Source organism: Cetorhinus maximus, chromosome 12 (assembly GCF_964194155.1).
Source record: "Cetorhinus maximus chromosome 12, sCetMax3.hap1.1, whole genome shotgun sequence".
In the NCBI taxonomy this organism is placed as follows: Eukaryota; Metazoa; Chordata; class Chondrichthyes; order Lamniformes; family Cetorhinidae; genus Cetorhinus; species Cetorhinus maximus.
In genome coordinates, this window is record NC_135890.1 from 98,895,993 (window position 1) to 99,184,350 (window position 288,358).

The 288,358-nt window shown below is 43.0% G+C and overlaps 3 protein-coding genes and 1 pseudogene across 6 annotated transcripts in view; 1 reads left to right on the forward strand and 3 right to left on the reverse strand.

Moving 5' to 3' along the window:
- Positions 1-2,036, reverse strand: part of gal3st1a (galactose-3-O-sulfotransferase 1a) — an 18,976-nt gene extending 16,940 nt beyond the window's left edge. The window contains exon 1 of the mRNA XM_078554225.1: positions 1,620-2,036. Within this exon, the coding sequence (XP_078410351.1) occupies positions 1,620-1,622 (3 nt within the window). The 5' untranslated portion in view covers positions 1,623-2,036. The remainder of the gene's footprint in view (positions 1-1,619) is intronic.
- Positions 2,037-47,608: 45,572 nt separating this feature from the next.
- pes (pescadillo) lies at positions 47,609-90,026 on the reverse strand. The gene is made up of 15 exons (XM_078554226.1): positions 89,946-90,026; positions 87,610-87,689; positions 86,730-86,883; positions 82,779-82,888; positions 73,072-73,243; positions 70,780-70,869; positions 66,276-66,392; positions 64,072-64,152; positions 63,889-63,978; positions 62,323-62,453; positions 61,434-61,559; positions 58,289-58,473; positions 53,217-53,356; positions 51,763-51,930; positions 47,609-49,229 (listed from the first exon to the last, which is right to left on the reverse strand). The coding sequence occupies exons 1-15, from the start codon at positions 89,967-89,969 to the stop codon at positions 49,143-49,145; spliced, it is 1,755 nt and encodes a 584-aa protein (XP_078410352.1). The 5' UTR covers positions 89,970-90,026; the 3' UTR covers positions 47,609-49,142.
- A 7,106-nt stretch (positions 90,027-97,132) lies between these two features.
- Positions 97,133-225,392, forward strand: LOC144687758 (cytosolic arginine sensor for mTORC1 subunit 2-like). 4 transcript variants are annotated; one of them, XM_078554240.1, is made up of 10 exons: positions 97,133-97,297; positions 107,557-107,858; positions 144,794-144,864; positions 183,440-183,633; positions 193,219-193,351; positions 197,679-197,802; positions 198,249-198,356; positions 202,662-202,744; positions 215,222-215,316; positions 224,331-225,392. In XM_078554240.1, the coding sequence occupies exons 2-10, from the start codon at positions 107,842-107,844 to the stop codon at positions 224,394-224,396; spliced, it is 891 nt and encodes a 296-aa protein (XP_078410366.1). In that variant the 5' UTR covers positions 97,133-97,297; positions 107,557-107,841; the 3' UTR covers positions 224,397-225,392. The 4 variants fall into 4 exon arrangements, with proteins under 4 accessions (XP_078410366.1, XP_078410368.1, XP_078410364.1 ...); XM_078554241.1 differs by lacking the exons at positions 97,133-97,297; positions 107,557-107,858 and adding exons at positions 133,386-133,504; positions 134,454-134,707; XM_078554242.1 differs by lacking the exon at positions 107,557-107,858.
- Positions 225,393-254,335: 28,943 nt separating this feature from the next.
- On the reverse strand, positions 254,336-254,423 carry LOC144688165 (U6atac minor spliceosomal RNA; annotated as a pseudogene).
- Between the last annotated feature and the right edge of the window lie 33,935 nt (positions 254,424-288,358).

Below are 288,358 nucleotides of genomic sequence, written 5' to 3' on the forward strand. Positions count from 1 at the left end.
TGTGGGTACCCCACATGTGTGTGTGGAAGTATATGTGTGTGTGGGTACCCCACGTGTGTGTGTGGAAGTATATGTGTGTGTGGGTACCCCACGTGTGTGTGTGGAAGTATATGTGTGTGTGGGTACCCCACGTGTGTGTGTGGAAGTATATGTGTGTGTGTGGAAGTATATGTGTGTGTGTGGGTACCCCACGTGTGTGTGTGGAAGTATATGTGTGGGTACCCCACATGTGTGTGTGGAAGTATATGTGTGTGTGTACCCCACGTGTGAGTGTGTGGAAGTATATGTGTGTGTGTGAGTACCCCACATGCCTGTTATTTCCCCACACATATTGAAGAAATTGCTAACATTCATTGACTTCACCGTGTAAATGGGCAATTGGTATCTGATACAAACAGCGATGGAAGCCTTTCACTGCGGGGTGGAAAAATGTGTAAAAAAAAACGAGAGAAGTGTTACTTATACAAAGAAAAGACTAGTATGATAAAGTAATGGCAGTAATATGCGTGTCATCCTAATAACTGTTTGGCGATCCCTTCTGGGAGTATCTGAGTGTGTGTGGGTACCCCATGTGTGTGTGTGTGGAAGTATATGTGTGTGTGTGGGTACCGCACGTGTGTGTGTGTGGAAGTATGTGTGTGTGTGTGGGTACCCCACGTGTGTGTGTGGAAGTATTTGTGTGTGTGGGTACCCCACGTGTGTGTGTGGAAGTATATGAGTGTGTGTGGGTATCCCATGTGTGTGTGTGGAAGTATATGAGTGTGTGTGGGTACCCCATGTGTGTGTGTGTGGAAGTATATGTGTGTGTGGAAGTATATGTGTGTGTGTGGGTACCCCACGTGTGTGTGTGTGGAAGTATATGTGTGTATGTGGAAGTATATGTGTGTGTGTGAGTACCCCACATGCCTGTTATTTCCCCACACATATTGAAGAAATTGCTAACATTCATTGACCTCACCGTGTAAATGGGCAATTGGTATCTGATACAAACAGCGATGGAAGCCTTTCACTGCGGGGTGGAAAAATGTGTGAAAAAAAACGAGAAAAGTGTTACTTACACAAAGAAAAGACTAGTATGATAAAGTAATGTCAGTTATGATTACAAAACATTGCAGTCAGTGTCGGAAATTCGGGGCGAGCCTTTTAATTCACAAAGACACTGACAAAGAAAGGGATATTTGTGGATCATCCGGAGGATGCAGGTATAGACAATCAGTTTCATGGTTACAACGGGAAGTCCCTAATGTGTTCCATCAGCAGGTTTTAGTGCCCAGGGCAACATCTTCTCCAGGATGCCAGACGTAACAACCATCTGTTAAAAATGATCTTGAGTCAATCTTGTTTTACTCCTTTCAGCTCACATGTCTCTCTACACGAGCTGCTTCAGATATCGACAACTCAACGATTTGTGGCCATTCCATGACCCCCCCCCCTCTAATCTTCAGCATAAAACGTGCTGCCAATAATCGTTTGTCGAAATGATTTGGTGTGGTAAAGGCAGGTTAGAGGATTCGGAATTCGAAGATTCACGAGAAATAAAAACGACTAGTGAAAAATGGAACATTTGGGCCATGGAGTGTGATCATGCGGCTGTGTAGAAATTACAGGTGCATTCTTACCATGAATGGTGATCACAGCGTGAACATCCGAGGACCTGGAGACATATCCTCAGGCCGACTCCCGGGGCTCCTGGCGTCCTTTGGTCACGGAGCAGAGACTGTGGAACAGGAGAGTGAACTGTGACCCAGACAGATCTTTGCAACGGGAGAAGCCACATTGCCCTTTCTGGAGAGCCATGGCTCTATAAATTATACATGCTACCCTGTAAATGGAAACCTTTTGGATTACACACGACCCCGAAGTGTGACATAGAAACTGAAGTCATGACTACACGTAACACGTCAGAAAGGCCTGAGCCTTAATTTCAATGACCAAAAACTACTGCAAACATCACCACAGCCCTTTTATCCATCTCCTGCCACTGTCACTGATACAAACATCTCCCCTGGACCAAACTACACAAGTGCGCAGCGCATAACAAAATGATTAGCGAGGAAACATCTATTAAATATTATGAAACGAGATAAAAGATGCTTAATTTTTAATTTCAATTCTTACTTGTCTTTTACCCATTCTAATAATTGGCGGCTGTCTTTCGGCCCAGAATGAAAATAAGACATTTCAGAATGGAGATAGAATATCTGGGATAAAAGCAAAATACTGCGGATGCTGGAAATCTGAAACAAAAACAAAAATACCTGGAAAAACTCAGCAGGTCTGACAGCATCTGCGGAGAGGAACACAGTTAACGTTTCGAGTCGGTATGACTCTTCATCAGAATTAAAGAAAAATAAAAATGAGGTGACATATAAGCTGTTTAAGGGGGTGTGGGGGGGTGGGGGGACAGGTGGAGCTGGATGGAGGGCCAGGGATAGGTGGAGGCAAAGGAGAGATTGCCAAAGATGTCATAGACAAAAGGACAAAGGGGTGTTGACGTGGTGATATTAGCTAAAGGATGTGCTAATGGTGACATTAAGGGCAGAAAGCAGGACGAGCAAGTGGCAGATGGCCCTAGTGGGGGAGGGGTGGGGGGAAGGGATCAAAATAGGCTAAAAAGTGGAGATAGAACAATGGATGGAAATAAATTTAAAAATAATAATAGAAATAGGTGGGAAAAGAAAAATATATTTAAAAAATATATAAATTACGAGAGAAAAGGGGGATCGGAAAGGGGGTGGGGATGGAGGAGAGAGTTCATGATCTGAAGTTGTTGAACTCAATGTTAAGTCCGGAAGGCTGTAAAGTGCCTAATCGGAAGATGAAGTGCTGTTCCTCCAGTTTGCGTTGAGCTGGAATATCTGGGAGCTCAGCACTGACCACTGGGACAAGCCCTGAATTTCTGCAGCTTTGTGGAGATTGTATGGCTTCCAGCCCTTTGTCTTCGACTGAATGCTTTATATAACCAGCACTGAAGTCAGTGCGCTTTCCAGCCAAGGCACAATATAAAATATATCATCTATAACTATTCCACATTGCTGCCTGTGACGGAAGCCATTTCGATACGAGACCCCGGGTACCAGAGGGGGTAAAGCTCCCCAGCAAATCTAGCTGAGAAACCACCGGTGCCCAACCCACTCATCCCTCCCATACCCCCCAGCCCCGCAGAGCTCAATGTTGAGCTTGGCTTTCCAAGGTGCTTCAATCATTGCCTTCCAAATAGAACCTCAGTGATTTACAGCTTAGGCTTAAGTGGGATGGGGTGAGAGAGAGAAGTGGGAGAATGTTCCCAAAGCTTCGAAGAAAGGCTGCTAGCTGGAGAGGTATGTGAGGTTATGAGCATGTATTTAGAATATTGTTTTAAAAAAAACCAGAGAGTACTGGAATTCCTCAAGGGGTCTGGAATATCTGTGGAGAGAAAGGGGAAGTTTATGTTATTGTGTGGTTGAAACTCGTTTCAAACCCCAAAAACAGAAAATGCTGGGAATACTCAGCAGGTCTGGCAGTATCTGTGGAGAAAGAAACAGGGTTAACGTTTCGAGTCCAATATGACTCTAGTTGGGAACCTGAAACGTTAATCTATCCTTCCTCTTCACGGATACTGACTGGCCCACTGAGCATGTTTCAGGTTGCCCGCAGCCACGGGGATCTTTGCTGTGTTCATGTTGATGGCGTATTTGCACCCAACTCAGTTCAGGAATCACTCGCCACTAATGTGTGAAATAAACATCAAATGAACATAATTATGAAATTTCAATCTATGGATCCCAGATTCCCTTATTGACAGAGGGCATGTTGCACAGTAATGAGTTAATTAGGGCAGGCGGTGGTGCAGTCACTGGACTGGACCCAGAGTAATGCTCCAGAGCCTGGGTTTGAATCCCACCAGGGCAGATGGTGGAATTTAATAGATGACCATTGTCGATTGTGGAAAAACCCATCTGGTTCACTAATACCCTTTAGGGGAGGAAATCTGACTCCAGACCCACAGCAATGTGGTTGACTCTGAAATGGCCAAGCAAACCACTCAGTTCAAGGGCAATTAGGGATGGGCAATAAATGCTGACCTAGCCAACGACGCCCACATCCCATGAACGAATAATTGAAAAAATAATAAAAGCCAAGTGCTGAGCTCTCGTTCGCTGCCCCAGTGCTTCAGTGTCAGAGCGGCAGCTCCGCCCGGCAAACCCGGGCAGCTTCAGCGGTTTAAACCTGAGCCGAAAATGATCCATTTTATCCCAGGTTGCAAACTTCAGAAAATGGCAGGTTACATTTAAAATCTCAAAGTGGGATTTGCTCCCTTGTGACCAGTGGGAGACATTTTCACAAGTTTTCAAATGGCACGCCCGGGCTCTTTTGCATTAAAGATTTCAGACAAACTTAGGAGGAGAAAACAAAACCAAAAATACCTGGAAAAACTCAGCAGGTTTGGCAGCATCTGCGGGGAGGGACACGGTTAACGTTTCGAGTCCGAATGGCCCTTTAACAGTTCTGTTACAAACGTTAACTGTGCTCCAGGTTTTTCCAGGTATTTTTGTTGTTGTTTTGGATTTCCAGCATCCGCAGTTTTTTGCTTTTATCTTAGGAGGAGAAAACATCCTCCAGACTATCAGAGAGAGACCTGTTAGACCCTGTTAGAGCGCAGCCGCATTCTCAACACCACTTATTGTCTTTATCAGATCATTCCCAATGTTTCTCATTCTGATTTAACCGTTCTTTGCTAACATTCAAAGGTAATCTTCACTCATTTAAAATTATCCACCTACCCACCCCAGCCCCCTCCCTATCTTAATGTCAAGTCATATTCGGTTCTGATTATTCCGCTTATGATTTTTACGGCTCTATGAAGACCTCTCTCTAACTGTCTTCTCTTCCGACTATGCAGCTCCATTTATTCCTGCACGGTTTCCCCCCCCTTTGTCCTTGCGATGTTCTTCGGTGCTGCCCTTTCCAATCATTTCTGTCAGGCGCAGTGACCAGAACTGAACAGTTTACTGACTCTGGCCTGAACTGTGCATTGCAAAGCTCCCCACACCCGGCACCACTGGCGAGGAGGGATAGATAGTGCACAGTTCTGGTTATATACCCCAGTATCTCATGTACTATTCAAAAAAATGTCAACCCCACAATGTGTCCGGGCATTCAAAACTGCAATCCACTTGATTTATAGTCAATTTATTCGATGCTTTGAAATGTACATTTTAATATCAATGATCAGGTGTCAAGGCATCGTGACTCGAGAGCTACACCGATACCTGCAATGCCGCGGAAGGGTTGGACATTGGTATGAATGTCCTGAATTCACTGTTAATGTATCTCCCAGCAGCGGTCAAGACGGGGAGGCCGGCGAGTGCCTTATTGGAACTAACATTTACCTTGTGGGTTGGCTGTAGGTCGGGCTGGTGGCTGGTGAAGTTTTGCAGCCCACCCTCGATGTTCTCCCAGGCACGGCTGAATCCTGGCGCCCAGTGCAGCGTTCTCGGTGGCACCTTTATTGGCGAGCTGCCCCTTCTCCAGTCGCCAGCAACAGCATGGTCCCCCTATCACAGTCAGTGAAGCCGCGCTCCCCAAGCTGGAGCCGACTTGGGCACGACGCAGGCAATGCCGTTGCAGAATTCGATCCAAAGTTCAATGAAAACTGGTACAACATGTCACCAGATCTGTTTGCCGGTCCGTGAACTGAGACCTCCTCCCCCCCCCTTCCACACCCCCCCGCCCAGTGCCACCTACTGACTCATTGACAGGCACAACGACCGGCAAATCAATGAAGCTTTCTTTCCTTCCTCGCCCGGAGCAAGGCGACGCTGACTCCATTTGCATCGAGTCCCAATTGTTTCCATCAAACCCCCCCCCACCCCACTGATCGCTCACTCACATCTCAGCTCCCGACCTGAATTCATAGTTCCTCCCCGCTTTAAAATTCAGCGTGGTTTCCGCCCGTTCCCGGCTCGGTACAATGCTAAAATTCACATATGTACTGCAGCTCCTAGCTTACAGTGTGTACCCACTGAGACTGACAAAGGTAAATGAAAACAAAAAGCTACCTGCGGATGCTGGAAATCCAAAACAAAAACAGAATTACCTGGAAACACTCAGCAGGTCTGGCAGCATCGGTGGAGAAGAAAAGAGTTGACGTTTCCAGTCCTCATGACCCTTCAACAGAACTGAAGTATAGTTAGGAGAGGGGTGAAATATAAATGAAACTCCAGTAGAACACAACTCATTTCTCAAAGCATTAAGGGAGATGGAGGAGGAAACCAACATTTAGCATCCCCTTTACAGGTTGTAGACCAGCTCCCCAACCCAAAAATTCCCTTTAAAAGGGTGCCCACAATGCGCCAGCGTTCTGCCCCAGCTCCCACCCGCTGAGGGCTTTCAGGGAAACACAGCATAGCAAACTCATACCACAAATCCAGCTGGTCCCACCTCTAGGTCCAGTTGGTGCGGACTCTCCATGTTCCCTGTTGTCCTAACGCACCAACTTAGCTTGAAGCAACTTTAGGCTGTAGAGACAAAGGGAACTGCGGAGACAGAAAAACCTTCAAAAGTCGTAACACTTACGACTTGCTAATTAACGTAAGAAATGGGAGTAAAAGTGGGCTAAAAACAAAAAAACTACTGCGGATGCTGGAAATCCAAAACAAAAACAGAATTACCTGGAAAAACTCAGCAGGTCTGGCAGCATCGGCGGAGAAGAAAAGAAAAGTTCTGCTGAAGGGTCGTGAGGACTCGAAACGTCAACTCTTTTCTTCTCCGCCGATGCTGCCAGACCTGCTGAGTTTTTCCAGGTAATTCTGTTTTTGCAGTAAAAGTGGGGCTATCAGGCTCCTTGAGTCATCTCTGCCATTTAATAAGATCATGGCTGACACTTGACCTCAACTCCACTTTCCTGCCAGATCCTCATGTCCCCTCCATTCCCTTAAGAGTCCAATAATCTCAGTCTCAGTTTTGAATATAGAACTGAGCCCCCCGCTGGTGTTGAATTTCAAAGATTCACAGTCCTTGCGAGTTCTCCTCCTCTCAGTCCAAAATGGCCACCCCCTTATCCTGAGAGGGTGCCTTCCATTTTTTAGACTCTCCAAGCCAGAGGAACAGACTTCTCAGCATCTACCCTGTCAAGCCCCTCAGAATCTCATACATGTCGATGAGATCACCTCTCATTCTTCAAAACTCGGGCGGGGTTTGGGCCCTTTCTACTCACCCTCTCCTCACAAAATAACCCTCATCACAGAAATCTATCGCGTAAACCTTTGTTGTATCCTTTCTAAGGCAAGTATATCCTTCACTAGGTACAGTGCTCAAACTGTACACAGTGCTCAAACTGTACACAGTGGTCCGGGTGTGGTTGGACCAAAGCCCTGAGCAATTGCAGTAAGACTTCCTCACTTTTGTCATCTGCCTTCCAAATTGCTTGCTGTAGCTGGACATTAACTTTCTGTGCTTCTTGCACACGGACACTAAAATCAGCCTGAACAGCAACGTTTAACGGGTTCTCAACCATTGTGTAAAAAAAAAATCAGTTTTCCTATTCTACCAAAGCATTGGTTATAGAATGAAGGAAATGCAATTCCTCTGCCACTAACTCTTCGGGCGGGGTTTTGAGGTCGTTGGGTGGACGCAGGCACCGGGCCCAGGAGCAGCCAGGAAATGGTCCACCGCCCGCAATCAGCCCCCGACCGAGATTTCACACTGGCGGGCCACCAGCGTGAAACGCGGCTTGTCACTGGTTGGGGACGGCCGTGCAGAGGTGGGTGCCTGTCGGGCCCCAGGTCCAATGGTGACCCGGCGGGCGGTTTAGAAACAGCCCAGGCAGCTCCTGGAAGGCTGCCATGGAAGAACGTCAGTTGTGCGTTAGCAAACTCAAGTGATGGAGTCGAGTGCGGCTGGAGACGCCAGGCGGGACGGCAAGCCGGGTGGGCACTCAACCCCCCCACTTTTCAGATGAGCGCCTTGCTGTCCTGCTAGAGGAGGCGGGTGCCAGGAGGGACACCCTTGTCCCCAGAGATGGGAGGAGGAGGCCACCGCACCTCACCAAGAGGGCACGGCAGGAGGTGACAGCGCTGGTGAGCAGCCATGATGTGGTGCAGCGCAGATGGGTGCAGTGCCGGAAGCAGTTTAATCACCTGCTGCGCTCAGGAAGGGTGAGTACCATCTTGGCATGGATCAGTATGCAGAAGTGTTAAGGTGTGGCCGTCCCCCTGTGGAGCTCAGGGGTGCTAGAGTCTGAGTGCCAACTGTCACTGGCACCAGCGCTGGCCAAGGGGGTGAGCCCTGTCTGCTTGGATTGAGTGCCTTGTGGCTCGAGGGCCACCACTCAGATGTGCCCTGTGAGGGGTTCCTCAGCTGGGGTTGGTCAGGCTGCAATGGCGTTGCAGGTAGAGAGTGGACTAATCAATGTTCCTCTGCCCTTTCAGGAGAAGACGAGCTATAACCAAGCTTGGAGGGCACGTACAGGCAGCGGCCTGCCCAACCTGCTGCTGCTCAGCATGTTCGAGAAGGACGCCTTTGAGCTGGAGAGCTGGCATGGTCCCCATGCAACCAGGTGTGGAGAGGTGGGGGTGCCAGATGAAGGTAAGAGCGCAGTGCACAGAGGTGAGAGTTTCGGATTGTGCAACCTTTCTAGTGTAGTCCCTTCATTGATGTGAGTCTTGAACCTGGAGTCCTCATTGATCATTGAAAGACGATGGCACCATGATGCAGATCTCCATTGTCTCACCAGGGTGCCTGGCATGCACAGTGAAAGTGTGGTTACTTTAACTAATGACAGGTCCTTGTTCTCCCTTTTAGGTTCACCAGCATGCACTCACTCTCTGGATCCCGAAGAACCACCCCCGAGGCCGGAGAACTACCGAGCTTCACTTGCACCAGCATCACACCCGCTCGCTGAAGCAGGCACCAGCGCAGATACCAGCACCTAGGTGGGCATTAGATTGGCGGCTAGAATGTCAGTGCACAGTGGTGAGGGCACTTTGTACTTACTTGAGATGCAAGCAGAGGCAGAGAGTGCCCAGGGCGCCGGCAGTTGGAGGACTGCTCGGGACCAGGACAATGCTCAGTCAAAGGCAGATGTTGAGCCTCTGGAGTCATCCATTAGGCGGCAGGTGCTGGATGTCCAGCTGGGTTTGGAGGAGGATCTGCCGGAGATTCATGTAAGGGTCTGCATGCCATGGTCTCCATTGTAGAGGAGTTCATGACCTGCACTGCGTCCTCCATTGAGAAAGTGGCAACTCTCATGGAGAGACAACTTTAGGGACAGAATGAGGGGTTCCTGGGGTTGTGCTCAGACCTGCAAGCCCTCACACAGGTACTGACCTCAGGTAGTCAGTGTCAGTATGGGAGATCGATGAGGCACCCAGTATCCCAGGTAGGTCCCCGTGCATCAATAGTGAGCAGGGAGGTCCAGACCAACCTCATGTTGGCGCACGAGCTGCTTGTTGTCTTTGCGGGTTCCTGTCAGGGCGCTCCGGATGACAGCAGCAGCTCCTCCGCCCATCTGCCCAACTATCTTCAGCTGCTGCATCAATGACCTTCCTTCCATCATAAGGTCAGAATTGGAGAAGTTCGTTGATGATTGCACAATGTTCAGCACTATTCGGGACTCCTCAGATACTGAAGCAGCCCATGCCCATATGTAGCAAGACCTGCAGAGTGTAACTCATCTTCTGATTCTCTAAAGCCTGTCCACCATCTATGAAGCACAAGGCAGGAGTGTGATGGAATACTCTCCACCTGCCTGATTGAGTGCAGCTCCAACAACACTCAAGAAGCTTGACACCAAACCACTAAAAACAAGTCAATAAGGAATGAAACTGGATGGACCACCCGGCATTGACCTAGGCACTGGAAACGACAGTGGCAAACTCAGACCTGTTGACCCTGCAAGGCCCTCCTTGCTAAAATCTGGGGGCTTGTGCCAAAAATGGGAGAGCTGATTCACAGACTAGTCAAGCATCAGCCTGACATAGTCATTCTCATGGATTCATATCTTACAGATAATGTCCCAGACAGCATCATCACCATCCCTGGATATGTCCTGTCCAACTGACAGGACAGGCCCAGCAGAGGTGGTGTCACAATGGTATGCAGTTGGAAGGGAGTTGCCCTGCGAGTCTTCAACATTGACTCTGGACTCCATGAAGTTTCATGGCATCAGGTCAAACATGGGCAAAGAAACCTTCTGCTGATTACCAAAAACTGTATCCCCTCAGCTGATGAATCAGTGCTCCTCCATGTTGAGCACCACTTGGAGGAAGCACGGAGTGTGGCAAGGGCTCAGAATGTACTTGGGGTGGGGGACTTAAATGTCCATCACCAAGAGTGGCTCAGTAGCGCCACCACAAACCAAACTGGCTGAGTCCTAAAGGACATAACTGCTAGACTGAGGCATGTGGTGAGGGAACCAACAAGAGGGAAAAACATACCTGACCACATCCTCAACGACTTGCCTGCCGCAGATGCATCTGTCCATGAACGTATCGGTAGGAGTGGCAACACTCAACTCCTTGTGGAGACCAAGTCCCGTCTTCACATTGAGGATACCCCCCATTGTGTTGTGTGGCAATATCACTGTGCTAAATGGGATAGATTTCAAACAGACCTAGCAACCCAAGACTGAGCAAACATGAGGCACTGTGGGCCATCAGCAGCAGCAGAATTGTACTCAGCCACAATCTGTAACCCGGTGGCCCATCATATCCCACGCTCTACCATTACCACCTAGCCAAGGGATCAACCCTGGTTCAATGAAGAGTGCAGGAGCGCATGCCATGAGCAGCACCAGGTATACCTAAAAATGAGGTGTCAACCTGGTGAAGCTACAATACAGGACTGCTTGTGTGCCAAACAGCATAAGCAGCAAGTGAGTGGTAGACAGAGCTAAGCGATTTCACAACCAATGGATCAGATCTAAGCTCTGCAGTCCTGCCACATCCAGTCATGAATGATGCTGGCCAAATAAACAACTCACTGGAGGAAGAGGGTCTACAAATTTCCACATTCTGAACAATCTTCAGCCAGAAGTGCTGAGTGGATGATACATCTCGTCCTCCTCCGGAGGTCCCCAGCATCACAGATGTCAGTCTTCAGCCAATTCAATTCACTCCACGAGATATCAAGAAATGGCCGAAGGCGCTGGATACTGCAAAGGTTATGGGCCCTGACAACATTCCGGCAATAGTACTGAAAACTTGTGCCTCCAGAACTTGCTGAGCCCCTAGCCAAGCTGTTCCAGTACAGCTATGTCTACCCAGCTATGTGGAAAATTGCCCAGGTATGTCCTGTACACAAAAAAAGCAGGACAAATCCAACCCAGCCAATTACTGCCCCATCAGTCTACCCTTGATCATCAGTAAAGTGGTGGAAGAGGTCATCAACTGTGCTATCAAGCGGCACTTGCTTAGCAATAACCTGCTTACTGACGTTCAGTTTGCATTCCACCAGGGCCACTCAGCTCCTGACCTCATTACAGCCTTGGTTCAAACATGGACAAAAGAGCTTAACTCCCGAAGTGAGGTGAGGTGACATCAAGACAGCATTTGATCGAGTGTGGCATCAAGAAACCCGAGCAAAACTGGAGTCAACGGGAATCAGGGGGATAACTCTCCACTGGTTGTAGTCATACCTAGCACAAAGGAAGATGGTTGTGGTTGTTGGAAGTTGATCAGCTCAGTGCCAAGATATCACTCCTCAGGGTGGTGTCCTAGGCCCGACCATCTTCAGCTGCTTCATCAATGATCTTCCTTCCATCATAAAGTCAGAAGTGGGGATGTTCACTGATGACTGTACAATGTTCAGCACCATTCACAACTCCTCAGATACTGAAGCAGTCCATTTGCAAGTGCAGCAAGACCTGGACAATATCCAGGCTTGAGCTGACAAGTGGAAAGTAACATTTGCACCACACAAGTGGCAGGCAATGACCATCTCCAACAAGAGAGAATCTAACCATCACCCTTTGACCTTCAATGGCATTACCATTGCTGAGTCCTGCACCATCAACATCCTGGGGTTTGCCATTGACCAGAAAATGAACTGGACTAGTCATATAAATACTGTGGCTGCAAGAGCAGATCAGAGGCTGGAATCCTGCGGCGAGTAACTACCTCCTGACTCTTCAAAGTCTGTCCACCATCTACAAGGCACCAGTCGGGAGTGTGATGGAATACTCCCCACTTGCCTGGATGAGTGCAGCTCCCACAACACTCAAGAAGCTTGACAACATCCAGGACAAAGCAGCCTGCTTGTTTGACACCCCATCCACAAACATTCACTCCCTCCACCATCGAAGCAAAGTGGCAGCAGTGTGTACCATCTACAAGATGCTCTGCAGGAACTCAACAAGATTCCTTAGACAGAACCTTCTAAACCCTGCTACCATCTAGAAGGACAAGGGCAGCAGCCACATGGGAACACAGCTACCTGGAAGCTCCCCTCCAAGTCACTCACTATCCTGACTTGGAAGTATATCACTGTTCCTTCACTGTCGCTGGGTCAGAATCCTGGAACTCCCACCCTAACAGCATTGTTGGTGTACCTACAGCACATGAAATGCAGCAGTTCAAGAAGGCAGCTCACCACCACCTTCTCGAGGGCAATTAGGGAAGGGCAATAAATGCTGGCCTAGCCAGCGACGTCCATATCCCATGAATGAATAAAAAATAACCATCCAGGAAAAAGCAGCCTGCTTGATTGGCACCCCATTCACCACTTTAAAGATGTGCTCCCTCCACCACTGACACAGAGTGGCAGCAGTGTGTACCATATACAAGATGCATTGTATCGACTCACCAAGGCTCCTTCGGCAGCACCTTCCAAACCTGCGACCTCTACCATCAATAAGGACAAGGACAGCAGATGCATGGGAACACCACCACCTGGTTCCTCTCCAAGTCACGCACCATCCTGACTTGGAAATATATCACCGTTCCTTCACTGTCGCTGGGTCAAAATCCTGGAATTCCCTCCCTAGTAGCACTCCACACCACATGGATTGCAGCAGTTCAAGAAGGCGGCTCACCACCACCATCTCAAGGGCAATTAGGGATGGGCAATAAATGCTGGCCTAGCCAGTGAAGCCCACATCCCGCGAAAGAATTAAAAGAGAAAAGGAGGGGACTTGAATAGGAGTGGAACAGAGCCCATGAGAAAGCAGGCATAGCTAGAACCCAAAAACAAAAATAGCTGGAAAAACTCAGCAGGTCTGACAGCATCTGCAGAGAGGAATACAGTTAACATTTCGAGCTCGTATGACTCATCATCAGAACATAGCTAGAACCCATATGGGTTCTTATGGGAAGAACTTTAATTTGGATACTTGATCCTCCCCTCAACTACATGTTGTTTCTTTATTTGTCTCATTTCCATCTTCTTTGCCTTGCACCATCACCCTTTTTGTCATTTAATCTCTTCTGCCTTCCACCTTATCCAGCGCTTCCCTTTGATTATTTCCTCCTCTGCCCCCTTTCCCTGAACCAGTATTTGCATAAAACCCGTTTCATCTTTAACTTTTTCCAGCACTGATGAAAGGTCACCCAAAATATTAACTCTGTTTCACTCGTCAAAGATGCTGCCTGACCTGCTGGATATTTCCAGCATTTTGCTTCTATCTACTTGCATGTTATCTATTCCTTTGATTATTTGAAACAGTTGAATCAAAATCCCTCTAGCTCTGCATAAGCCCGAGGCATCAAGCCCTCCTTCATAGTTCACTTATCTCAGGCTGAAAAATCATTCATTTTTCCCCTTTTTGCCTCTTGTCTAAAATAACAATACCCTTTCTGAGCTGGGGATCAAAATTGTACACAGTACTCCAAATGATTTTTTTAATCAAAAGTCCTACATAACCTTGCTACTGTGTTCTTGCTTTCCTACTGAACACACAGAGCGGTACAATCCAGAATCCTGTTTATTTTGGCTAGTTTGCTTGAACTTTAAGGGAATGGTCAACGATCATTCCCTATGTTTCTCCCTCTATTTACTTTAACCTCCATCCACTCATGCTAAGTTCTATGGGTGGAATTTTCCCATCCAGCCCGTGGTGAGTTTTGTGGTGGGTGGGGCTGGAAAATTTGGAGTGAGGCCAAAAATCTGAACCCTGCCTCCCAGCCCTGCTGGGAAAGCAGTTTTGAATGATCCCCTCACCACTCTCATAGCAGATGGAAGGCAGGTCAGGTTTCCTGATTCATGGCAGGGATCCATTTGCATGCGTTACCGTGTCACGAATGCTTATTAAAAATGCTACATGCCGGAATCATGAAGTGACTGTCAGCATTTCTCAGCAGCTGTATCCCTTTCTGTTGCCACTCTCCGATTCACAGAAAGAGTCAAATCAGATACTTTCTTCCTGGAAGGTAACTCCTTAGACCTTGTTTTTCTTGTCTCTACGCCTTCTTGCCCAGTTCATACATCGATGCCGTTGGTCAGCTCCGAGGAACTTGGCAGCTCTGAAGTCTCTTAAATTTTACCTCCCCTCTTCGATGAAGATACTATTTGTTGCAAATGTTCTTCGTTCACAGACAATAACAATAGTGGCTTATTGTTTTAGAGTGCTTTGACACAGAAATTACCCTTTGGTAGGAAACAGGAACTGTGCATTAGCATTATTATACACTCTTACAGCTAATTGCTAATAAGAAGGAAACATGAAGGATTTGTATTTTATACAATGAGACATCAAACCAAGGTTGGTCTTCTCTCTCAGGCGAACAACAAAGATTGGTGACACTATTTGAAAAAGATCAGGAGAGTACAATCCTGGCCAATATTTATTTCTCAGCCAACAATATCTTGCATTTATATAGCCTCCTGAATGTAAAACTTTCCAGACTAACGTCACTAAAACATTTTATCTGCTCATTCTTCTCATTGTTGTTTGTGGAACCTTGCCGTATACAAATTGGCTTTTGCATTTCTTACAACAGTAACTACATTTTAAAAACACTTAATTAGCTGTAAAGTGCTTTTGGACACTTTTGCTGGTGAAAAGGTGCTATATAAATGCAGTCTTTCTCAATAATCACCATTGGCAAATTAAGAACATGAGAAATGCAAGCATGAGTAGATCACTTGTCCCCTCAAGCCTGCTTCATCATTCAATACAAACATGGCTGTTTCTCTACCTCATCTCCACTTTCCTGCCTGCCCTCCATTTCCACTGATTCCCCGAGACATCAAAAATCTATCAGTCTGAGCCTCGAATAAACTCAATGATGGAGAATCCACACCCTCAGGGTTGACACTTCCAAAGACGCACAACCCTCTGAGTGAAAACATTTCTCCTCACGTGGGTCCTAAATGATCGACCTCTCATCCTGAGACTATACCCCTGTGTTCTAGATTCCCCAGCCAGGCGCAACAGCCTCTCAGTGTCTAGGTGAAGGATCATCAACCTGAAACGTAACTTTGTTTTGATCCACAGATGGTGCCAGACCACCTGAGTATTTTCAGCATTTTCTGTTTCATTTCAGATTTCAACCATCTGCAGCGCATATTTGGCTTTTGCCCTTGGTGTCAACCCTGTCAAGCCCCCTCAGAACCTTTCGTTTGAGGTCTTGACTTCATTATGTTACCACTGCTTAATGCTGAAGCACTTACATAAAATAATTTGCTGAATCCTAAGTCTAAATATATGTTTGAAGAATTTAAGGCAATTGAAGCAAATAACTAGAAGCATGCATACAAATCAATTAAGCTCGAAAATTTCCCAATTGAGTTTGAAATTTTGTTTTAATGAAAGCTGGAGAATGCCTGTTTCCTCCTTAAATAATAGGTCAGTAACAAAATCGCTGAAAAGTCCGGCTTTGTAACATGTGAATTGTGAGAAAGTGATTTTGCTGATGTGGCATTAATTGCAGTGGAAAAATAGGTACCCTCCCACTGTTCAGTAAAAGAATCTTTATCCATGACCCTGTTACTCCTAATTTGAAAATAAGCAGTACAATCACAGCAACTAGTTTATATAACTGGTAAGAAATTATTCCAACTGAACCTCAGAGGCCAAAAATCTCCTTTCAGTAGCTTTCGCTGGAGCTCTGAAAAGGGTGGGGGATGGGTTGGCGAGGATCGTATGACACCTTAGCCTGCTGTAAACACATGTTTCAAATCTTCAGACTTGAATCAAAAATCAAAAGTAGTCAAAGTGATGCCCAGACAATGTAAGACCTCTTGGTGCCAGAACTCAGCTGTGAATCCCTCCTGACAAACTCTGGAGGATTTAATTCAGCTCATATCAGGATGATCACTGGAGTTGAAGGCATAGCCACTGAGTCAAAATAATTTAGAAGAGGACACACTATAATCGATTTTTTTGTTTTCTTTTATCTGAATATATTCACTGAGGTAAATAAAATACAGCACATTTTTTGTTATCATAATAAGCAGTTAACCTTTGATTATTTGTGCTCTTAATCTTGGAAATTCTGACACTGAAGGAACAATTCTGTTCCTTAATTGGCCAATAATATTTCTTTACTGGTGTGCAGACAGTACAATGTTTTGAAGGAGGCGGGTAAACCCACACCTGCGGAGTTAAATCAATCCAATTAACAGGCACTAACCTGTGCAGACAGCTATATTCTTTATTCATACATGTGTCTGTCATAGTCTTTAGTGAGTTCCAATTAACAGGATAATATTGTAATAATAAATTGAACAATTTCTCCAGTGCTATTCTCATTCTGCTCATATATAAATCATCAATGGCAGACTTCTAACATAATTGGGATATTACTCTCTAAATATGCAAAGCAACTATCATACTATCAAACCTAGTCTATATTTTACTTCAAACTTGCAGACCTATCATTTACATCTCAAAGCAGTGTCATAATTTAGCCTTGTGGGTATTTAATTGGGGGTTTTGATACTTTGATGATGTTCTGCCTCTTAGTTTATCTCCCATATTCATACTTTGGCCCTTGGTTAAGAGGGCTCTTCCATCCAGCCTTTGGACATCTCAAAGTTATTACTGGGACCATCTATCAGGAGATAAAGATATTACTACCCCAGTAGAGGTTCCTATTGCTTCAACTCAGCCAGGCGATCTTCCTACATTAATTAAAATGGAGTGACTGCACTACTCCATTGGTTGTAAAGTGCCATGGGATATACTGAGGTTGTGAAAGTTGCTGAATAAAAACACAAATCTTTTAGAGAAATCCTCTGTGAATGTTGCTTTAAAATTGTGCAACTGAGTCAGAATCCCCAAAGCTCTAATAGACTACTCTGTGGAAACACCATTTCACAGTATCACTTGCTGTAAACTATTGGGAGCGAAAAGTCAAACACATGAAATTAATTAGATTTTATATAGTTTGCAGTTATTACTACCTGGATTTTAAAATGGTGATGTTGATTGAAAGTTGAGGTTTCTTTTTAAAATGCAGTGCATGCATGTGTATATGTGCGTGTGCATGCGTGAACTTGTGTGCGTGTACGCTTATGGTAGTCTTGTCTATTGCTGCTTTAAAATAGAGATTAAGGAATAAAACAAAACATTCCCACCGGTAGGAGGTTTGGTAACCAAACTAATCATAGAAGAGAAGATAATTATTTTTAGGCAGGAATTATAACCTGGGATGCATTGCCTGAAAGGGTGGTGTTATCAGATTCAATAGTTAGAAAGAATTAGATATATATTAGAAAGGGAAAAAATTGCAGGGCTATTTGGAAAGAGCAGGAGAGTGGGACTAATTGGATAGGCATGATAGGCTGAATGGCCTCCTTCTGTGCTGTATGATTCTATACTGTTTTTCAAATAAACCTCCATGTTCTCATAAATTCTAAAGGTCTTTTGTCGGCTGGTTTGTTGTAACAGAATAACTTTGTGCAGGGCATGATCCTTTTCATAAATTGGGTACGTTTCTTCTCATGCACTGTGCACTTTACATGCGAAAGGTTAGGAATGCTGGAAATGCAATAACTCGACTCAATGGTGCTCCGACAAACTGCGACAAGGGGACTGTGGAGTTTCACAAGGCAAGTTCCAGCTGCAATTGCCTTCCTCATCTTAATTACACATCACTTCTGATTGATCGGGTATACTGCTCCCAGGCTGCCCTGTAAATGACTGTCTGGAGGGTTGCCTTGCCATCTGCGTTCCTTTTTACCCCTGTCACCTGTAGGGAATCGCACCGCCTGCTCAGCTCCTCGTGCTTATAGGACTGCACACGGCATAAACTATACCTTTTATTAGAGTTTCTTTGTAAAGAAGGTTATAATTACATTTTCAAACCATTTGTTAAACTATGAAACAGGCACCTTTTTAAAACTCATTGTTGCAGCTAACAGATTAAAGTGAATGCTTGTTAAAAGTTCAACATCGGAACAGTAAGGAAAAAATGAAGCATTATAGGCAAAGACACAATGTGCTCTACCATTCCATGCTCTTCCTCATGCACTATTTGTATATTCTACACGTCAAAGGTTAGGAATACAGGCAATGTAGTAACACAAAAAAAGTGCATGTTTGAATTCTGCTTGCTTCCCCGTTTTTGGTAAATTGTATGAAAGAATGAACTATATAATACCCTGTGTCTTCCGTCTGCATGTAATTTCCCATTATCCACAAAGGACTGTAGGCATCTCTCTCTGTTTTAGAGAGAGAAAATGGTTATAGTTTGAGGGGTACCACTCCATATCAAGTATGGCTGACTGACCAGGAATCTCTCCTGCACTTACTGCCTGCCTGTTTGCCTTAGCAACCTGTTTGGCTGCATCATGAACTCATCTTACATGGCCAACAAGTCCTGGAATGGACTTGAACCCAGAGCTTCTGGCTCAGAGGCAGGGGCAATACCTACTAAGCCTTATGACCTCCTCTGTGTCATCAGGACATCTCACAGTGCTTTACAACCAATGGATTATGCTCTTAAGGTGCAGGTATTGTTGTCATAGAGAAAATGCAGTGGCCAATTTGAAAACAGCAAGGTATCATAAAGTGCAAATGAACAGATAATTTCATGTAAAAACAAAAATAGCTGGAAAAACTCAGCAGGTCTGACAGCATCTGCGGAGAGGAATACAGTTAACGTTTTGAGTCCGTATGACACTTTAGCAGAAATTGGATTGCCCTAAATCAATGGAATTTGATGTACTGGTTAGGGAGGAAAGTCGGTCAGGCACCATTCAAACTCTTTGCTGCTCTTCAAATAGTACCATGTAATCTTTTGCCTTCACCCGAGCCTCAACCAAAAGATAGCAGTCCAGAAATTTGGCTGGGCAACATCCATGGTGGGGTGCACGTAATGAGGGCATGAAGAGGTTTAAACAGGAGAAGGTGAATTTTTAAATTGAAGCTTTTGGAACAAGACAGCAGTGTAAGTGAGCAAGCACAGAGATGATGGGCGAATGAGACTTGGTGTGGGTTAGGGTACAGGCAGCAGAATTCTGTTAGTAGAGGGTGAAAGATGAGAAGCCAGTCAGGAGAACACTGGACTAGTTGAATCTGGAGGTAACAAATGAATGGATGAAGGTTTCAGCAGTGGGCTAAGGCAGAGGCACAGGCAAGCGATAATATGGAGGTGGAAGTCACGATCTTTTTGATGGAGAAGATATGGGATTGGAAACTCGACTCACACCTGTTTGAGGCACACACTGCAAAATTGGATTGCCCTAAATCAATCGAATTGAGAATAGAGTGGAGCATTACACAGTGTAAATGTTTAGTTATCTCCTGTATTGTGCTGCTGCTCAAGACCAAGCACACCCCCTTAGCTTTGATGTTGAAGAACTCTTTTGATCTCCATGGACTGGGAAGGGAGGCTTTTAAAATTCAAAATACCAACACTAAAATAGTCAGTTGAATGACAAAGTGTTGCAAAGAAAGCAAATCACTGCCTGTAGAATGAGGTACAGAGCGATTTCACTTTTAAATTGAGTTAGATGATCCACTGGAATGGGCTAGTGCTAGTGTTTAATTTTATGTTTATAAAAGTACCCAAACAGAAGTTACCCCAATGGTATCAAACACCTCTCATCAATCTATTATTCTATATGTTTTTTTTTACTATGAAAGCTTGCAATGCAAACTAGACTACATATCATCCAATATTAGTGTGGTCTGTCTTAAAAAAGATTGAAGGAATAAGAAATTCAGTTCAGAACACATTTCATTGTCATATTCCTGGGTTCCACATGCACACAAATTGATGAAGGTCAGCAAGAATTAGATTTCAGAAAAATTAATCACTCAGGGAATGGATGACACCATTGCATTGGAGAAGAGATCTACAAGTAAACCCAAATTTGTAACATTTGAGCTGATCTGTATATTCAGTTTAACATATAGTAGCGGATCATTCTAGTAATTGAAAATTTTAGCCTAGTAATTGGTGTCCACTCGATATGGCATGTGATCCCAGTGATGCTCATGAATCTGTTCCATTTGCCTTTCCAGTAGTGCCTGGACAAATTGCCTGGACAGTGCCTTAACATGGAGTTTCAGCAAACCATGTTGCACAGAACATGCTGAAGAAGTGGCAGGGAACTGAGGAAGAGAGGGGTAGAGCGGCTCTGGTAACTAGTAAGAGGGTGAGAAATTCTGTTTAAAAGGGGGCAGAGAGCATTTGTGAATGGGAAAGAGAAAGGCAGAGAGAGTGACTTTTAAAGCTATTATTGGATAATTCATCAAGTTGACATTCTGTTGGACCTCTTAGAAACATATACTGGGGGGATGGGGCAGGATTTGGATGGAGTGTGCACAAGTCAAAATTTGCTCCCAACAGCATGAGGTGCTTTCTTAAAAAATGATATATTTGCTAATTTAGAGATCAACAACAGAAAAATCTTCAGAAGGCAAAGGGATAATTTTCACATCCTATCCAATCCCTTTGAAAATCTGACCCAAGCACTGAAAACTTTGAGAAGTCTCCTTTGGTTTTATGCTTATGCTGTGAGCAATGCACAGTTGTTTGCAGCTAAAGGCTATAAACATTAGTGGCTCAATCATTAACATAGGTTTATGTAGCCAGTATAAGTTTCCTTCGGCTTCAGATATGGGATATCAGAACTGTACCATTCCCTTGAATTCAACACAGAAACTGCCAACAATGAATTGTTTTACACTGTATTGTGGTAAAGACAGTTTTGTTTGAGCTGAAGAGTATGGCAAGACCCAATTATTCGGTAACTGTCAGGTTTAAGATGTGAATGTACCATCTCAGTTTTAAATATACACCTCTCTCCCCCTGAAAATGTTTGGCAGAAAACTTCAAGGTTGCCAGTGGTACACTCATTTACAGTGTGGTCAGTTGTCTCAGTCGGCTGGACAGCTGGTGAGCGGTGCCAACAGTGTGGGTTCAATTCCTGTACTAGCTGAGGTCATCCATGAAGGCCCTGCCTTCTCAACCTCTCCCCTTGCCTGAGGTGTGGTGACCCTCAGGTTAAACTCACCACCAGTTGTCTCTCTCTCTCTAATGGGAGAGCAGCCTATGGTGACTTTCATTCATATTTACAGCGTACAAGTACCTCCTCACTATAGGGAACATTTAATTAGAATGGAGGGGGGATCCTTTTGAACCCTTCAGCCATTTGCTTTCATTTAAAAAAGAGCCGATAAGAGCTATTGTTGATTGAAGAAAGCAATTTGCATAGAATTACAATTCAATCCTTTCAGCGCATAGGGACATGCACTTTAAACAGACTTTAACTCATATCAGTGCCAACACCAAAACAACACATAGTTCTACGTCACATGTTCATTGGGTGATACTAAGTACAAGGTCATGCTGCCAAGATTCCAATAAAATAATTGAATTTGCATTCCAGCGTGTCTGTTTTAGTTAGTGGTTATAATTACAACTGAATGTCAGGGAAGCAGCAGGATGAAAAAATTAAAAGGGCTATTTCCCTTTCAGTTCTGACCCTGGAGGTGGGGGGTGGGGGAATCCTAACATTACAGCACTAAGGAAAAACTGGTAATCAAATCACACAGGTTATTCTTCTACACTTCCTAGTGACCACTCACAGAACAGCGCAATTCGGGACCTGAGGAGAAACATGACAGAATAGTATCAGTGATCTAAAAACAGAAACTCTGGAAACGCCCAGCAGATCAGGCAGCAGCCATGGAGAAATCGTCAGATTGGAGAAAGGTCACTGACCTGAAACGTTAACCGTTTCTCTCTCTGCAGATGCTGCCTGGCCTGATCAATGTTTGCAGCATTTTCTGCAACTATTTCAGATTTCCCGCATCTGCAGTGTTTTGCTTTAAACACCAATGATATATTGCTTCTGGGTGCCACTACTGAAAGAAAAAAAAAATTGTCTAATGCCCCTCTCAGTCAGAATGTCCCAGAGCACTTCATAGCCAATTAATTACTTTCGAAATGCATTGCGTATTGTTTTGTAGGGAAACCCGGCAGCCAATTGGGAACAGCAAGGTCCCTCTAACAGCATATGAGATAAATACCAGCTGATCTATTTTGGTGGCAAAGATTGAGGGTTGAATGCTGGCCAGGGCGCAAGATGAACTCCCTGCTCTTCTTTTGAATATTGCTTTGGGATTTTATTTTACACCCAACAGTCCTCAGTTTAACGTTTCACCCATTAGGTTTGCTGACTGAAGCCTGTGCGCCGCAACAAAATTCTGCAGGTTGGCATGGAAACAACACGAGTGCCATATTAAAGCTGTCTCCTTCTGTTTCATAGTGGGCCCTATGAGAACCCTGCACAGCTTCTAACGGGGGTGCAAAACAAGAATCATGTTAAACCGATTTAACAGGAGTGTGATACCAATAAGATATAACCTAAAGTTTCCGTAATATTTTAACGTAAAATAAATTAGTGAAGTTTTACATGTATATCATGTGGAGCAGTTGTGGTTCAGTCGGTAGCACTCTTGCTTCTGCGTCAGAAGCTTGTGAGTTAAGTCCCATTCCAGCACAAAAATCAAGGCTGACACTCCAGTGCAGTACTGAGGCAGAAGTGCTGTCTTTTGGATGAGGCTTTAAACCGAAGCCCCACCTGCTCGCTAAGGTAAAAGGTCCCAGAATACTATTTTTGGAGAAGAGCCGGTGAGTTATTCCTGACGCCCTGGTCAATATTTATTCCTCAATTAACATCACAAAAACAGATTATCTGGTAATTATTGGTGGATAGGGAGCAGCTGTTCCCCTTAGTTGACGGGTCTGTCACAAGGGGACATAAGTTCAAGGTGAGGGGCAGGAGGTTTAGGGGGGATGTGAGGAAAAACTTATTTACCCAGAGGGTGGTGACGGTCTGGAATGCGCTGCCTGGGAGGGTGGTGGAGGCGGGTTGCCTCACATCCTTTAAAAAGTACCTGGATGAGCACTTGGCACGTCATAACATTCTAGGCTATGGGCCAAGTGCTGATAAATGGGATTAGGTAGGTAGGTCAGGCGTTTCTCACGTGTCGGTGCAGACTCGATGGGCCGAAGGGCCTCTTCTGCATTGTGTGGTTCTGTGATTATCACATTCCTGTTTGTGGGAGCTTGTTGTGCACAAATTGGCTGCTGTGTTTTCTACATTACAAAAGTGACTGCACTTCAAATGTACTTCATCTCTTGTAAAGAGCTTTGGGACATGCTGAGGTCATAAAGGGCACTATATAAATGCATGGCTTTCGTCCATTATATTTATATGGGAATTTTAATTTAGGTACATGGAATAATAAAGAATTTATGAGCTAGCCTTTAGACTTATGCCATTGATTTTACACAGTTATATAGCTTGTTAAATCACATTCAAAGTTCAAATTTGCCTTTATAAAAAAGGCTTATATATTCGCCGAAGGAATCAAGGAGAAACAAGTAAATTGCTATAAAAACAAAAAACTGCGGATGCTGGAAATCCAAAACAAAAACAGAAACAGAAATACCTGGAAATACTCAGCATCGGCGGAGAAGAGTACAGTTGACGTTTCGAGTCCTCATGACCCTTCAACAGAACTAAGTAAAATTAGGAAAGGGGTGAAATATAAGCTGGTTTAAGTGGTGGGGGGGGGAGGTTTTGTTGGGACAAGCAGCCAGTGATAGGTGGAGATAACCAAAAGATGTCACAGACAAAAGGACAAAGAGGTGTTGAAGGTGGTGATATTATCTAAAGGAATGTGCTAATTAAGACAGGACAGATAAGGTACGGATAGCTCTAGTGGGGGTGGGGGAATACTAAAAGGTAGAACTAAACAATGGTGGAAATACATTTAAAAATAATGGAAATAGGTGGGAAAAGAAAAAATCTATATAAATTATAGGAAAAAACAAAAAGGAGGGGGAAGAAACGGGAAGGGGGTGGGGATGGAGGAGAGAGTTCAAGATCTAAAATTGTTGAACTCAATATTCAGTCCGGAAGGCTGTAAAGTGCCTAGTCGGAAGATGAGGTGCTGTTCCTCCAGTTTGCGTTGAGCTTCACTGGAACAATTCAGCAAGCCAAAGACAGACATGTGGGCAAGAGAGCAGGGTGGATCCGCCCTCACGCCTTCTCCTCCCTCCCAGAAACATGATAGGGTCCCCCTTGTCCTTACTTATCACCCCACCAGCCTCCGCATTCAAAGGATCATCCTCCACCATTTCCGCCAACTCCAGCATGATGCCACCACCAAACACAGCTTTCCTTCACCCCCCCCGGCGGCATTCCGTAGGGATCATTCCCTCCGTGACATCCTGGTCCAATCCTCCATCACCCCCTACTCTTCCTCCCACGGCACCTCCCCATGCAAACGCAGAAGATGCAACACCTGCCCCTTCACTTCCTCTCTCCTCACCGTCCAAGGGCCCAAACGCTCATTTCAAGTGAAGCAGCATTTCACTTGCATTTCCCTCAACTTAGTCTACTGCATTCGTTGCTCCCAATGCGGTTTCCTCTACATTGGAGAGACCAAACGCAGACTGGGTGACCGCTTTGCAGAACACCTTCGGTCTGTCCGCAAGCATGACCCAGACCTCCCTGTCGCTTGCCATTTCTACACACCATCCTGCTCTCATGCCCACATGTCCATTCTTGACCTGTTGCAAAGTTCTAGTGAAGCCCAATGCAAACTGGAGGAACAGCACCTCATCTTCCGATTAGGCACTTTACAGTTTCCGGACTTAACATTGAGTTCAACAACTTCAGACCATGAACTCTCTCCTCTATCTTTACTCCTTTTTAAATCCAATTTTTAAATTTGTATTTATTTTTATTTGCTTGTTTATTTATTTATTCATTTTTAATTTTTTATATATATATTTTTTATTCTTTTTCCCTAGCCCCCTTCCACCCCACAAACCCCCCTCAACCAACTCCGCCATGCCCTGACACAGGGCCACCTGTCACTTGTTTCCATGTTATGCTATCTAAGAGTGCCGACCCTTGTTCTGCTATTAACACATGCTGCCATTTTATCTTAATGCCACTATCAGCACCTGCTTTAGTCTTTAACATTACCATTAACTCTCCCTTTGTCTTGTGTCCATGACATCTTTGTCAATCTCTCTTTAGCTTCCACTTGACCTTCTATCTTTCTCCACCTGCTCCGCCCCCTCTTAAACAGTATAAAATCCATCACTTTTCCACTTCTCTTTAGCTCTGAGGAAGAGTCATACGGACTTGAAACATTAACTCTGTTTCTATCTCACAGATGCTGCTCGACTGCTGAGTTTTTCCAGAATTTTCTGTTTTTATTCCATAAATTCAGGGTTTACTGAAGGCCTCTTGTGTCATAACTGGCTCACCAACCTGTTTGTACTGTGTACTGTCTCTCAGCTACACAAGTTGCATGCACAAACTACAGCTGATGTAAGGGTTTAATTCCCAGGCAGTAGGATGTCATTGTTCCATTCTGTGGATGTTTAATTCAACTTTGACAGGGGTGCCATACAGGCAGTAACAGAATAGTGGAAAGGAAAATACAGCTGAGGTTATAATGGACGGCCAATCCAATATTGGGAGTTTATTGTACATCCAACAGTCCTCGGTTTAACGTTTCATCCAACAGATTTGCTGACCGAAGCCTGTGCACCACAACAAAATTCTGCAGGTTGGCATGGAAACAACATGAGTACCGTATTAAAGCTGTCTCCTTCTGTTTCATAGTGGGCTCTGAGAACCCTGCACAGCTTCTAATGGGGGAAGAAAAACAAGAATCATGCTAAACCGATTTAACAGGAGTGTGATACCAATATGATTTAACCTAAAGTTTCCGTAATATTTTAATGTAAAATAAATTAGTAAAGTTTTATATGTAGATCATGTGGGGCAGTTGATGTCAGTTGTGGCTCAATGTTGAATTTCACCCCCATGTGTTCCTTACCCCCAACAATTCCATCCATCTTTGACTAGAGAAAGTGAAGTGTCATTTGGGGCTCATTGCACCTCAGGAACTCAAAAGGATGAACTGCAAATGCAGCTTGTGACTAATTGTGGTGTGGAGAGGTTCCCACATCAGACTGGAAGCTGATGCCTCAGTTTTCCACGGATACAAAGCTCATCCAAAGCTCTGCTGCCCATATTCTAATTGGCATCAGGTTCCATTCATCAACCACTCCAGTGCTTACCACATTGGCTTCTGGTCCAGCACGGCGTTGATTTTGGAATTTCCATCCTCATAGTTAAATCCTTCCATATCCTCACTCTGGTGCCTATCTCTGTTGCCTCTTCCGGCCCATAACCCTCCGAGAACTCTATGTTTGTCTAATCGTTCCTCGTATGCATTCTCCATCTCCTTTGCCTCATCAGCCATCTAACTCAATCAGTAACTAAGAATGGGACATATCAAGTGTACCTGCTCCCAGGATCAGCCAAAACTGGTGGAAGTGAGGGACCTCTAAGTCTAAGGAGTGCTGGGGATTCACTATGGAATTCCTGGGCCTGGAAAATAACTTTTGGGGTGTTTTATTTTTGCTTCTTCTCTGCACCGCACCCCCCAAACTCCCAAACAGCACTAAACTTGCCTGTTTAGATGAATCATCTGGATATTTTTGCCACCACCAGTGGTGAGCTGCTCTGAGAATCAGGTGCTGTATGGGATTTCTAATCGACATTCCTTTGCTCACCATTCTAAAGGTGATATAGCAGGAGAGGATGACGGAAAGAAGAGAGGCAGCAGATACGGAAGATGCACCCCTGCTGCCTGATGGATTGACAGGCCACACAAACCCTGTGCAGTACAAAATGAGACCATAGTCAGGACTGGGAAGTTTAAGGTGGGTGCTGAAGATGATGGTCATGACTTTCCCAATGTTTAGCTGAGGGTTAGTTGAATTTCAACCAAGACTGGGTGTAGGGGGTGGTGGTGTATGAGTCTGCTTCACCTCTGACTTCTGAGCGGTCCGAATTGCTCCCACTCCCTGGGTTCTAGACCTTGGACTTATTTGGGGGTTGTGACAAAGTGCAGCAGACAACTGGTTTTGGTGCAAGAAAAAAACTGGGTTTATTGAAGTCACAAATGAACTTATAACATTAGGATTACATTGAGATTATACAGACCTACAAAGTACACTTAGTTAAGAATGGGGAACACACGGCATAACGAGGGAAAATCATGCTATTAATCCCCTTACTCTTGTTCCACCCCCAAAACCTAACTAAATTGAACTAGGAGAGGTCAGGGATCATCCTCACCAACCAGGGTTCCTTGACAGTTTGAAATCCAGCCAGGTAAGCCGGTTGCAGTTTTGGGGTACGCTCTTTGTAACTAGTCTTGAACTGAAAGCCATTGTATATGTGGAGTATTGATAGGTTCGCATAATTGCATTGATTGCTGCCTTCCTGCCTTAGTAGTAGCGATTATTTATGCAAGATTTTGATGGGTTTTAGTTTCGTGTAAGATGAAGTCTTTCTCTGGGTTGATTGTTTTAAAGGGAAGAATGCGTATTCTGTCTCCTCTCGTTGTCTGGTTCCAGGCAACAATCCACACTGCACTCAACAAGCCCGGGCATGTCCAGACCCAGGCCTTCATGGGCCTAGCCTCCTGTCTGCAGGGTTCTACACTTAACTCAGCAGTTGGGTCCTCTGCCATAAAAGTCCAAAAGTCATATCCTTGTTGATGATATGAAAAATGTGGGAATTTTGAGAACCATTCAGCCCCCCCCGTGATACTTAAACCGTGTTTCAAGTATCATACTGGAAAAAAAACCAAAATTCCCGACCCTCCATAGTCAATCTTCCCCTGTAATTACCGATCTAAAATCTCATGACACGTACATTCCCCATTCTTTAAAATGTGGTGTACGTAAGCATGCATGGGCAAAATACAGTTATTTACATACATCCAAACATTCAGGGGGTCCAACACCCCACTTGGTGCACATACATCTTTATTAAAAGAAAACAACACGTAAAAGTCTTTCTTAAAAATAACCGATCACAAAAAACAACAACAATCTTTATTCAGGAACACAAAAAAAAAATGAAAGGTTCAAACAGGTGTTTCTCTCTCCACCTTAGCATAATGCTTCTTCCAGGACCTTTCGTTTTGGAACTCTAGGATTTTGCCTTTTCCCTTGCACTGAGAGCACAACAGGTACAACACTATTCCCAGCTGGCAAACCACGAGGATGTGGGAAGCCACTCTGACCCATGAAGGGACCTCTATGTTTTCCAAAATGTCCCACCAGGGTGGGACTGTGATACCTTGAATCTCTCCCTCTATCTCGTGTGTTTTCTGTTCCAAAGTATAGAAATACTTTTGTGATAACTCTACAGCTTTTAGTAGTTTAGTAAGATGTTCTGGTAGAGGGGGAATTTCGTAACCGAAATGTGTGACAGAGCTCTGCAGGTTGGTAATGTTTTCCCTAACAATGAGGTGAACAGTGGAGGGTTCAGGAATGGGGACAATCCGTTCCTGGGCCACTTAAACTTCTGCCTCGGGTTTAAAACAAAAACCCGATGTGCTGTCCAAGCTGGTAGTGGGGCGCACTTGTGGTGACACAACATGTCCCACCCCCTATATATGCTACCTGTAGGGGAACATGGCCTTGTGCCATTACCTCCATGGTACAGTTTATAGGCCGTGCACCAGCAGTTTTAAACCCGCACTGTGGTCTGGAGTAGGCATTCAAGTGCTGGGGACACAGTACTACGTGTGCACCCTGGCTCCGGCACCCAGAGAGGTCTGTACTTGTCATCATGTGCTCCCACTTTATGACGTAAGGTGGGACCGCTGCGAAATGGACGTGTGCACCCCCTTGAATGACTCCAATGTTCTCCACCCTATATACCGGTGCAGGTCGGGCTGTCCCACCCATGACCCGCATCCTCACTACTATACCCATGATGGTGTAGTTGGAGCACCCACAATCTACTGGGACAGGGTAGGCTTCAGAGGCTAGGCGGAACTGACACGGGCTTAGTGAATTCTCAAATGGGTGGAGGGCTGTGAGGTGCTTGTTGCTGATCCAGGAGGGGGCTAAACCTTGCTTTAAATCCTCATTCTGTGCAGCCTGGTCTGATGCATTCCTATCCTCTCGAATGAGTGCATTCACTGTTTTGGTGTGCCTTTCCAACTCAGCAATAATCTCCTTTAAATGGACCGTCATGGCCTGGTCCTCGTGTAGCTCTTGAGCCTATCACTGTATTCTCCTCTGTTAAGATTTTTCGTAATTGTGTTTTTAAACCATTTATTTGTGTCTGCAATTCTGTGTCATCCAGACTGTTTATCACAGAGGATCCTGTATTATATGCTGTGAAAACATCATTCCAGGTTCCCTTTCTTTGTCTTCCCGCATTGCTAAAGTACTCAGTGTGGGTAGTGTATAGTTCTGTTTTGTCCACATTGGCAAAATCGAACTCGTTGAATTTCCTGAACATTTCCCTTAACAGGGCCTGATGTAGCTGTTCTGTCTCCTTGGGGCACCACTCAGATAAGTGTACTATGTGAGGTTTAGAATCACGGAAGCTACCGCGTAGTGTACCCCCTGGTATAGCACCCTTCCGGTCGGCACTCGTACCAGCCCATTCCCTGGTCCCTTGGTGATGGCGGGCACTTCTCCATATGTGTCCTCACTGTCGGGGCCGTGGGGAGGGGCTTTTGGGTTCGTGCCATGAGTTCAGTGGCCTTAACTGAGGCTGGAGAGGATGGGGTTATGCAAGTGTGTAGGTGGGAATGCCATTCCACCCCTTCCCCTTGTCCAGCCATGCTGCGGAAAAGATAATGGATACGCCCATGGGGCAGGTCTTCCGCGATCCCCACATGCAGACATAGATTCCCTGTTCCGATTTCCACCACTTGTCCCAGCACACGCTCACCCCCCCATGGTTCCCGGTAATGGTCCAATGGGTGTCGTTCCCCAGTCGCTCCCAGTCAGCTGTACCATCCCCCATGTCTCTGCTCAGCTTCCTGAGCCACCACCACCTTCCCAGGGGAATCTGTCCTCTGCAGGTCAGGCACACGCATTTCCCCTCAGTGACCCCGACCCGTGTGGCCACAGCCTGTATGCTGGGGCAGGGGAGGGAGGCCTCCCTGTAGGTGAACCCGGTCTGACTGGAGTATCGGGTGGAGTTAGATCCCAGCCACCCTGGCCATCTTCCCAAATGGGAATAGGTAGTGATCTCCTCCACGTTACCTTCGCTGCCCCTCGCAGCCACAACCGGTGCTCTCTCCCCTGAGCACCCAAATATGTGGGAGTTCTCCACGTCACCTTGCCTCCCAGCGGCCATTCCTATCAGGGCAAGTAGGAGTATGCCCCCCATCCGAGCGAAATCCTTTCTGTAGGGAGACATAAGAACTTATAGCCAGGTCCCGATCAGATTCGCTGGCTTGGGTAAAGTAGAGTCGAGTCTTGCGACCTTGACTCAACACAAACACTCTTAAACAATAATACTTAAACTACCAACCACCTTATTTAAAATTTAACTAAAACACCCAAGCTTAACAATCTCAAAATTAAATAACAGAAGCTATGTACATCAGCCGCCCATCCCCGGGCGGCCAGGTTAATCCCTGTTCGGGCTACAGCCTGAACTACTCCCTTCGGTGTGGCCGCCCTGTCCTGTACCTTTGGTCCCTCACAGCCTGCGGCTGCTGGCTGGGGTCCTCTGTCCTCAGATCGATCCCTGACTTGAGGGGCTGCCCTTTTAAACTGGGGAGCCGGAGACCACGGTTTCTTTGGCCGTGGCGTTCGTGGGGACCTTCTAGGGAATCAGGCTGGTGGGGGTTTTCTGGCTGGTGGGTCTTCAACCCGAGCCACTGTCCCCTCTTGTGCGGCCTGTGGAATCTCCACTGCCGCTGGCTGGGGATTTCTATCCTCAGGCTGTACCTCTTCTAAACCTGTGTCAGGGGCAGGTCCCAGAGGGTGGGTGGGATGGCCTTTCCCTTAAAACAAGCCACTGCACCAGCTTGTGCAGTTTGTGAGTTTGCTCCTGCTGCAGGCTGAGGATTTTTATGCCCCAACTGGCTGTTCCCTTATCTCGGATTTAAACAACTTACATTGGTTAATGTGGAACCATTTGGTGCACCGAGGCAGCTTTGTGGTGTATACCATGGGGCTTGCCTTATCTACAATGCTGTAGGGCCCCATGTATAATGGTTCTAGACTGCCTACCCGAGCAAAATTCCTAACCATAACCCGATCCCCTATCTCCCACTCGTGGTGCGTACGGGGTTCTAGCAGCAGTCGGTTACTCCGATGCTGTTTTCCCATGTTGCTAGCAGCCTGCCAGTGAACCTGTTTAAGGTGTTCAAACAGATTCCTGACCAAGCTGTCCCGGTTCACCTCTCTGAGCTGACCCTCCGTGAGCACCGGGGCTAGCACATGGGTGGGGGTCTGCATAACCCTACCAGTCATGAGCTCGTGTGGGGAATACCCCGTGCTTTTTGATGGCTGACTTGGATCCCCATTAGGACCAACTTCTACCCACTTTCTAGGTGAGTCTACCGTCTCTTTCCTCAGCCTTTCTTTCAAGGTACTGTTCATCCTCTCTACAATCCCTGAGGACTGTGGGTTGTGTGTAATGCGCCATTTCCCCTCTATGCCGAGTACCATAAGGGTATTCTGCATGACCTGCCCGGTAAAGTGGCTCCCTTGGTCGGACTCCATGTATGGTGGTAGCCCCCATCGTGAGAACACCTCCCTGACCAGGATCCTGGCTGTACTCAGAGCCATGGCTGTTCGGCAGGGGAAGGCTTCTACCCACTTTGTGAACACATCCACCAGGACTAGGCAGTACTTATAGCCTCCCTGGGCGGTGGGTAGGGGCCCGATGTAGTCGACCTGGATCGATTGCCATGGTCCCTCTACCCTACTGATGTGTCCCATAGGTACCTTCCTTTTGTGCGGGTCAGGGTTGTTAGCAGCACACACCAGACAGCTGGCACAGAACTCGCGGACATCTTCCCTGAGTCCTGGCCACCATCCTGCCTGTTCCACCCGCTGCCAGGAGGTCTCTGGCCCGGGATGCCCCGCTCCTGGACCCTCATGGGCTAGTTGAAGGAATTCCCTCCTGTGCTGCTGTGGTACTTCCCATTGCTCTCCCTTAAACAGCATGCCTCCCTTTACAGAGAGGGCTGCTGTGCTGTAAGGCCCCTCTACCCTTTTCCCTTCTGCCACTGCACTGAGGACTGCCTTGAGGACGGGGTCTTGGGTTTGGACCGTCTTAAGGCCCGGGGTTAAAGCTACCCCTGCACTCCCCCGTGTCCCATTCCTACCCGTGACTGCTGCTATAGGACGGGACCCATATGGGTCCCAGAAAATGCCTGTGCGGGCACCCTCCTTAGCTAGCATGTCGGCCTGCCGGTTGCCCTCACTCCGGGGTTCTGCGGAGGAATGGGCTCTCACCTTATGGATGAAAACCTCCCCTTCCTCCCCCACTGCTGCTAAGATTTTCTCCAGCAAGGGTTTCACTGTGAGGGGTCTCCCGTCAGCGGAGGTGTATCCATGGCGGGACCAGATGGCCAGGTACCCCATGCACGAACTGCATGTGAACATGCTGTCCGAGCAAATCGTGTATGGGGTGGGGAAGATCTCTGGGTGTGTAACCACGTACACTACCGCGCACAGTTCAGCCTGCTGGGCACTCATGGTGCTGGGGAGTTTCATTGCCAGGGCAAGGTTTGCCGCTGGGTCATAAACTCCACACCCCGTGTGTCGCTCACCAGCAGATACTGTGCTAGAGCCATCCACATAGATTTCATGGCCTGTGGGGTGTATCCCAGCCCGTAAACCTATGTCTACTTCCCAAACCCCTTCTATGGAACACCGGTGGGCTGTTACATGATATACCAGGTTAGCTGCGAGCTTTGGCTCACAGAGCCCTTTTACTTTTACGTCCATCTGTGAGAGAAGCAGGGTCCAGTGAGCAATGCGGGCACTGCTCACTGTCCCATCCTTGATTCTCCCATCCAGGAGCATCTGTGTGGGCGTGTGATAGGTGAGGAGGGTGATGGGAGAGGTGCCTGTGAAGATCAGCGATCTTTTCACAGCCCAATGCGTGGCCAAGAGGGGTAGCTCTTTTCCACATCTGTGAGTATCCTGGAGGAGTAGACCACCGGTCTCAGCTTGCCATGCCGTTCTTGGAGCAGCACAGCACTCAGGCTGTCCCCGCTGGCTGCTGCCTCCAGGAAGAACTCTTTCCCTCCATCTATGGCCCCTAGAGCTGGTGCGATCTGCAGATCTTTCTTGAGCCTGACAAATGCTGCCTGGCACCCCTCATCCCAAAACCACTCCACTCCCTTAGGCAGGAGTCGGAGCAGAGGGGCTGCTGTGGCTGCATAGTCCTCAATGAAGTCTCTGCAGTACCTGGTTAGCCCTAGAAACGATCTCACTCCCGTGACTGTGTTGGGGACTGGTAACTCCTGCACTGCTGCCCGTCTAGCTTTATCGATGGCCCTTTCCCCAGCGCGTATTGTCAGGCCCAGGAATTTCACCTCCTGCTGGCCGATCTGCGGTTCACTTTAAAACCTTCCTGCCCGATCAGTTCCAGCAGTTCGGCCAGAAGTGGGCCATGCTCCTCTCTCGAATCGGTGAACAGGAGCAGGTCATCCACGTATTGTACCAGCCGCCTAGGCTGGCTGAAGCCCTTTAAATTGTTTGCCATGCATTGGTGGAAAATGCTGGGGCTATTGTGGAAGCCCTGAGGCAGACAGTTCCAGGTGTACTGTTGCCCTTTAAAGGTAAAGGCAAACTTGTGCTGATCCTCTCTCCTTAAAGGGATGGACCAAAACCCGTTGGAGATATCCAGCACCGTGAAAGTGGTCGTGGATGCTGGGATACTTCCTATCAGGTCGGCAATTGCTGCTATCGTGGGTACACAGGCTGGGATGTTACTGTTGAGCAGCCGATAGTCCACTGTGGCCCTCCAGGAGTTGTCCGGTTTTCTAACTGGCCACAGTGGAGAGTTCACGTGGGTGGCTATCGGTCTCAGGACCCCCTGTTGCACTAAGGAGGACATGGCTGCTTCCATGTCTGGCTCCACTTTCCTGGGGAAGTTATATTGCTTTTGTGGTCGGGCCATAGGGTCCCCATCTACACTGACCTCGAACACATTGACCTTCCCACAGTCATGTTTGTGTGTGGCAAATGTGGCTAGGTGGGCTCACACAAATGCCTGGAACTCCCTTGGGGTATTACTGACCATGAGTTCGAGGTTATAACCCTCTTTAGGCTTCATGGTGCACTTCCCCTGTTTCCCTGGGATGACTACTACTCCGCCTTCCTTTCCTGTTTTTGCCCCCCATAGGCAGTGATTCCTCAAATCCACTAGGATCCCGTGGCCTACAATAAAGTCGGCTCCTAGGATCCCTTTTCCACCCACCACTTCCCCTTCATTAGGATACAGATCCATTTAGAGCAGAGTGTTCCTAAACGAATGGTCAGCGGGATGGAAAATGAGCCAGCCTGTTCTTTACCTGTGAATCCCGACAGACTGTATGGGACCCCGTTAGATAGAGGTGAGGTGGTGGGGTTGGCTGAAGGGATCACGGTACATGATGCTCCCATGTCCAACAGATAGGTCCCCTTTACCTCTTCTACCTCCATCTCAATAAGGGGTCTCTTCCATAAGTCGTAGGTAAGGGAACACAGATAAACTGGCTGTGCTGGCTCTAGTCAGGGTTGTGGGTTAGATGGGGCCGATGGTGGCTGCTCTCCTCACTGGGCCAGTCAATAGGGTTCTCATGGCATCCAAAAATGACCCGACCGTGGTGGGAGGGATCCTTGTCTCTGCCTTTTGGGCTGGGGTTGAGGAATTCTTTCCCACGTTATCTTTCCAAGGATTCTTACGTTCCTTCCTCCAGTGTCCATTCTTCCCACACCCATAACAGTTGAGCTTTGTGCTGGAAGGGTTATTCCCTTCTTGATGTCACTCCTTCCTACCCTGGCCGGGTTTCATTTCATGCACTTTCCCTTTAGGTGGGTGTGCATCGGTTCCTTTACCATTACGGTAAGCTATGGTCAATTGTCTGATCACTGTGAGTTTGGTAGTCAGGGGATTCTTTGGGTCAAACCACATTCCTGCTGCGGCCTTGACCTGTGGCAAGCTGTTTGCCACCAGGCAACGGAGCCAGTGGGCCCGCTGATCCTGGTCCAGGTTAGCCCGGTTAGGCGTCCCACTGCATGTGCTCCTATACACCGGCCACAACCTGTCTGCAAAAGCCTGCGGGGGTTCTCCTACGAGCTGCACTTTTTTCCACCCGGGAGAAAGGACTTCCCTCATTCATCCCCATGGCCTCAAGAACTTCCTCCTTGAGCTCCCCATAATCACACTGTCCCATCTTACATTGGTCAGAGAGGGGGACTGGAAGAGCTTACTCTCCAGGGAGAATAGCAGCATTTTGGCCTGTTCAGCATCATTGCACTCGTTGATGCTTGCTGCTTGTTCCACTTCCCTGAAGTGGACCGAGGGATCCCCATTTGCCGCAAGTTTAGGTAAATGGCTTACCATGGCCCTAAGCTGTTGGGTGCCATAGGGAGCTACAAACTGGTTTTGGAGGGGTCCCTCATCCCCGTTATCAGCGGGTGGGCCGAACCTTTGCTGCCGGACCGGGCACATCAGCCCCGGTCCTCGCCTCTCTTGCTGGGGGTTTTCCTCCTCAGCTTCTGCCCCTAATTCCACCCTGCCTCCCCCACCGCCAGATTTCGCTAAAGCTTGGCGCTACAGGTGGTGGTCATGGGCCCTCCTGCTCCTGAACCGGGTAGTCCCTTGGCACTACCTGTGGTGTCTGAACCGTCCTCCCCAGGTTCTCTGTGAAGTCGACCTGGGCTGCACTAGGGCTTATGAGGCACACCATGCCTTTTGCCGTCCTTAGAGCAAGGTTCAGACTCTCTATCTGCTTCTGGCAGGGGCCATGGTCTGCATCCTCCAACCCCTGTGTGCTCACTATCTTATAGGCTGCCTGTAAGCCTTTTAGTTTCTCCTCCTGCTCTCTTACTTGTCTTGTTAGGTGGGCATTCTTTTCCTGCAACCCCAGCTCATTGTTCTTGGCCTCGGTGACCTGACACTGTAAATATTCCTGCTGGGTCTTATGCTCCCCCACTAACTGCACCCTTTCCTGGTTCAGAGCCTGCAATGCTGACAGAAACTTCTCCCCTGCTAGGGCCTTTGTTTGGACTTCCAGGGCTGGCTCCCAAATCTCAGCTGCCTGTGCTTCAACGAGCCTGTCCAAAAGCTGGATCTGTGTCTTGAAGCACATCAGCCAGACGGCCTTTTCTATGGATTTTTTATGATCCTTCCCTTCTGTCCATTTAGCTGCAGCATCTACCGGGTGCCCAGCCTTTAACAGATTAGTGACCCATTTTTTTTCCATATTCACCTTACTGAACACATAAGTTGAAATCCTCTCTTCCATTACAGTTCTCTCTTCCAAATCAGCATCCACTGCATCGCATCCCTTTTGCCAAGGTCCTGCCGCGGTCTCCATTATGTCGGGGGTTGTGGTGTGTGTCAGCTTCACCTCTGACTTCTGAGCAGTCCGAATCTCTCCCACTCCCTGGGTTCTAGACCTTGGACTTATTTGGGGGTTGTGATAAAGTGCAGCAGACAACTGGTTTTGGTGCAAGAAAAAAAACTGGGTTTATTGAAGTCACAAATGAATTTATAACATTAGGATTACACTGAGGTTATACAGACCTACAAAGTACACTTAGTTAAGAATGGGGAACACACGGCATAACGAGGGAAAATCATGCTACTAATCCCCTTACTCTTGTCCCACCCCCAAAACCTAACTAAATTGAACTAGGAGGTCAGGGATCATCCTCACCAACCAGGGTTCCTTGACAGTTTGAAATCCAGCCAGGTAAACCGGTTGCAGTTTTGGGGTACGCTCTTTGTGTCCTCTGGGGCCTGCCGTCCCCATGTGATCCTGGTCTGTGGAATCTGCGAAGGTTCTTCAGTTGGGTGGAGGGTGTGGTTGTGGGTGGTCGATCTTCGTGGAGGGCTGTGGTTGCGGCCTTGTTGTCTTCGATTGAGCCTGCCACCCCATGACCCTCGTCGTGATGTTGCCTGTGGGCCTGCAAACCTCCAGATCTCCTTCCTCCGCTTGGCTCAGCTACCTCTCCCTGCTTAAACTCCGCTTCAACCATTCCAAAACTGCTCACACGCCCCCCCACTCCCCCTTCGTAACTGGTGGCCCAGTTATACTGTTTTTTGAATTTCTTATGAGTCCAAATCAAAGTTAGTTCTTTGTCTGATTTTGGTGGGCTTTTTCAGGTGATTGTTGTCTCATTGTTCTTAATGGGCTCGCATGATGTTTATCGTTGTCTTCCTGTCCCCGTAACTAGTCTTGAACTGAAAGCCATTGTATATGTGGAGTATTGATAGGTTCGCATAATTGCATTGATTGCTGCCTTCCTGCCTTAGTAGTTAGTAGCGATTATTTATGCAAGATTTTGATGGGTTTTAGTTTCGTGTAAGATGAAGTCTTTCTCTGGGTTGATTGTTTTAAAGGGAAGAATGCGTATTTTGTCTTTTCTCGTTGTCTGGTTTCAGGCAAACAATCCACACTGCGCTCAACAAGCCCGGGCATGTCCAGTCCCAGGCCTTCATGGGCCTCGCCTCCTGTCTGCAGGGTTCTACACTTAACTCAGCAGTTGGGTCCTCTGCCATAAAAGTTCAAAAGTCATATCCTTGTTGATGATATGAAAAATGTGGGAATTTTGAGAACCCTTCATGGATGTTGAACAATCATGTGACTGCACAGAAACAGCACAGGAGTCAGGAGAGATGGTGGAAAAGCAGAGCTAGATATCATGGGGAAACTGATCCAACGTCTGCAGGTGATGTCACTGAGGTGCAGTATGTAAATGAGGTAGTGTAGAGGCCAATCAAAGAGTCAAGACAAGCAAGGAGATTCCTGCAGACCTAAACAACAGAGTAATGCCATCAGAGAGGATACTGATTTTAACTGTACTGAAGGCTGCAGAGAGGTCAAAGAGGATAATGCACCATGATCAGGGTTACAGAGAATGCCATTCGTGATCTTGATTCAGGTTGTTTCAGAGATGTGGAAGAAATTTGAGGAATGCAACAGGGGATTTCAGGAGATCTGCACAGAATTGGGAGGTGACAATGCATTCATTTCAGTGCTGGCTCTGGGTTTTACTTGTGACCTCCATCTTCACTGCCCATTTCTACTGAAATTGCATTCTCTTTTGTACTGTCTCGAATCCAGCACTTCGACTGCGTCTGAGGGCTCAATTTTCTGCTCCTGTGCTGGGAACATTTTATTATGTTGAACTAAATTTGATCTGTTCTTGATGGTTCAAACCAGACTCCCAATTCACAGGAGTTTATTCTGCTTTGCCAGCTTTCATTCTCTTCTTTCTACTCTTCAGCTATTCACACATTGTGTCTCAGATGTCTTCTTTCTTTCATTAGGCCTAATTTTGTCTACTAATATTGCTCTGCTATTCAACCTGTTCTCCACCCAAACACTTATGAGTCACTTGATTTCTTTTCCTACATGTGCTCTTTTTCATTTTCCCTCCCCCTAACTGTTCTGCTCCCTTTGAAACATTGTACACCAGCAATTCTGTCCAGTCCTGAGGAGGGGGCTTGGATCTGAAATGTGGCTAACTGACTTTCTCACTGATGCTGCTTAACCCATCAAGTAATGCATGTAGCAATAACATTCAGTACAGAAAATAGTTACAGGAGGGGACATTATCTGGATGAATCATATTTAGAAAAATATCTTCCTGATGACAAATGTGACATTTGTAGTTTGTATGTCACATTATGTAAAGACAGAGATCACAGAATCAGCACTCAGAGGTAGCATGTGTAAACAACTTTCTTCCAGTCAGGATTAATGACCCGTGAACCATTCATTGCTATTTTTGCCAACCTGTTATAAATAAATGAGATTGTGAACACAATACTCATCACTATCAACAGCACATGCAACACACACCTAATGATTAGACTGAAATTCTCTGATGTAAATTAGACAAAATGAAAGATTATTAGGCTATACTGCCTTCCAGTATTTTTAAATAAAAAATAAACTAAAGCTTTCCAAAGAGACATATCCTCCCCATTTCCATAGTTTAATATGACAGTGCATGTTACATTCTATCACTAAACCACTAAAAACTATGAATCTTCAGTTTTATCCATGGCACAGCTACGGTAGATTTAGTGTGTGGCGCATTGCACTTCGATAATTTAGGATATTCATTAAGACAGGTTAAAGAGGAAATAACAGAAGTATACAAAATCAGCGCTTGTGAAATGTTCCAGTCTTACATCTTTGATTTCTCTTAATTCAACTTTCAGATCAGTTTTGCATCAATAAATTAATAGTTTCAAGATGCTTGAATTCATAAACTTTAAGAGTGCAGCTAACTAGAACACGCGTGACTTGACTTGACACGTCTGAGGTAATGTTACAAGTTTGCATTCTCAACAAGGAGTTTTGCCTGCAGTGGGCAGAGTGGAAACTTGAGCATGCACATCTGACTATTTTATTGATCGAAAAATCATTGACAATACTCACTCAAATTTCCAAGATGCGCAGGTCTGACCAGATTAATACATCTAATCCTTTGAATAAATAGAGACATGCACCATCTAGTCACAGTCTGATAGTCATCCCATGCAGACCAGTAAGATCTCAGGTCTGATCCCTTCTGCCAAATTTTATGTTAGCTGAAGCTGTTCCAATTGATCTTTTGGTGGTAGAGGCAGGGTGGGTGGGAGAAAAAGATAGAAGCAGCTCCTGCTTTCAAGTGACCACTCCTGGTGCATGTGTGGTGTATGCATATTAATATAAAGAACAATGGGCTGGCTCACTGTAATGCTGTCCAGGTCCAATAGCTTGCAGATACATTACATAAGCCAAGTCATGGAGAATGATCACTTGGGTAGGCCCACAACAAAGCAGCCCATTTGATTGACATCCCCTTCATCACCGATGCAGTGGCAGCAGTGTGTACTGTATACAAGATGGACTGCAGCAACTCGTCTTTGCTTCTGCAACAGCACTTTCCAAACCTATGACCTCTACCACCTAGAAGGACCAGGGCATCAGATGCATGGGAACACCACCACCTGCAAGTTAATCTGAAAGCCACACACCATCCTGATTTGGAACTATATCAACGTTCCTTCACTGTGGCTGGGTCAAAATCCTGGAACTCTCTTCCAAACAGCACCGTGGATGTACCTACACCAATGGACTGCAGCAGCTCACCATCAACTTCTCAAGGGCAACTAGGGATGGGGAACAAATGCTGGCCTTGCCAGTGACAGTCATATCCCATAAAAAAAGGTACTGCAGAGCTGCCAGTTCCTGTGGAAATGTATCCAAGTATGAATCAGTGCCTTCAGATGTGAAGGAAAAACCTGTTAAAAATGGATGTCAATAGGATAAGGCCATTCTATTTTGTAATGTGTGTAATTTCTCTGGACTAACTTGTGTTCCGGGCAGTTGGGGTAGAGATAGCATTGAAGACAATAATGCTGATGTACTTTTCTTCTGCAAAACCACACTTACCGAAATACAAAACAATTACATCAGTTCTACTGTTATGTAAAAACACAATCCATGTATCTAACCATGAAATCTGAAATAGTTTAGAAGCTGCCAGAAATTTTCCAGTTTCTCCATTTCACAAGTTTGGATTATTTTTATCATGCGGCAATATAGGATTCAATTTCACAACATCTGAATATGTCGAATGACAACCTTGTGCAGATTGTTACTAACTTTAGAAGTTGTGAAGCAAATGAAGACGAGAGCTTAATTAGCATTAAACTAAATGAACATGCTCATATGACTCAAAATGTTTTCTTGAGTTATATACTTGATACATTGGCTGCCAACACAAGTAGTAGTAGTACAGGGTTTTGAAGGAAGTGTTCAATCTAAAGATTGTGCTTGATGAAGTGAAATTTGTTGACTATCTGGTGATAGAGCTTAATTTGGCTCTGGAGGAGCAGCTGGCCTGAATATGCCCCCACTTTCGATTTAAGTTAATTTGGGACAAGTGTGACTGTGAGCTCCTACTGGAAAGGTTTGGATGAAGGCTAATGGATATGAAGAATCATCAGGAAAGTTTTTTTTTAATTCATTCATGGGATTTGGGTGTCACTGGCTAGGTCAGCATTTGTTCCCCATCTCTAATTTCCCATAAGAAGGTGGTGGTTAACTGCCTTCTGGAACTGCTGCAGTCCATGTGGTGCAGGTACACCCACAGTACTATTCGGGAGGGAGTTACAGGATTTTGACCCAGTACGGACCTAGATGGGATCAGAATAACAATGGAGTGCAGCTGCGCCCTCATTTGTCTTCTGACAGCAGAAGTTTTGGTGGGGAGACCCTGTTCTTTTGGTTTCAATCTACATTATTATTATCATTGGCTGCATTTTGCAATTACATAGCATGATTTTTAAACTAGAACAAAGAACAAAGAAAAGTACAGCACAGGAACAGGCCCTTCGGCCCTCCAAGCCTGCACCGATCATATTGCCCGTCAACTAAAACATTTTGCACTTCTGGGATCCGTATCCCTCTATTCCCATCCTACTCATGTGTGGAGGCAGAGGAAATGGGAGATATACTAAACTAGCAGTAGTTAGGCTTTCTGAATAAGTTGGTGTAATACACTTGATCAAATTATAAAATCGTGGGAGAGGATTGAAGATAAAAAACAGTGTGGCAGCAGCAGCAGAGATATAAGAACTGTTGGAGAGGACTGAAAATATAGAAACAGAGTGACAAGCAGCAACAGCAACCACAGGAGTGAAGGACTCAAAAGGATCATAGTGATAAAAAAAAGAGGAATAATTTTCACGGGAGAGCAGCCAACCGATTGGTTGGTGAGTACTGCAGCTTTATTATTTTTCTTTAAGCTAGGGAGGTGTATCAAACTCAACTATTAATCTGTAACTTACTTTATTAAGTAATAAACTATATAAGTTATTGAAATCCTATGTTAAACTTTAACAGAAATAACCAGAGATTTTAGATAGTATAATAAACAGAGTCCTGTGGAGTGCACATCCTGTGCCATGTGGCACTTCCCATGTCCAGACAATTGTGTGTACAGGAAGTGACATCAACTGGAGGAGCGCGAGCTCTGGGTTTCAGAGCTTGAAAAACTGTTGATGCCACTGCCGTGCACTCACAAGGCTGAGAGCTACGTGAATAGCATGTTTCTGGGTTTTGTCATCCCCACTTTAAGGATGCAGCAGAGCCAGGCAGTCACAAAGGACCAGACAGGTTTTAAGAAGGCCCCTGCATACATCTCATTCTCCAACTGGTATCCCGTTCTGAATACTGGTGAGGGTGATGGTTTCTCCGGGGCGTGCAGCCAAGGCAAAGTCCACAGCAGCAAGGGTGGCTTAGCAGTACTGGCGGCAGAAGGAAGAATAGGAAAGCAATAGTGATAGCGATTTCACAGTTAGGGGAACAGGCAACTGTTTCTGTGGTCACAGACCTGAACCCTTTCCTCCCTGGTGCCACAATCAAGGATGTCACTGAGAACTCTGATGGGGGAAGAGTGAACAGCCAGAGGGTGTGGTCCATATCAGAACCAATGACAAAGGTTGAAAGAGGGTTGAAGTCCTGCAATCAGATTTTAGGGAGCCAGGATGGAGACTAGTAAAAAGGACCTCAAAGGTAATAATCTCCAGATTATTCCTGGTGCCATGTGATAATGAGCATAGAAGGAGGAGGATAGAATGGATGAATGCATGGCAGGAGAGGCGGTACGGGAGGAAGGGCTGAAGATTGCTGGGACATTGGAACTGGTTCTGGGGGAGGAGGGACCTGTACAGACTGGATCTCAACAGGGGCAGGACCAATGTTCTCCCAGGGTGGTTTGCTAGTGCAGTTGGAGAAGGTTTAAACTCATTTGGTAGGGAAATGAGAACCAGGATGAAGCTTTAGGAAGGATAAACAAGATGCACAAAGGAGTAGGAGAGGCAGATAGCACTAAAGTTAAGAAATAATAAGGAATTAGGTGGGGTCAGACTTAGAAAAAACGCAATATCTAATTAGATTTACAGTGCATGTATGTAAATAGATGGAGCCTGGTAAATAAGGTTGGTGAGCTGCAGGGACAAATAACCACAAAGGAATATGTTTTGGCAATATTGAAGATCTGGCTCATAAAAGGAGGAGGACTGCATACTAAATATCCCTGGATACAAAGAGTTCAGGAAAGAAAGGAGGTGTGGTACTGATTAAAGAGAATATTACAGTGCTGGAGAGAGAAAATGTCTTGGAGCAGTCAAGTGAATTGATTTGGTTAGAGCTAAGAAACAATCGCTCTACTGGATGTATTCTATAGGCTACTGAATAGTGGAAACGTGCAAATTTGCTGGGAAATTAGAGAGAGAGCGTAGTGATAATGGGTACTTTATATTATCCTAATATAAACTTGGATACCAATAGCATACAGAGCAGAGAGGGAGAAGAGTTTCTGAAATTTAGGAGAATTTTCTTGGTCAGTAAACATTGCTGTATCTGGTTCTGGAGAATGAGGTGGGTTAAATGGATCGTGTCAGTAGGGGAACATTTAGCAAATAGTGATAATAGTGTCATAAATAGTTAGTTGGTAGTACAGAACTTGAGTGTTGCTGAAAAAAGAGACATGTCTAAGCTTTTCGTCTTGCGCTCATCAAAATGCTTGCAAGAATACCAATATAAGGGAGAAAACAACAATTTATACTGTTTGTGAAGAGAGTGCTGATTGGTTGGCAATTGGCATTGCCACGGAGAATGCACCACTGATGGTGACTGACAATTAATTGCCAAAGACATTGCCTGAGAGGGTGGTCGAGACAGATTCAATTGTGACTTTCAAAAGGGAATTGTACAAGTACCCAAAGATAAAAATGTTCACGGTTACAGAGAAAGGGCAGTGTAGTAGGACTAAATGAATTGCTCTTGCAGAGAGCCCACAAGCATTCGAAGGGCCAAATGACCTCCTTCTGTGCTGTAACCATTCCATGACTTTATTCTGTGTATAAGTGCAAAATCTTAACTTGTACTTTATTTTAATATTGTAATATTTATAATGATGGTTTTGTACAATTTTTGGCATGAGCCTACAGCCAAAGTATTGTGTAACCAAAATTTTAATGGACCACTGGCCTACATTTCACACAGGGAATTTGTATTTTGCTATGTATAGACAGCAGAATTGCTCAGTGCTTCAGGTGAAACAGCAGCAGAGAGGGATCATACGGTTATGTTTTTTTCTCCAATTAAACAGCGCAAATGGACTATGCACACATTCACAATGCTTGGTTTTCTCTCAGATGTACAAGTGTCAAGAGAACGGAATTTAGGATTTTTCAGTGGGATGAACAGCAACAAGTTATTCAACATGTCCCAAGTGTGATGTGTGCAAATTTGTAAACACAAAATATGAAAAAAAAAAAAATTGCTAACATTTGCTGTCTATTTTCCAGGGGTGAATGAACTGTTGACAGTGAAATGGGTGCCTTTTTAGACGCAAGCTGCTAGACAATAAAATATACACAAGTAGCCACAAGACACGACCATGTTTTAAAATAAAAGGACCGTTTCAAATTAATTTTCAAATGACAAATTTTGCAATTCTGTCTAATACCGTCCGGTGAAGCAGTGTGGGTCATGTTATTTTCTTAAAGATGCTATACAGAAGCAAGTAATGGCATTATCTCAGCAGATATCATGAAGTTTCAAACCCATATTATAAAACCTGTTAAAATTCACATCATACATAAATAAATACACATTTGTTGAACAATACGTATGTAATTATTAATAAGAACTTGCTATTTGTCATGTAATTAGGGAGTCTGATTTTTGCTAAATTTTAGCAACCAATTTAAAAACATCAGGAGGCTGTTCCTTACTTAACCACAGCTGGGAATTATATTAGTCTGGATGGTGGGTGCCTCAATTATCCTGGGGATTTTGCAGTTTAGTTGTAATGAGGATTGGGTATAAACAGTTTTCACCTTTAAGGCTGCTGCACAACTATGTAGGGTAAATAGGTGATTAAAAACTCCACAGATGTAAGATCATTATACATTCATTCTATTTATATTGGAAAATAGATACTAGAAGCACACCCGTTATTCATTTACATCATCACAAAGGTGATATGTAGTGCATCATATCTAAAACAGAATGCAGTCTCACGTTTTTCTGATATCTATTACTAAATTGCTAATAATTGCTTAAAACGATTCATAGAACTAAATTAATGCAAAAGATATCAGAGACAAATTTCTTGCTCAACTCCTGACAATTGTCTCACTCGAACCTTATGTGAAAGTTATGTATCTATTGTCACTTTCAAATTCAAACAGAGCACTTTCTAGTAATACTCTGACTAGTATTTGTATAATCATTAGAGATTGGCTTGCCATACGTATTGTTCAGCAAAGGCATATTTAATACACAAGACCACTCCTTACACCAGTACTATCCAAATAATTAACCACTAGCCTCACGTGGCTTATTGAGAATCCAAATATGTCTAATTGGCTTTTTAATTAGTAAATAAAAATGAAGTAATAGACCATTATTGGGCATGTGATCTCAATACTCATCTGCATGGTATGGACATATTACTTTAACCTTTTGTTAGTTGGTAAAATAATATGGACAGAATGCAAGTTTTTGATCATTGTGTGCTTTACTGTTGGTTCCTGCTTATTACTTAGCTGCTAGAACAAAAAGCATAACAAGGATAAAAATGCAGGGCTTCATCAATACTGTTTGAATAAGGGAGTTTTATTAGGCTTAGTGACCTTTTACAGTTATTAAAATATTATCCATGATATAAAAATTCACAAGTAGGGTTGTCCATTCCAGCTGCAATATTCCAGGAAACCAGATGTCAGACAGTAGACAGATGATGATGTGGCAGGATAGCACAAGGTTTAAGACTAGGCAATATGGTTATCCATCTAAGCTTGCAGAAACCTATTGGAAATCTTCAACGTAACTGTATGAGATAGGACTGCTTAATTTTGCATCAACAGCAATGGCTTTGCAGCTCGTACTAATCTGGAATAAGATTCATCCAGCTGAGACACTAATTTCAAGATTGGAATTGGAAATGGTATTCTTGGCAACATAATTCGGTCCCCATGGCACCACAGTAGTTTAGTACAGAAACAAGTTACAAAAAAACTGAAAGACCTGAAAATACTTCAACAAACATAAATTTGAGAGATTGCCTTGCATTTATTAATACAAGAGTCTAAATAAATCATTCCAATGCTTTTAGTTAGGTATCCGGGGATAGGAAATCGAGATAACTTAATAGTATGTGAAAATACTGCATTAGGCTAAAAGAAAATTTAGCAAGACATTCCCAATTGAAGTATTTTAATTATTCAAGGTATAGTGTATTTGAAACCTCAGTAAATAATTTAAAATGTCAGTTAAGCCAAGTGTTGTTGATTGATTTAATTAATTATATTGCAGTGCCAACACTAAAAATAATTAAATTCTAATAAAACACTCCATCTTTATATTGACACTTCATAACAACCAGGCATTTTGGAGCAATGTCTCTTGATTTTTCTTTATTTACACAGGGATTAAATGGCACCAAGTTGTATCTTCCAGAAAGCATGACAATAGTTTAAAAGGTTCAAACTAATTTCTGCTTCATCAGTTACACAGAAATTACCTTGCATTTGTATTCATTATTGGCAGGCTGATTACAACAAAGGTCAAAAGGCTATTATGACACCGATAGCCATTATTGTTTGGCCAATAAAAGTAAGCTGTCTTGGAAGATATTTCAAAGTAACCACCACCCAAAAGCATACATTAAAAAATCTGTCAATGCAATTTCTTGTGCAGTTCATCAAATGCTTTCCCCTCTGTACTGGATGTTGTAGGGAGATTTGCATTTTCCACCTCTCTCCCCGACGACAACAGTACATTGGGGCATTGCATCCCCATACATGCACACATAATCCAACAAAAACCATTAAAAAATCCAGCAAACAAGTGAATGCAAGGGCAGTAGATTTAGATCTCAGCACTTAATTGTCCACTTCTAGCTTCTTTCGGTTGAGAGAATTGAAAATAACTAGATTAAGATACATGGAATCAACTAAGTTCTTGTGGAACCAGAGTAAAGGTTATTTTGGTGTTTGACATCTCTTTAAGGTCCTAGGCAGAGCTTACTCATAGTATTATGTGCAAGACTTACAAGTATGAGAGGTATCAACTGGGGTTTTCCACTTCTAAGTGAAAGAGAGGAAAATCAAAGCGAGGATCTCCAAGCGTAACTAATTTATTCAAAGCAGTTATGAACATGGCATGAAAGGGTGCTCCTTTAAGCAAAGAAACCAAATATCATAAAATTCAAAACTATATGTACAAGCCTGTCACAAAACCTCTCACACCAGGTGATTGCTTGTACACTGGGACTTAATGAGAAGCTCAAACATATCAACAGATAGTGCCATTCAAAAATTGGATCTCAAGTCAATGTTTTATACTTGAAGCTCAAGCTGCACTACATTGGGCACATGTATTCTCTTTGGAATCTGTTTTTTAATCCAGATGGACGAAGGTTTCATTCTCTGTTAGAAGCAAGGATGCTGAAATATGAAATAAACTTGGGTAGTGAAACAGCCCAAACCCCAGCAGTTAAGAGTTACAGCACAAATTAACCCAATTGCCAATTCCATGCCAATTTTACACAACAATTACAAAAGGGGTTAATGGAAGGAATGGAAATATTCAAAATGATACATTAAGGGCAGAGTGGTGAGAATTCAACAATGCAATTGGAAGTGCTCACTGCTGTTCTTGAAATGAAAAAAAAAACCGTTCCATTCTCTGGTGCTGATATTCCATGCCCCAAACAGCATGAGAAAATAAGAACTTTTTTAAATATACAGTGTATTGGCTAACATTTTGGAAAGAACACCATAAAAATGGCTGCCATTTTTCCTTTAAAGTTAAAAAAACAAGTAGGCAGGCAGTGTCTTTTTATACATGATGTTTCTTTGCAGATTAAAAACAAGTTTCATTCCAAGGATTTTGATACTAGCCTTGATGTAAATGATAATGATCAGGAAAAGGGAAATTCCAGCTCACCTGCAATGGGTTTGAGATTTTAAAGTTCATTAAAAGTTTCTACAGTTTTGATTATGCTTTTTGATGACTATAATTTGCTTTTTGATGGCTATAATTTTACTAGTTTACTTATCTGACTTACAAATTTTCAATTAGAAAAAGTCACTAAATAAAAAAAGCTTCAAATTAAATGAAGTGAACTGAAATCTTTTAATCTGATGACTGTACAAGAAACAAACTTGGAATTACAAAATGTACATTATCAGATCACACTGCTTTTTAAATTATGATTCCACTTTTGACTTTTCCCATTCTTCAGTGCGAGTTTATGCTGCACTCAATGTGGTACATATTTCTGCAGGCCTTCGTTGTTCTGCTTACAGTAGGTCTACAATGCCAAAATGGGACTTTTAGATTTTAAAAATAGAGCACTCTATACAATAGGGCAAGAAATCGACAAGCCTAAGGCATGCTCTGTAAGGACAACAGTTCAATCTTGCATTGCTCAAGTACTCTTGTAGCGAAGTCTTAAATAACTTTTTACAGACAGAGTTCTTTCTATTTAGCTAGGTAGTAACTCATGAAATCTAGCACACAATGAAACTGCCTCAGAAGAGGGGGCAGTGAAAGAACAGTATCTTGAAGCTCATCACCGTTCAAGGAATCTGTACTGCCAAACTTATTGGAATTTAGTTTAAAATCTCAAATATGCAATGTTTTCAGTATTTTATTGTAACTTAACTTTCTTGCTCTTCTTTTTCTTAGCTTTAAGTACATCGTCATGAGCCTTCCTCTTAGCTGCCAACTTGTTTTTCTGCAGAGGGAGGTAAAAAAAGATGCAGGTTGGATAGTGCAATAATGGTGTGAAAATACAAGTCTTCAAATATTAAACAATTCAAATAATCCTCCAAATAAATGAGAAAAATGGAAGGTTTCACTTCATAAATCTAGAAATCAAGTTGATCCCCTAGGCTACCTTAATTCAAACTTCCTGATCACAACTCAACAAACCTTTATCTTTAATCAGTTTTTTAACATGCAATTTATCTGGATTTCCAAAAGGCCTTCGATAAGATGCCCCATAATAGACTAATGAATAGGGTCAGAGAATGTGAAGTCAGGGGGTAAGAATGGATTGCTATCTGGCTTGAAGACAGAAAGCAGAGAGGAGGAATAAAGTGTAGTTATTCAGAGTGGCAGAAGGTGGGTAGTAGTTCCACAAGGATCAGTGCTGGGACCACTGCTGTTCACAATTTACATTAACGATTTGGACTTTGGAATCAAAAACAATTTCTAAATCTGCAGATGACACCAAATGTGTGTGTGTGGGGGGGCGGGGCAGGTGAGGGGAGGCGGAGAGAGGTAGGGAATAGTCAATACTCAGGAGGACTGCAACAAATTATAGGACATTAATAAACTTGCAGATTGGTAAATGAAGTTCAACACAGATACATGTGAGATAGTACATTTTAATAGAAAGAATAGGGTGGTCACTTATCACTTGGAAGATGCAAATCTACGTGGGGTACAGGAACAGAGGGATCTCGGAGTCCAAATTCATCAATCACTAAAAGTTGCACCATCACAAATTTACAGGCCATAAAAAAAGCAAACCAAGCACCAGGCTTAATGTTAAAGGGATAGAATGGAAAAATATGGAAGTTATATTGAACCAGTATCAAACCTTGGTTAGGCCACACTTGAAGTACTGCATGCAGTTCTCATTGCTATATTATGAGAAGGATATAGAGGTACTAGATAGGGTGCAGAGAAGATTTACAAGGATCATATAAGAAATGTGTGGGTATGTAGAGACAAGATCGACAGGCTGGGCCTCCCCTCTTGGATAAAAAGGTTGAGGGTGACCTAATAGAGAGATCTTTATGAAATGTTTTGAATGAGTGAATAGAGAGAGAATGTTTTCTCTTGTGGGGAAGGGCATAATTAGAGGTTATCAATATAAGATACTCACCAAGAAATCCAATAGGGAATTCAGAAGAAATTTCTTCACCAAAGAGTGGTGAGAATATGGAACTCACTAGCACAAGGAATGGTTGAAGCAAATAGCATAAATGCATTTAACGGTAGATTTAGATGAAAAAAGAAAAGATGGAAGGAAGCTTGAGTGGAACAGAAACACTAGCAGCACTGGTTGGGCCAAATGGTCTGTTACTGTGTTGTATATCCTATGTAATCTTATGCTTATGCTATTCAGATACTGGCCAATATCCTTTAGAAAAAGCAGCCATGAGTATCTCTCTTCCCAGCAATCAGCTAGCCTTATAAAAAAAAGTCATATTTTGGAGCGGAGGGAGGGAAGAGAAGAAAAGGAATGTGAATTGAACGTAGTGAATATGAAAGACTGTTTTATTCCCACTAATTGGGTCCCTTATGGCTTAAGAATCATAAGAATTTCAATTATTCCCAATAAGAATGTGGGCATGTGCTTTTTTAAAAAAGAATAAATGCATAAAGACTTTATTTTATGCAAAAATAAACTTCAGGTATTGTGTTGCAAAAGGTTACATGAAGGTCAAACAGCACCTAGTTCGACTCCCCAGTTGAAGCTTTCAACTGAATTTAAATAGAACACTAGAGTTAAAAGTTGCAGCACAAAATCAGTATTGAGAAGACTGAGAAATCTCTTGTGGTTTTTGACTGGCTTGGTCAATAAAGTCACATCTTTGCTCCCATTTATTTTGTACGCTAAAACCATAGTGTGCTCCAGTCAATGTACACAAGGAAGGCATTCAAGCCTGGAGGCAGTGCAAACAAGGAAAATGAGCTATTCAGTCTCAAAAAAGCGACTTACAGCGCGTTCCCATATTAGCTCGGTCTTGGTACAGAGCCATTTCAGTTAAATTGATCCCTTAGTATTAGCTTGTACTCCCTTGCTCTATTGTCATGTCTTGATCTTATAGGCTCATGATTTAGTTTACCAATACAATAATATTTCATACAGCTTTATAAGCCTCCCTTCCTCAGTCTTGAGGGTTTTCTTTGACTCACTTTATTCCCTCTGTCCCTTTCACTGGGTGATCAAAACCAGCCAAATAGCAGACATATTGAAGGATTGAACCAAAAATACCTTGTAATTTAAATCAAATCCTCATTAGCCCTCAACACTAAGTAAACTCAATTCCCCATTTCTGTGTAACAGTTTCATTCCCTCCCAAATTTGCTAACAAACAGAAACTAAGCTTCAAGTCTTAAACAGAACCCATCTATTACCTTTTAAGAAAATCCTAAAGATTTGTAAAATTATAACTTCTTTCATAATCCAAACTTAAAATACAGAACCGCTAGCATTTTAGATAATAGAAATAAGAACAGATTTAAACACAAACCTCACGAACTTTCCTCTTCTTGCCAAACATGATTTTATTGTACAAATACTTCTCCTTTTTCTTCATCATCATGATAGCCAGGCGCTTTTCCTCAGCTTGTTCTCGTTGGGACACCTCGGTTTTGTTCTCCACCTTGACAGTCCCTGGAGTTACTTTCACACTTAGTTGCTGTGGAAACAGCATCAACACTGAATCAGTGACTCAAGGAATATACCAAAGGGCTGTTAACTTGTGACATTCGCAAATAATCAATGCACAGCTCAACACTTCATAAGGATATTCGGGAAGATGCTGAAAGGCCCAAGTATAATTGCAACAATTTTACATCCCTTGAACTCTTTATCAGAAAAATCTGCAACAAAAGCAAAGCATCTTTCACTTGCCTTGCAGCAATTCTGTCTTCAAGGACCTAGTGTATTTTGACTACTTGCCTATGACAAAGCTGCACCTTAAAACCAACTTTTTGCTCCTCGGCCGTTTATATTTCTAGGGGAAAAAAATCTCAACTTTCAGGAGGTACTATTTATCTAAATTATATGGGTTAAAATTATTTGCAAAAATTTAGAAAACACTGTCGTTCCAAACAGTGAGCAATTCCTTTTCAATTTATCACCTTCTCTAGAAGTCATTTGATTTACCTTTTGCTGTGCAACTGCCAGTTCTTGCCTGGACCACAGAACTGAAGAATGTTGATGCAAGACAATCTGAGGGGAAAATTAGTTTGCATCGGACCACATCAAGTGGCGTTACATAGACCTGCATTGATTCTGCAGGAGCAGACAGCACCCCTGGCCGATAGCACCGCAAGCTGTGCAGGTATCGGCCAGCGGTGCTGTCTGCCCCTGAAATATTTATGTGCTCTTCACAGTACTGAAAAATGGGGCTACTCGAACTAATTTCTTTCCCCTATAGTTCATAACACAAAGTCTCGCATTTGAATTTGAACTCCACATGCTGGAGTTAGAAAATAAATTTCTTTATCCTTTCACAGGGTGTGGACGCTGTGTTGGCAAGGCCAGTATTTGTTGCCATCTCTAATTGCCACCTTGAGCTTACCGGCTTGCTAAGGCCATTCCATAGGGGCAGTTAAGTGTCAACCACATTGCCGTGGGTCTGCAGTCACATGTAGGTCAGACTGGGTAAGGATGGCAGATTTCCTTTCCTAAGGATATCAGTGAACCAGATGGGTTTTTATGACAATGAATAGTTTCATGGTTACCATTACTGAGGCTAGCTTTCAATTTCAGATTTTATTAAAGTGAATTTTAATTCCACCAATTGCCATGGTGGGATTTGAACTTGTGTTCCCAGAGACTGGGTCTCTGGTTTACTAGTTCAGTGACATTACCACTATACCGCCATCTCCCTTAATGTGAAGTAAATATAAATAATGGCATAATGAAACATGGAATTTTACATAAATTTAAATTAAAGCGGTTTCTATTGGAACTCACTTTGCTTTTCACCTTCTCAGCCTCCATATTCTTCAGTCTTTTCTCATCTTGCTTTTCTATTTCATCCATATCTTCATCTTCTTCATCCTCAGACTCTTCATCACTCTGTTCATCCTCTTCAGATTCATCTTTGTTTTCATCTGTAATAAACACAAAGGTTATGATATAAGTGATTATTCAGAACAAGTTACATAAAAGGCCTCGACATTGTTGTTGTAATTAGATCCAATCTTCTATTCATGCTCACAAAAGGTTGGTAGTTTAATTCTGCTATCTAAGAAAACTGCTGGCCTTTGTCTCAGAGATATCAGAGGGTCACAGGTATCCAGTGACACTATTACCTTCTGTAATCACCTTGGGTAAAGTTAAACACTTCAAAATGCTTTTGTTTTTTGACTCCAAATCATTACTAGCACTCAGGAAAGTAAATTTTAATTATTCTATTTTTTAAAATATACTCTTTCTCACTTTTTACCAACCATATACTTTCCCTTCCATTTCAATTCCTCCTAAATTATCACCCTTTGCCTTTTAAAAAAATTAACCCCAACTATCCCATTCTTGGTTAGACAAAACATGATACTAGCAGAGCTTTTTCATCAGGAGTTTGACATGGAGGTCAGAAAATGTAAGTTTGGTATTAATAACTTGCATTTGTATATAATAAAACATCCTAAGGTGCTTCACAGAAGCAATACAAAATAAAATGTGATACTAAACCACACAAGGAAATATTAGGTCAGATCAGCAAAAGCTTGGTTATAAGGACTGTCTTAAAGGAGGAAAATGGGATGGAAAGATAGAGATGTAGGGAGGGAATTCCAAGCTTAGGGCCTTGGGCAACTGAAAATACAGCAACCAATGGTGGAGTGATTAAAATCAGGGATGCTCAAGTGAACACAAGAATTAGGGGCAGGAGTAGGCCATTCAGCCCCTTGAGCCTGGTCCACCATTTGATAAGATCATGGCTGATCTGATTGTAGCCTCAACTCTACTTTCCTCTCGACCCCCTATACCCGTTGACTCCCTTGCCAATGAAGAATCTATCTAACTCAGCCTTAAAAATATGCTATTAACCTGCATCCACAGCTCTCTGGGAAAGAGAATGCCACGGAAAAAAATTCTCATCTCCATCTTAAATGGGAAGCCCCTTATTTTTAAACCATGTCCTCTGGTTCTAGACTCTCCCATAAGTAGAAACATCCTTTCAGCATCTACCCTGTCAAGTCCCCTCAGGATCTTAGATGTTTCTATATCACCTCTCATTCTTCTGAACTGTAATGTACACATCTAACCTGTCCAGCCTTTCCTCATAAGATAACCCTTTCACAGGAATCAATCGAATGAACCTTCTCTAAAATGCTTCTAATGCAATTATATCCTTTCTTAAAGTAGGGAGACCAAAACTGTTCATAGTACTCCAGGTTAGTTTCACCAATGCCCTGTACAACTGATCCAAAAATTCCCTACTTATATATTCCATTTCCTTTGCAACATATGACAATATTCCATTTGCCTTCCTAATCATTTTCTGTACCTGCATACTAACTTTTTGTGATTCATGTACCGGGACACCTAGATACCTCTGTACAACAGAGTTCTGCAATATCTCTCTTTAAATAATATAGTGCTTTTCTATTCTTCCTGCCAAAGTGGACAAGTTCACATTTTCCCACATTATACTCCATCTGCCAAATTTTTGCCCACTCACTTAACCTATCTATATCCCTTTGCAGACTTTATGTCCCCTTCACAACTTACACCCCGAGACCTTATTTTGTGTGGTAACTTTTGATGTCGCACCATATCAATTGCCTTTTGGAAATCCAAATACACCACATCTGCAGGTTCCCCTTTATCCATGTTGCTTGTTACTCCTTCAAAGAACTCTCGAAAACGGTCAAACACAATTTCCCTTTCACAAAACCATGTTGACTGATAATTTTAAGAGTTCCTAAGTGCCTTTATATAACCTCGTTAATAATAGATTCTAGCATTTTCCCTAAGAAATGTTAAGCTATCTGGCCTGTAGTTTCCTGATTTCTGTCTCCCCTCTTGAATAGAGAAGTTATCTTTGCTATTTTCTAATCTGAAGTGGCCAGGTTTATATGAGCGCAGATAACTTGTAGGGTTGTGGGGTTGGAGGAGATTACAGAGCAGAGGTGAAGCCATCGAAAGATTTAAAAACAAGAGGGAAAATTTTTACATCAAGACGTTGCTTGACCAAGAGCCAATATAAGCCAGCGAGCATAGGAGTGATAGGCAGGATCAAATTAAACATTGCAAACTGTTGGGTGCGACTCATCAGACGTCTGGTCCAACCCATTGTGTCGCAAATAAATTCTGCCTATTTAAAATAAATACATGTAGAAAAACATCCCAAGGAGCTTCACATAGGTACAATCAAAACTCCTCCTTTGGCTCAGCATCCAGTTATCAGGAGGAGTGACAAAATGCTTGGACAAAGAAATAAGTTATAAGGAAGGTCATTAAGGGAGAAAGTGAAGGTGGAATTTAGGGAGGGTATTCTAGAACATGAGGTCAGTGTTAAGAGGAATGAAGAATTCTGGGATGAGGCAGCAGGAGAAGGTTACAGAGACAAGGAGGGACAAGACCATGAAGGGATTTAAATACTAGAATGAGAATTTTAAATTGAGGAACCAGGAGCCAATGTAGGCCAGGAGAAATGGATGAACGCGATGTTTAACAGGACATGGTCAGCAGAAGGTGGTAGAAACGAGGCTGGTTGGCTAGAGGTTTGCAATAGTCAGGTCTGGAGATGATCCTTATGGAGGAAAGTTTCAGCAACAGCTGGGCTGAAACTGGGGAGGAGGCAGGCAACATTATGGAAATGGGGAAAGGTGATCTTTGTAATGGAAAGGACATAGGGTTGGAAGCTCATCAAAGGGTTAAATAGGATGCAGAAGTTGCAAACAGTCTGGTTTTATCAGAGATGGTGCCTGAGGAGGATGGAATTGGTGGCATGTGTATGGAGTTTGTCTTGGGGAGCGGAGGACAATGTTTACACCTTCCCAATATGTAGGTGGAGGAAACTGGGACTCATCCAATACTGAATGTCAGATAAGTATATGAAAGCACAGTGGCAGTGGAGGGGCTGAGAATGGTGATGAATAGGTAGAGCTGGATACTTTCACCATTCACATGGAAGCTGGCCCCATGTCTGTAGCTGTCAGGAAACAAGCAAACGAAGATGAAGAGGGTGCCATGGAACCCTCGGGGGATGCCAGGGCTGGAAAAGAAACCAATGCTGGGGATCAATTGGATACATGAGAATTGAGCCATGTAAGTGCAGTCTCATTCAGAAAAAGTGTTGGAGATTGGTTGTGCAGGAACCACATCAACAGCTGCAGAGGCTGAGGAGTGAAAATAGATCACTTCACAATCACAGTGACTGTCACTTGTGATGCTGACAGGGGCCACTTAAGCGCTTGAGAAATTCCAACAGGAAGTTATAAGAATGATGGGTGCAGATTTGAGATGCGCCAACAGAATGAAGTACCTTAGAGGGGAAAGTATCTTCTAGATTGGAGGGTGGTGGTTTGTTTTAACAGAACCCAAGCTGATTGGTGAAGTCAAAACATGGAGCTTTTCTTTACCAAGAGAGTTTATTGCCTTTGTTCAGTGTCATATCTCTCCTCCAACCCCCAGTGTCTAAGCTGTCTCCGACTTATAATTGAACTGTTGTTCATTTATCTAATAATTTGCAAGTCATCTGCAGTTAAACTTATGTCCCTATGTGATCAAAGTACTTAATTAAACAATGTCATTCACCTGTGTATCTTAACACTATAAAAAATATAATTAACACACTATTAACAGTTTTCAAGGACAGAAGAACTGATGTGGGTTTTCTATTGGGGGTGGTGGTGATGTTGATGGTGCTTTTAAAAAAGGGAGGGTGGGACAGTACTTGAGAAGAATGAACCAGTGCATTAATAGTGTAATTACAGGCCAAGTATGCAGTACAGGTTTTGTGGCTCATCAGTCACTGGAAACATTTCCTAAAGGAGTTTATATGAATTAACACCTGTCAGAGTTACATGAAGTCATAGTTTAGTCCACTGTATTTGCTGCTCACAACGTCTACATTGGGAAGACCAAATGCAGATAGGGTGACTGCTTTGCAGAACTCGCTCGCTCACTCCATCAGCATGGCCCCAACCTTCTGGTCGCTTGCCATTTCAATTCAACATCTTGCTCTCACGCTCACATTTCTGTCCTCAGTGTGCTACAATGTTCCATCGAAACCCAACACAAGTTGGAGGAACAGCACCTCAGCTCCTGATTAGGCACTTTGCAGCCTTCTGGACTGAACATTGAGTTCAACAACTTCAGACCATGAACTCTGTCCCCCATTTTGAATTTTTTTTTAACCCTTGGCGCAAGTCTCTATCTTGTTCTATGCTTTTGCTTTCAGTCAGTGCTGACCTTTATTCTGCTATTCACACCCACTCTGAACCAATCTTTTGTTTCTTTAATACTATAATTACCACTCCCTTAAATGCCATCTTTGTCATGTAATCTCCCCTGTCTTCTAACCTATCCCTGGCCTTCTATTTTACTACACTTGCCTGTTCCCTCTTTTTCAACAGCATAAAACCGATCACACTCCTACCTCTCTTCGGTTCCGCATAAGTCATATTGGACTCAGTTAACTCTGTTTCTCTCTCTCCACAGATGCTGCCGGACCTGCTGAGTTTTTCCATCACTTTGTTTTTATTTCAGATCTCCAGCATCCTCAGGATTTTGCTTTTATTATTATGAAGTCATCCAAAATAGGCAAGCGTTATAAGAAAGGCTGCTTTTGTTTTTTAGGTCAACCAATTTCAGCTATTTTTTCCTAATTCAGGCATATGGCACAACCCTCAGGGAATTTCATATTCTGTAAACTTTAAATCATAAATCTATTAAGACTGAGAAAGATTTGTGTTTTAAATATTGCATCCCAAAGATCTGTGACTCTTAAGAAAACAGGATACATTTAAGTGCTCTGTCAGGATACTTGCATTTGGAAATGAACTAAACATAAATTAATGTATCAACCGGCTTACATGTATTCTCGCCTCTCTGAATGGCCAAGAGTTTGAGTTTCTCTGGTGGAATGTAATCTCCATCTTTCTCCTCCACAAACGGAGACAGATGAGGTGGTAAAGTCACTCCCAGAAAATAATCTTCTACAGGAAGAAGTGTTTTGGCATTAACACAGTCAAAAATCCACTGCGGCTGGATATAATACCTGCAAGTTTAAAAATAGAGTGCTGAGCAATGATAAAAATAATTTGCACCAGAGGGCAATTACACATTGGTATTTAGCTAGTTATAGTTTTGCAGACCAGAAGGAAAGTAGGCATATCAAACAGATTCTGCAATATCTCACTTTAATTTTTCACACAATCTCAGTGCAGAAGAGGCCCTTCGGCCCATCGAATCTGCTCTGACACGTGAGAAACACCTGACCTACCTAACTAATCCCATTTACCAGCACTTGGCCCATAGCCTTGAATGTTATGATGTGCTAAGTGCTCATCAAGGTACTTTTTAAATGATGTGAGGGAACCCGCCTCCACCACCCTCCCAGGGCAGCGCATTTCAGACCGTCACCACCCTCTGGGTAAATAAGTTTTTCCCCACATCCCCCCTAAACCTCCTGCCCCTCACCTTGAACTTATGGCCCCTTGTGACTGACTCTTCAACTAAGGGGAACAGCTGCTCCCTATCCACCCTGTCCATGCCCCTCATAATCTTGTACACCTCGTCCCCGATCAGGTCGCCCCTCAGTCTTCTCTGCTCCAACGAAAACAACCCAAGTCTATCCAACCTCTCTTCATAACTTAAATGTTTCATCCCAGGCAACATCCTGGTGAATCTCCTCTGCACCCACTCCAATGCAATCACATCCTTCCAATAATGTGGCGACCAGAACTGCACACAGTACTCCAGCTGTGGCCTCACCAAGGTTCTATACAGCTCCAACATGACCTCCCTACTTTTGTAATCTACGCCTCGATTGATAAAGGCAAGTGTTCCATATGCCTTTTTCACCACCCAACTAACATGCCCCTCCGCCTTCAGAGATCTATGGACACACATGCCAAGGTTTCTTTGTTCCTCAGAACTTCCTAGTGTCATGCCGTTCATTGAATACTTCCTTGTCAAACTACTCCTTCCAAAGTGTATCATCTCACACTTTTCAGGGTTAAATTCCATCTGCCACTTATCTGCCCGTTTGACCATCCCGTCTATATCTTCCCGTAGCCCAAGACATTCAACCTCACTGTTAACCACCTGGCCAATCTTTGTTTCATCCGCAAACTTACTAATCCTACCCCCCACATAGTCATCTATGTCGTTTATATAAATGACGAATAATAGGGGACCCAGCACAGATCCCTGTGGTATGCCACTGGATACTGGCTTCCAGTCACTAAAGCGGCCTTCTGTCATCACCCTCTGTCTCCTACAAGTAAACCAATTTTGAATCCACCTTATCAAATTACCCTGTATCCCATGTGCATTTGCCTTCTTCATAAGTCTCCCATGTGGGACCTTGTCAAAGGCTTTGCTGAAATCCATATAAACTATATCAACTGCACTACCCTCATCTACACACCTGGTCACCTCCTCAAAAAATCCAATCAAATTTGTTAGGCATGACCTCCCTCTGACAAAGCCATACTGACTATCCCAGATCAAACCTTGCCTCTCCAAGTGGAGATAGATTCTCTCCTTCAGAATTTTCTCCAATAGTTTCCCTACCACTGACGTGAGACTCACCAGTCTGTAGTTCCCTGGCTTATCTCTACAACCCTTCTTAAATAGCAGAACCACATTAGCTGTTATCCAGTCCTCTGGCACCTCTCCCATGGCCAGAGAGGAATTAAAAATTTGGGTCAGAGCCCCTGCGATCTCCTCCCTTGCCTCCCTCAGCAGTCTGGAACACAAATCATCCTTTAAGCCTGCCAACACCTCCAATACCTTGTCACTCCCTATATCAATTTGCTCAAGAACCTTGCAGTCTCTCTCTCTGAGTTCCATACCTTCATCCTCATTCTCTTGGGTGAAGATGGATGTGAAGTATTCGTTCAACACTCTACCGATGTCCTCTGGCTCCACCCATAGATTGCCCCCTTGGTCCCTAATGGGCCCTACTCTTTCCCTGGTTATCCTCTTCCCTTCTATACTTATAGAATATCTTGGGATTTTTCCTACTTTTTAAATGACTTATTTCAAAGCCTCTCATCACTTGTAATGGTGGAATGTCAGAATCAAATGGAGGGACAGAGATTTAAATTCCAACCCAATATGTCTTACGTTATGATGTGGCAGATGATGTGTGCCAGGCGGACCAAATCCACAAGAGAAAATTGGCCATGCTATCACAATGGTTTTGCTATTTGTATTTATTATGAGATGTGTGCATGAATTCATAAGTAATGAGTCAATCAAGACCTTAACAGGTTTTAAAAATTAAACTAAAATATTTATTTACAAAATAAAAGATTTCAAGCGCACACATAAGACTATGATTACTTAATTTTCATCATATCACAAACAAGAATTTAGCTATTTTTTCAGAAATTAAAAATTGCAGGCATTTATCAAATTACTAAATTACCCTGAAAGGTCAAGGAAAATAGTTTATGCTGAAGAATCAGTAAGTGTATAATAAACATATTTTGCATTATATTTTAAAGTGATGTATTAAATCTCAGTTAAAACAATGGATAAAATTGTTCAAAGACAAGTAATAATTATTTTCTAACCAAGTTCAGCTTCGCCAGTCAACTTATAATCTAAGCCAACATCATTTATTGTATATTATTTTGGTGTGGGGTTGGGTACGGAAAAGAAAGAACTTGCTCTTAACTTGAGTGTTCCTAGGGCATGCAGCCAACATCTAAAGTTATGTGACTGCTTCTGGAATGCAAAAATGGAGCAGGTTAACATGCCCTGACACTGGGAAATGCAAGTACGTTCTGTGATCAGGAACTACTTTTGTTTTAGACTGCCAGCATCTGCAGTGTTTAGTACTTGCGTTCATTAACCTAGCAAGTGAGACTCTACTCCTATGCCATGAGGAAGACATATAATGAATTTTTCACTTCCAGGCTTAACAGCGATAGAATAGTCGACACCAGTAACAAAATATAACTCATGCTTACTGAACCTAAAATTTAATTTCATATAAAATCATACCTGTTGATAAACTGTTTATCAAGATTTGGCCTGTCCACTACCTGGTGAGTAATAGTTTCATCAGTAACAGGATAAGGAGCACCTATACAAAGTGACTTATCCCATGATGCCATGCCTCCAAAACACCTAAAAAAGAAATTGATAAAGCAAATTGGTTGAAAATGGTTTAGAAAAGGTTATTTTTTCCTAAAGCAGAATTCTCTTGAGTAATGAATAAGTATAGAAAGACAGGAATGTCAACCACAGTTCCCATTTCACCCTGCTATCCAGTCACTCCTGCTGCAAATTGTGCATTTGCGAATATTGAGCAAGAACCAGTTTGGGCTCAATTACGCTCCCCTTCATTGTCATATAATCCACCGATGTACAGAGTCTGGACCCACTCACATATAAAAATGGCAAGACTACGGAATTGCACCTTAACAAAATGCAAGAGGAGGGGACCAAAAGAGGGTAAATAGCATTGAAATTAGTAAAAAATGATTTAGTCATTACAGCCATCAACTTCAATGGTTGAACAGACAAATATTTATCAGACAAATAGCAGAGCCCCACAGACCAGGAAGGTACCAGGTTTGATGCGCTACATTTGGCCTTGTGCACAAGGTGGGACAGAGAGGTGAAGAAAATGTCAGTGAGTGTTCCTACTCAACATCACTATCCAGCAATACAGCAATACATATATGCAGGCGAGAACAGAATTGGTCATTCAGCCTAGCAAAAGTAATCACTAGAGTTGACAAATGAATATTGGTCATCTGTATGAAGTACCAGCAAGTGTACAGCACTTATTTAACTCTATCCTGGCAGCAATGTGTTGACAACATCAGTAACAATAGAGGGGGCTGAAGGACCAATGCTTATCCATTATACAACCTGGTACACGTACCTTATGACAAATGCCAGTGATTCACGTGGCACTTCTCTGTTCAAGAAAAACTTCATCCCCTCAAACAGCTTCTTCTGTTTTTCTAATATTTGTTGCTCTTTTTGCTTCTCTTCAAGCAGCACTGCATTTTCCTGAATAAATTAAAGAAGTTACTCCAGGGTACCTTATTTATTTTGCCACTGAGAATAATCTCCTATGCACAAATAACAGTCTCAAACGAGTTGTTCGTGCAACCTGGTAAATAGTCTGCTTTACCAGACCGACATACACTTAAAATTTATACCTCAAATATCAATTTATACTTAAACTGAAAGAGGAATAAAGGTGCCATAAAATTTGTATGGGTAGAGAAGTATCACTTCTTAACACATCAATTTGGCAACAAAATTTGACATATACTTAGTATTTCTTTCCCTAGTAACAACACGTAAATACCTAAATGATATGAATGCTAATAGAATACTAAGGGAAGGTTAAACGCGTGCTGAAAGCAGATTTTTAATAAACAATCTGGTTCAGTGCACAAAAACAAATGAAAATGTGGATGCTCATAAAAAAGTCTAATCTAGGTGGTTTTGCAAATCATTCAAAACATCACAGGGTCACATAAAGGATATGTAAATTTTCTTTGGCAATAAAAAGGCCATTTTTAAAAGTACTATTTTGGGAGTAAGCATGCTTGTTTGTGCACTATTCTGTTGTGTTTTTGTGCCCAGGGGAAATTAAACATAATTTTTTATTTTTCTTTAAATTTCCCTCCCACTTCTCCTGAAGGTTCGAATTCATGGTCTGTTATGGCTCCTTAGTCAAATGGCTGCTGGTTGCATTCAACTCTCAACAGTGAACATCAACCAACTTTTGTGACATAAGCCCACAGATTTCAAAAATCTTTAAGTCTTAAACTAAGTTTTCCTTTCCTTGGCACTTCCATGCCCACTTGAGAGAAGGACAAATTAAAGCAGTTTTGTCTTGATCCTATAGTATTTAATGTATCAAAGTCATCAGTATCCTCTACAAGTAAATTTAGGCCCTTTGCAATTTAACAATGAAAAGCTAGAAAGGGAAAGATTCAAACAGAGTAACTCAAAGCTGATTAAATTCTGTGCTAATTGCACTATGTTACATTAATGTTTTATAGCTGGTGTAATATTTCCCCTATCTGCATGCAATTGGTGTATTTGGTAAGGATACATTCCAGCAATTTAGAGAATCACTGTTGGGTGATGGCCTACATCCCCAGCAAATCAATGATCCTTTATTTTCCATTTTGAATGTCACCTACACAATAGTGACAATTAGCCCTGCGGATATAAACATATTTGCTGACTGCACTAATACAAAGGGGTCTGTGCTACAGCTATAGAAATGATGACAGTTCTTATGGTCACCCATGGAGCAGTTCAGTTTGTACCAAGCCACCCAATTTTCCATCGTGAAAATAAGAGCGAAGCAGAAGTCAAACCTATAACGAAAATGTTAAAAAATCTAAAGGAGCAACAAAGAAGTTCCCTTCTCATTGAAAAACACACTGTTCAATAATGATGAGCAACACAGCTTTATACTTACTCCATCTGCAGGGAATTCATCTGGTGCCACATCATCCTCTTCATTTGAAGATACCACACGAGCTAAGCTTGCACCCAAGGCAGCAAGTTTCTACAAGAATCATAAAATTCAAATTAGCACAATGAATAACATGAAGGTCAGACTTTTTTTGAAGGTTAGACTTCAGTCAGGCTCACCACTTACCTCCATATAACTTTCAGAGTCCATTGCATATTTCTCTTCATTGTCTTGCTTCAGTTCACTTTCTTCAGGTTTGTTTTCAAGCTGAAGATAAATTTTCAATTTAGTTAGTGATGCTAAACAAATAAAAGGACATTAATCTTAGATTCATCAGACTTTTTGGACCACAAATCTTTAGTGAATTGTGGAATCACAATGGTAGTTACAACATGATCTGCAGCATGTAAAATATATGATAGCATGTGACAATGATACATAGACATAGTAAAGCAACCATAAACAAAGAAACTTTCTGCTTTGTGGGAAAAACCTGCAACGAAGAGTGAATAGTGTTGCTTACACAAACTAGCCATACTTATGGGGTATCTGTAGGGCAGTGAAATAAGTCACAAATACCTCACAAGCAACATACAGCATTGCTAAAAAGTTCCTTAAGCACAAAAATATTTGATATTGTTATGCAGCTTACAACTTTTTAGACATTTCTCTTGTTTGCAAACATTAGTTCAAAGTTTCATTTCAATGGTTTGAGTTCTTTTTGGACTGCAGTGATTAGTTTCCCAAACTGAGGTAGTGTTTCTACTGGCCAGATCAGATTTATTTTCCTTCCAGTCTTTAGTTTATTTAACGACCTCTAATATGACTGAGTTATTGCGATAACTGAACACATTCTGAATTTAGAAATAAACTTTAATTTACCAAACTTTTACAATTCATTTAAGTAGTCCATAAGTTATAGATGAATGAGTTTGGAAATATGAAAGCTATGTATTCAATCCTTTCAAGTATTTTGGATCAAAACTGTTTCAGCTGGCATGTAAATTAGATAGCAATTTCTCCAAAGGTGGGGTTTATTAAGAAATAAGCCTCATTAGTTAAAAGTGCCATTATAGTGTTTGCTAAAATAAATATAAATCAGTTCTGATTTATTTTACGACAGACATTTCAAAGGGCATATGACTTGACCAAGCATCAGCAGCGGTATATTACTAATTTATGAATGTGGACAGCTCATAATTCAAAAGGTCACAAATGCAAGTGAAACAAGAATATTTAGTGTAAGAGGAGGAATGTGCATACATCCAACAAGGGGGCTGAAATGCATCATGTTCGAACAGAACAGTATTTGTATGTGCTACCCAATAGTTCAACGTGAAAACAAAGCACTTTTACTTAACCAGGTCAGGCAGTGTGTTTCAAGGGGTTATTTCACAAAGCAGCAGAATACTACTCATGCTTAAGATTCCCTACATAGTGGGTTATCGAATTCTGCACAGATGAGGATGTTTCTTACAAAGTAGCAAGCAATTTTCCACAGGGAGAGTCCCTTGCCTCTCAGACCACACTACTCATTTGTTATATCAGCTGCCAATTTACAGGCAGTGCTGGAAGTGTTTTGCTGGATGATTACCAACGAGCTTTCTCAAGGTGTCAAATACCATGTCTACCTGGCAAATACAACTATAATTAGCATTCCAAAAGGGTTTATTCTGGAAAAATGGACAACATTAGAAAAATATAATTACATCACATGCTTTTATCAGCTCTAGGTGAACTAGCTCAGTGTTAAATACCACAGTAGACCCATTATGAACAGTATAGTTAATGGCTAACCAATCATTGTGTGAAAAGTCAAGGTTGGACCTTGGCTTTTGTTAATTTATTAGAGTTCTCCAATTTTTTTTTTGAGTAAAGGGTTTTACTTTTATTATTTTACACTAGTAAAATAGCGTAATATTCACTCAACAGGAGCATTACTATTATGGCCTTCAAGCTACTGAAATGGAGAACAAAATTATTTTATATACTTGATGATGCACAATGATTTAACAATAGAAGTTGTGCAGAGCCAGCAACACTTTCTCTGTCCTAAATGGGCCTTCATCAAATTAGGCCTACAAAACAAAACAGTGAAAAGAAATTCGAAGAAGGGGAAAACAAGATGTTGCATAATCTGAATCAGATTGTACGCATACTGCACATAACAAATAAGAGGAGTCTGAAGAAGAGTCGTTTGGACTCGAAACGTTAATTCTGTCTTTCTCTCCACAGATGCTGTTAGACCTGCTGAGTTTTCCCAGCATTTTCCGTTTTTGTTTCAGATTTCCAGCATCTGCAGTATTTTGCTTTTAACAAATATGAAGTTTCAAACCAGCTCCAGGACACTTGCAAAGATGTTAAATTTACTTAACAGAAATGTAATCTACCTTTGGAGGATAAAGAAGATTGAGGCTCTGGTAGAGCCTAAAATTGACAAAACCGAGAAGAGTTGTGAAAAACTCTGTGAAGGTTGCCATCACTCTGTAGTCCACGTCTGTTGGATGCTGGAAACACATACATCATTTTAGAGGTCAGGTTAACAAGCTTATCAAGCCACAAGAATAATCATTTCTATGAATAATTTCTAGGATGAAACTGTTGTTAAATTGTATAACTTAAAACTGGATAATGCAGAAAGCCTTTCAAAGTATTGGTATTGAAAAAACACAACAGTATACTTGATTCCACTTGGGAACTGCGAAATCCAAAAACGAAAAGGGATTTTCATTACAAGTTCAGCTGTGTGTAATTTTTACAACATAATGAAATGGGCAATACATCCAAAGCATGTGCATGACTTTGCTGTAAACCAAACCAAATCATATTCAGATATCAAAACGCGTCACACTTTAGACAAGCGTGACAAGCAAAAGGACAGGGAAGTTAGCAGTTTTCCACGTAGACAACTATACTGGTGGCTCAGAATAAACCACTTGAACATATGCAGATACAACACTTATTTTGTTCAAAAAGTCAAATGAATCAAAAAATTGCACATAATCTAAAAATATCAGTCTTAACAGATTGCTGTCATGTTCTCAAATTAAAAATAATTCTAACAAGCCGATGATAATTCATTTCTTATTGAATTTTTGTGCTAATCAGGACAAAGAAAAAAAAATGCAGTCATTTTGGGCATCCGGTGCCAACATCCAAGTTTTTCCTAAGCAATTTACAGCTCAACTAAATGCAGACTAAAGCTCCATTTATGCCTCAGCCACTTCACAGAAGAATGCCCTCATTCTACCAAGAAGGATTTTTCTGATCGTAACACTAGCCATCCTTTTGGCCTGAATGAAATAGCTAAGTAAGCACAAAAATGTGGTCAGCTTTGCTACAAGTCCATACACATTAGGAACTGGTTTCAAGTTGGACAAAGTCATTTCATGCAGAAGCCCTGAAGTCAGAGAGAAGACATTCATCCCGTCAGTCCTGGCTGGATTTTAACCTGGATTGCAAAAGCAAACATGCTGAGCCACTGCATTATCTGGCCCCTCAGAATAATTTATAATTTGAGAAGTGTTATCAAAGAGCAGCCCCCACAGTTAGCAGCAAACAACACGATTCACAAACTTTAATTATTTGAAATTATCAGAGAAATGGAAAGGTTATTTCCAATACAAGGATTGGAAGTAACATGTTTGCAGCTTTCTCAAACCTTATTGCAGAACAAAACTTTTTACTTTTAAATCTGGTTGCTGCAGATATTTGCTGCTTTGGTGTGTTTTAAATAGTTATAATTGTAAAGAAGAGGCATGACCTGGAGCTAGGAATTTACAAACCCTTGCCAATCAGCAAACTTACCTTACTAATAGCAGTTAAATTGACATCAAGATCTACTTGAATATAGTCAGTACTGAGCAGTGGCAGATTAACAGCCAAACATCACAACTGCACTCCAAACCCCAATCGACCCATGAGCAATGCCACAAAATTAGCTAATGCTGCTTTAAAAAAATCTATTCCAGCAAATTGATTGATTACCATTTTTCAGCTGTGCAACTATGATAAACACTTCATGTGGGGCAGAAGCAACTTGAAACATCTTTACTCATAACTAGCTTTATCCTTTGGTCTTGCCAGATGGCACCAACTTATTTAGCACTGTTTTAACAATTTCAGAAATGTTCACTTTCAAACTTGACTTCTGCGATTTATGATGGCGAGCATATAAATGATTTTTTGTGTCTTTCTTCAATGACAGTAAAATCAGGATGGATTTGTGGTGTATATGACATGTGACCAACAATGCTCCCTCATGATTCAAAACTCCTAGGTATGCATTAAGAGACCTTTCTCTGGCCCACTTTGAGACCCAAAGCCATGAGTGTTTCAGCCCATCATTACATAACCTGGAGGTAGAGTCAGCCTTAAGGCAGGCAAACCCTTATCAAAGCATGACAATTGCAACTAAGCATTTGGTAACGAGCAAGTATGACATTGCACTGAACTACAGATTCAGCTAGTGGTAATGGTTAAACAAGGGCAGGTGGGTAGACAATGCAATCCAATCCCCTAAAGAAAAACATACTATGTCAATTTCAGTGAAATACTATTCATTCTACTGGACTTCAATTTGGTAGATGGGGACGTTAGAGCTAGGCTGCCAGAAACAGACTGCTCATTTTTGGAACAGCAGTTCCATCAAGGTTAAGAAATATTATACGATTTACATATTGGACCATTTAAACAATGAATAGAAGGAATTACAAAGTTCTTTGTTCATCTACCACCAGGGCATAATGGAGGCTTTATTGCTAGAAGCCAGCTGCAGTGCCCCATTCCAATGTTACAAGGGACCCTTTTCAGTAAATGAAAGCTTTTAAAATATTAAGAAACGCCTACAGCATTGCAGTTGGCTAAACAAATGACAGTCAAGCAGTGGTCTGAGCCCAGTAGCTGTCCAACACTCTGAAGAATGCAACACAAGAATTTGATTTCCCAGTAGTTTTAGGCAAAGAATTAATTTAAATTAAAACTTTGCCATGCCACTTGTACAAGTAGTTCTTGCTTTAATTGCAAAAATCCCTGTATGTAGGCCTAATATAGAGAGATCTCAAAGTGTACATAGGCTTCTAATTAAATCCTTTTCCAAAAAAAAAGAAAAACAATTCAGCTCAATTTTATTATTAGTGTTTCTTTGTCAAAATCACCTGAAGTCAACTTTACAAAATTGCTCATACTTTGAAGGTCAACTGAGAATCCCAGATTCCTAACAAGAAGGCTGCAGTGCATTTTACTTGGTACAATTGTAGTTCTTAGAAAGAAAATGTCAGCTTCAAGACATTGTGGTAGCCTTTTGTATCTAGATGATGAAAACTGAGAGATCTCCCACTCAGCCCACAGACAGCATATCTGCAAGTTTGTAGGGAGACTGTAGTTTCTCCTGAATCAAAAGAAATTCATTAATCAGCACCTCTCAGGCATCTGGTAGCAGGCATAACAGCGGTACTGCTAGGCTACTTTAAGACACCGCAGTTCGAATGCTTCCCCCTTCATGTACAAAGCAAAGCTACAGCTCAGTACCATAAGTGCAGTTGGGAAAGGTTTGGAAAAAAATTCAATCAAAACATTTATGCTTGTCGTAAATTTGAGTTAAAATGAATTAACCAAACTTTCCCCATTCGTTCAACTTTACAATACACTGGTTTGGTTTTCCTAATTTTTAAACAACATTTGGACTCATTGCATTGAGCTGAAGAGATTACCGAAGCATGATGGGCTGATATAGTGTGGTTTTCAGCCTCAGAGAAAGATGAGTTTTGACATACGCAGGCCTAAAACTATATTTGATGAGTGAAACCACTATGTTGCTGTGTTTGTCTGTTTAAAAACTTCAAGAAAAAATAGTTTAGGTTTAGGAGTAAGGCAGCAAATGCCTACCATGTGCAGCATCAGTGGATACATTTTTCGAAAAAGGAGTTTAGGGGATGGGAATGAACAGATAGTTCTTTCAGTGATCTGGTGCAAGCAGCACGATGAGCTGAAAAGCCTCCTGTAAATTCTATGATCGCAATCAAATTTGAACTTCCCTTCAAAATTAATTTTGTGCAAGTTTTTTATTCTTTGTGACCATGCAACTTTAGCAGCAGAGTGCCAAATGATATTTAGCCAGTCTGGGTTTTTGAACTTGGATTGAGCTGTGATATAATATAGAATCTGAACTCATTCACAATTACACTGCCTTGCCCTATAAGGTAACATGAAACCTGAATAAGAACAGCTGCCCTCATAACACATCACTACCTGATGTGAAGTAGCTTTGCTTTCCAAATTCCATGCTTAAAGCAGAAAGATTAATTTTCTACAAAACAAGAACATTGGCTTAACGCTTTTTTAAAAAAATGTAGTGCTTAATCTCACAGTGCACAATGTGTGAGGCAAACATGTTCCCTTGAAAAACATTTAGACCAAGGATGAGACTCCCTATTTAAAGGTGGAAGGGTATGCTAACAAAGATATTTGTCCTGTCCTTTGTCACTATGCAATTACCCCAATTTTTCCCCCAAAGGAAACATTTCTGAGGCTATTAATTAGCCAAACTTGGCTAAAAGATGACTTAAAATTTTGTTTAAAAATTAGGAAAAACAAACCAGTGTATTATAAAGTTGAATGAATGGGAAAAGTTTGGTTAATTCATTTTGGCTAATTCAAAATTATTGCAACATTTGGAATTTACAAGGTCATATAGAAACTGAACTAATATTGAGTGTTGACAAACATTAGCAATGGATTCTTATTATGTTACAGCCATTCAGCAATAACACTGGTTGCCTGAAACAATAATACACACAATATTTTTGCATATTCACTAGCTATTGCTTCAAGGATCTATCAAGAGCTACTGAATAGCAAGACTGCAATCTGCTAGCATGCTGTCTTGATACTTACATCATGTGAAAATGAATAGGGCACAATCCAGGTTATCAGTTGACCAAGAACTTCAGCCTGGTAATAAATTCCTTTGATAGACAGGAATACCTGGCAAGAAATTATATTTCATTAAGTTAAAACCCACAGGAGAAAAGCTTGCATCAGTAAAAAAGGGAAAGACAGGATAGAGTAGGTGAATTACAACAACTTTGTTTTTCATTGTTTGCATTATGTACTATGTGCTTGCAGCTGTGCAATTAAATTGGCACGATGAATTCTTGAAAACACAATACAACTGAACCCCCAACATTTTACTTTTCTTACAGTATGTAATTATAGCTTTTTAAAAAAATATTCGGTTTGGCAGAACAAAGAATAATTGATCGCCGTAAACAATTTTCATTATTTGAGTGAATGGGACAATTAAGCTGAAGTGTACAAGTTGAGTTGCTTATCTTTAAATTTTATCTTGTGTTATTTTCTTAAAACGATCTCCACATCCTATTACATTGCTCTGATCTTCCAGCTCCAGTTTTCTGCTAGCTAACTAATTGATTGTCCATCTATTGATGTTAAATTCTGTTGTTACGGAATGCAAGCTTCCCAATTTGGAGCATCAGGAGAGCTAGTCAACACTTTTTAATTCTTTTGGCAATTTTATGTCCTTAGCTTCTGAAGGCATTGACCATTTTCTGCATACAGTTTCACAGCTGTCATGCACTTGATCCTAACAGAGCACAGCAGGTTATTTCATCACATTACACATGAGCATCCATGGTAAGCTGTAGTTCCACAGCCATAGCCTTAAGCAACAGCTTTATAGAACACTAGCCCAGTCTGGACAGTGAGCACCTGCTATTCACCTGTAGCAGCTGGGTCTGACTGACCAATATAAGCAATGTTAGCCAAATGACTCCTACAAAGTGATTCTCTGGCTAGCCTGAAGTCTGATCCCCCCCCCCCAAGTTTGCAATGGAAAATCTCATAATAGCCCCCATCAAAGTAATGTATGAAGGCGGCAAAAACTACTCAATGTGCTCTGTTGCCAATACTGGAGCAGACCAGGAGTCTTCAGGGTAGTGATAACTGTTTTTAAAAGAATCACAAAAAATACTGTTTTAACTTATTCTTTCCCTTTCTTCCCCTTCAAACATCTTTAGTTCTTCCATCAAATCGTTATCCTTTACCCTTGGGATCAGTTTTATTGCTCTTTTTTGCACCTCTTCTAATGTAAATCTATTTATTTTTTTCTGGCATAGTGAAAAAATAATAATGCAATAGTCTAAGATCTGACCACTAAGCCACCTAACTCCTACATTTTTATAACTTGCTTCATCTAGCATTTCATCTATGAAGCTCTTTGGGCCATCCTGAGATTGCAAGAAAAGCCCTATATAAAGTCAAGTTTTCTTTCTTTCCATATGGTTTAACATTCTGTTAGTATCTTTTTAGATTTCTTCACCACAATGGACAGCGGGATCTGTGTTAATTCAGCACTTATACTTTTGTCTTTACACTGTCATGTATCTCTTTTACCATGTATCTGCCCTATTAGATCTAAAACCTGCTGCAATTCCCTTTGTTATTTTTGTGTTGCTGTGTGACCATCTCAGGTTTTTCTGTGGGATCATGTTGCTATTCATAATCATATGATAACATACTGAATCTTAGCTGGTAAAACTATGGTTTACCAAGTAGTTTCAATACAAAAATTATAAAATATGAATAAATAAAGCCTTTCAGCTTTTCCATCTTTATTAATTGTTTGAAATTGACATTCCGAATCAATGCATTTTCATTTCTTGCTTAGTAGCCAATATTTTTTTTTTGTATAAAAATTTGGCATGAGTTTGAGTGCTTTCTGTCAGCATTCAAAGCACTAGCTCTGTACAGTGGTTCTTCAGCAGGGAAGTGGAGTTGAAGCCCAAGATTAGCCATGATTGTATTGAATGGCAGAGCAGGATCGAAAGGCCACATGGTCTACTCCTGCTCCTATTTATTGTGTTCTCAGCTTGGTATTGTCGCTGATAATCATGACCCAATATTTCTCTAGACCTATCCCACTATACAAATTACTTACAAGGTTTCCTTATGGTACAGTCAGAACTCTTCCACCCTCTCAATACATCTTAATGTTGTTAATCTTGGAAACATGCACCCAGCCAGGCCTTGTATTGTGCATGGTCAAACTGGCAGCGAAAGTGGAAAATTGCTACATTTACCATCTTGCTGAATATAAATGTTCCCCTTTTCACCATGCCTACATTCCAGGAAACCATCTCATACCACGTCAGTTTAGCGAAGACTCACCTTTCGGAGCGACCTGGAGGCAATAACAAAATTCATAAACTCCACAGTTAGGCGCCGACATAACTGAATTGTCTGTACATGGCATTTACCCGTGCGAGGGAACGTGGCAAATAGGAAGCACATGGACAACGCATCATCCAGGTCACGGAGTGCATCTATGAAGGTAGGATATCTTGAAGGAGAAAGGGAAAAAAAATTAAAACTTTTAATTTTGAAAAAATTGTCACTGGGAAAAACAGGAGCCATGAAATTCAAAGAGTTTAGTGAAGAACATGCAGATCACCAAATCAGATAGTTAAGATTTTTACAAGGCCTTATTATAACCTGGGTCACAGAATGGCATTTCTCTTAGCTAAAGCACCTTCCTTAAAAAAAAATGCACATCTAATTTCCTGAAGAACATTGACTATTCTGAGATATTTCTGACCTCATACAGACAATGCACCAGAGGAACGGGTGGTGGGGAAAGGAGCAACTTGAATAGGCTTATTGGGGTGGGGGATGAGGAGAGATAAGTGTCACTGCTTAAGTCAAATTGTAATCCAAGTCTGCGTGCTGCTGATTATACACCCCAAGGCAGTAAAGCATAACTGAAGTCTCAGAGTAGGATGAGGAATTGTTCTGAGGACTAAAAACTGTGGTCTACGTATCCATTACTTGTTAATGTTAAGTAAAATAAAGCAGGGTTGCTCTTTAGAAAGGATTCACTGTTTAATCCACCAATTGAAGCCATTGTGAGTTTATCAGTAACAACCTTACATTTATATTACAATTGTCAAAGTAGCACACTATCCTGAGTCTGACACGTGTTGTCATTCCTTCATTGTCACTAAGTCAGAATTAACAACATTGTGCAAGCACTTTCACCATATAGACTTAAGTGGTCCAAAGAGCAGGCCCATGGCCACCTTATCGAAAGGTAACTAGAAATGGGCAATGAATCCTGGCCTTGCCAGCGATGTACTCATCCAGAAAGATTGATTCAAAAATTATGGGGAGACAGGTTGCATATTGGGTAGTGGCATCAGGGCCAGAGTGTACAGTGTATCTGTTTGTGTGGAGGGAACGCGAGTCTTGGTCTGAAGTTAGGAAGGGGAGGGTGGAATGGAGAGAGCAGGAATGCAAAGCTGCTGCAGGAGGGTGCAGAGTGGACAGCACATGTAGTTTTCTACAAAGGGGCTAGAAGCCGAATCCCTCTTCCTAGGATAGGGCACTTGTAAACCCAGACTGGGCAGACAGAGGCAGAGGTGGGATGAGATGCAAAATCAGTTGCCAATACTGGAAGAAATCTAGCAAGCCTGTGTCTCTTGTGAATCATGTGATTTCCATTGGCCAGATGATAAAGGTGAAGATGAGCTCCAGATCACATGATTTCAATAAAAAAATACATTGTTAGAAGAGTGAGGGAAGTACAGGACAAGTGATTTCCACAGGCCAGGTCACTGGAAAACAAGAACTCAATGTTTGAATGATGAGAAGCTGAGATAAGTAAGAGTTTCAGAGCCAAAAGGATTTGTGGACATAACTATAAGATACAGCTACTATTAGCATTTATATAGGCTGTGGCATCTCAAAATGTTTCACGGATAGGAGGAAGAATTGCGCCAAATTTGGAAGACAGTGATGGGGAAATTAAGGAGTTAAAGTTTTGAGAAGGCTTTTAAAAGACAAAGACTGGGGTGAAAGCTTTGCAAAGGGGTGTGGAAAAAGATATAGGTCAAAATCAGAGGGAAGGTGCGGCTAGAGGAGATTGCAGAGCAAAGGGTAGGACAAGGTCATGGATGGAATTACATGTGAGGATTTTGGTTTTAATGCACTGGGAAACCGGAGATGTCTGTGTTTCTAAAAGGTTTGAAATACTTACAAATCCTTTTGTCTGAAATGTAAACAGAAACCAAGATAACCGTGCAAATGTAGAATATATTAACAGATGGCTCGTCAATCATTAACAGTTATAAGAGCACCTTGAATTGAAACAATACTCCCCTTTAAAACAAAGATACAATTTTGAACAGGTCCTTTAAACATATGAAATATACATGAGGTATGAAGTATCCAGAAAGAGTTGCTTTTAAAAAAACATGATTCCGCATTAGCTAACACCATGAGACGCTTGTTCTAGCATCAAAATCACTTTTTGGAAAAACAAAAACACCTTCTGCATCAAGTAATCTAATACCACATGGGAAAAATTCAGTGGTAAAGAAGAGCTGGTTAACAGAAGATGCAAATTCCCAATAAAAATTAAAAAGGGAAAGCTCACTGTTTGTGGGGCAGTGGCAATGATGGGGGATACAGGGACGGGGAGGCAAGAGAGATGAAAGCTCAGAGATTATGAATACACAATCTGGAACAGGCAGTGTGCTGCAACCTGTGGCAGTACAGAGCAGTGGAACTAAAGTACACACCACTGGTATGCTACTTGCTGCATTTTCAATTGTAACTAAGCTGTTGGTGAAGTTTCATGTTGAGTGAGAGTTGAGGTGGAGGGGGTGGAGGGAAGAGATAGAGAAATGAAAAAAAAACACAAAGGAGATAATTAGATTTTCCAAAAATGGAATGAATTTGAGGGCACCTGATTGATGTGATTTGAGCTTCGCTCTTTTGCAAAACCCCTGAGATTATTGCAGCTTTTTAACATTCCCAGCCACCTTGATTTGTTTTTTTTAGATCAGAACATTGTGTATGTAACAAGTTAATAGCGTTTTCATGACTGAACTAAAGGAGAACACAAAAATATAGGATTCAAAAGGAGAATCACAAATGTCAGAAATCTCAAATGGATGAAGGGTTGCAGGTAAAGTGTTAACTTAAATTTCTCCTTAAGCACTAATCAATTGCTTCCATTTCAACCGTTCCTGTTTTAATTATCAAAAACAGCCAGTTCTGAAACTTAAGGTGCAGTTTTTCCTCCCACCTTAAGCATCATGCCTTTTCATAGCTGACTTGTCAACTTATTGGATACTAGATAGTGGAGTGCAATACGGCAGTATTTATTGCAATAAGACGGGGAGTCAGGGACAGGGGGCAGGGATGGTAGTGCAGATAAAAAAGAGAGAAAAAAAACTTTAGGTATATTGATCAATGAGAATAGATACTCCCAATTAAATGAGTGGATCCTTCAAGCAATCACACAGACACCATATAGTGATATCCTGAGGGTACAGAAGTGACTGTAATACTAACTTTATCCATGTTCATTTTGCTAGTACTAAATCGCTATTTTTTTAAGCTGGTGGGTAGGAACAGTAATGGATGGAGATAATGGTTATCAAAATGAGTTATGGTAAGAAAATTTCCCATCTCTTCTTCCAGGCTGAAGACTTCCTCTAAAGTTATACCAAATAATCCATGACAATTGAGTGCTCACAATGAATTTACCTACGTCATTAAAAATCTTGACTATGTTTGCAGCACATGAGAAAATGAATGTCACACTCATTAGTTTGTCAAACACAAGCAGTATATTTGTCCAATTACAAGCAGATAGGAAAAGCTATCATGGCCAATCACAAAGCAGTAGCTAACTAGGAAAAGCTAATCATAAATCAGCAACCAAGTTGTCCTTTCTTCCTCCCCACAACCCCCCCAAAGATACCCACCGAGTACAATACAAGCCCAGTTCCCTCAATTTAAAAAAAAATTGGTTTTAATTATTTTCCTTCCTCATTTAGATCCATATACACAGTTAAAAACATTTACAAAATTGTGTGTATGGAGGGGAGGGAACAAACTTACCCATAAATGTTGTCACTTATGACTAGATATGAATGCAAGGAGGTCCCCTTGCACAGGCTCGCCCTTTGAAGCTTGGGCCTCAATTCAGCTTTAGTCTCTGAATTAGGAATTTCTTTTGAGCCATTAAAAAGTTTTTAGTGAAGCCAACAGTGTTGTTTGGGCTTTTTATTTCAGGTGGGGGACTAATGTCTATGCATGGGCTGTGAAAGGAATTTTTAAAGGGGTTCTTTACTATCAAGTTTGGAAACTGTGCCAAGAGTCAGTAAGTTAGTATCAGTGATGGTGATCAGATTGTCTTAAAAACCAATGTGGGTCATGAATGTCCTATTGGAAAGGAAATCTGCTGTCCTCACCTGATCTGGCCTATGTGTAACTCCAGACTCACAGCAATGTGGTTGACTCTTAGCTGCCCTCTGAAATGACCTAGCAAGGTGCTCAGTTAAGGGCAAACAGAAAGTCTTCATTGATAAGATGCTATAAACTCTAAACAAGTGCTTCAGCAGGAACTGTAAATCCACTATGTTAAGGGGAGACAAAGTAGACACAATAAATAAAAGCATTTGTAACTTAAGCAAATTGCCCTGCTCCCAAATTGAATTTGCAAAGAATTGCACTGAAAAATCGAGAGAATTAATAAAGTGCAGATGAAGAAAATACACACGTTATTTGAATCTTAGGCAAGTTTTCTAAGGTGGTAGTTGTGAGGCATCAATAATATACTAAGTTTTCAATTTCACATCAGCCATGTGGTATAGGATTTGGGTAAATGCCCTGTTTTAAAGTGGTGGGGTTTTGTGTTTAAGCTACTGTAGAACCACAATGAGTGTGAATAGCCAGTGTCACGTCACACTCTGTTTTAAGCAGTGATGCACAACAGTTTGGGATACTGAACAAGAGTAATGTTAGACATGATATGACAAGCGTAGCTAGTTTGGTAGGAACAGGTGGCTCTGGACTAAGTGTTGCCAAAACTCTCCACTACTGGGGCTTTCTGCATGTCATATCTGGGTCTGTTGTGCACTAACTGATAAGAGACAGCTATGATGAATTAACAACTCTATTCTCATTGTATCGTGCAACCACCTGGACGGCAAAAGGCAAAGCAGACGCACGTGGTCTTTTCTCGACTGGCAATTCCCGGAGTCAAATACAGATCAGATTAAAAGTGCAGGGAGATAAAACAAGGCCCAATAGCATTTTGGGTATATAAACAACTTGAGAGCAAAAAGAGAACAATACAATTCTATAAAGCAATGATTAATCCATGTCAGTGTGCAGTTTTGGGTACTGCTTAGAGAAAGGGCATAAAGGCTACAGAAAGCATTCAGTATAGATTTATTAAGGTGTAACCAGGAATTGGAAACTATTGTTTTCAGGAAAATGATACTGGGACTAAACCATAAGATGCAGGAGCAGAAGTAGGCCATTCGGTCCATCGAGTCTGCTCCACAATTCAATGAGATCATGGCTGATCTGATAATCCTCAACTCCACTTTCCTGCCCTTTTCCCATAACCCTCGATACCCTTACTGATTAAAAATCTGTCTGTCTCAGCCTTGAATATACTTAACGACCCAGCCTCTACAGCCCTCTGCGGTAAAGAATTCCACAGATTAACTACCCTCTGAGAGAAGAAATTCCTCCTCATTTCTGGCCGACCCCTTACTCTGAGATTATGCCCTCTGGTCCTACATTCTCCCACAAGGGAAAGCCTCTCAGCATTCTACCCTGTCAAGCCTCCTAAAAATCTTATATGTTTCAATAAGGTTGCCTCTCATTCTTCTATACTCCAAAGAGTACAGGCCCAACCTACTCAACCTCTCCTCATACGAAAATCCCTCCATTGCTGGGATCAACCTAGTGAACCTATTTCCACTCCACAGATGAGAAGTTCAAAGAATTTAATGAAGGCTTTGATATAATAGATGGGCTGCAGTGATTCAACTAGGTGTCTCACCACCATCTTCTCAAGGGCAATTAAAGATGTGAATCAAATGCTGGCCTTGCCAATGACCCTCACATTCCATGAAAGAATGAAAAAAAAAAAATTTTGAATGGGGAAAGAATTTTCTGATTTTGTAATCAGTGAAAAGAGGTCATCAATTTAAAATGATCAGAGACTTGTGTGGGTTGGAAAAATTTCCAGCGAGGATTGATGGTGCGTGGAATGCTTTGCCAAGAGTGTGGTTTAGCCAGAACCAATTCCATCTTTCAAAAGTGTAGGCAATTATTTGAAGCAGAGGAAGATACAGAGCCATGGGGAAAAGCAGGATAGTGGGAGTCCTTTTACGTTGCAAAGAGCTGGCTGAAATAATTGCTGAAAACTCTTCTTCTATGTTTCTTTCTGTTAAACAGTTCTGGTTCTGGAGGTCATGTGGGCAAGTTATAAATGCTTTAAACTGTAGGCTCTGTTAATTTAAGAATCACTGGATCAGAGGTACAAATGTGCACTCCAGGTAGTAGAAATTATGTTATTCCACCTGTAACAGCGCCACACCATGACCTAACTGAGGTACTACAGCAGATATAAATTAAATAGCTAACAAAAAAATGGCTGATTTTAAAAAAAGCTTCAAAAATTTAGAAGACATTTTTAAATTCACCCTATTCTGATGCAAGGATATGAAGGTCTGCACTATGTCCAGAGCTTTGTTCTTGAAAACTTTGTGTTATTATTGCTTTGCCATCTCCAACAGATTCTAACAAGTTAGAAGTCACGTGGTTCCCTCTCCAATTCTTCCATAGTTTGAAAGCAAATTACTGTGAATGCTGGAAATCTGAAATAAAAACAGAAATGCTGGAAAAACTCAGCACGTCTAGCAGCATCTGTGGAGAGATAAATAGAATTAATATTTTGAGTCCGTATGACTCTTCTTCAGGGCTAAAGAGAAGCAGAAACGTGATGGATTTTATACTCTGTTGAAGGGTCATGAGGACTCGAAACGTCAACTGTGCTCTTCTCCGCTGATGCTGCCAGACCAGCTGATTTTTTCCAGGTATTTCTGTTTCTGTTTTTGTTATGGATTTTATACTGTTTAAGAGGGGGTGGAGCAGGTGAAACAAGATAGAAGGTTAGGGACAGGTGGGAGCTAAGGAGAAATTTGACAAGAGTGTCATGGACAGAGGACAAAGGGAATGTTAATGGTCGTGGTAAGGACCAAAGAAGGTGCTGATAGTGGCAGAATGTGTTAATAGCAGAACAAGGGTCAGTGCTCTGTGAAAGCACAAAATAGAAACAAGTGACAGATGGCTCTGTTTGGGGGGCGGGGGCGGAAATAAGGATAAAAAATTTAGTTTGTTTCCTTTCATTTGTGATGGACTACCTGGCCTATCTATTTACACTTTGTCCATTAACTTGGGGGTGCATTTCCCAAGAGTCTTGCCCTCTCCCACTCTGTTCCTTCTAAATAATAACCTCCTCCAAACCTATCCAATCTTTTGGATTTATTAATTTCAGATAGCGTCCTCTCAGTTCTCACAATCTCCATTATTGTTGCAACTTACTGGCTGAAGGAACATATCCTAACCTCATCCACACCCTTCAAATGGCAATAAAAATTTCACCGCTCAATTTGTCAACTCCACAGTTTCTCCATGCAAAAATTTACATTTAAAAAAAATCTTATTAGAAAGTTCAAATCAATCCATTAAGTGAAGACTGCTCCAGTATCTGAAAAGGCTTTTCCAGCAACTCTCTTGCACTTTCAGACAGGATACAAGACAATAAAGCATAATAGAAAATTATTTTTTTTATTACTGCAAGACTACAATCTCTTCTCTCTCTATTTTAAAAGTTTTAATAGTTCCAAAGCAGTCCATGTCCAAATGCAGCAAGACCTGGACAATATCCAAGCTTGGGCTGACAAGTGGCAAGTAACATTCGCGCCACACAAGTGCCAGGCAATGACCATCTCCGACAAGAGAGAATCTAACCATCGCCCCTTGACATTCAATGGCTTTACCATTGCTGAATCCCCCACTATCATATTGGGGGTTACCATTGACCAGAAATTGAACTGGACCAACCATGTAAATACGGTGGCTACAACAGCAAATCAGAGGTTAGGAATCCTGCAGCGAGTAACTCACCTACCCAAAGCCTGTCCACCATCCACAAGGCACAAGTCAGGAATGTGATGGAATACTCCCCACTTGTCTGGATGAGTGCAGCTCCAACAACACTCAAAAAGCTTGACACCATCCAGGGCAAAGCAGCTTGCTTGTTCAGCACCCCATCCACAAACATTCACTCCCTCCACCACCGATGCACAGTGGCAGCAGAATGTACCATCTACAAGATGCACTGCAGAAATTCATCAAGGCTCCTTAGACAGCTTCTTCCAAATCCACAACTGCTGCCATTTAGAAGGACAAGGGCAGCAGACACATGGGAACACCACCGCCTGGAAGTTCTTCTCCAAACCACTCACCATCCTGACTTGGAAACATATCGCCGTTCCTTCACTGTCGCTGGGTCGAAATCCTGGAACTCCCTCCCTTAAACCACTGTGGCTGTACCTACACCACATGGACTGCAGCGGTTCAAGAAGGTAGATCACCACCACCACCTTCTCGAGGGCAATTAGGGATAGGGAATAAATGGTGGCCAAGCCATTGACGCCCGCATCCCATGAATAAATAAAAAAAATAACATGGCAATATCCAGGGTGAGCCAGTTTTTGAACACCAGTTCTAAAAGAAACCCTATACATTTCAGTGACATTTAGGTTATCCCCATACTTTCGAGGACCAAAACAATGAGTGTGCACTGTATACACATCAGTTATTACACATAAAGAAAACTAAGATTACCGTGAGATTTTTCATAGTCGTGTTCTCCTCAAACTCTTAACTTTATTGAGACTCAACATGGAGGCAAAAAACACCCTGAAAAGTAGATTACTATTCAGTTCAAAGCTAACAAATGAACAGTATCTCATCAGCGACACGTTTGCCCAAAGAGTAAATGGCTCCAGACCAGCACCCCAACCCCACCTCACCACTCCCCTTCCCCAGGCAGATCTGAAATGTGGTCCTGTAATGCTTTATTGGCTTCAGCTGTGGTTCAGTGGACAGCAGTCTCACCTGAGTCAGAAGGTTGTGGGCTTAAGTTCCACTCTAGGGACCTGAACACAAAAATCTAGCCAGGCACTCCAGTGGAGTACTGAAGGAGTGCTGCACAGTCATTCGGATGAGACTTTAAACCAAGGCCTCACCCATCCAAGAACTCATGGCACTATTTTAAAGAACAGGGGAGTACTCCCAGGTGTCCTGACCAATATTTATGCCTCAGCCAGCATCATAAAACAGATTATCTGGTCATTACCTTATTGTTGTTTGCGGGGCTTCACTGTGCGTAAATTGGCTGTTATGTTTCCGTAACTACACAGAAGAAGTACTTCACTGGCTATGAAGCACATTGGGACAATGCTTCTCCATTGTTCATTTAGAACAATTTCATTAAATGCTGTACCACTTTGAGAAATGTGGTAATTTCTCAATAATGAAAATGAATGCAAGTTTATAGGGTCTGGGGGAAAACACAGAATTCTAAATTTCAGAGTGTGTAAACCCAAAAATACTTTGAAATACAGGCTGCAATTTCTAAATTTTTCTTAAGAGTTCCTCCAAGGTCAATCTATTAAATGTGCATGAAACACAAAAGATTGGAGAGACCATTATTTATCTAATTGGATCCAAAAATATATCTTTGAAAATTTTGCAGTTCTGGATAACCATCATACCAGTTTATTTAGTTCTCAAGCAAAAAAAGGGAAAATTTAACCCATTTAACTGTGATGAGATTCCTTGAGTGGCTGTCAACCAGCTTTTGAATTTTACTGTATCTAACATACCCAAGGGGCACATCTCTCAAGTCATTTGAAATACATTTAATGTACAATAGGAACAATGCAAATGATAGAAAGAGATCGCCTTTATGAACATGAATGAATTGCTCCAGAAATTACCTTTCTTTGACCACATGATCCAGTTTGTACACAGGTTTATTGTCCTTAAGCCTTTCAACTGTACTCCATTCAGCTTTTCCATAGGCCTTACGGAGTTTCCTGACAAATACCTGAAAAAGCATAACCATTTTCTCATAATCAGTGTACAAAACAATCAGGATGTCAGTTTCCTGTGAAATGGCTACATAATGTAACTTAATCCAGAGTATCAATAGAGTTGTATAATGGAAATAGAATTTGAAGAAAATGGAAGGTAAAACTAAAATGTTCTTGGAACAGTTGTTCCTTTGTTTTGAAATTTGCCTTCAGAGTTTATTACTTTGCTGTTAAAGAAATTGTAAATCCATTTATAAAGGTGTTTCAAGGGTAGCTACAGGATGAATAACTGGTCTTACAGAAACAACTTGAAAGAGTTCCTTGCCGTAGTTAAATTCCATTAGATGCATAGAACCATCATAACCAGCTGAATTAAAATAGACATGGCACTGGGTGTTGGAGGAATGGAGAGTTGTTGGGCGATGAGGTTTCCATAAGCATGTACATGCAGGGATGAAGGTGATAGGGAAGGGAGAGGGATTTAAATACACGTCTGAGAATTTTAAATTGGAGACACTGAGGGACCAGGAGCTAATGCAGGACAGGGATGTTGGATGAACATGGCCTGGTGTAGATCGGATATGGGCAGCAGAGTTTTAGATGCACTAAAGCTTACACAATGTGGTGAGTGGGAGTTTGGCCAGGAGAGAGTTGGACTAGTTGAGCCTTGAAATAGCAAAGGTATGGTTAGTATTTAAGCAACAGGTCGGTCAAGGCAGTTGATGCTATGGATGGAAGTAGGTTGTCTTCGGAAAGAAGATTACAAGGTCAGAACCTCAGCCTGGGTCTAAGAGGATGCTGATGTTCTGCACAATCTGGTACATCCCGAGATAACAGCCATGAAAAAGATGGAATCAGTGGCAAGAGTACTGGGGGCCACAGACAAAATCTTCAATCTTAATGTTTAACTGGAAGAAATTGCACCTCAAAGACTGGATATCAGACAAGTAGTCTGACAACACAGAAGCTATAGAAGGATCGAGAAGAGTGGTGGAGGGGTACAGCCGAATGCTATCAATGTACATGTGGAAGCTGACTTTGCCCCCATTTAAAAAAAAAGATAATGTTTCTAAGGGGCAGCAGCTAGATGAGGTAGAGGGGAGTCTGGAGGAACAGAGCAGAAGTAACAACCAAAGCCATTGCCAGAGATACTCTGGCTATTGTTGTGAATATCTAGTTTGTGATTTGTATATTTTAGAATATAATTTTTAGTATTAGAAATATCACTTTTAGGTTGGAGGTTAAAGTGTTAAATGTAAGATAAATGTAAAATCCTGATGGAGAAACTGGTAATAATCCTGAAGTGAATGCAATGCAAACAAGCTGGGAATTAATTACAGTCAAAAGCTACCCTATGTTTATCTTACAAGGTCAGAGGGAGATGTGTAAATGCTTGAATAATTAATGACCCATTTCTGGACCTTTGGGTGGAGCTAGGGTGTCCATTGTTAGCTCAATAAAAGCTAGAAGCTAGCAATTCCATTTGAGATATAAATTATTCATATGGGATGCAGAATCAAAGAGTAGCCTTGAAGGTAAATTAATTTGTTTGCATTTCTGGTTGTATCATCCCAAAGCAGATCATGTTGCCATGGAGAAAGTAATTCAGGGTGCAGCCTTGGTTAGAATGTTCTTTTATTTAATTTGTATGTGTGTGTTTGCTGATAGACACAAGCAGTTCAACCTAGGAACAGAGGGAGTTGTAACTTTGCTGTGGTGAAGATTGCATCTCATTGGATTGAGAGCGCCAACAGGAGATAACAGTCAGTTATTATTTTTTGCTTGAAATGCAGGCCTAACTTAATTGTACGCTACATGGAATGAGGGTGAGACTCTATCTCAGTTTAGATTTTCTGAGGGAAAGCAGCTGGAAAATTTTCCTAGTTTGCAGCTAGTGTAAAAAAAATTTACAGCAGTCCTCACAGAGAAAAGAGTTAGCAGAATTAGCTTGGGAAGCTGTGGGAAAGCAGTTGGCTATCTGCTGGCAACGTGAACAAGGAACTGAGGCACCTACAGTTGTGAGGTCAATAGAGTAAAAAGGTGGAGGGTCACATAGCCAAAAAGATAATGGAAGGACCTCCGTAAAATCTTACCTCAGAGGAACAGCTGGAATACTAAGGAGAATTAGAGGAAATTCTGGAGGGCTGTGGCATGCCTTTTGGATTGATCCCAAGAAAAGTGAAATGAACCTTAAAGATTTTGCAAGATATGGGAACTCTTGGGGGTGGGGGGGAAAGAGATAGTAGAACTGAGTTTATGGCATAAGTCTTTATAAGTTATAGTGTTAAGTAAGTGGCATTTGCTTTGTTTAATTCCTTTTTGTATACAATAAAGTTTGTTTTTGTTTAAATGTGAAATCTAATGGCACAGTTCTGTCAGTTAATTACTCAGCATTTGGATTTCTTGTTTAAACGTTAGCAGTCCCTAACACGATTGTAACACGACGTGTGTGGACTAAGTGAGAACAAACTCACTGATCTGGACAAGGGTGTTGTTGAGAAGGTTCATGGGGTCGACCATCTCAAAAGGTGTAGAAGCCAAGGAGGGGTAACGCCCAATGGTCACAGTCACAGACAATGCCACCTGCTGCTTTAGTTGTTGTTGTTTCAGAGAAATGGCAGTATTGGGTGTAAGGACACATTCAAGAACTTTGGAGAGGGGAAAGAAAGATTGGAAGTGGGCAGTAGTTTGCAAGGATAGTTGAGTCAAGAATGTTATTTTTGAGGAGGTCATGATGGCAATTTTGAAAGGGGTGGTGATGATGTCTTTGAAAAGGAAACCATTTACACTTTCATTTGGTGGGGACAGAGGGTTGCAGGAGGGAAAGCTGGGTGATCAACAGCTTACTGCAACTGGGCTGAATGGAACAGAAGCAGGATCTCATGGATAAGAAGAGATGACGGGGGAAAAGGATAGAAAATAGAAAAAGACAAGAGTTCAGGGCTGGGGCAGGTTTTTTTTGTGGGTTAGAGGAGAGGGTTGTGGCTCAATGATGGTCTCAATCTTAAGGACAGACGTCCAGAACCTCTTTGCACTTGCTATTGGAAGGGCAGGTGGAGGAGAGGGATTTAAGGAGACAGTTGCTTGTGAAGAGATGCTATGGGTTACCTTGGATTTCCAGGGTCATCCTGGAATAGTGGACAGTTTTGGGAGAAGAGTTAAGAATAACAGAGCAATTGTGCTCTTCAAGACCCAAGGAACTTTAGGAGAAATTAGAAATTTCAAATGAAAATATATTCAAGATGTAGGCTGAAGAAAAACAACGCTTCAAGTTTCTATCAGAAAACAAAAAAATTACAATATTTTAAACTCGCATTTACAATAAAACTACAGTTGCGTTAAAAGTCTAGGCAATCTATATCTGAACATGTTTGAGACTTTTGAATGGACAAATGGAACAATGGGCAGTGAAAATACAAATAACTGCTGTACTTTGAATAATTTGCCTAATGGCTTCATACCAAGCCTAAGATCAGAAAGCCTGCTATCACAGCCTATCATAACATTACACAAAAAAATTCCCTGCAGGAATTGCAACTTACTACTGATCTGAAGATAGGAGGCACAAAGGTAACATGTCCTTAGATTGCAGAGAAGCCAAGCATTCTCAGATTAACGAATTTAAAAGAAAACATGAGCAAGAACAGGCCTCATAATTTTGGTAATGCAGCGAGAAAGTGATGCAGCAGCCATAAAATAGAAAAAGTGGATCACAAATTAATGTTTAGAGACTTGCCATAGAATTTCAAGATTCATTCATCCAGAAAACAATCTTATGCATGGTGTTTCTAAAATATGCAAATTCCACATTATGCACTTAAGAATAAAATTGGAAACAAGAGAATGTAAACTTACTTTATAAGCACGAAACTTGTTCACAATAGGCTCATGCAACAAGAACCTGATATCTTTGACGAGATAGAAAGTACGTGCAGCAGTTGAGCCTTTGTTAACCTTTTTCTTGTGTTTAGGTTCATGAGGATAAATACCCTTCAGAATGCATAATCGCCTGTTGAAAGAAATAAAGCATACTTGATGCAACTGTTTTTTAGAAATAGAGGAGAGTAACTGCAAAAACTAATTAGCTCAATAAGCCAATCGTTTTTTGATGGGCTTTTGCAATAATTACTGCTGAAACACTCATTAATGTCTTTGTCTACACCATTCCAATACTCCCCTTGCTATCATCTCAGCTTCCACCCTGTTGTAAATATGAGCTCAAACAAAACTCTGCTGCCCATATCCCAGTTTGCACCAAGTCGCATTCATTCCACACCCATGTGCCAGCTGACTTTCATTGGCTCCAGCTCCAGTAAACTTTCATTTTAAAATTCTCATCCTTATTTTCAAATCGCTCCATGGTCTTGCCCTTTACTATCGCTGTGATCTCCTCAAGTCACATTTCCACTTATTTTAGTGGAGCTGCTCCTGCAAGCTCAAAGAAAGGAGAGCAGTGCAAACACATTGTGTGTCTATTCCATTCTCCTCCAGGACATATACATAAATTTTGAAAAGCGCCCTCACAGAAAGTAATATCCTACCAACAGCACGATGACCAGTATTAGTCACAATACTCTAGAAGTGGTTTCAATGCTGTTATACAATGTCACCTATCTTGATTTAGAATAGGAAAAACATTGCCATAATCTTTTCTTCGGAGGAATAAACAACGCAGTCTTCCGAATAACTGTCCACCCTCTTCTAAACACGTAACTAACTCTGCAAGATATTTTACCTGAAATCTGCAAGACTGAGCTGCAGCTTCTTCCTGGCTTTATTTCTGGTAATGTAGTTTGTGGCAGCTCCTCTTTCAAACTGATAAAAAAAAAAGCATTTTATCTTCATTCAGAACACAAATCTTAAGTCACATCGTCAGTATACCAGCTGCAGGAGCCCAGGCACCGAGTATATCAACTGCAGGGTATTTCTGGGGGAAACACGGTCAGTATACTGGCTGCAGGGGTCACATAGTCAGTATACCAGTCACTGGGGTGCACAGGTAATGTGTCAGTTATCATGGATCAGAGTCAAAATGTGAGACCTGAAACAGGGGGCAAGGGGTCCAGTACACCAGCTGCTAGTCAGGGGTGGGGAAGAGGGCTGTCGGGATGCCGGCTGCCGGGGGAAGGGGTGGTCAGCATGCCGGCTGTGGAGGGAAGGGGTGGTCAGCCTGTCAGTTGACGGGGGAGTGCTTCAGTATATCAGTTGCCAGATTTTTGGGGGGGGGGGGGGGGGTCAGTGTGACCAGTTGCCGGGGCAGGGGGGGGTCAGTGTGACCAGTTGCCGGGGCAGGGGGGGGTCAGTGTGACCAGTTGCCGGGGCAGGGGGGGGTCAGTGTGACCAGTTGCCGGGGCAGGGGGGGGTCAGTGTGACCAGTTGCCGGGGCAGGGGGGGGTCAGTGTGACCAGTTGCCGGGGCAGGGGGGGGTCAGTGTGACCAGTTGCCGGGGCAGGGGGGGTCAGTGTGACCAGTTGCCGGGGCAGGGGGGGGGTCAGTGTGACCAGTTGCCGGGGCAGGGGGGGGTCAGTGTGACCAGTTGCCGGGGCAGGGGGGGGTCAGTGTGACCAGTTGCCGGGGCAGGGGGGGTTCAGTGTGACCAGTTGCTGGGGCAGGGGGGGTCAGTGTGACCAGTTGCTGGGGCAGGGGGGGTCAGTGTGACCAGTTGCTGGGGCAGGGGGGGTCAGTGTGACCAGTTGCTGGGGCAGGGGGGGGGGGGGGGGGGTCAGTGTGACCAGTTGCTGGGGGTGGGGGTCAGTGTGACCAGTTGCTGGGGCGGGTCAGTGTAACCAGTTGCTGGGGCGGGTCAGTGTAACCAGTTGCTGGGGCAGGGGGGGTCAGTGTGACCAGTTGCTGGGGGTGGGGGTCAGTGTAACCAGTTGCTGGGGGATGGGGTCAGTGTGACCAGTTGCTGGGGCAGGGGGTGGTCAGTGTAACCAGTTGCTGGGGGTGGGGGTCAGTGTAACCAGTTGCTGGGGGTGGGGGTCAGTGTGACCAGTTGCTGGGGGTGGGGGTCAGTGTGACCAGTTGCTGGGGCAGGGAGGGGGTCAGTGTGACCAGTTGCTGGGGCAGGGAGGGGGTCAGTGTGACCAGTTGCTGGGGCAGGGGGGGTCAGTGTGACCAGTTGCTGGGGCAGGGGGGGTCAGTGTGACCAGTTGCTGGGGCAGGGGGGGGGGGGGGGGGGGGGTCAGTGTGACCAGTTGCTGGGGGTGGGGGTCAGTGTGACCAGTTGCTGGGGCGGGTCAGTGTAACCAGTTGCTGGGGCGGGTCAGTGTAACCAGTTGCTGGGGCAGGGGGGGTCAGTGTGACCAGTTGCTGGGGGTGGGGGTCAGTGTGACCAGTTGCTGGGGGTGGGGGTCAGTGTAACCAGTTGCTGGGGGATGGGGTCAGTGTGACCAGTTGCTGGGGCAGGGGGGGGTCAGTGTAACCAGTTGCTGGGGGTGGGGGTCAGTGTAACCAGTTGCTGGGGCAGGGAGGGGGTCAGTGTGACCAGTTGCTGGGGCAGGGAGGGGGTCAGTGTGACCAGTTGCTGGGGCAGGGAGGGGGTCAGTGTGACCAGTTGCTGGGGCAGGGAGGGGGTCAGTGTGACCAGTTGCTGGGGCAGGGGGGGGGGTCAGTGTGACCAGTTGCCGGGGCAGGGGGGGGGGTCAGTGTGACCAGTTGCCGGGGCAGGGGGGGGGGGTCAGTGTGACCAGTTGCCGGGGCAGGGGGGGGGGTCAGTGTGACCAGTTGCTGGGGCGGGGGGGGTCAGTGTGACCAGTTGCCGGGGCAGGGGGGGGGGTCAGTGTGACCAGTTGCTGGGGCAGGGGGGGGGGTCAGTGTGACCAGTTGCTGGGGCAGGGGGGGGGGTCAGTGTGACCAGTTGCTGGGGCAGGGGGCCCGGTTACCGGCTGCTGGGCTGAGGCCTGTCACGATTAAAAGCCGCGTAAGTGCCGGAACAAAGTTGCAAACGGAGGGGGTGCGCGGCGAGGCTGATAGATACCGGGCTCCCGGTAATCACCGTCCCCAACAGCTTTCCTCTTTCTCCCTTCTCCCACCCAGTCGGGTCCCTCTCTCCCCCCGCCGCCCCGGTACCTTCTTCTTCTCCAATCCACCCATCGCCGCCGACTCACTCCGCACGTGGACAACAAGGAAAGACCCCGTGACCCAGTCAGAGCTGACTGCCTCACGCCACTCTCTAATCGTGCACTAATACAGCTTTCAGAAACAACATTACAAATTCATATAATAGATCATTGTTTTTAATTAGAAAAAAAATAAATAAAATGGCTTTGAAAAGAATCAGTTGTCATGAATTATTTGCAGGCAGTCCGTGGGCTCCTGAAATGTGGCCAAGCGCTGCCGGACCTGTGACAGGGAGCTCGGGGACTTGGGTCCCTTTGATTTTAACAGCTGTTAATGGTTGAGATGTTTAAAATGTTCAAGCAATTCCAAAGGGGCAGATATCGAGAGATTATTTTCTCTGGTGGGTATAGGGTGACCAGATTTTCAAAGGGTCAAAATCGGGACACGTTGAAAAGCCTTGGGAAGGCGAGGATCCATGATGATTGACATGTCGGGTGACCAATGGGGAGGGGGGGGAGGCGGGGGGTGGACTTCTTTTCCATCAGCTCAATGCCTGGTTTACCGATAGGTGGGATCGTGGAGAGAGGATCCTTTGTGTTTTGCAAACTTCTGCAGCAAAAGGTGCGCTTTAGGCTGTGAGTCCGCACCACATGGTCAGTGTTTGAATGGTATTACTCGCAGCAAGCTGGTGTTAAACTTGCAAAGCCACAACCTCTTTTGCCAGCATTTAGCTTGTCTTTTCTGATGTTACAGCCTGGGACAGCCCTCAATGGCCTTGTAGTTTTGCCCATATCCCACTATGGAATTCAGAGAATGTGTCTCTAAACAACGCACACACTTGCTTCTTTGTATTTCAAGATTTTCCTGGCTCTCGTTGCCAGTGGCACTTGATTTCAATTGTGGTCCAAATAATTAGCAATTACATGCCATGGATAATCTAGTATTTCGAACGCAGGCAGATGCTTGTTGCTGGTGTCAGTTTTTTTTTTAAAAGAGGGCTGAACTGTGTCAGCAGGGTCTTGACATATTAACAGTGTTTAAAATTGTATTCTGTTGCAGCTCCCTCCCCCCCAGCCCCCCGCCCCCCGCCCCAGTTGCAAACTCACATCGCATACACAGAGGCACATACAGATGTACCACTCACGAATAATCAAAAGAGTGAAAAAAGCTTGTGACCAAACTGGCATAATTGTTGCTGCTTGCATTACTTTTTGCTAATTTTTGAAAAGGCACTAGGACAGATTTTTTTTTCCATCTTATTTTCAAGGGGTGGTGGGGGTGGTGGGGAGAGTGGGGGGGGAGTAGAGGGGGTGGTGGGGAGAGTGGGGGGGAGTAGAGGGGGTGGGGAGGAAGGGGAAAGGGGGGGAGGGGGGAATCAGTGAAATGAATGTTCCAGATGTGAATCACAAAGTTAACTTGATCCCCTACCCATCTCCTAATCAGCACCCCTCTGTTTGCCCATAAAAATAGATTAATCACCCACGTATATCATAATGTAATGAAAAACTTTTCAATGAGTTTCTGTCACAAATGGGTTTAAACGAAAATGTCTGCTGTTGTTCAACTGAAAATCACAAACAGTTCTTTAAAGACAAATTCAAAAGTGCTTGAATACCTTTTGACCTTGACTGCCTCACTCTGCAACATTCAATTTTCTTCTGACCCTCAAAGCATTATTATTATATGGCTTATCAGTGTGACTTTTCACTTACCACACAGCCATTCTATTGGCATCATGAGTAGGTTTACCAATTAGCACCAATTTATGAGCAATTTTATACTATAAACGCACATCTGCTTAGCTCTCCCCTGATTGGCTAATCAGGGCATTCTGACAGTATAGCCAATCAAGGTACTAAAAGGCAAACCATGTGTGAGTAAATGAAACGTGAGGGGTGGGGAAAAGTGGAGGGGCCTCAGTACAACTGGAAATCTAGACATTTGAGCAATTTTCAGAAAACTGTCAGGACACCCGGTCACTTAGTGAAAAACCTGGATGGTCCCAGCCAAACCGGGATATCTGTTTACTGTACTGATGGGGAAATGCAGAACAAGGTGATTCCAGCTTGGATTATGGGAATTATGAGCACCTTTTCCTATTACAGCACAGGAGCAATGATGTCTTGCAGTCCCATACCTCAGATGTTAGCAGCTGTCTTAAATGTTGTTTTCCATGTATCATTTTGCTCAGGGTTAACTTGGAGAATGAGAATGAATTGAAATATCCCATATGACTGAGTCTCATACATTCAGCGGGCCATTGTGTGGGACAATGCCTTACTTTTTTTTCGGGGATAGAGGACATCACAGTGGGCCTCCACAGCGTACAAAGGGTGCTCAAGGGCTGCAGTCTTGCTGCTGCAGTCCTGGGTTGGAAGCACTGAGCGTGGCTGTACTTTAAATGTGTTGCCTGACGTGAAGTGGTGAGGTGAGGGTGTGGCAGGTGAATCGGAGCCTGCCTGCCATGGAAACGGCGTGTTTCCCAGGAATGTATAAATAATGTGGCGGGTTTGGGATGATGCGGCGTGCAAACCCGCCATTGCAGCCAGCGGTTAAAATGTTGTTTTACCATCCCGCTGTCGCACTTAGTGTACCCTGGGACAATTCAGCCACAGGTGTAAAATAGCCTGATCCCTGGTTGCTTCCGCATCATATTGTTCTGAGAAACTGTTCTAAGAAACTGTCCTGAATACATCCTATGAATTCATCCTCCAGGCTACTTTTGCCAATTTGATTCGTCCTATGTATATGAAGATTAAAAACTCATTATTGCAAGCCTGGTGCTGCCCTTTTACACTCTGCATTGAACTAATATTGGTTACTATCTTAATAAAAGCAAAATACTGCAGATGCTGCCATCAAGATAGGAAACCAAAATAAAAACAGAAAATGCTGGAAAAGCTCAGCAGGTCTGGCATCATCTGTACAGAAAGAGAAACAGAGTTAATGTTTTGAGTCTATGACTTTTCTTCAGAGCTGAGGAAGTGTCATACGGACTCGAAACGTTAACTCTGTTTCTCTCTCTCTCCACAGATGCTGCCAGACCTGCTGAGCCTTTCCAGCGTTTTCTGTTTTTATTTTGGTTTCCTATCTTGATGGCAATGGAGGAGTGAGGTATGTGCTGGGTCATGAGATTACAGATTATGATTATATACAATTTTCCAGCCACTGATGACCTATGAGAGTCATTGCCTTAACAATATTATGGAGTGATTAGTCCTATCAAGTGCTATTATGGACAAATGTGTAGGTTTGTGAGAATGACGTCAAGCAGGTTACTCCTTCGTGTTGGTTTCCTCACCACCTGAAACACGCCCAACCTGACAGCTAGTTTGGTCAGTGATGGTACAACTGAGTCATTCTTACTGGGGAGCACTGATGTTCCCTGATCCAGATACATTCTTTGCTCTTGCTTCCCTTGTTGCTTCCTGCAAGTGATGTTCAACAGTTGGAGGGGAAGTAGGTGGTGATCAGCAGAAGATTCTGTTGGTCTTGTTTAACCTGAAGCCTTCAGACTTAATAGAGTTTTGTTCAGGGCTACTGTAAACCACTGTGTCCACACTTCTGATAGAGCCTTGTGTTATAACACAGAAGTTGGTAAAGGCAGAGTTGTTTAAATCCCAGAGGGAAACTTGAAACAACTATCATAACCTATATTTTCAATTGGTATGTTTGAGATGCAGATCTGAATTCAGGAATAAGACCACTGAACCCCAAGAGGCTTTTTATATATAACTAAATTAAATATTTATTTATTTATAACAAATTAAACACATACACATTTCTACAAATTACTACCGCAATAACTTTTAAACAAGTCCCCAAATTAATCACTCCCAGGTAAATCTCCACCAAGGCAACAGTAACCCATAGATTTTAAACAGACACCAGGCAAAGCACATTTGACCTTACGAATACAAAGTGACGTACCTTGCAATTTAGTTCCTTTGCAGACATAGTTGTAGGCTTACAGGCTGGTTAGGTGCAAGAATTTACTCCCACTCATGAATGCTTTATTCAACAAATGTACACGTTACCTTTTAACTTCTTTACTATTTACCCAATTAACATCTCATATTGCTATACATCAAAGCACCCAGACTAGCTGGCTTTAATCCAATTAAGATACACACAGTCAAACACATAGACACAGACCCCACTACAACTCCATTTTAAAAATAATTTCCAATAACATTAGAGGTATTAATATTCTTCATGACACTTGAATGGTGGCCGGTCGATATAATTCTATGAAAACAGCTATGTCAGGCTGTTGACTAGTCCTAGGGATATTTCTGCTAATTTAGGCACCAGGAGTTTGCAGTGCCAACGGGGCTGAGATTGTTGATATCAAATACATTTCCGATGAATCCAGTCTGATTGGTATCCCCCTTATTTTTTAATGTTGTAATGATTCTTTATAACCAGTATGTCACACTGGATAGGGCTGTCAGGTCACACCCCCTAAACAACATTATTGAATCATTTGAGATATTATGACGTTATTACAGTTTTCACAGTCATTTTTCTGATTCATGTAGCAATTTTCCATATTAAGCCTATCCCTAGCAACAGACCATATAGACTTTCTCCAATTTATTGAGATCGTTGGATAACCATAGGTTAAACCTTCAAGGAGATAAAAAATTGAAAATTTTCCTTGACTTCTGATAAACATACAAAAACTTCCAGGTATCAAACATTACAATAGCTGACTGGATATGTTAATGTATTCAATGGAATTAAGCCCAAGCAGGTACATAAATGCATGCTGGATAAGGTTCCAAGTGATATAAATGATATATGACAGAAATAATTAAAAGTAGTGAATATACTGATAAAATAGATTGAAATCTGACAGCACGAGTACAGTTCCAAACAATAATACATCAAGGATGATTAGGTCAGATAGCATTGATCGGCCTTTCAAGTTTTGTTCTCTCAATTTACAACATGACCTGAACCTCTTGATATATTACTGCCCTAAGTTCTCTTGGATTACGAATATGACCAGCAACACAAATTTTTAAATGCCTTAGTCTAGAAAGAGCACAAAGAGCAATTACAGGCTGAGAAATGAGAGCAGAATTAATTTCAGTTGAACTTTTCTTAAAAACATTGGGCCAAATCTTCCAATATCCAGATTGTTGGAGTTGATAAAAGCTTGTTTGTATCATAAACAAACAAGATGGCCCAGGAAATGGCAGTGATGATTGGATTGTCACTGTGCTCAAAAATTTCCCCCAACTCAACGCTGCTGCGCACTTCTTTTGAGGTCTTCTGATCCTGGCTTTCACAGAAATAAGCAGCGCAGTGCTCCTCAGGGAACTCCTTCGGAGCAGAGCAGATTTGGGAGAAGACAGGGCACGCCCCTATTAGGGACCTAGCTGCTGTATGGGAAGTTTCAATGTCCAGTCTTAATGTTAGTGAATGGATTAGCGAAAGGGTGAGTAAATGAATGAGGTGAGTAAGGGGGTGAGAAAGTGGTTGAGGTGGGTAAATGGGTAGGTGGTGAGATGGGCAGGTGGGTGAGGTGGTAGGTTGGTGAGTGGATAGTTGGTTCTGGGGATAGTTGGGTCAAGTTGGGAATGGTTGTCAGGTTGGGGGTGGGGATATTTGGGTGGGTAGGAGGATAGCTGGGTGGTCAGGAGGGGTAGACAGGTTGGCTGGGGGTGTTGGGTGGCAGGGAGGGGCAGTCAGATATGATCGGGGGGTAGTTGGGTGGTCAGGGGTAGTCGGGTGGTTGGAGGTAATCTTGTGGTCAGGAGGGGTAGTTATGTTGGTTCGAGTGGGTAATTGGGTTGTCAGGGTAGTCAGGTTGAGTGGGGGGGGTTGTTGGGCCAGGTCAGGAGGACAGTCAGGTTGTCAGGGCATAATAGCCAGAGAGGCTGGGGGACTAGTTGGGTTGAGCTGGAGGTTGTCAGGTGGTCAGGGGGAGAAGTGGTGGGGGGTCGGAAGGGGTGGAAGGGATGGGGTGGTTGGTGGTCAAATGGGTGATTGGGGAGTTGGTCGTGGTTACCCAGGAGTTAAACTAGGTTTTAATCTGTCCAACATTTCCTGGGTAACTACCCAGGTAAGTACCATGGATCTCTCCCAAGTTTCTGACTTCAGCTCAGTGTCAGAGACAGCTCAGAATTGGAGGGTCCTAGAGAACAGGAGAATTGCCCAGGGGAAGTTTACCCTATCCATAGAATGGCCGCTTATGTAAATGACACAGGGGGAAACGTGAACTCTGGAATTCACTGCCTCCGAATGTAGTGGAGAAAGATTCAATTGAAGCATTCAGAAGAGAATTAGACTGTTCTGTGAAAAGGAAGAATCTGCAGGGTTACAGTGAATTGCTCATTCGGAGAGCCAGTGCAGACACAATGGGCTAAGTAGCCTCCTGCGCTTAACTTTTGGAGATATTAAAACCTGTAGAACATTAAACGTTTAAGTAGGTCTGCTGTGAGTTGCAACAATGTGTGTTATTCTAATGCCATCATGTGGCTTTAATGGTAATAACAAACACACTTATCCAAATGCTAATGCAGTCACAAGCATGCACACCCGGCAGTTCATTTAATATTTTCTCAGGTGCTCCAATCAATGCACCTTATTAAAATTGAACCTCACAATTTATACCTTTTTTGTACTCATCCTGAAAGAAATAAAGATAGAAAGAGGTGCAGTGTTGTAGAGTTGTTGAATCTGTCTTTATTTGGAAGTTTTCTTCCTTGCATCTGGGGAATTGGTGCTCCCGTAGGGTAGGGAAAAAGGGTGGAACTTGTAATGTCAGTTCTTTAAAAAAAATCATTCCTGTGAAATGCATGCTGCAGGCAAGGCTGGCATTTATTTTACATCTCCAAATGCCTTGAGAAGGTGGAGGTGGGCTGGCTTCCTGAATCACTGTGGTTTTCCTTGTAGCAAGTTTGACAAAACTGAATGGGTGACTAGGCCACTTCAGAGAACAGTTAAGAATCTACCACGTTGGTGTGGAGTCACAAATGGACCAGCCCACGTAAGAACAGCAGGCTCCCTTCCCTAAAGGACATTGGTGAACTGGTCAGGTTTTAACTACAGTCCAATTGCTTCATGATCACTCTTTATTGATACCAGCTTTTTATTTCCAGTATTCTTTTAAACTGTACTCGAATCCTTAAACTGCTATTCTGGGATTTGAACTTGTGTTCACTAGATTTATTACTCCAGGTCATTCGACTGGGGTGTCGGGGGTGTCCTGGCCTAATTTTCCAGGGGCTATGTTTATTGGGTGCCCTAGCAGAGAGCTGACACAAAAATCTGGAGGAATGGCCTGCCTTTGGAGCTCTGTATACTGAGGGGTCTGTACAGATACTGAAAAAAAGCTGAAGGCATAACAGGTATGTGAAAACTTTTCATCTAAGAATGCCAAGCAGCAATCCAAAAGGTTACAATCTCAGCAGTCAGGTCTGAAGCTGTGCTGCAATTTTCTCCAGGATTCTGCACATGGAAATATCTGGGCAATGCCAATGACCTGAGGCAGGAAGACTGTCTCCTCTCAGGCAAAAAGCACCTGAAATGCACTATTGTATACCCAATGGATGGCAATTGAGGAAAATCTCCTCCATGGCCTATATCTATAACCATGTTTGGAATTTTGCCTTTAAGTTTAAGTCCTTGAATGCTTCCCAAATCCATGCCCATCTTCCTAACAACTCCCTGTTGAATCTCTTCAGTCAGGTTTTCGCCCCTGCCACAGCACTGAAACAACTTTAACCAAAGTCACAAACTACATTCTCTGTGATTGTGGTTAATTATCCCTTCTCATCCTCCTCATCATCTCTTTATCTATTGACGTGATTGATCTCTTTTGTTATCCAACTCAGAGTGATTATCTTTACATGGTTCCATTCTTAACTATTCAGTTGTAGCCAGAGCAATGGCAGCAATGGACTCAACTTCCACCTCTGCACCACGATCTCAGAGGTCCTCCAAGGATCTATCCTTGGCCTCCTCCTTTTCCTCATCTACATGCTTTCCCTTGGTAACATCATCTGAAGGTATGGGGTGAGCTTCAACATATATGCTGGCAACATCCAATTCTAACCCTCCACATCATCCAAAACTGCCAGCAATCAGATAGGAACAGAATAATGAAATACAGATATATTTAATGCCTTTACCATGGTAAAAGATGATTAAACAGATCCATAATTTACAATAATAATAGATATACATGCCATATCCTCAGCATGTACTTGATATTCTAAGGTTAATCATTAGACATCATGTTGGGGTCAACGCTTTCAAGTAGTGAATTCAATGAGACCTAGACCCATTTGAACAGGAATCAAAATTTGAACACCAGTCAGAGTCAGGACTTCACATTAAATGAAAATTTGTCAACACTTTTTTCTGCTAGGCTGTAATGCTAGGCATGAAGATGAGGTCACGATTGTCTGTATGCAATTCAATAAATATTGGCCTAAAGCGATTATAGTGAAAGGAAAGCTTCTTAGAGACAAGTTTGAGTAAGACAGAAACTTGTACAACAACAATGTGCACTTATATTGCACCTTAACTTAATAAAACATCATAAGGCTCTTCAACAAAGTGCTTTCAAACAAAGTTTGACAACCAGTCACTCAAGGAGATATTAGGGCAGGTGACCAAAAACCCAGTCAAAGTTTAAGGAGTGCCTTAAAGGACGAATGAGGGGATGCCAGGTTTAGGTAGGAAATTTCAGACTTTAGGTTAGGGCCAAGGCAGCATTGCCGCCAATGGTGGAGAGATTAAAATCGAGGATGCACAAGAGGCCAGAAATGGAAGGGATAAATATCTTGGAGGGTTGTAGGGCTGGAGGAGCTCACAGAGCTAAGGAGCAGTGAGGCCATTGAGGAATTTGAAAACAAGGTTGAAAATTTTAAAATTGAGGCGAAGCTTAATTGGGAGCCTATTTAGGTAATTGAGCACGGGGTGATGGGTCAACATGACTTGATGCGAGTAAGGACATGAGCAGCAAAGTTTTGGATGACCTTATGTTTACAGAGGGTGGAAGATGAGAGGCCAACCAGGAATGCATTGGAATGGTCGAGTCTAGGGTAATAAAGGCATAGATGGGGGTTTCAGCAGCAGATGATCTGAGGCAGGGTCGGTATCAAGTTACATTACTGAAATGGAAATATAAAATCATAGTGATGGCACAGTCATGTAGTCGGAAGCTCATCACAGGGTCAAATACAACATCAAGGTTGAGACCAGTTTGGTCAGCCTCAGGCAGTTGCCAGAGAGAGGGATGGAGTCAGTGGCCAGGAAACAGAGTTTGTGATTGTGGCCAAAGACAATGGCTTTGGTCTTCCCAATATTTAGTTGGAGGAAATTTCTGCTCATCCAGTACTATATATCGGTCAAGCAGTTTGACAATTTAGAGTTGGTGGAGTGGTTGAGAGAGATGGAGATGGGGGATGGTTACTGTACATGTGGAATCTGACATTGTTTTCTTGTCAAGAGGCAGTATATAGATGAGAAATAAGAGGGGCCCAAGAATAGATCCTTGAGGGCCACCAGAGGTAACAATCTGAGAGTGGATTTAGAAGCAATTGCAGCTATTTCTCTGGTCACGACTGGACAGATAAGATTGGAACTGTAATGGCTTCACCAGAACCGTAGAATCCCTGCCTGTGTTTGTTCTTGCAACAGATGGGAGATACATAAAGTAAGGTAGCTAGGCAATTATTTGTAACATGACTTCAGCCAAGGAAGTTTGCAGAACAGTGTAAATTAAATTAATTGCTGATTGGCATACACTGACATGATTAAATGTTATATTGATATAGAGGCTGCTCCCATTGACTTTACCTATTGTTGCACATCACGGTCAAAAGGAACATCATAGCCAGAGGATGCTATCAGATGATGTTACTGAACTAACCTAATGTCCAAGGGTGTTTCCTGTGGTCCATGCCAGGGCGGTTATTAACATGCAGTGTGGTTAATCAACTAAGATCTTATGCAGCATCTCATCAATCATCGCATGATTCTTTTCACGGAGTCCGTTGCTGAAAGGGCTTTCAGCTGCAGTTTGTGATCACCATGTTCATGTTTTACACATTTCTGTGAACTCATCATTGACAAATTCACCTCTATTATCAGTCAGAAACTTCACTGGTGCTCCAAATCTGGTTCCTATCCATTTTTCCATTATTTTGTCTATAATAATCCTTTCGTCCTTCCTAAATATTATTGTAAAAAGACTAAATCTGGTCGCCAGCTCTACAAAATGTAGAATGAAAATATTTCTGTCTTTGTTCCATATTTTGGTCCATGGTAATTACCTCATTAAAGTCACGTGCTAATGAAAGGCTTGAATAGCTCATGTCAGTAGTGCAACAACACTAAGGCCATACATTGTTTCCTGTTTGGTAGGGACGTAACTTGTGTCTACATGTCCACTTTATTCTTCCACTGGTTATTTGTTCAAACACTGGGAACATTGCGGGATAATCGTACCATGACAATAATAGACTAGGTCAGAGAATGTGGAGTCAGGGGACAAATGACAGAATGGATTGCTATCTTGTTTCGAGACAGAAAGCAGAGAGTGGGAATAAAGGATAGTTATTCAGAGTTGAAGAAGGTGGAAAGTGGTATTCCACAAGGATCAGTACTGGGACCACTGCTATTCACAATTTATATTAACGATTTGGACTTTGGAATCAAAAACATGATTTCTAAATCGTGGATGACACCAAATTTGGTGGGGGGTGGTGGTGGCAGGGAATAGTCAATATTGAGAAGGAATGCAAGAAATTACAGGACAATATTAATAAATGCAAAATAGATAAATAATTGACAAAAGAAGTTCAACACAGACAAATGTGAGATGCTACAGTTTATTGGGAAGAATAGTGCATTACTTATTACTTGGAAGATGCAAGACTGGGTGGAGTAGAGGAACAAAGGGATCTTGGAGTACAAATACATTAATCACAGAAGGTCAGTTCACAGGTTAGCAAGCCCATAAAAAAAGCAAACCAAGAACTAGGTTTTATTTCTAAAAGGATGGAATTGAAAAATAGGTGAATTCAAAAGTAATCTTCAAAAATATTATTTCAATGAACGAATGATAAATCGATGGAACAGGAAATGGTGGAAGCTGATGAGTGTTCATTCATTTGAATTTAAATTAGATCTCTTTCAGAAAATAACATTTGGGGATCCAGTTTATGAATAATTTGAGACATGACATGTGGTAAGTGTGGCAGATTGAGAGGAGTAGGTGACTTAAGCACCTATTGTTCCCAAAGGTTTCCACCACTGGGACCTTGTTCCATCTGTGTCTGTTTAGACTACTAATGTAGTAATTATGGTTTTATTTAGTGTGTAATGCACCTTTAAGAATAATACTTATTAAGGAAGATCACATGATCTAGAGTAACCAATAGAAGAGTAGCTCAGGCTACCTCAGCAGTTAGTATAGAGATAGAGTTGGAGTTGAAAGCACACGTGTCGTTGCTGCTGAGTATATTGTAAATAAACTTCATGTTTCCACCTAATAAGTGTCTGCAGATCAATTCTATCATTAATAGAACAACTTGGCCTCCCTACAACAAACTGGCGATGAGGATAAAACAGGATTGAACAGAAGAAATCAAGTTAGAAAGAAATCTGCACTGTACCTCACCCAGTGATTGTAAGTAGCAAGCTCCGTTAGAATTAAAGAAGTTATCCTCTCTTAAAATGCCCCAATTTTGGAAAATTGATCCTTTTGAACCTGTCACAGACAATTGGTCTCAACACATAGAACGCCTCACGTTCTTTTTTCAAGCGAACAAGATTATGGGGGAAGAGAAGAGGCAAGCGATCCTCTTGAGTACTTGCGGGAACAAAACCTACAGTCTGATTCGAAGTTTGATGGGAACCCAGTGCCCCAGATTCGAAGAATTTCGATGAATTGGTGGACCTCGTGAAGGGTCACTTTCAACCAAAGCTCTCAGTCACGATGCAGAAGTTCAGGTTTAATTCGTAAAATAGAGCCCCGAGTGAGACAATTAATTGTGTGCTATGTGGCAAATTTGAAGCAGCTAATGGAACATTGTGAATTTGGTACGACTCTGAACGACATGCTCAGAGATCAATTAGTGTGCAGTGTGAAAGAGGACTCTATACAGAAAATATTATTGTCCGAAGTGAAAATGGATTTCAAGAAGGCACTAGAAATAGCGCTGGCCATGGAAAGCGCAGTAAGAGAGTCAAAAGCAATACAGGGTGCACAAAATGGTGCCGTCCTCCACATTGGGCAGGAAACTTCAGCCGAAAGAGGCGTGAGAAAGCGAGACTCTGTTGAGAAGCGGGAAACAGCCTCTGCTAGCTGGAAAAAACTTAGCAGCGAAATTGAACAATAATTTTAATAGAGGTGGAAACAATCAGTCTTTTAGCGATTGGCAGTTTAAAAAATTCGAATGCTAATATTGTCATAGAATTGGATATATGATGAGGCAGTACAAGGAAAGATTCAAGCAGGCTCATAAACAAAAGAAGAAGCCCAATGAAATCTACAATGTAAAAGAGCCTGAATCAAGAAATTCAGACATTTACTCGTTTAATCTGAAAATTGGAAAGACAGAACCAATTTGTCACTGTGAAAGTAAATGGCAAACCTGTTAGAATGGAAGTGGACACGGGAGCTTCCACTACAGTAATTGGGGAACATGCCTTCAGATATTTCAATAACGGTGAACATCAATTAAGTTTAGAAGAAACAGCTGCCAAGCTAAAAACATATACGGGTGAAGACAGTCAGGTAAAAGGCATAAGCAGAGTAACTCTCCATTATTGACACTAATTGGCAAAGCTACCAGTGATAGTTAAAAGCAAATACTGTGGATGCTGGAAATCTGAAACAAAAACAGAAAATGCTGGAAAAACTCAGCAGGTCTAACAGCATCTGTGGAGAGAAAAAAAACAGTTAACGTTTCGAGTCCGTGTGACTCTTCTTCAGAGCTAAAGAGAATTCTTCAGAGCTAAAAATAATTCTTTGGCTCTGAAGAAGAGTCATACGGACTCGAAACGTTAACTCTGTTTTTTTCTCTCCACAGATGCTGTTAGACCTGCTGAGCTTTTCTACCAGTGTTAGTATTGAGAGGCAGAGGACCAAGCCTTCTAGGGCAAAATTGGCTAAGGGAAATCAACCTTGATTGGCCATTGGGATTCCAAAAGGAAGCTGGAAGTGTTCCTGTTTTGAAAAAGGACTGTATAAGGACTCAACAACCTGAAGAAATGCAGGCTGTCTTAAGTCAAACCTGGAAGAACAGCAGAAGAAACTTGAAGAGACCCTGCTTGATGACAGAGTTTGAGACGAGGTGAGCAACCTTTGAAGGGAAAAAGAAAACCTGTTGAAAGACCTTCACACACTACAAGATTCCCTCAGGTAAAAGTTTGTACCTCTGGAAAAGCATGAAGAGAAACAGAAAGAATTCAGCACTTCTCTGAACAAACTGAAGAATGAGTTAGCAGAGAAGACACAACAATGCTCAATTTTCCAGGAGGCAGCAAACAAAAATGAAAAAGAGACAGAAGAGCTGAAGAATCAGCTAAATGAAGCCAAAGGGACTTGGAAGCGAAAGCCTCAGGAATTTCCAAAAAGCAGACAGATAATGAATTTTGGGAGACTCACCCACTGAACTCAGACAAGTTGAGTTTGCATCCAAGAGAAGTCTGGCCAACAGTGAAGTCAAAAAGAAGGCCGAAATTAAAGTCTGCGCTAATTCTGGCTGCATATGAATACACTTTCGTACATAGGCCTGGCAATCAAATCGCAAATGCCGATACCCTTAGTTGTTTGCCTTTACAAGAAAATGATGACATGTCCCAGTTCCACAGGGACCTGTTTTAATGTTAAATTTCTTCAACAGAAGACATGAAATAACCAGCCAGGGTGGCATCTTATTGTGGGGAGTGATTTCGTCCAAAGGGAAGGGAACCGCTTTTAATTGAACTACACAGTGCCCATCCAGGAATTTCCCGAATGAAGACCATAGCTTTCCTGTAATGACCTGGGATGGATGGCATAATAGAGAGTTTAGTAAAACACTCTGTGCAATGTCAGCAACTGCAAAAGTTGCAACAGCTCCAATATACCCATGGGAGTGGCCTGGTAGATCCTGGGTGTGGTTACACATTAACTACGCTGGACCTTTACTGGGAACAATGTTTCTGCTCATTGTCAATGCCTATTCAAGATGGCTGGACATGTATGAGATGAAGTCATCAAGGTCGGCTGCTTCAATTGAGAAACTATATCAGTTTTGCCATTCACGGACTACCAGAAGTAGTCATTTCCGATAATGGCACAGCATTTACGAGTGCTGAGTTTCAACGTTTATCAGCCTCAACAGTGAAAACTGCACTGTACCGCCCTTCCTCTAGTGGACTGGCCAAAAGGGCGGTTCAAACGTTCAAGGCAGGCATGAAAAAGCTAACTGGCAATTCCTTGGCAACAAACTAGCATGCTTTCTTTTTCATTACAGGACTACCCCTCATACAACAACATATGTCACACCTGTGGAGTTATTGTTGAAATGTCATCTCAGGACGAGATTGAGCTTATTAATGCTGAACTTAGAAGGGAAGGTGGAAAGGAGTCAGGGAAGCCAGAAAACTAGACACGTAGTCCTGAGAGGAAATTTACAGTGAGAGAGATGGTATATGTGAAAAACTTTGGGGAAGGACCAAAGTGGTTACCGGGTGAAATAAGTGCGGTGACTGGACCTCTATCTTACCACATGGAGGTGGGAGGCCGGATCATCTATAAACATGTGGATCATTTAAGGAAGAGAGAGACAAATCACCAAGATTTGGTTCCACCAGTGACCATGACCGGGTCTGCATTTCCTATTGAGAATACTCAACCCAGGACTGACATGTCTGATGTTCCTGTAAGAGTTGAGAATACAGAACTGCAGATGCCCACTGAAGCACCTGATGTTCAGGCAACTCTGGAAAAGGAGGCTCCAGACAAGGAATCAGAAGTTTGTCAGAAAATCACCTGAAAGACTGAACTTGTAAATTCCTTACCCAGTGTAAATATTATGTTGTCTTGAAAAATATGTACTTGTAAATATAATATGTATAGCCGAGTTAAATGGGGAGGAATGTAGTAATTATGGTTTTATTTGGTGTATAATATTCCCTTAAGAATAATACTTGTTAAGGAAGATCACATAATCTGTAGTAGCCAATAGAGGAGAGTAGCTTGGGCTATCTCAGCAGTCAGTGTGGAGCTGGAGTTGAAAGCACACATGTAGTTGCTGCTGAGTATATTGTAAATAAACTTAATGCTTCCACCCAAGAAGTACCTGCAGATCAACTCTATCATTAATAGCACAACTTGGCCACCCTACAAGAAATTGATAAGAGATTGATTGCCATGATTAACCATTAACTCCTTTATGAACAGGATAGCAGAATGTGAACTAGATGGACCACTATATTTTGTCTAGCAATTCTTATGTTCCTAAGTGAGAAAATGCATGCTTGGGAATGGGAAAGGATAATTCATGACAGTAACTGCTGGTAAAATGTTGTCGTAGTCCCTGGCCTTGCCCTTCTGGGTGAGGTTATTGAATTTCTTGTGACGTGCAGCCACATCCCTGGATATTGCTACTGGCTTTTATGGACTTTGGCACCACTTATCAAGCTCTGTACCCCACTATGTGGGTGATTCAAAGCCTATTGCATGGAAAGAGTATGTCTGAGCTACAGCAAGATTTCTATTACTTTACACAAAAGTAGGGGCCTTGCTTTTGCCTTGATAGCTGCCAATCGTCTCTTCAACTATACAGTGAAACTAATGTTCCAAACAGCAATATCCACTTAAAGTTACTGCAGGCTTTAAATTCTGTCCTTCGATGGGGGTTGTGTCTAATTCTTAGGCACTAAGCATGCTGAGAACCTGCAGATCATCCTGGATGTACAGATGGTCTCAGATGTGTACCACATGGGCACATTTTAGCTGCGTGCTGCCTGACTTGCACCCAGAAAGAAGGGGGCAGGGGTGAAAAATCAATCCCTTTTACTTTGTGCCCCACATTAGCTATAATTTTACATACTGCCTCTGGCAGGTTTTACATTAATTTGCTTTTACATTCCTTCATGTAATGAGAGGGCCAGAAAATACAAGAAGGCACTTTATTCGATAGGGATGCAGCAGCACTTCTTTTTACATCTGTTATAATGATGAATGCTGTGTTAAGTATGGATGAGAACCCTTACAAGCACTTATGACTGTTTCAAATAATAATAAGTCGCAGTCAACTGATTAAAAAGAACAAAATGCTTCTGGTATTACCTTAATTCATTTTTAAAGGGCTCAGCAACAGTGATTACAAAACAACAAGACTAAATAACTGGTGTAAGTTTCTCCTGTGCTGGGTAAGATGTTTTAATTAGCACAAAGGCTTTTACAAACCTATTGTGTCCACTGGAAACATTTTGTATGTACCTAATTCTATGCTGCCATGGAATTATGTTTAATTTTGTCTGTTGCATTCTAGATGGTAGATTTTTTTAATACAGTGAAATCCTGTTGGATTAGACAATAAAGTTTCTTATAATGCGAGTTGCATTTATCGAGAAATATCGTACCGATAGACTTCAGAACAGTTTGGAAATTTGTTTAAATATAACCAGATGAATTACTTTAAATTGTATTTGTTTCACACACAAAATGACCAAAAGACAGATGAACTCCGTAAAGTTTTTTTTTGGTCAGTTTTGTGATCAACAATTTGGGAGATTTAGTGCTGGGGAACGAAATGCTTGCCCATTTTGGTCACTTATTGTCAGCATAAAAAATTCCCAATTCTGACGTAACATGGTTGAGATACGGAGCGCGTGTCCCAGCAATGTGTTTTAACTCTAACAGCACTAGAGCACCCCCTACTGCAGCATCATGACATTGTCATTTTCAACAGGAGCCAACCTCGAGGCTTCTCTGAGGGAGATTGAAAATTTGGCGCCAAAATGGTAGCAAGCTTGTGTTTTGCGCCATGCTCACTGGTTTGTAAGAATTGGGTTGAGATTATCTGAACTCATTTCAGTGAAGGGAAACTTTGTGGTCAACCAAAGCCTGGTAAATTCCATGGAATTCCTGACACCCACCGAGTTTTGCTTTATTTGTGCTAGGGATACGGATGACACTGCAGAGCCATATTTTATTCCCCATAAAACAGCAAAATACCGGGGAAGCTGAAAATATGAAACAAAGGCAGAAAATGCTGGAAATAGTCATCAGGTCTGGCAGCAACAGTGGAGGGAGAAACAGAGTTAACCTTTCAGGTTGACAACCTTTCATCAGAACTGATGAACTGAGTTCTGATGAGAAGCCCTTGCCCTGAAACATTAACTCAGTTTCTCTACCCATGGATGCTGCCTGATCTGCTGAGTATTTCTAGCATTTTATGTTTTTTATTTTTATTGCCCACCCCAAGTAGGCCTAAGAAGATGGTGGACCCTCTCCTTGAGCTGCTACAGTCCTTGTACCGATGATGCTCCCATCATGGTGTTAGGTAGGGAATTCGAGGATTTTGATCTAGCAAGAATTAACAAGGCAGGCATAACTTGGAGGTGATGACTTTTCTATAATCCTGTTATTTTGCAGGATACAAAAGGAAATTACTACTGAGCTGAATTTTCTGAACTCTGCCCCCCCTCCCAACCACCACCCCCACCCCATTGAAGAAAATTTGTGCGACTTCAACAGAAGGCTGCGATATTACACTGCTGGCAGCCTTGCCAAGCTGAAGGCTGGACTTACGTCCTTCAGTGGAAGGAAGTCCCACCCTCAAGAGTTGCTGACCAATCTGATTGCTCTTCCAGTCTCAACAGAGCCAGAAGACAGTAGTGGGTGCTGCTGGGACTGAAAGGAGTCCCATGAAGATCGAAGATGGACACCGGATTGAGGTAAGTCCAGGATGCTTTGGTGGTGAGGGATCAGGCACCCCATGGAGGGGGCAAGAGGGGTGAGGCTGCAGATTTCAGAAACCTGGCGAGGAGGCACAAAAGAGGGGTACGATATTAGGGGGTGCCCTGATGTGCAAAGAGTACCCCCCAAAGTAGGTACCCCCTATCCCTTCCCACCCTTTCACCGACTTTGGTGAAAAAGTAGGATGGCTACTTTTGCCTGCCTTCCACTGCCCAGCGTCATATACCAGTGGAGGCAGAATGAGGCCTTTAATTGCTGCTCAGTTGGGCAGTTAAGGGCCTCAATAGGTCTAAGGACTGGCGAGCTGGCTGATGCCTTACCCACCCACTGTATTAGAGGGGTCAGCTTTGAGATGGGCAGTAAGGTGGTGGGCTAGCCACCCGTCCTATTTTACATGCCACCACCACCTCAAATAGGGGTGGGGGTGGGGGGCATAAAAGTACCCCCCAAAAAAAAGTTTCACAAAAAATAGACATTTGAAGTAGCTGATGTCTGCATTATTCTCAAACCAAAGTCCATTGACTTTTTAGAATGTTTTACTGTGTTATTCTGTATTTTAGCCTCCCAGGATAGCCACCACGAATGTATAATTTGAAAACAAAGGTGAGTTTTTAAAAAATATGTGATTTATAACATTAGTTTTTTTGCCTAGGAAACTTGCATCTCTCCCCACCCACACCCCTCCCCCCCAAGCCCCCACTATGCTTCTTTCAAAGATGTATATCAACAGCATGGTAAATTCCATGATGTGCTGTGTGATGGACCATTAGTTTCCAAGAGATACTGAGCAGATATTAGTGCAGCTCTGAAACTAGAGCCACAGCCTGATCGCTTCTCTCCTTATCTGAGCCTGACAGTTGCACAAAATGATGCAGTTTCCCAGTGAGCCTTCTTCTGTTCTTTCTTCACTTTTGCTGACAGCTGTAAATTGACTTGACAATCACTTTAGGAACTAACTTGGCAATTAAGAAACAATGTTTTCTTTCAGTTTAAGCCAACGTTACTCCCTTGGCAAGCAATTTTTTTATCGAAATGTATGAGTCAAGTATGTTTTCATTTATTACAGGTTTTAAAAAGAATCAAGTGCTGAAATATAAAACACATCCGGACAATGGGTTGGATTTTAACTGAGAAAAATTGGGCAGGTGTGGGTCAGGTGGTAGGCATTGTTAAAGTGTCAGTAGCCTGTTCCCAACTCCAACCCGGCCATTTTCAGTTCACTGAGTCTCATTGCCGCGCAGGTTTTGAAATTTAACAACTGTCGTCTGGGTTCCTCGAGCGTCCAAACACCTAGCAGCTTCCTTGAAGCGAGGACTTGGTTTGTTCGAGTGAAGTTCCTTCACATTTACCTCCTGAATCCAGGTGTCTGCCTGAGCAGTCTCCACAATTGATTCCCTTCCCACCAACTCCCTTCCCCCCCCCCCCCCCCCCACTACCCACCTCCCCTGAGGTTTCTGATCCCCTCATCCCGAGGCCTCTGACCTGCTACCCACACCCCCTGAAGACTCCAACTCTCCTTAGAACAGGCGGCCTCGTTGGGTTGCTATCCCCTCCCATTGCCTCTCCCTCTGAGTGCCCCTCCTCCCCTCTGGTTGAGACACCTCCCCACTGTGGCTGCCTCTCACCCCCCCACCCCGCAACGGTTCCCAGTGCAAATTTAGCTGCGTTGTGACCGTCAGCGAATGGTTCTCCACCTGATTGAAGGCCCAGATGTCAATCAAACCCCAACTCAGGGTCAGGAGCCAATTCATTAAGTCACAAACACTCCACATTAAAACTCCACAACATGTGGGCAGCGGGTGGAATCCAATGATGGGTTCCACCAACCTTCTGATTCACCCACTCCCAGTGGGTCAAGTCAGTGAAAATTCTGCTAAATGCAGGTCAGGCAGTGTCTGTGGAGAGAGAAAAACATCTTTGAGTTCTGGTGAAAAGTCACAGATCTGAAACAATAACCGATTTTCTCTCCATAGATGCTGCCTGACCTGCTGAATGTTTCCAGCATTTTCTGTTTTTATTTAAGAGTTCCAGGATCTGCAGTATTTAGGTTCTGTCTCAGAATATGAATGCAATCTAGCAAAAAACATAAAAATGCACTGTAAAAGCTTCTATGGGAAGAATTTTCTCCCCGTCGGGAGCGAAGTTCAGGAGCGGGTACGTGCGAGCGTGCTTCCAATCAGCGCCCCAATTGGGAGGGCGCCGCCATTTTACGTGGGCGGGCCAATTAAGGCCTGCCCAGCGTGACATCTGCCAGGAAGTGTTTTGCGCTCCCTGTATGCAGGGGGGGGCGGTTCCCTAAGCCAGGAGTGCTGCCTCAGGGAGATCAGCGCCAAATTTAAAAATGGTACAAATAGAGAAACGAAATTTCCCTCACATGTCCCCTCATGTGACACTGTCACATGAGTTGGGACATGTCAATCACTTTTAAGTAAACTTTTATTAAATTTTTAAAAACCTACATGAAACCTCATCTCGCCCGTGGATGAGGTTTTATGCTTTTTCTGAAGCCCGTCAGGGCTCCTGGCCTGCCCGCCAACCTTAAGGCCTTAAGGTTGGACGGGCAGGTCCATTAACTAGTCTAATTACTTTTTTAAATGGCCTCAATTGGCCGTTGACAGGTTGGCGGGCGCACAGCTGATTTGGCTGAGCCCCTGCTGACCTGAAAATTGAAATGACGCGTGATGACGTTGGGTGTTCCGCCCGACGTCATCCCAAGTAATTTTACACGTCAGCGAGTGGGCCCGCCCGCCACTCGCTGACCTCAATGTCCTGCTCTATAGGTATGTAAAAAGGAAGTGTTTGGCTAAGACAAATGTGGGTCCATTATAGGCAGAGTCAGGAGAATTCATAATGAGGAATAGAGAAATGGCAGAGAAGCTAAATGATTACTTTGTGTCAGTTTTCACTGAGGAAGATACAGGAAATCTCCCAGACTTAGGGATCCAAGGGACAAGTGAGAATGAGGAGTTGAAGGAAATTAGTATAAGTAAGAAGGTTGTATTGGAGAAATTAATGGGGCTGAAAGTTGATAAGTCCCCGGGACCTGATACTCTCCATCCCAGAGTGTTGAAAGAGGTTGCTATAGAGATAGTGGATGCATTGGTGATCATTTTCCAAAATTCTATAGGTTCTGGAATAGTTCCTGAAGATTGGAAGGTAGCAAATGTCACCCCACTATTTAAGAATGGAGGGAGAGAGAAAACAGGGAACTACAGACCTGTTAGTTTTACATCAGTAGTAGGAAAAATGCTAGAATGTATTATTAAGGATGTGATAAATGGATACTTGGATAATCATGATCTGATTGGGCATAGTCAGCATGGATTTATGAATGGGAAATCATATTTGACAAACTTATTGGAGTTTTTTGAAGATGTTACTAACAAAATTGATAAAGGAGAGTCAATGGACGTACTGTACTTGGATTTTCAGAAGGCTTTTGATAAAGTCCCCCACAGGAGGTTGATTAGCAAAATAAAAGCACATGGGATAGGAGGCAATTTACTGGCATGGATTAAGGATTGGCTAACAGGCAGAAAACAGAGAGTAGGAATAAGTGGGTCATTCTCGCGTTGGCAGGCTGTGACTAGTGGGGTACAGCAAGGATCAGTACTCGGGCTCCAGCTGTTCACAATACATATCAATGATTTGGATGTGGGGACCAAATGTAGTATTTCCAAGTTCACAGATGATACAAAGCTAGGCAGGAATATGTGTTGTGAGGAAGATGTAAAGCGGCTACAGGAGGATTTGGACAGGCTTAGTGAGTGGGCAAGAACATGGCAGATGGAATATAATGTGGAAAAATGTGAGGTTATCCACTTTGGTAGAAAGAACAGATGTTCAGAGTATTTCCTAAAGGAGAAGAGATTAGAAAGTGTAGATGTACAAAGGGACCTGGGTGTCCTTGTCCATAAGTCACTGAAAGCTAACATGCACATGCAGGTGCAGCAGGCAGTTAGGAAGGCTAATGGAATGTTAGCCTTTATCACAAGAGGACTTGAGTAAAGAAGTAATGAAGTCTTGCTTCAATTGTATAGAAGCTTGGTTAGACCGCACCTGGAGTAGTGTGCACAGTTTTGGTCCCCTTACCTCAGAAAAGATATTATTGCCATAGAATGAGTGCAACGAAGGTTCACCAGATTTGTTCTGGGAATGGCGGGACTGTCTTACGAAGAGAGATTGGGGAAACTGGGCCTGTATTCTCTAGAGTTTTGAAGAATGAGAGGTGATCTCATTGAAACCTACAAAACACTTAAAGGAATAGACAGGGTCGATGCAGGTAAGATGTTTTCCCTGGTTGGTGAGTCTAGAACCAGGGGACACAATTTCAAAATAAGGGGGAAGCCATTTAGGACCCAGATGAGGAGAAATTTCTTTACTGAGAGGGTTGTGAATCTTCGGAATTCTCTACCTCAGAGGGCCGTGGAAGCGCAGTCATTGAGTTTGTTTAAGGTAGAGATAGATAGATTTCTGATTAACAATAACATAAAGGGTTATGGGGATAGTATGGGTAAAAGGTATTGAAGTGTTCGATCAGCCATGATCGTATTGAATGGCGGAGCAGGCTCGACGGGCTGAATGGCCTTCTCCTGTTCCTGTGTTCCTAGAAAATTTCTCTAATGGTCTATCTGCAACTCAAAGAGAAAGCCAACCAAAGATTTCATGTGCAATCCTTTGTTAGAACCGGCAAAATCTTCTAAGAAGTGAGTTTTATAAGATTGACGAGGACAAGTCAAGACATGGACAGACAAAGGGGAAATTGGAGAATTATCAGGAGGCCGAGAATGCAAAAACTATAATGCCTATTTTCTTAAAGTGGCTGCTCATGGGCTCAACAATTTCCTAACAGATTTAAAAGAGATGAAAAGAGGCATAAGGTGTTTTACACTACATGAAGGTGACGACAGGAGATACAGATATTTGAAAGGCATTAGAAAACCAAAAAGGGCAGTGTGTAATGGCTAAAATAAAAATGTACATGACATCTAAATAGGTTAAAAAAACTGAAGTCTAAAAATTTCTGCTTTTAATCTTTGGTCTCAGGGGCTGTAGGCTGGTCATGAAGAAGGTTTGCACAGGTCTTCAGAAGTAGTTTTCATTGTCTTGAAAAATCTTGGAAGAAGAGAAATACAGATGAGAGTTTAGTGAATTGCTTTTCAAAGTTAGTGAGAATAAATCAGTATATGTTCAGTAACACTAAGCTGCAATATTCATACGAATCTTTTACTAGTGATTCTTTTTATCTTTAAATTTCAATTTAGTTCTTAAATGTATATTTTGATGTTTGAGACTTGTAAGAAGTGATGATACATGTAGTGACTGTAGGTGAAAATCATACTGAATGATGGATGGTTGAGAGATTACAGGCCAGTCGTCTGATGTCATCAACCACAAAGGCAACTTCAAATTATTTATAATTACCTGATTCTCAGATACATTGTTGTAACATATAAATGCAGAATTTAATGGTTTTATTTTCTTCTGGGTCCATGTTTTGGTATCAGTTGTGGATGCTTATGGTTGATGACTGAGGCCCACATTATTATTGTGGAAGGGCATCCATGCTAAATAGTGAATGTTGTTATCACTACTTTTCTGTTACACACAATTTGCAATTGATTACTGGGAATTAATAGGACATTCAAATCTTAGCAATGTGCTATTTTATAACAATATAGAGATAAACATGCAGAGTTTTAAACAAATACACAATAGAAATGGGATAATAGTATAAAAGTCATTGACGGGTATCTGTGGACTTTAAACCACAGATTCAGTAATAAAGGATAACAACCAGTATCTATATCATTGCCACTGGGAACAAATTAAGATGTAATTCCTATAATAGCACAAATTTTGATAGCATCTGCAACCTGCAGGTGTTTATTTCTTATACAAAGACATTAGTGTACATTTTCAAATCAGTCACCCTCGATAAATGTGTATAATGTGATCATAAGCAATTGCAAACATACTGAATAAATATTAGGCAGGATTTGCATTCTTTAGTGCCTTATCTAGTGTATTGCCAATGGAAACACCCACTAATTTGGATAGAAAGTGCTTGAAATACTCAGCTGTTCAGGCAGCATCTGTGGAGAGACAAACAGTTAAGATTTCCGATCTATGGCAGGATTTTGAGGTTGTCGGGCGGGCAGGCCTGGGAGCTGCCAGGAAACGGTCCATCGCCCGCAATCAGCCCCCGACGGCGATTTCATGCTGGTGGGCCCGCCTAGCGTGAAACGGGACTCTGCACTGGCTGGGAAGGGTCGAGCGGGGGTAGGGGCCTGTCGGCCGCCGGGTCCAATGGTGACCCGGTAGCCAGTTTAAAAATGGCCTAGACAGCCCCTGGAAGGCTACCACAAAAGGGCGTCTCCTGAACGTTCGCAATGGAGTTGAGTACGGCTGGACATAGCAGGTGGGAGGGCAGGTCGGGTGGGCACTCGGCCCCCCGTGTTTCCGATGAGTGCCTCGTTGTCCTCCTGGAGGAGGTGGCTGCCAGAAGAGACATCCTTGTCCCCTGAGGTGGGAGGAGGAGGCCACTGCAGCTCACCAAGAGGGCATGGCAGGAAGTGGCAGCAATGGTGAGCAGCCATGACGTGGTGCGGCACTCCTACATGCCGTGCCGGAAGCGCTTCAATGACCTGCTGCGCTCAGGAAGGGTGAGCACCGTGTTGGCATGGGTCAGTGCGCAGAAGTGTTAAGGTCTGGCCGACACCCCGTGGACCTCGGGTGCTAGAGTCTTAGTGCCAATTGTCAATGATGCCGGAGCTGGCCAAGGGGGTGAGCCCTGGCTGCTTGGACTGAGTGCCTTATGGCTTGAGGGCCACCACTTGGATGTGCCCTGCGAGGTGTTCCTCAGCTGGGGTTTGCCAGGCTGAAATGGCACTGCAGGTAGAGAGTGGACTAATCAAAGCCCCTCTGTTCTATCAGGAGAATACAAGCCATAACCAAGCAGAGAGGGCATGTACAGGCAGAGGGCTGCCCAAACTCCTGCTGCTCAGCAGGTTTGAGCAAGATGCCCTGGAGCTCGAGAGCCAGCACGCTCCACATGCAACCGGGCATGGAGAGGCTGGGGTGCCAGACGGAGGTAAGAGGGCAGTGCACAGAGGTGAGATTTGCAACTTGTGCAATCATTCCAGTGTAGTCTCTTCATTGATGTGAGCCTCGAACCTGGAGTCCTCACTGATCATTGAAAGACAATGGCACCGTGATGCAGATCTTCATTGTCTTACCAGGGTGCCTGGCATGCACAGTGACAATGTGATGACTCTAACTAATGACATGTCCTTGTTCTCCCTTTCAGATTCGCCTGCAGGCTTTCACTCTGCGGACCCCAAAGGGCCACCCCTGATGCCAGACAACCACCGAGCTTCAGATGCACTTGAGTCACACCCGCTTTCTGAAACAGGCACCTGCACCTCGGTGGGCATTAGATTGGCGGCTAATATCTCAGTGCACATTGGTGAGGGCATTTCACACTCGTTTGAGCTGCAGGCGGAGGCGAGAGTGCTCAGGGCACCGGCAGTTGGAGGACTGCTGGGGACCAGGAAGACACTCAGCCGAAGGCTGATGATGAGCCTCTGGAGTCGTGCATTAGGCGGCAGATGCTGGATGTTCAGAGAGATATGCAGGAGGATTCAGCAGAAACCCATGAGGGTATGTGTGCCATGATCTCTGTTATGGAGGAACCCATGCGGATCGTAAGCACAGCGTTGATCTTCATGGCTGAGTGTACTGCCTCCTCCATTGAGAGTGGCGACTCTTATGGAAAGGCAGCTCCAGGAACAGAATCAGGGGTTCCTGGGGTTGCGCTCGGACCTGCAAACCCTCATTTGGGCACTGACCTGTCAGTGCCAGTGTGGGAGATAAATGAGGCACCCATATCCCAGCTTGGTGTCCGTCCATTAATGGTGAGCAGCGAGGTCCAGAGTGACCTCACGTTGACACACGAGCTGCTTGTCATCTCTGTGGGCTCCTCTCAGGGCGCTCTGGATGACGACAGCAGCTCCTCCACCCCTCTGCCAGTGACTGTCGCATCTGATGAGGTTGCGACGACTGGGGAGATGCCAGTCATAGCACTGGCCCCTCCCTCCCAGGCGGGGCCAGCACAGGCTCCACTGGCCAGAGGATGACTGCCAAGGTTATCAAGGCCAACAAGACAGTAGAGTCAGCAGGCTGTCTCTGGTGCCCCCCCCACCCCCCCCCCCCCCCCCACCCCCGGATGGGGGGCACACCAAGACGTGACACTCAGAAACTTAAGTTAAAGTCACCATGAACACAAGAGGAACAGGTCACGGGTGATTTTATGTTAATTTATGTTTACTTTATCTATACTGGTCTGGGAATGAAGACCAGAGAAGGTTATGTAAATTGTTTGGAATTGTCAAAATGAGATAAATTTTGTTTTTGTTGTCATGGCCTGAATATGCTTCACCTTTTTATTTTATTGGTGCAGGGTACGCCAGTATGTAATGCTGGACCTAAGTGGCTCTGAACTTTATTGCACAGGCACTGAGTGCTCTTTGGGTTCAAATGAAAGGGTCCTATTAGATATCCGGGATGGAGGCGGCAGCCCTGGCATGCAGTTGAAGCTGATCTTTGGTAGCCTAGCTGAAGGAGTGTTGGATCAAGGTGTCCCTGGTGTTCCTGCCTCCCTGCAGGTTACCGAGGTTTGGCTCCATGCCCTCAGCATTCTCCTCACTGTGCTCCGCTTCTGACTCACTACTGGATTCATCATCTGTGGCCTGTGCAGCTGCGTCAAGATCCTCTTCCTCCAGTGGGTTCCCCATTGCCAGTGCCAGAGTGTGGAGAGTGCAGCATGCAACCACGATCAGGGGTGCATTATAGTGCTACCCCTGAATGGTCCAGGCATCGGAAATGCGTCTTGAGAAGCCCTATGGTGCTCTCTACCATGCCCTTTTGGAGGCATGACTCATATTATAACGTTTCTCTGCCTCTGTTCTTGGGTGGCAGAGAGGTGTCATGAGCCACCTCTACATACCCTTGTCACCCAGCAGACATCCACCAGTCGGGCTGGAGCACTGAAGAGCCTTGGCACTTGGGAGTGTCACAGGATGTAAGCATCATGGGAGTTATGAGGGTACCTTGCACAGGCTTGCAGAATCTGCATCCTGTGCTCACACTATCTGCACGTTCATGGAGTGGAATCCTTTCCTGTTGACGAAGGCGCCCGGCTGACCCACGTGTGTGCAGTCGAATGCACCCTGGATGCGGGGGAACCCAACACTCGCTGAAAAGCCTCTGGCTTGCTCAGCCTGGCTGGCCTTGTCTGTACAGTAAAGAATAAAAGTCAGTACCTGCTTGAACAGAACTTCTGTCACCAGCTTGACGCAACTGTGGACAGCTGATTGGGAGACTCTACACAGATCCCCCACTGACCCCAGAGGCATAGAAGTTGAAGGCCATTGTGACCTTCAGAGCCACTGGCATGGGGTGTCCACCTACACAGAGGGAGCTGATCTCCGGCCCAATCATCTGACAAATGGAGGTCACGGTCTCCCTTGAGAGACGGAGCCTCCTTTGGCATTGTACATTGGACATATTGAGGTAGCTGCATTGCTACCTGTAAACCCTGGCAGCAGGATAATGGTGTCTTCTGCAGCTGCTTCCACCTTGGACTTCCTGCTGGCCTGCGCCCCTTGTGCCCGTGCCTCTCCTCCCACTGGTTGCTCCTCTGGAATCTGCATTGGGACACCTGGCCTCCCCCTCCCTTCTGTGCCTCTCTTCCTCCTCACAGGAGGTGTCACCAGCAGAGACCAGAACCCCATTACCAGGGTGATGGAAGGCTGTCTGATACCTGGAAGGGTCCACCCGGTCTGAATCTTCCGGTGTCCTTGGAGCCTGAAATGAGGCCTGGAAATGCTAAGAACAAAGCCCTGAACAGAGATAAAGCTGCCTAATATCAATAAGTCACCAGCAACAAACTATGTACCAAACTCCTCACTACTCATTCTGGCAATGCTGCTCACCCCTTTTACCCCACCCATGGATGAGGTTATTGGAAATATCGGCTGGCCGCCTGCCCGTTTTGCCTGTGCGACGAGCGCGAAATTGCATGGGCCATGAAAAATCGATGTCAATTGGACTGCTAGTGGCCTTAAGTGGTCTCTTAATTAATGGCAGACGCGGCTCCGGCACCTGCTTGCGCATGCCGAGTGAAATATTGCACAAGCTTGCAATGATGTCGGGATGCTCACCTGACGTCATTGCGCGCTATTTTCACCTGATCGGGTCAGGCGCCCACCCGCCCGCAGAAAGTAAAATTCAGCCCTATGATCTTACATCTCTGTCGTGATTTCATTTTCTCTATTTCACCTTGTTCACCTTCATTATTTTCTATTTCCCTTCTTGTGTTTGATCAAGTATCTATCAAAACTCGCATTCACGGCCTTTCTCTTTCTCTCTCCACTGATGTTGTCTAAACTGCTGAGTATTTTCAGCATTTTCTGTTTTTATTTTAGTTTTCCAGAATCCACAGTATTTTGCTTTTGTTTTGTCCCACTAGTTTGTAATTTGTTACACTAAAATTGGGCTCTGATTATTTTATTTGGTTGTACGTTCAACTTCCTAGCATTTACACCCAATATGGTGCTCCACTATCCATCTTCTCATATTCAATGGGCTTTCAGGACTGCTAGATTTAAAAAGTCCCATTGTAAGATAATAGGAAGGGTGACCAAAATCATGGTTTGTATGTATTAGTCAGATTCATGTATATGTAATCAAATTATTACATATTTGTTAATCAGCGCCTGGAGTATGTTATTTCAGAACCTGTTACGCACAGGGCCTGCTGCATATAGATCAGAGTATACATTGCATAATGTACCTATGGGCATTCCACCCAGCGTATTGTTTAATAGACACAGAGACCATAAGAGATACTGTATTAAGGAAGCAAAATAGTAAGCAAGGTTTTTCAATAGATTGAAATAGAGTCCTTTCATCTGTGTGTCCTGGGTTTGACACAAGCTCAGGCAAATTAAATGAGATAAGTATCTCATTCTAGCTCACCACCACCTCTCTCAACCTCTCTGCTGTCTCCAAATTGGTGGACTTGCTTGTCTGATATCCTGTACTGGATGAGCATAAATTTCCTCCAATTAAACATTGGGAAAACCAAAGCCAATATCTTCAGTCCCCACCACAAACTCTGTTCCCTAGCAACTGACTTCATTCCTCTCCCTGGCAACTGTCTGAGGCTGAATCAGATTGTCCGCAACCTTGGTGTCATATTTGACCCCAAAATAAGCTTCCAGCCACATATGCATGCCACCACCAAAATCGCCTATTTCCACCTCCATGACATCACCCAACTCTGTTGTTGCCTGAGCACATCTGTTGCTGAAATCTTCATCCACGCTTTCATTACCTTTGGACTTGACTACTCCAACCCACACCTGACCTGACTCCATGTTCCACTCTCCATAAACAGATATCTGCACCCTTCTAATTCTGGCCTCTTGAGGATCCCCAATTTTAATTGCTCCACTACAGGTGACCGTGCCTTCAGCATCAAGGCCCTAAGGTCCAGAATAACCTCCCTAAGCATCCCCACCTGTCTACCTCCCTTTCCTCCTTTAAGACGTTCCTTAGAACTTACCTCTTCCACCAAACTTTTATTCATCTGCCCTAATATTGCCAAATGTGGTGTGGTGTCAAATTTTGCTTTACAACACTCCTATGAAGCGCCTTGGGACATTTTAATACATTAAAGGCACTATATACATACAATCTGTTATGGTTTTATATTTTTGATGGTTGTATGGTTCCAGCTGAATTAAATGTGTCTTCTCAAGACTATTTCTAGAGATCACAGATACACAAGAGGATTTGTTTAGAAAATCAGAGTACAGCCACAGGATTGTAGTGATTCACGTTGCTTTTGTGGTTTATAACATCAGATCAAATTGTATTTTAACTCAAGACAATTGTTAGAATGTTTATACTTTCTCCCCTTCAGTAGGACTCTGCTATTGGGTAATAGCAACCTATTGTTAGGCCTCACTATCAGTGCCATTCCATGAGTAGCAATGGAATTTCTCAAAGACAACCAAAAAAATCTCTCTGCTCTTTCTCCATCCTTATGGGACAACAGCTAAGGCTTGCATGTCAGCTTCACAAGCATGGTTTGGACTGAGAATTCAAAGTATCAGAAAATCACAAGAATGGTCTCCTGTTCCACTCCTACATGGATACTACATTACACAAGCACTACAATGATACCACCATATCACTTTTCATTTTATTTGCCCATCCAATCGCATCAGGAAATGGGCAACTTGCCCAATTTCTCTGTGCAGTTTCAGACATGCCTCCCTAGGCCCATTTAAGTGAGAGTGCATCTCTTAAAGTGAGCTTGCACTCTGTACTCTTACATTTCAATGTTACATTGCTGCTATCATGAAGAGATATTAATGTCTATAATTTTATTGGAAATTATTTTTTAAATGGAATAGTGGGGTGTGTATCTATGGGCAGGATTTTCACCTTGTCGGGCAGGCGCGCGCCTGACCCACTCGAGCATGAAATGACGCGCGTTGACGCGGGCAAGCGTCCCGATGTCAATGCAGTCGCACGATAGTATGGTTGGCAGGTGCAAGCAGGAATTGGCAGCGTGCCTGCTGTCAATCAAAAGGCCTATTAAGACCATTAAAGTATCAATCAACTTAAATTTTTTGCTGCCCATCCAACCTTACGGTTGGCGGGCAGGTGAAAAGGCCAAGCTGCTTTTGCATTTTCTTGGAAACCTCATCCACGGGCGGGGTGAGGTTTCCAACATCAAATAAAAATAAAGTAAAACTTTTAAAATTTCACTTATAACATGCCCCTACTTATGTGATAAAGTCACATAAGGGGACATATTTTATAACATTTTAAAAATCTTTTATTTTTTTTTGATAACTCTTCATCTCCCTGAGGCAGCTCTGTGCCTCAGAAGGATTCTCAAGCGCGCACTTGCACGCATGCGTGAAGTTCATGCTCACCCCACTTGCCCTCCTACCCCCACTTGCCCTCCTCCGCCCCCCACACAGGCAGCGATGAGTGCTGCTGCTCGTGTATCACGCTGGGTGGGCCTTAATTGGCCCGCCAGCATGAAATTGCCTTCCAGCCTCGATCGCGGGCGGCGGTCGGCTTTCCAACCGCCGTCGCCCGTCCCCTCTGAGGTCAAAATTCTGCGCTGTGTGTTTGACTGTGTGTCTTAATTGGATTAAAGCCAGCTAGTCTGGGTCCTTTGATGTACAGTAGTTTTGAGATGTTAATTAGAAAAACATAAGGAGGATAGAAGGTAAAGTGTAAATTTGTATTTGTTGAAGCATTCAAGAGTGGGAGTAAAATCTTGCACGTAGCTAGAAGACGCCAAGCAATGTGTTTATTTTTTTCAGCTTGCTAACTGTTCACAGCACCCACAGGAGCATCCCTGGAACAACCATCAAGCAGGCCTTGATAGAAGTAGTTAAGAGGGTCTGCGCCAGCAGCATCACCCCCCCCAGAACCTGGCTTCAATGGTGGATGTGTTTTAGTGACCTCACAAGCGCAGCATGAATTAAGTGCAACTGTTATTCTCTCTGTCTCTGATGGCAACATAAATACAGTCGATGATCTCCTGATTTTCAAAGAGGCAAGTGGTAAACCATCCTGCCCTTGGCAGCATGAGGTGTGGAAAATTTTAACTCCCCCACCCCATCTGCCCAGGACTCATCAGTCTCCTGCTCGAAACTGGTCGGATGTGGCAGCTGCCCAGGTGAGATAGAGAAGAATGTTGGGCAAAAGACGCTGCCCACTGGAGACCAAAGAAACAAGACCAACACAGAGCTATGTGACTAGTTGGGATGCATGGTCAAGGGAGGAGGAAAGTAAGGGCAAAGTCAGCAAAAACACTTATGCTGTTCCTGACCCTCACAAGGAAAGTTTTAAAACAAGAAGTAAAACCATTATCCTTTTTAAACCTGTCGGGCCTGACTCCTCTTCCAACTAAGTTGGCCAGACATCTTCAAAACCCAATATGCATATTTAAAGAGTATCTGGTGGATAGCTATCTCACAGGTTAAAATAGGAACCTGTGGGAAGACAACGGAATCTCGGTCAATAACTCCCACGACTGATTTTATGGGGCGGGCAGAGTTACAATTACCTCTTGTATTACTTTTTCAGTAGAGTCATCTTAATAGGATTCCTCTTGATCAGCAAATGCTATAACTGTTTATCCTACTAAGAAATCAGTACTAACAGTATGTATAATGATAATAACAAAAAAACTGCGGATGCTGGAAATCCAAAACAAAAAATAAAAAATACCTGGAAAAACTCAGCAGGTCTGGCAGCATCAGCGGAGAAGAGTACAGTTGATGTTTTGAGTCCTCATGATTCTTCAACAGAACTAAGTAAAAATAGGAGAGGGGTGAAATATAAGCTGGTTTAAGGCAGTGGGGGGGGGGGGGGGGGGGGAAGAAGGGGGGCGGTGGTTGTTGGGACAAGCAAGCAGTGATAGGAGCAGATAATCAAAAGATGTCACAGACAAAAGAACAAAGAGGTGTTGAAGGTGGTGATATTATCTAAAAGAATGTGCTAATTAAGAATGGATGGCAGGACACACAAAGTACAGCTCTAGTGGGGGTGGGGTGAAATAAGACTAAAAGGTCATAAAAGGTATAGATAAATGATCAGTGGAATACATTAAAAATAATGGAAATAGGTGGGAAAAGAAAAATCTATATAAATTATTGGAAAAAACAAGGAGGAGGGGGAAGAAACGGAAAGGGGGTGGGGATGGAGGAGGGAGTTTAAGATCTAAAATTGTTGAACTCAATATTCAGTCCGGAAGGCTGTAAAGTCGGAAGATGAGGTGCTGTTCCTCCAGTTTGCGCTGAGCTTCACTGGAACAATGCAACAAGCCAAGGACAGACATGTGGGCAAGAGAGCAGGGTGGAGTGTTAAAATGGCAAGTGACAGGGAGGTCTGGGTGATGCTTGCAGACAGACCGAAGGTGTTCTGCAAAGCGGTCACCCAGTCTGCGTTTGGTCTCTCCAATGTATAGGAGACCGCATTGGGAGCAGCGAATGCAGTAGACTAAATTGAGGGAAGTGCAAGTGAAGTGCTGCTTCACTTGAAAGGAGTGTTTGGGCCCTTGGATGGTGAGGAGGGGGAAAGTAAAGGGACAGGTGTTGCACCTTCTGCGGTTGCATGGGAAGATGCCGTGGGAGGGGGTTGAGGTGTAGGGGGTGATGGACGAGTGGACCAGGGTGTCACGGAGGGAACGATCCCTACGGAATGCCGTCGGGGGGGGTGAAGGGAAGATGTGTTTGGTGGTGGCATCATGCTGGAGTTGGCGGAGGATGATCCTTTGAATGCAGAGGCTGGTGGGGTGATAATTGAGGACAAGGGGGACCCTATCATGTTTCTGGGAGGGCGGAGAAGGCGTGAGGGCAGATGCGCGGGAGATGGGCTGGACACGGTTGAGGGCCCTGTCAACTACTGTGGGTGGAAAACCTCGGTTAAGGAAGAAGGAGGACATGTCAGAGGAACTGTTTTTGAAGGTAGCATCATCAGAACAGATGCGACGGAGGCGAAGGAACTGAGAGAATGGTACGGAGTCCTTACAGGAAGCGGGGTGTGAGGAGATGTAGTCGAGGTAGCTGTGGGAGTCGTTAGGCTTGTAATGGATATTGGTGGACAGTCTATCACCAGAAATTGAGACAGAGAGGTCAAGGAAGGGAAGGGAAGTGTCAGAGATGGACCATGTGAAAATGATGGAGGGGTGGAGATTGGAAGCAAAATTAATAAAATTTTCCAGGTCCCGACGAGAGCATGAAGCAGCACCGAAGTAATCATCGATGTACCGGAGAAAGAGTTGTGGGAGGGGGCCGGAGTAGGACTGGAACAAGGAATGTTCCACATACCCCATAAAAAGACAGGCATAATATATAATGATACCGATTAGCAATATCATGGTCTGTGAGTGCCACAAAACTAAAATATTAACATACGTATAACACTAAGTTTGCATCAAGTAAGTTCAAAACTGTCACAGTGAGTTCCTTTGGAATTGGTTTACCATTTTTTAGTCTGGGATACATGGTACTAAAAGTATACCAAGAGGTTTTCATCTTTAAAAACAGTTAAGGAACATGATCATCAGAATCAAAGACACATTAGCTTGCTACCTATAATGGGGCCACCACTACTGATATTTACTTCACGTGATACTAAAAACAAAAGAAAAATGTACGACATTGTTATGTACATAAAAAATCTGTTGCATGAGCAAATCTTTTTTTTGGTTTTAGTTTGGTGCAACTCTTATTTTCCATGGTAATAAACATTCAATGTGGCAGATGACACACTTTTTAAAGTATTTGGATCAATTAATTGATTCTCTCCTTGCTGCTTGTTTATTGTTGCTGACTTGCGATTTTAATTTGGAGGTTTTTGAAATTGTTTATTAGCATGTTCTTTCTTGCTACCTTTTGATTGGAATGTTTTCTTGTGATATGTCACAGCTCTAGGAATATGAAAACTGAGCCAATCAAGTTCAAATCTGATATTAAAATTAACATGATTTACACAGATGCTGAAGTGGGATGTCAAAAGCATGAAGTGTCCTGAGGTGTGACAGAGAGTATAAGTAGTTGTATCAATGGTATTTTAATTCAATATCACAATATCTTTACAGTGCAGAAGGAGGCCATTCGGCCTATCGAGTCTGCACTGGCTCTCAGAAAGAGCATTCCACCTAGTCCCACTCCCCTGCCTTATCCCCGTAACCTTGCATATTCTCCCTCTTCAGGTAGCAATGCAATTCCCTTTTGAATACCTCGATCGAATACTAGAAAGTTGCCTGTGTAATTGGTCATCATCAGTTGATGAATATGTTTTCTTTTATATACATGATAGCAATGGATTTAGGAATGAGTTTAGAAACTCTCTTCACAGAACTATCTACTGGCCAGAAAGTGGGGTGGGGAGTTTTAACGTGCTTTTGGGGGCAGGTTTGGAGGACTGAGGGGATGTTGAGGGGGCGAATGAGGAAAATTAGAAAAATCAAGGGCGGAGAGTAATGCTGACATATTCACGTCTCCTCCTGCTTTCCCTGGAGTCAGCCTTTATGCACTGATGGCAACTTGCTTGGTAGCAGTGGGAAGCCAATTGATGTTGTTGTCGAAGCAATTAACAGGCATATTCCGAGGGCAGTGGAATTTTACTAGTGGCATACGGGATTCCCGCTGCAGCTCGTCAGTCACAGGAAGCGAGTGCAAAGCGGGAGGTCGGTGTGCCATGAGAATAATAAGGTGCAAATCAGCAAGCCTGAGATCATCCACAGCCAGAGACTTGCAATGGCATGATTATCTCCTGGAAGCTGATATCATGGAAAGTGTTGAAGCCTTTTCTCTAGCCATTTTGCTGCTCCATTTCATCCTACCCTCTCTCATCCCATTCACACTTGCTGCGGACACAATGAAGGCTGTCAGCCATTGTTGCAATTGTGTGCGATGGATCGCCCTCCCACCTCCTCAGCCTGCCCGCCATTACTAAATGAATGCCCTCTTAATTGGACCTCTCCGGAAAGATTGTACTGTCACTCCCAAAACTGCAACGATTGAGTTCGCGATCTGGGAATAGTTCAGAAAAAAAACCTAACCTGGGCAAATTCAGCCGTACATCATATAGGCAGTTATATGTTAAAACTGTTATCAAAATCTGAGACATGAGATGTGTGCGAACTCAAGGTTTTTAATATTATCTAATATATACAATAAATAAAGGAAAAAAGACATTTATTTAGCACCTTTCATGACATCAGAATATCAAGAAGCCCTTTACAGCTGATGAAGTGTTCTTGAAGTGGAATTACTGTTGTAATGGAGGAAACCAGACAGCCAATTTACAGCAAGTTTCCACAAACAGCAATATGATAATGACCAGATAATCTGTTTTTTTAGTGATGTTTTAGTATTAATATACAGATACTAGTGAATCTCTCATAATATCACAAGGTAATTCATTTACTGATTTGTAATGACAGTTATTCAATGAAAATGTAATTTAAATCAGCAGTATCTTTTAAGTTGTTGATAGTCTGCCTTTTTATATTTGATTAGGGAGCGAAAGAAATTTCTAGTTGGTTATTGTAATGGCTGCTTGGACAGTCAGCACATGATTTGGCTATTGGCAATTAATCCAGAGTCTGATTTTAAATAGTGCCAGTGAGCTGGAACTGAACTTCAAGGACATTTTCTTTTACTTTTAACTTTATGATATTCATACCAGTTGGTATAGAGTTGAGACTGTACAAATCAAAACAATAAAGGGAATAACTTGATACTGTAAGGAACATATCTTTTTATTTCTGTTGGACTGTTGTAAAGAATATATCTTTTCATTTTCTGTTGGACTGGGGATTAAAATTACAATGGTTGCAGGTTGAAAGACATGTCCATTGGAACAGGATGAGAGATGTATACGATGTTGCAGTCCTGGAACAGAGTGTGCCATAAAAGACAGGATGGTGCTAGAAAGGAGTCCTGGACCAAGGGAACTGCCTGGAAACAATGTTTAATTGGCTCCTGACCAGGTGACCAGATTTTTGTGTGAGAGCAGTGAAGCTGGTTAGCTCTTAGCCTGAAAGGAACAAGACCTAAAACCTCTTTCTCCTGTGTGTGGAAGATTCCAGTAATTCCACAATAATAGCTTGCTGGCTTTTTCTTCTCATATCTCTATAACCTGTTCTCTCCCTGAAAACCCCTGTCAAGAGGCAAAGGGGAAAATCACTGTTAGAGACATTGAAAGGAAAGTCCTTAACCAGTGAATGAAATACTGAAAGTGCTGGGAGAGCACCTCCAGTCATCAACAAGAACTAAAAGGAATTTGGAAGACATTGATCAAAATCAACCCACTGAATCCTGTACTCTGGAATTGGCGCTATTGAACTGTTTTATCCCACCCTTAAAATTCATGTTTTCGTGTGTCTTATGTGTATTGTATGTATGTGTATAGGGATTTAAGAAAGGGTAGAGGTAAGGTTATAGAGCTAGAAATTAGCAGTTCATATTTCTTTCTTTTGCCACTGGTTAATGACAGTTTGTTCAATAAACAGTTTATTTACTTATTAAGTTTACAAACCTGGTGCTCGTATTCTGTTAACCTAAATTAAACAGTTAGGTAGAATTGGGGAAATCTGGTAGTTTGATCAAACTTTTTCACATTTGTCGCGGCTCAGGGAACAGTGGGGTTTGATATTACAGCGCACTATGCCCAGTGAGTTGTAACAATACACCAACAAATCTTAAAGAGTAAAGACAGCTGCTGCAAACACATACACTATTGACAACACTATGATTAAGGGATACAAAACCATTTCAAAATATGCAACGTTCGAACATTCCTCTGTTCCAAGAGCTCATGAAGAAGGGTCAATTCAGGGAGCTGCTGCTAGGCCATATATTTGACTTTGCATGGAAAATTTAATAATTGAGCCAGAACTAAACTTTACTGAATTTTGAATAATCAGCACAGATCCTTTTTTTTCAGAATCAGAATGGTGCACTCAGGGCAAGGTTTCCATGCAAAGAAATGAGAATGTTAAGGTTTACAAAATAATGTTGCCAGTAGTCTTCAAGACTAGGTTTAGAAAAAAATTGTCCTGTTTAAGTGAGAAGTTCAACATAATCTTCTATTGTTGAACCACTTTTCGGACCATCAAGAATCAGGCTACCTGTAATGTTCATTCCACCTGTCAGGAATGGTGTTAAGAATGTCCACTTGTGCAAGTGAATGGGATCCTGAGCGAATCAAGTGACATCAGATGAAGTAGGTCATATTTAGTATCGATGTCTTGTAAAATTCCCAAACCAAAGCTTTGCTTAGGGATCCTGCAAATTTAATTTAAATTAAATTAATACATTTGGAATATAAAGTTAGCCTCAGTAATGGTAGCCAGGTCACCTATCATTGATTGTTGTAAAACCCGTTGGATTCACTGATGTCCACAGGGAAGGAAATCTGCCCCCCTTACCTGATCTGGCCTATATGTGGCTCCAGACCCATAGCAATGTAGTTGACTCTTAACTGCCCTCTGAGTGGCCTAACAAACCACTGATTTCAAGGGCAAGTAGGGATGGGCAACAAATGCGGCCTTGCTAGTGGCACCCACACCCCATGAAAGAAGAAAAAAAACTTGTGGGAGCCAATTTGTGTATAGCAAACTCCCAGCAACAGCAATGTGTCATTTATCAGATAACCTCTTTTAGCAATGTTGGTTGACAGCTAAATATTGGTCAGAATGATGAAAAGAGCAACTTTATTCTTTTGACAAATAGTGGCATCAGATTTCTAACATCCACTTGAGGGCAGTTTAACATCTCATTTGAAAAATAACACCTCCAACATATGCCCTCAGTAATACACTGGGAGTGATAGCTTAGATTTTTGAGCTCAACTCTCTGGACTGGAATGAACCCGTAACATTCTGACTCAAAAATGAAAGTATACCCACAGAGCCACAGCTGACATGATTTATTTGCATCGTTTTTCACTTTTTTCTCTAATCTCAGTATTTTTATATATTTTTAATTTTCTAGCCAATTTTCTCCCTCTCCTGAAAAGTGTTAACTCCTTGCTAATTGTTAATCACATGGGTACCAGTTTCTCTGACATCTGATTCAACTAACCATTCACAAATCTTGACAGTCAAGGTAATCAAAACCTTGATTAAATGTGCTACCCAAAATATGTCAGTATGATTTAGCACATCACCTGATCTTCCAAAATCTACTGTCTCAGACTTGCTGAAACAGTGTGTAAAGTTGTACTAGTTGTACAAGTGAATAGGGCTAATAAAATGCAGAATTGTAGCATAGTGGCTATGTTACTGGACATCCTGAGGCCTCATCTAATGATCTAGAGCAGTGGTGGGCAACCTGCAACCCATGGGCCGCATGTGGACCATCAGGGTTCTGAGTGTGGCCCGTGAGACATTTTGTTGACTATTGCCCTCGCACAGGATTGCCAGATTCCTCCATCTGTGTAGTTTTTTTTTCCTACCGGTGCTACTAAAGTGATACGCGTGCAAAGCAAGGGCATGTGAAGTGAGGTGTGTGCTGATTGCACTGTGAGAGCCGTGCACTCCCTCTGTGTCCAATCAAAGCCCTGCTACCGTTCAACCAGCATGCCCCTCAAATTCTAGGTACGCAGACGCAGTTAGCAAAATGACCCTATCCTGGGAGATCGTCTTGGTTACGATACTGGTGGACATGGGGGTCATGGTTATTGCACATGCCCAATTTCAATCTTGCGGCCAATTGAGATGAAGGAGGGCCACTCAGGCGGTGGACTCACTAGCCGAGGTTACCCATCACTGATCTAGTGACATGAGTTCAAATCCCACCACTGCAGTTGGGAAATTTAAATTCAATTATTTAAATAAATCTGGAATTAAAAAGCTAGTATCAGTAATGGTGACCATGAAAGTACTGGATTTTTGTGAAAACCCATCAGATTCACTAATGTCCTTCAGGGAAAGAAGTCTGCCATCTTTATCTAGTCTGGTCTGGTCTATCTGTTATTGCAAACCCACAGCAACGTAGTTAACTCCTAACTGCCTTCAAATGGTCAAACAAGCCACTCAAGAAGGCAGCTTACCACCACTTTCTCAAGAGCGATAGGAATGGGCAATAAATGCTGCCCTTGCTAGCAATGCCCACATCCTGTGGATGAATAATTAAAAAATACATCAGAATTCTAATCCAAACAGTAAAAGGAAACACAAGGGTACGGATGGGAAAGTTGAGAAAGTACTTCTCAGTTGGTTTCAAAATGTATGTGGGAGAGGTTCATTTATCAGTGACCCCACTGCTAGCCTAAAAAGCGAACCAATTGGCCGAATCATTTGACAAGCCTGATTTAAATTGCTTGAATAACTGGTTTTAGCTTTGGAAGTTTTGGTCCTGCTGTTGACAAAGGTAAAAGCTGTGGTTATCCCCAATCATGTAAAACTGTATTGGGAGACCCTCATGAAGGAGGGCAAACACCATTAGCTAAGGACAAAGCAAAATACTGCAGAGGCTGGAAATCTGAAATAAAAACAGAAAATGCTGGAAAAACTCAGCAGCTCTGACAGCATCTGTGGAGAGAGAAACAGAATTAATGTTTCGAGTCCATATGACTCTTCTTCATTAGCTAAAGAGTTCTATTCAATGACTTAATGACTGTGGAGCATGAAACCAAATTAAATAGTTTTAGAGTTTGATGGCTTCCTTCCACTGACTGCCTCAGTTCAATGAAAATGTTTTGTTTTGTTGTCAGTGCATTCTGGGAAATGTAGTTCCACAGAAACAAGATGAAAACTACAGTTCCCATAATGCATCACACATAGTGAGCATGAAGTGCGCACACCAGGCGGAATTTTACAATGGTGGGATTTTATGGTCCCGCCGAAGTCAGCGAACTTTTGAACCACTCACCACATTTTATGGTCCTGCCTCCGCCTTGATGGGGCTGTAAAATTCCCCCCACACTTTGTTCACAGCAGCTGAAATCTCCATTAGGAAGGCTCAATGAAATTTCTAACTTAAAACCCGGGGCAGAATTTTCTGCCTGTCGGGCGGGTGGAGTGGGAGCAGGCACGGACCAAATCAGCGCCTGTGATTGGGCCTATGCCACCATTTTACGTGACGCACGACCGGAAGTGCTGACTAGGCACTTTACAGCCTTCCGGACTGAATATTGAGTTCAACAACTTTAGATCATGAACTGTCTCCTCCATCCCCACCCCCTTTCTGATCCCCCCACCTTTTCCAATAATTTATGTATATTTTTCTTTTCCCACCCATTTCCATCCATTGTCTTATCTCTACCTTTTAGCCTATTTTGATCTCTTCCCCCCACCCCACCCCCACTAGGGCTATCTGTCCCTTGCTCGTCCTGCTTTCTACCCTTAATGTCACCATTAGCACATTCCTTAGCTAATATCACCACCGTCAACACCTCTTTGGCCTTTTGTCTATGGCATCTTTTGGCAATCTCCACTTATCACTGACCCTCTGTCCAGCTCTACCTGTCGGTGGGACAGCTTATATTTCACCTCTTTTCTATTCTTCCTTGGTTCTGTTGAAGAGTCATACAGACTCGAAACGTTAACTGTGCTCCTCTCCGCAGATGCTGTCAGACTTGCTGAGTTTTTCCAGGTATTTTTGTTTTTTGTTTCGGAAGTGCTGTGCAGGAGGGGGAGGTGGGCGTAGCCGGAGTCAGGAGTGCGCTCTTTCATGCATGTGAAAAGTTTTAAGGTTAAACTGTTTAATAAAGTGGTGAAAAAATTTTAATGACCTGTCCCCTCATGTGAAACTGGGACATGTGCGTTAATTTTAATAAAAAATTTTGTGAAAATTTTAAATCATTCATGAAACCTCATCCCCGCCCGTGGATGAGGTTCTATGAAAAATGCGAAGGCCGCCTGGGCTCTTCGTCCGCCCGCCCGCCCGCCAACCTTGAGGTTGGACGGGCAGCTCAGGCAATTGCTTTTTAAGTGGCCTTAATAGGTCTTTGACAGTGCGGCGGGCGCGCAGACGAGTCGGCTGCGCGCCCGCCGCACTGTAAATCTAAATGACGCGCGGTGACTCACCCCGCGTCACTTTACGCCTCGCACGCCGATCCTGCCCCCAGGTTCGAGGCAAAAAAAAAGGCAGGCAGACAGAAATCTCTAATATTAAATAACTAAGCTTGTTGATTTATTCAGAATGATGTCATTTAATTTTTAAGTAAATGTTATTCCGGTTATGCAACTGACGTGAATGTAGCCGGAAAATTGAAGCTGATAGATAACATTGTGAAGCAATTAGTGGAGTGTTTTAACCAGTTGGTTTTAAGGAACTTGTTGTTTTGTGAACAGTACCGTTGAAAAAAAATTGAGAAGTTTGACTCCTGGGTTTTCTGTCAGCTGCTCGTTTCTTTCAGCAGTACTATTTGTTACTTTTTAATTCACTGAGAGTTAATCAATCGTAATTTAAGTAATTTAACAGACAATAATCGCTTGTGCAATCGTGGTTTATAAGCCCTGTAACCATGACGCTTTGGAGCTCTGACTGTGAGATATGACACTTAAAGGTGACTCCTTTGGGCCACACTTTCAGGTGTAATGCCTCTAGAGAGGTGTGACATAATAACGCACACCATGTAAATTTCTTTAAAGTTAACTAAATTGCAGAGCTAGGTGTTGGTCACTGATTCTTAAGGCAGTTTGGTGCATTTCACGCATTAGCTGAAGGTGTTGGTAATGCATAGAGTTGGAGGGGGACAGAAATGTGAGCCTTAAAAATGAAGAGCAAGACGGAAACCCTTGTATTAAAACTGTAAGGCAGGCCGACCAGCTTTCCAACATTGAGAGTCTTTATTTTCCAATTAGATGATTCTTAAGTCAGTCAAACAGTCTTTGCCACCATCGTCAGCATGTGAATGACCAATGAACGTCAGTTCAAAGAAAACGTGAAAAAGCACTATTTTAAATGGCTCTCTGATCCAGCATGTCCTGGAGATTACCTTTGAGGTTCCCGGAGACTCAGGCTAGTCCTGGAAGATTGGCAACCCTAAGTGGTGTCAGCATTCTGAAATGAGCCCAGAAATTCTGTATTGGTTGCATTTTAATCTCACTGCCAAGGACAACCATTGGAGGGGCGCAACCTTTAACGGGGTTTGGTTAGTTTCAGGTCTGGAGTGAAATTTGAGAACACCACTGGAGTGTTCTTCTATTTTTCCTTAGTCCTGTTGAAGAGTCATACGGACTCGAAACGTTAACTGTGTTCCTCTCCGCAGATGCTGTCAGACCTGCTGAGATTTTCCAGGTATTTTTATTTTTGTTTTGGATTTCCAGCATCCGCAGTTTTTTTTTGCTTTTACCACTGGAGTGTTACCTTGGTGCTCAGAAATATCGGAGGAAGCAGACCCCCCCCCCCTTATGCAAGTTCTCGCTCAGGGTCCCTGTCACCTAAACATTTAGCTCTGTCTAGTTTCAGGGAGAAAAGATCATGGGCAAATTTCCAGATGGACTGAACTCATTTCCGATCTGGTAGAGAATCGAGCGTGTTTGGTTTAAAACGTCATTTTGCACATTGCACGGTTTGATTTTTCAAGAGACCAAAACGATTCGGTGTGCTTTTATGATGTTCTCACTGCAGCAGAAAGGTTAGCGGGAAGGAGTGTGCAGAACCTTTGATTCTTTTATTTTTAAACCAGCGGCTCGGAAGTGGAGTATTGCCCGTTTAAGCGTGAGTCAGTCCCGCCCGGAACAAAAGCTTTCACAGAGGGTTGGATTCAGGTTCCTCTGATGTAACAGCGCTCGTATCTGGCGCAGCGTTTCTCTCTCTCTCTCCCTCTCTCTCTCTCGACCATTCGCTGTTTTTTTTAGAGCACATCCCAAATAAACCGATGCGATTCGCCCGGGCGGATCGGACATTTCATTCGACTTCACAGTGTGTGCGAGAGACAGAGAGAGAGAGATGGACCTTCACATTTTGGAGCACCGGCTCAGGGTGACGAGCCTCAGCAAAGCCGGGCTGGAGCGTTACACACACGGGCTCATCAAACTCGTCTTCTTGCGGGACAAGACCAGGTAACTGACTTTTGCTCCGTTTCACCCTCTCCAGCGTGTAGTTCAAAGCAACAAAAAAAAAACAAACTGGTTCCCAGTTGCGGCTGGCGCCGTTGTTCTATTGGCTTTTTAGAATTTAAGTTTTTTAGAAAATTGAAGGTCTGGTTTTCATCTTTTGGCGGAAACACTGGGAAACCGGCCCCCGAATTGACCCCCTTTTTTAAAAATTGTTTTTACTTTGAGGTCAATCATCCTGGGAGCTCTTCCTCGCTCAATCCTGGGTTGTGTACTGCAGCCTTTTCAAAGTTCAGAAAGTACAGCTACTTAAACACAATTTATAGCTAAAGAGAAAGAAAATCTAGTGCTCGTGCTGGGATGCTGTTAATCTTTCAGTTGAATATTTACCCTGATTTTACATCTTTTTTTTAAAAAAAAGTCTACAGATTCTGTCTTGGACATTATTAGCTCTGTCTTGGATGTGTTTATGAAGAGGATGGGTGTGCCAAGAAACGTTCCTGTCTTGTGCAACTAGTTCTACAATCCCCCTGCGTTAAAATATTGAACCCTGAGCTTTGTTATTTAAATTTGCTTCACTCATCTTTTGTTTTTATTCAACCACAAAGCAAATTCTGGCAGCTCAGCTCACTTCTAGAAGGCCCTAGTTTCATTTCATGGCCTGTACAGTAGTGGATGATCTGGATTGGACATTGGTGTAGGGTAGTGCAGTTCATTTCTGTGAACAGGGCTAGGTAAACCTGGCCTGGGGTCTTGTTCTTTATTACTGGCTTAAAAACTCAAGACCACTGGTTAGATGCAAAGTGAGGCTGAGGTCAGCTGTTGTGTTTTTGATCATGTGCCTGACAAAATTAAAGGTGGAAAGAGCTTGCCTTTTATGTAACACCTTCTACATCTTCAGGATGTTCCAAAGCACATTCAATAAATTGCTTTTGAATTACCTTTTGTTATGTAGGCAAACGTGGCAACTGATTTATGCACAGCAGGATTCCACAAACAGCAAAGAAACCAATGATCAAAGATGTTGCCTTACCCTTCTTGACTACGTTCTTTCCAATGGTGGAGGACCCCAGACTTTTAACACTACTGCTACTCTTCTGTTTTTGTGGGATTTACAGCACAGAAACTCCCTATTCTGTTCAACTGGTCTGTGCTGATGTTTATGTTTCACAAGAACCTTCTCCCACTCTACATTATCTAACTCAACCGGTAAATCTTTTGGTTTCTTTCTCCGTCGTGCAGATATCCAGCTTCTCCTTAAATGCATCTATGCTGTTTGCCTTGACTACTTCACGTGGTAGCAAGTTCCACATTCCAACTGCTCACTGACTAAGTTCTAAGTTCCTTTTTTTTTAATGGTACTTCAGTAATAAAGATGTCCCAAGAGATTGGGAGAACTCCTCCTCTTTGAAAAATATTATGAGATATTTTACAACCACCCGAAGAGGCAGAGGAGAACCTCTGTTTACTGTTATAGTTGAAAGGTAAATAAGAGTTAATCACTGAATGATACCACAATTTTAGGTCTTATGGCTTAATGTGTAGTTCTCTGAACAGGTGGAATCTTGAGAGGGAGAAAATCACATTGAAAATATTTATCAAAGATAATGGACCCTTTAACATCACAGTTTCAATCTCTGTTTATCCACCACAGCAAATGAAATAGTAAGAATCTGGCACGTCCCTCACTTCTCCCTGAATGAGGTAATATTCAGACGTTATTGTAGTCATGTGTAAAGACCAAAATTGCAAACTCACAAAAGGGGTCTCACTAACATACAAGAATTAGAAAAGATCTTTTGGTCTTCTCCTAGTTTACTGAAAAATTGTCTCAAAATGAAAAAACTGTCTAAAAATGAACATGGTCCGCTCACTGGGCACAGAAGGGCAGAAGTAGTGTTAAAAGTCTAGGGCCCTCCGCCATTGAAAAAGAGTGTGGTCAAGAAGTCTTAAAGATAACACCCTTGAAATTATCCTGATGCAGAAGTAGGCCGTTCAGCCAATCGAGTCTGCTCCACCACTCAATGAGATCATGGCTGATCTGATAATCCTCAACTCCACTTTCTTGCTTTTTCCCCGTAACCCTTGATTCCCTTACTGATTAAAAATCTGTCCATCTCAGCCTTGAATATACCTAACAACCCAGCCTCTACAGCCCTCTGCGGTAAAGAATTCCACAGATTCACTACCCTCTGAGAGAAGAAACTCCCCTCATCTCTGTCTTAAATGGGTGACCCCCTTACTCTGAGATTATGCCCTCTGGCGCTAGACTCCCTCTGGCGCTAGACTCCCCCACAAGGGGAAACAACCTCTCAGCATCTACCCTGTCAAGCCCCCTAAGAATCTTATATGTTTCAATAAGGTTGCCTCTCACTCTTCTAAATTCCAATGAGTACAGGCTCAACCTACTCAACCTCTCATCATAAGAAAATCCCTCCATACCCAGGATCAACCCAGTGAACCTTCTCTGGACTGCCTCCAATGCCAGTATATCTTTCCTTAGATAAGGGGACCAAAACTGTTCACAGTAGTCTAGGTATGGTCTAACTAGTGCCTTGTATAGATTTAGCAAGGCTTCCTTATTTTTATAGTGTCCTCGGCCCAACCATCTTCAGCTGCTTCATCAATGACCTTCCTTTCATCATTAGGCCAGAAGTGGGGATGTTCGCTGATGATTCTGCAATGTTCAGCACCATTTGCAATGACTCAGATGCTGAAGCAGCCCATGCCCAAATGCAGCAAGACCTGGACAATATCCAGGCTTGGGCTGACAAGTGGCAAGTAACATTCGTGCCATACAAGTGCCAGGCAATGACCATCTCCAACAAGAGAGAATCTAACCATCGGCCCTTGATGTTCAATGGCATTGCTGTCAGTGAAACCCCCGCTATCAACAACCTGGGGGTTACCACTGACAGAAACTGAATTGGACTAGCCTTATGAATACTGTGGCTACAAGAGCGGGTCAGAGGCTAGGAATCTTGCGACAAGTAACTCACCACCTGACTCCCCAAAGCCTGCCCACCATCTACAAGGCACAAGTCAGGAGTGTGATGGAATACTCCCCACTTGCCTGGATGAGTGCAGGTCCCACAACACTCAAGAAGCTTGACACTGTCCCGGACAAAGCAGCCTGCTTGATTGGCACCACATCAACAAACATTCACTCCCTCCATCACCAATGCACAGTGGCAGCAGTGTATACCATCTACAAGATGGACTGCAGGAATTCTCCAAGACTCCTTTGACAGCACCTTCCAAACCCATGACCACTACCATCTAGAAGGACAGCAGATAGATGGGAACACCACCACCTGGAAGTTCCTCTCCAAGTCACTCACCATCCTGACTTGGCAATATATCGCTGTTCCTTCACTGTCGCTGGGTCAAAATCCTGGAACTCCCATCCGAACAGTACCATGGGTCTACCTACACCACATGGACTGCAGCAGTTCAAAAAGACAGCTCACCACCACCACCTCCTCAAGAGCAGCTAGGGATGGGCAATAAATGCTGGTCCAGCCAGTAAATCCCACATTACGTGAATGAATAAAAAAAAACTCCATTCCCTGTGAAATAAAGGCCAACATTCTATTTACTTTTCTTATTACCTGCTGAACCTGCATGTTAGCTTTTTGGGATTCAAGCACGAGGACTCCCAAATTCCTCTGTGCTGTAGCTTTCTGCAGTCTTTCTCTATGTAAATAATATTCAGCTCCTCTATTCTTCCTGCCAAAATGCATAACCTCACATTTTCCCACATTATATTCCATCTGCCAAGTTTTTGCCCATTCACGTAACCTGTCTATATCCCTCTGTAGACTTTGTGTCATCCTCACTGCTTGCCTTCCCACCTATTTTTGTGTCATCTGCAAACTTGATGATAGTACATTTACTTCCCTTATCCAAGTCATTAATATATATTTTAAATAATTGTGGCCCCAGCACTGATCCCTGTGGCACTCCATTAGTTACAGGTTGCCATCCTGAAAATGCCCCCCTTATCCCAACTCTTGGTCTTCTGTTAGTTAGCCAATCCTCTATCCATGCTAATATACTACCCCCAACACCATTGGCTCTTTTCTTATTAAATAGCCTTATGTACAGTACCTTATTGAACACCTTTTGGAAATCCAAATATATTATATCTACTGGTTCCCCTTTATCTATCCTGCTTGTTACCTCCTCAAAAAATTCTAATAAGCTTATCAGGCATGATTTCCCCTTCCTGAAGCCATGCCGACTCTGCTTGATTATATTATGCATTTCTAAATGCTCTGCAATTGCATCCTCTATAAAAGACTCTAACATTTTTTCTCAATGACAGATGTTAAGCTAACTGGTCTATAGTTACATGCTTTTGTCTCCTTCCCTTTTTGAATAATTGGCAGTTTTCCAATATTCTGGGACTGTTCCAGAGTCTAAGGATTCTTGGATGATTACTACCATTGCATCTACTATTTGTATAGCTACTTCCTTTAATATCCTGGGATGCAACCCATCAGGGCCAGGGAACTTATCGGCCTTTAGCCCCATTAATTTCCTTAGTACTTTTTCTCTAGTGATAGTTATTGTATTTATTTCCTTCCCTCACTTTTGCCCCTTGATTATTTAGTATTTTTGGAATGCTACTAGTGTCTTCTGCATCAGTGTTTATGGCAAAGTGTTTATTCAACTCCTCTGCCATTTCCTGGTTCCCCATAATTATTTCCCCAGCCTCATTCTCTAAGGGGCCTTTGTTCACTTTGGCCTCTTCTCTTCCTTTTTATATGTTTAAAGAAGCTCTTACTGTCTGTTTTTATATTACTTGCTGGTTTACCCTCAAAGTTTATTTTCTCCCTCTTTATTTATTTTTGGTCATCTTTTGTTGGTTTTTAAAACTTTCCCAATCCTCTGGTTTACCACTAATTTTTGCCACATTGTATGTTTTTTCTTTCAATTAGACACTATCCTTAACTTCATTGGTTAACCATGGTTGGGTTATCCCCTCTCTAGAATCCTTCTTTCTCACTGGGATATAGCTTTGTTGTGAGTCATGAATTATTTTCTTAAATGTCTGCCAATGTTCATCAACCATTATTTCTGCTAAACTCCTTTCCCAGTTCACTTCAGCCAACTCTGCCCTCATTCCTTTATAATTACCCTTATTTAAGTTCTCATTCTCTCTCTCTCTCTCTCTCTGCCAGCAACTTGCTAGAATCCTGACATGTATCATCATTCACTTGGAAGGGAGCCACTCTGCTGATTATATGGTTGGTTTATTGGCAAATGGACTCTGTTTGTGGAGTATGGATTACCATCTCTTCTGCCTTTAGATACCTGTTTGATAAACTCCTAAACAAGGCTGGCTGGTATTGAATTTAGATTTTTAGGGTTGACTTTTGGGATTGGAGGCTCCAATAGATTGCTGAAGCGGCAGGAAAGGAAAGTAAATGTTAAATGTAATTCCTTTTCAAAGTTGATTTCGTAAAGTCTATCAATACAAATAGAAATGAACAGTTACACAGAATTTTCCAAACAAAGTGCTGAGTATACTATTTCTTTCTGGCCACTCCCCAAAATACATGGACAAAATAATGTTATATAACAATAATACTGCAAAGCCCCAAGCTGCCAACACTTCTGTGCAAAATTAGCTTCTGAGAGATTTGAGTTTCCCCTGGGGAAGCCTTTTAACTGTACAAATTATTTTAAAATGTTTTAATTTTAGCACTCACTGAGCAGCATCCTCTGATATTCCGCATAATGTTGCATTTGCGCTCAATGGGGTAACTTATGTTTTTGAGGATTCTGTTTAATTAACCTATTTGTACAAATACGCAGTATGTTACTCTTTTGTTATTGGCACCATTATCACTGGCAAGCATAGCAAAGAACCACAAGCTTTGTCAGGAATTTGTACAATAAATGAGGAAATTGCTATCAAATGTTAATATTTAATGAGTGTAACTAAATGTGCTTAAGAGGGGAAATTTTCAAATTTATACTGTTTCACTGTTGAACAGAGGGAGTGCTGCACTGTCAAAGTTGCTATCTTTCAGATGTTGTGTTAGACTGAGGCTCTATCTGTCCTTTAAGGTTGTAAACGATTCTATCACCTGATGATTTATCTCATTGCTGTTTGTGCAACCTTGCTCTGTGAGAATTGGCTGCTGTTCTTTTTCTCTACATTTCAATGGCGCCTATACTTCAGAAAAGTAATTGGCTGCGAATTACTTGGAATATTCTGAGATCATGAATGTGCTACATAAATGAAAATTTGTGCTTCCAGAGTCCTTTCACTCTTAGCATGTCATTTAAATTCTGTTAAATGCAAACGAGTTTTAGGACTCCAGCCCTAAAAGGTGGAAATGTTGTCTTCCTGATCTTCATCCTCTGTTCTCTTTGAAGCAATGCGCAGTCTGCTTCATTTTCTGTCAGTCTCTCGGCCTATATTAAAGGAAGGTGAGGCAGAGTTATTTATTATTGTGTGGTTTATGTACATTGATCCACAGCTTGCACTTTTTGTGACTGCACACTGTTAAAGGTTCTGTAGGGCAAGTAAAGTGCCTATATCTGGTTTTACTAAATATTTTATCTGACCTGTGGTATCTGATGGTCAATTTAAGCATGGCAGTAATAGATGGCAAATCAAACTTTACATTTGAAATGTTGCTTTGCATTATATATAAATTGTGTGTTTGTGTGGTTGGAGACAGCTGAACCTTTTTTAACGCGTCTGAGAATGCATAAACAAGAACAATGGGTAAAGAGCTAACTTAAAGGAGGGAGCTGTATTATTATTTGAGTAGGGAGGGAAGTTAATAATATTTTAAAAGTTTTTAAGTTAGGTATGACTATCAATAGGAACTCTTTAGTAACAAGCACCATTGCAGAAGCATTTTGTGAAGGAAAGATGCAAGTTAATTTAAATTTTCCCAGCTATAAAAGTTCAGCCACTAGCTTGATGAAACATAAACAGAAAATGCTAGAAACATTCAGCGGGTCTGGCAGAATCTGTGGAGAGCTACAGAGCTTCAGGTCTGACCTTTCATCAGAACACAGACCTGAAACATTAACTGTTTCGCTCGCTCTCGTGCTCGCTCTCGCTCCATAGCTTCCACCAGACCTGCTGAGTGTTTCCAGCATGTTTTAGAGCAGATTTCCAGCAAAAGTGTTCTTTTGCTTTTGTTATAGCCTGATTAGAACAATTTATTCATTAGTTCTAGGCAAGGCCTGCCTTATCTTTTGCCAATTAGAGTGTCATTTGTATTATTTTGTTCTATTCATTATATTTTGTGGTTTTAATCATGCAAGAACAATGAAGGGAATTATGCAGTAGATTATTTAGTATGTCTGTTTACTTGATAATTGTAACATAGCATAATTTAATTTGGTGATTTAAAATGAGGTTTTCAGCCATACCCAACTGATTGCCATTCTCTAAATAAAAGAAAGCCCATACAGCGTCGATTAGAATTGGCCAAAATCCCTTGACAGCATTTTGGGCTGTGAAATATGGTACTTCAGGCAAATGTCTTTTTGATCTGCACTGGACCATGTATTTGGACACTGTTAAATGTTTTTGCTTCAACTTTCTGTAATCATGGAGAAAAACATGAAGGGTGATTCAGTGTGGTCACTTTATTAGCCCTTCAACTATTTAATCCATTTAGTGTTTTATAATGCCCCTGTGAAGCACTTTGAGAAATTTATTACGTCAAAGGCATTTTATAAATACAAGCAATTGTTGATGACAAAAATACTTGCATTGATGCCATACCTTTAGTGTATAATGCCCTAACCCTATAATTCTCTTTACTCTACCTAGCTTCTCATGTCAGTTGAAATACTGGATGTGATAGGCTAAGTATTACATCAGTGTGCCACCCAGTACCTTGGGAACAAACCATACTGCGGCTGGCTGAAATATATTCCAGAGCAACATAAGAAACCTGCCAAGTCACACCTCCCTGCAAGCTGAGGAAGTGCTTGTCCATTATAACACGTGAAAATGTTTTTTGCATGTTAATGTGAATTCCTCTTTAAGTTCACTATTCCTGCAAATGTTACAAAATCACACTTGCAGATCGACAGAGCAATATTAAGATAATAATGTAAAAGAACACCTTTTCGAGGCTACTGTAGAAACACTGGACTCCATTGTGACTTTGGAATTATTATCTTGGATAAAATATTTGGTTGGTGAAAAATCATTCATCTGTACAAGTTCTGTTTATCATAGATGGAACGTTACTGCAGTACTTTTCATTAGCAATTCCTGGTTAGATATAGTGCAGTTGCTCTTGTTCGATATGGTCAGTACCAGCTAACATTCATGTTACATAAGTGCCAGGTATTGCCCCAGATTTTGCGGTCAGCAATGAAGTGCCAGCGTTTGCCACTATCCTCCAATGAAAGCTGCCCGCAAAGACCTGGTGATCCTTTTGGTGTGCATTTCCTCTTTCCTGATGCCAGTTTGAATCTGGTACCAAGGCAGGAGGATCTCTGGATCCAACAGCAGCGATGTCATCATGCAGTGTAAGCAGCCAGTCATATTGAAATATCCTCACAGGCAACAAACCAGGAAGTAAAATGCACTTGCTTTTAAACAAACTTTATAGAGTGAAATAAATGATTGGGACATACACATGGGATTAAGGTAGAACTGAATTACCATAAACCTTGAAAAAATATTATTTTAGTATGTGGGATTTTTTATTTTGTTAGGAAAATTTGATAATCTGCAAATATAAAATTAGTTTTTTGGGGTGAGATACATTTGTTCAGTAGTAAATATGAATTTACCACCCCATTGAAAACCCAGTTACATCTCATTTGACAAGTGTAAAATTTTCAAGGGAAGAATTTTCCCCCCATTGTTTGGGGGCGGGGGGGGGGGAGAGAGAGAGTGCAGGAGTGGGCATGTGCAGGTGGTGCCCCCGATCAGGGGCGCGCCGCCATTTTACGTGGCTATGCGCTCCCTGTGCGGGCGGATGGGGGAAGTGCTACCTCGGAGATCAGCGCCAAATTAAAAAATGGTCAATGCACAAAATTAATATTTTCCTGACATATCCCCTCATGTGACAGTGTCACATGAGTTGGGACATGTCCATCACTTTCATTCAAGCTTGTATTAAATTTTTAAAAACCTACATGAAACCTCATTCCACCCGTGGATGCGATTTCATGCTTTCGCTGACGCCTGCCAGGGCTCCCGGCCTGCCCGCCAACCTTAAGGTTGGACAGGCAGGTCCATTAACTAGCTCAATTACTTTTTAAATGGCCTCAATTGGCCGTTGACAGGTTGGTGGATGCACAGCTGATTTGGCTGCACCCCCGCCGACCTGAAAATTGCAATGACGCGGGATGACGTCGGGAGTTCCGCCTGACGTCAGCCCGCGTCATTTTACACGTCAGCGAGCGGGCCCTGCCCCCCCGCTCGCCAACCTCAATAGCCTGGCCCAAGGATTTTTACGGCGAGACTAATATCATAAAAGGGCAAGTTCTTATCAGTTCAGTGATTTCTAATTGACTGCAGTTTTTGGGGACTTCAATAGCTTATCCTGTGGCAAGAGCATGGAGGGGTTTGACAGCGTCTTCTAGATTTTCATATTGTAGGGTCATCAACCTGAAATGTTCAATAAAAACATAAAGTGCTGGTAGAACTCAGAGGAAGAACTCAGCAGCTTGAGCAGCATCTGTGGAGAAAGAAACCAAGTTTACGTTTCAAGACCAATATGACTCCTCTTCATCAGTCATGCTGGACTCAACGTTAATTCTGTTTCTCCCTCTACAAATGCTGCCTGACCTGTTATATACTTCAGCATTTTCTGTTTTTATTTCAGATTTCCAGCATCTGCAGTTTTAAAAATTTTCATTTAAAAAGTGTATATTGCAGCAAATCTGTGACTTGATCTATAATAATTTTGCTATATTGGGGTTCCACCTTCAGCAGCAACTACTCACATTTATATAGAGTCTTTTAACATGGTAAAACATCCCAAGGCACTCCACGAGTGTGATCAGAAACGCATTGACACAGAGCTAAAGGAGGAGATATTTGACTGATGACTAAAAATCTTGGTTAAAGAGGTAGGTTTTATGAAGTGTTTTAATGGAGGACAATGAAGCGACAAGGCTTCATTGGGAGGGAATTCTAGAGCGAGGTGAAGGAAGAGGAGGATGCATAAGAAGCCGGAGTTGGAGGACAGCAGATTCTTGGGAGGTGGTTACGTCAGCACCTGGGAAACATGGCAGAGATAGAGAGGTACAAAACCATGGAAGGATTTGAACATGAGGGTGTGAATTTTAAAATTGAAATGTTGGTAGACCAAGAGTTTTTGTAGGGTTGGCAAGCATAGGGGAAATGAATGAATGGGACTTTGCAAGTTGGGATATGGACAGCAGAATTTGCCATGAGCTGAAGCTTTTGGAGGGTGGAAGGTGGTAGGCTGGCTAGGCCAGTATTGGAATAGTTGCATCTGGAGATAACAAAAGCATGTATGAGAGTTTTAGCAGAAAGGTTGGGGCAACACTAGAGACAGGCGTGTAAGAGGTTGAAGTAAATTATTCAATGTTAGATTTGTCTTTTTTAAAATGGAGTATTGCCTATTTAAGGGTTATTTTACAGAAGTACCCTGATAACACAGTTAATACTAAAAGTTCACTGCAGTGTGATGTTAAACTCTGACTTTTACGTTATTTAGAAATTGTTAATGTAGAAGGTAAAAAATAAAGGTGGCTTTTTAAAGGCAACTTAAGACATTTTATTACAAAGATTATAAACTGGGACCATTTGAAATGGAACACTTAGCAAGATTAGGACGAGTTACTGGTGCAGCACCAATCTCAAGATATTCTTTAAGTTCAATTTTGTGAGTGTTATGCACTTGCAATATTTTCACTGATGTGCTTTTTGGTGCAGATTCGAAAATCATTGCCTACTTGAAGAATGAGAGTGAGGGTGTTGTAAAGTGTGTTGTTTTGTTAACTCTTGTGAGAATAAGGTGCTGCATAATACTTTGGACCATGAAGATGGATTGTTCTTGAACACATGGCCTAACATTAGAACTGGAATCAGCTGATATATTTTACAGAATGACAATGTCCCTGTACTGCAGAAACAAAACTCAAAAGAAAAAGTTGACTGGAGAGGTTTCCTTCTGCCTAAGCTCTCTTGGGTTAATAAAATTATCTTGGCAATTGAAATGAACAACTGTCTATTTTTTTTCTCTCCATTCAGCCAAGAGGTATCCTGAATTATGCATTGCTTGCATTGTACAATGCTAATATCCCTATCTTTTGCTTCTGCAGGTGTAAGTTTTTCAGCCTGACTGAAATGCCTGATGACTACACACTTGTATTAGATGAGGAGGGATTTAAAGGTACAGAGTTATTTTGCTTTAGAAAAGCACCTCTCTCTCTTGCGCTCTCTCTCTCTCTACAATGTTGATCTTTCATTCGCTACCTCAGTTGAAATGCTCTAACATTCCTGCAGTAGGATATTTTGTTACAGATGGCAATTAAACTCTTATCCTAAACAACTATGGAATTCATTTATTCTGTGCAATAGTTAGTGTTTGCTCGTTTAGATCCTCTGTGCGTTACTTTAACAAGCTCGTTGACCTATCCTAAATACCTGTTTAATTTTCCCATTTAGGACATTGTTTAATGTGCTGCCCTGTGTCCTGTTTCAATTCATTTAAGATATTTTAACAATTGCACCTAAAATAAAGTACACAGAAATGTTTGCATGTTAGGTAATCACGAATTAACAAAGTTTAAATGAGCATTTGTATAGCACCTCGGTCAATTGCAAAGTATAGTCAGTTAATTACTGTTTGAAGTGTAGTAAAGCTTCATTTTGTTGACCAACCTGACTGTTAATTTCTGACACTGTCAAGTCCCACTAATATCAGTGAGATGAATGACCAGTTAAGCTGCTTTGATGTTGGTTGAGGACCTTGAGAAAACCTCATGCTCCTCTCTTGATTATTCTAGGATATTTTATATTTACTTGAATAGCCAAAAGAGGTCTCGGTTTAATGTCTTCTCAGAAAGGCGGCACCTCCAACAGCGAAGCGTTCCACAGTACCATACTGAAGTGCCAGACAGATGATGTGCACGAATCCTAAAATTGGACTTAAGTCCATACACTTTCTATGAGGTGTGGATGCTGCCACTGAGCTAAATTTTCACTTTACCTCTATATTTAAGTATGGAATTTAAAGTTGATTTCTACAAAATGCATCCATCTTAAAAGTCAGTCTGAAACATCATTTTGTTGAAGTATGCTGGATAGTCACTTGAGGAAAATAAACTTACAGGGCTATGGGAGCAGTGCAGAAGAATAGGATTGATTGGATTGCTCTGCAGAGATCTGATATGGACTTGATGGAATCTGAATGGCTCCCTTCTGTGCTGTAATGACTCTGTGACTCAGGATTTCATTAAAATAAAGACGTCATTTTATTCATAAGTCTTATTCTACTAAGGCGAGAAAAGGTAACTTAGCTGATCAAGTTGATTGCTTCCATTAAAGACAGAGATGCAAATTTTGAAATGTATTTAATGTCCCAAGGAAAAGTTCTGCAGTCTCCTTGGCCCTTAAAATGAATTGAGGAAAAATTCAAGTACATCTCAAAATGCTACATTATTCACCCATGACTTTTTTTTTCTTCTTTCCTGTAGCATTTCTGATGTGGCAATAGCTCAATATCCATCATGTTCCACATAGTCTAACTTTAATTGAAGGGCACTCACTCCTGTTCCTGCCAGATATTTATCCAGTTAACATGTCTTAATCAGTACTTCAACTATTATTGAACTTAATATCACTGACAACTTCTCTTCCAATAAATTCTCAAGTTGTCTTGAATCTTGAAGAACGATAAAGAGATGTGCAACTGTTTGTTTCTAAGTTACAGCAATGATGCGCTCCAAGAAGTCTTTATTGGAACGAACATTTAAAAATGAACTTTGATTTCAATGCTGTAAAATTTTGGAACATACTGGACAGGTGAGCTGTTGGCCATGTGCGCTGACCCTAAATTACTGAATCTCTTTCACAGAATATGCACCAATTTTTCAATGTAAAATGGTGCAAAAACCCAGGTGTGTTTTGTGATTGTTTTTTTTGTGTAAAGCATCAAATTGATTAGGTATTTTTGAGGCATTGATGAGATATTCTTGACTCCAATTCGGATTTAATTTCTCTTGACTGAGGTTTTCTGTTTCCCATCTTTACAGTCAGTACTGCCCTTATTTAGAGAGTTGTGTTGTTTAAGTTTTTAAACTCCTTCACAGGAAGGAGTATTTGGGTAGTGCAGGAAAGGGAGTCTGCTTTTAAAGAAAAGGAAATTTAGCATCCCTGGCAACCTCATGTAAGGGTACTGTCTGATGTATTACAAAGCGATAGAGCTGAGAAGATGCTAGAGTCATCCCTGCTCTGTGACAGGGCAGGAGATAGAGCACTGTAACTGGTGTTACTACTAAATCTCTGCTCTCCACTGTTCTGCTAGGAATGGGAATAGTTAATGAGGGCTATCTGTTGAAAAGTGTGCGTGTATGGACACAAATGTGAACAGGATTGCAATTGTTTGTGGTCTGTTTCTTGATTGAATGGCCTGCTTGCATTCTCTTGTCCAGCCTCACTCTTGATCTGGCTGAGTGAGGTACTGGAGAATTGCCAGCTTCAATGAATCTGCATATCAATAGGAATTTGCACCTTTTTAAAAAAAAAACGTGTGTGTGCAGTAGGGGAAATTATACAAACTTAATTTCACAAGAGTGCTTGGTGCTAACAATGGATATTGAAGAAAAATGTTCCAGGCATATTTCTCATTTTGGTGACTGAAGAATTCACTGAAGATTTTTAAAATGAGAAAATGTAAATCAACGCACTTCTTTGTGACCGAGTGATGCTGGCAGTGCTTTACCAGCCACAGGAATGGTTTATATGGAGGAACCCAAGAAGGAGAGAACCAAAGACAAGAAAACAGGTGAAACCATGAAAACCTTCCAAATGAGGCCTTGCCAGTGCCCATGAGAAGTGAACATCTTTTCTATCATGTCTCATTAAAATCAAGAGTCTGAGGCAGTGAACATGTCTATTAGAATCTTGTGCTAGCCTTCATTTTCTTTGTGTACCACTGTGGTCTGTTTGTGTGCACTCGCTGTTGGTGTTCTCAATATATGGATAGCTTAAATGTCACTGAAATTTGTAAGGTTTCTTCTACTATTCTAGTTTTTGAAGAATAGACAAAAAAACCTTCCATGAAATTGTTGCAGAATTTGCAGCCAAGGAAAAGGTGTTGTAAACCCAGCACCATCACATGGCCAACTGCAAGCACTTTAAACAACAAGTAAAAAATAGTGATAAAAACAAAAAACTACTGCAGATGCTGGAAATCCAAAACAAAAACAGAATTACCTGGAAAAACTCAGCAGGTCTGGCAGCATCGGTGGAGAAGAAAAGAGTCGACGTTTCGGGTCCACACGACCCTTCAACAGTACTGAAGTATAGTTAGGAGAGGGGTGAAATATAAGCTGGTTTAAGGTGGGGGGCGGGGGGAGAGAAGTTGAGGGTGGGGTGGTTGTAGGGACAAGCAAGCAGTGATAGGAGCAGATAATCAAAAGATGTCACAGACAAAAGGATCAAAGGGATGTTGAAGGTGGTGATATTATCTAAGAAAAGTGCTAATTAAGAATGGATGGCAGGACACTCAAGGTACAGCTCTAGTGGGGGTGGGGTGGAAAGATTGACAAGGTATTAGTTGTAGATTTAAAAATAATGGAAATAGGTGGGAAAAGAAAAATCTATATAAATTATTGAAAACAAAAAAAAAACAAAAGGGAGGGGGAGGAAACGGGGTGGGGATGGGGAGTTTAAGATCTAAAGTTGTTGAATTCAATATTCAGCCCGGAAGGCTGTAAAGTGCCTAGTCAGAAGATGAGGTGCTGTTCCTCCAGTTTGCGTTGGGCTTCACTGGAACAATGCAGCAAGCCAAGGACAGACATGTGGGCAAGAGAGCAGGGTGGAGTGTTAAAATGGCAAGCGACAGGGAGGTTTGGGTCTCTCTTGTGGACAGACCGCAGGTGTTCTGCAAAGCGGTCGCCCAGTTTGCGTTTGGTCTCTCCAATGTAGAGGAGACCGCATTGGGAGCAACGAATGCAGTAGACTAAATTAGGGGAAATGCAAGTGAAATGCTGCTTCACTTGAAAGAAGTGTTTGGGCCCTTGGACGGTGAGGAGAGAGGAAGTGAAGGAGCAGGTGTTGCATCTTCTGCGTGGGCATGGGGAGGTGCCATAGGTGGGGGTTGAGGAGTAGGGGGTGATGGAGGTAAAAAATAGCACTGTGGGTGTACCTGCACCACATGGAATGCAGAGGCTCAAGAAGGCAGGTCACCACCACCTTCTCAGGGCAACTAGGGATGGGCAATAAATGCTGGCCTGGCCAGTGACGCCCACATCCCGTGAATATAACAAAAAAAAAATGGCGAACTCTGAAGCAGCCCAGTCGCTATTTGCAGCACTAACTTCTCGATGAGTGCTATGTGCCAGCACTGTCACTGGGTCAGAACCCTGGAACTCCCTCCCTAACAGCACTCTGGGTGTACCAACACCATAGGGATTGCAGCAGTTCAAGAAGGCAGCCCACCACTACTTTCTCAAGGGTAATTAGGGATGGGCAATAAATGATGGCCTAGCCAGTGATGCCCACATCTCATGAATGAATAAAAAAAATCACAAGAATCCCACTCTGGATCAGATGTACTGCTTTCGCTTTCAGAATCATCCCCTCACAACAAATCATCTTCCTCTCCAACTATTAAATTGGATATTTTGCATTTTTTTGAACGATCCGATGACAAGTTTGTGTGCTAATAGCATCCCATGATTTGATAATGAAACCACACAAAACATCAAGTGGGGCAGTATGCATATTTCCACTCTCTGAAGGTTTCTCTGTCAACCATTCACCTATTCCATTCAGCATGGACATGATCCTTGAATGGTTTGTTGAGGCACCCATCCAAAGGTTGGACTATGGACTTTAAACCCCCTGGTATAACTGCTGTGTGGGTTTTATTCCTTTACAGGAGTCTCTTGACCTCATTGGTTATGTGGGATCTGAACACGTCCCACACTAATAAGCTGCATTCTTTACATAGGCCACCGGGATGCCCATTTCGCACATTATCCATCTGCACCTTTACTCCATCCTCATCCATCTAACCATTGTCATAGACATGCACAAGATTTCCTGCAGGGAACTTGATGTTTGACATGGTTTTACGTTTGAAAATTACCGTAGGCTTTAATTTTGTTCCGAGTTAGTAAATGTTATGACTTTTGGCTTGAAATCAGCTTTGTACTTCATTCTTTTTGCAGGCAGAACCATTTCTGTCTGTCACTTACCATGCCATACATGGTCTGCTATGCTTGGGCATGTCTTCAACTCTCACGCATCACCTTCACGACACAGCCCATATTGCCTGCTTGATCCCAAGAGCCGACTTACGGTATAAGGTAAGTAAAACATGCTTTTCTGAGGCTAATTGAGGCTAACTACTAATGTGAATATAGAATTTTGTAGCTGAAAAGGTGGGGGATCGACATATGCTGAGAATATGCAAAAGCCTGATTTTTGGTTATCTTATATGTTGGTTTGACTTGTATGCTCCGATCTATAATATTGCCTGACTGTGTACCCCTACAGTAAACAGGTTTAACATTTTGATTTCTTTAATGTACAAATTATAATGTGCAACTTAAACAATGGCTTAATAGTACTCCCTGCCATTAATGTGCCAGATGATGTTTATTCGAATGCAGGAGTCATGGTTTCATAAGTTGCTTTCTAAACAAAGGCACTGACGATATTCTGATTTCATTCCAGTGGGTGATGAAAATCCACTTTCTCTTGTAGCAAACCACGTGTCTAAAGTTTGATAGCTCTGAATAACAATTCAGGGAACTCTTCTCACATTTGGGCCCAGAACACAACCGACTGCTTTTGCTGGAACCCAACCTTGAGTCTGCCATCTGTTGAGATGTCCAGGAGCTTCTATTGGTTTTTTTTTTTGACAAGACTGTGACATGGGTGCTGCAGGAGAATAATTGTGAAGGTTAGAGGACCCAGCTGTTTGCATTTCACTGGGTACAGAATGAGCCTTTCCTGCCAGTGTCTCCTAAATTTAGGATAATGGACCAGTCAGTTTAGCCTAAATCTCCTATAGGCATCACTCTTAATTTTGATCACTCCTCCTTCTTTGACATTTCCCAGAAACGTTTTCAGATACTGTGGAGTTCAAGAATGTTGAGGGTTTATTTTCCCAGAAACAAACTTCCCCACCCCGGTTTTAGTAAATGCAATTCTAGGCATGCGATGTCACTTGGTTTTGTAATCACTATACCTGCAAAGAACAACATATCCACTTTTTAAGTGAACTTTTCTTTTCCTCCATATGCATTATTTTTAATGCAGTCTATTGTACTTAACATCAATTTTTTTTAGGTAGCACACTCCAGATTTATTCATGTCAACATTTCATATATACACAAGTACAATGTATTTAATTTCTGAATGTGCACTAAAACTCATGTAACAGTAGTATTATAGGCATCATTGTGCATCAAGCTTCATGGCCCAACAAAGCCACCTGGACAAGATGTTCTGTCTTCAACATTTAGAAGTCTGGTCGATCCTTCGTACTGATGTACTTAACATCAACTACGTCTAACAATAGAATTGCTTTACGCAGTTGTTTTGAATGTTTTGCTTCTTCAAAGTATTAACGCTTTAGATTAAAGCATTTCACATTTTAATGATGCTGTCTTTCATATTTAAATTGGGATTGGTGCATATTTAATAAAAATAATCAATTTTACAGTGACTTGATCAGCCTTTGAAGTTGGTGAAAATAAGTCAAGATTTTCCCAATAAAATGACTGTTTTCAAAACACAAAATAATTTGCATACTTCCCAGAAAAAAAGTTTAAAAATCAGAAAGAAAGGGAAAACTGCAAAGAAGAATATCTTGAGCAGAAAGGTGCAAATTTTTTGTTTTTTTTTGTTTCAAAAGCTGAACAAATTAACCAAACACACATTCTAGCAGATTTGTGACCGTACTCCACTTCCTGATATGTCTGGTTAGTAGTGGGCTTGGTAATATTCTTAATTGCAAGTCTTCCTTTTAATTTTAAGCTACCTCAACAAAGCAAGTGGCAGCTCAATTTGACAAAAAGGTTTAAACCTAATAAAATACTGCCAGCGATCCCTGAAGTTCCTTTTTATTTAACTGGCCACCATACCGTCAATACCTGTGACCAAGAGTCCGCAGTTCCTAACTTAATGCAAATCTTAACAAGTTATGAAAAGGGAGCATGCAAGAAAGGGTGTGAGTGGAGTGGCACATGAGAAGTTCCATCATTAGATAATTTTACACATGTAGCCTCTCCTGCCCCTCCCCCTCTCCCCACACACGTCTCGTGTACAGTACGACAGTTTGGAACTCTGCTACTGGTTGTCATCATAATTAGAAATCCTAAAAAGCGCAGCGCTCTCTAGAGGGGATTTTGGACCTGTGACCAGGCAATAACAGTGTCTCCTTAGCCAATTGGTTTGAAGAACCATTGAACAGTGTAGAGTCTAAACCAGGAATTGTCAGTTACAACATTTAATTCTATGTCAAATAGAGTACAAAAAGCAAAGGAAAATGGAATTGAGTTAACAGACTATCTTTTTTTAAACTAAATTACAACTGTAATTAAATTCTGAAGTAATGGGACTTCATACTTGTAGATGTTAATTCTTAGTGCTGGAGAAGTTGTTTGATAGTAATTAAAATTTCAAAATTAAGCCATAAGAAAATGATGTACACTTGAATGGACAAACTCAACGATTTTCTTGGCTTTTGGCTGAGTTACAGAAGAAAAAGTTCATATTCCCACAGTTGTTGCCTCAGCACTGTTTTAATTTCTAAGTTTCTTATAGACATACATGTCGGCTTAAAGAAGCATCAATATTTGAACAAATTGACTGAGTTCCCTAATATGCTGACACATCTAGAATAGTTTAAGTTATGATGTGTGTAACCAAGTAGCTACATAGGTTAGGAATTTATCTGTAGATTATATCCACCATTTCTTCCCTCATGCTGGTGAAAACATATTGAAATAACATTGAAACCTGAAGGGAGAAATCCAAATCTTAAAGGTAAAAATGTAGTGGTTCATTTCTAAGGACAAGCTTCCCTGGAAAATGTTGACCTTTTTTACATTATGATGATGCATTCTGGTTACAAAAGCCACAGTTTGTCCTCATTGACCACCTATGATCTTTTTAAAAAAAAACATGCTTCCCAGAGTTGTAATCGGTCAACAATTGTCACCAAACCCAAGAGGGAGAGTTTTGGTGGGGTGACTAACAGCTTAGTCAAAGAGTTGGATTGAAAAAAGAGTCCTTGGAGGTGGAAAGTTTGAGGGTGGGAATTCCAGATCTTCTGGCCTAGACAGCTGGCAGCATGATCACCAATGTCGGGGCAAAGGGATTTGGGGATGCCAAGAGGATCCAGAATTTTCTGTTCCTCTCATAAATGATACAGGCTGGGATTGCTGACACTAGTGATGCTTAGAAGAGAGGGTTCACAGTCTGGCCTATTAGTGTCAGGTTTCGGATAGGAACAAGGATTTACGAAAGACTGAAGTAGCAGTGATGATTTTTGAGACCTTGTTCTGCACTGATTTGTCAACCAATGCTGACATGTTGAACGGGCACCCAAGCACCAACTGTTGGTAAGAAACACCATTCCTCTTTTTTAAGGAGGGTTGGAAGATTATGGGCTGTACCAGAACAGTCCCTAGGGTGCAACGGATTGGAGCAACGGCTTCGGGCCCCGTGCTTTGGGGGACCCTGCGTTTCAACATCATGGTGTCAGGCGTAAAGCGCGGGATTGGCTCAGCACCATCCGTCACCCTTGGAGACAGCAGTGCTGACCTCAGTGGAGCGGATTTTATTCCAACTCTCACCGCAGAGGAACAAGGTGAACTATTCCAAACTAGTTAACATCCTTAAAGTGGGCATAAAGCACATAGCGACTGATCTGCAGGGTAAATCACTCACTTGCTGTGTCTATTTTTGGTCCCAGGCAATTTAAACCCTCCACTTCTTACTTTATTTTTCTTCCAGTACACATTTGCAACTAACATTTGCTTAACATTGGAAGATATGGACAATCATTTTTTAAAAAAAATCAAATTATTTTCTTGCATCGTGTTTGTAATTTTAAAAAAAAGTTGAACGCAGTGAATGTCCTCGCTCTGACATTAGGGCTGCAATTTTCCAACCCCCCATCCATGGTGGGTTCCCCCACAGCAGGGCCAGCAAGCCATTGAAATCTCTGTTCACATTGGCGGGACCAGAAGATTCCCGCTGGTGTGAGGGGCTGGAAAATTCTGGCCTTAAGTTTTCTCCAGGTGGGGTGTGGTAGTAAAAATGTTATAACTGGATCCCACAGAGATCATAGATTTCTCCTTAACAAAAGGAGACCCAACAATTGTGTTCAGCCTTGGAAGCAAGGTCTAGTTTTACACGTGACACAGTTAACACTGTCAATAGTGTAGTATGTGCTTGTAACCGAGTGCTCAGTAGCTGGGATGCTGATGGTGCTCCTTTTCACACACGTGCTTAGGGGCCCAGTTGTCAGAGGAAACTTGCAGAAAAATGTTACGGGGGCTCGCAGAGTGTGATTTGCCCAGGTCCCGCACCCTGCTAGGGGGTGGCCCTAGGCTTTACATCCATTACTTGCATCCTTACTTCCCACATAATCCATAGTTGCATTCCATCTGGTCCTGGTGACTTATCAACTTTAAGTGCAGCCAGCTGCTCTAATACTACTACTTTATCAATTTTTAGCCCATTCAGTTTCTCAACTACTTCCTCCCTTTCGTTATAACGTTGGCAGCATCTGCCTTGATGCAAAATATCTCTTCCTCCAGGCATAGATCCCTTTTTGGTTCCTAATCGGCCCCACCCCTCTACTTGCTGCCCTTTGGATTCCCTTTTATGTTAGCTGCCAGTCTCTCCTCAGACTTTCTCTGCTTGTCTTATTTCTATTTTCAGTTCCCCTTTTGAGCTTTTTATACTTAGCCTGGTTCTCATTTGTATTATCAACCTGATGTCGGTCATAGACCTGTCTTTCCTACTTCATCCTATTTGCTATCTCTTTCATTTTCCAGGGAGCTCCAATTTTGGTTTTCCGACATTTTTCCCCTCGTGAGAATGTACTCATCTGTCCTCAAACCATTTCCTCTTTAAAAATGGCCCATTTTCCAATACAGCTTTGCCTCCAATCTTTCATTCCATTTAAACTGGGACAGGTCTGTTCTCAACCTATTGAAGCTGGCCTTCTTCCAATTAAGTATTGTTTTTTACTCTAGGTTGCTCTATGTTCTTTACCATAGCTAACCTATAATGATTTAACAGACCAGACAGGTTTCCACAAGAAACAGAAACTTTATTACAGAGAGTTTTTCAGATGCTACATGCTCGATCAAGGCCCTCGCCAGGAAGTCCCACCCCCTGTATTACCTGTGCTTAGGGCTCCAAGAGTCTCCACATGACTCCTGAGACAGCATTAGAGGCTATACCTTCAGTTACTACATTTCCTCTCCCTTTAGTTTTTTGCAGTTTCTATTTACAAAGAACATTTGAATATCCAACAACATATACATATATACAACTTAAGGTGATTAAAGATCAAGTCTCTGAGGTGCTTTCCTTATTCCGTTAGAGCGGCGTAGTTCTACCACTTGAGGTTCTTCTTAAGGATCAACATGATCAGGAACTGCAGCACAAGATACATCATTAGAAAGTGGCAGTTCAGGGTTTGGCAACTCTACAGAGACATCGGGCATGTCTATTCTGGGTCTATCTGTCACCTCGAGGATTGATGGCTCGACATTAATCAGGCAGAATAGTTGGTTGTTGCAATGTCTCTCTCGTACGAATGTGGTCAATGTGTTTTCAAACAATTCTGTTTTCTACTTCTACCTGGAAATATAACGGACCAGTCTCTGAGTAAAATGATTCCAGGAAACCAACAAGGTTCACTTCCATAATTCTGCACAAATACTGTGTCTCCTATGGTGAACGCGTGAGCTTTGCTATGAATATCGTGATTCAATTTTTGATTACTCTGATTCCTCTCTACCTTCCCCTCCAAGTTTGTAAACAACAGACTTAACCTTGTATGTAGCCGTTGTTTCATCGATAACTCAGACGGTGTTGAATCTGTAGTTGAATGAGATATTGTACGATAACAGAAGAAAGCAGTAAAGTTGAGTTTCTAGAGTACCTTCTGGTAACCTCTTCATTCCAGATTTGAAAGTTTGCACAGCTCGCTAAGCTAAACCGTTTGATGAGGGATGGTACGGGGCTGTTTTAATACATATGATTCCATTTAAATTCATGAATCTCTGAAACTCTGTATTGACAAAGACTGTACCATTATCAGAAACAATGATTTCAGGTAGGCCATGTATGCTAAAACAATGACGCAGCTTCTTGATAGTTGTGCTTGATGTTGGTGATCTGACTTTGCATACATCCATCCACTTAGAATGTGCATCTACGATCAACAAAAACATGGTACCTAAGAATGGTCCTACAGAATCAATGGGTCGACCAGGCTACTCCCACAGATGCAGTGGAGCTGAAACAGGCAACTTCTGTTGTTGCTAACAATGGAGTCAGTGTCTGACCATGTTTTCAATGTCACTGTCAATGTCTGGCCACCAGACATAGCTTTGCTCAAGTATTTTCATCTTTGATATGCCTGCACGCTGTGAAGTTCTGTCAAGAGTGGTTCTCTACCTTGTGATGGGACGACAACACTCGACCCCACAACAAAATTCCATCTTGACAACTTAACTTTGTTTCTCGGGATGGTCTCATCTCTTCAGAAACAGGCAAATTTGACCATCCTTGCAAAATAAAGTCTCTGGCTTTCAGCAAAAATTGAATCTCTCTTCGTCCAGTTTATAATTTGCTTCACGCACACAGGCGCAGAATCCAATAAGTTCAGTATTAGCACAACTTCTTGTGGCACAGGAACATGTACAATGCTATCTGCTAACAGGAGACGACTGAGTGCATTTGCAATATGTAAGCCAGGATAGTGCATAAAGGTATACTCGTGCGCAGAAAATATCAAAGCCCAATGTTGTATTCTTGCTGAGGCTATTAGAATGGCCTTATTCTCGCTGAATAAACCCATTAATGGTTTATGGTCCGACATGATGGTGAAATGTCATGCAGGTACTGGTGGAATTTCTTCACTCCAAATACCAACGATAAACTTCTTTTCTCACTGGGAATAACCCTTCTTGGCTGTGGAGAGGGTTCTTGAGACATAGCCAATGGGTCTTTCTGATCTATCTTTCATTCTGTGATAATACGGCTCCTACACCATAAGGAGAAGCGTTACACGTTAATACCAATTCTTTTGATGGGTTGTTATGTACCAATAAACATGACAAATGCAATAGTTTCTTTCACAAAGGCTTCTTCCTGTTGTGAATTCCACGACCAACGGTGATTCCTTTTTAACAGCATGTGTAATGGTGCCAACACAGTTGATAAGTTAGGTAAGAAGCAGCTATAGTAGTTGATCATACCTGGGAAAGAATTCAATTCACTTACATTGGACGGTGAGGGCACATCTTTGATTGCCCTAACTTCCTCTTCTGCCATATGCAAACCTATGGCGTCCACCCTGTGAACCAGGTAAGTAACTTCTGGTGCTTGGAATGTACATTTTTCTTTCTTTAATCGTACGCCGGCTTCCATGAATCTTCTTAGCACCTCCTCCAAGTTGGCCAAGTGTTCGGTCTCTGTTGACCCTGTGATCAGAACATCGTCTAGGTATACTACCACTCGGGAAAGCCCTTGCAAAAGTCTCTCCATCGTCTGTTGGAAGATTGCACATGCAGACCATGCTCCAAAGGGTAGGCGCGTATACTGATAAAGACCCTTGTGTGTGTTGATAGTCATGCATCCTCTAGATGTGCTATTCAGCCCTTAATTGTTGGTCAGCATGGCTCACATCCAGTTTTGTATGGGATTTGTCTCCCATATAAGTCATATATCCTTGGAATGGGGTACTTATCTAATTTGGCTGCCTTATTTATGGTCAATTTATAGTCCCCACAAATGCTTATGGTTTATTTGTTAGACTTAATTACTGGAACTATGGGTGCTGACCATTCCAAGAATTGGAAAGGTTGGATGATGCCCAGCTTTTCTAACCAGCACAGTTCTGCATCCACCTTCTCCTTCACATAGGGCACAGGTGTGGCATTAAAAAAAGTGGTGTCATCTGAGGATCCATATATATTTTTGCTTGCAAGCCTTTTAAGTTCCCTAATTCATCCCGAAATGCACTATTATTTCCATAGCAGTTCAGGAACTCCTCCTGTACTCCAGGTAAAATATTTCAGACCAGCCAAGCTTGATTTTCTGTAACCAGTCTCGGCCCAAAAGACTAGGTTCTTTTCCTGTCACTATTATCACTTGAACCTGAGCTGTCTGTTGCCTATAACACACTGGTACTGTGGAGATGCCCTTTACCTGTATAGATTCTCCAATGTATGTCTTCAATTTAGCGGTTGTCCACTCCAGATTCAGTGGCTGGGTACCTTCATTTAGGTATTTAAATATGTGCTGTCCCACCACTGTGGTTGAGGCTCCAGTATCTACCTATTAGTGGCTTCCCATTAACTTGGATTGTGACAGTGATAGGTTCTGTTTTTACATTGGTGACGTTAGACAGGAAATAGATGTCTGTAGTATCGGCAGCTTCTGGTTCTGCTGTATTTTTCAATTTAATAATGTTGGTTTGCTGCTTTACGGGCTGATTCAACTTCACCCTGCATGACCTTATTACATGACCTTTCTTTTGGCAGTAATGGCATTCTGCCTCCTTGAATCTGCAGGTGTCTGGCCCATGGTCACCTCTATATCTATAACAAATTAACCTTGGAGTTGCTGCTGAAGTGTCTCTACTAGGCCGTTTCATGTTTCTAACAGTGGACATTGCCTCTCGCTTCACTGCTGTGTCTCTGGTTTTCATACCATGCCCGACAATAGTTTACAGCCCCACATAAAGAACGGCGCCACTGCCCCACGTGAAGAACGGTGCCATGTTGTATGTGTTGCAAAGCCTGCAAGACTCTTGCAGCACTTTCCATGGCGAGTGATACTTCTAGACATGCTTCAAATTGATGTCAACCTCTGCGAGTAAGCAGTGCTGAATGGTGTCATTGTGAACTCCACGGTCCCGCGGCACATCATTTAGCGTGCCCCCCAAAGTCGCAGGGTTCTGTCTGCTGCTTCAGCTTTGCTATGTGGGTTGTAATGGACTCTCCCGGAGCGTTAACTCTGGAATTAAACTTAAACCACTGCATTATTACGGGTAGCTTTGGCTGGAAATGTGTTTTTACAAAGTCCACTAATTCATTAAAGGATTTAGGATAGGGCGCATTCGGGGATGTCAGGCTGCGGATGAGATTGTATGTCTTGCCACCACTGTCATGAAGCTATTAATGTTGAATGTGTTTGGAAATATTTTTTTTAAGATAGAGGTTTAGTGTGTGTGTGTGTGTGTAATGTCTGTGTTAATTAGATCAAAGTCAGCTAGTCTGGGTGCCTTGATGTATAGTAGTTTTGAGATGTAAACAGAGGTAGAGGTATATTTGCATTTTGTTGAATAGAGCATTCAAGAGTGGGAGTGAAACCTTGCATCTAGCTAGGAGACACCAAGCAATATGTTTATATTACTAATAAAATTGGTGCTATGAAAGGGGGTTTATTGTTAGGAGAGGTGGAGTTCAAAGGGCCTGGTGGTACAATGAAAATTTACGTTCAAAGAGAAGTTCTAGGTATAACAGAAAGCAGTTTTGTGTGTGCAGAGCAGAGGCAATGTAAGATCAAAGCAGCTGTAAGCCTACAACTGTCTGCAAAGGAACCAAATTGAAAGAAACCTCACTTTGAATTCCTAAGGTGAAAATGCTTTGCCTGGTGTCTGGTTAAGTCTATTGGTTATTGTTGCCTTAGTGGAGTTTAATTTGGGAATTTCTTAAAAGTTACGATAATAGTAACTTGTGTAGTAATGTGTATGTGTTTTATACCTTGTTGTAAATTAATAAATGTCTCATTTAGTTTGATATAAAATCCTCTCGAGAATTGGTGGTCTTATTCCTGAATTTAGAGCTGCAACTCAAAACATACCAATTGAAAATTTAGGCTATGACAGTTGTTTAAAGTTTCCCTCTGGAATTTTAAATAACTCAGCCTTTAAAAACTGCTGTCATAACAACCATATACACTCAAAAGAATTACTTTCCGTTTTTCCTTCATGGTAATTTCGTTCGCTACCAAATAAAAACCAAGGTGCTCTATGTAGTGGCTCCATTCTTCCATAGTCGCATCATAAGGATTGATTCTGCCAAAGAGTGGCATGACTGGTGAGTAGCCTTTTCCCTTTTTTCTTAAGATTTGATGTACTCGCGTTAACGAGGCGAGGTGCAGTATTGGAGCTATTTTACCCTCATCGTCAAATGTAATGACTTGATGGACCAGCCAGGTTTCAATAAGAAACATATAAACTTGATTACAGAGAGCTTTTCAGATGCTGCATGCTCAATCAGGGCCCCCATTGGGATACTCCACCCTTCTGATTACCTGCACTTGGAGGCTCCGACCAATGAACCCTAAGAACATTACGTGACCCCTGATAGACAGCAGGAGAGACTATACCTTCAGTTACTACATAACCTAAAACTTGAAATACTATGATCACTGTTCCCTAAATGTTCTCCTACTGACACTTGGACCATTTGACTCACCTCATTCCCCAGAGCCAGATCCAGCAATGCTCCCTCATTCGGCTGGAAATGTTCTGATCAAGAAACATTTTCTTAAGTGCATGCTTCAGAAACTCTGTCTCCTGTCTTTTACACTATAATTATTTTAATATAGGTTGGGCTAGTTAAAGTCCCACATTATAGCTACTCAATAGTTGTGGCATCTCTCTGTAATTTCCCTACAAGTTTGCTCCTGTAAGTCTTTCCCATTAGTTGCTTGTCTATAGCATACACCCAGTAGTGTAATGGTACGTCTTATTGTTTAACTCTATCCAAATAGATTCTGTCCTTGACCCCTCCAGGCATCTTCTCTCCAGCACACTAATATTCTCCTTTATTCAATGCTGCCATGCCTCCTTGTTTCTTTCCTTCCCTATCTTTACTGAACACCTTATATCCAGGAATATTTATTGCCTAGTTCTGCCCACTATAGAGCCAGGTCCCCCAGTATTACTGACATCATATTCCCATGTGGCTATCTGAGCCTGCAGCTCACCAACCTTATTTACTACTCTATGTACATTTGTATTACCTGCGTTGTAAAACTAACTTAGACCTTAATACATTCCCCCTTCATCTTTAATACTTTACTATTTCTTAGTCTAGTATTATATATGTCTCTCCCAATCCTTTGTGCACCTTGATTCTCCTTCCTATTGCTACATTCAGATTCTCACCCCCTTTCAATTTAGTTTAAATCTTGCCCAATGCCTCTTGCACATGTGGTCATCCAGGAGATGAGAAGCATCGTTGAGTTACCACGTGACACAGGATGTACATTCCACAGGACTAAGATGCCCCCTGTGCCTCCTATTTATTAGACCACACTAAACTTAACAGAAATAAACTAAAGACTTCACCAGGTACTTGCCAACCAGCACCTTCCCTTGTGCTGATGAAACTTTAAAAAAAATTTAACTTAGACCCTGACACACTCGTTCATTCTGCTGCTTTGCACCCTAACTCCTTCAAGTATACTATTCTGACCTCTGTGCTTTATGATTTGAGGTTGCTTGCCACAACCTCCCTCTTTATCCTCCCAGTCACTCTGCTGCTCCAGCCCCTAACTGGTACACGATTCTTACCTCGGCTCTCTGATGTTGCTAAAGAAAGAAATTACTTGCTGTTATTCACTCGATTTACTCGCCCTCGGAGCTTCTCCTGTATACTTAATGTAATGCCAATTTTGGCATCACGCGATCAGAATTCTCAGAATCACCTTGATGTTTGCTCCTCCATCGGTGCTCCCTGCAATCTTAACAGCTTGCACTTTTCAACTCTGACATTCCTGCAATCATAAAGGCAGTGGAATCCAGCTACCAGTTCTGTGAAATGATGCTGCCCTTTTTATAATTGTTATATTGTTATATTCCTAAGCAGATATTAACCCAGCTGTTCTCTTCAAAAGACCTAATTGAAGTTATGTCTAGTCTACATCTTTTCATGCCCCTTCTCTGCCACTGCCACCAAATGTTGAGTTTGCAAATGTCTGGGGAAATGTTTAGCCAGAAAAGAGCAGCGCTCAAACTAATAGTCTGAAGAATAGTAACATTGACTTTCAGGTCGTATGACCTGTTACAAGCTGATGTACCCCAGATGAGGATTGCCTCTCATTGAATGTGAAATAAAAGTTTTAAAAAATAAATGATCACAATTAAGTTGATTTGAAAGGGTCCTTTAACTGGCAAAGTAAACAATGATGTTTGGGATTTTTTTTAGCCACAGCTTAACCTTGTAAATAAGCTAACTTTCTTTGACCTATAGTATTACAGACACTTGCGAAACTGCAGCAATACTCATTAACTGGATACAATTGCTTCTTAACAGTCTTCTGATGAAGGCAAGGTTAGTTGGCTTTGGCAGCCTGTGGGTTATCTGTTAACTTCTAGCTAAAGGGACAGGACCTTCGGTATTGCTTGTTATTGATGCAAGACCTAATTTTGTAGAACAGTATCTGAGTACATGGAACTGGAACAACTTGTGTTTATAAACAACAAAAACAAAAGTACAATGTTGGCCAATGATTCTATGTTGCAGATGAGTGATCTTTTTTACGTATTGCAAGGATTTTTTATTTGCTCATGGAATGTGGGTGTTGTTGGCAAGGCCAGGATTTATTGCCCATCCCTAATTGCCCTTGATGGTGATGGTGAGCTGCAGTCTGTGTTGTGTGGATCCTCTCATAGTGCTGTTAGGTAGGAGGTAGTATTGGTTCCTTGTCCTTGTCCTTGTAGGAGATCGAAGTAGTTTTTCAGTATTTATTTTCACCGTTTGCTGAAGTACCCGATGGTAAGTAAAGACCAATATTATTTGGCCACAAACTTAATTCAGAAAGTATGGTTTCTAAGATCCAAACTTTTCATGCTTGATGTAAAGTTGTAACAGGACTTGGGAGCTTTATTAATTTCCATTGCACGCAGAAGGTTTGGTGTTATGAAATAAGGAATTGATTTTTCTCAGACTCTGAACTCAGTAGAGTCTTGAGTTCCATTTTCATTTTTTTAAAGTAGGAGCTTTAGCTGTTCTCTTCGTACAGGCTTTTTTTGTATGATCATAACTGCTACTTTATTTATTTAAATAAAAATTAAACCGACCTTTATTCCAGTAATGTGGACCAGCAGCTGTTGGCCCACTGCTTTAAACCTTTGCATCAAGGATTTGTAACACGATTCCACTAATCTTGAAGTTTAGTGTTTAAGGAAATTTTGATAAGTAATTATCCGTACATCTGTTCCTGTTGTTCAGTTCCTCGTGTTTTCATGTGTACGGGGCTCCCAATTTTCACTCATTTCAGAAATGCACAATGTCTTAATGTAAGCAGATGCTATTGGAGGATGACTGACCAGGATGCTTACTTGAGGTCATTCGGTTTCAGCTTTCACAGAAAAAAAGAAACTGATTTATTGAAATAAAAGCAAAATACTGCAGATGCTGGAAATCTGAAACAAATACAAAAATAGCTGGAAAAACTTAGCAGGTCTGACAGCATCTGCGGAGAGGAATACAGTTAACGTTTTGAGTCCGAATGACTTTTCATCAGAACTAAGAAGGAATGCCTACCTTGAAGAAGTATTTCTCTTCTCTCCGACATGTTTTATATTCCACCTCATTTCTATATTAGTTCTGATGAAGAGTCATACGGACTCGAAACGTTAACTGTGTTCCTCTCCGCAGATGCTGTCAGACCTGCTGAGTGTTTCCAGCTATTTTTGTTTTTGTTTCAGATTTCCAGCATCCGCAGTATTTTGCTTTTATATTAGTGTTTAATTGATTTATTGAAAGTCCTGAAATCCTGTACAGTGAAAAGAAATTTAAATAATTCAGTTGCCTGAGGCAATGGCCTTGGTTGTAAACATTTTTCCCTGTAGTTCTTTTTTTGAGTTTTTGGATTTTATGGTGCTGCCAGCTATTTGAGGCTTTTTCAGCCTTTGACTTCTGGAAGTTGGCTGTGTGCTTTAGAATGGTGGAATCTGAAGGAGCCAAACTTGTGTCTTTTTAATGGTTGTAGTCAACTGCAACAGTGTAAGCTTTCAACATTCCCTTCTCACTTCATTGGCACTGAGAGATTATTAATCAACAGTGTTTATTATTATCCTTTTATTTTTGTATAAAAGTCCTCAAACTTGCCATTTCTACATTAGTCACCGATGCAGTGGCCAAGTGTGGTATTGACTTGCAAAAATAATCTTCGCCTCTCTTGGCTGTTTGATTTTTTTTTTCTCTCTCTTTCCCCTTGGCGTTTGCACATGGGCTCTGCATGACTGTAAGATGCATAGACTATTGCAAGGGACTGCATGTGTGAACTTGTGTACTATTATTTGTGGAACCGTGGGAGTGCATTAAGATAGCTCATCATTTGTAAGGTTGCCCAAATAACATTGCTAATTGGACATACTCTTCAGAATGAATAGGACTTTAAGTTGTGCTATTTTGACATCTCTCATTCTGCATAGGCAATAGCTAACAATCGTATCACTCTTTTAGCCTTCATGACGCTACATAAAAATAATTTGTGATTGGGTTTCACTGTTCATGTCATTTTAGTTTGTTTCTAAACAATGTTTTGGCAAATCCTTCACATCAAGGGAAATCTATACCACTGATGCACAGAACACATACTGATTTCTGTCATTGAGAAACAGCATTTTGTGGGAAAATTGTAAAAGATTTCTTTTTGGAAACAAAGCTGACGGATTTCACCAAGTTTCTATAAATCTCATTATTGTGAGTTTGATGGGGTTACTAACCTTTAAACAACAGTTCATGCTGGTAACTTCCTTTCTCCCGGTGGCCAAAAGCAAGTAGCCACTGAATTAAGTTTCATTTTGGACAAGACAATTGTGACCTGGAATAGAGGCATCCACTAAATCTGAACCTTTGTAGGCACCATATTTCTGCGGAGAATTTTTTTGTTTGAATCTGTATGTTTAATTGTTTGAAGCTGTGCTAAATAACTGGAAGCATTTAATTCCTGAACAGGTTGTTGTTAAATCCTTGCACATAATTGAAATTTGATTTTCATTGTTCATTTTTGTGTCTGGAAAGGGGGAGGAGGAGGAGATGAACCTGAATTTCTAATATAATTTACATGCTTATTGCTCCTGTTAATTTGGCTTGAGGAGCCATCAAGATGGAAGAAATGGGAATTCCGTTGTTGAGAGGCAGATAGGTTTCCTTAAAATTAGCTTCTATACACTAATTGAGTACAGTAATAGTTTCACAAGGCACTTAACATGTGCCATGCTTAATTTCAAAAGATTTGATTCTATCGTTTAACCAGAGGAGGAAATGTGTATTCTCTAGCACTCAACCCTTGCACATGTAGATCCAGGTTCCTTGAAAGAAAATCAATTTAGAAAAAATTGCTATTTGTGGCTGTGGGGTGACCTGTCACTGTTTCTCTATTTTGAATATTTGCCAAGCTACTGTTATTTTTCCAGCTTTTAACACCTTGGCAGAATGTCACTGGCTGTGCTTCCATAACTAGTTGCCAAGATGTTCTGATTTGAACTATTGGCACTGTGGGGGATGAAGTGTAAGTCATGTATTTCTGTGATTATTGCAGTCACAGCAAGTGCCAGCAGGCTAGCCTGGTGATATCCGGCAATGAGAATGTGCTTCACACAAGGGTGGCGGGGGAGTGAGACACCTGAGATCGTGGCCCTCTGCCAGAAATTATTTATTTTCGACACATTTATTGCATCTTAAACACTGGCTCGAAATTGAGGTAGGTTGTTTTATTAGGATCGATTACAGATATGTTTAGTATGAAAATAAAGGTGGTTGCAGAAACTTAAAGCTGCAAGTTCTTCGAGCTTCAGGGTGGCTTAATATTTGGAACCTATTCTATGTACCTCTCCAATGGCATAAAGCCTACTTCTTTAAAATGTAGCACTTTTGAGAATTGAGAAATATAACATGTGAATATTTCTAACTCAAGTGTAGAAGAGGTGGTTTGAGAAGGTGTTAAGTTTGATGCTTTGTGTGACCTTGTGTGGGGGGTGTTATTTTTGAGCGAACTGTCCGTGGGCAATTTTTAAGTCGAAGGGAAGAAGACTAACTGCCATTTGTTTGTAGCCAGCTGTGCTCGTGTTCAGCACAATTTCTGAACTTTTCCCCCTGTCTGTAGAATATTGACACCTGCCTGCCCTCTCCCTCAGGCCAATTTTCACTTTGGGGAAAGTAGTAAGGACCTAAAAATAGTGTTCTTGGTGTTCTGTTAATTCAGATGATAGGCTTGCTGCTGCAGATGAAACACCTACCTGTTTTAGACACTAGGCCCCTTTTAATGCGAAAAATTGGGGTCCTATGACACTTATGGGACCCCGAGTACCGTTTTAGGAGAGAATTAATTGGAGTGAACGATATTCTGCAGTCAGTTCTATGCGTGATTGCAAAGAGGCCCAGCAAAGGTAAGATTGTAATCCTATTTGGAGAGCGGGGAGGAACATGTGCACACCTCCAGGCTCTGCGACAATAATCTAGGTGTCTGCACTCCATCCTCACGTTGATTGTGATCATCGTGTCTGTGCTGGCTCTCTAAGAGCAACTCGCCTAGTCCCACTCATCTGTCTGTAGCCCTGCAAAATGTTTCTCTTAAGATAATTGTCCAATTTTCTTTTGAAAGGCTTCTATTGAATCTGCCTCCACCACATGCTCAGGATGCTTAACTACTTGCTGCGTGAGAAGCTTTTCCTTCATGTTGCTGTTGCTTCTTTTACCCATCAGCTTAAACTGGTGACATCTGGTTTTCAATCCTTCTGCCAATGGAACAGTTTCTCCCTATCTACTTTGTCCAGATCCATCTCCCCCCATGATGTCGAACACCTCTACCAGATCTCCTCCAAGGAGAATAGCCCCAGCTTCTCCCATCTATCCATGTTAATTCCTCATCCCTGGAACCAACCATTCTTGTGAATCTTTTCTGCACCCCCTCTAATGCTTTCACATCCCCCCTAAAGTTTGATGCCCAGAACTGGACATAATGGAGTGTCAGTCTTGATGTTTGTACTCAAGCAACCTTCCTCTTCTACAGAAATACTTTTACACCTTTAAATGGCAATTAAATCCATCAATTTGATGAGGAGTGAGCGAAAGCAAAGGAAAACCAGAGGGAGAGCTGTCCCAGAGTTTACAAGGTTACTGAAAGCCTTCCATTAAAACTACAGTGTAAGCAGTTTTGATGGCTAGCCTCTCCTCCATCTTCATTCATTAGTATAAAAAGGAAAAGAATGCTGCAAAGACAGGTTTTACCAGCCGAATGAAGGGATCGTGAGATCAAGGTCTTTGGATGCAAGAAAGCAATCACTTGAAGAGTTGATATGTACTGTTCGAAGGAAAAGGCTGGATGGCCATATCATATTCCGTGCTGTATGTAATTCTGCTGTAGTGGCAAGTTGCACAGTGCAGTAAGTCCTAGTTATTAAATCATTACATCGTAATTCCTATTGATTGTCAAGATAAAAGCCACTTTATAATAGCAATGTATTGTGTGTAAATCAGTGGTTTATATGCTGTTTATCACATCTGGGTTACAAATAGTCGAGAGAAACTGGCCAAATCATTTTTATTGCTCTTATATAATTTGTGATGGATGCTTACGCTTTAGGTGTTTTTGAACTCTTTGTAATGTAGATCTTCTGTAAGGTTTTGAAATGTGTTTCTGGAATTATAAACTGTTACAATACATGCTTGTTAAAACCTTTTGTTCTCACTCCATACCTCCAAGTGTTTGTGTATCGATCCAAATAAGATTATATTAATAAACGAGTATTTGTTCAGGTGTGGATGAATGGGAGGATTGTTTATTACAGGAGAAAGATCGTATTTGGCACATATTTGAATGTGAATGTTTTCTTTTATTTTGTGCTTACCTGCCTTTTGTGGCTTCTTTGAGATTGTTGCATTGGGTAATAAATCGGCAGCTTTAGTGCTGTGGACTTCTACCAACCTGGGACTGTGTTGAACTTGTTGAACTCCTATCACTTGTGATTCTGGCATTAGGCGAAGTGAGGAAACATTCATCCTTTTAGGATGAGCTGTATTTGAATCTGGTGCTAGATATATTCTACTCTCTGCAACACTCAGCCACTTCTTTACAGTATTATATTTATTTTTTTAACCAACTCGGAGTATAATTTCCCCCAATGCTCTCCTTCCTACCCCTTGCCGCTCCCCAACTATTTATATTAAGTTCTGAGTTTAGGATTCAGATGTTAAATATTTGTAACACCATGTCAATACTAAATTTTGCACTTGATCAAAATTGTTGCATGAACCAACCAAACTCAATTGAGGGGTCTGAGGACATTGCCATTGCTCCCATTATTAGTGTTTTCTGAACCATCGTTTTCCATTCTGTCTGATTGCTGGAGATGGCACCTCACTGAGTTTCATAACTATATCTGTCCTCCACACCCCCCCCCCCCCCCCCCCCCCCCGCCCAGCCAACCAACTTCTGCATCTCCCCACCCCCAAACCTCTGACTCGCTACTTGAACAATGATTTTCATTACCAGTTATACTGGTGTAGTTGGTTGGTTTCTTTATCTGCTAAAGATTTCTGATGTTTTATCTCATAACTAATAAATTAGAAAGGTTTGAATAATATCCTTTTCTCATAATTTGGCGACACTAATACTTTTTTGGAACTTTGTGCTGTGGTTTCTGCCCCCCAACCCGTGCCCCACTCCAACACATGTTGAATTTAGCAGTCAAATTTAAATAGTTCCCCTGATCCTCTTCACCATGATCTCAATGGTGACCTTTCTGAAGCTCTTATATTAAAAAATTTGTTTCTCTCAATTCTCCCCCAGCTACCCCCTACCCTGAAGGCCTTGACCTGTAATAATGAACTGGATTTTACACTCCCCCACTGGCGTGTTTGAAGGAGGGGGCACCTAAAATCCAGCGGATGGCTTTCCCACTGTGAACTTGCCCAGCCCTGACTTGTCTGAAATTTCATTGGGGGTTTGGGAGGTGTCAGCTGGCCCACCTACCATTGGGTCAATTGAGGCCCGTAAGTGACCAATTAATGACCACTTGAGGGCCTCATATCACTCCTGCTGGTATATCTCCCTCAATGGGGTTAGACCCATGCCATGTGGGAAGCCTGGTAGCTTCAGTTGTGTAAACTGGTGTCAGGCAAGGGGGAGGAGCCTGCTTTGCAGGTCCCCTGGACCAAAGGGAGGCACTTTGCCCACCGCCTCTCCACATCTCCCCCCCCCCACCCCCCCAACTAGGTAATTTCCCCTCCGCCAGCTTCCCTCACCCACCCGCAGAGACCACTGACTCCCAGACTTACCTGGGCTCCTCGGCTGCTGGGACTACAGAGCTTCTGGCCATCCGATTGGCCCATAGTTCTCCAAGGTGGGACTCTCTCCCGTGAATGGGGCGGAAGCCTCATCTCAAAGCAATTAACACTGCTCCCAGCATTAAATTGGTGTGGGGTAGCCATTGGGATCGTGGGTGGAGCCCCCTCTACTTTTTAGCTGTGTGGGTGGGGGTGTGAGAAGCGCAGGGCCCCTTTAAATCCAGCCCAATATGTGTGGTTTCATAGTGCTGGCGACTAATCACTGAAGTTTGACTCTGTTTAAACTGATTGCTGGGGGGCCCATTCAATTATTTTGGTCTTAACAATTCGACTTGACCTCCATACGTGTATATTTTCTTGGATGCCTAGGAATTCTGGAAAAAAGGACAAGATCTGTGACAATTTACATTTGGATAGCACCTATGACATAGTGAAATGTCCCAAAATGCTTTACCAGATGCAATTTGATATAGAACCACATAAGGGGATATTAGGACAGGTGAGCAAAAGCTTGGTCTAAGAATTAAGTCTGAAGGAGTACCTTGAATGAGGAAAGACAGGTAGAGAGGATGAGGGAGAGAATTCCAGATTTTAGGGTCTAGGCAGCTGAAGGCATGGCAATGGGGATGTGCAAGAGGCTAGAATCGAGAGTTGTAGGGTTTGAGGCAGTTACAGGTTAGGAAGGGCCAAAGCCATGGAGGGGTTTGAACTTGAAGATGAGGATTTTAAATTTTGAGGCATTGCTGAACAGGGAGCCAGTGTAAGTCAGTGAGCAAAGGGATGACAGATAAACAGGACTTGGTGCGAGTCAAGTTCATGGATGGTAGAATCAGGGCCTGGGAGAGGGGGATGCACACTGGATTATGGTAGGCTGGCTAGAAGAGCACTGCAAAAGTTGAATCTAGAGCTAACAAAAGTGTGGATGAAGGTTTCAACAGCAGACGGCTGAGGCAAGGTTAGAGATGGCCGGTATTATGGAGGTGGAAGGAGGTGGTCTTGCTGACGGAGGGGATATGGAGTTGGAAGCTCAACTTGGGGAGGATGGAAGTTGTGAAAAGCCTAGTACAGCCTGTGATAGTGGCTAGGAAGGGGGATGGAAGGGGTGACTAGGGAACAGAATTTGTGGCAAGGGCTGAAGACAATGGTTTTGGCCTTCCCCACTAAATTGGTGAAGGCTTCTTCTCATCCAATACTGGATGTTGGATGAGAATTGAGAAATCGGATGCAGTGAAAGGATGGAGGGAGGCAGTGAGGGGTAGCATGTAGATGAGAAATAAGAGGGGTTAAGGATAGATTCTTTTGGAGACTCCAGAAGTAATGGTGCAGGAGCAGGAAGAGAAACAATTGCAGGAGATTCTGACTGTGACTGTATAGCTAAGAATAAAACCAAGTGAGGGTGGTCTTGTGTATCTGGACAGCAAGGGAGAAATGTTTGAGGAGGATAGGTGATCCACTGCCGCAGACAGATTGATCAGGATGAGGATGGATAATTTATTACTGTTATAGTCACAGCCACGTTGAATTTTATTAGTGACTTTGAGGGTCATTTCAGCACTGTGGCATGGGTGAAAACTCAATTGAAGAGGTTCATGCTTGAAGTTGCAGGAGATTTGGGCATGGATTTGGAGGAGACAACACATTCAAAGAATGGAGATGGGGGTGATTGTTTACAAGGACTGAGGGGTCAGGGTGGTTTTCTTGAGGAGATGGGTGATGGCAAATTTGAAAGGGAGGTGTCCGGTAACCATATCAGCTAATTTAGAGGCCAGAAAGGTAGATTGGGTGATCACTGCATGTAAAAGTACAATGGGTGATTAGATGAAGAATTTATCCATTAACCTAATTGGACAACTGGTGTTGGTCTTGTTCACCCATGCCACAGTGCTGAAATGACCCTCAAAGTCACTAATAAAATCCAACGTGGCTGTGACTATGACAGTAATAAGTTATCCACCCTCATCCTGATCAATCTGTCTGCAGCTGTGGATCACCCTTCATTTAGCATTGACTGCTTTACTTTCAAGTTGGATAGTCCCGAAAGGGTCAAAGTAACCAGGGTTTTAGTTTTTAGAATTTAACAACATTGAGTAAAATCCCTATCTGGTGAGGAAGTAAGGTTGTTATTGGTAGTGATTGAGGCCATTTCCTGCTGTTATGTAGGGCAATTTTCTTTATAGATTATGGTGAGTTTTGCTTTTTTTCTTTCCAAAACATGGAAATACTTATGTGAGAGCTGATTGAACTTATCTGTTTCCTAACACTTGAAAGGCAGTGATTTGTACTTCCTCACAGTTTCTTCGACAACCTTATAAGAAAATAGGTTGGAAATGCACCATCACTCTCGAGCTTATTTCTGTGACTAGTTTATGTTTGCTGAATAAGCGCTTCCAATGGGGGCTAGAAGTAGAAAATGTCAAGCCTAGGAAAAACCTTTGCATTATCTAGTCCACCTAGATCAGGATGTAGAATCAGTTTGGGTGACAATGAGGGATAGTAGGGGAAATAAGTCACTAGTGGGAGCTGTCTAGAGGCCCCCTAACAGTAACTACAATGTAGGTCAAAGTATACAAGAAGAAATATTATGTGCTTGTGATAAAGGGTTGGCAATAATCATGGGTGACCTTAATCTACATATAAACTGGCAAAGTCAGATTTGCAGTAGTAGCCTGCGTGAGGAGTCCATAGAATGTTTGTGAGAGAGTTTGCTTTCGAGAGTAGCTTCTACAAGTATATGAAAGGAAAGAGAGTAGCTAAAGTAGTTTCTCCCTTGGAGGATGAGACTGGGGAGTTAATAGTAGGGAACGCAGAAATGGAACGCTTCATCAATATTTTGCCTCAGTTTTCACAGTGGAGGACACTAGTACCACACCAATAGTAACAGGTAGTGCAGAAGGTATAGAGAAGGAGGAACTTAGAACAATCACCATCACTAGAGAAAAAGTACTGAGCAAACTATTGGGGTTGAAGGGTGACAAGTCCCCAGGACCTGATGGCCTACATCCTAGGGTCTTAAAGGAAGTGGAGTGAAGATGGTGGATGTATTGGCTATAATATTCCAAAATTTCCTGGATTCTGGAAAGGTTCCAGTGGATTGGAAAAATGCTAATATAATGCCCTCATTCAAAAAGGTGGGGGAGGCAGAAAATAGGAGACAAGAGACCAGTTAGTTTAACGTCTGCCGTTGGGAAATTGTTGGAATCCATTATTAAGGAAGTAGTAATGGGGCATTTGGAAAGTCAAAATGCAATCCATCAGAGTCAGTGTGGTTTTATGGAGAGTAAATCCTGTTTGACTAATTTGCTGGAGTTCTTTGAAGATGTGACAAGCGAAGTGGATAATGGGGACCCTGTAGATGTAGTATATCTGGACTTCCAGAAGGCCTTTGATAAGGTGTCGCACAAAAGATTAATATACGAGATATGATCACATGGAGTTAGGGGTAATATATTAGCTTGGATAGAGGATTGGCTAACCAACAGAAAGCTGAGAGTCGGGATAAATGGGTCTTTTTCTGGCTGGCAAGCTGTAACTAATGGGGTGCCACAGGGTTCGGTCCTTGGGGCCCCAACTATTTACAATCTATATTAATGACTTGGATTCAGGGATAGAAGGTACTATAGCTAAATTTGCAGATGGCACCAACATAGGTGGGAAAGTAAGTTGCAATGAAGAAATAAGAAATTTACAAATGGATATGGACAGGTTAGGTGAATGGGCCAAATTTTGGCAGATGGAGTTTAACGTGGATAAGTGTGAGGTTATCCATTTTGGTCGGAAGAATAAAAAGGTGACCTATTATTTAAATGGAGAGAAACTTCGGAATGCTTCAGTGCAGAGGGACCTGGGTGTCCTCGTGCATGAATCGCTGAAAGCTAGTACGGGGGTACAGCAGGTAATAAGGAAGGCAAATGGAATTTTGGCATTTAATGCTACAGGAAGAGAGTATAAAAATAGGAAAGTGTTGTTGCAACTGTACAAGGCATTGGTTGAGACCGCACCTGGAGTACTGTGCTCAGTTTTGGTCCCCCCATTACTTGAGGAAAGATGTAGTTGCATTGGAGGCGATTCAGAGGAGGGTCACTAGATTGATTCCAGAGATGTGGGGCTTGTCTTATGAGGAGAGATTGAGCAGTTTAGGCCTATAGTCGCTAGAGTTTAGAAGGGTGAGAGGAGATCTAACTGAGGCATATAAGATGCTAAAGGGGATAGACAAAGTAGATGCGAAGTGGATGTTTCCCCTTCTGGGGCATTCTAGAATGAGAGGCCATAGTTTTAGGCTAAGGGGTAGTAGATTTAAATCAGAGATGAGGAGGAATTACTTTTCTCAAAGGGTCGTGAGCCTGTGGAATTCACTACCTCAGAGTGCAGTGGATGCCGGGACGCTGAATAAATTTGAGGAGATAGACCGATTTTTAATTAGTAACGAGTTGAAAGATTATGTGAAGAGGGTGGGAAATTGGAGTTGAGCCGAAATGAGATCAGCCATGATCATACTGAATGGTGGGGCAGGTTTGAGGGGCTGAATTGCCTGCGCCTCCTAGTTCTTATGTTCTTATGAGACAGTGTATTAGAGCAGCGTGTTCTGGAACCAACCAGAGAGAGATTACATTAGACTTGGTATTGTGTAATGTGACAGGATTAATTAATGACCTCAAGGTAAATGTACAACTAGGTAGCAGCGACCACAATATGATTGAATTTTACATTCAGTTTGAAAGGGAGAAGAGTGGGTCTAAGGCTAGTATTTTAAACTTAAATAAGGGCAACTATGTGGGCATGAAAGCTGAGTTGGCTGAAGTGAACTGGGATACTAGGCTAGAGGATGGATCAATAGAGAAGCAGTGGCAGACATTTAAGGGGATTTCTCAGCATACTCAGAATAAGTATATTATTATAAAGAAAAATTCTAAAGGGAGGATCCACCATCCATGGTTAACTAAAGCACAAAGAAAAAGCATATAACTGCACAAAGACAAGTGGCAGGTCAGAATATAAAGGACAGCAGAGAATGTCTAAACAGTTAGCCAGGAGAAAGAAATTAGAGTATCAGAGGAAGCTAGCTAGAAATGTTTAAAAAAAAAATAGCAAGAGTTTCTACATGTATTTAAAAAGGAAAAGAGTAGGTAAAGTGAGTGTTGGCCCTCTAGAGAGTCATAATGGGGAGTCAAAAGTAGATAATAAGGAAATGGTGGATGAAATGAATAAATATTTTGCTTTTGTCTTCACTATAGAAGATACAAAAAACATTCCATTAATAGCTGTAAATCAGGAAGTGGAGGGGAGAGAGGAACTTGGTGAAATTACAATCACTAGGGAAGCGGTACTAAACAAACTGCTGGAGCTGCGAGCTGACAAGTCTCGGGGTTCAGATGGACTCCATCCTAAGGCCTTAAAAAGAGGTGGCTAATGAGGTAATTTTCCAAAATTCACTAAATTCTGGAAAGGTTCCATCAGACTGAAAAGTAGCAAACAAATACAACCCTCTATTCAAGAAGGGACGGAGGCAGAAAACAGGAAACTATAGGTCAGTTAGCTTAACTTCTGTCGTGGGGAATGTGTTAGAATCGATCATTCAGGAGATTATGACTGGGCATTTAGAATTTTGGATGCAGCGGAATGATGGAGAGAGTTGGTGAGGGATAGCATGTAGATTAGAAATGGGAGGGGGCCGAGGATAGATTCTTTTGGAGACTCCAGAAGTAATGGTGCAGGAGCAGGAAGAGAAACAATTGCAGGCGATTTGCTGACTATGACTGTATAGTTAAGAATGAAACTAAGTGAGGGCAGTCTCGTGCAGATGGACAACAAGGGAGAAATGCTTGAGGAGGATAGGGTGATCCATGGCTGCGGACAAATTGATCAGAATGATCAAGGTAATTGGGACAACTTAGCATGGTTTTGTGAAAGGGAAATTTATGTTTAACCAATTTACTTGGATGAGTAACATGTGCTGTGAATAAAGGGGAGCCTGTAGACTTACTGTACTTGGGTTTCCAGAAGGCATATGTGGAAAATAAAAGCTTATGGTGTAGGGGGTAACATGAGCATGGATTGAAGATTGGCTGGCAGAAAACAGAGTAGCATAAGTGGGTCATTTTCTGATTGGCAGGATGTAACAAGTGGAGTCCAGCAGGGGTCTGTGCTGGGGCCTCAACTTTTTTTACAATTTATATCAATGCCTTGGATGAGGGGAGTGAAGGCATGGTAGCTAAATTTGCAGATGACACAAAGTTATGTAGGAAAGTATGTTGTGAAGAGGACAAGAGGTTGCAGACCGACATGGATAGACTGAGTGAGTGGGCAAAAACCTGGCAGATGGAGTATCATGTGGGGAAAATGTGAAGTTTTTCCCTTTGGCAGGAAGAATAAAAAAGCAGAGTATTGCTTAAAAGGAGAACTTCTGCAGAATTCTGGGGTGCAGAGGGAACTAGGTGCTCTAGTACATGAGTCACAAAAAGTTAGTATGCAGGTACAGGGAGTAATTAAGAAGGCTAATGGAATGCTATCCTTTATTACAAGGGGGATTGAACATAAAAGTAAGGATGTTATGCTTCAGTTGGACAGGGCATTGGTGAGACCGCACCTCAAATTCTGTGTGCAGTTTTGGTCTCCTTATTTAATGCTTGGAGACGGTTCAGAGGAGGTTTACTAGATTGATACCTGGAATGAACAAGTTGTCTTATGAGGAAAGGTTGGGCCGACTGGGCTTGTTTCCACTGGAGCTTAGAAGAGCGAGGGGCGATTTGACTGAAGTATATAAGATCCTGAATAATCCTGAAGAGACTTGACTAGGTAGATGTGGAAAGGATGTTTCCTCTTGTGGGTGAATCCAGAACTAGGGGGGCCATTGTTTTAAAATTAGGAATTGCCCTTTTAGGACAGAGACGAGGAGAAATTTTTTCTGAGGGTTGTGTGACTTTGGAACTCTCTGCCTCAGAAGGCGGTGGAGGTGGAGTCATTGAATATTTTTAAGGTGGAGGTAGATGGACTCCTGTTCGGCAAGGGAATCAAAGGTTATCAAGGATAGATGGGAATGTGGAATTCAAAACATAAACAGATCAGCCATGATCTTACTGAATGACGGAGCAGGCTCAAGGGGCCGAATGGCCTACTTCTCCTATTTCAATCGTTCGTATCTTCCTATCAATTGTAACTCTCCAAGATAGTTTTCAATTTAGCTTTGAAGAAATCCAAGTGTCTTGTCCTCTGTAACCTTTGGAAAAGTTTTTCAAAAATCAGCCATTCTGTCAGTAAAGTAACCTACATCACGGCCTAAATTTTCTATTGCTGTTTATTTGGGTACTATAATACTACCTTGTACCAAATCAAATTGCTTGATAGGGAAGGGGGCAAGAAAAGAGGCTTCTGGTAGCTAATCTCTTGGATGTATTTTAATGGAATACAGGACAGTATTAAACTGAGACCTTCATTGATTTGGTTCAGTGCCACATTATAAAAGGTACTTATCCACTGAGCTATCAGAAACAAAGTAACAGGAGTAGACCATTCATCTATTGAATTTTTTTTTTAAAAAAGTTGGTGTGATTGCGGGTATGCATGTCTGTAAATCTAACAAAGAATTTGCCCAACCTCACTTTAGTAAGTAAGCAAGCTGAACTTGAAGAACACTGCAACTGTCCGCATGCCTATAAACACTATATATGCAGAGACTTATGTTTTTAATTCATTCTTGGGATGTGAGTGTCGCTGGCAATAGCAGCATTTATTGTCGACCCCTAATTGTGCTTGAGAAGGTGAGCATCCACCTTGAACCGCTGCAGTCTGTGTGGTGTAGATTCATCTACAGTGCTGTTACGAAGGGAGCACCAGGTTTTTGACCCTGCAATAGTAAAGAAATGGTGATACATTTCCAAGCCTGGATAGTGTATAGCTTTGAGGGGTACTTGCAGATGGTGGTATTCCAATCTGTCTGCTGTCCTTGTCCTTCTAGGTGGCAGAGGTGGTGATTTGGAAGGCACTGTTGAAGGAGGCTTGATGAGTTGCAGCAGATCTTGTAGAGGGTACATTGATGGTGGATGTAATGTTTGTATTTAAGTGACAGCCATGCTGAAAAACTTGCCATCTCCTTTCTGCTGTTGATATGATCTGCACTCTGAATAAAGGCTCAAGCCTTGGGAATCAGATCACCTTGACAGATTTTAGTGATCAGCACACATGAGTGACACAAGTGAGCAATACAATACATTAGCTGCAGGAGACTAATCTGGGGATGGGGGACAATGGCTAGGAGTATCACAAGTTGAGATTGTGCCTAAACCTGAGTTAGGTGAACTCAGCATTTCATTACACCTTCTGGAAACACACTTCATTGTTTCTTTGTAACAGTCTCTCATATCGACTTGGCAGATGTTACATGACTACTTTTGGCACAAAACCATGGGAACTAAGGGCCCCAATTCTTATCTGTCCTTTCGAGGCTTATGTTCCTTACATTGTTCAGCTGAGCTCGCTCATTTTCTCAGTAATTTTCCATTCTTTCTATGTCACAATTGTGTTAGTTTATTATAATCCTGCTCTAACTTAAATTGGACCTCTCTCTTGTTCGTTGTAAATTCAGTTTATTTTGGGCTGCATTTGCTGCATGTGGAGAGACTTGCATTTGCCCAACTTTTGTATGGCAAGTTTCTGTCAGCTAGATGTCTAAACAGCATAGCTGTGTGAATGGGGCAAGCGACTATATTTCCTTACCGCATTAAATTGAAGAATTGTTAATGGGCAGCGCAGAATCTGAAGGAAGTGTCAGATAGAATAGTGAACTTAGTGTTAAATCAGGTGCTAAAAGCAAAATAGGAGGAGGGAAAGAAAGATTGAATGGAGAGAGAGATATGAGACAGTTTGCATTTTGCTTTTAAATCTCCATCAATAATTAAAGTGAAAAAATGCGACTCCACACTTGTGTGTGTGTGTGTGTGTGTGTGTGTGTGTGTGTGTGTGTATATATATATATATATATATATATATATATAAAAATAAATAAATAATTTTCAGTGCCAGGTTGTTTAGCAGTAATCAATACTACCCTGGAATGGATAGACCCTAACTTTGCTGTAACTTTTTGAGGTGAATTTACTCTGTATCTAAGACAGCAACATCTTGTTCAAAATATTTAGGGATATTTGGTTTGAGATAGCTTATGGAAGGACAGCATATCCTGGACTGTATCATCTGGATTTCTGTACATGTGTTGTTTGATTTGCAGATTAAAAAATAATGCGCCTCACTGTTCCTTTCACAGTAAAATCTGGCTCATGTTTAACTATAGATTGTTATACCAGCTTCTATTTCTGTTTTCTTAGTCTTTATCTTCCATTTCTAACTGGTTTAGTGTAGTCAAGGGTGTGTCTCCTATCTGCACTATCAGGAAAAGGACAGGCAGTTCTGTGGATGTCTAGCCAAATTCAGCTAATGGATTCCCTATGATAACTATTTCATCATGCTCACTCCAGGCCGTTTAACCTGTCCTGATACGTTAGCTATACTTCCCCCCCCACCCCCTCCCATAGTCGCACATGGGGCTGAATTTTCATTTGGCTGCAGAGGTGGACAGGCCTGTAATTTCCTGTTGTCAGTCAGCGTGCTGGTTTCCCACCATTGTCTTGCTTCCCGTCAATTTTCACGAAGGCAGAATTTGGGGATGGGGGAGGTGGGTGGTTGATGGCCACCAACTCACAAGTGGTAGCGTAGCTAATTGGGCCAGTTAAAGGGCTCATTAAAGGGCACATGCTGAATGGTATTTTCTAGTCGACGTGTAGGCCCCCTGCTGAGGTCATAACATGGCGAGGGATGGAGGTACCCTTCCAGTGGCAAACTAGGGGGCTAATGCTCCATCCAACTAGGAAATCCAGTCCTGCGCCTCCCCGCCCTCCCAACGCCCTTGTACACGCCATAGCTGTTGGGCCACAGTTGCAGCCATTGGCTGTCTGGTGGAGAGATTTCCCCTCAATGATATTGACCTGCAACTGTGGCCTCTTTGATTTTAAAAGTTTGTAGGGCACCACCCTTTGAGGTGCCCTCTATTCACCCACCTCTGACAGCAGAGCTGCTGATCTGTGTTGAAGGGTCTTCTATTGACCCTCCAGCCTCGGAAGCCCACCCTGTCATCATTAATTACACTTCATTTGCCATCTCCTCAAATCTCCCTCTGGGTCCTGGCACCAGCGATTATGGGTTCCCGACAAACATTTTCTCCCAACAGTAGGACCAGAAGCCACAAATGAAAACCCATCTCGTGTTTAGAATAGTGAGGATTGCCTTTGATAATGGACTGAAATTAGGTCATGCTATTGATGTTTTCTCTGCTGGAGGAGTTAAACGTGCTTGAGATTTAAATTTCTAATACAGCAAATACCTGATGTCAGGCTGCCACATTTGATTGAAGCATGGATTTGGCAGGGACATCCCTCCATGTGGCTGGCACTGTCACATTGACAAGGCAAACATTTTGCAACAGGCTCCTGTTCGGTCCATTTGGTCGAGGGAAGGGAATTGGCAGAGAAACCTTTTTCTTGTGGGCGGAGGGGTATTGCAGAGGGCCATTTCATTCTAAATTGCAAGCTCCCTGATGCCCTTTTTTTTTTGTTTTGAGAACATTTGGAAGTGAATTCATAGATATTAATGAGCTGCATATTGGACAGATTCAGGATGGAATGTTCTTCTAAGTGCTGCCATATGGGGGAACAAAACAAATTGCAGCCTGTATTGCTGGTATTATACTGGACCATGAAATAATTTAATGACTTGGCCTTGAAGTAATCTACTACTCGTAGTCAGTAGGTTCAAGCTTTCACGTTGTTCTATTTTTTTTTGAAGAGGCACTCATTCTCATCCATAATGTTTGTCCTGGTTGTGAAAATATGCTTCAAAGGGATGGGCAAAGTATTACACCAACTTCAGACTCCACTGCAACACTATTGACAATTGATTGTAGTGAGACTTTGGAAATGAAATATTGTTACTATTGGTAAGTGAATGGATGAACGTAACATCAGCACTTTCTGGCACAGTAGCTGAAATATCCAATTGTATTGGCAGGAACCACGTAACCCAGTGATCTACTCTAAAATGTGGAATTTGGTGTTCTGCATTATTTATTCTACACTCTGCTTTAGATTGCTGCATGCAGACTAACTGTAGTTTCAGATAAACCCACTATATAGACTCCGCACTTTAAAAGGCTAAGCATGACCTTTGTTTCAGAATTATTGGGTGAGGCCAAGAACATGCATTGACATTGTGTTAGGAGAAATAAAAGTTTAGTCCATGGTAAGTCTTATTGAGTGTGAGCTGGTTAATTGCAGCATAACTATTTTCACTCATGAGAAGAAAACAGTATTTCAGATCTGAGATTTTTGGGACTTTTAGTAATTTATAGGAATGAGACCATTGGAATGGAAAGCTATTGCTTTGTATGACAAACTAAAATGAAGGATTTGATCTAATTTTTAATACTGACTTAGTCATTCTGTGCAACACTAGATGGCAATATATACCATATGTCAATGACTTTGAGTATTAAGAGGTAATTTATTAAAACTGGCTTTGTAGAAGTTGCTGCAGGTTGTGTTTGTAAGCCACTTTTAATGTTTGCATTTAATTTTTTTAAATTCATTCACGGGATGTGGACCTTGCTGGCTGGGCCAACATTTGTTGCCCATCCCTAGTTGCCCTTGAGAAGGTGGTGGTGAGCTGCCTTCTTGAACCGCTGCAGTCCATGTGGTGTAGGCACATCCACAGTGCTGTTAGGAAGGGAGTGCCAGGATTTTGACCTAGTGACAGTAAAGGAATGACGATATTTTTCCAAGTCAGGATGGTGAGTGACTTGGAGGGGAACTTCCAGGTGGCGGTGTTCCCATTTATTTACTGCCCTTGTCCTTCTAGGTGGTAGTGGTCATGGATTTGGAAGGTCCTGTCGAAAGAGCCTTGGTAAATTCCTGCAATGCATCTTGTAGATGGTACACTCTTCTGCTACTGTGCGTCGATGGTGCAGGGAGTGAATGTTTGTGGATGTGGTGCCAATCAAGCAGGCTGCTTTGTCTTGGACGGTGTCAAGCTTCTTGTGTTGTGGGAGCTGCTCTCACCCAGGCAGTTGGGGAGTATTCCATCATACTCCTGACTTGTGCCATGTATTTGGTAGACAGGCTTTGGGGAGTTAGGAGTTGAGTTACTCATTGCATGATTCCTAGCCTCTGACCTGCTCTTGTAGCCACAGTATTTATATGGCATGGCCAGTCCAGTTCAGTTTCTGGTCAATAGTAACCCCCAGGATGTTGATAATGGGCGGTTCAGTGATGGTAATGCCATTGAACATCAAGGGGCGATGGTTGGATTCTCTCTTGTTGGAGATGGTCATTGCCTGACACTTGTGTGGCATTCATGTTACTTGCCACTTGTCAGCCTACGCCTGGATATTGTCCAGGCCTTGCTGCATTTGGACATGGGCTGCTTCAGTTTCTGAGGAGTCACGAATGGTGCTGAACATTGTGCAATCATCAATGAACATCCCCACTTCTGACCTTATGATGGAAGGAAGGTCATTGATGAAGCAACTGAAGATGGCTGGGCCTAGGACACTATCCTGAGGAACTCCTGCAGTGATGTCCTGGAGCTGAGATGATTGACCGCCAACAACCACAACCACCTTCCTTTGAGCTAAGTATGACTCCAACCAGCGGAGAGTTTTCCCCCTGATTCCCGTTGACTCCAGTTTTGCTAGGACTCCTTGATGCCACACTCGGTCAAATGCTGCCTTGATGTCAAGGGCAATCACTGTCACCTCACCTCGGTAGTTCAGCTCTTTTGTCTGTGTTAGAACCAAGGCTGTAATATAACACACTAACCTTCCATGCGTTGACTATTAGATCATGATGTCATGGGATGTGTCTGCCTTGCAGCCCCTCCAGCTATCCACCCAGTGATCTAGACAATTCCTCTAGTTATGGTTTCTTTTGGCTTACTATTTAATCTTGTGGTTTTTTTACTTCGTCCCGTCCCGCCCCACCCACAATTTTTGGCATCTATCTTTTTGAATCCACTTTTTTATTGCATTTCTTGATTGTTTTTGTTTTCTTTATTCCTCCGCTGTCTCTCAAATACCATTTTGCCCAATTCAAATAATTGTTCTTGAGATGTGAGTGACAGTATTATTTATATATTGTCAACAAATGTTTTAATTTGAATTCAGTTTCACAATTTGGCAGAGTGGGATTTGAACTCGCAGCCTCGAGTGTTCATCTCATATTTTAACCTCTAGAGAACTATGTCTATATGCTATGTCTATATATATTTAATGTAGAATATTCCAGGGCACTTCAGAGACCTGAAAAAAGTGGATGCTCCATTAAAGGAAAAAAGAGTGGGGTAGGGCGGGTTAAATTTGCATGTTTTAAAAAGGGTCTTAAATGAGGATGTCAGTGGTTTATGGAAGGAATTCCTGAGCACGGGATCTAGGTAGCTAAATGCGTGATGGAGGAGAGAGAGCAAGAAGATGCGAGGCCATAAGATCAGAGAAACAGTTTGTGAGGTACAATTTCGTATGACTGAGGAAGATTACAGAGATAGAGGTTCAAAGTCATAGATTTAAACCCACTTTCTGTGTGCCTCTATATTAAATATCCAGTATTTGGATAACTTTCAGACTTGCAGTCTATTATCCATTTGTGTACTTTGCTGTGTCTAGTTGATTAACATTTGACATAATGTCATATTTTTGAGTTTTCATTACTTATTGTTACAGTCATGGCATATTTGTAAAGCTTATTGGGCGATGCACACTTCTAAAAAGCAACATGGAATATGGGCACTGTACCTTCACAAAATGGACTCCAGAAAGTTAGGTGACTTCTTTTGTGGCTTCTGTATAGACAGAGATGTGAAGGTCTGAACATATCTCTGGAAAGTTACTTAAAATGCAAATAACCTTCCCAGGTGCTGATTGACTAGTCCTCAACATTTCAATGGAAGAGATTTAAAATGACAATGGCTTGCTGACCTTTCATCAGGACTTATCTTGCAAATTTTACCTGTGTTTCTTCACCTACCTTAGGTTGGTACTTGTATGTGATCTGTGGACAGAAAAGTCTTTATGATTGAATGACCATTTCTTCTTCCATATTATGTTCTGACTGAGTAAGGTTGAACTTGTCTGAACTGGTCTGTGTTAGAAGCCTAAATATATCTCTATTCTTTTCCCTCTCTTGGTTTCAGAGTTACCTCAAACAGGCTATCTACAAGTGGCAGAAGCAACATGGCTGGCACTGAATGTCGTGTCCAATGGTCATTCATCGACCAGTTCTCAAACAATTGGAGTAACAAAGATAGCGAAGTCCGTGATTGCTCCCCTAGCCCAACATAATGTTTCTGTATTCATGTTGTCGACCTACCAGACTGACTTCATACTGGTGAGCATACTCTCTATCTCTTAGCTGTTGTTTTTTTTGTATTCTGTAGAGGGGTGTGGTGGCATAGTGTGTTATGATACAGCAGATGGTGAATGTCGAGCTGCTCAAATCTGAGGGAAACTTGAAATAACTGTCACAACCAATTTTCAATGTGTATAAATTTCGAGATGTGTGCCTTGAATTCAGTAGTTAAGATCACCAAGCCTTATGGGTTTTTATAAAACTAGATTAAACATTTATTAATAAGAGAAATGATTTTAAATATATACATAGATCTACAAATTACTACCATTATAACTTCTAAATCCCCTTCTCAATCTAACTCCCAGTTACACCTTCATTAAGGCACATAGATTTTAAAAGACCCGGCAAAGAAACATGATACCCTGAACAAGTCGACTTCCAAGTGAGTTCTCTTCACTTCAGTCCCTGCAGACAGCAGCTTGAGGCATAGTTGGTGAAGGCTTCTCACACTTGTAAGATCTTAAAAGTGCCTTACCTTACACACAGCCTTTGCTCCTCCTTTATACATATCTTCCTCTTTGAATGCAAATACCCATTGTTTCACTATGTCTTTGGACTTTATCTCCCTGACAAAACTGTCTCATAGCACTAAGTTTTACCGGTAATCTTTGGGAAAAATATACACTGTTTCTAAACTTCACCTGGCTAGGTGACACATTTTACCCCTCCTTTGAAATAAACCAGACTAGATTGTTTTCAAATTGCAAATGTCTTCTTGACACCCATGTTTCTAAACTTCTCCATGTTTATCTAATTAACATTTCAAACCTACCCTCACTTCTTAGATCAAAGCGCCCAGACTAGCTGCCTCTAATTCAATTAAATTTCTCACGCAGGCACATAGACACATCCCACTATTACTCTATTTTACAATAAATTCCAATAACATTAAGAGAATTATTATATCTTTTTGACAGTGATAATGTTACTGGACTAGAAATCCAGAAAGCCCAGGCTAATACTCTGGGCACATGGGCTCAAATCTCACCATGGCAGCTTTTTACTAATGAATAAAATCTGGAGCTAAGAAGCTAGTCTCAGTAATAGTGACCATGCATCTGTGCCGATTGCTGTAAAAACCCATCTGGTTCACTAATGTCCTTTTAGGGAAGGAAACCTGTCCTCACCTGGCCTGGCCTTCATGCGACTCCAAATCTCCAGCAATGTGGTTGACTCTTAAATGCCTTCTGAAATGGGCTGGCACGCCTCGCAGTTGTATCAAGCTGCTTCAAAGACTACAAAAAGGAATGAAACTGGACGAACAGCCTGGCATTGACCTAGGCACCGGAAATGACAAAGCAAACCCAGGTCCTGCAACGTTCTTCTTACTCACATTTGGGGGCTAGTGCCAAAATTGGGAGGGCTGTCCCACAGATTGGTCAAGCAGCAGCCTGACATGGTCACACTCTTACAGGCAATGTCTGAGAAACCACCATCTCCATCCCTGGGTATGTCCTGTCCTACTGGCAGGACAGACCCACCAGAGGATGCGGCACAATGGTATACAATCGAGAGGGAGTTGCCCTGGCAACCCATGAAGTCTCAAGGCATCAAGTCAAAGGGGGCAAGGTGACCTCCTGCTACTTACCATCTACCACATCACTCTCCCTCCTCCTACCCCCCGCCACCCCCATCTGAGTCCATGTTGAACACCAATTGGAAAACACACTGAGGGTGAAAAGGGCATAGACTGTACTCTGGGTGGGGGACTTCAGTGTCACCAAGAATGGCTCAGTAGCACCACTACTGACCTAGCTGGCCGAGTCCTAATGTACATAGCTGCAAGACTGGGTTTGCAGCAGGTGGCGAGGGAACCAACAACCTCTCTACTCGACCTCATTCTCACTAATCTGTCGTAGATGCTTCTGTCCATGTCAGTATTGGTAGAAGTGACCATCACGAAGTCTTTGTGGAGACAAAGTCCCATCTTTACATTGAGAATACCCACCATCGTGTTGTGTGGCACTACCACTGTGCTAAATGGGATAGATTTTGAACAGTTCTAGAAATGCAAAATTAGGCATCCATGAAGCGCTGTGGGCCATCACAACAGAATTGTACTCAACCACAATCTGTAACCTCATGGCCTGGCATTACTATCAAGCTGGGGATCAACCCTGGTTCAATGAAGGGTGCAGAAGACATGCCAGGAGCAGCACCAGGCATACCTAAAAATGAGCTGTCACCCTGGTGAAGCTATATCACAGGACTATTTGCTTGCATGCCAAACAGTGGAAACATCATGCGATAGACAGAGTTAAGAGATCCCACAACCAAAAGATCAGATCCGAGCTCTGCAGTCCTGCCACACCCAGTTAGGAATGGTGGCGGATAATTAAACAGCTAACAGAAGGAGGAGGCTCCATAAATATTCCCATCCTCAATGATGCGAAAAGAGAAGGCTGAAGCATTTGCAACTATCTTCAGCCTGAAGTGCCGAATGGATGATCCATCTCTGCCTCCACCTGTGGTCCCCAGTATCACAGATGCCAGTCTTCAGCCAGTTCAATTCACTCCACATTATCAAGAAATGGTTGAAGGCACTGGATACTGCAAATGCTATAAGCCCTGACAACATTCCAGCAACAGTACTGAAGTCTTGTGCTCCAGAACTATCTGTGTCTCTAGCAAAGCTGTTCCAGTACAGCCACAATACTGGCATCTACCTGGCAATGTGGAAAATTGCCCAGGTATGTCCTGTCCACAAAAAGCACGACAAGTCCCACCGGTAAGTAGCGCCCTCTCTGCCTACACTCGATCATCAGCAAAGTGATGGAAAGTGTCGTTGACGGTGCTATCAAGCAATTGTTACACAGAAATAATCTGCTCACTAATAGTCAGTTTGGGTTCTGCCAGGGATACTCACTCCTGACCTCATTACAACCTTGGTCCAAAATGGACAAAAGAGCTGAACTCCAGAGGTGGGCTCAGAGTGACTGCCCTTGACATCAAGGCAGCATTTGACCAAGAGTGGCATCAAGGAACCCTAGCAAAACTGGAGTCAATGGGAATCAAGGGGAAAACTCTCCACTGTTTGGAGTCATACCCAGCAGAAAGAAAGTTGGTTGTGGTTGTTGGGGGCCAGTCATCTCAGTCCCAGGGCATCACTGCAGGTGTTCCTCAGGATAGTGTCCTAGGCCCAACCATTTTCAGCTATTTCATCAATGACCTTCCCTCCATCATAAGGTCAGAAATGAGAATGTTCGCTGATGATTGCACAATGTTCAGCATCATTTGGGCCTCTCCAGATACTGAAATCGTCCGTGCCCAAATGCAGCGAGACCCGGACAACATTTCAACCTGATAAGTGGCAAGTAAGATTTGTGCCACATGAGTGTCAGGCAATGACCATCTCCAACAAAAGCAAATCTAACCTTGACATTCAATGGTATTACCATTGCAGAATCCCTCACTATCAACATCTTGGAGTTACCATTGACCAGAAGCTGAACTATATAAATACTGTGGTTACAAGAACAGGCCAGAGGCTGGGAATTCTGTGACAAGTAACTCACCACCTGATTCCTCAAAGCTTATCACCATCTATAAGGCATAAGTCAGGAGTATGATAGAATACTGTCCACTTGCCTGGATGAGTGCAGCTCCAACAACACTCAAGCTCGACACCTTCCAGGACAAAGTAGCCTGCTTGATTGGCACCCCATCCACCAATTTAAATATTCACTCCATTCACCACCGATGCACAGTGGCAGCAATGTGTACCATCTACAAGATGCACTGCAGCAACTCACCAAGGCTCCTTCGACAGCACCTTCCAGCCTGCGACTTCTACCACCTAGAAGGACAAGGGCAGCAGATGCATGGGAACACCACCAACTGCAACTTTCCCTCCAAGCCACTCACCATCCTGACTTGAAAATATATTGCTGCTCTTTTACTGTCGCTGGGTCAAAATCCTGGAACTCCCTCCCTAACAGCATTGTGTATGTACCTACAATATATGGACTGCAGCAGTTCAAAAAGGCACCTTGCCATCACCTTCTCAAGGGCAATTATGGATGGGTGATAATTGTTGGCCTAGCTAGTGATGCCCACTTCCCGTAAAGAAATTAAAAAAAATGTAGTACTGAATATCATTGTATTCTCTCACAAATGTGTGTTTGGGAAACTTCCATTTATTTACAAAGTGCAATGATATAAAATAGCATTGCGTGTTTCTGGTTTACAGCATCATGGTGATAGGACATGAGACAACAGTGTTATTTAACTTGCTGCTTTTGTTCCTCCTGAACTTAGAGGTTTGCCCAATAATCTCTCATTAAACAGCGTCTCCATAGAACCATAGAAAAGCTATGGTGCAGAAAGAGGCCATTCAGCCCATCGTGTTGCACCAGCCAAAAAAGAAAAAAGAAACTAGCCACTCATTTTAACCCCACTTTCCAGTACCTGGTTCGTAGCCTTGCAGGTTACAGCACTTCAGATACAGATTTTTAAATGAGTTGAGCGTTTCAGCCTCAACCACCAACTTAAGCAGCGAATTCCAGGTGCCCACAATCCGCTGGGTGGAAAAGTTTTTCCTCATGTCCCCTCTAACCCTTCTACCAATCACCTTAAAATCTGTGCCCCCGGTAATTGACCCCTCAGCAAAGGAAAACAAGTCTTTCCTGTCTACCCTATCTAGGCCCCTCATTAATTTTGTACACTTCAATGAGGTCACCCCCTAGCCTCCTCTGTTCTAAGGAAAACAACCCTAGCCTATCCAATCTCTCCTCACAGCCGCAATTTTCAAGCCCTGGAAACATTCTTGCAAATACCATCTGCACTTTCTCCAGCGCAATTATGTCCTTCCTGTAATGTGGTGACCAGAACTGTACACAAAATTCCAGCTGTGGCCTAACCAGCATTTTATACAGTTCCACTGTTACATCCCTACTTTTGTATTCAATACCTTGCCCAATAAAGGAAAGCATTCAATATGCTTTCTTGACCACCTTGTCCACCAGTCTTGCCACCTTCCAAGGACCTGTGGACATGTACTCCAAGGTGTCTCACCTACTCAACCCCTCTCAATAATTTCCTGCTTATTGAGTATTCCCTTACTTTGTTTGCCCTCCCCAAATGCATTACCTCGCACTTTTCCAGATTGAATTCCATTTGCCACTTCTCTGCCCAGTCAACCAAACCATTGATATAATTCTGGAGTCAGCAGGTATCCTCTTCACTATCAACTAGACGGACAATTTTTGTCATCTGCAAATTTCCCAATCATGCCTCCCACATTTAAGTATCAATCATTAATATATACAACAAACAGCAAGGACTCTAATACTGAGCCCTGTGAAACACCACTGGAAACCGTTTACCATTTGCAAAAACATCCATTGAGCATTACCCTTTGTTTCCTGTCACTGTGCCAGTTTTGGATCCAACCTGCCACCTTCCCCTGTATCCCATGAGATCTCTCTTTCCTGACTAGTCTCCCATGTGGGACCTTGTCAAATGCCTCACTGAAATCCATGTAGACAATATCCACTGCACCACCCTCATCAATTCTCCTTGATACTTCCTCAAAGAATTCTATTAAGTTAGTAAGACACAATCTTCTCCTAATAAAACATGCTGACTATCGCTGATCAACCTGTGCCTTTCTTAAGTGACAGTTTATCCTGTGTCTCAGAATTGTTTTCAATAATTTGCCCACCACTGAAGTCAAACTGACCGACCTATCATTTTCTGGCCTATCGCTCGCACCTTTTTAAAATAATGGTCCAACGTTTGCAGACCTCCAATCCTCTAGGACCTCGTCTGTATCTAGTGAAGATTGGAAAATGATCCTCAAAGCATCCACTATTTCCTTCCTGGCTTCATTCAACAGCCTGGGATACTATCCATCTGGCCCTGGTGATTCATCCACCTTCAAGGATGCCAGCCCCTCCAGTATTTCTTCTCTCGCTATGCTTATGGTATCTAATATTTCACATTCCTCCTCTTTAACTAGAATGTCTGCATCATTCCTCTCCTTAGTGAAAGACAGAGACAAAGTACTCATCGAGAACCCTGCCCACATCATTTGCATCAACCCACAAGTTACCATGTACATCTCCAATAGGCCCTATCTATTCCTTAATTATTCTCTTGCTCTTACTGGTAAAATATCTTAGGATTTTCTTTGATTTTACCTGCCGATCTTTCTTCGTGTCCTCTCTTTGCTTTCCTAATTTGCCTTTTTACTTTGCCCCTGCACTTTCTATACTCCTCTAGGCTTCCTACAGTACTAAGCCTTTTGTGACTGTCATAACCTTATTCTGCTTTACTTTGGCCTTAAGCAATGAAGTTGGATAACCAGGGGACTCTAGATTTGGCAGTATGACCCTTCTTTGTAGGGACATATCTATACTGTGCCTGTAGATTCTTACCTTTGAATGCCTCCCACTGATTTGTCAGTTTTTCCTTCTAATAGCTATATCCAGTCCACTCTCGCCAGCTCACCTCTCAGCTTTGTAAAATTTGTCTTCCCCCAATTTAGAACTTTGACTCCTGTTCTATCTTTGTTCTTTTCCATAATGATGCTAAATCTAACTATATTATGGTCACTATCTCCAAAATTGTCCCCCACTGCTACTTCATCCACTTGCCCAGTTTCATTTACTAAGACTAAATCTAGAATTGCACTCCCTCTTGTTGGGCTTGTTACATGCTGGCTAAAAAAAAAGTTCTCTTGAATGGAGTTCAAGAATTTTGGGCCCTCTGTGCCCTTCATACTGTTCACATCCCAACTGATATTAGGGTAGTTGAAGTCCCCAACGATTACTGCCCTATTGTTTTTGCACTCAGAAATCTGTCTACATATTTGCTCTTCTAACTCCCTTTGACTATTTGGGGATCTATAGTGCACTCCTAGCAGTGTAGCTGCCCCTTTTTTTATTACTGAGCTCAACCCATATGACCTCATTTGATGCTTCATTTAGTTTATCATCCCTCCTCACAGCTGTAATTGATTCTTTAGCCAATAATGCTACACCCCTCACATTTTTTATCCCTCTCTCTATCCTGCCTGGAAACTCTCAACCTAGGGATGTTGAGCTGCCATTTTTGCCCCTCTTTAAGCCAAGTTTCCATTATAACGATGATATCATGCTGCCATATGTCTATCTGTGCCCTCAGCTCATCAGCTTTATTTACTTTGCTCCTTGTATTTGCACATATACCTTTTTAACACTGCCAAATTCATGTGCTGTACACTTTTTAACCTGTACTGCTTCTGTCTTTCAGAGTTGCACATTAATTCTCCATCTCCCGTTCCTGCTCTGAATTGCCCTCGGATTCCAATCCCCCTGCCAATCTAGTTTAAAGCCCCTCCAACAGCACTAGGAAATCTCCCTGTAAGGATATTCATCCCAGTCCTGCTCCGGTGTAGACTGTCCAGCTTATATAGGTCCCACCTTCCCCAGAACTGGTCCCAATGCCTCAGAAATCTGATGCCCTCCCTCCTACACCAGCTTTCCAGCCACTTGTTTATTCGCTCAATCCTCCTATTTCTGTACTTGCTTGCATGTGGGATTGGGAGTAATCCTGCGATACAGCTTTAGAGGTCTTGCTTTTCAATCTCCTTCCTAGCTCCCTGAAGTCTGCTTTCAGGACCTCATCCCCTTTCATACCAAGTCATTGGTACCAATGTGGACCACGACCTCTAGTTGATCACCCTCCCCTAGAAGAATGTCCTGCAGCTGCTCCATGACATCCTTTACCCTGGCACCAGAGAGGCAGCATACCATCCTGGAGTCACGTCTACGGCCACAGAAACACCTGTCTGTTGCTCTAACTAATGAATCCCCTATTACTACTGCTCTTCCTTTCTTCTTTCTCCCTTCCTGTGCAGTAGAGCTGACTGTGGTGCCACAAACTTGGCTCTGACTGCACCCCTCAGAGGAACCAGTGACCTCACCTGTATTCAAAATGGAAAACTGATTGGTGAGCAGGACCCCAGGGAACTCCTGCACTACCTGCCTAATTTTCTTGGACTGCCTGGCGGTCACCCATTCCCTTTCTGCCTCCAGGCTCCTAAACTGTGGTGTGACCACCTCTCTAAGCGTGCTAGCCACGTAGCTCTCAGCCTCAAGTACTGTTCAGTTCTGGTCGCCAAGGGAAACAGAAGGGTGATTTCTAGCAGTTATGAAGAAAGGCAGGAGAAATGAAAGCTCTTTTTTTAGCCTTGAAAGGAAGCTACTTGAGAGAGTTTTACACTTCAATAGGACATTTAAATGACATGGATTAGGTTAATCTGGAATCCTACTTTAGGGTATTCCAGGATGCTGGAACAATGAATATGGATGAAAACTGATGAGAAGAAACATTAAGAAGAATGCCAGGAAGAACTACTCCTTACAAAGAATAATCAGAACTTGGAAGGGGCTCCCTGGTAGAATAATGTAGGCAAAGACTCATTCAGAAATCAGTTTGATGTTGTGACGGGTGAATGTTAGGCCTTTATCTGGATGGATGAATTAAGATGGGTTTAGTAGCTTCCCTCATCTGTACCCATTTTATGATTTTGTATGATGCCCCTTTAGAAATTGCTATAAAGTTTCTGATAATGCAATTCAGTCATCTAGTCAGCCAATTTGACATTAATCTGACTGTTTCAGGGTTGACGAGATCTTGGGCATACATTTACATCAGATCTTCTGGGTATGGATTTTGATAAATAATGAATTATTCATGCATGAATTGAGTTCTATATTAGTTGCAAACTTATCTAAATGCACTGGATATGAAGACTGTTATGAGAGATACTGCATACTTAATCAAGTGCTCCTAGCGTTTTGTCATAACCTAAAGTAGTTTTCTTTTTAACTAGGTCCTTTGTGTTTTTAAAGAGTAACATAAATACTTGCTGCAGCACTAATTAAACAATGGACAAACTAATATCAGTACTATAAAACCTGAGTATTGGTTGCACTTGTGACTTTTACCATAGATTTTATACTGGGTACTTCTACATATGCACATGCAGAATATTCATTTTCCTTCTTTGTAAAAAGACCAACCCAACAAAGAAATTGAACAGAACTCAAGTAAGTGATCGGGCCCAGAGTGGTAAATGGGCTGGAGAATCTTGCTTTGATCTAATTCTATAGGACACAGATGATATACTCCACTACGCAACGTATTGCAATGTTGAGAGAAACAATCTCTCGCTTGTTTTTCTGATAGTATTAATTTATTTTTGCTCAATGGTGTTTATTTTGGGAATTTGTCACTTTTTCATTTTTTATATCCCATGTTGGCATCAAGCATTTTTGAGTCTGTTTATAGTTAAAAGCGTAGAACAGATACAAAGCAAAAACCCAGTCTATACATGTTGGAGGTCATGTATATTGACCTCTAACACCTGCACCAACTAATTATCTTTGGGGTGTGCATGAGTAAAACTGACTTGCTGTGAAACACTGTGGCTTTATGCTATGGGTTGATACTTACGAAGACCTGGGATTCGACTGTGCAAATATGTTTCACCTAGAACCCCTAACACTTATGTTATGAGTCTGCACTATCATCCTCTTTTGTGCATTTAATGTGCTCTTTAATTTGTGTGCCTAGGTTCGGGAGAGTGATTTACCAGCAGTTATTCACACCCTGTCTGAAGAATTCAGTATCTACAAGGAGGAGAATGGGGAATCGGTTCCAGTGGATAGTAACAATGTCACAAATGGCTTTATAAAACCCAAAACTGGTAAAGTAACATTGCCAGATTAGAGTGTTCACAATTGTCATACTTTTCACATAACTAGAACAGGTGCCTCAAAATTTGAGAGTGACACCAAAACAAGAGGTGTAGTTAAAACCAAAGAATGTGACAGGAAGACATGGACCCAGTAGATATAGTGTATTTGATTTCCAAATAGTATTCGATGGTGCCACATAAAAAGGCTATTACACAAGGTAAGAGGTCGTAGTGTTGTGGATAATACATGAGTGTGGCGAACAAACAGAGTTGGGATAATGTCATTTTCAGCTTGGCAAACCATAACAAAGGGGTACCACAGGGTTTAGTGCTGGGGCTTCAACTATTTACAATCTATATTAATGACTTGAATGAAGGGACCAAGTGAATTGTAGCTACATTTGCTGATATAAAGATAGATATTGTAGGAGAAAAAGTTGTGAGGAGGATATGAAGATTCTGCAAAAGGATTAAGATAGATTAAGTGTGCAAAAATTTGACAAATGAAGTATAATGTGGGAAAATGTGAGGTTGTCAACTTTGGCAGGAAGAATAGGAGTGCAGAATGTTATTTAAATGGGAGAGACTGCAGAATGCTGTGGTACACAGGGATCTGGGTGTCCTTGTGTATGAAACATACAAAAAAAAGCATGCAGGTACAGCAAGTAATCTAGAAGGCAAATGGAATGTTGGCCTTTATTGCAAGGTGGATGGAGAAGAGAAGTCTTACTACAACTGTACAGGACATTGGTGAGACCATGCCTAGAGTACTGTGTACCGTTTTGGTTTCCTTATTTTAGGAGGGATGCACTTGCATTGGAGGCAGTTCATTAGGTTGATTCCTAGGCTGAGGGTTTTGTCTTATGAGGAAAGATTGAGCAGGTTGGGCCTACAATCATTGGAGTTTTAAAGAATGCGGTATGATCTTATTGAAACATGTAAGATTCTGAGGGGGCTTGACTGGGTAAATGCTGAGGATGCTTCCCCTTTCGAACTAGGGGACACAGTTTAAAAATAAGGAGTCTGCCATATTAGATAGACGTGAGGAGGAATTTCCTCCCTCTGAAGGTCATTAATCTTTGGAATTCTCCACCCCAGAGAGCAGTGGAGGCTGGGTGATTGAATATACTCAAAGCTGAGTTAGGCAAATTGTTGATTTACAAGAGAGTTGAAGGTTTTGGGGGGCAGGCAGGAAAGTGGTGTTAAGTGGCGTTGCTGAGTAGAGGACCAGGCTCGAGGACCAAATGGCCTACTCCTATTTCTTATGTTCGTATACCTTAATAAATTTGTACATTGGGCCTGCAGTTGGCAAATTAATTTCAATATAGGATAAGTTTGAAGTGATTCATTTTTATGGGAAGATTAAGGGGCCACATACTGCTTGGATAATAGGAGTCTAAATGGGGTGGAGGAGCAAAGGAACCTTGGGGTATAGATACACAAATTGCTAAAATTAACAACACTGGTTATGTGGCCATTATTTTTTTAAAAAACAAATCAAGTAATGGGGCTAGAGTTAAAAAGCTGAATTGATGTGTTCAACTAGTACTGAACATGGACCACACTTGGAGTACTGTGCTCAGCTCATGCTTCGATGTTCTTTTTAGAATATTGAGATATTGCCAAAGGTGCAAAAAAGCTTCACAAGAATGATATTAAGACCAAGAGGATAGGCTGTGCCTCTTTTGTTTAGAAAAGAGAAAACTGCAGGTTTATGTGATAGAGGACTTTATAATAATGTAAAGATGTGATAACGCAGATGTAGAAGGGAATCTTTCTATTGTGGAGAGGGCTGCAAAACCAGAGGTCATAAATATAAACTAGTTACTAATGAATGCAGTAGGAACTTCAGGAGAAACACCTTCACCCACAGAGCGGTAAGCATGTGGAACTCATTATTACAAAGAGTGGTTAAGGCAATTAGTATAGTTGCATTTAAAGGGAAGCTAGCTAAACTTACGAGGGAGAAAGGAATAAAAGATATGCTTATAGGGTTAAATAAAAAGGGGTGGGAGGAGGTGCATTTAGAAGATGAATGTCAGCATTGACCATTTGGTCTGAATGTCCTGTCTCTGTTCCAATTTCAATGGGCTGGATTTTCTTGGCCCCATGGAGGTAGGATTGGAGGTTGGGGAGCAGCACAGCGGAGAGGCTGGGAAAATTGTGGGGAGCCGTGTCTGGATGGTTCCCTGATGCAATCAGGAGAATTTCCGATGGGTGAGTAGGGAACTGAAATCGGCTGCCCTCACCACAGAAATGGGCAGCCAATTAAGATGATTAAGGCCCGAGTTAGGGGTGATTTTTGCAGCCTCGTTGGCATTTTGCTGGTGGGTAGAATTGTCCCCTGCTACGTGTGAAAGCTGCCAGCTCAATGGAGGTAGCTGCCGTGCAGCAGTCCAGGAGTCCATTGAAGCCAGAGGCTCCAAGGCCCGATGATGGGGCTGTGGGCAGGAAGAGCCACACCCCTGGCCCAAATTACACCTCCAGAGGGGTTTCCCTCCAGCTTTGAGGGGCCTCCTGGCTTTGTCCATCACCACTTTGATCTTTATGAGCGCCTGTGAGGGCACCTCCATGTTGAGGTACCCTCGGGGTCCCTGACTTGCCTCAGCAGGCCCAACTCTCCCTGTGGGGCTGCAGAGTTGCTGGCCCTGTTATATTTGTGAAACTTGTTTGTTTTGTGTGCTTTGTGACAGTAATGATTTGCTTAGACTAGGACATTAAAGCTAAAACCATTTTAGGCTGTGTTCTGAAATGCGTGCAGAAATGCTCTTCGAATTCCTTAGCAACAGTGTCTGGATGATAAAAATCTGATTGTAACCAGACTTGTGTAACTTTTTTTTTGAAAAATATACTTTATTCATAAAATATCCGGCAGAACATTCCAAACCAATTCAAAATCACCATCACATAAGTACAATCAGATTCAACTTTTACACATGGATCACAAGGTGCATCAATACAAGCAATGAATATTACAATCATTTCAATATGGTCAATGTAGACAATCAGACAATGGTATTGGAGTTATCAACGTACATCATGTTGCACTCTTAGGTGCTTCAGTACATTTATAATACAATTAGTATTCACTGCATACATTCATTATGTGCTGTACAGCCCGAGGGGCTCTCAACAGTTCCCAGCCCCTCGGTGCACTGTGGCAGAAAGGTCTTAGACAGCGACCTTTCCCCATTGCGCCTTTGCGGCGGCTGCCCCAAGCTTTAGTGCGTCCCTCAGCACATAGTCCTGGACCTCGGAATGTGCCAGTCTGCAACACTCGGTCGGGGACAACTCTTTGCGCTGGAAGACCAACAAGTTTCGGGCAGACGAAAGAGCGTCTTTCACCGAGTTGATGATCCTCCAGCTGCAGTTGATGTTTGTTTCGGTGTGTGTCCCTGGGAACAGCCCATAGAGCACAGAGTCCTGTGTCACAGAACTGCTCGGTATAAACCTCGACAGAAACCACTGCATCTCTCTCCAGACCTTCTTTGCAAGGGCACAATCCACAAGGAGGTGAACAACGGTCTCGTCCCCACCACAGCCACCTCGAGGACAACGTGCAGAGGGGGTGAGACTCCTGGCGTGTTGGAAGGATCTGACGGGGAGGGCCTTTCTCACCACCAGCCAAGCTAGGAACTTTCGGCCCTTTACTCTGTTCCGTGATGGACAAAAGGAGGGTTGACTCAAAAGCTCACCCACCTTTACATTTTTCTGTTCTAAAAATTTACTTTTTTCTTAACCTGGCCTTTTGCTTTGTATTTAGATCAGATCAGATCAAAAGTTTGGACAGATAATCCTGCACTGAATCTTTGCACTTGAAAGCACTTGTCGAGCTGAATTTATTTTAAATGTAGAATCGATGGCAAAAATACTGTGTGTACATAGTGAAGAATGCTTTTTTTGTAGGCTGTTCCATCTCAGGCATTGGTATCAGTGACTGCTTTATTTAATTTCTGGACTGTTTGTATTGAAGGGTGGGCAAGCTAGGCAAACACAAAAGACTTTTGTTTCATACAATTGGGCTTTATTCTAAACTTAGTTTGCTCCCACAGGGACATCTGCAATGCAATTTGAATTAAATGGTCATTGAAATCCACTGGAAACTGAAGCCTGTTAGGAGAGAAAATAACCTGTGTTTCAAATGTTTTTTTTAAGAGTTTGAACAAATGTCCAAATCTAAAAAAAAGTAGATTAACCTTTGCTTCAATGGAAGTGGAAGAGCTCAAATAGCCACTTTTAATGATGATTAGAGACCAGAGAAGACAAAAGGGTTTGTGATTTATTCTTGGCAGTGGGCTCTTAACCAAAATCTTAACTTTTCTGTTCCCTGTTATAGCTGCCAGCCCCACAGTTCATCCAGTGTTAAGTCCCAAGAACCAATTCTGTGTAATGAGCTTGGACCCAGATACTCTTCCCACTATTGCCACTACTCTCATGGATGTAATGTTCTACTCTGCAAGGTATGGATCTCTTGATAAGTCCTTGGGTATATGGTGCTTAATTATTGCTTACTGTAATAGAGAGCCCACTGTACTTGGATTCTTAAATTTGATGGGCCAAGTGGATGCCTGCTGTAATTTCTGAGATTCTATTTTCTCTGCTTATTAACTGAATACCCTTACCTGAAACTTCTGTCAAGTAAATGTGGCCTTCACTCAATCTTCTGCATAACATTTTACACGGCTCACAAGATTTCACCACGTGACCTGGAATAGTTCATGTGGGGATCTTTAGTTAAACTTCAGTCCTTTTCTTCCTTACAATAGCCTGACAAATGAATAAAATGCTGTGAGAATAGCTGAACAACTGTTCGTGTGTTTGACTTTATAAAATGTAAAAGATTAAAATAAATTTGGTTGTTGCTCAAAAAGAAAGGCTGAAAGGTTTATTTATCCTTGTGTTGCAGTTTGAAAGCTCGGTCTGCAGATCAGGATGTTGGCTACATTCGTTTCTTTTCTTTTTCCTTGATCGATGGCTATATTTCAATTGTAGTGGACACACAGACACAGAAAAGGTTGGTTTATTTGAAACTCTTTTAAGAGAACTTGGTAACAGTAGATATTTTTTTCCGAAGTGCTTTGAATACTGTTTTGTTATTTTAAACCGTTTTTCCAAACCATGCAAAGGACTAGCCAAATAGAGAGCGCATTGCAATTTGGGTTAACTTTATTCTGTTTTGTAAGTGTGGCAGAAAACGATTACTGAGATTGTGCTGGTTCAAACACCCCTAGAAGAAACTGGTTTCCTGCTGCTCACTTCTCGTTATACCCATAGAATCTTATTGCACAGAAGGTGGCCATTTAGCCCATTTTGCCTCTGTTGGCTCTTAGAAAGAGCTATCCAATTAATTCCATTCACTTTTTCTTCGACCACATCCCTGAAAAGTTTACATTTTCAAGGACATATCCAATTTCCTTTCGAAAGTTACTATTGAATATACTTGCATCACCTTTTCAGGCAGTGCTTTCCAAATCATCGTATCTCGTTGTGCCAAAAAAATTCTCTGCGTCTCCCCTCTGATTCTTTCGCCAATTATCTTAAATTTTTGTTCCTCTGTAGCTACTTAATTTTGAACATCACTATTAAAATCTGCCTTGATCTTCCCAGCTCCAAGGAGAATAATCCCCACATTTCTCATCTCCCCACATAACTGACATCCCTCAAGCCTACTACCATTCTTGCAAGCTTCCTCTGCAACGTCTCAAAGTCCTTGGAATCCTTTCTATCTAAAGTGTGGTGACCACTAAATGTTTCCCATTATTGTTCTACATCAGGCTTGTCTAACCTTTTCACATGAAAGGCCACATTTCAATTTTTTTCTATCTCAAAGGGATGAGCAAATTTCGGAAAGGTAAGGTTTGGCACACCATTAAACGTGAATTTCAAAAAGTTGAGGTATGAAGAAAATAAACAACTTGCTGAGCAAAAAAAAAACACACGTCAAAGCAATAAATCAATAATTTAAAAACAATTAGTAATTAACAAAGATTACCACTAGAGTGTGAGTGGGTTTGAGAATATGTTGGTGTGTGGGCATGAGGCTGAGTGAGAACCCTGAGACTGGGAGTGAGCCATACACAGACGCACACACACTTGCTCTCAACACCAGCTTGCCTGCTCTCTCTCGCATTCGCACACCTGCTAGGCCCAGGTGATTTGGAGATTAAAACAGTGAGGAGAGTTCAGGATGGAATTCTTGTTCCCCACCCTGTCTAACACTCCAGCTGTCCCAGGTCCTGGTGTTGCTGCAACTACCACTCGTGTGTGGGGTCTGGCCTCTTTTCCATCCCCCACTGGCAGCCAGCACCGCCCCCCCCCCCCCCGCCCCCCCAAAACACCGGCAGCCTGCGTCTCCCTCTCTTTCCCCCCTCCTTGAAAGCCTCTCTTCCTTCCCAGCAGACATGCCACCATCACTGGTGTTCAGGCTTCAGGCTGATTGAAGCCCACTGTTTGCTGCTGCTCCAATCAGGGACTGTTTCTCTTCCACATTTGCTGCTGCTGGGCTCAGTGAGCCTATCAATGGCAAACGTGGGAGAGAAACGGCCTGTGATTGGAGGAGCAACTCCTTGCAGAATCCCCCACTTCACTTACCTATATTTTGAACACCGAGTCCATGGGATGGATCTGGCCCACGGCCAGGGGTTGGACAAGCCTGTTTTACATTATTGTTTACTAATATTATTGCTGGAAAAAGAGACATGTTAAAGCTTTTCATCTTGCACACATCAGGACACTTTGCAAAAATACTAATATAGGGGAAAACAGCAATTTATACTGTATGAGAAGAGAGTGCTGATTGGTTGGCATATGGACTCTGACTGGTAGCGGTGTTGCTATGGAGAATACACCAGTGACGGTGACTAACAAACGATGCTAGGCAGTTTACTGAAATTTAAACCAGGCAACTTCACCCTGATTGGTCAAGGCATTGTCCTGAGGAATGAGTCAGCGAATGGCTGTCACTTATTTTGTTTAACTGAAACAGGCACAATGTGTGCACATGTTCTTTCTGTCTGCAAAGAACAGGGCCTTTTGTTTTAATATATGTAGCTCCCAATACACACACATGGGCCACACAACGAGCCCGACTAATGATCTTAAATGATTTGTTAGTGTAATTCTTAGCATACCGGACAACATTTGCTAAATAATCCTCACTTGCAGAATCACATCTAATGTTGGATACTGTTTTTGAGTTTTGCAAGCATGGGCTGAGCACCACACTGGCACTGAAATTCATATACACTCTACTCATTTGTGTGATAGGCAGAATGTCTTTTTGGCTTGACAGCAGCATCCCATTAGTGGCAAATACCACTCGTGTTGCTACTAAATAGAAGCAGTGTGAAACAGCCAGCTTCACCTGTTGCTCAAATTTGAGATACCTTACCCTTTCAGGGTAATCTGATGTAGACTGGGCACTTTCCAGGGTCGAAAGTGATGGCCTTAGACCCGTTCATGAGTTTGTGTGATATACAGCACAAAATGATCTGATCAGGGTAGCCATTATCCCACAGGATTTCTTTGCACCATATTTCAGCATCAAGCTTGCATGGTGAGCAAATGGCTCAGGCCTTATTTACAAGGTTGTTGATAAGAACAATCCATAGCATGTGGAACTGTAAGAATCCCAACGCATATATTGACCAGTGAAGGTAGGCTTGCGGTAGACAGTGGTATAGAACCCCGACAGATTTCTTAACTAGCACATCAAGGAAGGGGAGTTCATTTGACTGCTCCTTTTTCATAGGTGAATTTGAGTGCAGGATGGAGCCATTAAGACATGTAAGGAAATGATTATATGCAGCTGTAGATTTGAATATAGCAAACGTATCATCCACACATCAGGAATATGCAAGGGGTGTGGGAGGTTAAGCGCAATTCCATCGAAGACATGTTTTTCATGGAACCCAACAAAGATTTTTGCGAGAGCTGGGCCCAGCTCATGAATTTGGGCATTCATGATATCATGAAAACTGAACTCAACTGAGTGTGTTGCTAAGTTCATAAATTCAATGAATACCGATTCATTTTTCTTGAATCTGTTACCCTGGTTGTTGATTTATTTGATGTCCTTCTCAATTATTATCTTAAAGCATATAAGGCTATGGTCACTATTGCCTACATTTACTACTTCTATCTGTTCTGGCTCATCCCCATTACTAGATCCAATAATGAATTCCCTGTACTCCTCTTTGTTGTGCTTCTTGCACATTGGGTTAGAAAGGAGTCTTGTAGATTATTGTAGGAACTCATTCCCTTATTTTCTTTACCCATCTGTCCTGACCAGTTATCACTGTAGTTAAAATCCCCCATGATTATTCTTTTTTTCCACTAATTTCTCCAACTCCCTTCCACTATTAGGTGGTCTGTAGACTACCCCAATTAATGTGATTGATCTTTTATTATCCTTTTAGCTCTATCCACATGGATTATATTTATGATACTTTTTTTTTATACTGTCCGAATGCTTTCCCCACCAAGTACAGATACTCCACCTCCCCTTTTTCCCTCTGCAGGTATAATATATTTAGGAAAGACAATGTTTAATTTCTAGTCCTGATTTTTCTGCAGCCATATCTCCGTATCCCCTGCAATGTCTGGTTTCTCGCAATGTGTTATTGCCTCTAGTTCAGCTGCTTTATTACAGACACTGTGCATTGCTGTACAGACAGTTTAACTAATTTTTAATAGCAGTTCCTCTTGCTTTATTTTTTATCACATGTTTAACACTCCTGTTCTATAGTTCTATTTGTGCTCTAGCCTTCTAAGTCCTCGCTTAGTTTATTCTTTCCTATGCTCTCCTTTCCTGTTTTATATTTGGGTTGATTTCATTTCCTGTATATCTCCCCTCCCCCATCTTGCTAGTTTAGAGATATTGTACATGTTTATTTAAAATTGCTCTATAATTGACTTCTTGAACCTGCTCATTGCTATTGGTTGCTTTATTCCATTCACACATCCAAAAAAGAGTCCTATGGATAGTGGATTGGATTGATGTGCTAGCAACACTGGCTTTGTGCTGAATGGCCTTTTTGCATCACCACCTGTGCTCAGAGTTGGGATGGACAATTGTTTAGAAGGCAAACCAAGGTCAAATAATGCAGATGTAAGGCTGTGTGAAACTTCTATAATTAGCTTGATTTATCTTTGGAGATTATTTATGTATTTTTATGCTGATCTTTCTCTTGGGTGATTTGAATGATTATGGTTGTGTCCACATTGTGTTAGGTTACATGTGGCAGGATGACCTTCCCAAGGGCAAATGGGCCCTTTGCCATTCCATGTTTTCACCTGACCATCTGCTTCCTCTCAACAGATTCCCCAGTAACCTGCTACTCACAAGTGCCTCAAGTGAGCTATGGAGGATGGTGCGGATAGGTGGACAGCCCCTGGGATTTGGTAACTATGAATGTCTCTTTATCTTATCAATAGCTGGATGGGAGATGAAATTTAATGGGCTAATGAGCCTGGTTTTAATTTCTCTACGATGTGCCACTGATGGGTGTGCAGGTTGATTTTAATGGAGGTGACCAGGACTTGTATTCAGTCAGTTTCACAAGAGTGGGTGTTCCTACAAAACATGGACTGCAGCGGTTCAAGAAGGCTGATTACCATCACCATCTCAAGGGGTGTTAGGGATGGGCAATAAATGCAGGCCTAACTAGTGACACCCACATTTGTGAAAGAATAAAAAAAGTCCCACTCTGACTAGAATCATTGAGTCAGAATGGCACAGAAGAAGACCATTAGGCCCGTTGAATCCATACTAGCTCTTTGTAGAGCAACCCAGTCAGTCCCATTCATCACCTCTATCCCTGTAGGCCTGCATGTGTATTTCTGTCAAGTGCTCACCCAGTTTCCTTTTGGAATCATTGATCGCCTGTATTTCCACCACCACGTTTGCAGACAGTGTGTTCCAGGTCATTACCACTCTCTGCATAAAGTTCTTCCTCACATACAGTCCCCCCACCATATCTGTTGCCCAAACCCCTAAATCTATGTCCCCTAAAGTTGGTTTTATGTGGACCAAACCAGCCACTGCCGAGGGGGAGTTAGTCACTTGTGTATCGTAACTTATCATCTATTTCGCAATGACGTATACAGGAGCCACTTAACTGGCAACTTAGCATAACAATTCAACGTATAATTGATTAAAATATTTAAAATATGGTGTAAATTATTGCTTTACTAGAATAGTAAACTATATTAGAACATACTGTAAAATGGTTTATTGCAGTATTGTAAGAAATCAAGGCTAGAGATGAAATGAATACAGAAGACAAAAGAGAATATTTACAAAATAGGCTGAGAGAGAATGCAAACATAACTGGTTACTACAGCAATGTGTCCAAATATTTGCAGGCACTCATGCGCACCGTTTAGCATCTGTTAGATCTGCTGTATGTTCTTTGTCGGTTTCCTTTTAATGTGTAATGTCAATTGTGCCAAACCTTACAGCAACTTTAGCTTATTTGAAAGTGTTGTACCACTCAATTAGCATTACGGAGGGGTTAGATGAATCCAGCAAAGCTGCAACTTTGGAACAAGCTAACTTGTACCCCCTTGCTGCAGAGTGCAGAATAGCAGTTCTAGCAAATGTGCTTCTGCTTTCAGATACACATGGGTGGGAGGAACCTTTGAAACTTTAATTGTTTTTTTTAAGCAACACTAAAGTTAAAAGAGGAGCAAAGTAATTGGTTGGTCTTGCGATATTGTCACTCGACCTGCTTTCATGTTCCTATGTCATTGCTGCTAGGGCTTGTTTTTCACCCCATCAAATTTTAATTGCACAAACTCAAGGTGTTTTTGTGGTATCCTATATTTAAATACTTCAATTTGGAGAGGGATATGAGAAATTCAGTAATAGCTTGAAAATGGGGAAGTCCTGCAACAAAAGTCAACTAGGCTCAGCGGTAGCTTGGCTCTGGATCATAAAGTTATGGGATCAAGCCCTGCTCTAGGACTTGAGACAATCCCAGCTGACACAGCAGCGCAGTGCTGGGGAAGAATTGCATTATTGAATGTGTTGTCAATCAGAGATGTTGAAGGAGGTACTCTGCATTACCCCTTCCCCCCACTTCCACCACACTGTTTAGGAAGGGTACAGAGTTCTCCTGGGCCAGAATATTGCCGTTGGCGTGTGGGGGCGGGGCCAACACGCAAAATGACGCATGATGAAGTCGGGCGTGCGTCCCGACGTCATCGCGCGTCATTTAGATATTTCGTTTGGCGGGCGTGCACCGGAGGCAGCTGTGCGCCTGCCGAACTGTCAACAACCTATTAAAGCCATTAAAAAACCAATTAATGTTGTTATCAACACTGCCCATCCAACCTTAAGGTTGACGGGCAGGCAAAGAGCCCAAGCGGCCTTCGCGTTTTTCAGGAAACCTCATCCATGAGCGGGATGAGGTTTCCTGAAGGTTTCATAAAGCTATTAATTAATTTTTGCACAATTCACAAACATGTCCCAGTTCATGTGACACTGTCACATGATGGGACATGGTTAAATTTTTTTTCCCCTCCTTTATTTAAAAAGTTTCACTCTCAACTTAATCTCCCCGAGACAGCGCCGTGTCTCTGGAAGATTTCTGCGGCCTTTCACGTGCGTGCCGATCGCAGGCGGCAATTGGCTCCGTGTGCACTCCTGCCCAGCCCACCCGACATAGGTAAGTTTCTGGCCCTGGTATTTTGGACAATATTTTTTCCTTTACTTACACTCTCAATCTTATCATTCATCTCTGGGCTGTTTGTGAACCCTTGCTGTGTTTGTCCATGTGACAACAGTTTCTTTGGCTGCAATGTGCATAAGTCCTGAGAATGTGAAAGAAACTGTATAAATGCCAGTTTTGTAATACTTCCAACTGTTTGCATTCATATAGCTTCTTTAGCAAAGAAAATGTGCTAAAGCCAAAATGCTTCACAGCAGTGTAAGGAGAAAATGGTTTTGCCAAATACGATGGTATTAGGTAGCTTGGTCAAAGAGGTGGATTTTCAGAAGGACCTTAAAGGAGTAGAGAGTGTTATGACGTGGCAGGTGATGTGTGCCAGGCGGACCAAATCTACAAGGGAAACCTGGCCACGCTGTCACAACGGTTTTGCAATTTGTATTTATTATGAGAAGATTTGTGCACTGAAATCAGAAGTAATAAGTCCACTGACAACTTCAGAGGTTTTAAAAACTAATTTAAAACATTTATTAACAAAAGAAAAGATTTCAAGCACATACATAAGATTACAGTAACTTAATACTATAACAAATCTCAAAGTTCCTAATTAGCCTGACTACCACCTACACACCTCCTTTTAAGGCAACTTTCCAAAATAGATTTTAAATTTAAATAGCGAGCCAGCAAGTTTACCAAATTACTGATGTCCTAGGGGGAATATTGGCTAGAGTGATTGGGGAGGGTTTAAACTAAAATGGCAGGGGGATGGGAACCTACGTAAGGAGTCAGAGGAGGGGGAATCAAGGACAAGAACAAAAGACAGAAAGTGGAATAAGAAAAGTAATAGACAGAGAAATCAAGGGCAAGAAGCAAACAGGGCCTCAGTGAAAAGTAGTGGGAACGGGACAAGTAATGTTAAAAAGACAAGCCTTAAGGCTTTGTGCCTTAACGCGAGGAGCATAAAGTGGAAGAATTAACCGTGCAAATAGATGTAAACAGGTATGATATAGTCGGGATTACCGAGACATGGCTGCAGGGTGACCAGGTATGGGAACTGAACATCCAGGGGTATTCAGTATTTAGGAAGGACAGACAAAAAGGAAAAGGCGGTGGAGTTGCATTGCTGGTTAAAGAGGAAATTAACGCAATAGTGAGGAAAGATATTAGCTCCTACGATGTGGAGTCTGTATGGGTAGAGCTGAGAACACTAAGGGGCAAAAAACATTAGCGGGGGTTGGTATATAGACCCCCAAACTGTAGTGGTGATGTTGGGAATGGCATTAAACAGGAAATTAGAGACACATGCAATAAAGGAACATCTGTAATTATGAGTGACTTTAATCTGCATATAGATTGGACAAATCAAATTAGTAACAATTCCGTAAAGGAGAAATTCCTGGAGTGTATACAGGATGGTTTTCTGGACCAATACGTTGAGGAACTAATTAGAGAACAGGCCATCCTAATGGGTATTGTGTAATGAGAAAGCAATAATTGGCAATCTAGTTGTGTGAGGCCTCTTGGGGATGAGCGACCATAATATGATAGAATTCTTCATCAAGATGGAGAGTGACGTAATTGATTCTGAGACTCGGGTCCTGAATCTTAATAAAGGAAACTACGGTGGTATGAGGTGTGAGTTGGCTATGGTGGATTGGGAAACGTTACTTAAAGGGGTGAAGATGGATAGGCAATGGCAAACGTTCAAAGAGCGCATGGGTGAACTGCAACAATTGTTTACTCCTGCCTGGCGCAAAAGTAAAATAGGAAAGGTGGCCAAACCATGGCTTACAAAGGAACTTAGAGATAGTATTAGATCCAAGGAAGAGGCATACAAATTGGCCAGAAAAAACAACAGACCTGTGGATTGGGAGCAGTTTAGAATTCAGCAAAGGAGGACCAAGGGATTGATTAAGAAGGGGAAAATAGAGTATGACAGTAAGCTTGCGGGAACATAAAAACTGACTGTAAAAGTTTCTATAGGTATGTGAAGAGAAAAAGATTGGTGAAGACAAATGTAGGTCCCTTACAGTCAGAAACAGGGGAACAAAGAAATGGCTGACCATCTAAATACATACTTTGGTTCTGTCTTCACAAAGGAGGACACAAATAACATACCAGAAATGTTGGGGAACACCGGGTTTAGTGAGAGGGAGGAACTGAAAGAAATCAGTATTAGTTGGGAAATGGTATTGGGGAAATTGATGGGATTGAAGGACGATAAATCCCCAGGGCCTGATAATCTACATCCCAGAGTACTTAAGGAAGTGGCCCTAGAAATAGTGGTTGCATTGGTGGTCATCTTCCGAGATTCTGGAGCAGTTCCTACAGATTGGAGTAGCTAATGTAACCCCACTATTTAAAAAGGGAGGCAGAGAGAAAACAGGGAATTATAGACCAGTCAGCCTGACATCGGTAGTGGGGAAAATTCTAGTGTCCATTGTAAAAGATTTAATGGCTGAGCACTTGGAAAACAGTGGCAGAATCGGACAGAGTCAGCATGGATTTATGAATGGGAAATCACGCTTGACAAATCTACTGGAATTTTTCGAGGAGGTAACTAGTAGAGTTGATGGCGGGGAGTCAGTAGATGTAGTTTATTTGGACTTTCAGAAGGCTTTCGACAAAGTCCCACATAAGAGATTGGCGTGTAAAATTAAAGCACATGGGATTGGGGGTAGTGTATTGAGATGGATAGAAAACTGGTTGGCAGACAAGAAACAGAGTAGGAACAAACAGGTCTTTTTCCGAATGGCAGGCAGCGACCAGTGGGGTACCGCAGGGATCAGTGCTGGGACCCCAGCTATTCACAATATATATTAATGTTTTAGATGAGGGAACTAAATGTAATATCTCCAAATTTGTTGATGACACAAAGCTGGGTGGACTGTGAGCTGTGAGGAGGATGCAGAGATGCTTCAGGGTGATTTGGACAAGCTGAGTGAGTGGGCCAATGCATGGTAGATGCAGTATAATGTGGATAATTATGAGGTTATCCAGTTTGGTAGCAAAAACAGGAAGGCAGATTATTATCTGTATGGCTATAAATTGAGAGAGGGGAATGTGCAACGAGACTTGGGTGTCCTCGTATACCAGTTGCTGAAGGTAAGCATGCAGGTGCAGCAGGTGGTAAAGAAGGCAAATGGTATGTTGGCCTTCATAGCAAGAGGATTCGAGTATAGGAGCAGGGATGCCTTGTTGCAATTGTACAGGGCCTTGGTGAAACCACACCTGGAATATTGTGTGCGGTTTTGGCCTCCTTATCCGAGGTAGGATGTACTTGCTATGGAAGGAGCGCAGCGAAGGTTTACCAGACTGATTTCTGGGATGGCGGGACTGACATATGAGGAGCGATTGAGTCGGTTAGGATTATATCTGCTGGAATTCAGAAGAATGAGGGGGCATCTCATAGAGACCTATAAAATTCTAACAGGACTAGACAGGGTAGATGCAGGAAGGATGTTCCCGATTGTTGGGGGGAGGGGGGAGTCAAGAACCAGGGGTCACAGTCTGAGGATACAGGGTAGACCATTTAAGACTGAGATGAGGAGAAATTTCTTCACCCAGAGAGTGAGTCTGTGGAATTCGTTACCACAGAAAGCGGTTGAGGCCAAAACATTGTATGTTTTCAAGAAAGAGTTAGATATAGCTCTTGGGGGGAAAGGGATCAAAGGAAATGGGGAGAAAGCGGGAGCAGGCTAGTGAGTTAGATGACCAACCATGATCATAATGAATGGCGGAGTAGGCTTGAAGGGCCGAATGGCCTACTCCTCCTATTTACTATGTATGTTTATACCACAGCACCCACTCGACAGTGGAATTCCAAAAACTTTCCTCCATCTTTGGTTACTGGACACAGCAGACTTCTCCAAAAGTGGCTGGAGGCTTCCCTAAGGCTGTTTTACATGTTCTCTAAGATCTTGCATGACTTTCCATTCCTCTTTATATATGTTTCTCTCTCTTTAATCTGTAAATTCCATTGTTCTCTGTCTTTGGAAATTTACTTTTCCCATAATATAAAAATCTTTCATGTTGTCGATCCCTTTGGGAAAAATAAATACACTGCTTGGCCATGCTTATCTTGTTAGTTGTAAACTTGTTTCATCGCTTTGAAACCTAAACAACCCCTTCACGTATCTAAAAATGCAAATTTCATTCACACCCTACGCGCTAAGAGCTCATCCATGTATACTCATGAGCATTTCAAATGCCTTTTACCCCTAAGTTCTTATAATTTCAAGCTTGCAGTCCATCTGACTCTAATTCAGTTAAATCTCGCAGACAGAACCACCTACACTCACACCCATAAACTTACTTTATGATAAACCACAATAACATAATGAAAAAATGTTAGCTTCATGACGAGAGGAAAAGAGGCGGAGGGCTTTATAAGGGGACTAGCAGCTAATGATGGTTAGTCTTTTTTTTATTTAATCAAAACTGCAATTAGCCAAATCTAGATTCTACATTAACATGAGTAATGTATTAGACAACTGTGGTGTAGTTGACTGACTGCCAAAGGTTGCAGAGAGGTTGAAGATATTGAGAAGGGATAATGCTCCTTGGTCAGAGTCACTGAGGTTGTCACCTGTCACTTTGCTTAGGGCTGTTTTGGCACAGTGGAGGATTGGAAGCCTGATTGAAAGGGTGTTCTGGATTTGTGGGAATGAGGGCAAAGATTTGGGAGGCGAAAATACATTCAAGGACTTGGACAAGGACAAGAGGAACGGGCATTTGAGGATGAGGTGGATATTTACTAGGATGAAGGGATCAAGGATGGTAATTTGAGGAGGTGGTAAGGATGGCGGTTTTGAAAGGGAGCGGGATAACTAGAGGCCAAATGAATATTCCACTCCTTTTAATCTAAAGATGCAGAAAGTTTGCGATACCTGTGAAATAAGGCAGGGATTATCAGTCGGGTCAGTCACCCTCGAGGGATTCATGTAGTTTCAAGGGATCCACTAAAAATAACCAGAGAACATGGGTCTTGCGCAATCTACCTAGGTCCCTTTTGTTTTTCTCTCATGAAATTTTAAACCTGCACTTGAGCACCAAGATCATTTGATTCTACCAAAGGCCAGTTACCAAGTGTCACTGCCCACGCAGGTGTGAGAAGGCTTGCAGTTGTGACATGTTACTATATACCCCTCACCCAAGCCTTGATCTGGTGCTCAGCATCAATAACAAGTTTCACATTAAGTATTAAAACAAATAATAAATATACATGTTTAATTATATAACTCATTTTTATGCAGAAAAAATGTGTTACAGCGGGTGCCATGAAATTTCTATAAAACGTTGGGGGTGACGGGGCTAGAATCAAAAAAGGTACGAACCCCTGATATGAGAATTTCAGTAAACTGGCATTTGCTGCAGTCCAACAAAATAAAATCAAAGTGTTGATCATGTCAGGATACAGGGAACCATTTATAATGCCAACTAGCGTGGGGACCAGGAAAGGAGGCTGTGAGCCTAGCAGTTCAGTGGGAAATGGGTCAAGGCAGCAGGAGGTGGGCCTGGTGATGTACAACATGGGCTCAAAGGAGATGAGGGCAGATGTGACAGAATGCAGAGAGATTCGCAAGTTCGAGTTAGGGTTAAGGTGGGTGGGGCAGTGCATATGGAATAGTGGGTGTATTTGGCAGAGGAGAATGAGGCCCAATATTGCTTGATGTGGTTCAGCCAAATTTAGTGATGAGTCACGAAATCTTAAATTTGTTCAATGCTGCCTGTTGAACAACCCAATCCAGTTACATTACATGCAATTCAGGAAACCTCTTAAAAGTGCTGGTTTCTATTTCCATTTGTTTAATAATCTGGTCTGTTTTAATGTTGATGTACAAATTTCATATTCACTGCATGCTTAGAGGAAAATAGTGTGTAACTGATATGGGGAGATGCAATTGAAGTATTGTATGTCTGGGAGAATGATAAACTAATAGTTGCAGTCAACAAGTGGCTGTTGATTTGCTCACTTATGAGCAGGATTGTTTTTTGTTCCATTGACTTTGGCTGAAAAATCAAAACGTTTAGCTTTGTTAACAAATGTTCAGGAGATTGTGATTCTTTTATCCTTTTATATGCACTGCCTTGTAATGGGATTACAGTCTCATTTGCTTACAAGAAGTTAACATTTTTTTTCATTCACGGGGTGTGGCTGGGCCAGCGTTTATTGCCCATTCCTAGTTGCCCTTGAGAAGGTGGTGGTGGTGAGCTGCCTTGAGCTGCTGCAGCCCATGTGGTGTAAGTACACCCACAAAGCTTTTAGGAAGGGAGTTCCAGGATTTTGACCCAGCAACAGTGAAGGAACGGTGATATATTTCCAAGTCAGGATGGTGAGTGATTTGGAGGGGAACTTCCAAGTGTTGGTGTTCCCATCTATCTACTGCTCTTGTCCTTCTAGGTGGTAGTGCTCATGAGTTTGGAAGGTGCTGTCTAAGGAACCTTGGTGAATTCCTGCAGTGCATCTTGTCGATGGTACGCACTGCTGCTACTGTGTGTCGGTGGTAGCGGGAGTGAATGTTTGTGGATGTGGCGCCAATCAAGGGGACTGATTTGTCCTGGACGGTGTCCAGCTTCTAGTGTGTTGTGGGAGCTGCACTCATCCAGGCAAGTCGGAAGTATTTCATCACACTCCTGACTTGTGCTTTGTAGATGGTGGACAGTCTTTGGGGAGTCAGGAGGTGAGTTACTTGTTGCACGATTCCTAGCCTCTGACCTGCTCTTGTAGCCACCGTATTTATATGGCTGGTCCAGTTCAGTTTCTGGTCAGTGGTAACCCCCAGGATGTTGTTAGTGAGGGATTCAGTGATGGTAATGCCATTGAACATCAAGGGACTATGGTTGGATTCTCTCTTGTTGGAGATGGTCATTGCCTGTCACTTGTGTGGTGTGAATGTTACTTGCCACTTGTCAGCCCAAGCCTAGATATTGTCCAGGTCTTGCTGCGTTTGTACATGGCTTCAGTATCTGAGGAGTTGCGAATGGTACTGGACATTGTGCAATCATCAGCGAACATCCCCATTTCTGATCTTATGATGGGAGGAAGGTCATTGATGAAACAACTGAAGATGGCTGGGCCTAGGACACTACCCTGAGGAACTCCTGCAGTGATGTCCTGGAGCTGAGATGACTGCCAATAACCACAACCATCTCCCTTTGAGCTAGGTATGACTCCAACCAGCGGAGAGCTTTCCCCCAGATTCCCATTGACTCCAGTTTTGCTAGGGCTCCTTGATGCCGCACTCGGTCAAATGTTGCCTTGATGTCAAGGGCAGTCACTGTCACCTCACCTCGGGAGTTTAGCTCTTTTGTCCATGTTTGAACCAAGGCTGTAATGAGGTCAGGAGCTGAGTGGCCTAGGTGGAACCCAAACTGGGCATCAGTGAGCAGGTTATTGCTAAGCAAGTGCTGCTTGATAGCACTGTTGATGACCCCCTCCATTACTTTACTGACAATCGAGAGTAGACTGATGGGGCTGTAATTGGCTGGGTTGGATTTGTAATGCTTTTTGTGTACAGGACACACCTGGGCAATTTCCCACATAGCTGGGTAGACGCTAGTGTTGTAGCTGTACTGGAACAGCTTGGCTAGGGGCACGGCAAGTTCTGGAGCACAAGTCATCAGTACTTTTGCCGGAATATTGTCAGGGTCCATAGCCTTTGCAGTATCCAGTGCCTTCAGCTGTTTCTTGATATCACGTGGAATGAATCGAATTGGCTGAAGACTGACATCTGTGTTGCTGGGGACCTCTGGAGCAGGCTGAGATGGATCATCCACTTGGCACTTCTGGCTGAAGATTGTTGTGAATGCTTCAGCCTTATCTTTTGCACTGCTGTGCTGGGCTCCTCCATCATTGAGGATGGGGATATTTGTGGAGGCTCCTCCAGTGAGTTGTTTAATTGTCCACCACTATTCACAACTGGATGTGGCAGGACTGCAGAGCTTAGGTCTGATCTGTTGGTTGTGGGATTGCTTAACTCTGTCTATCACTTTCTGCTGTTTGGCATGCAAGTAGTCCTGTATTATAGCTTCATCAGGTTGACACTTCATTTTTAGATATGCCTGGTGCTGCTCCTGGCATGCCTTCCTGCACTCTTCATTGAACCAGGGTTGATCCCCTGGCTTGATGGTAATGGTAGAGTGGGGAATATGCTGGCCCATGAGGTTACAGATTGTGTTCAAGTGCAATTCTGCTGCTGCTGAAGGCCCACAGCGCTTCATGGATGCCTAGTCTTGAGTTGCTAGATCTGTTCAAAATCTATCCCATTTAGCACGGTGGTGGTGCTCCACAACACGATGAAGGATATCCTCAACGTGAAGGCAGGACTTTGTCTCCACAATGACTGTGCAGTGGTCACTCCTACCAATACTGTCATGGGCAGATGCATCTGCGGCAGGCAGTTTGGTGAGAATGAGGTCAAGTATAATTTTCCCTCTTGCTGGTTCCCTCAGCACCTACTGCAGACCCAGTCTAGCAGCTATGTCATTTAGGACTCAGCCAGCTCGGTCAGTAGCGGTGCTACTGAGCCACTCTTGGTGATGGGCATTGAAGTCCCCCACCCAGAGTACATTCTGTGCTCTTGCCACTTTCAGTGCTTCCTCCAAGTGATGTTCAACATGGAAGAGCATTGATTCATCAGCTGAGGGAGGGCGGTACATGGTAACCAGCAGGAGGTTTCCTTGCCCATGTTTGACCTGATGGCATGAGACTTCATAGGGTCCGGAGCTGATGTTGAAGACTGTCAGGGCAACTCCCTCCTGACTGTATATGACTGTGCCACCACCTCTGCTGAGTCTGTCCTGCCAGTGGGACATGCCCAGTGATGGTGAAGTCTGGGACATGATCTGTAAGATATGGTTCTGTGAGGCTGACTATGTCAGGCTGTTGCTTGACTAGTCTGTGAAACAGCTCTCCCAATTTTGGCACTAGCCCCCAGAGGTTAGTAAGGAGGACTTTGCAGGGTGGACAGCGTTGCAATTGCTATTATCGCCGGTGCCTAGGTCGATGCCGGGTGGTCCAATCCGGTTTCATTCCTTTTTGTGACTTTGTAGCAACTTGTTACAACTGAGTGGCCTGCTAGGGATTGTTGCACAGATCTCCAAGCCTCTAGCAAATGCTGACATTTCTGCATACTACATCAGCACCTTCAATTTTGACCATACACTGGTAAAAGTCTGTCTTTTCTGTATATATTTTTGTGGCCTGTATATGGTGCCAATTTGCTTAAAAACAATGGACATGATGAGATATCAATGAATAGAGGAAGGTGGAAGATTCAGAGGGCATTTAAGAGTCAACCACATTGCTGTGGGTTTGGAGTCACATGTAGACCAGACCAGGTAAGAACGACAGATTTCCTTCCCTAAAGGGGCATTAGTGAATCAGATGGGTTTTTACAACAATGGTCATCATTAGACTTTAATTCCACCATCTGCCATGATGGGATTCGAACCCAGGTCCCCAGAGTGTCACCCTGAGTCTCTGGATTACTAGTCCAGCAACAATACCACTACACCATGCCAAGCATCTGCACAGCTGAGTGAATAAATGTTCCTTTATATGGCATTTTAGGATTGATATTTTTTGTGAAATTTCTGTCTCAAAGATCAGCACCTAAGATTGGGTTAAAGTATTTGATACTTCATTTTGGTCTATCAGTTTTCCCTCATCCTTTTGAATAAGGAATGAATCAGTCAGTAATAGTAATTGCTCTAATCTCGGGAAAAGCACAAGATAGTGATTCTAATAGATTTTGGTCTCTTCTGATCTCTTCCATTTCGGATTTTAGATTTCAGAGATTTGGAACACTATTCTGGGTCTATCTTTATGCTACCTTGAGTACAAATCTAACATTTGATGCTGCTGATGTTGAGACTTCTACATGTAAAAAAAAGTTAACTGTTTAGTGGTTTGTTAACTCAACTGTCAAGGGTAACTCCCTCAACTATCTAACTGTCACTTGCTGACGTGCAAAGGTGACAATGCTGTGTATCATTTCTTAACAAACGCTGGAGTTGAGAACAAATGCTGGAGTTGAGATCACAGGTTATTTCCAGGTTTTAGTTTGGTGGAGATGCCATCTGAATGTTAGATTAATGCAGTAGTTATAATTATTATCAATGTGATGTGATATGTTGATGTCAATTGTTTGATCTAACTATGTTTGCTTCTCTGCAAATCCTGATGCTTTTTAATCTGTCTCTTCAGATGAATGTGGGATTGTTGCACAGATCTCCGAGCCTCTCGCAAATGCTGACATTTCTGCATACTACATCAGCACCTTCAATTTTGACCATGCGCTGGTAAAAGTCTCTCTTTTCTGTATATATTTTTGTGGCCTGTTATATATGATGCCAATTTGCTTAAAAACAATGGTCATGATGAGATACCAATGAATAGAGGAAGGTGGAAGATGTTTTTGTGAAAAGCAGCATGTGGAACTTAATCTTTTTGTTTTGTAATTTATTTAGTACCCAGATTGTAATTTCTTTCACCGTTTCTTCTCGCCAGTGGGCTGTGTACTTGCTGCTGGCTGTGGTAAAGGAACCTTTTGTTTGAGGGAGGCTTGACTCTGTCTCTCCATGAGAAAGCTGAAAACACATTATAAAGACTAAGGGAGGGATTTTCTGGCCCCGACTGCCGCTGGGATTGCCTGGTCTCGCCAAAAGTCCACTGACTTTTGGCTGGGCTGCTGAGTCTCCTGGGGTGGGTCCCGCCACAATGGGGCTGGAAAATCCTGGCCCAAGTACCAGCCATTGGATGATGTAGGTTTAGGTCATCGTGGAAGGATGAGACTCTGAGCTGCTGCAAAAAAAATGTATTCACAAAACATGTGGAGAACAAAGTTCTTGGGATGTGGGGGAGGAGGGTGAGTAAGAGGCAAAGGCTAAAATCTTAACTACTCAATATATCCTTCCCCACCGTCCTCCCATCATATATCTGTCATTTATGTTTGTTTAATATCTGTGATAACACTATCCTGGAACAACCAAATAACAGTGAGTAAATCCTCTATGAATTTTCTCAACTTCCCTATAAATGATGCTCTGCCAATGCAATGCAACAATACAACCATCTCATATTATATAGAATGTAGTTCATGTAACAAAATCTCATAAGATATCTAATGGGTTTTAACCTTGTGAAAATGCGTTTGCTAATTCTTAAATTTCAGTAAGGTGCCTGTTTTTATGATGATGAATTGGGGCACGTCTAAACTCTTTTTCTGGCTTAGCATTCCGAGGCGTGTTGCACTATCTCCAACCCCATGTGCAAGATTCAGGGCCAAGCTGTTAGGAGGATTTGTGGGAAAAAGGGTCAGTAGTTGTGGAGTGCGAAGATTCCAGCTTACCCGGCCTTACCTTGTCACTGTGAACCTTGCAAGGGAATCGCCCTTGAGGAGTTACAGCAATAACAATATCTGAATGTATAAAACATAAAAATAACTGACAGGAAAAAACATTTGGTCCATAAAGCTTGTTCAACAGAAGCGTGATATCTGAAGCATCAAAAAAAATTAATACAATACAGAAGGCTGAAAAAAACTAACCAGTTATTTCTCCATATCCTGCATTTTTTCCTTTCTTGTAATATATTTATCCAATTCACTCTTGAAACTTATTGTGAATCTGCCTCTATCACCTTTTCAGGCGGTGCATTCCACATAACTTATTGTGTACAGCATTTTTTCCTGATGTCGCCTTTGATTCTTTTGCCATTCACCTCAAATCTGTTCTTGAACAGATATCGGAACAAGAGTAGGCCATTTAGCGCCTTGAGCCTGTTTTGCCATTTCAGTCAGCTCACAGCTGACCTGTGATAAAATTGCATTTTCCTGCCTTTGCCCAATATCTCTTTAAAATTTTGTTAACTAAAGATTTTAAATCTGAAATTAATAGATCTAACAATTTGCCTAGCATTAATTGCCATTTGCTTAATAGAGTTCCAAACTTCTCCCACCCTTTTGTGTCCTAACTTTGCTCCTGAAAGGCCCTGTCCTCTAGTCTTTGATTCCTCAGTCAACATCTCGATCATATCTCCCTATAATCTTCTCTTCTCGAAGGACAGCAACTCACCGATGCTCCTTCAGCAGCACCTTCCTGCAACCTTTACCACCTAAAAGGACAAGGGCAGCAGATGTATGGGAACACCATCACCTGCAAGTTCCCCTCCAAGCCATACGCCATCCTGACTTGGAACTATATCGCCGTTCCTCCACTGTTGCAGGGTCACAATCCTGGAACTCCCTCCCTAACAGCACTGTGGATGTACCTACACCACATGGACTGCAGTGCCTCAAGAAGGCGGCTCACCACCACCTCCTCAAGGGCAAATGGGCATGGGCAATAAATGCTGGCTGGCCTAGCCAGCGATGACATCTCTTGAAGGAAGAAAATAAAAAGTAACCCCAGTTTTTTTAATCTCCATGTATTTAAAGTTTTTCACTTCTGGTACCTTTCTAGTACATCTCCTATGTACCCACCCTAATGCCTTGACTAAAGTGTAGTGCCCAGAATTGGACAAAATAGTCCTGCTGAGACCTAACCAGTGGTGTAGAAAAAGAAATTGTATGAATTTCATGTTTTTGTATTCTGTCTCTCTAAAGCCAAGGATCTTGTTTACTTTTTAACTTTTCTCTCTACCAGCTTCAAACGCTATGGGCAGAATTTTGCCCTTGGCATGCGGGATTGGTGGGGGTGGTTGGGAAGCCACCCGCGATGGACAGCGCACTGCGATTTCACGCTGGCGGGCCAATTAAGGCCCGCCCAGCGTGATACGCGAGCAGCAGCACTGAGCGCTGCCTGTGCAGGTGGGTTGGGGGAGTGAGCGTGGTGGGGTCAAGCAGGTCTAGCATGAACTTTGCACATGCACGCGAGAGCGCGCAGCATCATCTCCCTGAGGCACGAAGCTGCCTTAGGGAGATGAAGTAATATTTTTTTAAATAATAAAGAGCAGAAAAATGTAATGAAATGTGTCCCCTCGTGACTCTGTCACATGAGCAGGGACATGTTTTTCATTAAAAAATAAAGTCCTTACGTTATTTGTATTTGCTTTTGGAAACCTCATCACGCCCGTGGATGAGGTTTCCAAAAAAATGCAAAGGCCACTTGGTCTTTTCGGCTGCCCGCCAACCGTTTGGTTGAACGGGCAGTGAAAAGTTAAAGTCAATTGGTAACTTAGTGGCCTTAACAGGCCTCTTAATTGTCAGGGGGCACGCTGCCGGCTCTGGCACACGCCTGCCGACCAAACTATCGCGCGACTGCGCGTTGACGTCGGCATTCTCGGCGATGTCATCATGTCATTTCACACTCTGTCGGGTTAGGTGCGCGAGCATCCACCTTGCTAAAACTTCTGACCTATGTATGTACACCCTTGGGTCTGTCTGTCCCTAATACCCCCATTAAAATTGTACCATTTAGCTAGCATCCCCTCTCCTTATTCTTTTCAAAATGAATCACTTCACACTTGCCTGCATAATATCTCATCTGCTGTGTATCTGCCCATTTCATTAATACATCTATGTCCTGAAGTTTGTTACTATCTTCCTCACTGTTTATTATATTTTCGACTAAACTTTTTGATTTAGGTTATTAATGTGCCTCAAAAGGAGCAGTGATCCCAACACTGACTCCTAAGAAACACCACTGCACCTTTCCAGCGTTCTGAAAAGAAACTGTTCACCATTACCATAAGACCATAAGACAGAGGAGCAGAAATTAGGCCATTCGGCCCATTGAGTCTGTTCCGCCATTCAATCATGGTTGATAAGTTTCTCAACCCCATTCTCCCACCTTCTCCCCGTAACCTTTGATCCCCTTACCAATCAAGATCCTATCTATCTCGGTCTTAAATACATTCAATGACCTGGCCTCCACAGCCTTCTGTGGCAATGAATTCCATAGATTCACCACTCTCTGGCTAAAGAAGTTTCTCCTCATCTCTGTTCTAAAAGGTCTTCCCTTTACTCTGAGGCTGTGCCCTCGGGTCCTAGTCTCTCCTACTAAAGGAAACATCTTCCCCACGTCCACTTTATCCAGGCCTTTCAGTATTCTGTAAGTTTCAATCAGATCTCCCCCTCATCCTTCTAAACGCCATCGAGTATAGACCCAGAGTCCTCAAATGTTCCTCATATGTTAAGCCTTTCATTCCTGGGATCGTTCTCGTGAACCTCCTCTGGACCCTCTCCAGGGCCAGAACGTCCTTCCTGAGATACGGGGCCCAAAATTGCTCACAATATTCTAAATGTGGTCTGACCAGAGCCTTATAAAGCCTCAGCGGAACATCCCGGCTTTTATATTCTAGTCCTCTCGAAATAAATGCCAACATTGCATTTGCCTTCCTAACTACCGACTCAACCTGCAAGTTAACCTTAAGAGACCTGGACCAGGACTCCCAAGTCCTTTTGCACTCCAGATTTCTGAATTCTCTCCCCATTTAGAAAATAGTCTATGTCTCTATTCTTCCTACCAAATTGCATGACCTCACACTTCCCCACATTGTATTCCATCTGCCACTTCTTTGCCCACTCTCCTAACCAAATCCTTCTGCAGCCTCCCCGCCTCCTCAATACTAACTGTCCCTCCACTTATCTTTGTACCATCTGCAAACTTAGCCAGGATGCCCTCAGTTCCTTCATCTAGATCATTAATGTATAAAGTGAAAAATTGTGGTCCCAACACTGATCCCTGCGGAACTCCACTAGTCACTGGCTGCCATCCTAAGAAGGACCCCCTTATCCCCACTCTCTGCCTCCTGCCAGACAGCCAATCTTCTATCCATGCTAGTACTTTGCCTCTAACACCATGGCTCTTATCTTACTGAGCAGCCTCCTGTGCGGCACCTTGTCAAAGGCCTTCTGGAAGTCCAAGTAGATAACATCCATTGGCTCTCCTTTGTCTAACCTACTCATTACCTCACCTCCTCAAAGAATTCTAACAGGTTTGTCAGGCATGACCTCCCCTTGATGAAACCATGCTGACTTTGCCCTATTTTACCATGCACTTCCAAGTATTCTGAAATCTCATCCTTAATAATGGATTCTAAAATCTTACCAACGACCGAGGTCAGGCTAATTGGCCTGTAATTTCCCGTCTTTTGCCTCAGTCCCTCCTTAAACAGTGGGGTTACATTAGCGATTTTCCAGTCCTCTGGGACCCTCCCTGACTCCAGTGATTCCTGAAAGATCACCACTAATGCCTCCATTATCTCTTCAGCTATCTCCTTCAGAACTCTGGGGTGTAATCCATCTGGTCCAGGTGATTTATCCACCTTCAGACCTTTCAGTTTTCCTAGCACCTTCTCCTTGGTAATGGCCACCATACTCACCTCTGCCCCCTGACTCTCTTGAACTTTGTAGATGTTCCTTGTGTCTTCCACCGTGAAGACTGACGCAAAGTACCTATTCAGTTCCTCCGCTATTTCTTTGTTCCCCGCTACTACTTCTCCAGTGTCATTTTCCAGCGGTCCAATGTCCACTTTTGCCTCTCTCTTACCCTTTACATATCTAAAAAAACTCTTGCAATCTTCTTTTATATTACTGGCTAGTTTACCCTCATATTTAGTCTTCTCCCTCCTTATTTCTTTTTTAGTTGTCCTCTGTTGGTCTTTGTAGGCTTCCCAATCCCCTGGTTTCCCACTGCTCTTCGCCGCATTGTATGCTTTCTCTTTAGCTTTTATGCTGTCCCTGACTTCCCTTGTCAGCCATTTGCCTTGTCCTCCTTTTAGTATGCTTCTTCTTCCTAGGGATGAATTTTTGCTGTGTCTCCCAAATTACTCCCAGAAACTCCTGCCATTGCTGTTCCACTGTCTTTCCCGCTAGGCTCATCTCCCAGTCAATTCTGGCCAGCTCCTCCCTCATGCCTCTGTAGTTGCCTTTATTCAACTGTAATACCGTTACATCTGATTCCAGCTTTTTCCTCTCAAATTGCAGGGTAAATTCTATCATATTATGGTCACTTCCTCCTAAGAGTTCCTTCACCTTAAGCTCCCTTATCAAATCTGCCTCATTACATATCACTAAATCGAATTGCCTGTTCCCTCGTGGGCTCCATCACAAGCTGCTCCAAAAAGCCATCTCGGAGACATTCCACAAATTCCTTTTCTTGGGATCCACTACCAACCTGGTTTTCCCAGTCTATCTGCATATTGAAATCCCCCCATGATCACTGTAACCTTGCCTTTCTTACACGCCTTTTCTATCTCCTGGTGTATCTTGTGCCCCACATCCTGACTACTGTTCAGAGGCCTGTACATAACTCCCATTATGGTTTTTTGACCTTTGCGGTTCCTCAACTCTACCCACGCAGATTCTACATCATCTGACCCTGCGTCATTTCTTGCTATCGATTTAATTTCATTCCTTACTAACAAAGCAACCCCACCCCCTCTGCCAACCTGCCTATCTTTTCGATAGGAGGTATATCCTTGGATATTTAGCTCCCAGTCCTGATCCCTTTGCAGCCATGTCTCCGTGATGCCCACCACATCATACCTGCCAATTTCAATCTGCGCCACAAGCTCATTTATCTTATTTCGTATACTGCGTGCATTCAGATACAACACCTTCAGTCCTGTATTTCCCGTCCCCTTTCTCATTGTCGTCCCTTTATCTGATGTGTTTGAAGTTAGATTCCTAGCCTTTTCCAAACACTTTGTCCTATTTTGTGTTCTGGGGACTTTATTAGCCTCTCCTGGGCTCTCCTTTCTTTTCAGTTTTTTTCATAATTTTCCATGAAGTTGAATCCACCCCCCTACACGCTAACCTGCTGCTTTGTTTCCCATTAGTCATACTTCTTGGAGTTTTACCCTTCCCTCCCCCCCTACTTTCTACCTTAAAGTCCTTGTTGACCACCCTATTTACCCTTTTCGTTAGAACATTGGTCCCAGATCGGTTCAGGTGGAGACCGTCCCAACGGTACAGATCCCTCCTGTTCCAATACTGATGCCAGTGCCCCACGAAATGGAACCCCTCTTTCCCGCACCACTCCTTTAGCCATGTATTTACTTCCCTTATTCTCGCGTCCCTATGCCAATTTGCACGTGGCTCGGGTAGTAATCCGGAGATTATAACCCTTGAGGACCTGTTCTTTAATTTAGTTCCTAGTTCCTGATAATCCCCAAACAGTCCCTCTTTCCTAGTCTTACCTATGTTATTTGTCCCGACGTGGACCACAACAACTGGATCCTCCCCTTCCCTCTCCAATATCCTTTCAAGCCGGTCAGAGATGTCCCTCACCCTGGCACCGGGCAGGCAATATACCATGCAGGAGTCTCGATCCTGCTTACAAAGGATGCTATCAATTCCCATAATTATAGAATCCCCTACAGCTACCACTTGTCTTTTTGCTCCCCCCCTCTTGAGTGGCCTCCTGTGCCACGGTGCCGTGGTTAGCTGGCTCATCCTCCCTACAGCCCTCTTCCTCATCCACACAGGGAGCAAGTACCTCGTGCCTGTTGGACAAGGTCAAGAGCTGAGGCTCCTCTGTTTCTGAACACAGGATCTCTCTACCTGCCTCACTTGCAGTCACACCCTGCTGACCCTGACCACTGATCGAACTTGAGGTACTTAATCTACCGGGTGTGACTGCCTCCTGAAACAAAGCGTCCAGGTAACTCTTCCCCCTCCCGGATGTGCCGCAGTGTCTGGAGCTCGGACTCCAGCCTCATCAATTCTGAGCTGGAGTTCCTCCAGCAACCAACACTTGCTGCAGATGTGGTCACTGCGGCTCGCAATGGGATCTGCCAGCTCCCACATCATACAGCTACAGCACGTCACCTACCCAGCCATCTCGACTTAGATAATTAATTTAGTAATTAGCTTTGCAGTGTTTTATTTTTTCAAATTTGGTGCAGATTTCCTACCAACCAATCAGGTCACAGCTTTCCTGTGATGTCACTTTTTCAGTTTTGGCATCAGTTACTCTGTGCCCCGAGGTCACCGCTCCGGTGCTCCTCCCTCCGATTCTGCTCCCTGGAGACAAGGCCGCGAATCCCCGAGGTAAGCTAGATTTATACTCACTGCTCCGGTGCTCCTCCCTCCGAGTCTGCTCCCAGGATTTACTCACCAATTAGCTGCTTTTTCTTTAAAATCCACTTTCAGAAGAGTGTCCCTCGCAGGTCTGATGTACTCCTGAAGGCACTGCCTCTTCCTCTTTTTTTTTTAGGTTTGAGGAGTAGGGAGGCATGGAAACACTACATTAATGTAATGTTTGGGGCTATTCCGTTCTTTGACAGTGGGTCCTCCTCGATTCCCTCCTGAGTCACAGTGGCTGCGGTGACTGCTCCCAGAATGCTTCAGTCACTTCTCACCAGCGCCCTCTGTTGGATGCTCTTCCTCCTGTTGAGTGCAAGAGTCCTTCTCCTCGATTCCCTCCTGAGTCCCGGTGGCTGTGGTGACTTCTCCCAGAATGCTTCAGTCACTTCTCACCAGCGCCCTCTGTTGGATCTACTCTCTGCATTCTGTCCCTCATCCAGTTTCCCATCCACCTTTAATCCCACGGGCTTCCACTTTGTTAATAGGTCTATTGTGTGATACTTTATCAAATGTCTTTTGAAAGGCCACATACACAATAATGATCACACTATCCTCATCAACCCTCTGTTACTTCATCAAAAACATCTTCATGGTTAGTTTAGATGCTCTGTAACCTTGAGCCGTGTAAACTGCTGGTGGGGGTGTTGGGGTGGAGGGATTTGGGTGGAAGCAAAGACTTGTTTAAGATCTAACCTAATCCAATCTTTGCATAACTTCTAAACATGACTCTTGTACCTACCAATAGGAACACACTGCTTTTATACACTTTAGTCAGATAACCCCTGAATGTACACAACCCTAGAGTGAACAGAACCAACTTCCTAAGTCTCATTTATATTCATTTGTAGTACTGCCTTTTAATGTTTTGGAAACAAAATTTCATAGTACTTCAGTAGCATGAAGAATAAAATTGAATGCTGATGCAAAAAAGAAGTCATAAGGTGGTGTGGCCAGAAATTTGGTCAAAGAGACAGGGTTTAAAGGAGGAAAGAGAAGTAGAGGCGCAAAAAAGTTCAGTCGAGGAGTTCCAGAGCACGGGGAAGACTGGCACTAATAATAAAAATGCGGTTGGAGTGAAGAAGAAAGCCATACATTTTTGATTGTAAACATATTTTTAAAAATTAGTACTCCTACATCGGTTTGAGCCAGGTGATTCAGCAGATGAGGAACAGTCACAATATGGGGTTTTGCTTGGGAAGATGTATCTTTATAAAAGCATTTAAAATTTGCTATATTTTTGTTTAGCCAGATTAGTTAATTTACTATTTTCTCTTTTCCCCTCAGGTGCCTGAAGAAGATATTGATAGTGTTATCACTATGCTGCAGAAACGTCAGAATGGTGAAAGATAGCAAAGATCATCTGACTTTATATTTACAATGACTTCATCCATCAAGTTGATGTGTAAACTTTGAAGACCAGGAATTACCATTTCCCAAAAGCCCATGCTGTCAGCATAAGGCACACATTTAGACTAATGGTTTTCTACAATATTTAGTAGTTAAGCAGTTCACTTAGAATAAGGTTAGCTAATTTTCTTCAGGAAATTCAGTTAAATTCTGTTTACTACTTCAATGATTGAACCCTTGCACACAGCCATGAAAATTTGCATTACTGTTTTGCACTTAATGCCTTCAATATGTGAAAGACCTGCAAAAGTGCCCCATTTGCTTCTTAAGATTAAACTGGATATAGTGTGTGAAATAGCTTTAAAATGCTATGTAATGCAGGTAAGCTGGGCCATGAACCTTGAAATGTTTTTTTTTTTAAACAAGCCTCCTATCTGGGGACTTCTTGAATCTAAGCCTGAGAAAAATGAAGAAGGCTGGGGAGGGGGGATAGTGGTTGTGGGGAGGTTTATAGCTTTATTCAACCCTCTCTGATATGTTATTGGAATTCGTTTCTGGATGAATTTTTAGCCTGATTGTATGGCTGTAATGAACCATATTCTTTAATTTTCCATGAAAGTCTTATTTAATTCTACTTGGTTTCTAAGTATTTTAATATACTGCACTTATAATCCTCCAAGGTCTGTATTTAAGTGGTGCTGCTACTCTTCCACTACAATGAGCTTCCTTTATTTCAGGAGGCCAAAAAAGAGGAGATCGAGGAGTGTGGAATAAGAAAGCTGTCATCTTGCAGTTTTTATTCATGAAACATTTGACAGGTGCTTTAGTTGCACAGCAACCAGTGTGTGCTGACCTTAGAAGTTAATTATTTTATTATTAGGAACTGAAGCCCTGTAGCTGTGAAGTTAATTGCTGGATAGGCTTCTGGTTGCTAGCTGTAAACTTGTTTTTTGTGATGAAGTGTTATTAAAATAATTAATTTACAAAATAAGTGTGTGTGCTTTCTTTATAAAAGGCAACCAGATCAGAAAATGGCAAAGTGCAACACTGAAGATAACAGTAGCTAAATGTGCTGAATATTTTCATTGTTGAATGCTCCTTAATCTAGTCATTGATCCTTTTCTTTCCACTTCTTGCCCCAGCTTTTTCTCTCCTCCTCCTACACCCATCTTTTTCTCCTGTTTTCTGATGTGTGCCCCTCCCCCTCAAAAACTGGCTCACTTTTAAGTGACTTCGTCTGTGAGTCTTGTGTAGTAGTTGCCAGGATATTCAAGAAAAGCAATCATGGATGATTTTATTCCACTTACCAATAATAATGTCCCCTGGCTATGATCAGCTGTTTTATTCTAGTTTATGATCCAGAGGGGTGAAGCTCCCTAGTTCTGATCTTGTAGAATGCTTTAAATTTGCACATTAATTATCACAGGAATAGGTGTGCATATTTGTAGGGCAATTGAAATATCATATTATGCTCCTTCCCCCCACCTACTTCCATCCACCGAATGCATATCAACATTATCTATTGTGAAACTGTTTCCATTGTAGATGTAAGCACAATATTTCCTTTTCTGCAGGAAGCTGCTCAATTGTCACCCAGCTTGCAGCAGTGTTGGGGGACAGTTCTGAGCAGATCACCATTGTTTCCCTGTGTTGGATGATTGTCTGCTGAAGAGTAATGAGCACAAGCAAGGTATGCTATCATATTCATCCAAGACTGATCAGTCCTGCCTGATGATTACTCACTCGCACTCAAGACTGTGGAGGATGCACCTGTACCTGACCATGGCTGAGTGACTCCTTGTAGTAGGGTGGGGAAGACCCATACTGATGTGGGGGAGGGGGTGTCCACAGGGAAAAGGTAAATATGCTAAAGAAATCTTTAATTACTGTTCCCTAGATTTGAAATAAGAGACCATTTGCTTAATATCTCATCCCAACTGAACCACTGCATTCAGTGATTGTGATGTTGTACACAACGAACTGTGTAGCTTTATAACAACTCCATTGAATTGAAGCATAAAGCATTGAACTTTCAACTTTAAAATGTAATTAAATACATTCTGGTGTTGTGAAAGAGAAGCGCGAGAGGAGCCGGGGGTTGAAAAGGAGCGCGAGAGGAGCTGGGGGTTGAAAAGGAGCGCGAGAGGAGCCGGGGGTTGAAAAGGAGCGCGAGAGGAGCTGGGGGTTGAAGAGAAGCGCAAGAAGAGTCGGGAGTTGAAAAGGAGCTGGGAGTGCAGGCGTGACCGAGGGAGTTCGGTGAGGAGGGAACGAGGCGATACTGACAGTATGGTCGGGTAAGTATTCACTACCTTTATCACGTAGTTTTTAAGGTCTTATTTTGTGGTTCATCGTTTGTAAGGGCTATATTCTGTAACAACAAGGAGCAGGGAAGAAGGGCCCTAGAGTAATTGATATTATTTGATATTAAGTATCTTCCAAAAGGTTTAATTTAATTTAAAGGGGTAAGTCATGGCAGGAGAGCTCAAAGCCATAGTGTGCTCCTCCTGCTCTATGTGGGAAGCTGGGAACATTTCCAGTGCCCCGGGCCAGCACGTGTGCGGGAAGTGTCTCCAGCTGCAGCTCCTGGAAGCCCGGGTTTCGGAGCTGGAGTGGCGGCTGGGACACTGTGGAGCATCTGCGAGGCAGAGAGTATCATGGATAGCACGTATAGAGAGGTGGTCACACTGCAGGCTAAGAGTCCACAGGCAGGAAGGGAATGGGTGACCACCAGGCAGAGCAAGAGGACTAGGCAGACTGCAGGAATCTCCTGTGGCTATTCCCCTGCAAAACAGAAACAGCTTTGGATACTGTTGGGGGAATAGCCTCTCAGGGGAAAGCAGCAACAGCCAAATTTGTTGCACCACGGTTGGCTCTGCTGCACAGGGGAGCAGAAAAAAGTGTGGGAATGCAATAGTATTAGGGGATTCAACTGTAAGGGGAATAGATAGGCGTTTCTGTGGCCACAAACGAGACTACAGGATGGTATTTTGCCCCTGGTGCTAGGATCAAGGATGTCTCAGAGCGGCTAAAGGACATGCTGAAGGGGAAGGGTGAACAGCCAGTGGTTGTGATGCACATTCGTACAAATGACATGGGTAAAAAAAGGGATGAGGTCCTAAAAGCAGAATATAGGGAGCTAAGAAGTAAGTTGAAAAGTAGGACCTCAAAGGTAGTGATCTCAGGATTACTACCAGTGCCACGTGCTAGTCAGAGTAGAAATAGCAGGATATATCAGATGAATATGTGGTGTGAGGGGGAGGGTTTCAGATTCCTGGGACATTGGGACCGGTTCTGAGGGAGGTGGCAGCAGTTACACCTGGGCAGGACTGGGACTGATGTCCTAGGGAGAATATTTGCTAGAGTGGTTGGGGAGGGTTTAAATTAAAATGGCAGGGGGATGGGAACCTATGTAAGGAGTCAGAGGAGGGTGAATCAAGGACAAGAACAAAAGACAGAAAGGGGAATAAGAAAAGTAATAGGCAGCGAAATCAAGGGCAAGAATCAGACAGGGCCTCAGTGAAAAATAGTGGGAATGGGACAAGTAATGTTAAAAAGACAAGCCTTAAGGCTTTGTGCCTTAACGCGAGGAGCATTTGCAATAAAGTGGATGAATTAACCGCGCCAATAGATGTAAACAGGTATGATATAGTCGGGATTACGGAGACATGGCTGCAGGGTGACCAGGGATGGGAACTGAACATCCAGGGGTATACAGTATTTAGGAAGGACAAACAAAAAGGAAAAGGCGGAGGAGTTGCATTGCTGGATAAAGAGGAAATTAACGCAATAGTGAGGAAAGGTATTAGCTCCGATGATGTGGAATCTGTATGGGTAGAGCTGAGAAACACTAAGGGACAAAAAACATTAGTGGGGGTTGTATATAGACCCCCAAACTGTAGTGGTGATGTTGGGAATAGCATTAAACAGGAAATTAGAGACGCATGCAATAAAGGAACATCTGTAATTATGGGTGACTTTAATCTGCATATAGATTGGGCAAATCAAATTAGTAACAGTACCCTAGAGGAGGCATTCCTGGAGTGTATACGGGATGGTTTTCTGGACCAATACGTTGAGGAACCAACTAGAGAACAGGCCATCCTAATGGGTATTGTGTAATGAGAAAGGAATAATTGGCAATCTAGTTGTGCGAGGCCCCTTGGAGAGATGGAGAGAGACGTAGTTGATTCTGAGACTAGGGCCCTGAATCTTAATAAAGGAAACTACGATGGTATGAGACGTGAGTTAGCTACGATGGATTGGGAAATGTTACTTAAAGGGATGACGGTGGATAGGCAATGGTAAATGCTCAAAGAGCGCATGGATGAACTGCAACATTTGTTTATTCCTGTCTTGCACAAAAGTAAAATAGGAAAAGTGGCCAAACCATGGCTTACAAGGGAAATTAGAGATAGTATTAGATCCAAGGAAGAGGCATACAAATTGGCCAGAAAAAACAACAGACCTGAGGATTGGGAGCAGTTTAGAATTCAACAAAGGAGGACCAAGGGATTGATTAAGAAGGGGAAAATAGAGTACAAGAGTTAGCTTGTGGGGAATATAAAAACTGACTGTAAAAGTTTCTATAGGTATGTGAAGAGAAAAAGATTGGTGAAGACAAATGTAGGTCTCTTCCAGTCTGAAACATGGGAATTTATAATGGGGAACAAAGAAATGGCTGACCAACTAAATACATACTTTGGTTCTGTCTTCACAAAGGAGGACACAAATAACATACCAGAAATGTTGGGGAACACAGGGTTTAGTGAGAGGGAGGAACTGAAAGAAATCAGTTTTAGTAGGGAAATGGTATTGGGGAAATTGATGGGATTTAAGGCCAATAAATCCCCAGGGCCTGATAATCTACATCCCAGAGTACTTAAGGAAGTGGCCCTAGAAATAGTGGATGCATTGGTGGTCATCTTCTGAGATTCTATAGACTCTGCAACATTTCCTACAGATTGAAGGGTAGCTAATGTAACCCCACTATTTAAAAAGGGAGGTAGAGAGAAAACAGGGAATTATAGACCAGTCAGCCTGACGTCGGTAGTGGGGAAAATTCTAGTGTCCATTATAAAAGATTTAATAGCTGAGCAGGCAGAGACTGGGAAGTAGTGTCCTGCAGGGATCCTTGCTGGGACCACTGTTGTTCACTATATGCATAATTTGGACTTGGGAACTAAAGGCATGGTGTTAAAATTTACAGGTGATACCAAATTGCGTTATGTAGCTAATGTAGCTATGAAGTCATATTGCTAATGTAGCAACAATGCCAAAAGACATAAACAGGCTTTGCAGAGTTGGTGAATAAATGGCAAATAAATTCTATAACATGAGGTGGTTTGTTTTGGTGGGAGTAATGAAGAGGTCACTTATTCTTTGGAAGGTAAGAAACAAAATGGGGTAGAGGATGAGGAGATTTGAAAATACAAGCCAATAAGCAACTAAAAGTGGCAACAAGAGTTGATTGAGTCATGAAGAGTGGAGACAAAATACTGGGGTCCATTTCTAGAAGAACAGAATACAATAGTATGGAAATAATAAATTTAATATCGAACCTTGGTTAGACCACAATTGGAGTTACTGTGTGCAATTCTGATTTCCATACTTCATGAAAGATATTGAAACACTGAAGAAAGTACAGAAAAGATTTTCAAGGATGTTACCAGAGTTGAGAGGATGCAACTAACTGGAGAGATTGAGCAGGCTGGGGCTTCTTTCTCTGACTAAGAGCAAACATGATAAAGGTTTTTAAAATTATGAAGGGGGTTTGGGGATTATCTGATAAAATAACAAATTTAGGATTTTTTTTATGCAGAGAATGGTCAGAATGCCACAATGTAATGGTCGAAGCAGATATGATTCATTTTAGGAGGAGACTTGCATACATGAGGGACGAGGAAATGGCGGGATATGGAAGCAGGGTCGGAAGAGGTAACTGAAGTGAAAGGAGAAAGTGAAAAGAAAGAAGTGGAAGTGAAAGTGAAAAGAGTATAAACACAAGCAAAAATCAGTTGCATTGAATGGCCTGTTTCTGTGGTGCAGATTCTATGTAATTCTTGTGTGAAATATGTTTTTGATGTCAGATTTTTAAATTTTTTTGTATTCACTTGAGAGATCCATAATTGGGATTAATTGAGTCTTGAAGCTGACAGTAAACTTGTCCTGCTGAATGTACAGGAAGAGAACATCCTATGGTACCTGCAATAATGCTGGACACATAATTTTCTGAAATATTTTTATTTACTAAGGTTTGTAGGTTTTTTTTAATACTTATGTGTCAGCAAACCTCCATGTCCAGTAGTTTCTAAGATCTTCAGATATAACAATAAACCTGTAACCCTCCTTTTGGATAATTCACAGCCTCTGTTGTTTGTTGGCATGTATTAAGTGCTTGACTGCAGCAGGTGACTGCTTAGTGGGTTCATTGGGCTAATTTCAAATGCACTGAATTTCAAGTCCACTGAAAATGGTAATTGTTTTGCTGTGAGGCACAGTAGAATGTTGACACGTATTACAGCCTGAACAAAATGTACCCTTCATAGAATTTAATACCGTTTCAGTAAAGATTTGGGTGGCTTTTGGCCAAGATTATTTTCTGTATATGAGATATTGGTTATCAAATGGATTGTGATGTGCTGGGCTCTCCTATGAAAAGCGAATTGCCATATTTTGAGGTTGGTTTTTTGGTCAAGATTTTGACTTCTGGAATTTTTTGGCTGAACACAGACTGCAATAAATTGGGATCCATCTTTAGCAGTGTTCATAAGATCATGAGAAATAGGAGCAGGAATAGGCCATTCGGCCTGTCGAGCCTGCTCCACCATTCTATAAGATCATGGCTGATATGACTGTGGCCTTAACTTCACTTTCCTGTCTGCCCTTCAGAACCCTTGACTCCCTTGTTGATCAAAAATCTGTCGAACTCAGCCTGGCATATATTCAATGACCCAGCCTCTACTGCTCCCTGTGGAAGAGAATTTCAAAGACTAATGACCCTCAGGGAAAATTCCTCCTCATCTCAGTCTTAAATGGGAGACCCCTTATTTTTAACCTTTGCCCCCTAGTTCTAGATTCCCTAATGAGGGGAATCAGTCTCTCAGCATCAAGCCTGTCAACCCCCTCAGAACCTTTTATACGTTTAAATAAGATCACCTCTCATTCTTCTAAACTCCAATGAGCATAGGCCCAACCTCCTCCGACCTTTCCTCAAAATACAACCCTTCATCCCAGGAATCAACCTAGTGAACCTTCTCTGAACTGCTTCCAATGCAAGTATAATGCTGGAATATGTAGCCGATAGAATTATTGGGTAACATACATCCCAGTATATTTAGATGTTTAAAACAATTTGTTAACTTATTTTGGCTGGGAATACACACTTAACCCAGTATTTCTCCTGAAAGATAAAATCCTTTTGCTAATACAAAGTTCCAATTTTTCAGTAACTAGTGTTTCTAATCTGTTAAATATTTCAATCTGTTCATGTCATTGGGCAGTATGAACTCTTGAGAATAGCAGTGCCAAACGTTCTGCTATGCTTCCATTGTTGTTCTACCTGGGCAAGGCTCTAGTCTAGTGTTGCCACAGAAGTTAGCGATACTGATGCACGTGGTTCATTAGTATTTTAATTAAGGAGCACTGTTCTCTGGACAAAGGCAGTTTTTAACCTGTAAACCTAGGATATTGGCATTCTACTTGACATGTTTAATTTATTTTGCACTTGCACTTCGGCTTGGTTGTGTTTATGAAGCCAGAAGAAAACAATTACTGAAGTGATACAACCAAATATTGATGCTGTAGCTTTGCGAAGTAATATTTTTCAACTGAAGTTTTTCCAAGTACAATGGGTTGGAGTTTCTGTGATTGAGGGATAAATTGTGTCCAAAACTGGTTTAGTTTTGAATATTATTTTCCACCCCTGCTCCCCTTCCCCACTAGAGTTTTGTGGTCAAACTCATTTACATATTGCCAAGTTGAAAGTCTGCCACAAACCAGGCAGTGTTTGAGAATGTTAATTTTGCTGGGAAAAATATTCTTCTTTTGAGTGGTAACCTGTTGCAGCTTTATCAATGCAGCTGGAAATGGGTTTATCACAAAATATAGGCGTTTTTAATCAGTGTCTAGCCCAATACCTCTAAGTAACCTGATTTTAGATAATTGAAAATTACTTTAAAAAAATATGCAGAAATATGTTAATTATATTGATGTACAGTAGTTTTTCCTTAAGCAGTTTAAATAACTTCTGAATGTCATTTAAAAAAAAATTATTATATGCCCCTGTGCCCAAAAGAACCACCTTACATTTAAGAGCCTCCTAGAAAGCTCTCAAACGGACATAATTAGCGAGAACTCAGTCTGGTGATGAAACAATCATGTTTTGTGGGTGGGCCAGCTTGAAGCACGATGCTTTTGAAGGTAACGCAAAAGATTGCAGAAATTCGATTCGAGCTGATTGCAGAATTTCAATTACAAATAACAATTTTTTTGCACTATCTTGGCTGATTTTGGGTAAATTGCACTTAAAAAAAAAGACATCGCAAAACAGAGTTGTAGTAATTATAGTTCTGATAAACGTAGAACTGTAGCTTTAAGAATAATCCTGTGTTATAAGATCACATGATCTGTGTAAATCAATGAGTTAGCAGCGCGGGGAACCTCTAGGAGAGTGTTCTTCTTTAGTTATAGAGTGAGATGCACACATGTTGCTGCTGTCTTGTAAATTAAGTTCAATGTTTCCACCAAGAAAAGTTGCCTGGAAACTCAACTCTATAACAAACTAGCGATGAGGATAAATCAGATCCAGTGCTGTCCCTCACCTAGCAATTGTGAGTATCTCAGATAATTAAAAATAAAGGAAGATATGCTCATCCGAGATTCCGCAGTTTGGCAGAATCAATCCCTTTGAACTAGCCACACAGACAACTGGTCTTAATATATAGCACGCCTTGCATTCTACTTTCAAGCCAACGAAATCATGGGGGAGGAAAAGACGAGAGCGATTCTCCTGAGTATTTGTGGGAACAAGACCTATAGTTTAATTCGAAGCTTGATGGTCCCCAGTGCCCCTGATTTGAAGACCTTCAGTGAGTTAGTAGACCTCGTTATGTGACATTTTCAATCCAAGTCCTCAGTCATAATGCAGAGGTTCGGGTTCAATTCACAGAATAGAGCCCCGGGGGAGACCATTGCTGCCGACGTGGCAAAATTAAAACAACTAACAGAATACTGTGATTTCGGTGAAACCCTGAATGATACGCTCATGGATCATTTGGCCTGTGGCGTGCAAAAGGATGCTATTCAGCGAAGATTGCTGGTTGAAGTGGATCTTGATTTTAAGAAAGCATTAGAGATAGCGCTTGTGATGGAAAGCACTGTAAGGAATTCACGAGCGATTTAAGATGTGCAAAATGGGGCCATTTTCCTAGTTGGGAGGAATGATCAGCCAAAAGTGCGAAAAGCCGGGACTTCGCCGTGAAGCGGGAAACCACCCCCGCTATCCGAAAATTTAGAGGAAACAGCTTAGCAGCAAATTCGAAAACTAATTTTTATTGACGTGGAAACAGTCATACTCCTAATGTTTGGCAATTTAATAAAGTGGAGTGTAATTTTTGTCACAAAATTTGCACATTGCAAAGCGAGATTAAAACAGGCTTCCAGGCAACAAACAAACAGTCCAATGAAGTATATAGTGTGGAAGAGCCAGAAACAACCAATTCTGACATTTATTCCTTATCCAACATGAAAGTTGGGAAGACAGAGCCAATTACTGTCACATTGCAAGTGAATGGTAAATCCTTAAAAATGGAAGTAGGCACTGGTGCTTCTACCACTATACTAGGAGAACAAACTTTCAGATATTTAAATAAAGGTGCTCAATGATTAAATTTGGAACAAATCCCTGCCAAGTTGAAAATGTACAAAGGCGAAGCAATACAGGTAAAAGGTATCACCAGAGTAACTGTTTATTATAGACACCAAACAGCACAACTACCAGGGATGGTATTAGAAGGTAGAGAACCAAGCCTTCTAGGTCAAAATTGGATGAGGAAAATTAACCTTGCTTGGCCAGTGAGATTTCAAAAGGAAGCAGGAAGAGTTCCTGAGTTGGAAAAGGAACAAGGCAAGGTACTTCAGAAAGAGACGGGAGAGTCCAAGGACTGCAACTGGATGAAAAAGGAATGTGTAGCCATTCAGCAACCTGAAGAAATGAAGACTGTCTTGAACAGCGATATGGAAGAACAGCAGAAGAAACTCAAGGAGACTCTGCTGAATTACAGAATTCAAGATTAAGCGAGTGAGTTTTGCAAAGAAAACGGAAACCTGTTGAAAGACCTTCACACACGACAAGGACCCTCAGGTCAAAGTTTGTACCTGTGGAAAATCATGAAGAAAAACAGGAAGAATTTAATGTCACTCTGCACAAACTGAAGAACCAGTTGGTAGAGAAGACGCAGCAATGTTCAAGGTTCCAGGAGGAAGCCAACAGATGCAAGAAAGAGACAGAAGAGCTGAAGAATCAGCTGAAAGAAGCTAAAGAGGCTTTGAAAACAACAGCCGTAGAATTTTCCAAGATGTGAGTAGATAATGAAATCATGGATAGCTCAACTACCGAACTAAGACAAGTTGAGATTTCACCTGAGAGAAGTCTGGCTGACAGTGAAGTCAAAAAGAAGGCCGAGACTAAACTTGGTGGTAGGAAGAAGACGACATTTAGGAAGAGGATGCAGAATTACTGATGAGACACCGTCTTTGAACAAGACTAAGTCTGATACTTCCCAATTTGGAGGGGAAGGTGGCAAAAAGTGAAGGGAACCAAAAAGCGACTCATGATTTGCATAGTCGTGAGTGACAATTTACTGTTGTAGAAGCAGTATATGTAAGGAATTTCGGTGGAGGACCGAAGTGGTTACCTGGTAAAGTAAGCTCTGTGACTGGACCATTGTCATACCACATGGAAGTGGAGGGCCAGATTACGCATAAGCATGTGGATCATTTAAGAAGGGAGATAGCCCAACAAAATGATGTTCCACCTGTAACCACTGCTGAACCTGTGGTTCCTGTTGAAGTTGCTCAAACAAGGATAGACTTGCCCGATGTCTCTGTTGGAGTGGAAGGCACTGAACTGCCTGTGCCTAATGAGAGGTACCTGATAATGTGGTTCCTGCCAAAGAATCAGAAGTTGTGGAGCTATGGCGTTCCACATGGATCAGGAAACCACCGGAAAGACTGAACTTACAATATTTACACAAGTCATGAAATTACAATGTCATGAGAGAAATATCCTTGTAAATACAAAATGTACAGAAAAATTAAAGGGGGAGGAATGTAGTAATTATAGTTTTGATAGACGTAGGACTGTAGCTTTAAGAATAATCCAGTGTTGTAAGATCATATGATCTGTGTAAACCAATGGGTTAGCAACATGGGGAACCTCTAAGAGAGGAGTTCTTTTGCACACATGTAGCTGCTGTTTTGTAAATAAAATTCAATGTTTCCACCAAGAAAAGTTGCCTGGAAGATCAACCCTATAACAAGAGCCATAACTAGGCCATAATTTCTAATTAAAGTATAATTTTGTACACTGGTAACGTTCAGTTCTTGTTCGCAGGGTGCCTCTGAATCCTAGGAATGGATCTAGTTAACCTTCTTTGCACTCCTAGGGCAAGTATGCTCTTCCTACGGTAAGGAGGGCAAAACTGCGCACAGTGCCCCAGGTGTGGCCTTACCAAAGCTCTGTATAATTGTAGCATGATTTCATTACTCTAATACTGCAATCTATTTTTAACGAAAGCTAACATATCATTTGCCTTCCTAATTGTTTGCTGTACCTGCATGTTAGCTTTCTATGATTCATGTACAAGAACACCCAGGTCCCTCTGAATACAAACATTTCTCAGTCTTAGCATTGAGAAAATATTCTGCTTTTTTATTTTTCTGACCAAAAGGGATAACTTCAACTTTCCCCACATTACATTTCATCTGCCATGTTCTTGCCTATTCATTCAACCTATCTCTATCACTTTGCATCCTCCTGACCTCATATTGCCAGCAAACTTGGATACATTACACTCAGTCCCCTCATCCAAGTTATTATAGATTATAAATATCTGAGGCCCAAGCACTGATCTTTGCCGTATCCTACTAATTAGAACCTGCCAACCCAAAAATAATGCATATTGTGCAGTTGAGCCAACATTTCCATGCTAGAAAGGGTGGGTTCCAAGTTCTGCGTGAATCTCTACCAAGTTGGAGCTGGACTCTTTCGTGCTGTTTGACAGTGACAACGGGCTCTGACAGGCTTGTCAATGCACCACGCATCTCTGTGTTGTACGTACATAGGCTGCCCATCAACCTTCTCCTGTATGCTGCCCCATTAAAGTCCTCATCTGAGTTCTCTGCAGCAGAACTCCTCTGTGACCTTGCCCTCCTGTGAGCTGACACATGTTATCCTTTCCTCCTGGCCTGGCTGCAACCTACTTTTTTAAAAAATTCATTCACAGAATGTGAGCTTTGTTGGCTAAGCCAGCATTTATTGTTCATCCCTAGTTATCCTTGAGAAGGTGGTGGTGAGCTGCCTTCTTGAACCTCTGCAATCCATGTGCTGTAGGTACATCCACAGAGCTGTTAGGAAGGGAGTTCCAGTGCCTGAAGTTTCACCATGACCTGATCTCATCTCCGCACTGCCCTCTAAAGTATGTGCAGTACAAGTATCTGAGCTGGTGGCTAGGAGTGTCAGATCAAGTGATGGTGCTTCTCTGTCAGATTTCTGCTCTTGCTGAGACTCTTCATGGTGAGACTGCACTATGCTGGCCAGGCAGCATTTCTTGGCTATTCGAGAACAAAAAGGCAGAAGATGAGGGAGAGGGTTTGGGTGAAAGTGGTCCATTGCCATTTCATCTGCAACTTGCACTTTACAACAGATAGCAGGATGAGGGTGAAATGGGATCTTGGAAGGTGCATAAAGCAGGAACATACCAATGTTCTGAATGTTCTTGATGTCGTCAAGAAAAATGGCCTCCGTCATTTCTGGTCCAATAATTTGCAGCACCATCTCCTGCAAGAGGCTTAGGATGTAGGCTTGCCTTTACGCCACTGGTTCTCTGCTGCTTGTCACCTTGTCCTGCACAATAGAGGGAACAGTAAAGTGAGTATGTTGCATTGTGTTTGGGTGATGCGCCTGTCATAGTTGAATCACTGTCTCCTGCCAATGCAATATGGGTGTCTGCACATATGAGCACATGCGCCCTGGTCTGCGCAGACAGCACTCTGGTGCACCCAAAACATGGGTTTTGCAGGCAGGAAACATATGTAGTTCTTAACATCTTAAGATTCTTAATATTTTGTAACCACAGTTGAATGGCAGAAAAAATTATTAAATAATTACATTTCCACTAACGATATTCAATCAGCACGGGCATCAAACAATAGCTGCACTCTCACCATGACTGGCCCTGCTTCCAGTTATATTGAATAATTGTCAAAGAGCCATCATTAACAAAAGAGATCAGAAAAATATTGCTGATGCTACGACTCAGAAACACAAAACTCTGCAGGCATTCATTCAGCGCAAGATGCTGTCCGAGTGTCTCCAAGATTTTCTGTTCGTTAGTTTGCTGCTTTAAATTATTGCATTCACTTCTGTATTAAAATGATGCAAAAGTTTCTTTTCCTCTGTGACACTATGAATTTAAATCCAGCAGTGTTAGGTCCATGAAATCCCATTCTGCTGCCAGACTGATACGATGTGCTCACAGCTGAGTGATTCTGTGAAACATTGAACATGGCAGAGAAACAGTAGAACTGTGCATGTGCAGCATTGGCAGAAAATACAGCCTAGTTAATAGCTGGGAATGTGTGGAAGCTGCAAGATGTGGATGTGAGGCTTGCAGCATTGCTGAGTGTGAGGGCGAGGTGGTGTATCTGCATGTTAGCCATGAGCCTTGATGACTGAGTAATGGAGATGTGGTGCATTGTGTAGCGGGTAGGAGATATTACTTGAAGCTGCACTCACTGACCTTGACCATCCATGTGAGGTCATTAAACCACCTTCACTGCAGTTCAATTCCTTGAATTGACCACCATGGCTGCTTGCTCCCATTTCCTTCGTAATATGTGCATGGAGGGAGTGCTGGTTCCCTGTGGAAACATACTCTCACTCCTCCTGGACTAAGGCCTGCAGCACCACATCAAGGAACCTGGGAGTTCTCACTCTGGCTTGTTGCTAGATTTATAGTCTTATTCCTTTTCCTGAAAAATGTTTAGAGACAGTTGCACCAGCTTCAGCAACCTGAATGTACCTCGCCCTTAAGAGATGCAGGCTGACTTTAAGAAGTTTAACTTGTGCTCGCCGCGCACACAACTGGACCCTCTGCAAAGTTTGCATTCCGCCCACAGTGCGTATAATACTGGCAGCATGCCACAAAACATGGTGACTAGCGGCAGCATGAAGCTTGCATGTTGCTTGCATTACCTTCACCAGGCATCGGGGATAATCGTGTATCACAATCCCTGCTCCCGCTCCTGCTCACAGGCCTTATTGAATTTTTAGCCATGTAAGTCTCTGATCTAAACACTGACTTCAGTAACTTCATATGTTAGCTATATCCTCATTTGCAAACTTGTTTTAATTTCATAATTCTCTGAAAGAAAACTTGCACTTATAAAGTGCCTTCAAATCCTCATGTTGTACAGTAAAGTTCTACAAACAGCAATGAGATTGGTCACGGACAGTAAGAGAAAACACATTCTGTCTGTGAAAATGTGTTTTGTACGTGAGGTACGTGTGTATTTTCTTACCCTCAGAGTGCTTGTCCCAGTTTAAATAATTCCAGCAGCAAGCTCTTTTGAGTTTTAAGATAAAGGTTATTTACTATCCCACACTTGCCCCAGAGATTTAAAATGTGATGTCACTCTCAGTTGACTCTCGCACACTATCGCTCACACAAAGATTAGATATGGATGAAGAAAAAAAATACGATTACAATGTATAATTGTTTCAGTCTCTCTTTCATGGCAGGCCTGTAGTTTTTTAGATGAGTTGATGCTTTTAGTTAAAGTGAAGGTCTTGAAAGCAGAGGATTCTCAGTAAGGTGTGAGGCTTCCTGTAGTTGAATTGCCAGGAGGTTGGCTTTCAGGTGATTTTGAAGTTGGAACAGGCTGGGGGAGAGTCCTTCTCGCACTTTCAAGTCATTGCGGTTTATTAACTTGGCTGCTTAGTTGACTTGCAGCTGGTTGATCGCTTTTCTGGTGGGCTCGGATGGAACTCTGTTGCAGCTTTTGCTTTTTTAAAAGCAGACAGAAAAACATGACTGTGCCCATCATGTTACCTGTACAAGTTCAAAGTCTTATGTCCCAGAAAGGCAGTGTGTTGGTTACACTTCCTGTGTTTGACACATGAAATTCATCTCTAGTTTGCATGAGGGACCATTCAGACAGACGGTCATGAATCTCGAGAAAATACCAGGATTAAATATGGACATTCACAGCCATTCTGGAAAATTCACACATCCCTTTTTGTTGATGGTCTATCCTTGAACAAAGAACTTATAACATTCCAGCTGACTCGTCTTTCCATTTCACTATGGACAAACGAAACATCATGTTTTGATGTGTGTCGAGATGAATGTGAAATGAATCCTAGCAGAATACTAAAGGTCACATAATTTACAATGGCCATTTTAATAGCCCGTTGTGTTCAAAATTGTGAAGTATTGTCTGGAGCATGACGAGATAAATGACCAGATCATTGTTTCTCTGTAATGGTATTGGTTGAATTAGGAATGTTATTTAGGGCAAGTTTGGAAGCTGCTGCCTAAGAAGCCTTGGTGAGTTGCTACTGTGCATCATGTAGATGGCACACAGTTGTTACTGAAGGAATGTTGGAGGGAGTGAATGTTGAAGGTGGTGGTTAGGGTGCCAATCAAATGGGCTGCTCTCTCCTGGATGGTGTTGAGCTTCTTGAGTGTTGTTGAAGTTGCACTCATTCAAAAGTGGGGGAACATTCCATCACACTCCTGATTTGCACCTTGTAGATGGTGGACAGTCTTTGGGGAATTGGGAGGAGAGTTACTCGCCGCAGAATTCCTAGCCTCTGACCTGCTCTTGCAACCACAGTACATACAAACACACACAATAGGAGCAGAGGTAAGCCATTCGGCTGCTTGAGCCTGCTCTACCATTCAATAAAATCATGACTAATCTGTTTGTGTTTCATGTTCTGCATTCCCATCTACCCAGATAACCTTTATTCCCTTACCTAACAAGAATCTATCTACCTCTGCCTTAAAAACATTGTGACCCTGCTTCCACTGCCTTCTGAGGCGGAGTTACAAAGTCACACAACCCTCTGTGAGAAGAAATTTCTCCACATCTCTGTCCTATAAAGGCACCCCCTAATTTTAGGGTACCCCCTAGTTCTGGACCCACCCACAAGAGGAAACATCCTTTCCACGTCCACCTTGTCAAGATCATTCAGGATCTTATATACTTCAATCAAGTCATCCCTCACTCTTCTAAACTCCTGTTGAAACAAGCCCAGCCTGTCCAACCTATCCTCATAAGACAACCTACTCATTCCAGCTATCAATCTAGTAAATCTCCCCTGAACTGCCTCCAACACATTTATATCCTTCCTTAAATAAGGAGACCAAAACTGCACACTGTATTCGAGATGCAGTCTCACCAATGCCCTGTATAACTGAAGCATAACATCCTTCCTTTTATGTTCAATTCCTTTTGTAATAAAGGATAACATCCATTAGCCTTCCTGATTACATGCTGTACCTGCATGCTAACTTTTTGTGACTCATGCACGAGAACACCTCTGCACTTTTAAATTCTGCAGTCATTCTCCATTTAAGTAATAATCTGCTTTTTTATTTTTCCTGCCAAAGTGAAAACTTCTCATTTTCCCACATTATACTCCATCTGCCAGATTTTTGCCCACTCACCTTATTTATCTATTTCTGCCGACAGACCCCTTATGTCGTCTTCACAGCGTACTTACTACCTATCTTTGTGTCATCTGCAAGTTTAGCTACCAAGCCTTTGCTAATCTCATCTAAGTCATTGATGTAAATTGTAAAAAAGTTGAGCCCCCTGCAGGACCCCACTAGTCACATCCTGCCAATCAGACAAAGACCCATTTAGATCATAAGACCATAAGACATGGGAGCAGAAATTAGGCCATTTGGCCCATCGAGTCTGCTCCGCCATTCAATCATGGCTGATAAGTTTCTCAACCCCATTCTCCTGCCTTCTCCCCGTAACCTTTGATCCCCTTACCAATCAAGAATCTATCTATCTCCGTCTTAAATACACTCAATGACCTGGCCTCCACAGCCTTCTGTGGCAATGAATTCCATAGATTCACCACTCTCTGGCTAAAGAAGTTTCTCCTCATCTCTGTTCTAAAAGGTCTTCCCTTTACTCTGAGGCTGTGCCCTCCCTGGTCTCTCCTACTAATGGAAAAATCTTCCCCACATCCACTCTATCCAGGCCTTTCAGTATTCTGTAAGTTTCAATCAGATCCCCCCTCATCCTTCTAAACCCAGAGTCCTCAAACGTTCCTCATATGTTAACCCTTTCATTCCTGGGATCGTTCTCGTGAACCTCCTCTGTCATTTATGCATACTCTGTTTCTGCCAGCCAGCCAGCCAATCTTCTATCCAGGCTAATATGCTACCCCCTACACCATGAGCTTTTATTTTCTGCAATGACCTTTGATGTGGCACATTATCAGATGTCTTCTGGAAACCCAAGTACAGTATGTCTACAGGCCTATCCACAGCACATGTTACACCTTCAAAGAACTCTAATAAATTGGTTAAACATGATTTCCCTTTCACATAACCAGGCTGACACTTCCTGATTACCTCATGTTTTTCAAAGTGCCCAGCCTTAACCTCTTTAATGATCAACTCTAACATCTTCCCCACGGCAGACATCAGACTAACTGGCCTTTGGATTCCTGCCTCCGCCCCTTCTTGAAAAGGTTATATTTGCTACTTTCTAGTCCGATAGAACCGCTCCAGAATCTAGGGAATTTTGGAAAATCAACACCATTGCATCTACTATCTTATTAGCTGCCTCCTTTAAGACCCTAGGACGAAGTCCATAAGGACCCAGAGACTTGTCAGCTCGCAGCTTCATCAGTTTGTTTAGTATTGCTTCCCTAGTGATTGTAATTTCACCAAGTTCCTCTCTCCCCTCCACCTCCTAAACAAGTAGCTATTACTGGAATTTTTAAAATATCCTCTATAGTGAAGACAGGAGCAAAATATTTGTTCATTTCATTTGCCATTTCCTTTTTATCTACTATTAACTACCCATTCTCACTCTCAAGAGCACCAGTACTCACTTTACATACTCTTTTCCTTTTTAAATACCTGTAGAAACTCTTGCTATCTATTTTAACATTTCTAGCTAACTTCCTCTCATACTCTAATTTCTTTCTCCTGGTTAACCTTTTAGACCTTCTCTGCCTTTCTTTATACTCTGACCAATAAGCTGACTTGCCACCACTCATCTCTGTGCAGTTATATGCTTTTTCCTTAAGTTTGGTCCTTTCCCTAAATTCTTAGTTAACCATGGATGGTGGATCCTCCCTTTAGGATTTTTCTTTATAATAGGAATACTCTGAATACTCAGAATATTCTGAGTATTCTGAAAAATCCCCTTTAAATGTCTGCCACTGCAGCTCTATTGAACTATCGCCTAGCCTAGATCCTAGTTAACTTCAGCTAGCACAGCTTTCATGCCACATAGTTGCCCTTATTTAAGTTTAAAATACTAGTCTTAGACCCATTCTTCTCCCTTTCATACTGGATGTAAAGTTCAATCATATTGTGGTCACTGCTACTTAGGGGTGCCTTTACCCTGAGGTCATTCATTAATCCTGTCACATTATACAATACCATGTCTAATATAACCTGCTGTCTGGTTAGTTCCAGAACATGCTGCTCTAAGAAACTATCTCAAACATTCTATGAACTCCTCATCCACGCTACTACTGCCAATCTGACTTTTCCAGTTTATATGTAGATTAAAGTCACCTATGATTATTGCTGTCCCTTTATCACAAGCACCCAATATTTCTTCTTGCATTATTTGTCCTTCTTTGTGGTTACTGTTAGGGGACCTGTAGACCACTCCCACTTGTGACTTCTTTCCCCTACTATTCCTCATCTCCACCCAAACCAATTCTACATCCTGATCTCCTGAACTAAGGTCATCTCTAATTATTGCACAAATGCCATCCTTGATTAACAGCGCTACCCCTCCACATTTACCTAGCTTCCTATTCTTCTTGAAGGTCATTTAATCCTCAATAATCAGGTCACAATCCTTATCATCCTGCAGCCATGTCTCCATAATGGCTATCAGGTCATATTTATTTACCCAATGTACGCTATCAATTTGTTTACTTTATGAATGCTATGCGATTTCAGATTCAGAGCCTTTAGTTTTATCTTTTTGTTATCTTTGTGACCTTTAGTCTTGATTCTTGGTGCATTCTTAGGTTTTTTTCCTCTTTGTCCCTTCCTGCCATTCTCTAACCCTCATTTCCCATATTACTATTCTCCTCTTACCTTGCCTCTACACTTTGCTATACCACATCTTTTCATATTTGACCCCTTGCCCCCACTATTTAGTTTTAAACCCTCTCTAATTATTTATTTCTATTTATCTCTATTAATGTGGCTGGTTATGCTGAGTTTCTGGTCGATGGTAGCCCCTGGGATGTTGATGGTGAGGGATTCATTGATTGTAATGCTGTTGAATGTCAAGGGGAGATGGTTGGATTCTCTCGTATTGGAGATGGTCATTGCCTAGCACAGGGATTCCCAGGGGCTATCATCTGGGGTTGTGGGTGCTAAGGCATCAATGGCAACTGTCGAGTAGAGACTCTGGCCGGACAGTCCTGGGATTAGTGCTGAGGCTCCGTTACATGTGTGCACACGATTCTGTTCCTAGGTGCCATCAGAACCTTAAACGGTTGTGGACAAACCATTGTCCCTTATTCAACAACTCTAACTCCTCCACTGCAGTCAACAAATCTCGATTCCTCACCACCCCCCACCCCCCCGCCCATCCCAACCCTGCTCTCTCGCTGGGGTCACACCAATTCCAATTTTCCAAGCATTAAAATGCTTTTAGTGGGAAAAAGTTTGGGAAACAATGGCTTAGTACTTGTGTGGCATGAATGTTACTTGGCACTTATCTGAATGTTGTCCAGGTCTTGCTGCAGGTGGGCATGCTCTGCTTCATTATTTGAGGAATTACAAATGAGACTGAACACTGCAATCATCAGCGAACATCCCACCTCTGCTGGAGGAAAGGTCTTTGGTGCAAGCAGCTGAAGATGGTTGGGTGAGAGCACTACCCTGAGGAAGTCCTGCAGTGATGCCCTGGGACTGAGAGAATTGGCTTTCAACAACCACAATCGCCTTCATTTTAAGCCTGTTGTGACTAACCAATGAGAATTTTCCCTCCAATTCCCATTGACTTCAATTTTACTAGGGCTCCTTGATGCCACACTCAGTCAAAAACTGCCTTGATGACTCTTGCCTCACTTTTGGAATTTAGCTCTTGTATATGTTCGGACCAAAGCTGTAATGAGATCTGGAGCCGAGTGACCTGACAGAACCCAAACTGAGCATTGGTGAGTAAGTGCCACTTGATAGCATTGTTGATGACTCCTACCATCACTTTTTGATTGAGGGTAGACTGATAGAGCAGTAATTGCCTGGGTTGGATTTGTCCTGCGTTTTGTGGGCAAGGAATACCTGGGCAAATTTCCACATTGTTGAGTAGATGTCAATGTTGTAGCTGTACTGGAACAGCTTGGCTAGGGGTGTGGCTAGTTCTGGGGTACAAGTCTTCGGTACTACAGCTGAGATGTTGTATCCAGTTCCTTCAGCCATTTCTTGATATCACGTGGAGTGAATCAAATTGACTGAAGACTGGCATCTTTGATGCTGGGGACCTCAAGAAGGCTGGTTGAGATGGGGCAATTGGCACTGATGTGCAAAGCTCCCCCATCATTGAGGATGGGGATGTTGGTGGAACCATCTTCCCCAGTTAGTTGTTTAACTATCCACTACCATTCACGACTGGATGTTGTATGAATGCCAAGTTTCAATCTGATCACCTGGTTTTGAGATCACTTATCTCTGTCTGTAGATGTTACTTCTGCTGTTTAGCGTGCATGGAGTCCTGTGTTGTAGCCTCACCAGGTTAATACCTCAACTCCAGGTATGCACCTGGCATGCACTCCCACACTCCTCATTGAACCAGGGTTGGTCCTCTGGCTTGGTGGTAATGGTAGAATGAGGGATATGCTGATCCATGAGTTTACAGATTGTGGTTGAAAATCCTGCAGCCATATCTCCGTAATGGCTATCAGATCATATTTATTTACCCAATGTATGCTATCAATCTGTTTACTTTATGAGTGCTATGCGCATTCAGATTCAGAGCCTTTAGTTTTATCTTTTTGCTGCTGATGGCACACACTGCCTCATGGATACCCAGTTTTGAGCTACCAGATCAGATCTGAATCTATCCCATTTAGAGTGATGGCAGCTGATTTTTTTTAACCCCCTCCACCCCCGCCTCCCCCCTTCTTCCTTTCTGTCACTTAATGGGCTGTGGTGAAGGTTGATAACCTCCTCTGACTCTGTACTAACATCACTGTGTAAGCCTCTGACAAAGTGGTAAAATATAGTTGATTACCCTTCTGTGAAAGTATAAACATCCCAGGAGTGAGATTATATGATATTGACTTTGAATTTCCTCAATATCTGTTGTATTGGAAAGTTATGCTACTCACCACCAGAGGGAGACACCTGTAGATTTTCTGGGTAAGTCAGCCAGTAGTGCAGTGTTTATTACAGCACTTGGGTAGCAGGGGGATGCCCCAGATTCTCTTTCCTTGAATTTTTTTTTCACACTTGAGGTGGAGAGCTGTGAATTTTTCCACTAAAAGAAAGGAGGGATGATGTGGCACTTCAGCTAGATCCCCCAAAACAATTCCGGACAGCTGTCACTTTGATAGTGACAGGTAGACTTGGCAGTGAGCAAGGCCGAAGGTGTTTGGTGAGGTGGGTCAGAGATGTGCAATGGCAGCCTTTGGGCAACCATGCTTGTTACAGCCAGAAGTGGGTAGAATGGCTCCCTTCTCTTTCCACCTCTCGGTTGACTGTAACAGATGTTTTAAAAGAATTTGCTTGCCAGTTCGGTGAATGCTTAACTGTTGAAGTGCTGTGAGTGTAAAAGACACACACAGACAGATTATCTTGAAAGTTTTAAAAGGAAAAGAAGTAATATTTATCGTACTTAAACACCTGATATGTTTAAAAAAAATTTTTTTTAACTCCAACTCACTCTCTCACATACATTCAAGAGGTTCACACACAAACAGAAGTAAGATGCAAAAAGAGGGAGGTTAGGTGAATGTTTTGAGAGTCCCAAAACTGAGACAATCATATATAGCTCCTGTAGGTTGACGACTTGGAAGGTTTCAGGCTAGGTTCAGTGATCTTCCAGATTCTGCGCTAAGGCAATTTACAATGTGGACAGGCAATCGCCCATCTCCTTCTCCTGGAGTCAGCAGCTGCTTGGTTGTTGTTAAAGACTCTGCTTGTGATGTTTGACTGGTCAGAATACAGGCAGGTTATGCTTGCAGAATGGCCAGAGAGAGAAAGGGACCAAGAGTCTTCTCCATTCTGTTATCCCCACATGGCCTTTCTGCATTCTGACTCTGGGAATCGGTGCCTTTTAACACAAAGGACTAACTTGCTGTCACATGACCTTCCCTCACAAACTAACCAGTTACCAAAAATGGTCGTTATAAGCTCATTTCGGGTCCGTTATTTAAAGTGATTAGAGTAAGATGGTTGGTGAGGCCCTCTTCAGCCAGGGTCCATTGTCTAGAGTGATTGAGTTTATCAGCTTGGTCCTCATCCACCTGAATAATTAGATTATGCCTGAATATCTTTGGAGTAGGGGTGGTGGTGGGCAGCTGCTCTTGATTTATATGGTTCTCACTTTCCCACAGAGAGTACTGCAGTAAAAAGCAGGATATTCTGAGCAGAGCTCCACCAGGTGGGTGGTGCTTATGCAAATAAACTCCATGGTTTTGGACTGCTAGATCGTCAAAACTGCCAAAAACATTGAACATGCTTACAATTGACGTATTAAGGCGCATAAACAGCACATGTGCTAAATGTGAGTGTCCTCAGTTTCTTTAATGCTGAATATAGCCAGCAAATTCAGGGATGTTATCTGTATGTATAGTGGCTTTCTAGATTTTAGTCCAAGTGATGTACTTCCATTGGCACTCTGGAGTGATTTGTTGCTGTTGGTGTTGATGACTGGCACAGAACCTAGTAAACTAAAATTCCTGTTTTAAAGGAGCTGCATCATGTATCTCTCAATCCACAAACCATTAATTCTAGCTCCAGGTCACTCAGCATGGAAATGACTTGCTTTTAAGGAGACTTTTGAGTCTTCAACCAACTTTTTGGCTAGAACTCCTGACACCAAAATATTGAGCCCATTTTACCATTACAAGTCCTCCATGGCCTCCATCTCAATCATTCTTTTTGGAATAAAGCATGCTGGCTGAGGTTAAGGGCTGTGTGTGTTGCTGGTGGATGTGGAAAGGGAGACATTAAAAAATATGAATGGATATCTTGGATTAGTTTTATATCTTTAAAAATTACCCTGGAGCAATCCCATTTCAGTTATCCATTGGTAGTTCTCCCCAAAGTTTGGAATACTGCTTCCCAAAATGTGATATGGATAATTTTATTTATCCTACCACTTGTCTGTTAGAGATATAGAGAATGCAACAATATAATCAAGAAAGGCAAATTACAGCCACAAATTGCTTACGGACATATTGATCTTTTTAAGGAAGATGTGTGTGCTTTTAAAGAAATACAAGCAAGGACACTGAGCAAAAGATGGCTGATGGTGTAAAGTGACCTCTTTCTGGAAAACTCCAATGTGGATTATACTGGCAGAACTGTCCTGAGAGAACATGAAATGTCACACCTGGAAAGGTGTCATGGCCTTCTTTAAGCAGTGACACTTGAAAAGGAGATAAGAAAGATGCAAAAGACTGATCTTTAATCTCCTGTGGTTGCAGAGACAAAAAAAACTGATTACTGTGTCTTAGCAGGTATCTAAAATCCATCTGTTGATTCCTATCTCAGAATGGATAAAATGGCCAGAGATTAACTAAAAGAGACTCTGGTCGCAAGACATGATTTTTTTTCCCCCCTTACAGGAATATACACAGAAAAATGGGTTAAAAAGCTAGCTGCAGAGCAGTGCTATTGTGCTGTGAGAGTGACAGCACAAGAAGACCAACTAGTTGCCCCTGCAGTTGCAGGCGAAGTCTCTCTCTTTCTACCTCTGTTGCTGGAGGCAAATCAAAAAGGAAATAGGACAGCTTCTTCAGCAGAACCAAGTGTCTCCAATACCACTGCCAAAGTCAGCTCTACCTGAGTCGCCCAACTTAACGGCCGCAACGCTTTGGCATCCGTGCCTCATGGACAAGCCAGAGAGTGCTTAACATATCTTTAATTTTTATTTGGACTCTTAACTTCTCATTTCTGATCTGTGTGTGTATGTGTGTTGTGTTTTTATTATTTTTCTCTGGTTTCTCTAGCAACTAATAAACTTACTCTTTCTTTGATTGGTTAAATTGATTCCTCCATTTTAAAAAAAAAATGCATTTGGACTGGGAAAAGTTATCCACAGGGGGAAGGACCCCTTTTAAATAATCTTTGTTGTGACCAACTGAAGGGGTTGAATGAAGGGGAGTCAGCTCATTTACTAATAGAATAAGGAAAGAAGAAAGACAATTGGACAGATGTTGAAAACCGTTTAAATGTTTATGCATTTTGTGAAGCAGTGAATATTTTCATTTGCCCCTAAAATGATTTGAGTAGAGACACTAATTGCAGTCCTATTCTAAACGAATCAAGAGGAGATTTTACAAGACTGTGTAGAATATGGCTAAGGTTAAAATGGTGGCTAAAGGCAAAATACTGCAGAGGCTGGAAATCTGAAACAAAAACAAAAAGTGCTGGAAAAACTCAGCAGGTCTGACAGCATCTGTGGAGAGAAAGACAGAGTTAACGTTTTGAGTCCATACTCTCCACAGATGCTATCAGACCTGCTGAGTTGAAATGGTGGCTGATGTGTTAAGAATCTCGTAGTGAGATTATGCCTATTACTCATTAAATACAAATTTTTAGATTGGATCTGATTCCTGGCTAATTGGTTAACACCAAATTTAATGAGCAATAAATGGCAGTTTCGATTTAAGCCAACACTTTTTACTCAGGTCTGCAAGATGTTGGTCACATTGCTGATGGTGACTGAATGTGCTACCAATACAAGACCCAAATGTCATTAATTGAAATGGAATACTTCCTTGGAATTTAGAATATCCTTTCCTTCTGTAATGCTTTCACAATGCAGGAAGGAAATCCAGTTTGGGGAGAAAAATCATGACTTTCAAATGGAAGAAGAGGGTGGGGATTTTGCTTCTAAATGAAACTTCTTGGATGATGAACAAATCGGACAAAGCCTCCTAGAGGGAAGCTTCATGATGCAGAATAGCTGAGCTTGGCAGTCTTACTCCCACAGCTAGCTTGACTACACTTCCTCCCATCCTGCTTCCTGTAAGCTCTCTATTCCATTATCCCAGTTTCTCTGCCTCTGTCACATCTGTTCTGCCAGGACTCTCTTCCACACCAGTCCTCTTGATATGTTTTCCCTGCCATGTCTTTCCTCAACTGAGGATTCCCCTCCCTTGTGGGTTAACAGGGCCCTGAACAGTGTCCATCCCATTTCCCACACTTCTGCTCTCTCCCAGAACTATGATAGAGGCAGGTTGACCAACCATCCCAGATTTTACAGCATTGGGCTGGTTGTCTTGTGTCCTGGGTTGTTTGAGGCCAGAATGCTGATTTTCCATTCTTTGCGATGTTGGAGCTTTGCGCATGTTCAGTACTCACCGCACGCGCTTTGTGCTCTCCTCTTCGGACTTTTCTCTGGCGTCCTGAAAAACTCTAGCAGCACTCCCCCCCCCCCCCCAACCACCACCATCACCCTACCCCACCCCTGCACTCTTAGGTTCTGCCAAAGCGACCCTTAAACTTCATCCAGAAGTTCGTCACCCTGGTCTACCACCTCCAATACCCATTCTCCTTCCCATGCAAGTGCTGGTTTTGCTGTTCCATCTGCTGCTTCGCCCTTCCAAGTGTAACAGCGATTTACTTGTAGTTCTTTCAATTTATGTACTGTATCCGTTGCTCATGAATTCGGGAGACCAATTGCAGGTTGGGCAATTGCTTTACTGAATACCTTCGTTCAGTCTGCAAGCGTAATGATGGGCCTTTAGTCACTTGCTATATTAATTCACTGATTCACTCCCACTCTGACCTGCTTGACTTCTGCCCCCTTCATTGTTCCAATGAAACTCAATGGAAACTCAGGGAACTACACTTCATCTTTTGATTAGCCACTTTACAGTAATCATCATTACTCTCCAACACTCCCTTTTGCCTTACACCATTATTCCTTTTGTCATTTTATCTCTCCTGCCTTCCACCATTTTGCTCTTTAACCCCCTTCTTCTTTTCCCTGACTCTGTACTTGCTTAAAACCTGTTACGCCTCTCACATTTTCCAGTTTTAATGAAAGGTCATTGCCCTGAAAAATTAACTCTCTCTCTCTCTCTCTCTCCACTGATGCTGCCTAATGTTCTGAGTGTTTCCAGCACTTTCTGTTTTTTAATAACTGGTAGCCTCACTGCTATGATTGTTTTGTTGTTCCCCAGGACCATTTTGTACAGATGGACCTAAATATAGCTTTGAAATGCATGTAATGTGCACCAGTGAAATCTAGGCACTAATTTATTAGCTGGGATGTAAAGTTTAAATATGTACACAAATTGAAAGGGCATGGGACTGGAATTAATTGGACAGCACTTTCAAAGAACCAGCACAAGCAGGGAGGACAATGGCCTCCTCTGCTGCATCATTCAAAGATGATTTTACAGAAACTCCTGCCACAAAGTGCAATGTTACAACCAGGTGAGGACGGGTGCAAGGACTCCCCCTTTTTCTCCCACTCCTCGGTTGATTTTAACAGGGTTTTTAAAAAAAATTTATAAGGATAAATGTGCCAATTTAGTGTATGTACTTCACTGTTTACATGCTGATTGCAAAAAAACTCAGTCCAACAGCCTTTGAGTTTAAACAAGTAAGGGATTGTGCTAAAAACCCACCCGGGTAGATATAATAAAATGCTTATTTAAAAAAAAGTCAACAACATCCTGACTGTCGGAATGTAAGTTACAAAGTAGAGGAGATTAACTTTTGGCCAAATTAAGATTCAATGAAAAAAGGCAGATATAAAGCGTTCACAGAGTCCCTTGCTGATGTTCATAGCTGAGGCAGTTCTTAAAGCAGTAGTCCTTTTTATCCCCACTGGAAATGCTGCTTTGGAATTTTAAGTCTTCTTAGAATTGCTCTGTATGTTGTCCTCACTACGATGTAAGCAGGCAGGGTGCAGCTCAGTTGAAAGAGAATGAGAGAGGCAAACAGCTTTTTACTGCCTTCACATGTTTCTTCCTAGACTGCCTCTAAGCCAGCAGGGTTTTATAATAAAAGACTTTCAAAAATCAGAGTTTCAGTCATGTGACAACTGGCCATTGATATGCAATGGAAAACAATAAATTATTCATGTTAACGAAGGGGTTTCCACCTCCCATGGTCAAACCATCAATATACAATAGAGGCAGATGGGGTCCTTAGCACTTCCCTTGTGCATAATCTGTTTTATGCAAAATCAGTTTTGTGAGTTCGCTTTTATTACCTGTTAGACCTGGAGACAGCCTGAGACCTTATTGTCCTTGCTGTGTTGAGGGAAGTCTTGACAAGGGCCGGTGTGACATTCCACAAGGATGTGGTCTAGGCATGTTCATTTTAATCCAGTTCTAGAAGCTTTTAGAGCTTGATCAACTTGCAGTCCCAACTGTCAGGTGACTTGTGGCAGCCATCTTAAGTCAGTGCCTTTGTTTTAACAGTAGAAACTGCCTTTTTTTTAAAAAAAGGTCCATATGTGAGTGCAGCAGATGAGATTTAAATTTAATATTTGACATCAACACCTCCATAACAGTAATAATTTGATTGAAAGCGACTACACTAAGGGGTCATGCGAAATATTTCACCATCTAAAGTAGCCTTTAAACATTTGAGGGTAATCTTCTGATGTTTGTGTAGTTTTAGGAACATAGATCAAATGGATATAGTCAGATAGATGAAAAGCTTTTGCTGCACTATCGCACTCTCAGATCCAGTTAGAAAACTTAAGATTTTCTACTTCGTGATTCTCAGAAGTGCTTAAATGATCTTTCTTATCAGTTGGTGGCTTCACTGAGCACATTAGGGTCAAGCCTCCACCAAGCAGAGCCAGTGATCTTTATTAAAACTCCCAATCTAATGACCTGACTCATCTTGATAATGCACGACATGTGGTATTGGGGTGCACTGATAAGGAAAGTATATGATTAATCCTTTTTGTGCTGACTCAGATTAATTCAACCTGAGCAATGGTTAAGGAGCAACAAGTGGCCTCAACACCCAGTGGCTGGTGTGGAAGAAAATAAACTGAATCAATGTTGCTATGTTTGATAATTAAACTGGAAAGTAGGTGTATGTACATGAGGATGGGATTGGGTGGTGCAGTCATGCCCTACGCAGCAATTGTAGGCTGTTTTACTCGATGACTGAGTCTTTGCAGAGAAATTGGTCATTTGTGGCAGCCATATACATATGACATGTAGAGGGAATTGCACTGAACTGTGCTCTAACATCAGTCTTACATGAGGGAGGCAGAAAAAAGGAGAGGAAATGGATGGGAATGAAATGCTCAATGGTCTGCAGATAATACCCATGTTTTTTTAATGTACTGTGAATTCACACCTTCGTCCATAATTATTGATTTATTATAAATGCCAGCAAGTGGCACGTGGAGAAATGTTAAGTCTCTTGATTTTAGGCACTGATGTAGTTTTTATTAATGCTGAGATGCTCAGAACAGTTGAATGGAATTATTTGTATATATTTAAAGAATTTGACAGTGCTGTTATTCACCTGCAGTTTGTGTACAGTACAGTGTGCCATGCTTTGAGTGTAGGGACTCCAGTTTTTGATTTGAATTGAAAACTGGTTTTCATGAAGAAACAGAAAACCTGTTGCTTGGTGCAAAATGATTGTCAAGTTTACTGACATCAGCATAGTTACTGCACTTAAAAGTCAAAAAAGGAGGTTTGGTGAAGGTGAAACAGAAGAGAAATTGAGTTTCAGCGACTGCAAGATTCTTATTAACTGGTCCCAACTTTGGGGAAACGTTTGAACCAACTGAGAAGAGTTTCATCTGTATCTGCAGGTATGATCAGCAGGGAGACCCCTTCCAAGATGTCGGCTGCAAGGCCCTGGACAAGTCTGACCCAGAGATGAAATTCATAATTGTCAGCTCAAACTATTGGGGGCTATCTTTTATTTTGATGTAAAGTTAGAACGATTGAAATGTTACGTGGAAGTTGGGCTTGGCACTCAGTGTAGAAAATGTGCTGACATTCAGCACACACTCTGTAGCATTTTCACTTGGGTAGCTAGATGACAAATAGTAAACTATGTAGGCCAGAGGTGATAGACCACGCAAGATATAGAGTAGTTGGTGCTTTTTGAGTTGCTTATAACAGATTTTGGGAGGATCGTTAAGCAGCTGGTTGCCAATTTAATGAGTGTTAACAAGTAATTTAAGAGGCTGCACAGTATTTTGGTGGCCAGGCCTTGAACTAGTGCCCGCTCCTAACAGTGAACAGTTGATTGAGAATAAACTAGATTTTTTTTTAAACGTGGTTACATGCCACTAAGCAGATGGCAATGCCTTAACCATTTGTGTATTGTAAGGCCACTAGGGCCCCTTCCATCCTTGCAGAAGATTTTTGAGCTCTACTTAATAGTAAATCACCTTTTAATGTTCACTTGCTGGTTTGAAGAGGATTTTTGAAACACATTGGAGGAATTCCTGGGACACTTTGTCACCAACACTCATCAATATTTATTCTGGAAATTCTCCAAGGACTTCACCTAAAAGGAGTAACTATTGCATTGCTCTACCTTTTATAGGACACTTTATAGAAATGACCAGGAGAAAGGGAATGCTTGGTCATCAGCATCTTGCTGGGATTCCCCTTCGTCTGCAGGAGGAATAATGGGAGGAGACATGAGGCCAGGTAGAGTAGCACTAGCTGCTACAGGAGAGAGGGGCAGGAGAGTGAGATGGATTACTTCTGCCCTGTGGGTGGAAGGTATCTCTCCTCAGCATGTCCTTCACCAGGGCCTCCAGTACCCCATCCAACAACTGGGGCATCCGCTCTCTAGGTCCTTGAGGTTCCTTCCGTATTAGCTTCTTTCAGTCGGCACAGTGCACTACGAGTCTTTAGTGGAAGTGGGTATGTGGAAGTAATGTAAACAACTCCAGGAAGATCGTATCTTATAAGCACTCACCGGTAAGTGCCAAACCTGCAGTTGTCGGTTTCAGTGCCTGCAACTAGGTTTAAATTATAATCAGTTAGCCTCAAAACTGTGTGCTAAATCCACACATTTAACGGGGCACACTCTTAGCCAAAATAACACCCAGTAGCAAGGCAGAACAACTGTGAAATTAAGATGACATTGCAAATCTCCCACATTGATGTCCCAAAGAGATGCCTGATGAACCACCCAAAGTCTGCAACTTAAATCTTCTAAATAGAGCCATAAGACCTTTTATGTCCACCTGAGAGACAGTAGATGGGATGGTGGGGGGCTTCGGTTTAACATGTCATTTAAAAGATGGCACCTCTGACGGCTGCATCACTCCTCAGCACCGCACTGGAATGTCAGCCTCAATTACGGGCTCAGATGTCTGGAGTGAGATTTAATCCTCAGTTGCTCCCAAACCGAGTTGAGTGTGAGATAATGAGCCATGGCTGACAGCAACATATTCTAATTCATTAACGTAACTCTAGTTCTTGTCCAGAAGCACTTTATATTGAAGAGAATCATTAATTTTCAGGTAAACTCACACTCCTATAAACACACGTCACATCACTGCAGGAAAAAGTTGTGCTCTCAGTGCATGTTAGTGGCTTTCGTTTTCTCAGACTATTCCACGTAACTGAATTACCTGATAAGCACGTTTGTGGTTACTCACTTCTTAAAATCATTCAATCTACTGCTACACCCATTCTCTTGATTCTTTTTTGCTGTGTACATTTTTCATGGTAAATTCCAGTTAAGTGAGAGCTCCTCGCCACCTGTGTTTTCCTGCTTTGGGATATTCTACCATGGTAAAGAGGCGACATAAATGCAAGTTGTTGTAGCTGTATCATGCTTGTTTTACTTTGTGCTCTGCTCTACATTATTTCTGCAAAGGCTGGGTTTTTTTTTCGATTTCCTAAGCAAATGAAGACAAAATATACTCTGGCACGCGGCGTCAGAACTGAAGCAAGAGGGAAGTGTGTCAGGAGCTTACTCTTTGTTTGAATTTGATGGTCTCGGTGCTCCCCAGTATTACACAAATCAAATTGTGTAAAAAAAAACCAATGGTGGTTGTCAGGATCCCCAGGCACAGTTTTCACAGAAAACCATCCTTCTGCCCTAAACCCCAGCTGCTTTCTGCCGATAAAAGGGAACTGCAGGTTTACTGGTTGCAAAGTAAAACTGCATTAGTGAGCCCACAAAGGGAAATTCTATCTCACCCACGCTTTTAAAGTTCGTGACCTTGAACTGTTATTTTCTGTTTGCTAAGAAACAATGCCAAGTGCCCCAAAGTCAATAAAAACAAACCATTTTTGATATATGCTATGTTAACTGGAAAATAAATCGCTTTTGCCTTGATTTTCCATGAGTAATGGTGGTAATGGTCATTGGGGGTGGAGTGTGGTAACAATAATGGTAATTAGCTGTAGTCCACAAAGGACCTGGGCATATCTCCCCATTAACGAGAGGCAATTGGTTAGCTTTAGGGGCACCACTTGACATTAAGTATGGGGCAATTAAGGCATGGAGGCAGGCCTCCACACTCTAGTTAAATGAGCTACCCTCCCCCGCCCCCAACAACATCTTGTATTTATGTAGCACCTTTAACATAATAAAATTTCAAGACCAGTCACAGAGGTATTATAAAACAAAACCTGACACCGAGCCTCAGAAGGAGCAATTAAGGTCAGGTGACTAAAAGCTTGAGCAAAGAGGTAGGTTTTAACGAAGAGTCTTAGAGGAGGAAAGCAAGCGGGAGAGGGGGAGCGGTTTAGGGAGGAAATTCCAGAAAAGGCACAGCCACCAATCAGTAATTCACAGATGTCACATACACACACTTCCCCAGATTTTTAGAAAATCTTTGTGAGGAATTTTCTCCTCGATGCTTTAATCAATCTTTGGCAGTAGCGCTGTGGTTACACAGTCGACGCATGGCGAATATTGAGGAAATTATTGTCGCAGTACATTACAGAACCTATGTTCTGTTGTTGTGCGAAACACCAGTTTCCTGGATCTTTACCTCAGCTTTGCAGCCTCACCTTCTCATACCGACCAGATACAAGTAGGAGGCTCTCGAGCTGGAGAGGCGCCATGTGCCCAGGTCAACCGGCCGCAGTGAGGTTGGGGTGCCAGTGGGAGGTAAGAGTGCCGTGCACTGAGGTCACAATGTCCCTCAGTGCAAACATTCCACTGTTGACTGTATATTGATTTCAGCCTCCAATATGGGTGGCCCATTGATAATGGAAGGAGGAGCACATCCTGATCTGGGTGCCAAGCATGTACAGCAACAGTGTAATGAAATCAACTAATCAAATGTCCTTGTTCTTCCTTTCAGTCTCTCCGGAGTATGCCCACACTCAGGAGGCAGAGGGACCGCCACTGACCCCTGAAGGCCCAGAAGATATAAACGCACCAGCGTCACACCCTCTCAGCCAGGCAGGCACCAGCGCAGATACCAGCACCTCAGTGGGGATAAGATCGTTGTCTAGTGTCTCGGTGCACAGCAGTGAGGGCACTTCACACTTGCTTGAGGTGCAGGCAGAGGTAGAGAGTGCCCAGGGCGCTGGCAGTCAGAGGAATGCTGGGGACCAGGAACATGCTCAGTCGGTGCCTCTGGAGTCATCCCTGAGGCAGAAGATGCTGGAAGTCCAGCAGGGTGTGTGGGAGGATCTGGCGGAGATACATGGGGGAATGCGTGCCATGGTCTCCGTGATGGAAGAGTCCATTCGGAGCATGAACAATGCAGTGACCCTCATGGCTGAGCGCAACGCCTCCTCCATGGAGTGAGTGGCAACTCATGAGAGGCTTCTCCTGGGGATGCGCTTGGACCTGCAAGGAAGCGGGGTGTGAGGAGCTGTAGTCGAGGTAGCTGTGGGAGCCGGTAGGCTTGTAATGAATATTGGTGGACAGTCTATCACCAGAAATTGAGACAGAGAGGTCAAGGAAGGGAAGGGAAGTGCCAGTGATGGACCACGTGAAAATGATGGAGGGGTGGAAATTGGAAGCAAAATTAATACATTTTTCCACATACAGACGAGAGCATGAAGCATTCATTACAAGACTACCGACTCCCACATCTACTCGACTACAACTCCTCACACCCCGCTTCCTGTAAGGACTTCATCCCATTCTCTCAGTTCCTTCGCCTCCATTGCATCTGTTCTGATGATGCCACTTTCCAAAACAGTTCCTCTGACATGTCTTCCTTCTTCCTTAACCGAGGTTTTCCACCCACGGTGGTTGACTGGGCCCTCAACCATGTCCGGCCCATCTCCCGCGCATCCGCCCTCATACCTTCCTCTCCCTTCCAGAACCATGATAGGGTCCTCCTTGTCCTCACTTATCACCCCACCAGCCTCCGCGTTCAAAGGATCATCCTCCGCCATTTCCGCCAACTCCAGCATGATGCCACCACCAAACACATCTTCCCTCCACCCTCCCGGTGGCTTTCCGCAGGAATCGTTCCCTCCGGGACACCCTGGTCCACTCCTCCATCACCCCCTACACCTCATCCCCCTCCCACGGCATCTTCGATGCAACTGCAGAAGATGCAACACCTGTCCCTTTACTTCCCTCCTCCTCACCGTCCAAGGGCCCAAACACTCCTTTCAAGTGAAGCAGCACTTCACTTGCACTTCCCTCAATTTAGTCTACTGCATTCGCTGCTCCCAATGCGGTCTCCTCTACATTGGAGAGACCAAATGCAGACTGGGTGACCGCTTTGCGGAACACCTTCGGTCTGTCCGCAAGCATGACCCAGACCTCCCTGTCGCTTGCCATTTCAACAAACCACCCAGCTCTCATGCCCACATGTCCGTCCTTGGCCTGCTGCAATGTTCCAATGAAGCTCAACGCAAACTGGAGGAACAGCATCTCATCTTCCGATATGGCACTTTACAGCCTTCCGGACTTAATATTGAGTTCAACAATTTCAGATCATGAACTCTCTCCTCCATCCCCACCCCCTTTCCGATTCCCCTTTTTCCAAAAATTTATAATTTTTTAACAAATATATTTTTCTTTTCCCTCCCATTTTTAAATTTATTTTGCTCTATTGTTTCATCTCCACCTTTTAGCCCATTTTGATCCCTTCCCCCCACCCCCACTAGGGCTATCTGCCACTTGCTCGTCCTGTTTTCTACCCTTAATGCCCCCATTAGCACATCCTTTAGGTAATATCACCACCGTCAACATCTCTTTGTCCTTTTGTCTATGACATCTTTGGCAGTGTCTTCTTGGCCTCCACCTATCACTGGTCCCATATCGAGTTCTACCTGTCCCACCCACCCCCCTTTACCAGCTTATATTTCATCTCATTTCTATATGTCTTAGTTCTGATGAAGGGTCATACGGACTCGAAACGTCAACTGTATCCATCTCCGCAGATGCTGTCAGACCTGCTGAGTTTTTCCAGGTATTTTTGTTTTTTTTCTATCCCCTCAATGTTATCCTGAGCGTGCTCGTCCTCTGACTCATTACCGGGCTCAACATCTGCAGCCAGAGCATCCTACAGTCACAAACTATCTGCATGTTCATGGTGTGGAATCCCTTACTGTTGACGAAGGCACCCGGCTGACCCGCTGGCGCCTTGATAGCCACATGTGTGCCGTCTATTGCACCCTGGACGCGAGGGAGCCCAGCAATCGCTGCAAAGCCTCCGGCTCATTCCGCCTGGTTGGACTTGTCCAAGCGGTAGTGAATGAAAGTCAATACCTGAACAGAGTGTCTGTCACCAGCTTGACGCAATTGGACAGCTGACTGGGAGACTCCACAAAGATCACCCACTGACCCCTGGAAAGAGCCAAAGGCATAGAAGTTGAGGGCCATGTGACCTTCTGTGCCACTGGCCTGGAGTGTCCATCCACACAGTTGGAGCTGATCTCAGGGCCGATCATCTGACAGATGGAGGTCACTGTCTCCCTTGAGAGACGGAGCCTCCTTCGGCACTGCAACTCAGACATATTGAGGTAGCTGCAGCGCCGCCTGTATACCCTGACAGCAGGATAGTGCCGTCTTCTGCGGCTCCTTCGACCTTGCACTTGCTGTTGGCCCTGCACCCATTGTGGCTGCACCTGTCCTCCCAAAGGTGGCTCCCCTGGAGTCTGAAATATGGACTCCTGGCCTCCTCCTCTTTTGGCCCTCTCTTCCTCAGAGGAGGAGGTGCCTCCAGTGGAGAGCACAATCCCCATTCCCAGGGTAAGGGAAGGCTGCCTGAAACCTGCAAGGTCCCAAGAATTATGTTTCCTCCAGAGTCCTGAACTGAAGCCTGTTTCGTCTGTCAAAGCAGCTCTGAAGAGAATTGAAGTTGTCCTGTTCACACAAGCAAGTAGCAGTAAGTTTAAATTACTAACAACTCTTATCCCGCCCGTGGATGAGGTTTTTAAAAATGTGGTCTACCCACCTGCCCATAGCGCCCATGTGACGCACTGAAAATCACACAGGCTGCTAGAAATCGTTGTCAATTGCTGCCTCAAGGGCCTTAACTGGCCCGTTAATTAATGGCGGGTGCACCTTGGAAGTCATAGCGCACACCCGCCCGCCGCATCATTTTACATGTCGGGCCCACCTCCACACGCCGAATGCAAAATTCTGCCCAATGCCTCCCTATCCTGGATGAAGAAAGAGCAGATTTGACAACAAATGCAATAAGGCACACAAACTGCAGAGTGATTCCACCCCCTCAACCTCATTCCAAACCTGCCCAGTTTGTCATCCAAGGAGATTGTTTCCTTTCCCCCACACACCAGCACAGAGAATTCTACCCAGGAAAACATACATTGAGGGGGTCAGGAAGCATAAGCTGCAGAATCTCTCAGCACCAAGAAACAAGGGGTTTGGGGATGGGTGGTGTGGGCAGTGCAGGAAAAGGAGAAACTGCTTTCTTCTCAGTAGGGCACCGGGGAGAAAGTGATAATTGGCCTCAGAATCACAACACCGAGAGACGAAGGGCTATTCGAGGAATACTGTTTGCATGCGACGTCTTGGAGGACAATTTCCCAGAGTATGTGCCAATTGGCAGGTGTGGCTGTCAAGTTTACAACTCTGCTTTTCCACCACATTTTAGAAGGTTTGTACCCCTTGCAGTTAACACTGCAACAAGTGACAAATATTAACACCTGCAATGGAGCCCCAGGTGAGATGTGTTCTCATACACAGCCAGGTATTCTCAGAGGCCATGGCTTTCTCATCCAGGGATGTCTAGACTGCAGCTCTGGAGGTCACTGGGGCAAGATTGGAGATTCCACACTTTGGCTAGTGCCATGTCTTTTGGTTGAACTGATCTGAAAGCTGCCATTAGGCCAGCCGTCCAACAGGTCAAAGGGGATGCAGATGCAGGGCTCAGTGGAATGGCAGCATCCGAAGTGCTTTCTACAGTTGTCTCTCAGGACTGCAACATGCCAGGATTGCAGTATTTCCCCCTCAGAATGCAATGTCTGTAGCTGGTAACAGATGACACTAGGTTGCTCATTGCCAGCTGTCATGAGCCAAGGATTATTTCAGTGACCCATCTCCTGCCAACCTGCCTTGAAGGTGGTATTTAGAACTAACAGCATGATTAGTTGGTATTTGGCAAAGGAATCGGTGTAAATGCTGGGTACATTGTTAGTTTAAAAAAAAACATTTTTTCCTATAATTTGTACATTTTGCACTGATGTTGTATTTTGTATGTTCATGGACATTATCATTGCCAAAAGGGACCATTCTGCTGGTGTGGACATATGCCTAGACATATTGGGACAGTGTTGTTGGAGCATTGAGGGCTCTGCAGCAGTCAGGTGCTAACAACATAGGTCCAAATCCTGGAGCTTACCCCCAAACAGCACTGTGGGTGTACCTGCACCACATGCAGCGGATGCAGAAGGCAGCTCACCACCAACCTCTTGGGGGCAACTAGGGATGGGCAATAAATGCTGGCCCAGCCAGTGAAGGCCACGTGCCGTGAATGAACGAATACAAAAACAAAATTCTGAGGTGGAGGGGGGGTTCCACCTAACCGCTGTGATGAGTGACCAATGCCAACACGGTGCTCACCCTTCCCGATCGCAAGAGGTCATTAAGCTGCTTGCGGCACTGCTCCCAGGTGCGTCACACCACATTGTGGGGGCTGACCCTGCCACCTCCTCCCAGGCACGTTTCATCATGTGGGGGGGGCCTCCTCCTCCCGTCCCCTTGGCACAAGGATGTTGCGGTGTGCTGCCACCTCCTCCGGGAGGGCAGTGAGGCACTCATCCAAAAGTCTCAGGGCACACTGTCCCGCCGACCTGCCCTCTCGGCTGGCCTGCTCTCCCAGAGCTCTGCCAGACGTCCTCCTGTGCGACATCGGTGGCAGTCTTTGGAAGGCTGCCTGCGCCGTTTTTGAATCGGCCACCGAGTCGCCTTTGGACCCGACGGTCATTAGACTCCCTCCGCCGCCCGGCCCTTCCAGCTTTTCTTGGGAGCCGTGATTCACGCTGGGCGTGCCTTAGTTGTCCAGCCCACGTAAGATGGCCGCTCGGAGCCAATCATGGGCAGCGATCGGCTCTGCGCCCACTCCCAAACAGCCCGCTTGCCATGAGTAAAATCCTGGCCATTGGTTCCCTTAAGCAGAATGGAACATGAAAGGTGAGCGTTACTGTAAGACTGCTGAGAATGTGATGGTGCTAATGGTGGGCAACGAAGAAAGGGACATATTGTTTGAGTCCTTACCTTGGCTGCTATGGCCAAGTCATTGATTTTCATCTGACATTGCAGCCCTAGGTGTGGGAGGAGTATGGCTTACATTCCTGGGTAGTCTGCCGCCTGGTACTCCTTGGAGTCTATCCCTCTATCTCTTCCAGGAGAGCTAGCACAGCCTTTTGGCAACTTGCTTCCCTATCGTGGTGCTGCATTGGCACAGCTGGCCTGAGATTGGTTATGATGCTAGCAAGAGGCTGAAGATAGGAGCTGTCCTTCAAGAACAATTTCTACAACCTCCCCAAGTGCTCTGATGAAGAATGCCACCTTTACTAGCCTGTGCCACTTCAGCAACAAAATTTCCTGTGTGTATGCTGCTTGATAACTTTATCAGGACATAACGAACACCACTTCATATACATAATGCCAATGTAGTTACCCAGGAAATTTCTGTGCTACTCCCCCTGCTGGTGGTCGATATTTTCCAGTACAGTAACACTGCTACGAACTTAGAGGAAACTCGGGCCATTGGACGTAGAAGTATTTGCAAAGGGTTCCCTGGGTATTATGAGGTTTCTTACATTTGTTAAGATTCAGCCCTTTGTCCTATAAATTAACTCCATTCATTTGAGGGTTGGGGGTTGCACCAGAGGTTAAAAGTCAAACAACCTGAAGCAGGAAGCCAATCTACCTTGAGCTCACCCACTTCTGGTTTTAAATGAGGCGGCATGAGGGGAGGGTGACCGATCGATTTATGGGAGGTAAGTTGCTCATTTTATTATTAATATTAAACATAAGCCTTCATTTTAACGATCATTCTATTATCAACTGGGGAACCCCAGCTGGTGAAAGGAAACCAGAAGGTAGAGTTATTTCCAAATGTGCTAATAATTATAGGGTTCCTGGGGGAGGAGCTTTATGTCAGTATTTGCAGGTATTCCGCACACACGTGAATGGGAAGTATTTCCTCGGGCATGAGTAATGAAATTGCATGCTTGTTTATAAAGGTGGCACTTGTAATTTTTGTTCCACAGATGTGCAGAGACAAAACCATTCCCTGTTTTATTTGAGGCTTCACTTCTATCCCTAATAGACACAATTTTAGTTTTCGTGAAACTAGGAGTTAATTTTCTTGTGCTTGGATATTATTAAGTTTCTCTTGAAAAGTCAGGGAGAGGATGAGTCACTTATTCATAGTTCATAGGACGGAGAAAATGATTATGCATCCTTGCATATATTAAGAATATTTATCCGAGACTGATTGCAACCTTTGTCTTTTACTCTCCGCCTCACAGATTGTACTGTAAGCCATTCACTGCATTGTGCAGGTTGCCCACTATATTTCCAGCCAAAATGCTGTCACGCAAGTTACGCTACTGTCCTAGATTAATATACAGCTTAAATATTCAGACAGCACCATCAGCATTTTATATTACATGCAGACAGGGTTGTCTATTTCAATGATTCTTCTGTCTTTTCTGTGAGCTCTTGAATTCCTCATAATGTTGTCTAAGTTGGAGAATGGCATCGAGGCCCCAATGCTAGATCTCCGTCCATTCATTTTCCGCCCACCTGATTTGTGGACATGCTTTTCACTAGAAGTCCCTGCCCCAGAGGTGGGCAACCATAATTAAAGAGGCTATAATGACATAGTGATGGCATGTTTCCCATTTGATGGTGTTGCTGTCTCATCTATGCGGTGCTCAGATCACACCTGTAGAAAATGAGCTTTGTGTTGCTGGACTGCAAGTGAGATATTGGAAGTATATTTAAAGAGCCCAGCTCTTGTTCTATTTTTAGAAAGCTTTTTTAAAAAAAAAATATCAGTCTTTATCATTTTTTAAATTGACAACTTTGACAGCATTCACTCTTGTGCTTTCTACCATGGGGTTCCAATTTCTATACTCCCACCCCACCCCAACCACTTTGGGTTTCTCGTTGGCATTTTGGTTTCTTGGAGGAAGGTGAGGAGCGAATGGGGGAGGAGGAGCTGGTCAGGTACCAATGGAGGTGTTTGGCATCTACCCAGGAGTGCCCCTACTTCAGAAAATACAAAGCAAGATACTTTTATCTTCAGCTGACCTCGTGATGGGCTGATGGAAACTCTTTCGAGTTATCAACAGTCACAGATTGCAACTCTTTCGAGTACAATCACAGTTCTTGGTTTTCCGGGAGTGGGACATGAACCCACAACCTTCTGATTCAAAGGTGAGGGTGCTATGAACTAAGCCACAGCTGACACCTCAATGGGCTGATGGAAGCTGCACTTTACAAAGGAAGCCACCAATGAGTTAAGTCACTTATTGCGACCCGACCTGCAACCCATCTCCACTGGAGGCGCCACACTTCTGGTAGATTGCAACTGCCCCCAATCTTTATGTAACTGGGTCATTACATGGGCTGGGTGGTGGTGGGGGTAGACAGGAAAATGGAATTGAGCCATGATCTTATTGTATGGTGGAGCGGGCTCAAAGGGCCGAATGGCCTTCTCCTGGTCCTAAGTCCTACGTTCCTATAGGTTTCCACCAGGGACCTAAGTAACAGAAGACAGTTAGTTAGCTCTGTACACAGGAATATCCATCTTTACTAAATATTAACACAGCCATTCAGCAGACAGCCTGCCAGTCTGGATGTTGTTGAACAGAAATAACATTTGAAGCATCCTCTCCTCTTTCAAAACTATCCTTCAACTAATTCTTTATGTGGCTCTGTCACTGGCAAACCATTTCCTAGCAATCATTTTTAGTTTGCAATGCAGCATTTAGAAGTCATTTTAGGATTGATTCGGTCAATTTTTTGCAAGCATACACACAAGTTGTATACACAATTAAAAGCTTTATGTTTAACACCGGTGCATTCTTCTCTTCAGGTTGGGAATACTCATCTGACAATGACAACTTTGCTGCTAGGTTCCTGTTTGAGTGTCATAACAAGGCTCTTAATCAGTTAATTAAAAGATGGTAAGTGATATTTCTGATTCCCCATGTGCCAAAGTTATGATGTTGGCATTGACCTCAGGAAGAAATAGAAAGCAATGTTCAAACATCTGTCCACAGTGAAGGAAAGCATACCATAATAGCAATATGGTCCATTCTCATTGGTGTTAGCTGTGGCTCAGTTGGTAGCAGTCTCAGCTTTGAGTCAGGTTCTGGGTTCAAGCTGATATTGCAGTACAGTACTGAGGGAGTGCTGCACTGTCAGAGGTGTTGCATTTCAGATTAGATGTTAAAGTGACACCGTCATCTACCTGTTCAAGTGGATGTAAAAGATTCCATGGCACTGTTTCAACGAGCAGGGAGATTATTACAGGGAAATTATTCTCTGTGTCCTGCCTAATATTTATTCCTCAATCAACATCACAGAAACAGATTATCTGGTCATTATCGGATTGCTGCTTGTGGAAGTTTGCTGTGTGTAAATTATCTGCCATGTTTCCTACATTACGACAGTGAATATACTTCAGAAGTAATTCATTAGCTAGGCTTTGAGACACCAGTGGTTGTGAAAAGTGAAAATGCAAGTCGTTCTTTATTTTCTAGTGGCCAGCTATAGTCTGGCATTGGTCAAGTTCTCAGGACAAACATCTATCTGCTTTTTGGCCGATGAACCTGGAAAAGCACAAGGACAATAATCTAAAATATCTGTGCCTCAACCTCCTGAAAAATGGAAACTTCAAGGTTACCAGTGATATTCTAATCATCCGCCTCCCCTTACAAAATCTCTCCACTCCCTTTAAAAGATGGAGTAACAAGTGTGGATTTTTGTTTTTCCTATGTATATTCCTGAGGAGATTCCATCTGCATTGGAATATTTTGAAAAAAGGGTGAGAATATAAAGGCTGACTGGAATGCATTTGCAGCATTGGTTCTTTTCTGCCAGGCATTTCTCAATTCCATGTATCTATATATTTTTTAAAAACTGTTTTAGTGCCAGAGAATGAATATCTCTTGTTTTCAGATGAAATGTCCCACCCAAAATGTTAACCTATCTTTCTTTCCAGAGGTTGATCAACCTGCTGAGCATTTCCAACGTTTTCTGTTTTTTCTTCTTATTTCAGTTTTTTAACATTCACAGTTTTCTTTCCTTTTATCACAGCCTAAAGGTTAATATCTATTGGACACAACGCACATTGCATTGTCGTTAAAACCAATCTTATCCTTTTTATTGAGAAGTCCAGAACCTTTGTTTCTTTCTAGAGTGGTTATATATGTAGGAGAAATTCATTATGTTTGAAAGCGATATGCTTCAGTTTAAAAATATCATTTGCAAGCATTCAAAATCAATCTTTGTCGAACAAAGCTAAATGTTCATGAGAACATAAGAAATAGAAGAAGATGACCATACAGCAGATTGAGCCTGCTATGCCATTCAATATGATCATGGCTGATCTTTGGCTTCAATTCCATTTCCTTGCCCACTCCCCATATTTTTTTTATTCATTCATGGGATGTGGGTGTTGCTGGCTGGGCCAACATTTATTGCCCATCCCTAGTTGCCCTTGAAAAGGTGGTGGTGAGCTGCCTTCTTGAACTGCTGCAGCCCATGTGGTGTAGGTACACCCACAATGCTGTTAGGGAGGGAGTTCCAGGATTTTGACCCAGCGACAATGAAGGAACGGCGAAATATTTCCAAGTCAGGATGGTGAGGGTCTTGGAGGGGAACTTCCAGGTGGTGGAGTTGCCATTTATCTGTTGCTCTTGTCCTTCAAGAAGGTAGTGGTCGTGGGTTTGGAAGGTGCTGTCGAAGGAGCCTTGATGAATTCCTGCAGTGCATCTTGTAGATGGTGCACACTGCTGCTACTGTGCGTCGGCGGTGGAGGAAGTGAATACTTGTAGATGTCATGCCAAGCAGGGCTGCTTTGTCCTGGATGGTGTCCAGCAGAGTGTTGTGGGAGCTGCACTCATCCAGGCAAGTGGGGAGTATTCCATTACACTCCTGACTTGTGCCTTGTAGATGGTGAACAGGTTTTGGAGAGTCAGGAGGTGAGTTACTCATTGCACGATTCCTAGCCTCTGCCCTGCTCTTGTAGTCACAGTATTCATATGGCTAGTTCAGTTCAGTTTCTGATCAATGGTAACCCCCAGGATGTTGATAGTGGGGAATTCAGTGATGGTAATGCCATTGGACGTCAAGGGGTGATGGTTGGATTCTCTCTTGTTGGAGATAGTCATTGCCTGACATTTGTGTGGCGTGAATGTTACTTGCCACTTCTCAACCCAAGCCTGGATATTGTCCAGGCCTTGCTGCATTTGGACAGAGACTGCTTCAGTATCTGAGGAGTCACGAATGATGCTGAACATTGTGCAATTATCAGCGAACATCCCCACTTCTGACCTTATGATGGAAGGAAGGTCATTGATGAAGCAGCTGAAGATGGTTGGGCTGAGGACACTACTCTGAGGAACTCCTGCAGTGATGTTCTGGAGCTGAGATGACTGACCTCCAACAACCATATCCATCTTCCTTTGTGCGAGGTATGACTCCAACCAGCAGAGAGTTTTCCCCCTGATTCCCATTGACTCCAGTTTTGCTAGGGCTCCTTGATGCCACACTCGGTCAAATGCAGCCTTGATGTCAAGGGCAGTCACTCTCACCTCACGTCGGGAGTTCAGCTCTTTTGTCCATGTTTGAACCAAGGCTATAATGAGGTCAGGAGCTGAGTGGCCTGGCGGAACCCAAACTGGGCATCAGTGAACAGGTTATGCTAAGCAACAGCTGCTTGATAACACTGTTGATGACCCCTCCCATTACTGATGATCGAGAGTAGACTGATGGGGAAGTAATTGGCCGGGTTAGATTTGTCCTGGTTTTTTTTGTGTACAGGAAATACCTGGGCAATTTTCCACTTAGCTGGGTAGATGCCAGGGTTGTACCTGTACTGGAACAGCTTGGCTAGGGGCGAGGCAAGTTCTGGAGCACACGTCTTCAGTACTATTGCCGGAATATTGTCAGAGCCCATAGCCTTTGCAGTATCCAATGCCATCAGCCGTTTCTTGATGTCACGTGGAGTGAATCGATTTGGCTGAAGACTGGCATCTGTGGTGCTGGGGACCTCCGAAGGAAGTTGAGATGGATCATCCACTCGTCACTTTTGGCTGAAGATTGTAGCAAGTTCTTCAGCCTTATCTTTTGCACTGTATGTGCTGAGCTCCTCCGTCATTGAAGATGGGGATATTTGTGGAGCCTCCTCCTCCAGTGAGTTGTTTAATTGTCCACCACCATTCACGACTGAATGTGGCAGGAATGCAGAGCTTAGATCTGATCCGTTGGCTGCAAGATCGCTTAGCCCTGTCTATCACTTGCTGCTTATGTTGTTTGGTATGCAAGTAGCCCTGTGTTATAGCTTCACCAGGTTGATACCTCATTTTTAGGCAGGCCTGGTGCTGCTCCTGGCATGCCCACCTGCACTCTTCATTGAACCAGGGTTGATTCCCTGGCTTGATGGTAATGGTAGAGTGGGGGATATGCCGGGCCATGAGGCTACAGATTGTGTTTGTGTACAATTCTGCTACTGCTGATGGCCCACAGTGCCTCATGGATGCCCAGTCCCGAGTTGCTAGATCTGTTTGAAATCTGTCCCATTTAGCACAGTGGTAATGCCACATGACACCATATCCTTTCATTCCCTGAGAGGCCAAAAATCAAAATAAAAAAATGGGAAGACGATTACATAGCGGTAATGTCACTGGACTAGTAATCCAGAGGCCCAGGCTAATGCTTGGGAGCATTGATTCAAATCCTACTGCAGCAGCAAGTGGAATTTGAATTCTGTTAATAAATCTGCAATATAAAGCAAGTCTCAGTAATGGTGGCCATGAAACCAACATCCATTGTTTTGAAAACCCTTCTGTTTCACTACTGTCCTTTAGGGAAGGAAATTTGCCATCCTTACCTGGTCTGGTGACTCCAGACCCATAGCAATGTGCTTGACTCTTAACTGCCCTCTGCAATGGCCTAGCAAGCCGTTCAGTTTAAGGGCAATTAGGGATGGGCAACAAATGCTGGCCTTGCCAACGATGCCCACATTCCTTCAAAGAATAAAGAAAAAAAATTGCCTATCTCAAGCTTAAATATATTCAATGATAATGCATCCACAGCCCTGTGGTGGTGTTGGTTTTATCAGATTAATCAGTTGCCAACTTACTTACTTGTGTTTTTTAAGAGAGCAAATCTTGATGGAAATCCTTGAATGTGAAAACCCCAGGATAGAAAGAGTGAATGTGAAGAGAGCATGGAAAAGGAAAGATAGAAAAAGTGAGGAATTAAAGATGGAGAGGCCAAAAGAAGGGAGAGCGAATGAGACAGAGATGTCTGTTTTCTCTCAAACTTAATGCCAAGTTCTTCTACAGGTGGCCGTTCTCTCTATTATCAGAGTTATGGTTACATGACTTTTATCTCTGATTTTGGTTTTCAACATTTTCATGTAAAACTTTGGCCTCGCATTTTAGTTAATTTCCACCCCACCCCCCGCACCACCATCAAAAAAACCACATCTGCATGAGCACTAATTCCTGGATTTTCCCTTAATACGATGAAAGAATGAACTTTTGTACTGTGTTCTGACAATTTCACTATGAGTGTAACATTTTTTTTTCAATATTTTGTATTCAAATTTTGCCCTAGTTTTATTGAGTAATTGAATGCCAGTGATGTTTCTGGCATACAGAGCCAGGATGCTTCCAATTCACCTAGTGGGCATACACATTCTCTTCTGCAGACTGGGCGAGAAAGGCAGTGCGACTTTCAGAGTGAGGAGTGTCAACATTTTTTAGTTTAAGTCAGATTTATTCCATTTCTGGAAGGGAGCTCTGCTTATGTACATTAGGGCGCTTCTAAACACTGTCCACAATTTTGTTAGCGGAGCCAAATGGTTGGGAACGCATGTGATACGCAGGTCTGAGTCTGACTGACAGAGCACTACATTTTGCATCCACAATAAAGGAAGGCCATTGCAAATTGTAAATTATGGTAATCAAATGCTAAATTTTGTTATTTGGGTAAACACTTCCTCTGGGACTTGCCCCTCCTGTATGAAATGGGGGCATAATTAATCCACTGGTCTTGCCTGCTACTGTTGGATTCATAAAGCTAGGTTCCTATTGAATGAGTTGGTAGCAACACCTTCATTACTTTCCCTGCAGAAGGTAAGCATCACCTGGATAGGGCACAGGCCTTTCATTGGGTGAGATGTTGCAAAACCAGGGCTTTGTAGAAAAAAAGAAAATTGGTTATTAAGGCTACACAACAACTTCACAGCCTACATGAACAAAACAGGCTTTCATCCAGGTTGTGTTTGGGTGGTGTCTGACCACAGAAGCATCATAATGTGAGTGAAAACTATCATGTGCCTATCCATGGTGCTCACATTTCCTGAAGGTAATGTAGCTGAATGGATGGGAGCGCCCACACTATCCTTTGCAGACCTGGCAATATAAGGAGGATTAGTATGTGGCACAACGAAAAAAAGAGCCTTAGTGCAGTTGTCCTGGAGGAGAAGGAGATAGAAGAAGTCGTGCTGTAACCAGGAAGATTGGTGTGGCAGGGGCTCAATGATAACTGCCGCCAGAATTTCCCAGAACTGGCGCTGCAAAAGTCTTGCAGATGAAAAAAACGCCACAATGTGTTCCCAGAAATATGGTACTGCACAACCTGCTATACTTTCCACAGCATCATACTGCTTAGAAAGAGGCCACTTGGCCCATTGTGCCTGTGTCAGCTCTTTGGTAGAACTAATAAATTAGTCCCACTCCCCTACTCTTTTCCCAAAGCCCTATAATTGTTTTCCCTTCTATATAGAAGAAAATAAATATAGGGCAGGACTTTTTGTATAGTGAGCGGGACCGGGCGGGGGCGGAGATGATTGTGGGCTGTGATTGGCTCCATGCTGCCGGGCCAATTAAGGCCCGCCCAGTGTGAATCACAGCTCCCGAGATCAGCGGGAAGGGGTGGGCGGCGGCGGGAGGTCAATGACCGCTGGATCCAATGGTGACCCGGTGGCCTATTCTAAAATGGCGCAGGCAGCCATCCTAAGGCTGCCACTGATGTCAGTCAGGTGCACGATGGATAACGTCCTCGGAGAACAGGCCAGGCGGGAGAGCAGGTCGGCGGGGCAGTTGGCCCCGAGCTTCTCGGATGAGTAACTCGCTGCCCTCCTTGAGGAGGTGGCAGCACACCACGAGATCCTGGTGCCAAGGGTCAAGAGGAGGAGGCCCCACCACCTAACAAAATGTGCCTGGGAGGAGGTGGCAGTACGGGTCCGAACCTACAATGTGGCGAGACGCACCTCGGAGCAGTGCCGCAAGCGGTTTAATGACCTCTTGCGATTGGGAAGGGTGAATACCGTGTTGGCATGGGTCACTTAGCACAGCAGTTAGGTTGCACCCCCTCCACCTCAGAATTTTGTTTTTGTATTCATTCATTCACGGGATGTGGGCTTCACTGGGTGGGCCAGCATTTATTGCCATTCCCTAGTTGCCCCGGAGAGGACGGTGGTGAGTTGCCTTCTGCATCCGCTGCATGTGGTGCAGGTACACCCACAGTGCTGTTTGTGGGGTAAGCTCCAGGATTTGGACCTATGCACAGTGGTGGAACGCCGAAACATTTCAAAGTCAGGATGCTGAGTGACTTGGAGGGGAACTTCCAGGTGGCGGTGCAGCCATCTACCTGCTGCCCTTGTCCTTCTAGGTGGTAGTGCTCGTGGGTAGGGGGGGTCTTGGAGTGTGAGTGGCAAATGTGATGGTGGCAGCATCTGGGTAAGGGGGTGAGCCCTGATTGCTTGGAATGAGTGTATGGCAGCTCCAGGGTCACTGATCGGATGAGCCCTGCAAGTTTTTCCTCAGGTGGGGGTGGCAAGGCTGCAATGGCAATGCAGGTACAGGGTGGACTAATCAATGCCCCTCCCTCCTTTCAGGAGAAGACAGCACACAATAATGCTGAGTGGCTGCGGACTGGCGTAGGGCAGCCCCACCTTCTCATCATCAACAGATACAAGCAGGAGGCGCCATGTGCCCAGGTCAACTGGCCGCAGTGAGGTTGGGGTGCCACTGGGAGGTAAGAGTGCCGTGCACTGAGGTCACAATGTCTGTCAGTGCAAACATTCCACTGTTGACTGTATATTGATTTCAGCCTTAACATGAGATGTCCATTGATAATGGAAGGAGGAACACATCCTGATCCGGGTGCCAGGAATGCATATCAACAGTGTAACGACTTCATCTAATCAAATTTCCTTGTTCTTCCTTTCAGCCTCACCAGAGCAAACCCAGACTCAGGAGGCAGAGGGACCACCGCTGACGCCTGAGGGCACAGGAAACATTAACTCACCAGCGTCACACCCTCTCAGCCAGGCAGGCACCAGCACAGATACCAGCACCTCGGTGGGAATAAGATCGTCGGCTAGTATCTCGGTGCACAGCAGTGAGGGCACTTCACACTTGCTTGAGGTGCAGGTGGAGGTAGAGAGTGCCCAGGGTGCCGGCAGCCAGAAGAATGCAGGGGACCAGGAACATGCTCAGTCGGTGGCTGATGATGGGCCTCTGGAGTCGTCCCTGAGGCAGCAGATGCTGCAAGTCCAGCAGGGTGTGCGGGAGGAGATACGTGAGGGAATGTGTGCCATGGTCTCGATGATGGAGGAGTCCATGCAGAGCATGAGCAATGCAATGACCCTCACGGCCGAGCGCACTGCCACCTCCACGGAGAGAGTGGCGACTCTCACGAAGAGGCTCCTCCAGAACAATCAGGGCTTCCTGGGGATGTGCTTGGACCTGCTAGTCCTCACAGTGGCACTGACCACAGGTGGTCAGTGTCAGTGTGGGAGATGGTATGGGCACCTAGTATCCTAACTAGGTGCCCGTCCATCAGTGGTGAGCAGGGAGGTCCAAAGCGACCTCACACTGGTGCATGAGCTGCCTGTCGTCCCTGCCGGCTCCTCTCGGGGCGCTCTGAGTGACAGCAGCAGCTCCTCCGCCCATCTGCCAGTGACCGTGGCATCTGATGAGGCTGTGGCGGCTGGGGCCAGTACAGGCTCCACGGGCCAAAGGACGCCCTGCCAAGGTCATCAAGGCCAACAGGACAGCAGAGTGAGTGGGCTGTCTCCAATGCCGGTGCCAGTGAGGGTGGAGCACCCGCAAGCGTAAATCACCTTAGGCACCTTATCACTAAGATAAAAGCAAAATACTGCGGATGCTGGAAATCTGAAACAAAAACAAAAATAGCTGGAAAAACTCAGCAGGTCTGACAGCATCTGCGGAGAGGAACACAGTTAACGTTTCGAGTCCGTATGACCCTTCATCAGAACTAAAGAAAAATAGAAATGAGGTGAAATATAAGCTGGTTGAGGGGGGTGGGACAGGTAGAACTGGAGAGAGGGCCAGTGATAGGTGGAGGCAAAGGAGAGATTGCCAAAGATGCCATAGACAAAAGGACAAAGAGGTGTTGACGGTGGTGATGTTAGCTAAAGGATGTGCTAATGGTGACATTAAGGGTAGAAAGCAGGACGAGCAAGTGGCAGATGGCCCTAGTGGGGGTGGGGTAGGGGGAAGGGATCAAAATAGGCTAAAAAGGTGGAGATAGAACAATGGATGGAAATAAATTTAAAAATAATAATAGAAATAGGTGGGAAAAGAAAAATATATTTAAAAAATATATAAATGATTAGAAAAAAGGGGGATCGGAAAAGGGGTGGGGATAGAGGAGAGATTTCATGATCTGAAGTTGCTGAACAATGTTAAGTCCAGAAGGCTGTAAATTGCCATATCGGAAGATGAGATGCTGTTCCTCCAGTTTGCGTTGAGCTTCACTGGAACATTGCAGCAGGCCAAGGACGGACATGTGGACATGAGAGCAGGATGGTGTGTTGAAATGGCAAGCGACAGGGAGGTCTGGGTAATGCTTGCGGACAGACCGAAGGTGTTCCACAAAGCGGTCACCCAGTCTGCGTTTGGTCTCTCCGATGTATAGGAGACCGCATTGGGAGCAGCGAATGCAGTAGACTAAATTGAGGGAAGTGCAAGTGAAGTGCTGCTTCACTTGAAAGGTGTTTTTGGGCCCTTGGACGGTGAGGAGAGGGGAAGTAAATGGGCAGGTGTTGCACCTTCTGTGGTTGCATGGGAAGATGCCGTGGGAGGGGGTTGAGGTGTAGGGGGTGATGGAGGAGTGGACCAGGGTGTCCCAGAGGGAATGGTCCCTACCTAATGCCACCAGGGGGGGTGAAGGGAAGATGGGTTTGGTGGTGGCATCATGCTGGAGTTGGCGGAAATGGCGGAGGATGATCCTTTGAACGCGGAGGCTGATGGGGACAAGGGGGACCCTATCATGGATCTGGGAGGGAGAAAAAGGTGTGAGGGCCGATGTGCAGGAGATGGGCCGGACATGGTTGAGGGCCCTGTCAACCACTGTAGGTGGAAAACCTCGGTTAAGGAAGAAGGAAGACATGTCAGAGGAACTGTTTTTGAAAGTGGCATCATCAGAACAGATGCGACCGAGGCAAAGGAACTGAGAGAATGGGATGGAGTCCTTACAGGAAGCGGGGTGTGAGGAGCTGTAGTCGAGGTAGCTGTGGGAGTCGGTAGGCTTGTAATGAATATTGGTGGACAGTCTATCACCAGAAATTGAGACAAAGAGGTCAAGGAAGAGAAGGGAAGTGTTAGTGATGGACCATGTGAAAATGATGGAGGGGTGGAAATTGGAAGCAAAATTAATAAATTTTTCCAGGTCCAGACGAGAGCACGAAGCGGCACCGAAGTAATCATCGATGTACCGGAGAAAGAGTTGTGGGAGGGGGCCTGAGTAGGACTGGAACAAGGAATGTTCCACATACCTCATAAGGAGATATGCATAACTGGGGCCCATGCGGGTACCCATAGCCACAGCTTTTATTTAGAGGAAGTGAGACGAGTTAAGGAGAAATCATTCAGTGAGAGAACAAGTTCAGCCAGACAGAGAGTAGTGGTGGATGGGACCCCATCCGCCTCCACTTCACCATGGACGTCCAATCCCTCTACACCTCCATCCCCCATCGGGATGGTCTGAGGGCTCTCCGCTTCTTCCTTGAACAGAGGCCCGAACAATTCCCAATCCACCACCAGTAAAGCACTTGGAGCTCACAATTTTGGTTTGTGCTCAATAATATGATAATGCACACAAATGTGGGTATATTTACTTGGCCTCACCTTTGGAAACCATAACATTTTTCTTAGGTCCTAACGACCTGGAACATTCTTCACTCCCTTCACAACTTCCACCCAAATAACTTTAACCTTTTCTAACAGAATCCGGGTTCTTTGTTGCACCTCCTGCATCTAAAGTGTCCTACTTAAAGCAGGGAATTTGTCTTTTCCTTCTTATCTTTCACAGAAAAGCTCCCATCAAGGTAGTTTTTTTGTTTAAATAAACACTCTTTTGGAGCTACAGCCTTGCTGGATTTTCTATTTCCTCCCTTCATTAGGCTTCGTGAGGGGTCTAAGCCTACAAGATTTGATGGATGCGGTCCAAATTTTGCTCAATTTGCAAATTAGAGCTAGTGGAGTGATTCATTTGTCTTGGCGGGAACACTAAGTGGGTAGTTGACCGCCTGTTATAATTCCAGCCTAACATTCAGTTTTATTGTCTTCAATGGAACTGGATATCGGCTGAGGCACAATACAGGCGGCCAACATGACAATTTGGCTCTTCCGCCCAAGATGAATTTCTACTCAGTATGTTCAAAGATTTCATTAACAATATCATTGCCTTTTAACAATTCATCAGCTCAACAATGAAAGAGAACAATCAGGACTTGATCTACAATTGTGTGTATTGCAGAGCAAGGGGACATGAATTTGATTGTGAAGGCTTTTGCTCAGGTTTTTGGGGTACCTTTTTTGAAGTTTTCAATCTCAATAATTTCTGAGTGAATCAGGTTCCTATTGCCAGCTGGTGGGGGGAAGGTGCAGTTATTGAATTCAACGCAAGGTGGCGCATAAGAAAGAATGCCTTTCAACATCTCAGAATGAAATGGATTACTTTTTGAAGTGCTGACATTGTTGAATTGGAAGGATGACACCTCTGACAATACAATACTCCCTTAATACTGTATTGAAATGACAAACAACATTTCTGGGGTTGTTGAATCCACAACATTATGACTGAAAAATGTGAGTGCTATCACCTGTGTGCAATACAACATAACCTGGAATGATATTACCATTTTACCTAAGTCAATGCCACTGTTTTTCTAGTCTGATGTAGATCACGTTGCTAAGATACAGGTGCTGCGAAAGTCAAAAGGTGTGGGTGGTGAAACGCATTAGCTTCCATAAGACTACAAAGTTTTTGTCTCAAGTGTTCAAAATTGGAATGTTTGTTGTGTGACATGACGGTCATAATCCTCACATTGTGGACTGCTGTAGTTTTGAGTTTCTGCCCAATGAACTTGATTTTAACAATAGGGCCACAGTATCTCAGATCACGGTAAGCCATGGTTAGTATGACTAACTGTACAGTGAGTTGAAGTCATCAAATGTGCCTGAACACTCCTCCGCTCAAACCTGACTAAGACACCTGGTGATTTTGTTAACTGTATGTTACACTGCAGATTTAATCATGTTCAGGAATAGTGCAGTTTCAGGAGAGTACAAATTAGAACTATGCATCGGTTTAACAGCTTAGTGGGTATTGTGATTCTTGCATATAATTGAATTATGTTGTATCATGACTAATGATTCCACCTGTATCTTCACAGAAGATAATTAAAATTTAACTCGTGTGTTACACCATAAGGATTGTATAATTCTTAAACATAAAATACAGTTTACATCGGAAACTGAGAGAACAAGTCTGTACTGGCTGATCAATGCAGTTTCCAAATGAGTAATCTTAGTTTATCATAGAATCCAATTTTGATGAACCACATAGTATCTTCGAACAACTGATAACTCTTTGCTGAGCTCTGCATTTTAATTTTGCTTTAAGATCACAGAGTAGATTTTCTTCCACACTGGTCCTGGGAAGTGCGTGGTTCTTAAAAGAGAAAAAGGAGGTGACATTTATTTATTCCAGTTCCATGTCACTGTGCAGTCTTAAATTTTCTAGGGGTTTTTCAGCCTGTACCTGAATCAGTACTTGGCACACACTCTGCACACACCACTTGTCTCCGACTTTACATAGCCCATGTGATTTTTTTGGCCATCACACGGGCAAAACGGGCAGGCTACACTTAGCAAAAGCTCATCCTCGGGCTGGATACGAAGGGTCAGTGGCATTGTCAATGCGAGTAGTGAGGAGTTTTGGATCAAACTTGCTGCTGGTTGCTACTGTGAACTGGACAGCTTCATCTTGCTTCAGAGCTGCATTCTGAGCATTTCTAGGCTTCATTTCAGGACTCATTGCTGTCTTCCAGGCCCCCAGAGGATTCAGACCGCGTGGGCCCTTCAGGGTAAGAGACAGCCTTCCGTTACCCTGGTAATAGGGATTGTGGTCTCCACTGGAGGCACCTCCTCTCAGGAGGAAGAGGGGGGCAGAAGGGAAAGTAGGCCAGGTGTTCCAGTCCAGCTTCCAGGGGAGCGACCTGTGGGAGGAGAAGTGCAGGCACAAGGGGTGCAGGGCTAGCAGGAAGTCCAAGGTGGAAGGGGCCACAGAAGATGTCACTATCTTGCTGCCAGGGTTTACAGGCGGCAGTGCAGCTACCTCAATATGTCCGAGGTGCAATGCTGAAGGAGGCTCCGTCTCTCAAAGGAGACAGTGACCTCCGTCTGTCAGAGGATCGGGCCTGAGATCAGCTCCGACTGTGTGGGTGGACACCCCAAGCCAGTGGTGCTGAAGGTCACAGTGGCCCTCAAACTCTATGCCTCCGGCTCTTTCCAGGACTCAGTGGGGGGTCTGTGTGGAGTGTCCCAATCAGCTGTCCACAGTTGCGTCAAGCTGGTGACAGACGCTCTGTTCAGTCGTGCATTGATTTTCATTCATTACCGTACAGATGAGGCCAGCCAGGCAGAGCGAGCCAGAGGCTTCGCAGTGATTGATGGGTTCCTCCGTGTCCAGGGCACAATCGACTGCACACACGTGGCCATCAAGGCGCCAGCGGGTGAGCCAAGTGCCTTTGTCAACAGGAAGGGCTTCCACTCCATGAACGTGCAGATCGTGTGTGATCACAAGATGCAGATTCTGCAAGTCTGTGCAAGGTACCCTGGCAGCTCCCATGATGCTTACATCCTGAGACACTCACAGGTGCCGAGGTTCTTCGTGCTCCAGCCCAGCTGGATGGGTGGCTGCTGGGTGACAAGGGCTATCCCTTCAAAAGGTGGCTCTTGACGCCTCTCCGCCATCTAAGAACAAGTAGCAGTACAACAGGAGCCACGCCTCCACAAGGGCGGTGGTAGAGAGAACCAAGGTCTTCTCAAGATGCACTTCCGATGCCTGGACCGTTCAGGGGGTGCACTGCAATACCCCCCAGAGCGTGTGTCACTGATAGTGGTTGCATGCTGCGCTCTGCACAGTCTGGCACTGGTGACGGGGGACCCACTGGAGGAAGAAGATCTTGACGCAGCTGCACAGGCAACAGACGATGAGTCCAGTAGTGAGTCTGAGGATGAACACAGTTAGGGGAACACTGAGGGCATGGACGCGGACCTGGGTAACCTCCAAGGAGCAGGGACCCCCCGGGACACTTTGATCCAACACTCCTTCAGCTAGTCTACTAAATAAGAACCACCACCACCACATGCCATGGCTGCAATCTCCATACTCGATCCCTGACAGGACCAGTTCCTTGACCAGCAACATACACTCTGTGCCTGTGCAATAAAGTTTCAGGAGACACACGTCCATCATTACATAATGGCCTTCCCTGCATCTACAGAACAAATGAAACATACAGAGGCCAATAGCACAAAATAACATCTCATTTATTTATGAAGGTGAAACAGAACTGAAATGAACATTAACCAGTGTTTTTAAACACACCAGGAAAAAATTTAAGCCAAAATGGGGAAACAAAATATCACCCGTGATAAGTCCGTCTTGTGCTTGAGGTGCTTCACATTTGTTTGTGGGAGCCACGTCTAGGTGCTTCCCCCTCGCTGGTACCGGCTTTGGAGGCAGCCTGCTGACTCTGCTGTCTTGTTGGCCTTGAAGACCTTGGCGGTCGTCCTCTGGCCCGTGGAGCCTGTGCTGGCCCCGCCTGGGAGGGAGATGCCAGTGCCACTGCTGGCATCTCCCCAGTTGCCGCAGCCTCATCAGATGCCACGGTCACTGGCAGAGGGGCGGAGGAGCTGCTGCAGTCATCCAGAGCGCCCTGAGAGGAGCCTGCAGAGACGACAGGCAGCTTGTGCGCCAATGTGAAGTTGCATTGAACCTCCCTGCTCACTGTTGATGGATGGGCACCTAGCTGGGATACTGGGTGCCCAACCCATCTCCCACATTGACACTAACCAGCTGAGGTCATTGTCGGTGTGTGGGTTTGCAGGTCCTAGCGCATCCCCAGGGACCCCTGATTGAGTCCCTGGAGCAGCCTCTCCATGAGCATTGCCACTGTCTCCATGGAGGAGGCAGTGCACTCGGCCTTGAGGGTCAATGCAGTGGTCATGCTCCGCATGGACTCCTCTACGGCAGACGCCAAGGCACGCATTCCCTCATGTATCTCCATCAGATCCTCCCGCATACCCCGCTGGACCTCTAGCATCTGCTGCCGAATGGATGACCCCAGAGACCCATCATCTGCCATTGACTGAGCATTATCCTGGTCCCCAGCAGTCCTCTGACTGCTGGCGCCTTGGGCACTCTCTGCCTCTGCCTGCACCTCAAGCGAGTGCAAAGTGCCCTCATGAATGTGCACCGAGATACCAGACAACAATCTTATGCCCACTGAAGTGCTGGTATCTGCGCTGGTGGCAGTTTGACAGAGAGGGTGTGACGCATGTGTGTGCTCAGCATGGTGGTCCTCTGGGGTCAGGGGTGGGCCTTCAGGCTCCTCATAGCAACTGCCTGCTGGTGAGCCTAAAAGGGACAAGAAGGACATGTCATTAGTTTAAGTCATGACACTATTACTTGCATGCCAGGTACCCTGATGAGACAGAGATATGCATCATGGTGCCCTCGTCTTTCCATTATCAATGGGAACTCCAGGTGCTTGGCTCACATCAACATAGAGATTACAACAGAATGATTGCAATAGCCAACATTCTCAATTCAGTGCACTGCACTCTTACCTTCGCTTGGCACCCCAACCTCACTGCAGCCGCTTGACTGAGGTGCACCATGCCTCTCGAGCTCCAGGGCCTCCTGCTTGTAACACGTGAGGATTAGGAGGTGTGGGGGTCCCCTGCCAGTGCGCGACCTCTTGATATTGTTATCGGATGTCTTCTCCTGAAAAGATAGAAGGGCATTGATTAGTCCACTCTCTATTGCACCATGGCCAACTCCACCTGAGGAACACCTTGCAGGGCTCAGCTGATTCATGACCCTGGAGCCACAAGGCATTCAGTCTAAGCAGCCAGGGCTCACCCCCTTGGCCAGCTCCTGCTTCATCGACATTTGCCACTCACACTTTAACACCTCTGAGATCCATGGGGTGGATGGCCAGCTCTTGACTGTTCTGCAAAGTGACCCATGCCAACAGGGTACTCACCCTTCCCGATCGCAGCAGATCATTGAAATGCTTCCGGCACTGCACCCACGTGCATCTCGCCACATCGTGGCTGCTAACCCTGGATGCCACCCCCTCCCAGGCCTTTCTGGTGACGTGTGGGGGCCTCCTCTTCCTGTCTCTGGGGACAAGGGTTTCCATTCTGGCTGGAACCTCCTCCAGGAGGGCTGCGAGGCACTCACCCGAGAAACGTGGGGCCGACTGCCCTGCCGACCTGCCCTCCCGCCGGCCGTGTCCAAACGCAACGGGATCCATCTTTATTTTAGCGCCCTTCTATGGCATCCTTCCAGGAGCTGCCTGGACCGGTATTGAATCGGCTGCCGGGTCGCCATTGGACCCAGCAGACATTATGCCCCCGCCCGCCTCTTCCCGCTGAATCCCCAGCCGCCTTTCACGCTGGGCGGGCCTTAACTGGTCCCCCAGTGTGAAATCGCGGTGTGCTGCCGATCGCGGACGGCAGTCGGCTTCCCGGCTGCCGCTGTTCACCCCCGCCGAGCCCACACGCCAAGGGTAAAATTCTGCCCATGGAGTTTGCAGTATTTGGAAAAGTAAAACAATTTTTATTATTGCTTTATAATGCTTTATCACTGTTTTCGGTTTCAGATAATATTTACATCTACGATGTTGCCCAGTTCACACACTTGGGATTAGGTGTTCTAATGTAATTTAGTTGTTTGGTAGGACAGAGCTTAAGGATTTCTGAAAAAAGAGACATGTAGTCGACGCTTTTCTTCTTGCACTCGTCAGGACAGTTACGAGCTATGTCTTCTTTTCTCAGCAATACTCTAATTTCAATGTATAGAAACTTCCCAAATCCAGAAATGACTTGGTCCCAAGCATTTCGGACTGGAGATGTTACAGTGTATGGCTATCCCTAGTAAAAATAATTATTACGATTGAATGTCCATCATCGCTGGGTGAAGCACCTTGCAAGGGTAGGGCACAACTATAATTACATCATTTAACAACAACTATCTGCTGTTACCTTTTAAAGTAGGTTTGGTATTAAAGATCACAGTGCAAATGCTTGTGTTACAGGTTAACATGGTAGACTTTGAGTGGATTTTCTGCCAGGACAGTTTCTGATTTTTACAGGCAGTGTGTTAATGTCTTTTTGATTCAGGAAAACACTGACAGGCTGTTTCCATTGGCTGAAGAGTCTAGAAACAGGGTTCATAGTCTCAGGTTAAGGTAACAGCCATTCAGGGTTTTAGATGAGGAATTTCTTCACTCAGAGGTTTTTTGAAACTTTGAAATTCTCTACCCCAGAGGGCTGTGCAGTTGTTGAATATATTCAAGGTTACAATAGATAGATTTTTGGATTCTAACAGAATCAAGGGTTAGGGATCAGGAAGGAAAGTGGAGTTGAAGACCATCGAGCTTAGAGAAATTGATGTCGGAGAACTATCGGACAGCCAGAGAATTCAAGATAAGCTCGTTGTCAACTTAATTATGACCTCCATCTAGAAATCAATGAGAGAATATAGTTTTAATTGCGATTATTATCTTTATTAATATTATGTGTTAGCATATATTTGATGCAATTTTCAGCAAATGAATCATTTATTATTTTTTGGCATCAAGTCCGAATCAATTACCATATACTAGGAGTTCAGATGAACATTCAAGATCCAGTGGCACTATTTGAACTACTTTCTCAAACAATATCTCCACAAAAACATGTTCACCATGTTACAGGCAAAATAGCTATTGCTTTTCTTCACATAGTAACACTGCACTTCCAACAGTGGTGTAACAGTAATGTCACTGGACTAGTAATCCAGAAACCCAGGCTATTGCCCTGGGGACACGGATTCAAATTCCACCATGGCAGCTGGTGAAAGTTAAATTCAATTAATAGATCTGGAATTTAAGCTAGTCACAGTAATGGTGACTATGACAACTATTGTTGATTGTCGTATAAACCCGTCTGGTTCACTAATGTCCTTTGGGAAATCTGCTGCACTTACCTGGTCTGGCCTATGTGTGACTCCAGACCCACAACAACACGGTTGACTCTTAATGCTGGCCTTGCCGGCCACGACCACATCCCATGAAAAAATAAAGGAACTAACTGTTATATGTAATGTTTTGAGATTTTCTGACAGATGTGATGAAGCATTACACAAGGCACGTCTTTTTTCTTTCGAAAAATGTGTCTGTATTGCTCAAATTATTATGGTTTGTGTGCCCATTTTCTAGAACCTTGTTCTGAAAGAGTACAAATGTAAACCATAGTTGTTGTTAAATTCAAACCTGTATAAAATAAAAGATAGTTTGTTAATACCAGGGAACATTCTTCTGTGTGCTAGGTATACCAATGTCAAAACTTGTTTTTCTAAGCTAATTTAAAATTTCACAACACATAGGCCAGAATTTTACCACCCCATCATGGTGAGGACGGAGCTGTAAAATGAGGTGGGCCATTCTAAACTCCATTGACTTTGGCTGGACTGTAAAATCCCACTGTCATAAAATTCCATCTATAGGGTTCAGTGACTCTCTCTAATTATAAATATAACACCAATTACAACAAAAATACTTTTTACACAGATGGGTTCAAAATGAGCAGTGTTTGTTATTCAATGCCAGCACTCAAGTTCCAAGACTTTAGTATGTTAACAGCATTAGTTCACTAGATTGGTTCATGGGATGAGAGAGTTGTCCTACAATGAGAAGCTGAGCACATTGGGTCGATACTCTCTGGACTTTAGAAGATTGGAAGGTGATCTCATTGAAACAAACAAGGTTCTGAAGGGAAAACAAAAACAGAATTACCTGGAAAAACTCAGCAGGTCTGGCAGCATCGGTGGAGAAGAAAAAAGTTGACGTTTCGAGTCCTCATGACCCTTCAACAGAACTCAGTTCTGTTGAAGGGTCATGAGGACTCAAAATGTCAACTTTTTTCTTCTCCGCTGATGCTGCCAGACCTGCTGAGTTTTTCCAGGTAATTCTGTTTTTGTTTTGGATTTCCAGCATCCGCAGTTTTTTGTTTTTATCTAAAGTTCTGAAGGGGCTCGGTAGGGTAGATACTGAAAGGTTCTTTCCCCTTGCTGGGGAATCTATAACAAAGGGATGTTGTCTCAGGATAAGTGACTGATCATTTAGGACTGAGATGAGGAGAAATTTCTTCAGTCAGTGAATCTTTGGAATTATGTACCTCGGAGGATAGTGGATGCTCCGTTGTTGAGGGGCTGAACAGTCTACTCCTGTTCTTGTTTCTTATATTGTTTTTTCCTGTGGAGTTCATTGGTTGATTACCAACAAGTAGCCTTTTATACACTTTCCTTTCTTCAAAGTGGAAATCATCTTGCTGGTATTGGAAAAGAGACTGAAAAAATAGTAAAGAGGTTTGAGGAACCATTAGAATTGGCCTGTAAGATTGTAGAGAATAATGAGGGTTACAAGACAGCCGTAGAATTGGTTGAAGATCTAGTAGGAAAAAAGATGATGGCACATTTTGGCAAAAGGACCCTTAGTGGGTGAATAACTTGTGTGCATTTAAAATTGAGATGTATTCAATAAATAAAAGAAAAAATAGAAATCAGTCAGATGAAAAAGAGAGATTGAGAGAATGTCTGGCTGATGTCATTATGATATTGTAGAGTTTGCATTTGGTAGCAAAATCTGCTACACAGGGGATGACAGAGTCAGAAAATATTACGAGTGAGGAAGACTTATGAAGTAAAATGGGAATCTGAAGTCATAACTCTCTGACTGTAAAATGGTTTGTGGGCGGCCATATGTGGACCCATAAATTTGGTTGGCCAGACAGAGGGTGCCATGAGTCATGGGGAAAATTCAGATGACAAGTAGCATTGGCTACCATCACAAGAGGAACAATGGGAGATTAACAAGAAATAGATTTTGGGTCAAATAGTGAGATTAATGAACTTCCCTGGGATATTTTGGAAGAAGATGGGGCACTGAAAAAGACTGTCCATTTTAGAGACTACTGTGATTGTGATAAACAAGAATTAATGAGATACATTGCGTTTGTCACTACGTGGTCAGAAACAATCCGCTCAGTGATGTCATTAGTGTGACTCAGGAGGAGTGGCCATTAACTTCTTCTGAAACAGAGATTTTAGCTTAGGAATTGTTCATCAGGAAGTACATATGGTAGATCAGAGAAGGGTGATATGGACAGCATGCCAACATATTAAGATACTCCTAGACCCAAGTATTCATGCCTCTGGCATTTGTTCACAGGATGGTAAACGTGATATCATGCATGTCTTGAATGTGGACCATATTAATGACATCAGTCAATGTGGACCAATCACAAAAGGACTGCTGCATATTTTTATAACTAGACTGTGGGATTTGTTTGAAATGACACAGGCACAAGGACAAGGAGACCTGACTGGAGACTTAGAAGTCTTCAAATAGGCTTTTTTGACTCAATTACCCTCGCTAGTAAATATTGGCATCAGCATAAATCTTACTGATCCAGGGTGTTGTTTCATTGTGTTGGAGGCTGCAATCCAGGCTGGGAGCCCCTAAAAGACCATCTGCCCAAGGTTCCATGGAAAAAAACAGGATTGGCTGTGGAAAGGTTGTTAGGTTGGGAAAATAGGAGGAGGAATGTGGTAAACAATATGAAAAATGACAAATATTCCCAATGTCAGAAAAGGTACCATTATTCCACACAATGGTGGAATAATGTAATGTTCCCCTGGCAAGAAACAATGAGAGAAATCAAACCAAGACTCTTCAAATTCCAGGAGGTGTCAAGTAGAAATCAGATACCCTCCTGACAACTCAACAACGGACCAGACCAACCAGGGAGTGTCAGTGGTTGCCCTCCTGATGGCAATAAACTGAGTAAGAAATAAAATTGACAAGTAACCCAATTACCATGCTTGGGTCTTGTCTAGATCTGACAGGAGTAAAAACAAAAAGCTAAAAGCTACTGCGGATGCTGGAAATCCAAAACAAAAACAGAATTACCTGGAAAAACTCAGCAGGTCTGGCAGCATCGGCGGAGAAGAAATCAGTTAACGTTTCGAGCCTTCATGGCCCTTTGGCAGAACTGGAGCATAGTTAGAAGAAGGGAGAAATATAGATTGGTTTAAGGTGGGTGGGGGGGGGTGGGGGGGGGGGGGGGTGGGGGGGGGGGTGGTGGGGGGGGGGGGGGTGGGAGAGTCACATTGAGGGTGTGGTGTGGTGACTGTGGAGATGAGCAGATAATCAAAATATGTCACAGACAAAAGGGTCAAAGAGGTGTTGAAGGTGGTGGTATTTGTCTGAGAAAAGTGCTAATTAAGAATGGAAAACAGGATATTCAAAGTACAGCTCTAGTGGGGGTGGGGTGGAAAGACTAAAGGTTTTAGTTTTAGATTTAAAACTAAAACCACTATTTCCACTATTTCCATTATTTTTAAATCTAAAACTAAAACCTTTAGTCTTTCCACCCCACCCCCACTAGAGCTGTACTTTGAATATCCTGTCTTCCATTCTTAATTAGCACTTTTCTCAGACAAATACCACCACCTTCAACACCTCTTTGACTCTTTTGTCTGTGACATCTTTTGATTATCTGCTCATCCCCACAATCACCACACCACACCCTCAATGTGTCTCCCCCGCCCCCCCCCCACCCCCCCTCCACCCCCCCCCCCTCCACCCACCTTAAACCAATTTATATTTCTCCCTTCTTCTAACTATGCTCCAGTTCTGCCGAAGGGCCATGAAGGCTCGAAACGTTAACTGATTTCTTCTCCGCCGATGCTGCCAGACCTGCTGAGTTTTTCTGACAGGAGTAACTGAGCAAGTGGGCAATACCACAGTCACCATCACAGGAACAAGATCTATTACGAAGAGATGCCTAAATTATCATGGCTGTCATGATGAGACTGTTGTGGGTAATTGCTAAATGGATTATTAGTGGGAGCTGGGGGCAACTTTCTCCCAACCATTATAAGGCCAGGTTCACTCATGATGGCTGACTACACAAGGTACAGGCATGCCATTAGTTTTGGAATGCTGAGCTATTCCTCACCCTGCACATGTATGGCCACTATCAACCAGCAGACAAGGTTTTTATTCTAACTTGAATAAAAGACTGTGTGGACTGGGATGAAAATAGAACAGACACCGAGAACTATATTACCTCACTCATCAAGAGATGGTGCAGCCTCTATTAATAAAATGACCATTTGATCAGTATGGTGTACAATGAGTGGGTGGATAGACAAAGTATCGGCTGAAGACTTGGGCGGAGAAATGGTAGATGGAGTTTAATCTGGACAAATGCGAGGTAATGCATTTTGGAAGGTCTAATACAGGCAGGAATTATACAGTAAATGGCAGAACCCTTAAGTGCATTGACAGGCAGAGGGATCTGGGTGTACAGGTCCACAGGTCACTGAAAGTGGCAACGCAGGTGGATAAGGTAGTCAGGAAGGCATATGGCATGCTTGCCTTCATTGGCAGGGGTATTGAGTATAAAAGCTGGGAAGTCATGCTGCAGCTGTATAGAACATTGGTTAGGCCACACTTGGAATATTCCGTGCAATTCTGGTCGCCACATTACCAGAAGGATATGGAGGTGTTGGAGAGGGTGCAGAGGAGGTTTACCAGGATGCTGCCTGGTCTGGAGGTTATTAGCTATGAGGGGAGGTTGGAAAACTCAGATTGTTCTCACTAGAGCGATGGAGATTGAGGGGCGACTTGATAGAAATTTACAAAATTATGAGTGGCATGGACAGAGTAGATAGTCAGAAGCTTTTTCCCAGGGTGGAAGAGTCAATTACTAGGGGACATAGATTTAAGGTGAGAGGAGAAAACTATAGAGGAGATGTGCAGGGCAAGTTTTTTACACAGAGGGTAGTGAGTGTCTGGAATTCGCTGCCAGAGGAGGTGGTGGAAGCAGGTACGATAGTGGTGGTTAAGAGGCAGCTTGACAAATACATGAACAGGATGGGAATAGAGGGATACGGACCCCGGAAGTGCAAAATGTTTTGGTTGACGGGCAATATGATCGGCGCAGGCTTGGAGGGCCGAAGGGCCTGTTCCTGTGCTGTACTTTTCTTTGTTCTTTGTTCTTTGTTCTCTTACAATGTGTAATA

Coding starts and splice junctions, on each gene's coding strand:
- pes (XM_078554226.1), bottom strand. CDS start 89,969: ATGGGTGGATTGGAGAAGAAGAAG. Junction 86,884..87,609: donor CTCAGTCTTGCAGATTTCAG/GTAAAATATCTT, acceptor TTCTTTCAACAG/GCGATTATGCATTCTGAAGG. Junction 73,244..82,778: donor GATCATGTGGTCAAAGAAAG/GTAATTTCTGGA, acceptor TTCTCCTTCAAG/ATATCCTACCTTCATAGATG.
- LOC144687758 (XM_078554238.1), top strand. CDS start 133,392: ATGGACCTTCACATTTTGGAGCACCGGCTCAGGGTGACGAGCCTCAGC. Junction 193,352..197,678: donor CTTTATAAAACCCAAAACTG/GTAAAGTAACAT, acceptor TCCCTGTTATAG/CTGCCAGCCCCACAGTTCAT. Junction 202,745..215,221: donor TGGACAGCCCCTGGGATTTG/GTAACTATGAAT, acceptor CTGTCTCTTCAG/ATGAATGTGGGATTGTTGCA.